The sequence below is a fragment of the Phycodurus eques genome, chromosome 3 (assembly GCF_024500275.1).
Source record: "Phycodurus eques isolate BA_2022a chromosome 3, UOR_Pequ_1.1, whole genome shotgun sequence".
Classification (NCBI taxonomy): domain Eukaryota; kingdom Metazoa; phylum Chordata; class Actinopteri; order Syngnathiformes; family Syngnathidae; genus Phycodurus; species Phycodurus eques.
The window spans coordinates 15,620,073-15,908,430 of NC_084527.1; the positions used below are offsets into that span (position 1 = coordinate 15,620,073).

Consider the following 288,358-nt stretch of genomic DNA (forward strand, 5'->3'; position numbering starts at 1 on the left):
GAAACATCCATCCATCAATTTTCTTTACCGCTTATCCTCACTAGTTCTCTGAATTCACTTTACACGCTCCTTAAGTTCAATACAGTTTCATTTCATCCTTAAGGTCTGTTTTTTGAAATATTAGGTACAATATAACTTGTATGTGCAATACATTGTAATTGAAGTATTATTAAAGTTTTTTTCTTTCATATATTTAATTGCAGTGTCAAAGTTAATGCTGTGCATATTGTTACACTGGCTTGCTACAGTAGTAAATGTAATCTTTAGGAAGAAAACCTCTGTCTCGTCTTTGATGAACACTTGGGCCTACTACGGTACTGGATTTTAATGTTGGTCATGATTGTGGTACTCGGAGGGCTTTGTATTTTTTTAGATGTTACATGGTGTAAAACGTTTGAAAACCGCTCCAGTCGAGTGTGTATTTCACTGAAGACAAAACTGAACAAAGCAGCAAGTGAAGGTAGCTGCAACCTGCCAAAGCCTTTCCATATGAAAGGTTTAAAGTCATGAGTAGACACGTGCGGTTCTATCCAAACCTGGAAGTCAGACAATGACTGCCGTTCATATGCCGACCATAACCCTTCACACTGTCTTTATGTTACCAGGTGGGAGATGCAGGATGGTGCAGAGCTGGAGGACGATGAGAGAATGATGGTAGAAGAACTCCAACGAGCCTATTTTGTTTGTCACTGCGACGCGGAACTGCAGGAGTCTCGTGAAGCAGATGAAACGACGGTTGAGCAGACACAAGGGGAGCCGCAACCATCCGATAAAACTGCTGCCCAATAACAGCCTGGGCAGTTGGAATTTTTATCATGTTGTAAATGTTTAGTTGTAATACACACTTGCGGCTCTCAAGGTATTAGAGTGTGTCCGTGTGTTGTGTGTACTGTATAATGCAGGTGTCTACAGTATGAATGTGCATTGTGTGACAACGGAAAGAGTGTTCTTCAGTCTAACTGTGTCTCTTGTTCTCCACACTGCAGCAGTCACATTTCATCTTTTTGGAGCACATCTCCAGACATCAATTCTGGGAAATGGAGAAGGCACATTTGTTTGCCCGGTACAAGATGGGACTGTGTGATCATTGGAGGTTTTTATTTTATTTTTTAGACAGTGTTGTGTAAAGATGTTGGCGTCAGCATACTTATTTTATTTTATTTTTTTGCTTTCTGGAAAACAAAAAAAACAAAAAAACGATTGGGAAGAGAGATGATGTTTGTTTTTGATTGCAGCCTGTTCCAAAATCTAGTCCACTCTGTAATGTCTGTCAGTATTTTGCAACCACAGAAAAAAAGTATTTTCTATGTTGTAAGATTATGAAATTTATATTTTTTTAAACATTTGACATATTTTGTGATACATAGGTTACAATGAGAAAGAAAAGAGTCAACTAATCAGTTGTAGAAATAAAGTTTGATTTGATTGAAAAGCCCATTTTGTCATTGTGCAATCAATGTTGAAGGTAAACACCAGGAATAAGTTATTGATTGCATCATGTCCTTCCCTGTTACATATTCTGTGCATATGTACACTAATAAGATTCTATACAGGAGTTGCATGATTGTATAGAATAATTTTGGTTCAATTATTGAGCTACATGAACAGCTCTCAATGCAATTGTCCACCACTGCAAACTATAACAATGAAAAAAAAAACATACTTTATTGTTAAATTAATGCCTCTCTGAAAGTAGCAATCAAAACTGAGCAGTATCTTTGTGAAGGAAGATATTTTTGGGGGACAGACCTCCTATTTTATTAAATTGTGCTGGTGTATCTTATGTTGTGACTTATGACTATTGTATGTTGAAATAAGCAGATTCAAGTTTGTTTACAAGTTAGCTCATGCGCACTCTGTTCACTTCCTATGTCAGAAAGCATCTGTCCTCTTCCAGAGATGGATGCTCATCTTTTAATGCAAATGAAGCAACATTACAAATACCAAACCACTTAGACGACACAAAAGACAATGAAATGTTCAGAAAGTCAATTCTGTCTCTGTTGCAGAACACAGGGTAAATGGCAACAACAGCACCATTAATCCTTGCAAATGTACGCTATTTAACATAACAAAAACGTTTTAGCTGGGTGATGCAAGTGTTTGAGTAGCTAAATTGTTCTTTAAGATAAACTGCTTTCTCCTTTTAGCTTCTTATTTTTCAACCATCCTCGAATAAACACATTTTGTTGTTCCATACTGTTTCAATTGCAGACAAGTGGTGGGTTCAGCTGACACCTGTCATTGAACCTGACAATACGAATCACAACAAATCATTACAAAGAATGGTTCCTTACAAAGAATATATTGAATATTGTATTCTACAGGACTCATTTGAGGATTATTAGGGCCACGTAAACATTTCAATCAGATTCAGAATGCATTCAGTACTGACTTATATAAGCATAAACAGCCCCAGATTTGTGATGCTGGTATCAATTTCTGTTTATGTTTGTACAGTAGTCACAAAAATGCATGCTTCACACTTTATGACGTATGCACGATATATTGAAAGCTAAATTACAAGCTATTATGTTAGCAATAATGTTAAACCTTTTGACTCCTTATAGAAAGAACTCACCTGATAACGTGTCTGTAGTGTTGAACTGAGAGGAGTTTTTCCTATATTGTGCATATCTCATGTAGCCAAATCAAGACACCAAAAAAATAGAAACACAAATCCTCAAAACCTTAAACCAGAATAATAAACATGTTGCCTAGTCTCTGACTAGTGGTACCTGAGAAATAGTTCCTTAACTACTACTCCTACTAAATATAATAATAATAATAATATGGCAGCATGGTGGAATAATGGTTAGATTTGGAGTGTGAACCTTGGGTGTGGCCTTCCTGTGTGGCGTTTGCATTCTCCCTTTGCTTGTGTGGGTTTTTTCTGGGTACTCTAGTCTCCCTCCAACTATAGACCAGTGTCAGATCTCCCCTTTATCTCCACAATGTTTGGAAAATATATATATATAGCACATCAGATTAATAATCACATGGCCTTCAGCAATCTATTTGAACTATTTTAGTCCGGATGCAGGGCAGAGCACTCTACAACAAAGAGCATGTACGAATGGATGTTTTTATGTTTTATGTTTTTTATATATATATACATTGTTCTTTGTGACCGTGACCTCTTGGAAAAGTAATTTCGTCCTTCTGTACCACCCACATATATTGATGACTGACAATAAAACGCTCATGATCTTTTACTAGCTATGGACACTGACACCTCATCAATAGTAATATTTACTCGACCCCAGAGCTACCTTTGATACTGTTGATCATTTTCCTGGTTTAAATGTTATCGCGCAGAGAGAACATACAGTGTAATTCATGGCAATGTGTGAGTTTTGGAATGTGACCTGCGGAGTCCTGCAGGGATCGGTGCTCGGCCCTTTATTGTCCATTATCTATATGCTGCCACTTATAAATAATAATAATAAATATGACGTTGACTTTCACTATTATGCTGATGATATTCAACTATACACGCCTTAAGGACTAATTTACCAACACACTTGCTGTTATCTGGAAGCGTGTCCTGTTTAAATGAAACAATGGATGTCCTCTAACGTTTTGCTTTTAAACCCGTTGTCCCGATGGCCGTAGGAAAAATAGTCGGCACCACAGCTGGTTTCAGCCTCTGCCTAACTACACCTGTGTATCCAATGCTTTCTCAAAACATGCCGGTTCGAAGTGATCGGCACAGAGTTTAGAATGCTTGCTACGTTTCTTCCCCTGTCGAATGAATTTCACTATCCACTGGTCACGTATTCCTTCTTCACTTGGAAAGCCCCCCCCCCAAAAAACTCTTGTCGCTGCCTGAACCATTTTTACAACCAAATGCCACACAATAAACCATCGTGACATTGTTAAATCATAGGACGGGAACAGCATGGAACAATTGCACACAAAGCCAAGTGAACAGGCTGTTTGGCTTGTGTGACGTCACAGCGCCAGAAAGAGACGAAGACTGGAAGGCGCGGGACGCAAAAATCAGAAGGCGCATTCTGCATCATCCATCCATTTTCTGAGCCGCTTCTCCTCACTAGGGTTGCGGGCGTGCTAGAGCCTAGCCCAGCTATCATAGGGCAGGAGGCGGGGTACACCCTGAACTGGTCGCCAGCCAATCGCAGGACACATATAAACTAACAACCATACACACTCACATTCACACTTACGGGCAATTTAGAGTCTCCAATTCGGGCATGTGTTTGTGATGTGGGAAGAAACCGGAGCGCCCGGAGAAAACCCACGCAGGCACGGGGAGAACATGCAAACTCCACACAGGCGGGGCCGGGGATCGAACCCCAGTCCTCAGAACTGTGAGGCTGACGTTCCAACCAGCCGCCCATTCTGCATCATATTTATTGATTTAACTTCTGTATATCTGCCATATAATCACTTCGAAAAGGCAGATGTGGTTTGTAAAGGGGTTCTAGCGTTATAAAGAAACATTTTAAAATATTTGTCCTCTGACCTTTGAAGTGCACGTCAGCAACATTAACAGAACATTTTTTTTTTTCCATCTTCACGATATCGCTATGATGCGACCCCTTATCTCTGATGTAGAGGACATACAGTAGTTCATGCATTTGATATCGCCTTGACCATTTTAACATGTTGCTTTCTGGTCTACCCTGCATTTGTACAAAAAGCTGTAGCAAGACCCTTGACTAGGTCAAGAAAGTTTGATCTTATTACCTCAATACTGCCAACTTGGCCCCAGCTCCACCTGAGGTGTGACTTTAAGGTTTCCTTACTTACTACTGAAGTTTGTATTATTCAAAATTTTGACTCCAATATTTCCCCATTTACTGCAAGTGAACATCAGCTCCAAATATCAGTTATCAGCCACTTTGACTACTAAAAATCGGGATAAGGCCCTGAAACAAAATAACGGTCAATCTCTAGTTGCTACCAGGGGAAGTCGTTATTTTTTGTTCACTGTCCGGGCTTTTGAAGCCCTTTGAGACGCTTTAGTGATTAAGGGCTATAAATAAACTTGAACGACCAAAGTACATTTAAGAGTCTGTACTTTTTTTTTTTTTTTACTTTTGTTGATGTACAATAGTTGTATCACTACTTTTACTGACTTGCCAAGTTCGTCCTTGGCTCAATAAATACACTTAACTTGTGTCGCAAAAGCATCTCAAGGGCTGGCTCAACAGCAAGCAGCAGCCGCAGCTGTAGCAGCTGCTACTGTTCCTTTAAGAAAAAAAAAAAAAAAAAAAAAGCCTTCCACTCCGTTGCCCCGGTAACCCGGAAGCTTGGCGCCTTCCACGCGCATCTGCTTGAGAGTACTTCCTGTTTGGAGAGGTTGTCCAGGAAGCAGCAGCAGCGAGTGTCCTGCCTGCCTGTCGCATGTTCTCGAGACGTGTGAGTCAAACATGAACAGCGTGCTTCTTGTCTTCTGTCCAGCTACCGTGTCTTGCTTTGCTTTTAAAAGCACGTGAAACAAAAAGCACGACTTACTCGTTACTGGCCTCGCTCGCTCGCTGTGGCGCCTTATGGAGGCGGGCTACTTTCTTTTGAGTTAGACATTTTGGAGACTTTAAACGAATAACAATACACTTTTGCTGCCTTTTGCAGATGTGTACAGCATTTACACATTTTCTAAGTGAAGCTAGCACGAGTCATTGTTGTACTAAATTAACTGTGAGGCTTCCCCCCACCCCCCGTCCAATTTAATTCCACTGGATTATTAATATATTAGCATGGTCACAGTTGTGGAATAATAGATAAGCATGTATTTGAATTAGTACTCTTCTTTTTTTTTTTCTTTTTTTAACATAATTTTTTTTTCCCATTGTCTCACCTGTCACAGGAGACATCTCTGTGATTTTTGGGACCTGATGCTTAGCTCTCAGATCTGTGCTGCTGAATCAGCTGTGTGCATATTGTTGATCGCCATGGCCCAGGTAGCCGGCCAGGAGGATGGAGAGAAAACCACAGCGCTCAAGGGTGATTATGTTATGATACACAAATATAAGACACTGTATGCTAATGCTTAGCAGTGGCAGGCCGTGAATTTGGTATTGTGGCCTTCAGTGGGGTATCGCCCAACAACATCAACCTCTTAATATCATCACTATCACGTCACAATTAAAGAAACCATCAATACAATATGAATGCAATTTTCCTCATTTGGAACAGTTAAGAATATTCAATATTTATCAAGCAAAACAACAAAAAAAGTGAACAATTTGAATAAAATACATCATACTCACCAGTGATGCTGATTATTAAATGTACTGTAGGATATGTGCAAATCGCTGCAGATGTGTTATGCTTGTCAAACTTGGCTTGTTCTGACCAAACAAGAGGATGGGAAAATGCTGTCGTTATTTTGGGCCAGCTAGCTAACCCTCAAAGGTGAATTTGAAATCTGATTTGTTTAAAAAAAGACAGTTCCATTGCTCATATAGTTTTACATTACATAGGCCAATGCCGGCACTACTGATTTTGAAGGCCCTGGGCAGATTGGATTGACATGGCACAACAAAGAGGCTGATTGGACAAGAAAAAACAAAGCTAAACACAAAATACAGGTACTGGAAGGAGTTCTGCCAAGAAAATTGCAATGAAATGAAGAGAATAGACTTTTAGGAATAAACCAATATAATTTCATGGAAAAAATGTTTCGCGTTTGTTGTAAATGTAGGCCAGTGCTTCTTATAGTTTTAGCCTTGCTTGACCTGATGGTTTAGTAATTGCTGCACTACTGGTTGTTGTTCCAGTATTACTGTGTACTTCACCTGCACATTTAATAAAAAAAACATATACAGGAGTTGTGTCAAGACATCTGCATTTACACAGCTAAAAATTGTCAGTTTTGACTGACACTCTTTGCAGTGGTGTAGAACAGCAGTGCATCATATTAAGAGCTAATTCTTATGCCTTTTTAAGGCAGGATCTATACTGCGGGACCAAATGCCGAGTTATTGCCTATATCTGATATACATTTTTACTTTTCATTTGAACTGATTAATTTACTGAATACGATCCGACCTACATGCGAAGACTATACAACTGCCGTCACCAGGCAGCAAAATCACTGAGCTAAATAATCATAAAAAAATAAGCACAGTTATACATTACACACCGTTTCGTTGGTCTACACCAATTGATTAAAAGGAGGGTAACCTCAGCATTACCCCGCTGGCTGTCATCTGCAATTTCTTTTCAATATTTCATCATCGATACACATTGAATTTAGTATATTTAGACCATTGTCTAATTTGGAGCAGGTGTTTTCTCATGGGTTTATGTTGTTTGAGCAGCTGCAGGTGTGTGTACATTACATCACTGGTCGGTACCCTACCATAAGCAACATTGACAAAAATCATCCATTCAGCCATCCACCCACCCAACCAACTAGGGACAGTTTCAGTTAGACTAAAATGCATATTTTATTGGGGTTTTTGTCATTAAAAAAAACAAAACAAAACAATAACTCAGAAAGGCAACACAGAGCCACACCTATCTCACACTCTGTCAAAAATATGTAAAGGCATATTTTTGGATGGAACTCTTGCTTTGGTGCTTATTAGTTTGAATTGTTATCTACAGTCATCACTCAAAGACCCATTCACCATTGTGGTTGGGCCCTAATTTTTGTTTATTCTAATGTAAGACAAGAAATAGTCAATTATAAAGAGCTTTGCTTTTGAAATTTCTGAGGGGATTAAGATAAAATAATCTAACATGACATTCTCTCTCTTAGACTTGCTGTCAAGAATTGATTTAGATGAACTCATGAAGAAAGATGAACCCCCCTTCACTTTCCCCAAAACCCTGGAGGAGTTTGAATATGCCTTCAATGAGCGTAAGTACACATTTAAAGGCATGGTTTGTAATGTTTGCAGGAAAATAACAAAGGTTTGATGATGTTGTCAAATACTCTGCTGTAGTTTATGCAAAAAGTATGTCCATAGACAAGCAACCTGTAGTTTATGCAAAAAGTATGTCCATAGACGAGCAACCAAGAAAGTAATCTATACAGCGGAACCTCAATAAAACGGACCCCTCTTTATCGGATATACGGACCGTTGGGACTGAACAATGTGTCTAAAAAAGTTTCCATTTGTCACTTAAACTGCTGTTGACAAAGTCTTTTAGTTCCAGAGTTGGCCGCTGTTGTGTATTGAGAATGTGGCGCATATTCCGGGTGACAGCAGCATGTTGAATGGGCACTGACGTGGCGGCCATTTCATGATGGTTTAATCTATTGTACCGTAGAGCCCAGACAGAGAGCACAGAGAGAGAAAGAGAGAGAGAGAGAGAGAGAGAGAGAGCGCGCATGGCGGCAGTGATAACTGAGGAATACAAACACGTCTCTGGGGTCTGGAACACGCTATTTTTGGTGCAGTAAAAATTTTTTGTCAAGCCGTTCGCCTTTGTCAACTGATTTGGAACTAAGAAGCACACAAATTCCACGCGGCTCATGAAAGCGACTCGCCTATGACGAGTACTGTACGTCAAAAATGTCACCATGACCAAGAACACTGGTGTGGTAAGTTTGTATGAAATGTGAAAATTTCAAACATTTACAAGCTTTTTTTATATTTATTTACAATAACTTTGTACTGCACTGGCCAGTTTAGGCCACGAAAAAAACCTTCAAAACAATAATTTTGTACTGTACAGTAATATGGGTGCATATAGCCTTAAAAAAGTGCTTCAATGTAACATACAATTGGCTATATCGGACGACCCCCCCACCCGTAATAATCTGTACTATGGACGTTCGACTGTATCTGCTTTGTTCATGCTACCGTTACTCACATTAAATATTCAAAATCTCAATTTACAACATTGCGTAATAGTAAAAGCTAGCCATTTTCCGAACCGCTTTTCCTCACTAGGATCGCGGGTGTGCTGGCGCCTATCTCAGCTGACGTTGGGCGAGAGGCGTTGTTCACCCTGAACTGGTTTAATAGTAAAATCGAAACAATAAATCAAGACGAACAAATAACTGCAAAAACAATGTGTAGCATCTTTCACAATGGCCAGCTAAGATGTTGCCAACTCAATTCAGCTGTGTTAATGCACACTTGCTTTGGCGATTTTTGTCTGAAAGGCACAGGTGAATAAATCCTTGCTGTACTGTCATGCCTCTGCGATTTATGCCAATTTACTGGGAATTCACTGGGAAAGTGGCTTATGACTGTCACACATGATATGTGATAAACTAATAAGTTTAAATTTATCTCAGTTAATAGGAGATACTAGATTGACTGTGTCAATTGAGCTTTCTTGTCATTGGGCAACTCCCTTAAAATCTTTGAATCCACAATTGTCTTTAAAATGTAAGTATTATTGTTTATATGAAAAGAGATGGCTACAGTAACTGAGTTTAAATTCCAAATTAGGTTTTGCTGCTAGACTTCTCATTCCAGGGACTAAGTGAAGTTTGAGTGATGTTATTCTGTAAAGTTTGTTTTGCTGAAATCATGTTATGTGAGCCAGTAAGCAAATGACAACATACCCTAAATAAAATTTATTTGGGGGCGTGTGTGTACGTGTGTCCAGATGATCTAAAAGTCTCTTTAGACTTCACCTGGCTGACTTTGATCAAAGCAGGTGTGAAAAAGGGGGGGTTGGAAATGTAGATGCATGAGAGAAGGTGGGGGGTGTTTTGTGGCTCTTAGCATTCCCCTCCAGCTCTCCCTCCCTCTGTTCTCTGTCAGTATCTCTGTTGGCTGTCTGGCTGGCTGAATGTGGGACATGTTATGTTCTCTACGGCCCGTCAGAAACCTACTCAGCCTTGCCCTCTCCCTGCCAGATCATTTGCATAATTTCACTGTGCCTAAGAACAGAGATGCAGAGAAACATACCAATCTACCACACCCCTTTACGCTGTAATGCCGCCTGCCAGCGCCGTTCCCCTGCCTCAGCTAGGTGTCCCATGAAGAGATGAACACTTTTTTTTCACCTTTCTGCCTTTGCTGCCCTTTACCTCCGTATCGTTTTTCTCATATACACTCCCATCATTCCATGCACACACATATGCATATCCCTACCCAGCTTTATAGCTTGTCCCTTTCTGCCAAGGCCTATTTTTGAAGAAGTGCGTTTTTATTAAAGGCACCTTTCCCCCTGAGGCAGGTGTCTCCAACATGTCTTCCTCACAGTCATTGTGGCTCTCATGCAGTCCCACAGTTGCAGCCGAACTACCATGGCTCGAGACAGGTGGAACAAAAATGTTAATTTGACAATGTAATGACGCGAATGCCGACAAGGCTGTGTACAATAGTTTGCAGGTGTCTTAATCACTGAAGATGATGGCTTCATTTTGCTAGCCCTCCGGTTTTTCCATTACTGGAAATCCAAGGTTATGTACACCTAATTAAGCGGCCAAATTGAGAACAGAATGCTAATTATGACAGAAAAAGAGGAGAAAAGTTGAGAAAACGTTATTCCTCAGAGAGTATGTGTTGGGGGAGGCGGTGTAGCTGTACATGCCCTCACACATGCAGACACGCACACGCACTTTTCCTCAAGCACATACACTTTTCCCATTTTAGGATTTCATTATAGCTCCTTGTGCTTCTCTTAGGCGATGGTGTTTGGATCCTCTCTCCTCCATGAATGCATAATTGATTTTCTTCAAGGTACTTTAGTGCTTTATCCTAACTTCTCAACACTCTTCTCCTCTTCCTCACAGGCACAAGGGGGTTTTGAATACAACGCGATGACAAACCAAGATTAGGATTAGGCGTTGTTCAACAACTAACCTACAAAGCCGAGGCTTTGTATTTGGACTGTAAGGTGTATCACGTTGAAAATGGTAGAATTTAGTAGCCGACGAGAAATAGCTTAGATATTTGTTTTCCACAATAAAGTATGAGGGCCCTCTGGCTATTTGAGTTGCATATGCGTACTTTTTAGTGGTTTATTTTATACAACTTTTGCAGTCATAAAGGTCAAAATTTAATTTAGTAGTGCTTAGTCTTTTATTGTGTTGCAGTGTCAGCCGAAGGATGGATGGCCTCATTGGTGCGGTATAAACCTTGAGATTCTCCAGCTATACAAGGGCAATTATTTGCTAAAAGAAACAAGAATGATGAAAGTTCTCTCTGAAGAGCAGTTTTTCTCCAAAACTGTTCTTAAAAGTCACCCAAATAGGTGTGTTGAGTCAGGGAGATTGTGGCCTCTGCTCAAAAAGATGCCTTGCCTCAATTAATCACTGGGTGCATAATTTTTTGAAGAAATAACCACGTCCATTGGCGAATAGTTGCATCCTTTTTTGGTGGTTCCACTAGGTAGCTGTTCATTACCTTTTTCTTTTTTGCACCAAGCTTTTATTTTCCTCACTTTGTAAAGTGCAGCACACAAAGCCAAAAAGCTTGTTTCCATTCTTTATGCAAACCAACCAATAAGAATTGGCTTGAAAAGAAACAACTTCATGAAGAAAACAACAAAAAACTAAATAAACATCAGCCTTGTCTGACCACCATGCAGCAAGAGCAAACTTGAATATACTGTACTGTCCACAGTACAAACCACACTGTCCAGGCAGTTATGTCTATCATAAAAGTGGCAGTAAAGAAACAAGTAGGAGAAGGTGGATTCCGCCTCAAATGAACTACATTCTTAATAGAAACTGAGACAATTTCACGTAAACTGCTTAATTGCAGATCCATCCTGAGGCAAGCATTTGTGCGACCTTCAAATATTTTTTTGGTGCGTTTTTTATGCAAGGAAGATGAAATTAATGAAGCTGGGATCAGTGGTCATGCATGCCCAGTATTAGGGACCTCTTATAACACAATTATGCTATGACTATTCCATATCACAACTATTGTTTTTTATTTTTATTTTTCTAAACCACTTTCATTCTCTGTGGCTCTCGTAGATGGCCAGCTCCGACACATGAAGACGGGAGAACCTTTTATCTTCAATGCACGAGAGGATCTCCACCGCTGGAATCAGAAGCGTTATGAAGCTCTCGGAGAGGTAAGGGATGCTATTTGAAGTCTAGAAACTGTGCAGGGTCATACATGAGCCCTGGTCAAATATGTAGCCTATGTAGGTTTGACAGAATACAAATAACCATTTAAGCTGACATTTGCTGTGGTGAGAACAAAACGTTAGTCTTGCTAAGAAATGCCAAATACATAGAGAAAGCACGTCCTTTTTCTCCCTTCTTCATGTGTTCAGTGAAAGATAGCACAACGCTGCATATCATGCACTGTTGTTGTCGAACATGAATAAATCCGGCCAGCTAGCCAGCCTTTCATTTTCATTCTCCACAAGTTTGATCTCATGATGCTAGCATACCAGCTGTTTTACCGCACAAATTTGTAAAATGTTGGGTCCAAATCAATCCCAAAGTAGATGCATTATGAATGGGCTCAGAGTGGAACAGAACTTTAAAAGAATGACCTTGCCAATAGCGTGTGTAACACCTACTTGTAAACTGATCAGGTGATCTGTAGTATCACTGTGTTTTAACAATGGCCACTGATGCCTTCAAAGTTATTCACAGGTGTCAGACCCGTCATGGGCCACATCGTAGTTATTGGTTCCTTCCAAGGCCGTTGATGGTGAAGACAATATAAATATATAATCACTAGACTTTGCACCGATTTTATCGGTCGATAATTAGCATTTTTTGCTGATCGGCTTTAATGTCATAATAATTCGCTGATCTGATCAATGACGTCATTGATCGGCTCCGCAAAAGACATTTACTGCGCTTCACCATTGTGCACAGTATATTTGAATCCAAAAGCTAGTTTATTTTTAGCTTTGTCGCGTGTCTTTTGTAAACAATAAACCTTTGTCTTGTAACTATCTGACGGCCAATAAAGTTATTTAAAAAAAACATGACGGCGGTGGGCGGCACGGTGGACGTCTGCCTCACAGTTCTGAGGACCTGGGTTCAATCCCCGGCCCCGCCTGTGTGGAGTTTGCATGCTCTCCCTATGCCTGCGTGGGTTTTCTCCGGGCACTCTGGTTTCCTCCCTCATACCAAAAACATGCGTGGTTGTCATGGTCTGTGTTTTGGTTTGGGTTGTGTTTAGTTTTGTTCCATGTTTTCCTGTGTTCCATGTTTGTCGTATGCTCATTAAGTTGTTGTGTCCACCTGTTCTCGTCTGCTTTGTGTCGACCAATCAGCTCTCTCCAGCCACTCATGTCTTGTCCAGGTGTTCCTCGTTGTCTCGTCTATCTGTTTGCATTTAGTTCCCTGGTTTCTTTCAGTTCTTGTCGGTTCATTGTCGTTGTCACATGTCTCTGCCATGTCATAGTCGTCAGTTGTCTTTATCATTGTGGTATGTTATTGTCAAGTGTCATTCTTCCTTTCTATTCCACGTCTTACTCACAGGTCATAGTTTGTTTCCAGTTTTAGATATTCGAGTGTTTCTTTGTTACTTTGATTTGATTGGTATCTGTTGTGGGACTTTGTTTAGTTTTCCCTTTTTGAAGATTAAATATTATTTTGAGACTCCCGCAGTCCTGCCTTGCCTCCCTGCTTCCCTGCAATTGGGTCCACCATTTTCTTGCCTTGCGTTACTCGCCCTCGCCTTAACCACGTACGTGACAGTGGTAGGTTGATTGAAGACTCTAAATTGTCCCGTAGGTGTGAATGCGAGTGCAAATGGTTCTTTGTTTGTGTGTGCCCTGCGATTGGCTGGCAACCAGTTCAGGGTTTACCCCGCCTCCTGCCCGATGATAGCTGGGATAGGCTCCAGCACACCCGCGACCCTTGTGAGGATAAGCGGCTCAGAAAATGGATGGATGGATGATGGCGGTGTGGAACAGACAACACGTCTGAGTCAGACAACACGTAATACCCGAATCAGACTACAAGACAAATTTGCTCTTTCACAATTGCACTATGTCAGACGACTGCGATCAAATATTGTATTCCAATACCACCACATCCTGTTTTTTCTGATCACACTCAAGCGCGACCGGATACACTCGTTACCATGGCGACGACAACAATAATGGATCGCGCCATGTGTTTGTCAGAACAAAATGGGGAAAATGGGGTGGTCACCGGTGCTGAAGAGAGGAGAGGATGTATGTTTAAGGCTTGCTTGAGGTATGTTCCCGTACTTTTAATACGATACTGCTCGCAAGCAGGCAACAAAGCGTTATGTAGCCTAGCAAGCTAGTGGTAGCACGAACGGTTGTACGTAAACATGCCGCCGTTCTGTCGAATCATGCTCTAAAGTTTCGGTGTGGGTGAAGTAATTTAATTAAAAATGAAGTAATTTAATTACAGTAAGTTAGCACCCATTATTTCATACACGATATACATTATTTCATATTTCATACACGATATACACGATCTGACAAGAGCAGTGATTTCCAACCTTTATGGAGCCAAGGAACATATTTTACAATTGAAAATTCTCACATCACACCAACAAACAAAAATGTCACAAAAAGTGGATACATTAATTACTGTATTTGCTTCCTGCCATCTAATAGAAGACCATTCATTTGTTTTGTCTATAACTATGCCTCACTGGCATAAATGGAGGAACAAAGATACATTATTTATTGTTCATACAATTTTTTCAGCAATATACAGTAAATGAACAGGTCATTTAAATAGACACATTCCTCCATCATGTTCATTGCTCAGTTTTTTTTTTTTTTTTTTTGTCAATGTCTTTATGTCACAAAGGTGTTCTCTGTCAATTGACTGTCTTTTGTCGTACTAGAGCGGCTCCAACTACCGTAGACAAATTCCTTGTGTGTTTTTTTGGACATACTTGGCAAATAAGGATGATTCTGATGTGATCGGTTATCGTTTTTTTAAACTCGCTGATGGGTAATCGGCCCCAAAAATCCTGATCGTGCAAAGCCTAATAATCACCCAGTATTGTATTGTGCACTGATTGGTGACGATTAAACCATTCAATAGTACACTAATATTACTGGCAGTAATACCAATATTAGTCTAGTCCAATTTTAATCGTAATAAACGGCACTAGGCAAGTGCATAAATTAGCGGTGGCCATTTTCATTGGGAGCATTAAAAAGGATTCTTTGTCCACTTCAGTCTTTATGGACCTGCCCAAAGTACCCAAACTAATGCACAGGGAATTTATTATTTCATTAAGATAATGAGACAGATATTATTTTGCAATCAGTTTTCTTTTCATTAGAATCTTTACACACAGATTTTAATTGTTGTGTGCATTCTTTGAAGTTCAAAGCTAAGTGATGGAGGTGTTTGTGGGAGCACCGGGCTGTTTTTATCATTTAAAACACAGGAAGAAAGCAGCTCTCCTTTGAGAGTCAGCCCCCTATGAGGGATTCCCGCCTGTGAATGCACTATCTAGCAGCATCTAAAGGGGATGTCGATACAAATACATGGCATCAGACTAGCAGAGGCTCTGAAAACAGCAACTCAGGTTTAAATGTAAGCTCTGGCATCCGTGGGTGGCCAAACATTTGGAGGAAAACAAATAGTCATCAAGCATTATGTATGCAAATGTTTATTCATCACACAATTAAAACATTGTCAGAAGCATGGGGGTAGTGTTGAAATCAGCACATGCAATGACAGAAAATACATACATAGCAATATAGGAGGTTGAGAAGATTTAGAATATAGGGACACCATCTGAATGAATAAGCACTACCATCTATCAAGGACACTCAACTAAAGGGAATTTAACTATAACTCACTCACTCACTCTCTCTCTCTCTCTCTCTCTCTCTCTCTCTCTCTCTCTCTCTCTCTCTCTCTCTTTCTCTCTCTCTCTCTCTCTCTCTCTCTCTCTTTCGTTCTCTCTCTCTCTCTCTCTCTCTCTCTCTCTCTATCTATCTATCTATCTATATATATATATACATACACACACTGAATACAGTGATCCCTCGTTTTTCACGGTTAATGGGGACCAGAACGAAAGGTGAAAAACCGCAAAGTAGGATTTGCCCCCCGAGGAATTTTCGTGTATGTGGGTACCAGAATGTTTAAAATATGTAAACAGTATTTATACTTTACATATTTGAGACAAAGATTACAACAGTACATGTATTTACTTAAATATTTAATTATAAAACCTTATACAGTAATTAACATTATTATACAGTAATTAACATTCATCAACATTGCCTTCTGAGATAGGCGAAGAGGCTTGTGTTGTTGAGGTTTGGCCTTTGTCCTGATCATATTAGTGTCCAAACTTACTGTCTTTTCCGTGCAATCAGCAATCCACAATGCCAATGCCGCTTCCATTTTCACAATTCTCTTATTACGCGGAGTTACCACACGTTTCGCTTCCTTATTCAAGGTTATTGAAGCAGTTTTGCGGATGTTTGCTTCCTCTTTCTTGATGTACCGCACTGTAGATTCATTCACGCCATAATGGCGTGCCACAGATGCATAACTTCTGCCCTCTTTGATCATATCTAAAAGTTTAACTTTTTCGCTGATGGTCATTATATTCTTCTTCCTCTTGGGCGCCCTGGAGGAAGCATTTGCAGGGACACAGCGCTTAGGCGGCATTGGAAGGGCTTAACTAACCAAAAAAAGTTATCGCTTAAAAAAAAAAAAAAAAAAGCTATCACGAACACAACACTAAGATACAGTATGCGAGACAGTCAACAGTGTGGACGAGACTGGCGAGACACAACAAGGGAAGATGCTGGGTGAGGCTGCGATGATGCGCAGCCAATCAGCTAACGGGATAAATCCACTCGTGCTCTCATTGGTCGATGTTGCGCCGGGAACCAATCACGCGACTTGTATGAGTGCCCGTGGCATGTACAGTACAGTACAGGCATGTACAAAGCCTCTGAGTCAACTCATCTCTTTGTTGGCATGCAGGGAAACCTTCTCTTGTGCGCATCAAAATGAAACAACGCGTCTTTCCGTAATATGGCTGCCGATATGGCTGTATTTTTTATTTTTTTATGAATATTTTGGAAAAACCCGCGAAGCACTGAAGCCGCAAAACGTGAAGCGCGAAGTGGCGAGGGAACACTGTATACTGTATATATATTTGTTTTGGTTGTGATAGTAGGTTATGCTGCTTAGTCAGCCCGTATACATGCATGAGAGTTTCAGTCTTCGTGTTGCATTTTGCAATTTCACTGTCCTGAGCTGTTGTCTTGGTTTAAAAGACTCCAGCGACTTTGTTTGACAAGATGTTTGTAAGTTGTAAGAAGGTAGATATGCAATAAAAACTTTTATTTTGGCTTGAACAGGAAGACCAAGACTTCGCTGTACCAAACGTTGAAACTGAGTGAACAGATTGAGATGTACTGTAGTTAACTGTGGGGTTGTTTAACCTGATGATGTTGCCTTGGCTTGACGCTCACGCTGACTCACTTGCCAACTGGAGCTTAGGGGGAGTCCACTGCTTGCACCCTGTCCTCCCTGTGTTGTTATTTTTCCTCCAAATGTGGCACATATGGTTGGTCAGACGTCACAAGGATAGAATAAGCATTCATGGATGGCCATTGGCCATTTCTCACCTGAAAATATCACAACTCCTTCTATCAACCACAATGTAGAGTAAGTTGGTAAGAGGGCATAGGTGCATGCACATCCCCAGCGGCACAAATATTCATTCATATACCCATCCCTTCCTCCACACTTTCTTCAACTGTTGTTGTCTTCATAGTGGTGGTGTGTGAATGGCAGCCCAACTGTATTGTCAGACACATCACAGCACCAGATGTCCAATTTGCACTTCAACCTCATCTGAATGGAGGGACCCATAGCAAAATGGGAGCATGTGGATAAAGATGTGATGTCCTCCAAATTAAAAGAAGTGCAGTGAATGTACAGCTCGTCTTTAAGCCATGAAAACTTTTTTCAACATTTTTACATGTTGAACACATGGCGTAATTTGCGAACTACAAGAGGCAGGACTGAATTTTCAAACTTTTCTATTGTGCATTCATTCACTGGCCACAACATATGGTTCAGTACTCTCAGATGATCTCCAATGCAAGAGCTCTAATGCCTTTATTTTCCCATATAGTGTAGGTATGTGTTTAATCTTGTACTTGTAGAATGCTGAGTTTCTGTCACTACAACAAACTGTTGAAAGAAAAGTAATAGCTCACTTGTACTTAAGACACGTTAATTTTGTCTGTATTTTGTCTCATTTATTTTTTTGAAACATGGCATTGCTTTTAAGTTCTATTCAAATGATTGTTGATCTTGAATCTGATCAGCGGCACTGATGCAAGCGGCAGCCTTTCCAGTAGCTCCGACATGTTAGGTTTTCAGAGGTAGTTTTAGTTAATTTAGTTTCTAGTTTTCACCTTATTTTGGACTTTCTATTATATTTCAAAGTGAGGATTTGTATAGATGTTATGTGTAATATATTTATTGTTTTAGATCATATTAGTAATATGGCATGCCTCTTTGTCTTGTGTTTTCATTGTGGAGACTAATACAATAGTGAATTTGAATGAATAAGTAGTACCTACCCCACCCCAAACGAGCCCAATCTAACCCAACCCACCCATCCAACCCACCATCTGCCCATCCATCCATCATCCATCCATCCGTCTGTCCGTCAAACAAATACTGAAGCTACTGGAAGGCTTTTTAAAAATGGCATGATGCACTGTGAGGTGTGTGCATTGCCCTCACACAGATTTTGCACACGTTGTTAATGGGCATACCTTTATCATCAAGATAAAACACTAGAGTCTCCCAATCTAAACCCTTGAGTTCTGTATCATTATCCCTATCACTTAGTCAGCTTCTTAGTCAGCTAAGTTGTCTGTTGCAGTAGGATGTGTCCCTTACAATACATTACTAAGTCAGCATCTTTTTAACACAGCGGCATCTAGGTTTAGACAGTTTTCAAAATTATACCTTAGGAAAACCTAACTAACTCCCAAATGAACATTATTTTTGGTATATTAATCAAATTCCCCTTTACCTTTCTCTTTGTAAGTGAGCTCATTTACTGATGCATTCCTAGGTCTGTTTACTAAATTTCAATATCTGGCAGTGGAAAAAAAGGACATCTGTGCTTGTCTGCTTGTGGTTAAGTAGGACAAATAGCAAAGCTGTAAAAACACTAACCTATCAAGCTATGCTATCAGCAACATAGACGCGCTTATGATCCGCTATCTTAGTTAACCTCATTTTATATCGCACCGATGAATTTTTCAACACAATGGCTACACGACTGCTTTCATGCAGTGCAAGGTGTGTGAGTGGTGTTGCTTAGTGCACCGGGGTCACCTCCGCCTGTGTCGGTGTCAGCTGTTGTCTAATTCCTGCAATTCGGTGATGAATGTCTCTGATGGAACACGAGCATAGGGCCTGGCCCAGATGGAGCTCTATTAAGCTGTTAATAAACGAGGATTCTTCTCTGCTCTGCCGGCATCTGTGACATGGAAGGCACTTACAAATTTGCAAACACACACACACATACACATGCATACACCCGCGCACACACTCACAGAGCCAAAATATTATAATGAAGTAAAGCAAGCCAGATGGCTGAATTAGAAAGCAGTCTCATTTTCTCTTTATCTCTTCCTCGCTCTTATTTTCTTTCTGCTCGTCTCTTACACAGTCAGCTACCTCTCTTTCTCATCCTTAGCCTCTGTCCCACACTCTGTGTCCACACTATGTGTAGTGGGTGTTGTCTTAGTAGTGACAACCTGACTCGGGTTTAGACACTGCAAAAGTTTTATTAAAGACCTTGTAAAGTGAATTCACAGATTTGTTTCAAAATACATTGTTTGAAGATAATGCTGAAGACGTGCAAAGACTGGTAACTATGTCGTACTTCATTGTGGCGCTAGAGCGTTTCACAACTTCAGTTTTTCTGATTTTATTTGGTCGTGGCTAAAAAAGGGACCAGGCCCTGGCATGAGTCGCCCATCACCCACTATATAACTACTAATAACTAATAACTTGAGTGGCTTCGTTTGCATCAGCGGTTATCCAGCACAATTGCGACGTGCAGTTAGCAAGCTAGCTATACCTACACCCTGAAAATACATCTTCCTTTCGGATAGTCTGCTATTGTGGCCCCTTTAGAGCACCTTGTTGTCGGCTGTGAGTGTGCGCACGTCGTACAGACAAAGACGGAGGAGGGGGTAAAAATGTTTTCAAAACATGAGAGACAGCATGTGGATAGGGGCTTTGTACTGGCGTGGCTGCTGTCGGGAGTCAATGTGTGGAAAAGCCCCACATGACCCAATGGGATGTATTGCAGCCACCGAGGCCTTAAATGGATATACTGTATTTTTGCCACTCAAATGTGTAGGCATACGAAAGATGCTAGACAAAGTACCATCCTTTTTTACAGGTCAGCGTGCTTGTATTTCAATTACAGTTGAGCAGGACATGGTTTCAGAGCATTCAGCAGATACCCACAGCGTTTGTTAGCAGAAAGTGACTTGATTTTTCACAATTTTTAAGTTTCATTTTCTATGATAGGCAATTTTTTGTAACCATTCAAAATTGGCAGAGTTATTAACAACAATATTCTCTGGGGTGTGGCAAATTTACAATACATATTTATTTTCAGGCGGCACGGTAGTCGACTGGTTAGAGTGTCTGCCTCACAGTTCTGAGGACCCGGGTTCAATCCCCGGCCCCGCCTGTGTGGAGTTTGTATGTTCTCCCCGTGCCTGCGTGGGTTTTCTCCAGGCACTCCGGTTTCCTCTCACATTCCAAAAACATGCATTCATTGGAGACTCTAAATTGCCTGTAGGTGTGAATGTGAGTGCGGATGGTTGTTTGTTTCTATGTGCCCTGCGATTGGCTGGCAACCAGTTCAGGGTGTACCCCACCTCCTGCCCGATGATAGCTGGGATAGGCTCCAGCACGCCCGCGACCCTAGTGAGGAGAAGCGGCTCAGAAGATGGATGGATGGATTTATTTTCACTTTACGGGGACTTGAAACAAAACGCAGAAAGATGGGAAAAATAGCTTCCTTTGACTAATAGAAAAAAAAAACACATTAGCTGTCGTTTTCTAGGGCCTTTTTTTGAAAATGGCTCAAATTAGAAAGCTTGGAGACCTCCACTTTAAGCATGAAAATACCCTAGACTAGTCATGGACCTTTTTTCTTGCCAAGTTAATGAAATCACCCAGAAGAGGGACTATAAATGGCAGCTGTCTGCCCTTCCTGACTCACCATCATCATCATCATCTCCCAGCCACACTTTGAAATACCGCCAGGAGGAAGCAAGCGCCGTCACACAAAAATGGTTGCAGGGCGAGGTGAATTAGATTCGAAAGAGAAGGGAATCCTACAAAGGGAGGTGTCAGTGTTGGTCGTCGCAGTGCTGGCATCTGTCGCTACCGCCATCGCCCACGGTGGCATTCACGACTTTACTTTGAATTAGCCCGCTGCTGGCTTCTCCGTTAACACCTGAGCAGGTCATTATGAGATTGTTAGGGGAAGAGGAGTGGGAGCGAGAAAGAGGAATATCTTATCCCGCCTAGTGTAAACAGTCTGTCAGTCTGAGAACTTTTCCTACCCCTGGAGATCCTTGTCTCCTCAGACAGTATGACAGAGACCTCATGGGAATTATGCCTGGCTTTCTCTCTCTCTGTCTCTCTTTGTTTCCAGCATGGACTGACAGATCACAAATTCACAATACTAAGTCCTATTTCAATGCTACTTTCTGTTGGTACACAAGGCTGACTTAAAATAAACAACCTTTTGCTTAATGCTCTCTCTCATTCTTGAAGTCTCTTTCTCATGAATATGCCTTGTTGTTGTTGCCACTGTTGTGTTGTTTGGGGAGATTTTTCTTTTTTTCCATCCTCTCCGCTAGTTTTTTTTTCCTTTTCCTTTTTTTTTTGTTTTTAAGTACCGTATTTTCCGGACTTTAAGTCGCTCCGGAGTATAAGTCGAACCAGCCAAAATATGCATAATAAAGAAGGAAAAAACATATATAAGTCACACTGGAGTATAAGTCCCATTTTTTTGGGGGGAAATTTATTTGATAAAATCCAACACCAAGAACAAACATTTCATCTTGAAAGGCAATTTAAAATAAAAATAGAATAGAGAACAACAGGCTGAATAGGTGTACGGTATGCTAACGCAATGACGCAAAAACAACGAACTGAGAACGTGCCTGGTATGTTAATGTAACATATTAACCGTTATTCAGATAACTATAGCATAAAGAACATGCTAAAACGTTTTCCAAACCATCAGTGTCACTCCAAATCACTAAATCCAATGAAATCTTCATCCTTGGTGTCACTTCTAAACAACTCCGCCAACTCCGGAGGTAGACGATGCGCCGCTTCCTCTTCTACGTCACTTTCGTGAGGCCTAGAGCGCCCTCTTGCGGTTGTCAGTGTGAAAATAACATGTGAAATTATATAATAATGTGTTAATAATTTCACATATAAGTCGCTCCGGAGTATAAGTCGCACCCCCGGCCAAACTATGAAAAAAACTGCAACTTATAGTCCGAAAAATACGGTAAAAACGCTTTCCAGGGTGTAGACAGTGATGCCGCACAGAGCACCTCCTTGGATTCCAATATAAACTGTAAATTGCCCCTTTGCCTTTTCTTTCGCACCAGTTTTCTTTTACTAAGCGGCATTCTGAGTGCTGGACGGCAGAGAAGAGATGTGTTTGTGGTTTATGCATGAGTACATACATTGAGAAATCCACGTTATGACCAAGTTTTGTTTGCTGTTGTGTTTTTTGGAATGGCTCACAAAAATAACACTGCCTTCTAGTCGAGGAGCATCCCTACAATGTATCACCTTCGTTGTCTGCAAAACTCAGTTTCCGCAAACTGTTTTGTTGAACGGTTCATTTTGGTATTGCACACATTTTTCAATGCTACTTTTGGGAAGTGTCACAAAATATCTGAAATATTTTGAAAAAAATATTATATGCCATGCAACATTTCAGCACGCTTCCAATTCAATATGTGTGTTGCTTAGTTGACAGAGTGGATGAATTATTACCTAATCTCCATGCATATATTTCGGACATGCTAAATAGTCACATGTTATTTCCCTTGCACAGCAGCACAGTCACTTGCAGCTCTCATCAGAAGACCGTGTGCACCAAAAGTACACTTAAAACTCTAAATATGTGTATAAATATGTATACAGTACCTGTGTATAGACATGTCACAAACACTCACTGGCCACACGTGTGTGTGTGTGTGTGTGTGTGTGTGTGTGTGTAAACCATTACAAATAAAAATAAAGCCAGATTACAGTGTGCAAATGTACACACGGATAAAGACCTTGGAGACATAGTCTGTGGTCTAATGAAACTAAAATTTAACTCTTTGACCGTGATGAGGATAACAATCCTCGTTATGACCAAAGTTTGGATAACAATCCTTTTGAAAATTTATGGGCAGACCTTAAAAAGGCTCGTGTGAGCAAGGTGGCCTAAAAACCTGGCTCTGTTACACCAGTTCTGTCAGGAGGAATGGGCCAAAATTCCTGCCAACTATCGTGAGAAGCTTCTGGAAGGGTATTGAAAACGTTTGACCCATGTCATACAGTTTAAAGGCAGTATTTAAACTTGTAACTGTGAAGAAAGTAATTAATTATTGTCCCCCAAAATAATCCTTCTCTCATTATTGTGACATACAGTACAGCAAATAGAAATAATTTTGACAATCCTAATTCACCCAAAACAGGAAAATTTTAGTCTGATTTCATGTCAGAGAGTGAGAAAATGTCTATTTACATAGTTTATGTAAAAATCTGCTTTCAACTGTATACTGTACATAGTCTGTTCGTGTGTGAGGTGCCTAAACTTGTCTGACTTCCAACAAGTTGGCATTTCTCTTCCTCATAACCGACATTACAAGCCAAGACTCACTGCCTAATCTTTATTTTCTACTCAAAATTTGCGCCAATCTCAAATCCAAAGCGATGCAACAGCGCTATATGCTATCTGTTATTCATTACACTGTTTTACAAACTTGAGTTTCAAAGAAAAGCTGGGTGAGACCCTCTTCCATGCCTACCCGCTGAAAAACGTACTTAATGAATATATACTTCACTGGCAGTTAACATTTGGATTGAAGTTGACGAAAATAAACGAATACGTCAGTGAATATGTTTACATACATTTGGTGCACAAGCTCTACGGAGCTTTGTATCCAAATAGCCAGCGTGTCTGCACTTGGAGTTCAAATGATCGGCTGCTGTCCGATTGTTGTCGCAATTAACAAGTTTCTGATTGTCTCCTCTTGCGCCAGTATATTGTGAAGTAACGCTGCTGCTTTCGTTAAGACATTTGGAGGCTTTTAGGCAGACTTTAGTGAGTTGAAATACTTTGAACTTCCATGTTTGAGTTTTAAAAAACTGAAGGGCATCCATTTAATCTGAAATGTTGCTTACACACACACTAGGGAAATCCCCTTATACTGTACACACTCCTAAAGCGCTCTTACACACGTTACGGTACTTCTTTCACAGACTGATATGTGCTCTTATAATATACTGAAATACGTGTTTTAGTAGTGTGTTTAAGAGTGTTTCAGTAGTGTTTGTAAGAGCAGACATAATCCTGAATTATGTCTCTGGCAGTCCCTCGTAGGATCACCTCCTTTTTGCCTCAGGTGCGGTCAGACAAGCCAGGCGTGAGTCTTATAATCACTAGGAAGATACACACATTGATGAACACACAATAACTGACGTGCAGTCGTGCACTCTGAATGTGGGAAGTCTGTCTCCATCTCTGGTGAGGAGTTTAACAATGTAACCAATCTCCATAACCATTCCTCATTAAGCCTTCAGCCTGGTGTTTTATGGATTGTTATGTGGCTGAAGAGTTTATATCACTGCCCAGCCACTTCAAGGACTCTTATCAAGGCCTTGAACTACAATTACCCCCCTCCCCCCACCCCCTTCATCTGTGCAGCCTTCCACTGCTACTCCTGTCAGCTGTTCACGACAGTGGGAGCTGGCACCAGATTCTTCCTTCTGGGGATTCCCGCCACATTGCTCCTCTTTTGTCTTCTCTTATTCCTCTCACTGAGCTCTTCCGTCCTTTGTGATCCCTCTGTTCTTGTTTGCATTGCCCCATTGCTTCCACTGCACAAATAAACCGCAGACACGGAGGTGACCTCAGCCACAGCAGGCCAAACTCAAGTTCTCACACAATTGCTTTCGCAGTCACGCAGAGATATTGCAGCTCAAATGTACCAAAGACAGTTGTGTCTCATTGTGTTTTGTGTGACTCATCACCGATTGTGAGCACAAGCTTCATAACGTCAACGTCCGTGTGTGTCTGCACTTAAAACACAACAGTCAGTCCAATGATAGAGAGGATTCTATCTTGCCGTGTGAATGGTGTCATATGCACTCGCCAGTTACACAGGAAGTGCACAATTTAATCCAATACAGAAGCCTTGCGAACAATTCTCACAACAAAACCAGGTCATCCTTTTGGGCTGTCTTTGACACTGCTTGTGGCAAATATGATATTAGTTTATATCAGTAACTTGCCATAGGAAGCATACTTGGCATAAAGCTTATTGATTTGAATCCCTGTGTTTCGTCTGTTGCTCATGTTCTCTTCTTCTTGCTTTTGTTTTTCTTGGTCATGGTCGCAATTTTTGTATCCCCCTCTCGATCTATTTGTTATTCTCTATGAGTGGGTGCTCAGCCACCTGAGACACTAAACAAATAATGTAACGTACAGTGCAAATGAGATTTCCTGCAAGGCTTATTGATGTTATTATAAAGTAGGATACTGAAGCCCGAAATCATTTAAGTCTTCATCAGTCCGGCTGACATTTTAGTGAATTAGTTGATGGAGGCTGGGTGGATTGGGGGGCATTGAGGTGTCGTTGTTCTGGCTCTCTTAGCTGTTTTTCACGATAGGGTCAAATAGTAGATCGATCGTCTCATTTGGTCAGACGGGTGGCCTTTGATTGACTATCATAAGGCTAAGGCTCTAGCGCAAATGTTATTTGTGCATGCTCTTCATAAGCAGTAAATCAAGTTAGCATTGAGCTTGTTTTTGCATGAAAGCGAAGCGCGCTTTTGTGATTCAGTAGAATGATTAAAGTTATTATTGCCATCCTCCCCATTTAATGTAATTTTAAAAATGCCTGGACTTCAGAAAATACGATTTGGTCACTTGGTGGATAGATTTGAATGTTTCATCCAAAATCGCCAAACTCTTGCCTTACTTTTGGTACTAATCATGGTTGTAAGGAACCTTCTTGTGAGTTTACTTCAATACTTTGTCAACTGCACAATACCTATGCGCCTCAACTGTGCTCTGCTCATCTCAATTTGGATCAATTGGTTTTCCACTTTGAAACTGTTTCAATAGAGTAGGCAATTGAGACAACAGTAATGGTGAACAATTGTCTTCTGTGCTTATTTTGCAAGAGTATATTTTATTTTAGAAGAGACTTAAGGCAACGAGAAAATGGACCAAAATTGGAACAACCTGTAGACAGGGAAATACAACAAGGATTCAGAATTATTCTTTGAAATAGTTTGTGATAAGGCCTGGGTTTGACCATGGAAATGTACCAAATAGTGCGTAAAGCCATGGCGAGCCATCTAGGTACATATAGTGGGAAAGAGGCACTATTCTCTCATGTTACTTGCAGTGTTTTTAACAGTCTGCTTGTGTGCATTGCCAAAAAACTATTTTTGTTTATTCTGTCCATAAAATGTTAATTATCATGTGCTCTTTTTTTTTGTTTTTATCAAATGCAAGTTCTCTATAGAAAAATGTTGTTTCACTTGGTTCATTTTCTTCAGGAGTCCTATCTATCTATCTATCTATCTATCTATCTATCTATCTATCTATCTATCTATCTATCTATCTATCTATCTATCTATCTATCTATCTGTCTGTCTGTCTGTCTGTCTGTCTGTCTGTCTGTCTGTCTGTCTGTCTGTCTGTCTGTCTGTCCGTCCGTCCGTCCGTCCGTCCGTCCGTCCGTCCGTCCGTCCGTCCGTCCGTCCGTCCGTCCCTCTGTCTGTCCCTCTGTCCGTCCCTCTGTCTGTCCCTCTGTCTGTCCCTCTGTCTGTCCGTCCGTCCGTCCGTCCGACCTACCTACCCATAGATAGATAACAAACAAAAAAAACGATCTACCTAAATTCACGTGTGTGACAGTTACTATTGTTTGGAGGAGTACACATTAACATTGCAGTTAGTGTGCAAATGTCTCGTGACTGCATAATATGAGCGTCATTCCTGCCTAAAACTGAATCTAAAGATGATGGCTTTCTGCTGTAGGACAGTCCCTGGTTGATCCTTGTTTGTATTTGGGCTCAGTTGCTAGTCATTAGCGAGCGTGACTTTGACGCTTTGTAGCTGTGGCACCACCACTAGCCCTTGTTTCCTCATCAGACTGATACTAAGAAACCAAGCTGAGCAAGACGGGATAAAAAAAAAAAAAAAAAGAAAAATTGAATAGAAAGTTGTTAACGTCACTGAAGCATGAAAACCTTGTCCTGGGGTTGTAATGACTCGTATACAAGGTTCTTTAGTGCTGTGGCTCCAGGGATAAACATAACTTACATCAGCCCTTCTTCTCCTGTACTGTAGATTTCCTCTACTGGCACTTACAACCTCAACACTTGCAAGCCTATATACCGTAGTTTGTTTGTATCCTATTGTTTGGAAATACCTGGGATACTGTCTACACAGGGTAAATAATTCTTTTTCATTGATATGATCAGCATTGGAAAGAAACCGTTCAAAGTGTTACTGCTGTCACATCCTCTTGTGCATTTTCCCCCCCTCTCTAGATCGTCACTCAGTATGTTTATGAGCTGCTGGAGAAAAGGTGCAACATGACTAAAGCAATCCTACCAGTAAGTACTCCAACTGAAATGAGGCTTTTCCCAATTTTATAATATGCCCCTCAAGAGTAAAGGGACTTGAATATGAAAACTGACATAAATGCATCAGCTTCATCGTGTGATTATAATACTGAGTGCCCTGTTTAAAGAGAGCAAAGAAACAACAAACAAAATAAAGAAAATAGGATTGTAGGAGTAAGCTCTTTTTAGTCTTTGTCCATATCTTTATATCAGGTTTTTTTCTTACTTCCTCTCTTTCTTTTGCCACCTCCTACAGTTTGCCCTAATCCTTTGTGTAAAAGTGTCTCCCCAACAATTAACTGTTGTGTGATGCATCATTTCAAAAGCTTGCCGCTGCCGCATGTTGATACTTAATCTGTTTTGCATTCATGTGCTCTAAAGGGGGACCTTCTACTCTGCCATCGTGGAGATATTCTTTGACAAGCTCATCCAGGCTCAGCGCACTCACTTGATCCCTTTTATTTGTTGTTGAAAGCATGTTTGCCTCTTTTTGCCGCTATTTATGGCCCTCCCCTATGTCTCGCCTTCTTTTCTCTGTCTATAAAAGTTGTGATCATTTTTCAGGCTGCATTTATAGGAATGTTAGCCCGAGCAAAGTTAGCAGCAGCGCTAAAAGGCTCAATAAATCAAACCCTAGCTCGAGATTCAGTGCCTCTCATTAGCCACCCGTACACATTTACTGGTTTATCTGCCTGGGCTATTTATATCATTATTCCCCTGCAAAATGGGTCTGTTCTGTTTTTCTGTGGCCCACCCACCTGAGTGTATATGGCATGTGCATTTGTATATTGGTGGTGGGTCTGTCCACCTGCGTTGCATTGAACTTGTGACCACAGATTTTAAGAAGATTAACTGCAGCCAAGTATAGTGAGAGGGAATGAGGGAGCACCCGAGAATAAAAGGGCAAGATTTTCTCCCCCACTCAGTTCTCTTTGTCTGCTTGGATTAAGTTCTTGCAGCTGCCACCCATGGCTTTTATGGATAGTGTTTGTCTCCTTGTCTCCTAGGAAGTGCATGCACACAGTCACTTATCCCCTTTTTCTGTCTGTATCACTTTCTGTCTCAGTTTTAATCACTCAGAGGCTGTTTGCTTGTCATGATTAGTATGATGACGCATGTTAGCTTTTTAATGCGTAAAATCCATAGAGGTGAAGGCTGTTGCTTTGTAAACTCAATGCAATCAATGATACCTTTCACAATTAAGTCTTTCAAGCTACATCAATTGAAGCCTTGAATGTAAAAACACAACTTGACCTGAAATTGAGTGAAATGTTATGATATTTGAAACACTGGTAAAGCTTATAAAAGCAAGACATGCAATAATTCTAGATATTTCCTCACATAAAAGCTTTTTTGGCTGTGATTCAAACAGTAATGTTACGAATTATGTTTTCATCTTTTCACATCAGGTAGATGCCACTGTGAATGAGCCTTCTAGTTTTATCTACCTAAGCCCCAACGCCTTATCCAACCCATCCAAGCTACTGGTGCTGATCCAGGGCAGTGGTGTGGTGCGAGCAGGTCAGTGGGCCCGCAGACTCATCATCAACCAGGACTTGGACTCTGGAACTCAGATTCCCTTCATCGCCAAAGCCATGGAGGTAGGGGATTTTTGTCATTTATGTATTGATTTATGAGCATTTGCTATGTAGGCATTGTTTCTCTCATATACATTAAGTGGTGTCAAAGGTGTGACACCTTCAATTGTTAAAGATTTAAAGATTTACTTGCAAAGAATGTAAATGCATGGTTGGATGGTGTTGGGGTGGAAGAAGAACTCAAACACCTTTGAGATGAACGGAACAGACATTGTGAACCAGGCCCTTTCTCAGGTTGAATGGCTGGATGTCCCAATATTTTTGTCCGTATACTCTATCTGCGATGTCATCATTTTAGCACTCCACCACATACAACAGCACAAGCAGCCATTTGCTTATTTTATTTGTGTGTCGTTATTACTCATACTTAGTGCTCAGGAGAAATAATTGATGCATTCTTATATTTATGTTAGAATATGTATTAAAATCCACAAGAGGAAGGAATAACACAATTGTTGTTTTCTCCTCCCATACCATATCTTTTCACACATTTGTACACACATGTAAAAGGAAGCAAAATGGGCTCTGCCTCTCATATTATTTTCATCCCCACCTCTGTGCTCATTTGTCAAGCCTGGCCACCTCTACCTGTGTAATTTCGTCAGCCTGCTGTTCAAATTGACTTAGGGGGGATCTTGTTCTCCTACTCCCCCCGTGTCCCTCCAATGCGTCTATCTGAATGCCATAAAGACTTTCACTGCTGTGTAAAGCCCATTTCTTGCTGTTTACATCTTCTGGAGATGTTTGTGTTACAATGCCTATGTGTCTGCATGCCATGATCTTTGAATTGCGTTTAGTCGGGCTGGGATTGCAGTGGAAGGCAACAACACCGTGCTGCAGAGAGCCACAGTGACAGGCCAGATATAGAGAACATGGTAGTGTGAGTCTCGCTCGTTCATCATAGTAAACAAGGAATCGTGTTCCTACACTCTGACAAATCATCATCCAGGCGTTTACCACAGACATGCCTTGTACTGAGGCATGCACAGGATAGACAGTCACATACATTTGTAGTCAAGTCATGCTGTCTGCATCCATTAGGGACATGTTTGTGGCTCAGACTGTCATAGAATAACATTTGTGTGAATGCCTTTTGAAGTAAGTTCACAATAACTGGTGACATCATTCTGTACCATTTGAGGAAAATGTAGAGCGTCACTTATACTGAATTCACAAGTTGAAGTGCATAACTGATTTATTTTAGAGGTGGTAGAAGGCTGAAACAGATGCCTGTTGACTTTAGGCAAGAGACATGGGACGATATAATTGGAACAGATACCCAAACTTTCAGTAGCTGACACATGGTGACAGCCAATAACACTCAACCAATTTTGAGTCACCAAGTGTCAATTCTTTCTGTTGCAGTGTCTGTGTGTGTGTGTGTGTGTGTGTGTGTGTGTGTGTGTGTGCGTGTGTGTGTGTGTGTGTGCGTGCGTGCGTGTGGGTGGTGGTGGTGGGGGGTCGTCCCACTGTTTACCATCAATGTGTACGTTCTCTTCCGATACATCACATTCAAATGGGGTCCTTCACATTTCTAACGTTCTGTCAAGGTGAAGACGTGATGAAACATTGACACCAGGCAGCTTTGCAGCACGTTTGTGGCCCCAACAGTCAAATGAAGGTCCCCTGCCATGTCTGGCTCCAGAGTAGCCATCAGCACTCAATTAATATTTTATAATTCTAGTTTGATGTTAACAACTAATTCACTAATCCATCTCTTTTCCCAAAACATTTGCACCCAAGCATTAATTTCCAGTCATAGGTTTTGAGATATTGCTTCAGTATTTTATAAAATACGCTGTCCTTCCTAAATCAAAACAACCCCACAGCATTGTGCTTCCACCCCCATTATTTCAAAGTTGGGATGGTGTTCTCAGGTGTGCAAGCGTGCTTGATTTGCATTCTGGTTTCCTTGCACATCCCAAAAACATTTGTGGTAAGTTAATTGTCCGTAGGTGTGAATGTGATTGCGAATGGTTGTTTGTTTGTATGTGCCCTGCGATTGGCTGGCAACCAGTTCAGGGTGTACACTGCCTCCTGCCCGATAATAGCTGGGATAGGCTCCAGCACGCCCGCGACCCTAGTGAGGAGAAGCGGCTCAGAAAATGGATGGATGGATATATTATATTAGACTTTACACCGATCTGATCGGTACCAGCCGATAATTATCATTTTATGCTGATCGACTGATCGGCTTTAATGTCATAATTCACCGATCAAGACATATACTCTGCGTTGCCATGTACAGTATATTTGAATCCAAAAGATGGTTTATGTTTAGCCTTGTCGCGTGTCTTTTGACGTAGTACTATAAATATCTGACAGCCAATAAAGTTATTTAAAAAAAATGTTGTCGGCCGTGTGGGACAGACAACACGTAATGTCCGGATCAGACTACAAGACAAATGTGGTGTTTCACGATTGCACTATGTCAAACTACTACAATAAAATGTTGTATTTCGATACCACCGCATCCTGTCTTTTACGATCACTGGGCTTTATCTTGTCAACTCAAACGCCACCGGATACACGCATTACCACGGCCACGACAACAACAATTGATCGCGTCGTGTGTATTATAAGAACAAAATGGGGGAAAACGTGTGCTGGTGGTCACCGGTGCTCGGGAGAGGACTTTAATTCAAGGCTTGCTTGAGCTATGTTCACATACTTTTAATACGATAGAGCTCGCAAGCAGGCAACAAAACATAATGTAACCTAGCACGCTAGTGCTAGGACTAACGGTTGTACCGGTCTTCTCTCAAATCATGCGCTAAAGTTTCGGTGTGTGTGAAGTAATTTAATTACAATAAAGTCATTTCATGACAGTAGGTTAGCACCCATTATTTTTCTCATGTAATGTTGGTTTGACTTGACTGATTAGAATACATGACGTGACAAGATATTTTTAAAGAAACTCAATATAAAGTACACAATTATATACAGTAAATGAACAAGTCATTTGAATAGACACATTGCTCCATCTTGTGATCGGATCGGTGATCGGTTATCGTTGTTTTTTAAACTCGGTGATCGGCCCCAAAAATCCTTATCGTGTAATCCATCCATCCATTTTCTGAGCCGCTTCTCCTCACTAGGGTCGCGGGCGTGCTGGAGCCTATCCCAGCTCTCATCGGGCAGGAGGCGGGGTACACCTTGAACTGGTTGCCAGCCAATCGCAGGGCACATACAAACAAACAACCATCCGCACTCACATTCACCCCTTTCATATATATATATATATATATATATATATATATATATATATATATAAATATAAATATACTATATATATATATATATATATATATATATATATATATATATATATAGTATATTTAGTATTTTATTTATTTATTTATATTCTATATGTTTATTATTATGTTGGTTTTACAAACATTTGGTATCCACAAAGTACTGCCTCCAGTGCAGGGTTTGTGAAGTTACTCCTGGGAAGTTGATTGGAAATTCAAAGCCTGCAGCAAAGGGTCAACTTGAGTGCACTGAGGGGAACATGGGGAATTATTTTTTGGCTTTACAAAATACACCCTTATGATTACACACTGACACACAACGAATTAAAAGGCCTGCTTTGTGTGTTCATGTCTATAGTTTGCCTATAAGCACGTGTCTGTGATGAAACGCCGTTCAGAAATTCTTAACCACGTTCCTCGAGAGAACTAACTAGCCTTTTCTCTCTTTTGATGGACTCACAACTGCCAACCAGCATGCAAAAAGGAGAAATAGCTGATGGTGCAAGTTTGCAGGGTCTTTCCCACCAGACATGCACTTTAACATTCAAAAGTGCCATTTACACCACCACACCACACACCATCAGCTGATTTAGTGTGATATGCAGATTGAGTTAAATTTGATCCCACACTGACTTCACAAAAGTCAGCTATGTGAACCACTATACTACCAATCGCTCTGGCATCACACTAGTGTGATGGGCATCCATCAATCCATTTTCTGTACCGCTTATCCTCACTAGGGTCGCGGGCGTGCTGGAGCCTATCCCAGCTATTCAAAATAATTTCTTAAATGATCAATAGGAAAATTAATAATAGGCTTTACACGATTAGGATGTTTGGGGCCGATCAGCGAGTTTAAAAAAAACCGAGTGTCCGCATTTGAGTTGACAAGAAAAAGCCCAGTGATCGTAAAAAACGGGATGTGGTGGTATCTGAATACAAGCTTTTATTGCAGTAGTCTGACAAAGTGCAATCGTGAAAGACCAAATTTGTCTGGTAGGCTGATCCGGGCATTACGTGTTGTCTGTCCTACACCGCCGACATTTATTGGTGGTTAGATATTTACAGTACAACACCAAAAGACACGCGACAAGGCTAAAAATAAACTAGCGTTTGGATTTAAATATACTGTGCATGACAACGAGGTGGAGTAAATGTCTTTCGCGGAGCCGATCTATGACATCATTGATCAGATCGGCAGATTATGACATTAAAGCCGATCAAGCATAAAATGCTAATTATCGGCCGATACCGATCAAATCGTTGTAAAGTCTAAAAATTAACAATACATTTGAGTGACTTCTGTCTTGCAGCTAAGGGTTGTTTACTTTCTGCAGGAGTCCTCTTTTAAGTGTCAGACTTCTGTAGTTGTAAAAATTGTATCCCCAGCTGGTTGGTTACTGCCACTTGAACGTGAACTCTGTTATGGTTCAACTAAGATTAAGTTTAACATGCGGCATCATCTTGTTGATTCAAACATTCATCACAATTAATTAATTAACAACAAATTAATCATGCCCATCCATAAAGCAGAGATATTGCTATCACCATTTATGCCCCGTTCGTGAAATGAACGAATGTTGTCTGCAAATAAATGCACACAGATGTGTATACATCAGTTCACATCTTCACATCTAACACTGGGTCTGCTTGAGACATTTGAAGTCTTTGTGCTGCATGTGCATGCTGGCTTCATGCCCATGCGTATGTCCCATAGCCTTTTCAAATGACAGGTAAGAGGAGCTTACTACTCTGAGTTTGGGGAAAGAGGTGGAAAAGAGGAATCTGATAAGGGGGAAAAGAAGTTGGGAGGGATGCAGGTTTTATGATTGGTTTGAAGACAGCAGAGAAGGGGAGAAAGTGAGCTGCACAGAGAGGATTGAACCAAGAAGAGCGAAATGAGAGGAAGGCAACTGCAAATGGGGTAGGACAGGCAGAGGATAGATGCTAGTATAAATAGAGGGAGCGAGTAAGCAGAAGGCAAGCTTCTGACAGCTCCACTACTGGGAGAACCCCTCTTAATGACAGCTTATTCCTTCATGATTTCAATTTTTGACACTCGACAGGTCTTCTTGTTGCACCATGCCAGCTGTATCATTACCTTCTGGCCCTGCAACTGCTCTGCATCCTGAGACTGAGATGGTGGAAGGTGGGCGCTCTGTGGTTTTGGAACAGGACAAAATCAACAGGACAAAATCTGTGAATAATGAAAGTACTGAGAGATGGGGTCATTAGTTATACTCGTATATTAGTTGGAGTTAGTGGCAATAAAAAAAACATGTATAATAAACAGAAAATAACAGAAAAAAGGTTGTAGCGCCATAGTTTTCATTATATTCCTTGATGTTCCAACGCTTATCAATTCTGATGACTACAAAGACTTCTGCAAATTATTTTACAGAAGTTAAATTCATGAAGTGGAGCTGAGTTCTTGTAAACCTCTCACAGTCACCTTAAAGTCTTCATCTCATAATTTGGATGCCTTAAATTAGTACAGTTTAGAATAATTTAACAGTGACTCAAAGACAGCTGGACTCATTTCTTAATAATGTTTCCCTTTAAAGGGGAGTTTACAGTTTTAAAACTGCTAGCAAGATTTTAATGTAGCCTCACTTCACTAATCCCCCCACCCCACCCAGCCTCTGACCAAAACCACGCCCCTTACCCACATTGCACTGTACGTAACGTGGTAGCATGACTTATGCCGAGCTCAGACTACACTATGGAAGTCCGATTTGGACCATACAGATACGTCGCAGACAACCGTGCACTGTCGTTGCCAATCATTTGAGTTATGAGTTCCCGATCAAGCTAGTGATGGGCAGGGCAGTTCTTTTGAGTGTACTGAATCATTCGAATCAGTTCATTAAAAAGATTTGTTCACCGAATCATTCAGTTCTTTTTCACAAAATCATTCAAGTGCTTCCTCATTCATTTAATGATCCATCCCCGAGGTTCACGTTCACGCAACACATTCACCGAAGGACTATGCATTGTTGTTGTCATGTATTGTAAACGGGAAAAGGTGGGGAGATTATAAAAAAAAAGAAAAAAAGGCTAAATGATCACCTACCTATCTCTCTCTCAGCAAGCTCTCGAACACCCGGCTTCGGTTGTGACTTTTCTGCATTCCACCGCGGTGGAACGTCGCTGACCAGCCCCCGCCAGCCGGGCTTTCTGCTCACTCACCTTACTGTCATTGTCATTTGATTAGTGGAAAGTGGCTTTGAGTGTCTTGAGAAGCGCTATAGAAGTTTGTGTTGTTATTATTAATATTATGAAATAAAAAGCTTTAATAATCGCATTAGAGACACAGAGGGAATAATATGTATGTGTACGTAAAAACATTTATTATTAATTTACATTTATTTTAAATATGTGTGCTTGTTTTCATGTGCTTGACTGATTCAACATTAGCCGTTAGCTTGAAGAAACGGCTGCTGGTGAAAGCTATCCCCGCGAGGACGTCAGGACTTAAATCACACGGTTAAAATCACTCATGAGTACGTTCACTGCGTAGTACGTCATTCCTTGCGCAAACGAATCACTCATCGTACTAGTACATCGGTCCTTAGCGGATCACAAACGAAGAAGTTCCACGAACGAATCACTCGTGTCTAACTGATTCCGAATGATAAGTTCCACGAACGAATCACTATTCAGTTCCTCAGTACACAAGTTCACTGAATGAATCACTCAGTTCACTTAAGTCCCTCCCCCGCTTGCACGGCGCTGGCTGACGCTGGCTACTCATTGGTCATTCACCGAATGAAACAACACGAGATCAAGCGTCCCCCCCCCCCTTGTAGTGTGACATCATCAACGATTGCTGACCTGCTGACAGCAGCCGTTTCTCTCACGACCACGAAAGTCTAGCGTGTCAGAATTTTTCTTGCTTTTCTTGCATCCTGTGATTGTTTCTAGACATTGACCAATAGTGTGACGGTGTGCCTTTTTAACAGGATTATAAGCGTAAAACAAGCGTAATTAAGCAACGTGCAGGCTTTTTCTCTAGTGAGTGCCTATGGAAAACACTTTGTCCATATAAATACAAAATATGGGGTCGATCGTTTTAATCTTTTCAGAGATTTAAGTGGGCATAACGAGAGATGTCGAAATACATTTTCATGATGATCGGTGGTAGGTTTCTGACATTACATTGTGACATCCTCTCTCTTGCTCTCTTTCTGCCTGATGAGAGCGCGCATGCCGGGAGCGCGCACCATGCGTTTGTTGTTCCTGCTGAGCCAAGCTCCCTCCGTGGACAAGCACTTGTGTCCCGCGGCCCTGCATGCTCACACTGCTTCCTGGACTCTTCTTGTCCCGCCTCCCCGATGACCTGTGCTGTTGGACCGTGCTCCTGGCGACAGCATGCGAAGATTCGGCGGGGTTTGGTCGGTGTCATTGTCAGTCCAAGACACAGAAAACTTTTATGACACCATATCTGGTAATGTGACATTGCGATTGCTACAGACCTTCATTGAACGACGCAAAAAGTTGTGTAGTCTGAGATCGGCATTATTCGTAATGGACTGTTGGTATAACACTAAATGTTATTTGTTTGAAGTTTTTTTGGGGGGGAATGTATAATCAATTAAATATAAAAAAATTACTTACCAGTCAAGCACAAATTTCACTAATTACACGTTCGGTCTGAATAATTTCAGCTGCCTGATGCCCCTCAACCTCTGAAAGACAGCTCCCATGTTCACCGTTATTTTGTCTCGGGTTCTGTCCAATTCCTTCTTTTTAACTTTTGTTGCAAAGTGGTGGTGAATATTCCTGTATAGCTTCAGCAAAGCTCCTCAAGCCCAATGTAACAGACAACTGTGTAAGAGTGTGAGCCTGCGGTGGTGTACCAGCTCTGAGTTTGCCAGCAAGTGCATGAGAATGATTGACACCTCGTTAGCCACACCTTCTGTCTCTGATTGGTTGTTTTTTTTCTTGGGTGTTGTGGTTTTCTGAAAATCAAATTGGAGGTGCAAGAGGGGCCAGAGAGGGCAGATTTTCTTCACAGATCATTTTACTAATGTACCGTTGTCAGGTCACGTTGACAATTTATTTATTTTATTTTTTTAAATAGCAAACTCCCCCTTTGTTATTACATAATTGTTCAGTTCTTCTCCGTTTGGATTAAGAGTGAAAATACACCTGAAACAACCAAAAAAAAAGGCCAGTTGCCCTTAATTCAACCTTTGCGGAATAAATCTCTACCATGATGAACAAAGATCTGTGGCATTGCCTTGCCTCCAACCATCTCTCCCCGCTCCCTCTCTCACTGGAGACCCTTTTGGAAAGTGAGAGGTGGTGTGGTGTTTTCAAAAGGGTGTCAAAAGCATTCGGATTTGTATCTGCTCATTTTCAATGGGAGGCAGAATGGGGGCAGTGAGGCAGACCAACTCAAATGCTCGCAAAAAAGTCCTCTTTTAAGGCCTGTCATGTGACCTCCATCCACCGACTTGACATTTTTTTTTAACCAGAGGATGTCTTTTTCAACACTGCACCTTTCGCTTGGGCCTGCATTATATGGCGGTCTTCTGCACTGAGAGGATGCCCACCTCTCGCTACTGAATCCGTCTGTCCAATCACTATTCTTCCCTCCTCCTCAGTTCTCATTAGTTGCTCTATTTCCCCCCGAGCTGTGGTTTTGTACGTGTGTCTGTGTGAGGCGATGCGATAACATTGTATGTACAGTGTGTATACAGCCCATCTCAGGGCATCAGGTGGCTACAGAAGCCAGCAGGTATCGTTCTATCCAGCCAGCCAGGTTTAGCCAGAGGACACTTTCTCTGTATGTGTGTGGGGGGGGGTCAAAAGCTGTTCTGACTCACTATGGCCTTGTAAGCAGCCATGCCACCACCACACACCTACATAGACACACACACCTCCAGGTGGAGAAGTCCCAGCACATCCCGCAGCTCAGATCAATGCACTTGACACCTTCAAAGGCGGGAATTGGGCCTGGACTTGCTCTGGGGTTAAAACCTCTTTTAAATAGCCTCCCGCGGGAAGGCAGCTGTCAATAACCCACCATAATTACCGGGGCCTGGCCCGCCAAGGGCTCGGCTGCACGGGCCAAATTAAAAATTGATCACTGAGAGAGAAAACATTATTTTGTGGTGGTATTCCCTGTCCTAACTGGACTGCTTGGGCGTATGTGAAATCTCATCAACTGGGATCCAAGCTATATACCTAGAGACCTTTTTTATCTATCTTCGGCCCCCGCCCCATATCCAAATGAATACAATACCGTGCTGTCCCTGTTGTCAAATATATATATATATATATATATATATATATATTTGCATATTAAGTGTTTTTCAGCATGCATGACAGTGTATTTTTGTGCGTGTCCACTTGCAATGCAAGACTGCATGAGCATGCAGCTGATTATTTGCTTTAGGTTTTTGTACATCATCCCTGTTTTGTGTGTGTGTGAGTGTGTGTCTGTGTATTTATATGTACATCTTGCAGCAGTATATTGATTGTGTGAGTTTTTCTTGGCAGGGAGCCTTTGTTTGACAGTCAGAGGACGATATAAAGAAGATATGTACATCCTCAGGCTTCCTCAAGCATGCTGTTTCACACACCACAAATGAATGAGCATATTATAACACTTGTAAGCAAAGGCTTTGTAGTATTTTATAAACAAAATGTAGGCATGTTGTAGTAATTTCTGTCAGTGTCGATTGGCTTCCTTGGTTATAGTTAACTCTATATGGATTTTTTTCTATTATCTGTAAAGCTTGTGTGTTCATCAATTTGGTGAAAAGTGGGAGTCTTATGCCTAGATCAGACTACAGTATTTTAGCCCCGATATTAGACCGATTTGCTATCGGGCGCAATATATTTTGACGGGAAGGGCAAAACCTCTTGTAATGTGACATACTGGAATCCACGACCAACGATTTGGCCCTACGATAGCCCTATGACCCCCAAATTAATAGTTTAGCGTGATTTATTTATTTATTTTATTTTGGATATCTTACATGTAGTGTGATGAATCAACGACAGCTCTCCAACAGCACACCTTTATAGGATAATGTTGTGACTGGCGCATCACCTCCCGTACTTGCAGTTGTCAACATGCTTGGTTGCCGTTGTCAACACTCATCCAGACGCACAAACCAAAGTTTACCGAAGCTTTAACGAATGATTCGACAGGCATGTAAGAGCCGATGATGGAAAAAAAAAAAAAGCTTTATATTGCTTCACAGCTTTATATATATATATATATATATAAATATTATTTTCAAGCTTAAGCTTTTTTTTTAAGCTTAATATCAAGCTTAAAACTTCACCAAACTAGCAACTTTACATCACAATAAAACACTAACCTTGTTCCTCATCAGTGGGTCGGTAAAGGAACCAACGTTTTATAGCATTTGGTTCCATTCATTACTCTTTGTCTTGCATTCTCGGTTAACATTCGTTTTCAAAATTCACCGGTGTCGTGTGAAGTTACTTTTCTTCCCAAAATTCTGAGTTCAGGTGCGTAACCTTCAAAATAATAGATTAGAATCTTAAAACAGGAAGTCAAGTTAAAACTTGCACATGTAAACCATTTGACGTGATAAAACGGTCGCAAATAACTTGTTTAACAATGCTATATATAACTTCGCTGAAACATTAATTAATATTAAGTCAGTTGGGTTAGTTCCACACACATTGCCTTTTAGTTCACAGGTTTGATATTGATACTGGTTATAAATAACCCGCGAGTCAAATGTTCATTCTATGCTGCGGGCTGCTAAGAAAATGGATGTTCATAATTTGGACACCCTTTATTTAAATCATGCAAACGTTTTTTGACGTAGCCCCCTAAAATAATCTGAATCGAGAATCGTTTGGAACCGGAATCGAAGTGAGGAACCGGAATCTGGACCAGAATCGCTCAAATTCAAATGATCCCCAACCCGAGCACCCAGTGACACCACCACACGTTTTTCCTGTTTTTGTTCTTTTTTTCCCCCCAACACAATACACTGGCGCGATCAATTGTTAATGTTGTCGCCATGGGAACGGGTGTATATGGTCCCGCCTTCCCTACAGTGTTTGATTTGACAAGATAAAGCCCAGTAATTGTAAAAGACGGGATAGGGTGGTATTGGAATAAATGTCGTGTAGTTTTGCCAGTGGCTGACCGAGATACGACAAGATTTTATGGTAGTAGTCTAACATAGTGCTATCGTAAAATACCACATTCGTTTTGTAGTCTGTCCAGGCATTACAACTGAAACATTTTTGTCATTTGTTTAAAATTACCCGTATATAAAAGTGTTGCGTGTGTAGTGTGGCACCAGTTGTGACAGCACATTACAGAGCACCATGTTACAAATTGTGGGTGTCCCAAGTCGCCAGATTTATGCACAGCATATGTTTCGTATGCAGTATAATTATAACATGGTGTAAAATCCTACCATCCATTTTCCGTACCGCTTACCATTTATTGTCATACACAGAGCAGAACCGCACTGGTTACACTGAGAATTCAACTCTTATTTGGCTATTGCCTTCATACAGCATAGGATAGAATTCCAGCCATCCATCAATTTTACAAACCGCTTATCCTCACTAGGGTTGCGGGCGTGTTGGAGCCTATCCCAGATGACTCTGGGCGAGAGGCGGGGTACACCCTGAACTGGTCGCCAGCCAATCGCAGGGAACATATAAACAAACAACCATTCGCAGTCACATTCACACCTACGGGCAATTTAGAGTCTTCAATTGACCTATAATCCATCCATCTATTTTCTTTACCGCTTATCCTCACTAGAGTTGCGGGCTGTTGGACCCTATCCCAGCTATCTTCGGGCTGGAGGCGGTGTACACCCTGAACAGGTCGCCTGCCAATCGCAGGGCACATAGAAACAAACAACCATTCACACTCACATTTACACCTATGGGCAATTTAGAGTCTTCAATTAACCTACCACGCATGTTTTTGGGATGTGGGAGGAAACCGGAGTCCCCGGAGAAAACCCACGCAGGCACGAGGAGAACATGCAAACTCCACACAGGTGGGGCTGGGATTTGAACCCCGCTCACCATAACTGTGAGGCAGATGTGCTAACCAGTCGTCCACCATGCCGGGAACAATAAACCTACCATTCATGTTTTTGGGATGTGGGAGGAAACTGCACTACTCGGAGAAAACCTGCATACGCATGGAGAAACATGCAAACTCCACACTGTCGAGGCCGGATTTGAACCCAGGTCCCCAGAATTGTGAGACAGATGTGCTAACCAGTCGTGCACCGTTCCGCCTCATGGTGTAAAATGTATCCAGGAATGAAATGTCGCATTTGTGTTTGTATGTGACAAGTGGTTAAGGAGCGACTCAAAAACCTGATAAGGGTTTAAAAATAGATGAAAAGTTTAAAAATAGATGACATAAGAACTAGTGCTGTTTTCAACTTTGTCTGGAAGTTTTCTGTTTCAAAGTGCTTCAACAATTGAGCAAAGAAACTCTTATCCAACTGGTCAAGCCGTCCAGCCGTCCAACATCATCATATTGACAGCAGCTCACTGAGTGAGTAATTTGGCAAGTTTATTTTTAATGACACAATATTTAACATTAGTCGATAACGAAGTCTGCTATATTGAAATATTAGAACTCACAAATATTAGAACTCACCTCTTAAGACCTTCAAGTTTCCATACTGCAGAACAGTTTAATGAAGGCTCTTTCCTCTTCCAGGATCACAATGACCCAGTGCACAAAGCAAGGGCCATAAATGTATGCTTAGATGCTTTTCTTGTGGAACAACATGGATGGCCATTGCAGAGGCATGACATCAACGCTATCCAACAAATTTGATGTGAACGTCCCTTTACATTACATACAATTTATAAGTATTGATGTCACAATATTTTTGGCCTACTAATTTGTCATTGCATTGAGAAAAAACAGAATCAGTTTCAATAAGAAAAGAAAAGTTAGTGGTGTTCAGGCTGCTCATGCAATGTAGCCCAGGGGAGGAGAATGCTGTTAACCAGCACCCAAAGAGAGTAGTAAAAAGTGAAGATAATTTGAGCTACAAGTAAAAGTGGAACATAGTAAAGGAGTACATGTTTATTAACCCAAATTATACTTTTTACTCTTGAAATGAAAATAAAATTTATCATCGTGTATTTTGTGTGTGTACAGTATATAAGGTGGGTAGTAGGTCATTTGCAGCTGCAGGCAGTGTGTGTATGCGTGTCCCAATGGGAAGGTCTTGTTTAGTCTTTCCTCCAGAGGGCCCCAGGCTGAGTGTGCTGGATGCCTCTTCACTCTCTCCTTGGGAACACTTGTCTACGGCCAACACACTAACCCCCCCACCACCTAAAAAAGAAGACAAGTACTCGCACATTAAAAATCCACCACAATCTTTTCCACAATTTGTCAGTTTGTGCAGTGGCATGTGTGCACTTTTGGGGGTGTGCTTTTAGGCTTAGTTCCTTGTAATGTTGACACGTACCTTCCATCACTGCGGGTTTGTGGAGGTTAAAAGTGCTTAGCTGTGGATGTTCCGGGGGGAAATTGAGTTTTGTGAGGAGCTAGTGGTGAGCAGATAGGTTACCGCCCCGTGCATTTCCACTTCAGCACACACAAAGACACACACGCACACACACACAGACACACGCGCACACACGCACACACACACACACACAATCATCCACTGACCGTCTCTCGGGTCAAAGTTGAATCTTGCTGTACACTCATGCTCTTGGACTATGTGTGGCACACTTTGATCGATGAGTGGAAACTCAGTACTTAAATAGGGGTTACCAAGGTCCGAGAGGGGCATGCGCGGTTTAGAGGCAAACAACATAACAAATCTTTCTGTTAATAGTTTTAGTGTCAGCTCTTTGGTTAGAAATGAAAATGAATGCTCTAAGCAGGCTTTGCGTTTCCCGGGAAATCTGAGGTACAGCGTTACAGCAGTTTTCAATGCTTGAAGCAATTTACAGTCCTTTAGCGCTCTGGATTATGTGTCACATATCGCATAAATATAATCTCTAATACGACACTAGAAGCTGGCAAATTTGCAGGTCGACTTCAACACCCAATCCTCCATCAGTAACCTTACACAAAGCATAGTGAGGCTGCAATATTTTGCCCCTCTCATGTCTGCTAAACAAAATATTACAAACACTAATCAGTATGATTCTGTAATTTGCAGTGATAAAGAGGAGGCCAATTTCACAAGAGGTCATTCAGACATTTATTGATATTTATTAGATACAGTAAACTTTGTAATGTGTTGTTTAATAAGATAAGTGGCACTCTATACTATCCATCCATACATCCATCCATCCATTTTCTTTACCGTTTATCCTCACTAGGGTCGCGGGCTGCTGGAGCCTATCCCAGCTGTCTTCGGGTAGCAGGCGGGGTACACCCGAACCGGTCACCAGCCAATCGCATGGCACATATAAACAAACAGTCTTTCGCACTCACAGTCACACCTACGGACAATTTAGAGTCTTCAATCAACCAACCACGCATGGTTTTGGGATGTGGGAGGAAACCGGAGTGCCCGGAGAAAACCCACCCAGGCACAGGGACAACATGCAAACTCCACACAGGCGGGGCCGGAATTTGAACCCAGGTCCCCAGAACTGTGAGGCAGACGTCCTAAGCAGTCGTCCAGTGTGCCGGCCGCTCTATACTAGTGTGCTTTAAAAAAAAAAAAAAAAATCATACAATAATGCCATAATTAAATAGATTGTAAAGACTTAAACACTTTTCCATTATACTACTCCTTTTGGTATGCGTGGGTTCACCACTTGGGAGTAGTATAATGCAGATATATGGATATACACATGGAGATGGTCACAAGTCACTCATTTATAAACCAAAGTAAGTTCACTATCTGCCAAACAGCTGCTCGTTGTCATGTGAGTTGAGTGCACTGCCACTACAGAGTGCTCATACCACAAAAAGTCAAAGCAAATAATCGGCCGAATGAGGGCTCATATCTCGAAAAACTTGAGTTGGGCCACCTTGTATTCCAAGGCACCATTGTCTGTAATAAATAGCCAATAATTGAAGCCTACACCCAGAGTAAAATAATCGTTTGTTATTAATGTTATGTAAAGAAGTAAAAATGGGGGGGCTGATTTTATTCATCATTTAAATACACAATACAAGCTTAAATTTCAAAATATTTTTTATATTGTTATCATATGCTGTGAAATACTCACACGAAGATTTGACAATCTGCTAGTTGCCCAAACACTTTTCCCATGTTAGTTGTCATCTCATCATTGGTCTCCCTTCTTCCCGGTTTTATCAGGTATTACGATGCTGGTGATAGGTATTATTTTCCTGCCGTATGCTGACAGCCTATCCCTTAACCCTCTCAGGAGCATGCTATGCCATGCTTGGCTGACTTGTTTGCGCTGATGTCAAGTTTTAGCAGTTAGCAGGCAGTTACCATATGCCACTGTGCTTCTGTCGCCCCCGATGTCAGTCAGACGAATGTCATCCGTAGCTCTGAACACACACAAGATGCAGACACAAGAACCGTGACAAAACATACACACACAGACATTCACATCCCATGCAAAAACATACAAAATACACTGGAGCAAAGCAAATGCAGAAACCAAGGTAACAAGGATTTAGATCGTGCTTAGCCCAGTTTCCTCCTTGCAGTTTGTTGTGAAGTGTATCAAAAACAACTGACCTCTCCAATTATTTAGCAGTAAGGTATGGTGAATCTAGATGTAATTTTTTGCAGTCCGTCGATATTTTTCTGTCGACAGAGAATCAAGAATCTATCATTTACTGATTGTTGGTTGGTTAGCAGTGTTAACCAAAACTGTCATAACTACATTAACAGCATTTCACAACTTTATTAAGACAAGAAATTACCCATGACATTTCAGTAAACTGAACCAATTAGAACAGTGATTCTGAGAGTGTGGAACTAGTACCACTAGTGGTATGTGGGCTACCTCCTTAACTAATGTGGAAAAAAGGTGTGATTCTGACCTCACCAACAACAGTACAACTTGTACTGGACCAAATGTCTAACAGTCAAAGCTTATATTCCTGAACTATTCATTTCTATATCCCTTTTAAAGTGTTGGTTGTTACTTTCTCATGTTCGCAAAGTTTTCACTCAGTGCCCTCAAAGGTAAACTGGCCCTGCAGCTCTCTGTTCATTTTGACCTTGTTCAGCACTCTCTCTCTCTCTCTCTCCCTCTCTCTCCCTCTCTCTCTCTCGCTCTCTCTCTCTCTCTCTCTCTCTCTCTCTCTCTCTCTCTCTCTCTCTCTCTCTCTCTCTCTCTCTCTCTCTGATCTTCTGAGTTTTTCTTCATCTTTCATTTTTTTTCTTTTTCTAAGGTTCTACTTTGCACTTCGTCTCTTGGGTTGCTTCTGCAGCTATTCACCCAAAGGGCATCGCGTATTCAACATAAGGCAGAGCCAGAGATTCTTCTTAACCCTTAATGAGCATTAAATGCGTCCGGAAATGAACTTATGCCAATACCTACACGAAAGTTATGATCTACTGTATTAAAGCAACATTTGAATGAGTATACAGGCAGTGAAACATTGGAAGCCTCGGATGTTCATGAGTTTGTCAGCTAAAGCCATACGGGTGGAAAAATTTTATTCTCATAATATTTTGTTCACATTTTATTAATCTTCATTATATGGTTGTTGGTGTAAATATTTACTTCTTAAATTCCCCATCGCTCACAAATGGAGACTGCACCACAGGATACCATGATGATTGGATATTTGATACTTGGATACCAGGATGTCAATATGCTAGACACTTAAGTGTAGATATCAGGATGTTTAAATGTTTCTTAATATTTTCATCAACAACTATTTGGCAAATTATCATATGGTACTGTAAAATCACGATATATGATGTGTGAGGTGTTTAGTGGCTATTTTGGAGATTTAAATTTTTAGTGCTGTTGATTTTTTAATGTTGTTGCCTTGGTATTTTGACTGTCTCCTTTCCTAAATAAAACATTTGAAGTACAGTGATATAAGAAAAGAGACATGGTTCAAGTGAGAAGAGAAGAGTAGGGGGAGGTGAAAGAGTAAAGAGCAATGTCTCAGACCCAATGCTGTGCTCTGGATGACTGCAGTGGCTTGTGGTGACCTAGTTGCAACCTCTTTGAAGTCCACAAGCTGATCTATCTCTCTCTCTACAGGCTGCAGAGAAGATCTGCTGCATACAGCTTTATTATAGCAGCAATGGAAAAAGAACAGATGAATCAAATTCTGGGGTCTTGAACGTGCCCTAAGCTTCCTTGGCCACTGCTGCATTTGTGTGTTTTGTGCCAGTGTTCTCACATTGCCAAGCACATTATTGTGAGATTTAAGATACTGTATGTATTTAACTGTGTATGTGTGTGTGTGTGTGTGTGTGAGAGAGAGAGAGAGAGTGCGTGTGTGCGTGCGCACGAGTGTGTGTGTGTGTGTGTGTTCATCTGGAACACATAGCCGTAATGTCAGGCCAAAACACAGCCTTTATCCTTTAGCCCGCCACACGAGACAGTGGTGCATTGTCAGGAGACCTGGCCTAGAAAAGCCCGATCACTTCATATCCAGCCCCCCATTTGCCCTCACTATGCTGCCAATGCCGCAGTCTTTACTGCCTGCGCACATGTGTCTGACCCATTTCAGTCGCTGGTGTCGCCAGCATGGCCCTGGAGAGGGCATGCATGTTAGGGCACAAAACCCTCACATTTTCTGTTTGATATCATATGTGGCTGTAAAGAGAAAACAGAACAGTACTGTAGTTGTAACATTTTGTATTGGTATGCATTAGGGTTTTTGTATCATCTGTAAATGTTATTAATTGCATATACTGATCAATGAATGTGTAATAATTTTTCTTAAATAATAATAAGAATCATTTTATATCTTAAAAATATTCCATCTAAATCACATTTGTTACATTCTGTCCATAGATCATTTTACACTTGAGACTATGTGAGTCCTGGGATGCACGTCATGGAAACAATGAGTCCCAACCTGGCAACAATGAGTCCCTGAAATGTATCGTCACGGATTACAGATACAGTAATTCTCCGCTTTATCACGGTTCTTGCTTCACGGTCCCGCTATATTGCAGATTTTATTACAGTTATAGTTATATTGTCTAGTTATTACTCTAGACAATATTTTTATGTCATCCACATTGCTCTTGCTCTCTCTCAGTAAATTGTGTGTTTTGGCCTGTCATGATAGCAAATTCTTTTGGACCATAAATTTCCCCAAAAACTATCATGACCAAACAATAATATCATTGATGTTTTTTTTTATACCACTGATATAATGATAGTAGGGCAAAATAATTAAAGTACATCTTTTTTTAAGAACAATTCACTTTTAATTCTAAGTCTAAAAATAATGAACATTGACATTGTAATGTGGAGCAATAAATATCTTAGATAAAAAAATATAAATAAAACAGACTCAGGCTCTGTTCACACAAAATGCACTTCAACAAATATAAGGTATAAACAGTCATTAATGCCTCAACATGCAATATAGTGCCAATCAAGTTTCCAATTGGTGAAGAACAAGTGCCAAGTAGCAACATTAATAACATAACCTCACAAGTAGATCAAATAAATCTGTATTGATTCAAGATTTGTACTACTTTTTTTTGTCAACAACATTGTCAACAATGGCTACGACATACAATAGTAAGTATGTTGTACTGTATATTATGGGAGCATACATGCGCCATAGTCACGTTTGTATTTGCATTGTTGGGGGAAAGGTTTCATCATACCAAGCTGACGGAGAACGGGAAATGTCCCACCAGATTTTTTTGTTCCCAGCTGAAAAAATTGGGTGGGATGGTTGTGTTTAAAATGGATTTAGTCACCTTTAGGTTTTAAGTTGTGTTGTCTTTGACGTCATACAAATTCGACATACCAGCTCGTTGGTGTTAGCGGGATGGCCGCGTTCATTTGGCTTGAATCCAAAATGTTCTCACATCGTTGCATTGGCGTTAGGCTTTGGAACTTATTGCAATTTTCTGTAACTGCAGCTACCGGCTCGCCGTCAGAAAACCTAGCTTTGTGTACGCGAGCGCCCGCATTTCAAACGCATGCGCGCGCATGCACACATACACTCACACGCACATGCAGACAGACAAGCACAGATGACCACAGAGACCACGATGATGCAACCCATCGTGTGTCTGCTTTCAAGTCGCGCAAAATTTTTTTTTTCTTCCTCAAATGACTGGGCACCTGTATGCCCCCTCTGTTTTTTTTATTTTATTATTTTATTTTTCTGCTGCACCATTCAGAAATTAGATCGCATATGTGACTCTTAGAGTCCTGCCTCATCAAAAATAAATAAATAAATCATACGCTGGATTTCCAGCACCACGCCAGAGTAATAAGCCATAGTTCTGTGTCAAAAGAGGCAGGTTGATCGTACTTTATGCGTCCCTGCTAATTTCTGTGTGTCTCAGACGCGGTACTGACCTCAAATGAGATCCCTGCTGTATACAAATGCAGTACAGATAATGACAGCTGAAGCAACAATAAGGTTGGAAGAACTAACAAAGTTTTACTTTTGCATTGTTTCAATGAAAATATTTTATCCATAAAACACAAGGTAATGTAGTGCATATAAAAAATAACTCTCCTGAAATCACTATGATCATACAGAGGGCTCTCATAGGGAGAAATAGAGAGAATCATGTTACTGTTATTGCCAACGCAAGCGCTCCTATTTTTTACATCTTACAAATACTAGTGGACCAGTCTGGTGGTAACCTTACTATTCAGAGTAAATCCACATTTAAAACTCTGGTTATGTCCAAGTGACACTTAAGAGCAACCAAATATTTGCTTTGTTATATATGTCTTCATTAAAATGAGACAAACAATGCACATCGTAGCAGAGTTAGGCTTTCTTTTCTCTTGGCTGTAACTGATGCATTTGCACATAAAAACACGTGGACAGACAAACTGCACTTACAGTACAGGTTGTAAATGATCCAAACAACTCTAGAGGGGGATCCTGAACTGCACTTGCACTTTGGTTGAGGTCAACATTTTGGTTGCTTCTGTGTTGTGCTTCAGGTTTTACCTAACTTTTCCAGCCATATTAATTAGCAACATTTTCCCCAATAACTTTTGAAATGTTTTGCATTCCTTAAAATTAAATGTGGGGCTATATGGTAATTTCCAGTAGGCATTATTTTGTTTAGGAATATTTCATGCACTCACAATTGGTCGAAGTCTGACATGGCCGCTGAGTGAACTGGCTCAATTATCCACTGCTGTTCTCTTGTATGCAGCCATCCCTCAAGATGTGCATCTTCCCACCTGCTCCCTATTGACAACCTGTGTGTGTAGACGTACTCTGCTGGAGGCATGCTTGACCTTTCTCTCACTGTGCCTAGCACACACACACACACACACACACTTGTTTCCAAGATTGGCTTCAATTAAAAAAAAAAAATCCACTTCACTATTTTCCTCGTGTTCACCTTTTTGTCTGTTTTCATTTGCTTCCTTTGCCTTCTTTTTGAAGTTAGCCCGGGGCCTCGTGGAGCCTCATCAACCTTTTGCCTTGGTTAGATTGCATACAGGTACCCTCTGTGGCTATTTCAAATGACTTAATTAGCTTCTGAAGACACCGCTACCCCCCAGCCCCATGCTTCTATCTTCTACTCCCTCTGCTTGTCTCCTGTCTTTCTTCAAACATAGAGAGAGTGGGAGGGAGGGAGAGAATAGAGAGAAAGAGGGAGGGCGGGAGGTAGAGGGAGAGGAAATGATTGAGCCCATGTGACGTATGTAGTCCCTTGACGTGTGGTTTCACTTTCTAGGTCATGCTCTGGCTGTGACGCTGACTGCCTATTACCTCACAGAATAAGATGGCACACACAGAGATACACAGAGTGACAGTGGGAAGTGTGTGTGCAATGCATCCCGTCCCCCCCGTGCAAACACACATGCCTTATTCCGTTAACTTTGATTGTCACATGTGCAATCTTTGCTTCAGGCTACTTACAACACCCATCATTCATAATTGATCCTCTTGTTATTGATGCAATATTTATTAATTACGTAGCCAAACACATTGTTAGCAGACTAGCTGAAAATTGTTTGCTCTCTTTGCTTGCGCTGTGCATGTAATCCAAGGCAGTTTTTGTTCTTTTAGATCCCGAGGTGTGTATTCCCATATTTAGCAGCGATCAAGGCTTTTGCTAGCGCTGAGATTTTATTGGTGTCAACAAAAATTGTAAGCACAGATGCCACAGATTTACCACATGGGGATATGTGCTGTGTATGCTCAAAAGATATATCATCAGAAACATGTCGGACATGTTAGCAGTCACTTCCAAAAACCATGTCAGAAGTTTAGTCAATGACAGCTGAATGGTCCCCCATACCTGTGTTTATAAGGTTGTCATCTGTCAAGGTCTTGAAAGTTGAGGGGAAAAAAGTTTTGGCTCCATAAAGCTTTACTTTAATGAAGTGCCTGAAGGAATGATATGACCACGCGGATGTGATCAGTGGTGGTCATCAATGACTAAATGAGTTCTTGTGCCCTTCAGGGTTGAGAAGATCATCTCAGGGGGATTTGGAGACCAATGAGCCTGTAAATTTCTGTCCCTTTGGTCCAGTTCTAACTCGCCGACTGGCTTTAGGCCTGTGTTAAAAACCTAGGCCGGCTAAATTAAGTTTGTCTGCCTGTGGCTTCACACACGTGGATCTACAATGAAGTGCAATTACAAGCTCTTAAGGTCCGGAATTCAGCCTTACTCGTGCTCATGAACACACACTTTCTGACTTTCACTGTGCAAATACCCAATCTTAATTGGCTTTACCTTTACCTCTCTCTCCCCTATATCTTGAATAACACTGCAGGCTTGTTGGCATGCTTCTTGTATAAGAAATCGAGGAGGAGGGCAAAAGGAAGATACCAATTCAGTTATGGTTGTCTAATGAAAACCCATGGAACTCCATCTGGTAACACTTTTGACTTTGTAACTTTTTTGTACTGTCAATACTTCAGATTCAAACAACCAATAAAATCTCATTATTAAAGACCCTGTTTTTACGATTGGCTGTGACTAGTGTCCAACAAATGTTGACTTATGCTACAGACTGAAGCACCTGTATTCACTTGTTTTGTGGAAAGTTCATTCTGTAGCTCAGTCAAGTGTAGTTTTTGTTATTGTGACTTTCCTTTCATAAAGTGTTAACAACTTTTGATAAGAAACTACAGTTTTAAGTTGTAGATTGACAATATCAGGGTAGTTTTTCTATATAAAAAACGTAACCATTAAACCCATAAAATGTTATTTTTTCAATTTAAAATATGAATACAATATGTTGATGCCATTGTGAGCTTGTACTTCTCTGTCATCAATCATTCCATCATAACCCATTATAAGCCATTCTTCATTGGAAAACATAATTAAAAACATCATATCTTCTAACACAGACAATCCAAGTCAGCAATTTTAAAACAAACTGAACCGTTAGCATTTCGATGTATAATTTGGTGTAAAATTGTTCTAGTATCTTGTAATAGTCATTCTTGTTTTTACCAGATTATTTTCTGGTAGTTGGACATGTGTCTTTCTTACTGGACATCGATGATGATCTCTAAATGTTCAGATAAAGTTTTTATATTTTCACCATTACGTATCCAGGTCATTTGTTCAGGGTTTCAGACAAGGAGCTGTATTTCTCCTCTTCTACCAGCTAAGAAGTTGTCAGGTGCTGTCAGCCAACTTGATCTACATGTGCCTGCTACTGCTGCATATAAACTCTTATTGGTCCCAACATCCTGCCAATCAATCAGCTAGGTGAACGTGTATTTGTGTGTGTTTTTGTTTGTGTTGTGTGTGTGCGTGCGTGTGTGTGTGCGTGCGCGTGTGTTTGCATTTTGTTGATTCAGCTCAACAGTGTCAGTGACACATTTAAGCTGGTTTTGGTGGGAGTCCCTGGTTTCCCTTACGCTGGGTACACCATCTGTTTACTCTCAACACATACTTAAACTATTCTCTCGCTCTCTCTGTCTCTCTCTCTCTCTATCTCCTTCCCCTCCCTCCTTCCGCCCTCCCCCTTCCCCTCCCCAATTTAATTCTCTATTGCTCTTATTTACTGCTCTTCACTTTCCATTTGAAATCAGTTAATGCGCGGGTGTGTCAGATGATGCACCTGATGGCAGCTCATGCTCAAGTCCCGTGCAAGCAGGGATTGAAATTTTCCCTAAACCAGTGAGACTTTTTCTTCCCAGGGTGCAACAAAGTCCAAACTCCAATATATATTTTCCGTATCAAAATTTTCAATCAGTAAAATAGATCAGCATTAGACTTTTAGTTTTCATTTTATTTACAAAATGAAATGTATGTAAAAGAAGAACTGTGATGCTTGTTTTTTTTTTTTTTTTAAAAGAAATTTTTCAGTACTTCCTAACTTTTCCCAACTCAAGAACAAGTTCTCGGACGTGGTACAAAAATGTCTCATTTGAAGAAAAATGTCCGTTCATACTGAGTTTGAGTTATGTACAGTTACACAAAAATTGCCAGATCTTAATTCGTAACCCAGTATTATCACCACCTTTAAAAACCTCTGGCTTTGGTGTGCCTACCTACCTTACTGTGGGAGATTACTATTACAAATATGCCAATATCGAAGGTCTTGTAATTTAATCGTATGTCTATACATTAAATTTGTTGTTGCAACATCCGGGTTGTTCCATTAGGGGTTGCCACAGCAAGTCACTTGCATCATTTGTTTGGCATAGTTTTACGCCGGATACCCATACTGACACAATCCACAAGTTTTCATTTATTTATGTATGTTGGCTTGGAACTGGCAGTGGCTTGGTATAGACTTGGCTTGGTATGTTTGTCCAACACTCAGTAAGCGCCAGAACAAAGTAATATGCCAACCTCTAACATGGCGGTATGTGACATAACGGGAAAACTAAAAAGCACTGGCCAGGAATTGAACCTGCACTGTATGTGTGAAAGACAGCACCCTGTACCACGACACTACCAGTGCATGTTTACACAGGAACAATTTATGAAAAATGTTCTTTTGTATGCATTTTCATGCACTACATATAAATAATTACATTATTAGGTGTGATGAAATAAAATGGAAACCTGGCAGAACTTCTCTCACAACAATAGCTTCAACATTGATGAAGCCTCATCAATGTTGAAACAATGCTCATTCACACTGTTCACGTAATGCTGCAAAAATGGCTGAAATCATTTGCTGGCTGTGCCTTTAAAACACACAGAACATGATCACCAATTGCTTGTTCAGTCTTTCCCATGTGTGTACTCTTCACAACTCTATTCAGCGTACATTTCGGTTGAAGATTTTATTTAGAAGAGTAATGTTTCTCTGCTGGTCACAGGAATCTTTTGTTGTTATACCAATCAGAGCAACTTTAAAGTCAGGTGGTGTTTGCCTTTTGAAATCAAATGCATCTGTTGGTGCTTTTAGGCTCACATATTTCTTTGCCTGTTTTCCTGTAAATCACATGTGGGGAACAAAAAGTGAATTCTGTACTGGAATTCATGTTACAAGCTTCACTCTAGGCTTTGGCTGTAGGACGTGGCATGAAATAACAGGAACCGCTTGTTACGCGACATCATCCCTATGATGACAGAAGGTATGGAAGCATAAATTTACTTTCTTCAAATTATCTTGAAGAGGAATGTCAGTTAACGGCCTTTCACAGTCTCCAAAGGTTATAGCTTTAACAACATTCAACAAATTGCATTTAAATTCACTTTTAATAAATTATGTCTCAGCATTGTTAAATAATAATTATCTTTTCCACACAGCGTCACCTCTCGAATAACTTTTTTAAAGTGTGTGCTCATAATGCAGACAGAGCTATGGTTTTATAATGCCAGTCCTGAGTCTGTGTGTGATTATATGAATTGATAGTTTACATACCCAATGCCAAGGGCACCACCAAGGGCTCATGAATGAGAGATGAAAAGAAATAGAAATGGAGCAGAGGAGGAAGAGATATAGCCTCTTCTCCCCTTCCACATCCATGCAACTGGCTAATTAGACCTCCACACTACCATGTCTTAGCTGCAGGGACAGAGTTCAATAGTTCACGCACCTACCACTGTGCTACGACCATGGTAAACCGGGATTACCTTCCATACTGCCTACCAAAACCCAGTTTTACAAGTATGGGTCTTGTTCAGCACCCTGGAGAAAAGATTCAATCCAAAGAGCTGGCTGAGGTTTAACACAGAAGCTATTGTTGTGAGAGAAGTTCTGCCAGGTTTCCATTTTATTTCATCACAGCTATTGAACAAATGTGTAGAACATGTGCAGAAGAAAATGTCTTCATGCTTATTTTCATCCAGTGACGAATATTCTGGCTTTCATTACATGTCCTCATTCGTTCCAAGCCGATATCAACACATTGCCATTCTGAATCAAATCCGGTGGCACTGTAGTGAGTTAGTGGGTCCGCCTCTCACTTCTGAGGTTGGGGTTGAATTTGGGCTCCAGGCTTGGTGTGTGGTGTTTACATGTTCTCCCCATGCTTGTGTGGGTTTTCTTCAGGTTTTCCTCCCACTTTCAGGTTTTCCTCCCACTTTCCAAAGCGCATGTTTGGTTCATTGAAGGATCTAAATTGTCCATAAGCATGAATGTGAGTGTAAATGGTTGTTTTTGAATGTGTGCCCTGCATTTGGCAGGTGGCCTGTCCAGGGTAAATCCTGCCTCTCACCCAATGTCAGCTCGGGTAGGGTGTAGCTCAGCCGTGACCTTTAAAGGTCCCGTATTTTGCCAAACTAACGTTTTGTAGTACTTGGGACGTTATATTGGTTCTATGGTGCCTCAGTAAACATGACAAATTTGAATTAAAATCGTCCATGCATTCCTGAGATCCAGACCTTTCTGCCGAGAGGCCTGAAATCAGGTCATTCGACTTTCTCGACCTTGTTTATGTCACTAGCAAAGATCTCCGCCTACCTCGCCGCTCCCGAGCCAGCGCTGTAAACATAACAAAGACGTGTGCTTTCACAAGTGGGTGTTCTACATGGAGGCAACCAATGAGAGGAAAGGGGACAGTCTTAGCCTAATATGGACAAAGCAGATATGAAACTGGGTCAAACAGAAGTAGATGTCATAGGGGCCTTTTCTGTACATGTATGACAAAACCAAGGTGTTTTTTTTTTTTTTTTTTTTTTTTTTAATAAATTGACACTTTTATACTAAGTCCATGTTATAAAGTTAGTCACTCTATGGAGGTCTAAATATCCAAAATACAGGACCTTTAATGAGTGCAAACACTATGAAAAAATGGATGGGTGAATGAAATCCAGATTTCATTGTTCTTTTCTATGAACTTCTCTTCAAAATGTCTGGTCCCATTATACTTCACATCATACTCCAATCTCAGATTTTAATGGCTTTAATGGAAAGACATATAGGTATTGTTACTTATTTAAAATTGTTTTAGTTACTTAATTGTCATCTGAGTCCTTTGTCAATATTTACTTACATCATTTATGTAGTTTGATACAATGCATTGTATTAGAAGTTATTTTGTGGGGAAATGGCATCGTCATACTCCAGCGCAGTATATTAAGTAATTTTTACTAACGTACATTACTCCTTGTTTGATTAAATATACTATGCATATGGGTATACAGTACGTCATAACAAAATACATTAAAAATGTTACACCTTTTCCCCACTCTGAAATAAAACATAATAATGTAGTTATTTCTTATTATTAATAAGACTATTTGTTTGCCGTTTTCTTCTTGTGTTGTCTTCTGTTCTTACTTGGTATTTGGGTAGGAGCACTCCACTGTGTGCTCTGTTTTGCCGGCGCTAGCCTTCTGTTGCTAGCAGAGCAGCGCAGCATCGGAGGGTTGATAATGAAGTTGTCAGAGGCGTGTTGCGGTGAGGCTGATGGGAGGGCCTGCCGGGCAACCAATAGTGAAGCCACGTCTGTGATCAGCCGAGCATGATGGGAGACCACCCTGCACAGCGAGTGCTGAAGCCGGGCACAGCCCCCAGATCAAAGAGCTGGCCTTCGAATACACCAGCAATTAGAGAGATGCTCCATCCTAACACTCGCGCGCACATGTCTGTGCAACACACTCGCAAAGATGCAAAATAACGCATGGATGCACAACAAGGAAAACAATTACATTTGAAACAACATTTTTCACATGTAGTACACATAAAGCGGCGTACATGTGAATTGTGGAAGTCAAGCTTGAGAGAAGATTAGAATTTTAAAAAGTTTTATATAAATATTTGAAGCCTCTCATTTGCCTCTTTTGCTTGACTGATTGACACTCCTTACCATCAGTTCCATTTTTCACATCCAGGTCTTCTCTTCCTCCATCCCGGTTTCTTTGTTGCCCTAATTTAGTTACGATATCGCATTAGAAACAGCTTCGCTTGTATGGCTTCTGTAAGCTTTCCAAGTGTTTCTGCTTGTTCTGTCTCTTTTTTTTTCTTTTTCGAGGACAAGCGTGTACTTCTTGATGTCAAATCCTGATCTCTATTTCATTGGTACATTTGGAAGTATTTGTCCTCCCTCCATCATTCCATGTTTCTCATTCTGCAGCATCCCACTCCCCATACCCTGTAGATTTGCGTGTACAAGTGTGCGGTGCCGGAGGCACCACTCTTTTATACTCCACTGACTTCCTGGTGAACTCCTCTGCTGCAGATTAAAATAAAGACAAGTGGAGGAGGCCAGTGGAGATTTTTTTTTTCGTGTAAAAATAGGCTGTTTTCTAGAAAGTCTGATAACAGATGCATGAAGGCGTGTGTTGCTTTGCTTTGTATGAAATCCCTCATACTTTTACTGACGTCGGAATGGTTGGAGGTCACTGCATTTCGAGGATGTAAAAGAATCTGCGTACGCAGGAAAGTTAAGAAACATTTCCACCAAGCAGTTTAGTTTAGGACAGACTTGTTTGTGGGTATTTTTGTTTGTTTATTTTTTTACATTTGTAACTGATCTGTACGTCACAATTTTTGGCACCCTTTTCTTGGGGAACCAGGTCCCGTGGTATGGTACTTAAAGGATAGAGTTAAACAGACCACAGTTCACTGATTGCCAGACAAAGAACTGTCACTTCCATTCAGCAACAGGAATGGAATAGAAATAAGTTAGTCTCCTTCTTGTAATAAGCACAACTGGAGTTACTGCTTTGAATAGGTAACTCCAGCACGACTGGAGTTACTGCTTTTCACGGTTTATTCTGTTTGTCCTTATTTGGAATAAGTATCACTAAATCTGTGACAAACTTAATCCTTTAAATATATTGCATGAAAATTGTGGAAACATAGGCCAAGCCAGGTATTATTGCAACTCCAAACTTCACGATGGCAAGCCAAACCAAACTTGGCAGACACATGGCTTTAATCACCTTTTCACATTGAAACTCATTCTTTCTTTAATTCACCAGCTTCCATTAATCTATCCAATTTCTATATTGCCTCTCCTCCTTAGGGTCGAGGGTAAGCTGGAGCCTATGCCAGCTGACTTTAGGTGAGAGGGCCGAGGGGTATGGACTGGTCGCCAGTTAATCGCATGGCACATAGAGACAAACCATTCACACTCAAACTCTCACCTTTGGTCAATTTCAACTCTTTAATGAACTGAACTGAGACTCAAAAAGGAGAGAAAAGTCAATATCTTCAAGAATTTATTTTAACTATGTTTGGATAGTGACCTTGAGCGCCCTGAAAGGTGTCTATAAATACAATGAATTATTTTTATTTTTTATGAATTAATCAGTATTTATGCTGTATGTATGCAATTTGACAGCTTGTGTAGGGCAGTGTGCATTGTTAAACTGAGAAAGAGTGTTTGCTTGTCATGAAGCTACACAAGAGGTCAGAACAAAGACATTAACTCTGAGGGAGTTTTAGTTGCATGTAAAAAAGAGAGACAGGGAGGGAGAAGACAGATGTATTGATGGCACGCCACGCTCCTCTTTGCGGTCCTGAATAATCATGATCCTGAGCTGATGGGATGCTGCTTCAAACAGATGAGGTTAAGCTTGAACTGCAGATGAACTGGAACCTGCATATGAACTAAGGCTGGTGGTAGCCCAGCCCAGGAGCCATCCCGTTTCCCCTAGCTGGGGAATTCCGAAAGCGGATTGATGCAGAAATAAAAAAGGGGGGTGGGTTAGCACTTTTGCATCTTCTCATGCGTGCACATGTTACCAAATTGTTTGGTTTGATGTTGAAAATAATTTGCTTATGTGTGTGTTTGGCTGTTTTCTTGTGTGTGATGGAGGAAGAAAGAAAGGCTTTGGCTGGACTGCCAGTCTTGCATTTGTTTGTTCCAGGCTGAGATGCTACCTTTTGATTTCCCCCCCATCTCGCTCCCTAAAACTGTCACTGTCTTCATGTAATCTCTTTAGGGCTTTTATCATCATTTTCCCTGTCTCTGATCTCAGCTCCTCTAAACTTGGGCAACAGATTCTGGGACAGATGTGTGAGCAGCAGGGACTGTTGTGCCACATCACAGAGATAGGTGGCAGTATACTGTCAGTATAGATCGCCTTTTCCCTACTCTGTCCTCAGTTTTATTTCTATCTATCTATCTATCTATCTATCTATCTATCTATCTATCTATCTATCTATCTATCTATCTATCTATCTATCTATCTATCTATCTATCTATCTATCTACCTACCTATCTACCTACCTACCTATCTACCTATCTATCTATCTATCTATCTATCTATCTATCTATCTATCTATCTATCTATCTATCTATCTATCTATCTGTCTTTACCTAGCTGTCACATATAGTATACAGTATATTTTACACACCACTATGTGTTGAGCAGAAACTTCATGGTCAGTATTTTCATCATTTATCCCACCTCCCCCAGTCTTCTTGCGGGCTACATCTACATTTTTAAACTCTTCCCCTATCTCCCTTGGAACATATGCCCACTTAAATGCTAAAATACAGCTAGTTTAACGATCATTAGAGTTAGACGGCGTTATTCATTCTTGTTTGCGGTATTCAGGCCCCACAGAAAAGAGAACGGATGGGTAAGAAATTGTTGCAGTGCATACCAGCTGGGGCTCTGGAGCATAAACTCAGAAATGATGTGGGGAGATAAATGCAGAAACACACACACGCACACACAGTTTGCCCAGATCAAGGCCGTGGCTCCCAGGGACCAGAAGAGATCAGGCACAGAGAGCCTATGGAAATAGACGGCTTTGTCATCGAAACACCCACCTCTCTTCCCCAGAGACGCACTGCTATGATGGTATCATCTCTGACTATAATTTTTTTCTTCTCCTCTTTCATCCTCATGTTTTCTAACCGGCATCTTGCACACAAACACGCATGCACGCATATCTTGAGCTCACATCTATTTTATGTAACTGTGCTAAACACAATTTGTGCTTATAAAGAGTACATCAGTTATTATTGCCAGTGCTTTTTGCTACAAAATTAATTTTACACTAAGAATTGAGGCGAAACATGCTACTCCATAGCTACCAAATTTTAATTACTAGATATTATTTAGAAATTAACATTTTTGTTTGTATATGAACAGATATTTGTTCTCAAAGTAACAGCCGTGATTGTACGTAGCTACCAATATACCTAGATTTTGCCCCCCAAAAATCCTAAATTCAATTCTAAGAGTTAGTTACTTTTTTCCCCCTTTTGCAAGCTTCTTAAAAATATTATTTGTCAATAATATTCATGCATCCATTTTCTGAGCCGCTCATCCTCACAAGGGTCGCGGGAGTGCTGGAGCCTATCCCAGCTATCATCGGGCAGGAGGCGGGGCACGCCCTGAACTGGTTGCCAGCCAATCGCAGGGCACAAACAACCATGTGCACTCACATTCACACCTACGGGCAATTTAGAGTCTTCAATCAACCTACCATGCATGTTTTTGGAATGTGGGAGGAAACCGGAGTGCCTGGAGAAACCCCACGCAGGCACGGAGAGAACATGCAAACTCCACACAGGCGGGGCCGGGGGTTGAACCCTGGTCCTCAGAAGTGTGAGGCAGACGCGCTAACCAGTCGCTGCCAATACTATCATGATAAAAAACAAATATAATAATATATTACGTTCATAGTCTGTGAAAAATTTCAACCAGTGGTCTAAATCTAAAATGACTGCCTTGACAACCATGCCTATCCAAAGTCCATAAAACATGCTGTAAAGACTATACAGTAACACTGTTTAATAACGCCCCTCCGCCCCCCATGTCACAGTAAAGTTAATTCCTTGACCTTTTTTTAAATATAAAACATCTTCAACATAATCATTTTATCCTATTATACTTTTATGTGAAATCAAGTTTTAATCAGCCCATTCACATTTTTGTGACGTAACTGTGGCCGTGACCTTTGTCTTCTACTACTTAACGTAAGCTTGTCCTTGATTTCAAGTGGATGCTCCTGCTGTTTTTAAAGACTGTTTTGCTAGTCCTTCTTCAGATGTTGTATTCCCAAGAGCAGGGTGGATGGCTGGATTGACTTGAAAAGAGCCATAAATTCTGGTACATTTGAATCAGTGGAAGCTATGTTCTGTAGACTTCTTTCTCAATTTTGTTATCTTTTTATTGTTAAGTATGTTCACTCGTGTTGATTGCATATATATATATTTTCCTTTCGTACTGGTATACCTTGTTTACTGCTGAAGTTTGACTAAACTAACCAGTTGAATTCATATACTTTCCCTTGTTTCTCTTTCAGAATGGTTGTGTTTAAAGCCTCCAAAGGCTCATCACAACAAGAACAGTTGTAACTGTAAAGCTGTATATTGTATTAAAGTGAAGCAGTACATTAGACAACAGGGTCCTCCCCATTCAACCAAAACGGCCTTGCCTTCAACGATTGCCCTCCGCCTGAACTGGGGTTCAATTATTTCATCAGAACCCCTGTTAGAGAATTGGAATTCCTCTATTAAAAAAAAAATGTAAAGAATCCTCTATTTAAAAAAATAAAAATAAAAATGCAATGAGATCTCATGCAAGTACGAGCATTTGCAACCTGTTTTGAGGAGTTTTGCCAAGCATCTGAAATGTCTATATTAAAAAATAGTCATATTCTAAGGTTATGAGTCTGGATATCATCCTCGACAGCAAACTCTCCTTCCAAGCACGCATGAACAACATAAGTCTGCTGCCTGTATTATCACAAGGACTCCCTACACTCAGAACATCACTTCAACCCTGCCACAACTCCAATGGCTCCCTGTCCAATACCGCATCCAATATAAAATACCGATATCTACCTTCAAGGCCATCAATAACTTCGACCCACGATATCTTGCTGACCGTCTTCCCGTTGCCATCCCATCCCGCTCTCTCAGGTCTTCATCTTCTATCCACCTCACCATCCTTTCTGCCCACTGTGGGGGACAGAGCCTTCCGCCGCTCTGCTCCCCGTCTTTGGAACTCACTGCCACCTGACCTCCGAAACACAGACTCATTAGCCAGCTTCAAAATCCAGACTCAAGACTATCCCGTTCCGGACTCCCTCTTCACTTTAATATTGCCCATATATTTTGCCATTTTTATTGATGTTCTGATTTTATTGTTCTGCTTGTTTTCTTTTACTGTTTGTACAGTGACCTTGTGTGCCCTGAAATACGCCAATGAATACAAATAATAATAATTATTATTATGATAATAAACTATTATTATAATATGCCAAATTTAGATCAGATTTTTATGAACATGGCTTGACATTACATCTTCGGATCCTGCATACACTTTGCAAATTGAATTGAAATTAGATATAATGATACAGATAATATACAACTGAAAGTTTGGCAAAAACAAATGAACAGACCCACATTGATGAGAATCTTACCTTTAAAAAATAGTTAGGACAAACTCTGTGTCCTATTTCTTTTCATCTTTCTCCATTCAATGCTTCCCACCCCACACCTGAGAGTTTACCATGCCCAGTTTGGCCACATGTTTTGCGGGGTCAGCCAGAGTAGCTGGGTGAGATCCAGCCCGCTGAGTGCCAGTGGCGGGTCAACCCAGGGTTGGATTGACCAGCAACAAGACCTGGAGTGTTGGTAGATGTCAGATAGCTGGAGATGGACTGGGACCATGGTGCTTGTATCCTGCAGATTAGAACGCTGTGGCGTCTCCATACACAGGATGGACTTTTCAACATGCCACTACCCTGTCCGTGACTCCATGACCTCAGGAAGTCTGTGTTAGTGTGCTTGCTTATGTGTGTGTCAGCGCACGAGTGGTTTGTGTGCACGTGTCTAAAAACACATGTGAAAAAAGGCATTTTTTTCTCATGGGTAATTGCAGCATAAACTTTTCACCCCACTTTCTCATGTGATGTGATTAACACAGAGTTCCACGGGAAATGCATGCGCCTTTCACCTGCACTGTGGGTGTGTGTGTGTGAGTGTGTGTGTGTGTGTGTGTGTGTGTGTGTGTGTGTGTGTATGTGTGTGTGTGTGTGTCCGTGCGCGCGCGTGCGAGTATCCGTGTGTGTGTGCGCGCGTGCAAGCATCCGTGCGTGCATCCGTGCGTGCATGTGTGCGTGCCTTTCTGAGTTAATAGCCATAAAAGCGGTGGGCTGTGGATTACATCTTGTTCAGATAATTATCTTTCCACCAGTCACTTCAAGGTCAGTCTTACAAAACGATTTACTGGCCAGCAAATAACACTTCAGTCACGTGGGTTTCAAAGAGCTCATTTAAAAAATATAATTGTTTTTTTTTTTTTGTTGCTAGTGCAATCATATTTTTTTTCTGCTCTACTTCTTCTAATGTCTTTCACAATATTGATACACTACTGTAATGTGTCGGCAACAGGTGTGTTTCTTTTTCCAGTTTTCCCTCTTCTCCTTCATCTCAGTCCCCCGTGAACTCCTTGAGTGAATTTCCTCAAATTTGACACGTAAAACTAACTGGTAAGAGTCAGCAAATTCCGGTGGTCAAAGTATAGGATTAACTGTTAAGAATTGACAAAATGTGGCATGTTAACATTTTAAGACTCTTACTCACATTACGAAAATATTTTTCCTTAACCTTTTGAGACTTCCTTTTAAACTTTAAAGTATGCACAGTGGGCAAATGCCAATGTAATCTGCTGGTGAAGATTTACAGTTTGTGTATTGTAGGGCAATACTTAATACCAACCTGTTCCTCTCAATTGTAATTTGGTAGTCAGACCAAAAATCTGAAGGTGATCCAATCTTAACATCATTCCGTTGATGTTCCACAAACAAAATGCAATTGTGTGGAAAAGTTAGCATTTCATTATTCGAATGAACTATTTCAATGCTAACTTATTTTTTTGTACATAACGGCAAATACATACAGCTTCAAGCTACTGATTTGGTGGAGGAATTGTGAGTTCTGTCTTTTTTAACAGCCACAGTGTGTGCCTCCTGTGTATGTTTCGTTACCTTATCGCTTTACCTCAAGAATGGCAAGGGAAGGATGTCTGATGTTTGGCCCTTTATTTTACAAGGCGGTGTGTGTGTGTGTGTGCATGTTTTTGCACTTGGGTTCTCAGTCTTTAGCAGTGTGCCACATCTCAAGCCCCTCATTCTTAGATAATTGTGCAACTAGTCCTCAGCCTCGCCTTTAACCTGAAAACCAAGCTCATTGCGGCCCCGGAGAAAGACTCCCACTCCCTCCTCCTCCCCGTAAAGTAGAAAAAAATTCCAAGTTGTCCTTGTGCATAAAAGTGGATTCTACTCTCCAACACCTTTTCAAATTAATATTTGTTGTGGGCGCCATTCTGCCAAGCCCAGTTTCTGTTCTCCGCCTTTGTTCCTGCGTTTGATGTAATGGAGGCAAGGACAAAGAAGAGAGCGAGCAGAGTGTGTGAAAATGGTAGTTAAGTGGGCTTAAGGGCTCCTTCAGTAGCTTCTGAAAGGCCCGGACCTTGAATGGGAACCTCGCACGGCTAAGCTGGAGTGCAGTAAACAAGACAGGTCCAGCACAAAGGTGCGTCTAAAATGAGCACAGACACCCTCCTTCTGTTTTTGACTCACCACAGTCTCCCACCCAATTTTGACATCTGGCCAATCCCAAGATTTTCATCCAACTCAACTCTTTTTTGTTTTCACCCGCCTTCATTCTTCAGTACTCCTCTGGTGTGTGTTTGTGTTCGTACCGATAGGCTGGGTGGGGACGGGGTAGTTCTAGCCTAGCCCGCCTACCTAGCCAGCCTTGTCCCCAATGCCTGGGCGGTTCGGATCTTTTGTTTAGTTAATTGCAATGAGTATAATGTAGTAGTCTCTCTTAGGCCCACAAAAGACAATTAGACAATCCCAAGAATTTAATGAGACACCAGCAGGCCCAATCCCCTACACTGCCCTGCTCTCTGTGGGTGCCCACTGTCAGGAGGGGGTTTTCATGTCTGTATCTGTTCTTGTGTGTTGACCAGATTGTTGCTATGCCCATCAGAGAAATCACCAGACAAGATACAAAAACAATATTGCAATGACACACACACACATACACACACACACACACACACACATGCACACACAAATTAAAAAAGGTTCTCTAGACATTTGTAGTCATATGGCACATTTCCAAGTGGCTACACCTTGGGATTCTCCTCTGAGGAATTGCTCTTCCAGGATAGGATAGGACTTCCTGGGAATGTCCATGTAATTATTAAGAGTGATTATCCTGTCCTCTCAGTGAAAGGAAAGAGTACTTGACAGTGTCATCCCCAAAAGGAAGAAGGATGGCAAAGGGGGCTTGGGTGATAGACGAAACCCTGGGTGGCCCTTTTAAGGACTTCACCCCACTCTTTTGCTTTTTTTGTCTCTTATTATGTCCCCCTTGGTGTTGCCTTGTTCTTTCTGTTTTTGTCCTATTTTCTGACATGATTTCCATTCTTGCCTCGCTCCAAGACCGCTCACAGGATCATGCCAAGATAAAGCAGTATTTAAACGCAAGGAATTATTCATAAATGATTCATTATGTCTTCCTTAACCTTTCAGTGAGATTAATTAAGAACCATATCAAGATGCCATTGTTAAGTGCCTGTAATTCACAGTCTTAAACATACATAAAACCCATATCCATCTTACTTTCCCCATCTCCTCTTTCCACGTTTGTTCCCCCTCATCCTGATGTTCTTTACCATTTTCTTCCCTGGCTAATCATGCCGTTACAACAAAAGACAAGAGCCCCATTATTGCATGTGTGCGTCCCACAAGAAAGGAAATGAGAACGGGACAGAGGGTGGCCGTGGCCTGACACTGCACTATTAATCTTCCAGTAAAGCCTTGTCAGCCAGAAACGGACACAAATGGATCACTCCCATTAACTGGGGGAGTGTAGGTAAGGGCTTTAACAAGCGTTTACCAGAGTCCATTTTCTCACTAATGAAGAGGGGGAATACGCAACCTCCCGACCAAACCTGCCAGGCCTCACTTTAGGTCTAGATGGAGGGGGGAAAAAATATGCGGGGGCATGGCTAAGAAGGCTGTGCTCACACTGTTGACATATTTTGCCAGACACAGTAAGCTGTAAAGGCTTTTAGGTTACCTTACTGAGCAACCCAAACTCCAAGGTCGAAAAAGAAGAATTCCGGTCCCACAGACCTCCCCCCAAAATTGACACAATCATTATCTCTGCTTCACAGCATAATTTTGAGGAATACAAGCAAATTGTTGTGACACTAGGCACGATTTGGTTCATACAACAAGTAACAGAGCATCTTGCATTCTTTGCATCTCATTACTGATGCCTTCAACAATTTCACACTCTTTCAAGTAAACATTGTCGGCCACCAGTTTGGCAAATCATGTTTGGCTGCATTTAAAAAAAATGCATATACTTCCCTACTTGGATCGCATAACAGCATGTGAGCTGAGATATAAACAACCATGTGCAACTACATTGGATTCACACTCACAGTTTTTCCTGTGATTCTTCGTCCAATAAATGTAAGACTGTGGCCTAACTTCTGTCAATGCAAACCTGAAATCTGCTGCTAGTCTGCTACAGCTCTGTTTAAATTTTGAGTTTGCAACAGATTATCAATGTCTAAGGCGGACTCTTCAGCATTTCGTTGTTCACGTGTCATTGAGCAAGGTACCACCAAAACCTCTTGTACTCCCACTTGTACCTCCCAGGGATGTATAAAATTGAATTTAAAAAATTAAAAACAGAGACAAATATGTATTATTGATAGTTAATTATAATATTTAAAAAACACAACATTATTCTACAACCCACTCACTATAAGGAAGTACAATAGCATGGCTTCTCCCAGCCAATGAAAACAATAACAATAAGGAAAATAAATGTAAATAGATTTATAAACAATAGTTATAGTACCCCAACCAGCCACAGTATTATAAATGTGTATGTATTATAAAATACAAGAGCTGTATCAAATATTCAGCCTGTACAAATGTAATAATGCTCAGTTTCAATTGTAAGATATGTGCAATATTTTGACTTTTGTAGTTGTTGCTACAATATTTCGGTTACCTCAATTAGTTAAATTAGGGCATAAAAAAACAGTATTAGAAACAGTTAACCGTATCCGAATTGATTGTTTTCCAAGAGTTGTTCATTAGTTTGATGATGTATTCCTCATATAAGTTGGATGCATTTACCTTTTTTTTTTAAATCGAGCCGACGCTTTAACAACATTGATGTTGTTGGTCACATCAGCATTGCAAAGCTACATTTTACCAAAAAAGGTGCATTAGAAGTTTAGGTTAAGTGTAGCATGTCTGTTCTGACTCTTTGTATCTCACAGGCTCCCAAGGGAAGCTAAGAGACGTGTGGAAGACTTCACCTTCCTCATCGTTCCTAGCACTCCCCCTTACATATACACACACATTCACACACACCAAACATTTTTAATTATATCTCCTCCCAAGTAGTGTGTCTCAGTAACCAAGGAACTGACATTGATGCATGTGCTGATAAATCCGCAAACACTGGAAACAAGATTAACAAAGATTTTGAGGAGAGTGTGACAGCTAATTTTGCGCAGTGGTCGGCACCGCGTTCAAGAGTGATGTTTTTGATAGAGCGAGCCATGCCTGAGAATTCAAGGCAGGAAGGAGGGGGTATGTGAAGGCGGTTTAGCGCATTTGCGCTTTTTTAAATTGTTCTCTGTTTTTCACCCAATCTTTTTCCTTTATCGCCTAATTTGTCTGTCTACTCCACTGAGAGATGCTTTTTTTTTTTTTCTCAACATACTGGCCCAATATAGTCCAAATAACACCTCATATAACTACAGTTTACAGTAAATGAAGCAGGATGATATTAACTGGTTAATATAACTGGTTTAAATGTTCTTGTTCTAACTTTTCAGAAAATGCCACATCTCAAAATATTAACACCTCCAAATTGACATTAAATGCAAGAGCTATAAAAGATAGCTTGCTTTGCCATTTTCACAGAGGTAAAATTGGTGAGGTTACCTTATTAAGGTATGAGAGAGGCACAAATTATTAAAAACAGGACTCAGTATGATGGAGTGCAGTTCTATCTCACTGTGAACTTTAACCACAATAACATGCAGACTGTGGAATGAATACCTCTCTGACAGTGTCAATCAAGGCACTATGTTTTTCCAAGCAGGTATTTTCTTGCAGTTCTCTTGTATTGGATCTCAAATTTGCACAGGTGTACCTAATTTTGTGGCCGACTCTCTTTGTCTACCTGTGGGAATTCATTCAGCCACAGTTTGTGTTCCGGCCCAATCAGTGTGATCTAATCAGCAGTATGTTCTGTGGAGTCTGTGACATGCCACTCTAGACCCGTGGCCCTGGTGTGTCTGAACCGGCTGTCAACCCACTGAGACACAGATACCCACTCCTGAGAGAACGATATCAGTCTGACTCATCATAGACACACAAGCTCGGAGGTACATCCACACACACCAGAACGGAGAACAAGATAGCAATCATACTTCCACAGCCGATTTCCTATTTTCTCCTCAAACCTTCTTTTCTCCCCACTGCTACCAATTTCAGGTCCATACAGTAAAAACAACTGGCAGATTTCTTTTGTTCTTTTTTTCCCTTCCCTTTCCCCCCCCCCTCACCTGCTTATAGTGTCGTTTCGCGACTCAAAATTGATTGCACCCCCGTTTCTTCATTTGCAGGCGTCTTGACAGCTTCTTTCAGATTTCTTTTGTCCATTCCTCCTTCTCCTTCCCCTTTTCTCTGTGTGTCTCTCTTTTGCCCCCCATCTGCTTTCGCTTCGGTTTGCTCCTATCCCAACTTGATAATGAGGAATGCGGTGTGACCCTGACCCCCATTGGCCCCGTGACCACCTCTGACCCTTCAAAGTGACCTCCGGGCCCTGTTTTGACAGCTTGATTAATTACCTACGTTTATGATTTATGGGAAAAGCGGTATGTAAAAATAATAGACAACAGGTGGTCTTTAAAAAAAAAAAAAGTACATTTGAAAGAACCATCTAGTGAGGAGTGTGGTAATGGCAAGGTTGGAGGGGACTGTGTGTGAAAAAGAAAGCGACGATATGTTTTACAGCTGCTTTTCATGGTTAATTGCGTTCAACTGTTTTTGAAGCCTGAGTTGGGTTAATAGGAAAATGTCTACTGGTCCAAGGTTATTTTTTTTTAACTTACCACAGCACGGATTTGTCCATTAGTCCGTATGGGGATAGGATGAAGGGGATTCCAGCATACATGCGTAGCTCCATGTGTGTGCTGTGAAGCATAACCCCAGCCATGTGGTAATGACACTTTTGAAAATGTGCTTGAACAGACAGACACGCGCACACACACACACACACACACACACACACACACAGACTTAGATATTCTGCACTACCTCTTTTTGTAGGTTGCATCCTGTGAAAATAAGCAGAGTAAATGACAGGATAGAGCAGCCTCAGTGTTTACCCTTCACACTTCAAACACAGCTTGTGATTGGCTGTGGCAACCTCAAGGACCCGTGGTGCAGCTCCACTTAGAAAGAGGTCACTCTCTCTTGGACTCTGTGTGTGTGCATATGTTGGCATAGGTGTGTGTGTGTGTGTGTGTGTGTGTGGGGGGGGGGGGGGGTCATTACAGTGTACTCGTATTGCTTATTACAGCATTTACTCACGCAATGCACAATTCCTCCAAAAATAGAAATATGCGGTTACAGTGATCAAAGTAATCGCCTCCGGATGCATTTAACTTACAACCTCAATTCCAATGAAGTTGGGACGTTGTGTTAAACATAAATAAAAACAGAATACAATGACTGGCAATTCGTGTTCAACCTATATTTAATTGAATATACTACAAAGACAGGATATTTAATGTTCAAACTGATAAACTTGATTTTTTTTTAGCAAATAATCATTAACTTAGAATTTTATGGCTGCAACATGTTCCAAAAAAGCTAGGACAGGTGGCTAAAAGTACTGAGAAAGTTGAGGAATGCTCATCAAACACCTGTTTGGAACATCCCACAGGTGAACTGGCTGATTGGGAACAGGTGGGTGCCATGATTGGGTATAAAAGGAGCTTTCCTGAATTTCTCAGTCATTCACAAGCAAAGATGGGGCGAGGTTCACCTCTTTGTGAACAAGTGCGTGAGGAAATAGTCGAACAGTATAACGCAATGTTCCTCAACGTACAATGGCAAGGATTTTAGGGATTTCATCATTTACGGTCCATAATATCATCAAAAGGAGAAATCTGGAGAAAATTACTGCATGTAAGCGGCAAGGCCGAAAACCAACATTGAATGCCAGTGACCTTCGATCCCTCAGGCGACACTGCATCAAAAACCGACATCAATGTGTAAAGGATATCACCACATGGGCTCAGGTCACTTCAGAAAACCAATGTCAGTAAATACAGTTCGGCGCTACATCCGTAAGTGCAACATGAAACTCTACTATGCAAAGCAAAAGCCATTTATCAACAACACCCAGAAACGCTGCCGGCTTCTCTGGGCCCAAGCTCATCTAAGATGGACTGATGCAAAGTGGAAAAGTCTTCTGTGGTCTGACGAGTCCACATATAAAATTTTGGGGGGAAATTGTGGACGTCGTGTCCTCCGGGCCAAAGAGGAAAAGAACCACCCGGACTGTTATGGACGCAAAGTTCAAAAGCCAGCATATGTGATGGTATGGGGCTGTGTTAGTGCCAATGGCATGGGTAACTTAGACATCTGTGAATTAATGCTGAAAGGTACATACAGGTTTTGGAGAAACATATGCTGCCATCCAAGCAACGTCTTTTACATGGGCGCCCCTGCTTATTTCAGCAAGACAATGCCAAACCACATTCTGCACGTGTTACAACAGCGTGGCTTCGTAGTAAAAGAGTGCGGATACTAGACTGGCCTTCCTGCAGTCCAGAGCTGTCTCCCATTGAAAATGTGCGGCGCATTAAGAAGTGTAAAATACGACAACGGAGACCCCGGACTGTTGAACAGCTGAAGATGTACATCAAGCAAGAATGGGAAAGAATTTCAACAATTTGTGTCCTCAGTTCCCAAACATTTATTGAATGTTGTTAAAAGAAAAGGTGTTGTAACACAGTGGTATACATGACTTTTCAACTTTTTTGAACGTGTTGCAGCCATAAAATTCTAAGTTAATGATTATTTGCTAAAAACAATAAAGTTTATCAGTTTGAACATTAAATATCTTGTCTTTGTAGTGTATTCAATTAAATATAGGTTGAACATGATTTGCAAATCGCGGCACGGTGACCGACTGGTTAGAGCGTCAGCCTCACAGTTCTGAGGACCGGGGTTCAATCCCCGACCCCGTCTGTGTGGAGTTTGCATGTTCTCCCCGTGCCTGCTTGGGTTTTCTCCGGGCACTCCGGTTTCCTCCCACATCCCCAAAACATGCATAAATTGGAGACTCTAAATTGCCCGTAGGTGTGAGTGTGAATGGTTGGTTGTTTGTATGTGCCCTGCGATTGGCTGGCAACCAGTTCAGGGTGTACCCCACCTCCTGCCCGATGATAGCTGGGATAGGTTCCAGCACGCCCGCGACCCTAGTGAGGAGAAGCGGCTCAGAAAATGGATGGATGGATGGATGATTTGCAAATCATTGTATTCTGTTTTCCGGCGACCCTTGTTTGGATAGGTGGCTCAGAAAATGGATGGATGGATGGATGGATTCTGTTTTTGTTTGTTTAACACAACGTCCCAACTTCATTGGAATTGGGGTTGTAATATTCCACACAAACACACCTCACATAGTGACAGTCATGGTTGTTAGCGGGACCACCAGTTTTCTCCCTCTTAGGTCACAATAACAGGGCAAGGGTGAGGAAATTCCTCTTAGACCTTTGCCCTGTGGAGGTTAAAGTGTTCCTGTGATATTCAGTAAGATTAATACCGAGGACACAACAGCGAAGTTTCATTATTCATCAAAGCAATTTAGATTACCAGCAGATAAAAGTCAGCACAGCACGCTGACACATTTTTTCCACTACAACTAGTTGAGCAAAAATGTTGTAATGAAGAACTGCTTTTGTTCATTTTGTTTTTCCCTTCAGATTAAAATTTAAACTCAATGTTTAAAGATAATCCTTGCATGAAGACAGTTAGCAAGGTGGTAACATGCATATGAGGCTCTTGGGCAAATTATAAAATTATATATTGAAGAACTGAACTTAAAACCATACATAAAGCCCCTAGTAATGCTTATTATATCCCACATGTACATGTTTGCCTGCATGCTGATGTGTTTAGACACATATACAAGTATGTATAGATGAGTTTTGATGTTTGCTCATGTTTGAATGTGTCTCACCGTTCAACTAATTTAGTTTGATATTATAACTATGTTATTGCATATACACTGATTAAGCAACAACATTATGACCATATGACCATTATAATGTTATCAAATACAAGCGCTTTTTCAAATTAGTAGTGCAGGACAGGTATTTTGTAGGTGTAGAACTGTATTGAATCATTCTGAGAGCTGTTTTTTCTTTTTGTATTTTCATTACCTCAATTACATGAGAGAGTAAATAAATAAATAAAAAATAGGAACAGCTCTCAGTATGCTTCAGTGCAGCTCTACAAAACTACAAATCGCCACACCACAATAATTGTTCAGTAGTGTCAAATCAAAACTGAACATTTTTATCTCTGGAAAGATAGAATATTCTATGCAGAGCTTTTATTGGATCATTATGTTGTCCAAGTGATGATGTGGCTGGTTGGTGTTTGTTTATTTTTTTATTTGATTTCCTTATGGCCATTCTGCTTACAATAATGTTCACACCTGTTTGCACCTTGCTTTTTACCTGTATAAATTGTATTGCATTCACAGCCTCAAAAAAAAAAAAAAAAAAAAAATATATATATATATATATATATATATATATATATATATGCAGTCTATGCATGCCCACTATTTGCACAATAATGAAGTTTTCTTTCATCATGTGTGTCGTACTTTGAACTGGAAATAATACGTAATGTTGAAAATGAAACAATTAACAACCATCTATCCATCCATTTTCCGAGACGCTTATCCTCACAGGGGAGTGCTGGAGCCTATCCCAGCTATCTTTGGGCAGGAGGCGGGGTACACCATTAACTGGTTGCCAGCCAATCGCAGACAATTAACAACCATTGCTTTAAAAACAGTTTCACATGAGAATCGAGTCGGAAATCATCCACAAATCTGACCACTGTTACATTTGTAATTGTTCTCCATTAACATGAAAAAGTCCTGCCGAATTTGCCACAGACATCACAATCATTCATTATTGAAAACCCTAATATCATGCAAACGCTACTGTTTGGCATAATTTCAGAGTGAGTGGTAATATTTTCAGATGAACAAATAATACAGTTGTTGAAGAGATGCAAAAACTGACTGTTACCTTTCCTTCAAAATCCTACTGAATCTTCATGAGAAGAGGCTCTTTCGTTTCACATTCTCCCTTATATGTTTAATCAGTGGACAGTTAACTAGCCTTCAGCAGCATTGTTCCTCTTTACCTCATTTTTTTTTCATTTTTGTAGCCTCTTTTCCTCCCCTTTCTTCTGCCCTCTTTGCCTGATTTATACATTAAATAGTTAGGCAGGAGGGCAGGGACACACCCACCATTCCATGATCTATATCTCTGTGCCCTCATTAAAAATACATGTGTATGCTTAGGGGAGACAATATAGAATTTATAAATCAAAATGCTAACGGCATCAGAATAAGCCTCCTGTCTTTATTTCCCCATAGCTTTCCAGCTATGGGCTCAGTAGTCTTTCTGTGTACTATTTTGTGGTAATCATATGTTTTATACTCTCTTATTGAACTCTCTTAGAAGTATATGTTAACTTTGTGTTCATGTAATAATTTTCTCAAGTAACTGTACAGTTAACAAAAGCTTTCATCCTTTTGATGGCCTGAGCTAACAACTCTTGAAAGTGGCACTTTTCAAAACATCTGTTCACTGGTCACTTCATTTAGTACAACTGCACATCTAATGAGATAAAATACACTAACCTATTTAACATTTCTTTGCGGAGATGCTAAATTTTGAACGAGAGTGAGTGTGAGGGGTCACGGTTCAGCTGGAGCCTATCCCAGCTGACCTTGGGTGGGAGGCGGGGTACGCACTGGACTGTTCGGCAGCCAATCACAGGGCACATGTAGACAACCTTTTTACATTCACATTACATCCAAGGACAATTTAGTCTTCAATTAACCTAACATGCATGGTTTTTGGAAATGTGGGAGGAAACCGGAGTGATCGGAGAAAACCCTCACAAGCACAGGGAGCCCATGTAATGTAGCCAAATAAAACAGTTCTACACCACTACCAACTACTATAGTAAACATATTGTTAAATGATATCCATCAATCCATTTTCTATAGCCCCTTATCCTGTCACAAGATGGTATGTTCCTAAAGGCAACATTTTTGATTTAGCGCTTCTGTATATTATATTCTGTATTGGATCATATCATATAAATGTATTTAATTTTGTTAGCCTAGTTGCATATTTGCCCAAGTAATTTTAACTAACTGTTGCAATAACAAAAATAACAATATGTTTTCTAAAACATTTTTTACATTTTTTTTCAAGATTCTCAGTCATCGGGTCAACTGGATTCTTCTTGTTTGTTGAACTTGTTTTTTTGTCTTGTTTTACGAAAATATAAAAAAAATGACTTGGGCCATTATGCTTTTAGGATAACGGTTTATTAAAGTGACCATGGAGACCGTTTTATACTTGGTAAAACAGAACCTCTAAAGTTCAGTGTTGTGAGTTTACATTCAGTGTTGTATCTTTGCTAAAGACAAGCAAAAAAAAAAAAAACAATGTTGACAAATGACTTGGGGAACATTTACTTGCACAATCGATAGCTCTGACAATTTCCACCTGGACGGTGACTAATGCTACATCCACCCCTACGAGCCTCACAGCCACCGCCAGCTTGCCTGCTCCTCCCTAATGTGTTGTGCTGAGAGCAGATGAAGCAGGCAACAGAACTTTGTGTGTTCCATCTTATATTTGTGTAGGTTGTGTGTCCATGCAGGTGCTCTCTTGCTTACTCGTGTCTTCGCACTCACTTGCAAGGAAAAGAGATACCCAAACTGGATGAGGCACTAGTAATGAGTGAGTTACTAGAGTAGTTTTGCATGTGTCATTTCTCCTTGTGTTTCTTTTCACCAAGGTGCTGAAAATAGAAAGGTCGGGAGGAGCGAGACAGGAAATCGAAAGAAAGAAAGAAAGAAATGTAAATGCGCGCATGAAAAGAAGCTGATGCATCAGGGATCAGAAGCTGTGCTAGTCTCTTCACTTCCTCCACCCCACTGTTCCACTTTGAACTCATTTATAAATATTCAGCTCCATATATAAACAATTTCTAAATGAGCCCAGACATTTGTGCCAAGGTTAAAAACCCTGCTTCTTATTACCAACACAACTGCTCGACTAGCTAAAGAGGTTAGCGTCTAATTCTAACCTAAACTATTTGTGCTCATTAAGATCAAGAGAAAGTTCATCATTATCGCCCTTTCTTATTAACTTCCACGTGAAAGCAAACAATGACTGTAGCTTTTCAACTTGAATTTAAAGATAATTGAATTTGAACTGAATGCAGTGGATGCAAAATTAGAGAACAGATGAGAAGCACCCTAATGAGGATAAGCGGTATAGAAAATTGATGAATGATGGGAATCTGTGATTTTATTTGTATTTTTTGCATGTATAACTCCAATATTATATTTGGTGCCTCAGCAAGGGTCAAGAATGGTATCGCCTTTTATTGTGATTAAATAGATTTTTGTCAAAGGTTTGAAGGGTCAATAAACCAACATGCAATTCCCCAACTTAGTCATTAGGTGGAACACTCGTTCGTCCACATGCATGAAAAATGTCCTCTGGTGGAATACATTGTAATTGTCCACGAATCTGTAGTTTCAATGATAGCGAACGCTTGTTAAACCTTGATTTGTTCCAATAATTTCCCCTAAAATACAACGTTATAAAATATTTAATAACTGGACAGGGAATGTTTTTCTGCAACATTTTAACATTCTTAACATGCAAATACAATCACTTGAGTTATTAAACTGTTAAAACAATAAAGCAGGCTCAAACACTCTATTAACTTAAATAACAAATCAGAGGGTGTAATGCTTGGGTTAATTGTTCTGCAGATGAGTCAATATTGACTAAGTAAATAAGATGCCTTTGAAACGTCCTCATTTCACTAAATAATGGTTGAGATTTTCCATTGAACTTCATATTAATTTTATTAAGTATATATGCTGTTAGAAATTTATTTTGTTTAAGCGCTTACTCTTTTTATATGTAAATTAACTGCAAACACACAATGTACATACAAACAGCTAAATATGTGAGTTTACTAACAGGTGGACAATGACAGGGTGGACATTTTTGGATAATTTTAGCATTTAATGAGCACGCATTGTACTTAATTTAGCAACATGATTTACTTAGTAAGCTGACTGTGTACGGTTTAATTTCAGAAAGGTTTTATTAGCAATGTATTTATTTTTTTATTGATATTTTCCTATGACAGAATGGACAGCAATTTCACGGACACATGCAAAATGTTCAACATCATTATGAAAATATAATATACATGATCAAAATTACTCATTTTATTTCAATAACTTTGGACAATAAAATGTTTTTTTAAATTCACTATCATTTAACCACTTATTGGGCACACTGTAGTTAGGCGACCCATGTGTGGGACATTCCAAAGTCATGCACATTCAATGGAAAGGAGAAAAAAAAGTATAAAATGACGTAAACACATTTTAAGAGCCTTAACATTGTACTGGTATGTGTGTAAATGTTTGGCCACTCATAGGAAGACCTCAGAGTTTGATTATTCTGCTACATTTTCATGATGTGCCTCATGCATATCTTTTAGTGTATAAAGAAGGGCAACTAAACAATAAAACACACTGCAATTTACAACAAGCCATTTGAAATTAAAGATTCGACTGTACTATATTTCATCGGACAATGCATGTGTTCCTTATCTTGTGGATATGAGTATATAATTATTCAAGCATTGTGATTTCTCCTGCTGACCATGTATTGTTATTGTAATATCAGCTCCTCGTGCTTTTTCTTGTCAGCTTTTTTGCTCTGCCTTTTTACGTAAAACTGTGAAATAATCATGTTGAGTAGAGTTTAGGTGCTCTTTGACAGGCCCCCTCTGGACATTTATATTTATCAAGAGGATGATGGATTTTGTCCTGACAGGCTGATGACAGTCCCATCTCATATCTCTCACATCACCCCTAAGATCCACATGTCTTTTCATCACCCCTGTGGTACAGTAAAATACTCCAGTGCCCCTCTTTTCCTAGAGAAACATAGGAGGGTCTTGGGTTAGAGGGGTGCTGTGTTGAAATAAAAAAGGGGGCACCATGACTAAATGTGACAGTACTGTGCGATCTGTGTGGCATGTCAGTTAAAAAGGTGAAGGGGAATAAAGAAGGGGGATTGATTGGGCAAAAAAAGACTTGTAGACAGATAGTCAAGGTCGTACATATCAGGGTGGCCCTGTTGGAGAGGAAGAGCTTATACAGTACTTATTACCGGTTCTTCTTATCTTGTTTGCTACTATTTAACTGCCCTGCCTATTTAAGTTTTTGCTGGCATCTGATATGACAATCCAGCCTCTAGACTGACCCCCAAAATTTTCTTTTTGTCAGTCACTGTGTCTTGTTCAGGTCTCAATCCATCCCCTCCTCCTTGCCATGATGAGTGACCCTTTCCACATTGTCAGTCAAGTCTCAGCAGCGAATCAAGCCCTGCATATTGCTGAAAAAAAGAGAGTGAAATCTGCTACAGAAAAGGGAGTGCCCCTTGCCCCGATACAAAGAGAAAGCCCCTTGACAAAAATAGAATAGTCTACGCCACCTAAGGGGCAATTTAAATAGACATCTGTAAACCCTGCGATGGCGAGTACATGAAGACAAATGCATTGGGGTGCATTTATAGGCTCCCATTCTGTACCATGATCGTTCACGCAGTCTAAAATTCACATGACCACTGTCCTCATCTGTGACATGCTTTATACCTGTCAAGTGCTGTCCTTTTCTTCCTTGCCCGAAGCCCCCTGCTCACGGCATGAGAGCCCTCACATCAAAGCTGCGCTAAGCTCCGCTCGCACAGAGGAAACTTCCTCTCACTCCGGCCGCCTCGCTCGCCACTCCCGCATATTAGACGCATTTCATTTCATTTTCAGCGCCATTTGTAAAAGTGGAGGTATTGCTGTCTTAAAGGAGGGAGGGAAGGCATATTATTTACTCAACATTGTGTAGGCAGTATCACACACACAAAGACAGACACACACACACACGCAGCTAATAATTCAACCGGAGAAAATAATGATGTGTGGCCATCATGGTTGTAGTGGGTGAGAAACAGCCAATTGAACCATAAAGGGACCCGTAAGGGTCTCCATATTGTTGTTACAACAGCCTCATCTTATTTATAATCCCAAACAGTGCTATTTTTCTGTATTGTGCTATATTTTTTTAGCTAGGATTCCAACATGTTTTAAGTATTATTTTGATAAATCCAACACCTTTTATTGTTCTTTTTAAAAGATTCTGAATGAGCTAAGATGGTGTGGTGATGGAAAGGAAAGGTCTCTCCCTGGTGATGAGACCAGCCGGTTTCCGTAGCAGCGGCAGCCTTTGTTTTGCTATCTGATGCCGGACAGGCCGACAAAGGAGCGCTAAGGAGCGTCCAGAGCAGGGTGATGGAGGTCGGGGTTCCCTCCCATAGCGGGGTCGGTGTAACCCTCTTGACCGCTGGCCCCGAGGCAGGGACTCAGTGTGGTGGTGGCACTGGGGCACCCACAGGGCATGGGAAGAGGCTCAGCCTGCACACTGCTGCAGAAAAGACAAGACTGATCCACCGCTAGAAGACTATGTGTGTGTTTTCTTTAGGACAGTGCCCGTGTGTGTTTAGCACAAAGGCAACGTGACCCAAACGGTAAAAATGTGTGTGAGGGATTTTTAGTCGTATACGAAGCATGGTGACCCAAGATTTGCGGCACACATTTGTTTGAGATACAGACTTTGACAGCACATCACAACACAAAGATCAGATTTAAACACACTTTGTATCAGTGTGGGTAAGACTTAACAGTTAGCACAAAGCCGAATGACCTCACTTTGGAAGAGTTTCAGAGGATTTAACTGTCACCAAACAAGGATTGAACTATTAGCCTTGTGAGAGAGATTGTGCAGAATGTGTGCCGTTTAACGACCACAAAATTGGCGCTTGTTTTTTTCCGTTTGTAAAAGTTAAAAGGGGATAATCTTTTTTTTTTTTTTTTAATGAAGGTTTAGACTCACTTTTTCATATAAGATAATAAAAATGGAACAATTTGCTAAGCATCTGCCAGCAGACATAACATCAACGTAAACATCTCAGTGTCAGTTAATGATGGTGTCTGACACAGAAGTGAACATGGTGGCGCTGCCCCTCCAGGCGCCAACAACACTGGCTGCCTTTACAGCGATGTCCTTCTGGGTGATTGCACAACTGAAAGGGTTAGTATTAGTTCACTTAGGTGTGTTAGCCCATCCAAAACAAAGACTATAGGGCGTGACCGAGTGTTGGCATGAGATGGAATCTACAAGCTCCTTGGCCCACTTGAGGGGTAGCATCAGAATGCTGAAAGGCGGAAAGAGTTATTGATGAGTGAAGGGCGAGGGTTAGGGAACTGAAGACTCTACTTACTTACTCTGCCTACTTATTGGCCACTCAGGGTTAGCCACCAAACACGTGGACTTGTGTGGTTTGACCATTAACTTTTGCCCCGGGAAAACCAGGATTAATGGAAAACAGGAACACCGAGATGTGATAGTGTTTGATGTCTGTCCCGCCCTCAAACACTGTCACACCGATACTCTTGTTGCTCTTATTTTGTCCTCATGTCTGATTCAGATAAATTCTTATTGTACCGCTGGTGGTGTTTTTTTTATAGTCTATTAATTTGGTAATTGATGGTAGTAGAGTCACAGTACGTGTGCTGTGCATGTAGGCGTTTGTTCCATGATACACGTGAGATCTCACAAGAATTTTACAACTTGTAAAACATTTAAGCATGGGATATTGTAAAAACTGGACTGTTTATTAGTGTCACTGTGCCCATGTGAAAGCAAATACTGTAACCCCCACATCTGCAACACACTCCAGAAACATGATGAACCAAATGTGGTTTTGTTTTTGTGAAAATGATTTTTCCATCCTTTCAAAGAGGTTAGGATTGGGCCCTATTATTTATTTTATTAAACATGAAGCAATTTAGTTAAAACCCCAAAGTATATACATTTTCTAGAAAAGACATTAGGTATATATTCATGCAAATGATAAATTGTCATGATCTATATTTAATTAATTAGTTATTTCAATTGTCCATGCATTTAGTCTTTGCCTCATGAACTGATACCTTCAGCTATGTTATCAGGCTGCCACCAGTGGGCAGTGCCACAAAGCTGGTGTGGATCCAGTTCAACTGCATGTCTATGTCACTCCTTCCCTTGCTCAAGTCGGATCCCATTTTCATCTGGTCATCCATCTGTCGGTATGTGTGCTAGCGTGTCTTCAATGCTGTCCGTGTGCAAATGTCTCTGTAATGTCGGTGGCCCAAATTGAATCTCCCTAATAGATTATCATCTATTATCACTGCAGCCTCACGTGACTCAAAACTCGTGAAAACATATAAAAGGAAAATATACCTGGTAAAAATCAAGTCACTAAATGAGCCGACTCCTTTCCAAGTAGAACATATTTTATCATCATGCAGTGGCCAGTATCTACTCGATCATTCCTAAAAGCTAAAATGTATTTGTTGCATTTTAAGTCACAGATATCAAAATGATAAAATACAAGCTGTACTGTAAAAATGCTCATGTCGTGTTGAAAATGTAATATGTCCTGTAAAAGATACATTCATTTGATAAGAAGTGAGAATCAGACTCATTTCATAATCCGAATAAGTGGGAATGTGTCATTATGCTGTTGTCAACGCACGGCAGGTGCTAAGGGAAAGGGTGTGTGGCAGGTTTGATGGCGATGGGCACAGAAGGGACACACAGGGAGGACAGGCACACTGTGTTAACACTTATTAAGGAAGAGAAGATGTGTGTGATGGCAGTGAGGAAGCTGAGAGATGCCACCTCTCTTAATTCCTTCTCACATCCCCTGAAATTTTTGCTTATCTCCCATACTTCTCGCTATGTGTCGTTTAGTATGTAAACTACAACGTGTGTGTGTCAATTTTAGTCTGGTGGGGGTTGTACATGTATTCACAATAGCAGTTGTGTGTGAACAGCCAAAGTGAAATAAGATCTATTTCCTGCTGTACTCTCAGAGTGCTCGGGACAATAAACACAGTTAATTAAAAATGTTATCAAAGTTGAAAAAGTCACGACAAGGTCTGCACAGAAAAAAAACACACACCCTTCTTTCCACACTAATTTCCTTGTAATTTATCATATCCGTGTTTTCATATATATAGTTTATTTTGGAGACATTTACACAGAAAGTCACACATTGTGTATGTAGTTGTAGCTGCCCAAACTTTCAAGCGGCTGAGTGATGCTGGGATCGATTGAGTTTGATATTAAGTGACGTGGCCTTTGAAGTCACTAAGTGCTGTCCACTGACTGAAACCACTGTTGTGGAATTCCAATCGTGCAGTTACATGTCAGACTTTTACCTGCAGCAATGCTGTTTCTAACAGTGATTGGAATTTTATTCACAGTCATCTCACAATTTAAGTCTGTTCTTGGATAATTGTGTCTGGCCTACTGCTAGAGAGGCAATTATAGTTTTATTGACTTTGGGATTATACTGTAATATCGTTTTTCTTACATAAAAACATTACATTTAACAAAGAATAAAATTTATATTTCATAACAAACTGCAAACATGTAAGTGACAATAGAAAACAGAATTGACAGAAAAATACTTCTAATATAATACTGCATTGTGTGTTTCTTTACACTCTCTTCACAAATAACTCACTTTCATTTTACCACTCTATGGACTCATTTTTTTCCACTCCAGACATGGTCCTTTAAATGTTCATGTTTTTAAATTGCCTTTCCTTTTTAAGGTTTGTTTGTTTTGCATTATGAATCAATTTTAATTTTCAGAGAGAATGCATATCAGTTATCTCTATGTACTGCAAATCATCGTGTGTCTAAGCTGAATGAGCAGAGATATAAAAATGTGAAACAAACCAAAGCCTAAAAAGAACATGATCGATGATCTTAATGCTGTGGATTTAATGCACATTGTCTCCTCTCTGTTTTAGGAGGGCTATAGCGTGATCGTACTTAACCCAAACGAGAACTACCTGGAGGTGGAGAAACCGTCCAAGTCCTCCACTCTGCCATCTCCAACCGAACCACTGGAAGAACCCGTGGAAAAGAAGGAACGCAAAGATGACAAGGACGGCAAAAAGAGGAGAGAATTTTACGAGAAGTACCGCAACCCCCAGAAGGAGACAGAGAGAGAGCGGCTCCTCATACGGGTATGTCCTTTGCCGTTTGAGGAGGAGGGAGGAGACGAGTGTTTGGAGAGCCACGGTGGCAGGAACAGAGGGATAGCTGCGCATCATACACAGACAATAGGTGATGGTTTGGGGTCGCAGAAGAAGGTGGGAAAATCAACGGGAGGAACTCTGGAAGGGACAAAGGACGATGGGGGAATGGGAGTTGTCTATCAAAGAAGGCAAGGGAGGAAATGTTAAGTAACTCGGGAGGAAGGGAGGATGGGAAGCAGAAGGAGAAGAGAGGCTCTTGTGTGGTCAGCCTGTGTGTGAAGAGGTTGGCCGGGCTCCAGTCGCCTCTCAGTGAGCAAGTGTTAACCACATGGCTACCTCCCTCTCGCCCTCTTTTTCTCCCTCTTTCCCTCTCGCTCTGTTCCTCTTCATGATGATGGCGGGCTGGTCAGTCTTTGTTGACCACGGGGATTATTATCTCTCCAACACACACTCTGCAAAGGCACTGCAAAATTCTTATCATGTGACACCGACTGCATACAAACATACATTAACAGATGTGCATACACACGCTTGTGTGGAGCACACTGTGGTCAAACAAAGGAAGTTACCCTTTTAATGAATGTATTTCCATTGTGCAGAATAATTAAGGCCAGACTGTAGTGAAATAAAGCAATATTGTTCTAGACCGCTTTTGTTTTACCACTGCCAAAATTATTAGCTGGCTCGTTAAAACTGAGACAACCTTGTTTTTTTTTTACGTCTGTAATTTAGTACCACAAGCTTACAGTTTGATTTAAACATTAGCAACCCACTTTCTTGAGCTCCGGTCTATATGAAAAGTACTTCAATAATCAATAGTTCTGTCATAGGATGTGGCTATTTATTTTTCAGATGTAATGAGAATTACGGAATCTTTACTGTAAGTGAGCAATAGATCTAATTTGAAAGTCAATATTTTCCAGAAAAAAAGTGTCACTGTTCCTGCAGCAGTACTCTTTGCAAACATCTGACATTCCTCAGCTGTACTACATTATTGCACTGTATTTTAGCTCAAACACTATACGTTGACATCATTTTAAAAGGGTAATTGGTTTAGATTTTCATCATATTGTTTGTATTTAAATTAGGTAATACTAGCTTTAAAAAAGTGCAACTGGCCCAAAAATATGTTACATTATAGTGACTTTGTATAAAACATAGAATAGAAAGATTTCTGATGCAAGTTAGTATCGTACCTTTACACACATTTCTATAAAAGGCCATTAGTGAGCATTTTTCTTATACTGTTTTTGTTTGTACTGGACATATAAAACATTTACAATCTAATTTACTTAAATCCCAAATGGTGGGCTCTTAATTGTGTCTTCACTTGAACAGATTGTGCATGCCGTTGGTGGGCGTGTTCTACGACTCAGATTGCGATCTTTTATTAAGATCTCAATACGTGGACGCTAAATTGCGTGTTTCAACAGATTGCACATGCTGTTGTCTAGGTGTAAAAGTGATGGAGACCCCCATCACTTAAGTTTTTAAATTAAGGTAGCTCTGATGGAACACAGAAAAAAATTGTCATCGTATCTCAAGCATAAAATAAAGTTTAAAGTGATCGAATTGGATGTGTTAATGGAAGAGGCAATCAAATATAATAAATATCACTGAGTTACAGAAAATAAATCTATAGAGATGATAATTAGGGGAAAGCTAGCACAAAAGCAGAGTCCAGAGTGCATGTCAATTGGATGTATGTGTCCATTCTGCGTAACTTTGCATTTAAAACCTGGGACAGTACACCGAGAAAACTTCTCTGGAAGAGGCCAGCACCAATTGTGGCAGTGCACCAAAATGACCCATACATAAGGAAATGCAGAGAGAGAAGTTTTGTCATAGGTGATAGGCATGACTCCTCTTTGTTTTTGGCTGTAAGACAGCCCTGAGATCATTCAGAAGCTCTAAAATTGCAGTGATGAATAGATATGGCATTTAAAAAAAATTTAAACTGATAATCTGTGTTATGTCACCTTAATGTTTGAAATCACTAATTGAGGCACCAAGATGCATGTTTGTTGGCATGTGTGTTTTCCCTTCCCATCGCCCCTCCTGTAGGATTATGTAACGTTTAACAGTAATTATTATTATATTAAGATTTCTCCACCCACTAATGTTTCCCTATCCCACAAAGACAGATGCAATATGATTCACATCTCGATGTTGAACTTGTCTCGCCTCCCCCATGCTTGCCTAATACACGCTAGACAGGATCAGATGCACTTAGCCAAAGACAATATATGCAGCTGTTGTATCCTTTTCAGACTGCAATGTCTTTGAAATGCTGTGCTGTTAAGAAAGTTTGTCTCTGTTACAAATCTGTCGAGGGACACGTTGACGAAGGTGGATAACTCAATGAATTAGGGGTTAAGAAAATATCATAAGCTACTTCCATTCCATCTTTTTTATATCATATTTCCTGATGGTTGCCAGACATCTATTATGGCTATTGGTTTATATGGATATTTTAAAGTAATGTAAATAAATATTATATGCGACAAAAATCTGATCTTAATTAACATTAACTATGAAAAAATATTTATTTTATTACAGTTTTCATCACTCTTGTTTATCTCTCAATTTCTCAATTTGTATTTTCTTTCAGTTGTGTTTGTTCCACATAGAATAAATCCAGTTAAAACCTTGAAACATTTTCTCTCTTTCCTCTTTTCTGCTCTGCGAACATCAGATCATCAGGTCATTTTTGAGTCAATGCTGAAATATTTTGCAACTTTTGCACCTGAATGCTCAACACTGCCCTTTCTGTTTAAACTCAACTGTAAATCTCAGTTTTACAGATGCCATGTCTGTACTTTGGGTAGTGTATGTTGTGTGAATGGTACCGTGGTGGTATCAACACTAGACAATGCAATATTAGTAGTAATTGCACCACACAAGGCAAATCCATGGTGCTTTACAGAAGGCAAAGAAATAATGATTAAAATCTCCACATGAAAGCAGGATAAATGAACAAATAATATTACGTTTAGAGGCCAAATTTATTTGTAACCATAGTTTGAGCAGAACTCATGTATTCATGAAGTTTGTTCCACAGTTGAAGAGCATGGAAACATAATGCTGCTTCACTTTGTTTGGTTCTGGTTCTGGTTCTAAAAACACTAAGCTTACACCCAATGATTAGAGGGGGTCTGTAAGTCTCATAGAGAACTAAAAGGTCTTGGATATATTTAGGTCCAAGAACCAAGAGTTTTGTAGACTAATAGTAAGATTTTAAAATAGATTCGTTGACTCACATAAAGTCAGTATAGAGTTTTTAGGACTGGTGTGATGTGGTCCAGTGTTCTGGTACCATAAAACTTGAGCAGCAGAATTCTGGACCTTTAGCAGGTGTCAAATTGATTGTTTTGTTCTGACCTGTTAACACCCTGTAGCAATAGTTCAATCTACTGATAATTAACTAGCTTTACTGCTTTTCATGTTTGGACAGAAGATCTTTTGTTTCTAGAGATGTTCTTCAGTTGGTAATAAGCTGCCTGAGTCACAGCGTTAAGGCTTTTAAAATTCAGGTGTGATTCAATAATCACAGCAATATTTCTCACTTGATTTGTGTCCGTCAAAGACATGGAATCAAATCAGTATTTAGACTATGTTCAAAAGGAGATGACCGTTTGAGGAGAGGTTAGAGCTGAGGGCCCAATTTGAGGAACAGTATAGTGATTTTATATATATATATATATCTATCTATCTATATATATATATATATATATATATATATATATATATATATATATATATATATATAGTGCAGAATACACAAACAAGAGGCTAATACAAGAGGACAAGAGCTAATACAAAATAAGTTTAATTAAAAGGATGAACAAAGATTTTGGATTTTCTGAAATGCATGGATTGCGGGGCTTGGGATAAAGATTAATGACTGGAGAGTTTGGCTGTATGTTGGTGACCCTCGAATTTTGATATTTGACCCAAAAGTCAGCAAGATGTGAGTTTGTTTGACCTTGCCTCCATCAAGCACGCCCCCTCCCTCGCCGCTTCGCTCGCCACTGCACTGCCTCTCTCCATCCTGGAGTAAGCTGTCACACATATGCAGTTACACACACACACACACGGTTGCAAATAAAAGATTGAAGGACGGAAAAGAACTAAGATTTTGACGAGGGAGGGAGAGAGAGAGAGAGCGTGTGTGTGTGTGTGTGTGTGTTGAATGAATGTGTGCATAGCCACCTCTTTTACCTCTGTTGGTCAGGGTGGGTGGTGGATCAAATCAAACCTCTTTAACCGCCCTGTTTTCATCTTTTTGAACAGAACCCACCCGAGGCACGTGCATTCACACACATACAAACCTTTTTGTTCTCCACACCTCATACTTTTAACTCCCGCTGAGCTCTAAGACCACCTGCACACAGCCATTCAGTAACTCACTCACTGAAATATATAAACCTCTGCTCTTTATGATATTAATCTAAGCATAAAAAGGACATCTTCATGGCTGCTTTACATAGAGTGGATAAAAATACGATCATAAAATAGCAAAACACATTTTATTTTTTTAACTTCAATAAGCCACTCACACCACTATGAAAGCTGAAGTGATTAATATGCTTCCTTACACCCATTAATAAGTTCTTTACTGCTTTTAAGGTTCCTACTCTTTAGCCTTAGGTCCATAGTTTGCAACCCCTCAACCTTATCTAATCCCTCTTCTCTCATCCTGCGTCAGATCACACACCAACAACCCATGTTTAGGGGGGATGTTTGATGGAGTAAGGCGGAAAGTGGGATGCTGATGAGGAGAGTGAGAGGGGCAGGGGGGTGCTTTCTTAGCACTATGCCATATAGAAGTTTGGGAGTTCACTTTACTCTGAATTTTAGCAGTAATCCAGTTAGCTATTTTCTGTCAGCCAAGCGGAGGAATGGCAGGAACAAAAGGCACATTCATGGGTTTAAGAAGCTTCCAAAGAGTTCACCCAAGGCTGGCTTGCTGGGATTAGGCCAACAGGCCCTGGAAAAGTAAAAGGGGGGGAAAAGAGCAAAGGGGACCCAAAAAAAAAAAACAGAGCTCCATCATTCTTTAAGCACCACTTATATTTATAAATGAAAGAATAAGTTTATTTTTCCTTGCTATTTATTAAAATGTTCTTCTTTAGTATTACACATCTCTTAAGAGATATGATGATCACTTCGATAGAATTTTAAGACACTTTGAGGCAGCCTTTGTTCTTTTTCCCTTTACTATATTCAGCTTCAGTGCAACTTCAAGGACATATCTTTAATAATCGAGACTGTGGTAACATCAAATCTATGACATCTTTCTCCTTTTCAATTATACATTTGGCATAATCTGATTATATTCCAGGAAATATGGATTCTGGTGAGTTTTTCTCTGAATAGACTTGGTTTAATTCAATTACGCAAAAAAAAAAAAAAAAAAACATTCACCCCTCCCTTCTTGTACAATTAATGTATGTGGGATACTCTCTCAGTTAAAGTATTTCCTCTTTCAAAATACCTCTCAACGCCCAGTACTACCATATACAGCTGACACCGGTTAGACCTATATCCTGTCCCTTGTTTAGCATGTGAACTCTAGTTTCTTCATGACACACTTCATAATTCCCTAATGCATTCACACTGAGACATAAACACATGAGCACACACACAGGTAATTGTATTCAACATGTGACATCCCCCACCCCACATAGGTTTTTTTTTTTTTAATCTTTGTCACTTTCACCACCATACGCCAATCTTTCGCCCAAAAGTAATTATACAGACAGGATTTATTTGACCATTGACCTGTGATCATGCCAAGAGGTAAGGCTCATTACACCCAAGGACAGGTAGGGACTTGATTAACCTCTGGATTTGGTCAGAGGAGAGGTCAACGGCTGAGGCTTGAGGGCAGCTCACCCGCTCGCTGGAAGGAACAAATTGGCTGCATGCCATCCATGTAGCTGCTGTGTTTTTGTGTGATTATCGAGTCACAGCTTCGATCTTTATTTGTCTGCATCGCACCCTTTGTGGTGGCTTTGTTATTGTAAGGGGGGTGTTTTTTATTTATTTTTTGTAATCTGCACTTTAATTATCCTGTGTCAGAGAACTTTTAGGTTGGCCAAAACTACATCTAAAGCACTTTTCTACCAAGTGGTACATTCAGTTCAGCTTTCCGTGGTACAGTCATCCTCGATCTGACTTGTTTCCAGCAGCCGCATTAACTATGTATGCAGTAGGGCATCATACCAGCGAGAGCTAGTGTAACCTGACAATGAATTCAACATCCAGCAAGAGGATGACAGTGGGAGTTAACCACCATGTTATGTACATACCTCTTCACAGCTTTGTTCTAATATAATGTTTTACTGTCATGATTTTTTTTCATTTTTACATGTATATTCATGAAATTTGTCCTTTGCATTTAGCCTATGTTAGTGAACACAACAAGCTCACACTGGAGTTGACTTACAAGATGTTTCAGAAAGGTTCTGTGACTTGCGTCCCAAAAGATATACAGTATTTAAAATCCAAACTACAAGTAATCTCCCTGGAGTCTGAAGTACTTTCCTAACCTTTGCTCCCACGTCTTCATGCACTCCTGATATGATTCTTCTGGGATCCTCGGCATCTCTGTCGACACGGCCAAGTTGATGTTGTCCCCTTGATCACCCCCTCGAGTTTAGGAAAAAATAATAATAATTCACACAGAACCAGGTCAGGTAAGTTGGGAGGTTGCCTCCAGCACAGTGATGTCCTTCTCGGCCAGGAACTGTAGGATGGTCAGGCAATCAGCCACGAGGTTGTCCTATCACAACTCTTGTCTCTTCTAACACTCTAAACGCCACAGAATATCTTTGTTGCTGTGCTGGTTGATTATCTTTCCTTGTGGCAAGAACTTGCAGTGGACGATGCCCCTCGCATCGAGGAATGCGACCAACATGTCTTTGGTTTTGGACTTCGACTGTCTTGCTTTCTTCAGCTTTGACGACATCTGAGTCTTCCAATTGAAGTCTCTGGCGTTTGGTCTTTGGGTCGTACGCGAAAATCCATGACTCGTCACCGGTGAGGAAAGTGTAAAGCACTTTGAGTTGCATTTCACTGTGTGAAAAGTGCTTTATAAATAAAAAAATATTGATTAATTGATTGACTCTCCCTAGCAAGTCTGCTCTCATTCGTCTCATCATCATTCACTCTGCTCGCTTGATTACCTGACACAGAGGATATGTACATTTTTTTATAAGAATGTGGATAAACATTCAATGGTAGCAGAGACTTGAGATCACTGTTATACTGTATACTCCAGAGTGATAACATTGAAATGGAAAACTTGTTGTTTGTGTTGTGACACCAGTCCTGGAACCTTTCTCTACACACTCCGTCTAGCGCCTGGTATTCTTCCCGACCAATATTCATCTTCGTAGGGAAGAAACAATTCTCTGTTGGCTACTGTAATGGTATTTTGTCACCACCCAACGGACTACAGTGCATGTTGTGCCACCTTCTCCAAGAATTATGGTGACACATTACAATAGAGAGGGTCTAGAGCAGGGTTTCTGAACTGCCCTTTCCCAGGGACACGCTTTTTCACATAGCTAATTCGCAACCCACTTTAATACAAGTAAATCCAAGCAAATGTCTTTTTCTCCTTATATTACTGTATGTCAGTATTTTTTGCCAATTGGAATTTGAAAAATGTGTACTTTACTCAGCTAAGACAAATTACAGTGCTTGGTGGAAATGAGGCTTAAGTATTTGTGTTAGTCCCAGCGTGTGTGTGCGTGCGTGCGTGTGTGTTTGCTGAAGGCAGAAAAACTGTAGCTGGTCTCACTTCCCCGCTCCCAATCTTCTAGTTAGGTCAACCATCAAACACATCCATCCTGCTCACCCTGGCTGCCCCCCACCCACTGAGCTCTCTCTGTCTCTGCACACACTCCTGTTGTAGATACAGGCTGACCTGAAAAAGAAAAACGAAAAAACCCACACATATACACTGCACACCTCAGGGTCATCCTGGAACAAACACCACCATGTCTGCCTGCCCTCTCTCCTTTGCCTGATGTCAATTAATGGCTCGCTGTAATTTCACCTGACAACCCGAGCGACGGCGCGAGGCACACCGAGATGTCACGGTGATGACCTTTCTGGCCCGCAGCCCCTCTTTTCTAATAAAGAATCTCACAAACCCACACAACTTCCTTTGTACTTTGTTAATGAGTTATTGATTTGAAACAATGTCCTGGCAAATATTGTCACAGCAGAATGACCCTGTCAAGGTCTTGTTGTTTTATTGTGTAGTCTGTGCACGCTAATCGGCACACAGCCTGACGTGTATGCTATAGTCTTTACCCTTCCTTCACCTCCTAACCCCTTTCACTTACTCGCCCTCATCATCTACTGCATATAACATCCTCTATAGTGTCAAATGTAGAATGCTAGCACCTCTACACATACTTAACACACACACACACACGTGCGCACACATAGGTTTCCCTTTCCTTTCTTATTAGTCTGCCACATTCTTTTTCTCCCTCACACATCATTATATCTGCAATTGGCCATAGCTACTATACCTGTTAATTACCCACAATGCCGCCATCATTTTCACATCTTTGCTGCTAATTTGCCTCATACTTTCCTTTCTTCCTTTCTTGGAGAGCCATCGGCTCCCAGACAGCTTCTAGCCATCCTGTCATAGTGTGTCTTTGAGTTAAAGAAGTAAACAAGAACAGATGTGAGGAAGAAAGTGAAACAGATTACAATTGCAAAACATTTTTGAGAATGCTGTTAAAAGCTGGTGTCCTTTATTTCAATTTTGGCATTGTGTCAGTGTGCAATCATGGCCAATCACATGTACACGCACACACTTAAACACTAAGACAACTGATAAGCTATTTTCTATTAGCGAGTATGCAATTATATACCTAATTTAATGTTTAATCATCAAGCCAAATGAAAGCAATCATGTACTCATGTCTTGTGCCGATCAGGACATCAAGCATTTAAGGCCTGGTGCTTCTGGTAGAGTTTCTGTGTGTCCTAATGGCGGGACCATGCAGGAATTTAGATGGCCAATTCATCACATCCAAGGAGGTTGTTTTTCTTGTTTGTTTGTGTGCAAACTATGGTTATACCACATTTAGGACTTCTATGAAGTTCCCATTACATTTGGATGGCAATCCAGATACTGTGTTATTAAGTGTGTCAAAAAGGTTATCAAAATTAAAAAAGATTAAATACATATCGCACGGCGGACGACTGGTTAGCACATCTGCCTCACAGTTCTGAGGACCGGGGTTCAAATCCCGGCCTCGCCTGTGTGGAGTTTGCATGTGCCTGTGTGGGTTTTCTCCAGGCACGCTGGTCTCCTCCCACATCCCAAAAACATGCGTGGTAGGTTGATTGAAGACTCTAAATAGCCCGTAGGTGTGTATGTGAGTGTGAATGCTTGTTTGTTTCTATGTGTCATGCGATTGGCTGATGACCGGTTCAGGGTGTACCCCGCTTCCCGCCTGAAGATAGCTAGGCTAGGCTCCAGCAGCCCGCGACCCTAGTGAGGGTAAGCGATAAAGAAAATGGATGGAAATACACCTAAGTTAGCTCTGAAACGTATTTGTTCTTAATTAGCCTACTGTATGCAGGGTCAGGTATCACGTTTGACCAGTATGGGATCAAGATTGCCCATTTGATTTTAATATGATCTGGCGCTTATATCAATGTTGAATCTCAAAAGATAATGTTGCAATTTATTGCACTAAAATGGGATGTTTATGGATTGTAGCTAACCCTATTTATGAATGTTACTGGTGACAAATGTTTGTTTGTCTATGGTTTGAATTTTTAACCACAATATGTGAAGGTTGAAATACGTTAACAAAAATGTGCGTTATTAAAACAGAGAACCGTACATGTGACTGCAGTCTGCTGACTGTACTTGTAAACAAGAAATACAGCTTTTGTTGAATTTTTTATTTTTTTTAATGCCGTGTGCAGTGATGCGTTACCCCAAAATGTCGCCATTTTGAGTAACGAGCAAAGTAACGGGTTACTTTCCCCAGATAAGTAATCTGACAACAGTTACTACTTCAAAACAACAGTGACTTTGGAGTCACCAATATTTCTCACCAAGTACTAATTTATGGCTGGTGATTCGTATAAAGAGCAGTCCGCTGTTCAAAAATATACCGATCACGCAGACCGCTCATTATTCAATAAACACAACGAAGCGATTGGGAGGTGATTTATTATACAATGCACAGTGACAGCTACAGTACCATAAAAGTCCAAAGAAATGCGCAATTTAACTGTCGCCACACTATTTGTGTTATTTTCTTAGTAAAAAGTGTATTTGATTGTTGCTGCTTTTTTATTTACACATTAAGAATATAGTATTACTGTCATTTTAGGTGCACAATGCATTGTGTGTTAGTTATTCATACTGAATTGCGCGGTCATAAATCATCATACAATAAGGACTGACTCACGGAAGGACTTACAATACTTAAATAATATTTACAATGAAAAGTGAGAACTTTCAAGTTCGTCTGTAGTCCGGACTGTGAGCTGGTTTAACGCGCTGCACAGCTGACGTCACGTAAGTAAGTGCTTCTCCCCCACGTCAATCACCCACAGCTTTGCTAGTTAAACAGCTGCGTAATCTTGTCATCTTTACTCGCTCTTCGCATCAAAATTACGATGGTGGGAGCAATGTTGTGTGTGTGTGTGTGTGTGCGCGTGTGTGTGTGTGTGTGTGTGTGTGTGTGTGTGTGTGTACGCCCAATATTCACGCGTGCGCACACACACAGTTGCCTTCATGGACCACAATTGACATCAATCGACATCTATCGATATATCAGTGTACATATATATATATATATCAGTGTACTTTAGAGAAGTGTACTGGGAATGGTGTGCTTGTTTACATGTTTATGTACTTACTGTATTTGGCATGTCAAGTCTCACTAAGTTCATTCAATGTGGCTTCAACTACACTGATATTTAAGTTATTGCTTTATGTTGATGACATCATTCTGTAACGTGTCTCGTATATTACCAAGTAATGGGTTTGGTTAAACTAATGCTTTTTTTGTACTTTGGATAAGTGATATTCCTTCCGCTTGGCAGCTGCTGAAAGTAACTAAAAATACTTAGTTACTTTTGAAATCAAGTAATCAGTAAAGTAACTAAGTTACTATTAAGCTCAAGCAATCAGTAAAGGAACTAAGTTACTTTTTCAAGGTAACTGTAGCAAGACTGGCCGTGTGTGTATCTCCACACCCCACAAGTGTACTGAAGCAGCCGGCACCCCAAGGAAACGGCACTGAAATTTACACCAATGCAGGTCTGATATTTTGGGCCCATTTACAAAGGAATCAGTGACGTACCAAACTGAACTGGACATATCGTACCATGAAAACACATTTTTGTTGTATTATTGTGTTTACCTTTTTGAGTTGACCAAGAAGAATAGTAAAATTGTCTCCTTACAGCACTGGCTCCCTCTGCAAGCTTTCTGAATGCAACAAAGTTTAGCAACTTTGATCCTCTGCATTCCCTCTGGTCCACACTGCTTTTGCTTCATAAGCTCTGTGCCTCCTCAGATGTCTTTTAGTGCAGTTTGGTTCTGATGGCAGAAGAGGATGAGGTGGAAAAGTAGTATGGAGGTCGGAAGTGTTTGTTTGTCAGAGTGTCTTGTGTGTTGTTGTTCGACTCAGTACCTTCCTTTCCCCCATCTCTTTTGTCCCTGCTTCTCATTACAGTGAATAAACACAGGACATGTACCAGACTACACTACTTTTGAAGAAACTCTGTGTGTGAGCACATCCGCATTTGACCCTGTATTTGTGTGTACTGGTCAGTTTGTTTTTGGCTAAGAACTGGAAAGAGTTCAGTTGATAAACAAATATTTCCATGAACTATTGCATTTCCCAGAGTATAATACCTCTTCTTCTTTTCCTTTCGGCTTGTCCCTTTAGGGGTCGCCACAGCGCGTCATCCTTTTCCATGTAAGCCTATCTCCTGCATCCTCTTCTCGAACACCAACTGCCCTCATGTCTTCTCTCACGACATCCATCAACCTTCTCTTTGGTCTTCCTCTAGCTCGCTTGCCTGGCAACTCCATCCTCATCATCCTTCTACCAATATACTCACTATTTCTCCTACGGATGTGTCCAAACCATCGAAGTCTGCTCTCTCTAACTTTGTCTCCAAAACATCGAACCTTGGATATCCCTCTGATGAGCTCATTTCTAATTTTAAACAACCTGGTCACTCCGAAAGCAAACCTCAACATCTTCATTTCCGCCACCTCCAGCTCTGCTTCCTGTTGTCTCTTCAGTGCCACTGCCTCTAATCTGTACATCATGGCTGGCCTCACCACTGTTTTATAAACTTTGCCCTTCATCCTAGCAGAGACTCTTCTGTCACATAACACACCTGACACCTTCCTCCACCTGTTCCAACCTGCTTGGACCCGTTTCTTCACTTCCTGACCACACTCATCATTGCTCTGGACAGTTGACCCCAAGTATTTAAAGTCCTCCACCCTTGCTCCCTTCTCCCTGTAGCCTCACTCTTCCCCCACCACCCCGCTCATTCATGCACATATATTCTGTCTTACTTTGGCTAATCTTCATTCCTCTGCTTTCCAGTGCATGCCTCCATCTTTCTAACTGTTCCTCTCCCTGCTTTCACTGCAGATCACAATGTCATCTGCATGGTCCACGGGGATTCCAGTCTAACCTCATCTGTCAGCCTATCCATCACCACTGCAAACAGGAAGGGGCTCAGGGGTGATCCCTGAAGCAGTCCCACCTCCACCTTAAATTCGTCTGTCACACCTACAGCACACCTCACCACTGTTCTGCTGCCCTCGTACATGTCCTGTATTATTCTAACATACTTCTCTGCCACTCCAGACTTCGGCAGGCAGTACCACAGTTCCTCTCTGGGTACTCTATCACAGGCTTTCACTAGATCTACAAAGACACAATGTAGCTCCTTCTGACCTTCTCTGTACTTTTCCATCAACATCCTCAAGGCAAATAATGCATCTGTGGTACTCTTTCTAGGCATGAAACCATACTGTTGCTCCCAAATACTCACTTCTGTCCTGATCCGGTATGGAATTCTTTGGATGAACGCTCATATTTGTTTGGCAAAGTTTTAAGCCGGATGCCCTTCCTGACGCAACCCTCTGCATTTATCCGGGCTTGGGACCGGCCTACAGTTTGCACTGGCTTGTGCCCCCCATCGGGCTGCATTTGACAAACAAATTAAAAGTACATATTACAGGGGGAACACATGCTGTTTGACAGAGGCACATTCATGGTAGCATTCACTTTTGCCTTATCTTAAAGTGTACAGTGCTACCTTATGAAACAAGTGACCTTACGAGTTTTTCAAGATACGAGCCATTTGGCCTGTTTTTTTTTTTTTTTTTGCTTTTACTTACAAGTATAAAAAAAAATAGATACGAGCACTGTACGGTGACAGTGAACTCAACTCACTTCACAAAAAGCAGCAGTTTGGTAGATAGTCAACAATAATTCAAAAAAAGGGTTTTAGCTGTTTATTGCCACTCCCAGTTGAATTTGTCAAACGAAACAAAACTAACAGAATTACACGTTATGTATTCAAAACAACTACATAACTTTTTGCCATACGTCCGCTAACTTAATACTAGCACATAATATGAAACCCCATAGCATCTGCATATGTAGACATATGTATAACAATACTCAAAGGCATACATTCTTTATCCTATGCGAATAATCAGTTATTACTACTTACCAAGGAGATGTGACCATCTCCATGTACACTATATGCGTATGTCTGTATTATACTTCCCCCAGGTGGCCAAGGCACATTCAACAAGAGTTGCACAATGTCCATTGAATTGAAGCAAAAAGAAATAAAAACAAACTGGTGAATTATTTCATACCTATAAACTACAATATTATATAATGCTGTTTTTCGTATTAAATTATTTGATATACAAGTTTTTTGAGTTACGAGCGTGGGCATGTAAGAAATTAAACGTATCTCAAAGCATCACTGTAAACTGCATGTTTTAATTACTGATGTGTGAGTTTTTACATATGATTGAACTATTGGGGATTATCCACTCTATGATTACTAACAATAAATGGCAGATACCATATCTGTGTATGTCTTTAAATGTAAAATCCTGAGGTGAGAAAATCAAATGCCTGTATAGGCCCACTGGCCATTGTCTTTGTCGTTTGATAATAAACATACAGTTTAAATTGATACATTGGGTGATACATTGGATTCATAGTCATTCATCTGCCCAGTTTTATCTGGATCGTTTTTTCGGAATTTAACAATACTGGAAAACTCAACGTCACTGATGGTGTAGTGGTACACTCGCCTGACTTTGGTGCAGGCAGCGTGGGTTCAGTTCCCACTCAGTGACGTTGTGAATGTAAGTGCGAATGGTTGTCCGTGTCTATATGTGCCCTGCGACTGACTGGCGACCAGTTCAGGGTGTAGTCCGCCTTTCGCCCGAAGTCAGCTGGGATAGGCTCCAGCGTCCCGCGACCCTAACCAGGATAAGCGGTGTTGAAAATGGATGGATGGATGGAAAACTCAACATGAGCCAAAAAAAAAAGAAGGTATTTCGTGATTGTAGTTTCTATTATTATTTGAGCTTGATTGTTTTGTCAAATAGTTTATGGTGCAACAAATGGAAAATAAATATTCCAAGATTATTATTATTATTATTTCTAGTTGACTACATAGGTGGAATTTTTTAATTGGATTTTAGCTTGTACAGTTGGATCTAATGTTGTGGTCAGTGAGTTTATAGTTGCACTTTATAACTTCCAAAATGTTACATCGAGTTTTCTTTCCATCTAGATTTATTTTAATGTCATCTCCACTCATATTTGCAATAATAGTTCAGCAGAGTGCCAGTTGTGGAGACTATCTAGGGAGAAGAATTGTATTTTATATCATCTGAGGGGACAGTATGGATTACTGTGCACTCTGTAAACACACACACACACAGCACACTTCCTCACTCTCCCTTGATAGTCATGGCTGAAGGATGCTGGCAACAGGTGTGCTGTTGGGACACTCTTGACAGCCCTGGCGCATACACAGGCCCACACATACACCATTTTAACTTATTTATGTGTGTGTGTATAAGAGAGTTGGTGACAGGAGGCTGGTCTCGCAGGGCGGTGCGCTCCACTGCAGCTAATTAACCCCAGGAAATAATTGCAATATGCAAATGTTGTTTAGATAATTCACTATACACTGTCATGCCAGGTAGTCGTCAGTCACTCTGTTGTGTGCCGCTGAGGGTGAAGACAGAAAATATGTGCTCCTGTTTTAGGCGGGGTGATGGGAATGGGACAAGAATGGAAATGAAGGCATTTCAGTCGCTATTATGAAGCTTTTCTATAATTTGCGTATGAATAAATGGACAATAGCACCATCTTTCCAAGTAAAGATGTACTTAAACTTGAATTTGCCATACAACCATTTTAGTTTGTGTCAGGCACAATTACAAAAGAGGTGTGTGAAGAACAAGAGGTACAACAAGCTAGAAGAGAGGGGGGAGTTAATGAAACGAGCCTCTCTGGGCGACATGGTAGCGGGGAGAGCGGCGAAGCTTCAAAGGACTTTGATGTCACAGCCTTTCAGACAGACATCTCTGTCTCTGCCTGCCCTCCCACCCACACACACATATACACTCTTGACACGCAGCCCTGATGGCAGGCCAGAGCATTGCCCGCTCTTGCATCACACTCTGAGTCGAGGCGGATGCTGACACGATAGCCCCCTCATGCTAATCTAGTGGCAAACATAAACACGCTGACAGGTTAATTTACCTCCGGACAAACAGAGCAACAAAAACAAATCACATGTTGCGCACAAAGTTTTGCACACAGAGACTTTACATTGGAAAAAGAGCTTTTTCTCATGAGAAATTAATGGAATTTTGTGATGTACTTTAATGAGTTGAAAACATTGTTTTTAGTTCCATTTTTGGTGTTAATATATATCCTCTAATGGCCTTTGACCAAATTGAAGCCATGGGTAAATACAGTATATAGTATGTAAAAACAGTACTGTATGTACTCACTCCTGTTGCAATACAGAATTCCAGTTTAAACATAATCTAGTGGTTAACTTTTCATATTTTCCTACTGAACTCTTTCCTACTGAACTTTATGCAAAAATCTATCCGACTTAGTTTCATAAAAGTAGATTAAAAAAGAATCTTTAGAAATAAGAATAGGGCAGTGTCAAAAGACACATTTGTCCTTTAAAACTCATCACTAATTGTTTGTCTTTAAGTCATATTGCACGGTCTGATCCAGATCAGCTTCTATTACCAAAAAAAAGACCCCTGTTTAGTTCAAGAAATGTCTATTTATCTAGCTCTGTATCCAAATTAAATGTAATATGTGTTTGCTCATTTACATGAACATCCGGTGGGGGTTGTCATCAAACATTAGATCTCGGTTGGTTCTGTGATTTAGTATTACAGGTGTTCGCTTTCGTGGGTTGTGCAGGAATGTTTTCTTTATTTCTATTGCCAGGCTGACAGTTTGATAGGAAATCAAAGTTTCAAATCAATGTCACAAGTTCATTAATGGATGCCCTTTTCACTAAGCTCCTTTGACTCTTCTTTGCAGCCCTGTTTACATCTCTTTTTCTATTTAAACATGACGACGGGTCACAATATATGTGGTCAACATAATGGGACCAAGGTAGAATGTAGGCAGTCATTGTGTCTGATGATTTTTGTTTTATTTCTTCATATGTAGTTAACATGTATGTGCTGTCTTTTGTTTTGCTTTTGACCTTCCCAAGTGTCTTCCCGTGCGGTCGCCACTGGCGTATAGATAGGGAATTGATTGAGCAACCAGTTACAAATTAAGATTTAAACGTTACCTCTCCGAGCTTATTGAGTTTTACATTTAGGGCATTTGCAATATGCAACACTTATTGATTGACTAAAGAGTGGCTCTTTATAGATATCTCCTCAGGCTACCAACACTTTTCTATTTCTCTTGTTTCCTTTCACTGTAGCATCACATTTTGATTGTTGTTTGGGTTATCTGTCACCGACTCTGTCCGTCAAAGTTTGTAAAACAGCTGAAGATGTGTCTTTTCTGACAGTCTATAACTCAAAAGTTTGTTTGTGATTTGCAGGAAAATGGTTCCTCTGAGGAGCATGTGCTGTACGTCTGGGATCACTTTGTGGCCAAAGCTGCAGCCAAGCATGTCTTCATCGTGGCCCACAGCTATGGAGGGCTGTCCTTTGTTGAGCTGGTCAGTGTTTTATTTATTTATTTATTTTTTTTGCTTCTGCTTCACCTTCCCAATCTCTCACTGAGAGTAAGACACACGGTTGTGTTATCGGCTCAATACCATCACTTTTGCAAAAGTCAGTGTTGTATTTTAACACACATATGACTTTGTCTCATAATACTTTTGTAGAATTCTGCAAATTCTGACGTTTTGAAATCTGTGATCACGCAGCATTTCGTTGCAAAATATCATATTTTGGCCACACGTCTGCTGTAGTTATTGGATAGTGTTTCGTGACAGGGCTCAAATTGTCTGGGAAAAAATTAACCCCAGGAATTGTTTTTTTAAATCAAAATAAATAGGGACAGTATTGTCTAATATCACCTATATAGCTGTGCTTCAATTAGAAATTTATTATGTCCTGTCCTTGGGCTTCATTCAACCACTAGATAAAGAATTGACTTGCTCCAATAAATTCTGTCAGGATGGCAATATAGGGATACTTTTACTGACATGCAGATGCCTCAGCCTTGAGAGTTGGTATGTGGAATGATGTGAGAGAAAAGGATATAGTCATATACTGTACATAGCTGACATGTTTCACTAGTCAGCTGTGATAGGCTCCATCCCCTGCCATGACCTGAGCAGGATAATTGGGAAGATGGATGTGTGGATCGATGGATAGTTTACAGGTACTGATGATTTTGTAGTTGTTTTTTTTTTAATTTTTTTTTTTAATGTTTTTCTTATATTTGTATTTTTATTATCTCTCCACACACACACACCTCGAGTAGGAGTGAAGCTCAAATCTTTCTTACGCTTTCCTAGTGAATACCTGTTGGACCCTATGGTCTATGTTAGCATAAGTGTGTCAAAAAGGTTCCAGGACTGGTGTCACAGAAGCAATATTTGAAACCCAAACTATGAGTTTTCCCCTTCAATGTGGGCCAGACAACCAACCTGCATGAGATCCTGTGATCTTTGCTTTGTTCTGTGCTCGCGAAAAGGCTAGAGTGTTGGCAAGACAACTTTTGGCTGCTTCCCCATGACAACCTGCCTGCTCACAATGGCCTGAGCATCTGACAGTTCCTGGCCGAAAAGAACATCACCATGCTGGAGTGACCTCCCTACTCACTCGACATGGATGTGTGTGATTTTTTTATTTAATTTTTTCCCTTGAGTCCTGCCATTTGCACCAAGATAACTGATTTGTGCCTCACAGTGTCATGACACTGCAATTTCTGTGTTAAAAAAAGAATAGAATGAGCGAAGTGGTATTGTAAGACATTGTCGAGCAGTGTGCCCAGTCTTCTACCTATTCTCTTAAAACACCAACAAATAAGTAAACTCAATCAGGATAGAATCTGGATTAAGTATCGAAGCTTCAGTATATTGTGTTTAATGTCCACTAGGGCTCTGAGTCATCGTCTATATCCCATTCACTATTTGCATCGACAGTAATGAATGACTAGCGAATCACAATCTAATCGTTACTCCTTGAACTCTACCAAAATAAAGAGAACAATTGAGAAATCTGATTAGATTATTTTAAAATTATTTATAGGCCCCACAGATTTTGTCATAACACCACAAAAGACAGCTGACACATTTTGGCTGGTGCATTTTAGCAATCGCTTCTTCCTCCAGAAAAAGTGGTTGCCAAAACACTTCTTTTTAGTTTAAAATTGCTTACTTTAACCAGGATCCCTCGCTCTATCGTGGCCGTGGTCTGTTTTGCACTGGTCTCAGTGCTGTAAAAAGCGTAAATCCATGCTGGCTGACTGGGATCACCTGCTTCTATTAGCCAGCTGGTTAACTGGCGCAGTGGCCTCCATAATCCTTAAATGGAAGACGTTTGGGACGACCAGAACCTTTCCTTGAGCTGGCCGTCTGGCGAAACTGAGCAATCGGGGGAGAACAGCCTTGGTGAGAGAGGTAAAGAAGAAACCAACGATCACTGTAGCTGAGCTCCAGAGATGCAGTCGGGAGATGGGCGAAGGTTCTAGAAAGTCAACCATCACTGCAGCCCTGTCGGGGCTTTATGGCAGAGTAGCTCGACGGAACCCTCTCCTCAGTGCAAGGCACATGAAAGCCTGCATGTAGTTTGCTAAAAAAAACACCTGAAGGACTCCAAGATGGTGAGAAATAAGATTCTCTTGTCTGATGAGACCAAGATAGAACTTTTTTGGCCTTAATTCTAAGCAGTATGTGTGGAGAAAACCAGGCACTGCTCATCACCTGTCCAATACAGTCCTAACAGTGAAGTATGGTGGTGGCTGCATCATGCTGTGGGGGTGTTTTTCAGCCGCAGCGACATGACGACTGGTTGCAATTGAAGGAAAGATGAATGCGGCCAAGTACAGGGATTTCCTGGACGAAAACCTTCTCCAGAGTGCTCAGGACCTCAGACTGGGCCAAAGGTTCACCTTCCAACAAGACAATGATCCTAAGCACACAGCTAAAATAACGAAAAAGTGGCTTCTGAACAACTCTGTGACTGTTCTTGAATGGCCAGCCAGAGCCCTGACTTAAACCCAATTGGCCTTCTTTGGAGAGACCTGAAAATGGCTGTCCTCCAATGTTCAGCATCCAACCTGACAGAACTGGAGAGGATCTGCAAGGAGGAATAGCAGAGGATCCCCAAATCCAAAATTTGTCGCATCATTCCCAAAAAGACTCATGGTTGTATTAGCTCAAAAGGATGCTACTAAAAACTGAGCAAATGGTCTGAATACTTATGGCTGTGTGATATTTCAGTTTGTCTTTTTTAATAAATCTGCAAAAATGTGGGGTGCTCTGTGTACATAAATGAGGAAAAACATGAATTTAAATTATTTTAGCAAATGGCTGCAATATAACAAAGAGTGAAACATTTAAGGGGGTCTGAATACTTTCCATACCCACTGTGTGTGTGCGTGTGTGTGTGTGTGTGTGTGTGTGTGTGTGTGTGTTTAATACTGCCCACCAGTGACCAAGTCGCGCACACCAGAAGCACCAGAAGGCGCCTCAATGTATTAATCATGATACACAGACTGTTTATTTACTTTCTAATTGATTAATTAATACGTTTTATTATTTATTATTATTAATTAATTTTGGGGGGAGGCTGGAACAGATTAATGGCAATTACATTCAATTGAGGGTGATTTGAGATAAGAGTGTTTCTAGTTACAAGCGCAATCACAGAACTGATTAAACTCGTATCTCAAGGCACCACTGTTGATTCAACCATTTCATCATTTGAACAGTACTATATCATAGGGCTACGCTAACTGGCTGTGAGCACAATGGCCTGCACAGTTCAGTACTTGTGCTGTTTGCAAGCCTTTGTATGATAAATGAGTGAATTCAGGTTAGCCAATTCTTTCCAGATCCTTGAAATGAAGGATTCACTGCTCAAATCCCTCCCTTTCACATTATTGATGACATTTCGCCGGTCTTTTCCCAGCAAAGAGGGGCTACAACCGGAATACGTTTAGTTGGGGACTGAAGGTGGTCACTTGTCCCACTGGTGTTTTCAGGAATATTTTATTTCTTATCTTTTTACTTCACCTACTCTTTTTTTATTGTTAATTTTTTCGTCAGTATTTTTTTAATTTTAATTTGGCTGCTAAATACTCATGCATATTTTGTCCGTGACTGTATTACAATCTCTTGGGCTTTTCAACTGTGTGACAATGACTCGCTATTCTTCCTATTTGTATCCCTTATTGTGTGTTTCCCTCACTCAGCATGGCGAGGTTCTTGTTGGACTCTTTAAAGTAATGTCCTTGTCAAGCCAGAACCCTGTTAAATCACACACATGGAGTATTGTTCATGTGTGTATATAAATACATCGCATACAGCTCATGCAGTATAGGTATGATAACATCAAGACAAAGAGCTGAAAGATATCCTTTGTTCATTTTAAGTGACAGTGTTCATAAATGCCACCGTTAGGTTTCCCCAGGGGCCTTACCGGCTTCTGTTGTCTATTATTGTTGAGATTCCTTTACGCCTTCCAACTTGAAATTAATTGGGAACGTAGATATAGACTTGCAGTTCTTCCGAGCTTTAATGCCAAATGCATTCAAACCTTACTGTGCAGGAATATCACATGCACAAGTTTCACGCAATTTCAAGGAACTAGTATTATGATGATGTATTTCCACATCAGTGTGTCTCTCTCACACACACATACAGACACTCACAGACACACACACACACTAGCACACACACAGTATCTACTTAATTGAGAAGAAATTGGTCCAGCAGGATAGGTTGGGAAGTGTGTGTGTGTCTGTGTGCATGTGTGCGTGTGTATCTGCCGAGCCTTGGTTGAACTGTTCGACACATGAGAAGACCCAGAGAAAACAAGCTGTCTGCGGGTTAATTACTGCTCCCCTTTGCAGTTAATAAATACATTTCTGATCAAGCCCATCAAAAGGCCCCGCTGTTAATTTCTCCTGCTCGCTCCCCATGCTCTGGAGCATGTTAACCCCTGTGTGGCGCGCTCAAGTGTTTCATTGCAATTTGATTCCATTTTAAAAACACTGCGTACGGACTAATTATAGATACATCAAAGAGGATCTAACTGCCTTTGAATGCAAGTGCAGGAAGAGAAGCTACAGGGTGAAAGGCTGCTTGCTCTTTCTGCCTCACCCCCACCCTTTTTTTCCACCCTTGCACACATTCCATCCATCCAGTTCAGTTATTGCAGCTCTCTCTTTCTCCATTCTGACTCTCCTGTGACAATTTTAATGAAGCTGTCCCCCTAGAAAAACAGGCTCTCGTGAGAATTTAGTACAGCGGAATCCTGTATGATTGTTTTTTTCTTCTTTCACTAGGCCAATGAGCATTACTGTGACTGTGTGGCTTCTATACTTATGAAAGTCCTGTTGCAACAAACTCCATAAGTATTGCACACATTAAATAGTGAAACCTCAAAATTCAGGAGTCCTGTAATTACAGAACCGACCCAATTTTCCAGGAAAAATACACCTCACAAGTTGGATGAAAAGTGAGAGGTTGAACCATCATCAGTATATCTCGTTGCTGGAGTCTTGCTGACGACGTGTGATGTCATGCGTGATGAGTTTTTAAAGGACAAATCCCACAAGTCTGTTTTGGTTTCTGTTTGGCTTTTTTGTAATTATGTGTTTGTTTCTTTTATGCTAGCAGTAACAAAAAGTGCTATGGTATCCTCATCCGCAGGAACAGAGATTGCATTTAGTGTGACGTAGGCACCTATTTTATATAAGAACAATCTCACAGCACACCACCGAACAAAAATACTGAAATCATGATGATCTTATATGTACTTATTGTGAAATCTGGGCCTGTTTAATTGAACACATATACTGTAACTCGCAGGAAGCCATGACTTATTCTGTTTTATGAATGGAAACCACTAAATACACGGGTCTATAGCACCTTCTTCTAATGGAAGAGCATTTATTTGTTCTGCATTTAACTATATGTCGCTGGCATAGATAGATTAACAAAAATATATTCATAATTAATTTTTTCATTTTCAGACAAAATAAGTGGAATTTCCCACAGCACCTTGGTTGCGAATCATTGCCCTGAAAGATATGCATCTTGCATCAGGATTAAGTCATTTTTGTTATTGTTGTTACATTTATTTAGTTTTATTACTAGCGGTTAACATAGTATTGCACTTGTACGACAGTTCCGAATGTTACATTGCCTTTACAATTAATAAAGTTTTTTTTTTATGTGGCAGTTTTGACTGGAACAGTTTCAGTTCCCATGATTAAAATAAAAACACAATGTGGTTTGCGCTGTAGAGTTAGCACATGTTATTGACACTCATTGATATAAGAAATTCACTGATGGTGTAGTGGTTCAGAGCAATCTCGGAGACAGAACCACAGAAAACCGAAGATTCTGCAATCTGTAACTTACCTATTCATCCATCTTCATTGCGAGGGGTGAGCATGAACGTGGAGGTGTTGGTGGCGGCGGTCGTTTTCCGGAAGAGTTGTCTATCCCAGTCTAACCTATGTGCTCACAAAGTGAAAAAAATAACAGTCTTATTGGAAAGGATGTGGCGGCATTATATAACATCTTATATAAGAAGGCTTCTGTCTCTTGGCGCACAAGTGTGTGGGTGCCAACTAGCCAGCCGCCACAACAGCCCCTCAAAAAGTATAGAAATGAGCATATCTCATACATGTTAGACAAACTGGCCAAATGTCTTAGCGACACCTTCTGTGCAGCCCCATCCATTTTTATATTTATCAATTCCCACTCGTCGTGTTGTGTGTAAAGTGAACAAGTGTCAGTGTTTAAGTGTCCGTTTTCCACCCGACACTGTGAAGGAGGAGGAGAGGTTGCCACTAGCAAAACAGTACTGGGTGAGTCAGCCTAAGTTGGAGAAGTTAGTTCTACTTAGCAACACTGTTTTCTTTCCTTCTCTGCCCCCACTCTATCTTTTTGTTCATTTCTTTTGTCCTTCCGGAGCCTCCCTCGGCCAGTCGGGGTGACCCTCAGGGCAGCAGCCGGGCCAAAGCTCTGCCCTCTGTGCAGGACTCTCGCTTCATGACTGGCATGGTAACAGCCGGCTGGGAAAACACTCCCGCTTCTATGCCCCTTTTTGCCTTTGTTTAGTAGTGCCAGGGATTTCTTTTACATTAATTTATTGATTAGGATTTTTTTATGTTTAGGACCTCCTTCAACATTTTTATTTCATTATGTGATTAATAAAGTATATCAATCTATTTATCTAATCAAGACATCAACATTTATTGAGACATGGAAGACACAAAGCCTCTCATGAGTGCAAGTGAAAATTAAATTGCAGCAATCTCGCAACAAAGTCCAGATTGATGAACTAGTAATGGGATTTTACAGGAAACGCTTAATGAATAAAAAAAATACTTTTTTTCCTGTATATATCTTTTTAGTCAGAAGTTTCCCATTTCCACACTGCTTCCTTTGTTTGTGCTTACCTCACCTAAGCACATCCAGGACTAAGCTCACTGCTCAATGCACAGACATGAAACTGATGGATCTTTTTTTTATTATTTATTTATTTATTACATTAAACAGATCCCAGTCAGACTGCAAACAGGTTTATTCCTCAAAATGTATTCCTTGAAATGTACCACATGAAGAAAACAACTATGTCACTCACCAAATACTTACGGCTCTAAATGCTTTAATGTTCAATGTTTAAGAATAGCTTGAAATTTTAGCACACATTCCACTAAGAATCAGTTTATCAACATTTTCATTTCATTTAATCTCCTACTTCCAGTAAAAAAAATATTTTAAAAAACAGTTTCCTCTTGTTAACAATGACAATACAAATAATTGCATATACATGGAGGAGCTGTATATATTCTTTTAAACATGTAACTTATCACATGGGTAATGTGTTGGTAAGGCTTGAACATGGATATTTGAAAGGTTTCAATTAGAATTTAAAAGTGTGTATCGAAAAAAATATTCTAACAAAAACAAACAAACTACAAAGAGACAAACTAATGGAAAATCTCTTCATTCAATGTTTTATATGCACATCTCAACCACCCTTTAAACTCTAGAGTGCTATCATGTCTATTGCGTCTGGAGGGGCTAAAGAGATGTCTTGTTCCTTTTTTTCCCCCCCTTTTTTCCCCTTTTTTTTTATCTGAAGGTTTTCCATAGCTAGCGGGCTTGCATTGTGTTGTTTCCTGTGAATATGTTCGTCTGCGTGTGCTGATGTGGATGTGTGACTGTCTTGTTCTGCGAGTGGCTGCACAGATAGTCTGCGGGGTTATGTGAGCCTGTATATGTGTAGTAATGTGCATTTATACGCGTGTGCACATCTGTATGTGTGTGTGTGTGTCAGTTGTTGCCGGGAGAAGCCTGCATCATCCTAAACAAAACAGCTTGGTGGTTAGGAGCTATCAGAGCCACGTTAGGGGAGGAAAAGAGGAGGAGAGGGTGAGAGGCGATGATAAATGACTGGGGCACACTAGCAGAAATTAGTGGAGCCATATGCAAAGCTGTGGCGTTTTGTTTGATGTGAAACAAAAGGACCACCATGACAAAAGTGCCTGCCGGCCCTCACAGCGGGACGGCAGCCCTCAGGACAGACACCATCAGCACTAAGAAAGTGTGTGTGTCGCTACGCTCTTGCCTGCGCATGAATGTGGTAATGCATGCATATCATGCGTGGCGCTTCTTTCCTGTCCTGTCTATATTATGTATATTGTCCCCTCTGTTTTTGTCCATCCTTCATAATGACATACATGCCGAGCCCTTTGTACACTGTGAAAAGACACGGTTTCTTCCTCACCAGCGCTACAGCATATTTGCTCTTTTAAACGAGTGAAATATAGACATCTAATTTCCTTGTGAATGAATAGGCATCTTAGAGAGCAGCTCTCCTCTTAACATAAGGATGTAAATTGAACTGTTTAAATGTCACGGCTAGCAAGCTGATTTGATTTGAATTGATTTGCTTGTTTCTGGAGAAAAGACCTCCCTTGCCAAATCTTAGCGGTGCTGGCTGCCGCAGATAGACCAAGGTCTTTCTTTCTACCTCAACAACACATTGTAGGGCTTCTGAATTCTTCTATCTGCTGTGATTATGTACAAATGGCCTTCATTTACCATCCATTTCAAAGCTGTACTGCTGCATTGTGACTGGAGGCAGATGACGCAGACCAAATTACAGCGGGTTTGCCGCCTGAAAAGGATACTCTCACAATAGGCTTTGTGAAGTATTCCCTTCAATACAACGCCATTATGCTCACCTTTGTTGGTGTTTCTCTCTATGTTTTGGGAGCATCGTTGGTTTCTAGATTACATTTGTAGTGCCGGGGAGGAATGGGGGGTTGGACTCATCTGCGAGTCTTTCAATATCCTCATGAATTGTGTGTTGTGTGTTTTGTGTTGGATTTGCTTTTTAATTGACCCTATTTTATGACATGTTTTGTGTCCATGTGTGCTTACAAGAAAATCAAGGCTCATTAAAAACTTCAATACAAACTGTTATAGCTGATACGTGTCACAGTGTACATTCCATTCATTCATGTTCCTCGCATGTCACTAGCATGCCCATGCTTTTTTATGTTGTCCATATTCTGAATGTTTGAGTCACAATGTAACATACAGTATACCATGTCAAACTTGCTGGCCATCGACTGCTCATGTTGGACTCTTCTTTTCTTTCCACCGCATATCCTCAAATAGTGGCTGGAGGCATTTTTGTTGTGGACAGTTCCAGGCATTTTTTTAAAGCAGGTGGCTATTTTGCTTGAACAATGTGGCCAAAGCAGACAAGCACAGGTTTTGGTAAGGTTACGTTCTTAAGATGAAACCAGATTTAGTTCTCCAATGTAGTAAGCAATCCAAACGTCAAGTACAGTAAAACCCTGTTTATCACTCGGGATACATTCCAGTGTCACCCACAGTAGGTGAAAATCCATGATACAGACTGTTTAAATGTGTATCTATATTTTTCCCCTTCCCACATGCTTTAAACACCTTTACACTTATTAAAATGTACTTTTCAAAGGATTAGCACCTGTTCTCACTCTCACTCGCACAGTTCTCCAAATAAGAGATAAAGTGTGCTTGCTTCAAGCTGTTTGTAAGTGAATTGAAGTTTGTTAAATTGACACAGAAAACTAAAAGAGAAATAAATGTTGTATATGTAAACACCAAAATGTTTAACCATATATAATTTCACCTAACGGACGTCTGCTAGCTTAATGTTCACATAATGTGAAACACCATAGATGGGGTAACAGTAATTGACATAGATGTTAGGCTAAATATACACCTTCAAACAAGTGCTACTTTGACACACACGGAGGAAACACAACACATACAAACAGTATACAACAATACTCACAGGCATATATTCTCTTTGTTCTGTGGGAACGACTATTACTGGAGTTTAGTTGGTATCCTTCTCTGCCTCTTCTTTATACTGTAAAAACCCATTAAAAACAGTCATTTAAACAATGCGATAAAGCAGGGGGTCAAACGATGAACCACGATACAGCGGGGGAACACTGACTACGCATTGCGCCGATTAAGATGAGCTGTACTGTGATTGAAACCTCAATGATGTATTTATTATGCACTAGCAGCACTGCTGTTAGATCATGCTAATTTGTTTTTGTTATATGTTGTAGTTATATTCACTTTGTTTAAAAACTTAGGGAATGTGATGCCCGTGTTGTGTTTTGATCCAACTTTAGGAGTTCATTTCCTAGAGGCAGACGTGGACCTGCTGCTCTCTACTGTAACCCAGAAAATGGTCACTATGCCTCAGGAATCACTTCCATCTATTGTTTCCGTTGTCTCTACTCATTAGTTGTTTTTTCCCCCACTATACTTCTCGTACTTCTTGGACAGCACTATCTATAATGTCATTACTCTTTCATCCGAGTTTTTGTGTCTGTGTAACCAATAGTTAAAATCTCATGCACGGTTCCTAAAATGTTCTGAATCATAATAGACAACTGAAAATAATAGTAATAATAATAAGTCATTAATAATGGACTAATTCTCATTCATGTGGTATTTTTTATTCATACTCATTTTTATTATTGATGAAAAGGGTAATTTGTAATGTCTGAGCATCTTGGCTGACTGGTCAAGCACTCTTCTCAGTGTGTTTGTCAAGACAAACTGATGTTGCCATGGTGATGTATTAGAAACTCATCTCCGACAAGTATAATTGAGGGTCCATTCATAAGCCTCTCTCTTGTTGTCGTCTTATTTTTCTCTGTCGATAAGTGGAAGTGAAATAACAATCTGTTCTCAAGGCTCAAAGGATTGTTCTTGACCATCCCAATCCATGCCATACCTAATTCTTGCCTGCATTTTTTTTTTTTGTATGCCACTTTGTAATGTAAGAAGCTCAGCTCGTTCATATGAGTTCAGTGAAATCTTAAGGGATACATCATTACATATTTACTGGCTGAGGCTGATCTTGCTGTAAGGTCCTACCCTGGTCCCATTGATCTAGTGCGCATGTTCACTCCGGAGGTTACGGGACGTGTTTCCATTTGCATAAGGCCCTGGGCAAGGTTCTTTCCACCATTGATTGGCCTGTCCATGAGCACCTCGTTCGTGCCTTCTCACATTGATCACTTTGTTTTTTTTCCTGGAGACAGTGCTACTCAGAGTTCAGCTGCAGCTCTGGTTCAGCAGACCTGTCGGAAGAAGAAGGAATGACACGGAAAGAGGAAGGACTGATGCAAGAATGTCATGTCACAGTGGATGGATGGAAAATTATCTTTTGCATTTCTCATACATTTCCTTTAATATGCACATTTGTGCTGTTTGCAGGACTAACTGTATGCAGTCAAAAATAAAGGGAACATTCTTCGTGCAATTTCCTAATCCAACCTCCATCTTCGTCTTGCCTCATCCTCCTCCTAATTGTGGTTTGCTTTTGTTTCCTACCAAAAAACTCCCCCCAAAGGTTTTCCTGTCATTTCTAAATTATTTTTGGATGGAACAATCTATTAATAAGATCTGTAAAACTGTTTAATTTTGTATAATAACGTGGGTTTGGGTATGTGCCGTTACATGCATGTTGTGGGGTTTGTACTTGATTATTACAGAATACTGTTCATATGTACGATTATCCACTGTGGCAGTGCAGGGCTCAAACCCCCATAATGCACCTCTTCTCTTTGTTCCTCTGCACAAGAGCAGTATGCCGCTTTGTCTGCCACTCTCCAGATTCCCCTTGGTTCGTAGCCTCCGAGGCAAGGTCCCGCTCTCTTCCCTTTTTGCCTCTTCCGACCTCCCTCACACTGTCATTCATCTCAAACAAGCCTTCGACACCACAGAGGATTTCTCCCAACTTCTCTCTGTGGTGTCAGTTTGCGTTTTCAGCCCTTCTTGTCATTAATTGATCTTCTGGCCAAAGCTCCTAGTTTTTGGTCACATTTTTGTCTCATGTTAGTCATATATATAGTTACATATATATTTTTTTGTTCATCTTAGTCATTTTTCCCTCAGTATCCTGACATCAGTGACTACAGCTTAATGTCAGCCATTTTTTTAGTAGTATCCCAATGTGATACTTAAATTCAGACTGAATTTTTTTTTTTTTAATCCTACCGGTACATAAAGTAATGTGCGAAAATTACTTGAAAAGGTTTTATGGGTTGGCTTGAATGCCCTTTTCTATCTTTTTTTTGATAATCAATTAATTCCAACCACTGTGAAAATTGTTCAGTTTTGTGGCAAAATGTAGCATTTTCATTAAATCATGACAGTGATACCATGCAATATTTTGCGTCCCTGGTTGTCATTGTACACATGCTGGGGTTTACACTGTTTAAAAAGAAGAGTGCCTAACTTTTTGTCGAAATTTATACTAAATTATCTCAACATCCTGTTCACTTTCTCTCTCTTCTGGTCCCTGTTCGCAATGGTAAACTCTCAGAGGAATGTTTACTTATTGTGTGACAGCTGATTTGAATTCAACTTAGAAAATGCAAATTATATATTGTCCTTTAAAAAAATTGTGTTGTAGCGTTTTCTCTCTCTGTTCTATTTTCATTTTTTTTCTTGTGCCGGCTTTCTATTCTTCTCATTGTGGCATTTCCACGCGTTCACCTGCTGTGTCTGGGTGAGTCAGATGGTTATGACCCAGGTCACCTTCACCAGCGAGGGAATACGCTCGCTTGACGTGAGCTTTAAATGTTCCACAGATGACATGTTGACAGCTCCAATGAATCGCTTGTCACTTATCATTTTTCCTCCCCCTCCTTGCTAATTTTTCTATAAGAACACAAACGAAATACAAGAGGAATCTTTAGGATATTTGCAAATTGCCACGTAGGCATGGCGATAATTCATCACAATTAGTCCCGTTTGCTTTTTTGTCCCTCTTGATTGTGAATGGTTTCACTCTGAACTGAAAGTAGCAAGAAGAATAAGTCTCAAGAACTGAAAAGAGGGAGCGCCTTTTTCTGAAAAGCGGTGAGGACCAGCTAGGCGGATCCTGGTGCAAATGTCAGTGAACTCATTGACTTTAGGATTGAAGTTTAAACCATCTTTCTCCTCCTCTGCTATTCTGCTCATATTTCTTTCTCATATTCGCCTCTTGTCCATGACCCCTTTTTTTGCGTGCTTATCATGGCATTGTTAGTATATACATTTCAGTTGCATTCTGCTTTAAGTGGAAAAGTGATTGATAGCAAATGAAAAAATAGTAGCTGAAGCACTTTTGTGTGCTTCGAATTGACCATTTTGTCTCTTATCTGATCCATACGCTGCCCTATATCCTCCATTACTTATGGCGAGCCCGTGTTTGAATCCTTTATGGCACTTTTTTTTTTTTTTTCCAGGGGCGTGTTTTAGTTATGTACTTGCGGTAAAACATATTTAATTTTTTAAGCCCAGAAAGCTGACAGTGAAAGGAGATGAACTGTTTTATGTGCCATTTTAGGGCTTTATGTGGTGTGAAATACGATGACGGTTATAAAAGAGCCAAAAGGAACGTAGAGGGAGGACTGTACAAGGCGAGCGAGGGAGAGACTCTGCGTATTGAGTAGCTTGTGATTTGTTCACTGAGTTGGAGGCTCACTGGAGGTGATGCCTTGTTTCATGGTGCTGCACGGCACCCCATCTCCTGTCCCCAAAAATAGGAATCATGCGTAGTTATTGCAGATTTTCACATTTTATCTTTAGTGAAAACATGCTATATGTTTTCTTTCCTGTGGTGTGATTAGGATTGTGACAAGTTGCTGCCATCTTTGTGGAATTCTTTTAAAAAATCATGTGATGAGCTCCTGAAATGCCTTTATATCATCCATAACAAATATATTCAGGAAAAAAGACTTGATTTCTAAAGTACTGCTTACACTGCTCTTCTCACGAATAATTTAAGTTGAGTTTTTAGAGCAAGTGACACCGTTTGAAACGTCACTGTAATTTTGATGCATCGACTTGGAAAACCCTCAGAATTATTAGTGGATATTTTTAACTGAAACTTGTCAGCCAATTGGAGAAGTGGTTCCCCGAGTAGCAGACGAAACAAAATGGTCAAGGACCTCTGTTGGGAAATAATCAAGATATACTGTTTTACTCTTAATTTGAAGGCCTTTTTCAACCATATTTTCTATAGACTATATTGCACAAAAACGTTACCCAAAAAGGCCCAAAAACTCAATATGTCCGGAACCTATCGTAAGAGTTTCGAAATTCTTGGTGCATTGTACAGTGGACCCCCCTGCATGCTTGCGGTTGGGGACCCATGGAAGCACCTATTCACATATTTTTATTTTTTTATTCTATTTTGTTATTTATGTTTGTTTTTTTGGGGTTTTTTTTTATGGGGGGATCCAACCCCCGTTTTTTGTGAAAAACACTTATTGGCAGCATATCTCAACTTTTTAAAGAGTTTTGTGAGTGTGAGTGGGTGTGGGTGTGGGCGTGCGTGCGTGTGTCTGTGTGTGAGTGAGTGTGCACGCGCAATTGTAATGGCCATCAATTATTCACAGATTTTCGCTATTCACAGTCGGGCCTGGTTCCTATCCCCGCAAATATGGGGTCACTGTACTTAGGATGAAGTCGCCATTCCAACCACTCTTAGCCTTTTGACAGTCTGTCATTTTTGGAAAATCTTGTCACATTGCAAATATGATTTGATTCATTAGTTTGAGTCCGTTCCGTTTACAGTTAGTGAGTGCGTCTCGTTCCTATTTCCTATTAGGTAGCATCCCAAGTGACACTTCCTGGGACATGGACATTTGCTGTCATACAATTCCTGCATGCTTCTCATCCTCTTCTCTCTCGCAGCATCAAAGGTTAAAAACATCTTGCTTGTGTCACAGATCTTTTAACCTGTAAAGCCCTCCACAACAGCTGAAGAACATTTCGAATACTCCAGCAACCCCCTGTGCTCACGCTTGAGCTTTCATCCCTCCCTTCCCTAGTCCCCGACCCCCCCCCCACTACACCTCTTCCCTCATGTGATGCCACTTGTGTTATGACCTCCTCACCACTAGCTATCTTCTCTGTTCAAGTGTCGCTTTGAGTCCAGTGTGTTTATGTGTTGTTGCTAGTTTATTTGGTCTGGTTTCTGTCAAACACTAGGGGGCACTGCCTGTCTTTTGCTACCCCTCTCCTCTTCGGGCTTCAAAACAAGTCTGTTTGTAGAAATGTGTGTCTTGTGTGTGCTCCGCTTGTTCAAAAAAACAGTCCCTCAGTCTGTAATGGATGACACGGAGCTGCTTTCAGACAGGCAGGCACCACGTCTCCTGTGGCCGCTGGGGCCTGCGCTCTGCTCTGCACCCGTCTTGCAAACCCCACATTCACACCCGCCATTTCTGCTAGCTGAACGCAGGTCTGCGGGCTAATGAAAAGGGCTCAAGAGGAGCGACAAGTCATCTTCCAGACACTTGTGCTCACCTTTAACCCTCAGAGACCCATTCTGTGTGACAGCCCAACACCACCCTTGTCTCTCTGCCCACGTTGGCTCTCCATCCCTTGGGTCACGCGGCAAAGTCGGCCTGCCCGGTTGACGCCAAACACTGCTCGCTAAGCATGGCGTTAAACAAAGGTAGGAAGGACCAGGGGGAAGGGAGCGACTGCATTGTTTATTCAAAAAAGACTTCGATATAGACCTTGTCATTTTGGCGACATGCAAAGGAAGTGTCTTTCCTATCACTCTTACAATGTTTCGCACCTTTGTTGAGAGAGTTCTTTCGGCCATTTTTTTTCACATGGGCATCAACCTTTGTGACTCTGCAAACATGTATGTTGTTTCCTTATGACTACTGCATAAGGAGGTTTTTTTAAAATTATTATTCTTGCTAAGCAGACAGATGATGAGTGGTGTTTTGATAGTGCTCATTGGCAGCTCCCGTCCAGGCAATGTGTGTTGATGGGGCTGGACGACTTGAAGTGCCGCTATTGTTTTGAGGTGTCAAACCCAACACAGAACAAAGAGGACGGGAGAAATGTGCTGTGGTCGCCCATCAGCGTGTTACAAAGCAAAGTACACACATATTTGCACTAACACACATCCAGACATACACGAATAAATACATTTATGCTGTACATTCAATATGTATAAAGTTGCTCCTATGCACACCCAAAATAGCATGTTACCTGGAATCGTCATGGCTGATGCTTACTGCACACACACACACACAGAAGCTTGCACAAACAACCATAAAATGACAAGATAATCATTGCATTCCAACATACCTTCTGTGTAAATGCCTTTTTTTGCAAGATAAATAAATAAATACTGTATACTGTTTTCCTTTCAAATGTTCTCCAGCAAAGGCTCTAATTACCATACACCGATGAAGACTTGACAAAGGTGTAATAGTTAAAAAGGTAATTTGACTACAAGTTGGAGTTTGGGTGAGGAAAGGGGTCAGCGTGCTTTCCTCCAACAACCCCCTCCTTCCCTGATGCGCCTCTCTCTCTTTAATGGTTTATTCACGCTTTTCGAGGACTTTTTGCATGATTGACTGACAAGGTCTTTTTCCGAAATAGCATCTTCAGTAATGAGAAATAATTGACTCCCTAATCAAAAAGGGGGTTGATGGAATCCACAAACCTCGCTGTAATCTTCTGTGGCATTTCCAGCAGAAATGACAGTCCTCATAGCTTCAGGCAATATACCACTTTGATTTAATTGCTTTTTTTTATAAGATTAATAATATACTTTATGGTGAATTGTGTATGGCAGTGCATACTGTGTGTGAGTGTCCCTCACCCTTCTCTCAGGTTGTGTTAAATCAACAGTGTCTATTGAATATATGTACTGTTTATATGCTACATTTTCAGCAAGGGAACTGCTGTTTACATCATTTGGTGCATCGCTGTGGTATTTTATTAATTTCCCAAGAAAGAAAAATAATAATAAAATTCAAACCAATGCAGTTTAGTTTTAGCCAACTTAATTTCAGTGCACATAATAACATCCATCCATCCATTTTCTGTACCGCATTTGAATGTTAATCGCATTGCCATTTAAAGGAATTTCAACAATTTAATTTTACTAAAGTCAAAAATATATGTTGGTTAAGTAGTTCAAGTTATTGGTGTTTGGAATAAAAAAACAAAGGAGGAGATGTTAAGTTGTCCCTTGTGCCAATAGTTGATAGTCAATAGTGAATTAAAAATATATATATATTTGAATAAGTCAAATTCATATACATTTTATTTTTTTTACATTTGGGTTTTAACAGACAAACTAAATGATTTTAGGTGCTTACGTCAAACATAAGTTGTTTTATTGTTTTATCTTTTAATCTTTCATCTAATGGTTTCTAAATTTAAATGCCTTGAGAACTGCGAAGTGTTTGCTAGATATGGCAAATTAACTTGTAGCCTCTCCGTCTGTCCAATTTGTAACATGTCTTCAACCCACTTCAGGAAAGGCTGTTTTAAATCATGGCTAGTGGCAATGGGAAGTTAATTTAAGATTGTTATATATTTCCATTAATTTCAGTCAGCCTCCTGTATTTTTGGCTCTCTTATGTCCTTCCCTTGAGTACATGTGGATGACACAACCTGTTTCTTTTATAATGTGTTCTTTTTTTCCTCCCTGTGGCACAGTAGACAAGCAAATATTAAGAACCATTAAAAAAAGAAGAGCGAAAGGAAGAACTTTTTTCTTCACTTTTGTCTTTTAACCGTAACTTTCATTATTTTTCCATCTTTGGCAATCGGGTGCTCTTCATTCAAGGGCGGGTCGGAGTGGCTCTAGAAGTTAATCCTCCATGGATCCTCCTCTTGCATCCTTGATGACCCCGCACACACACACACACACACACACACACACTGGCACCCATTCGAACCTACACACATATATACATGCTTAAACCTGTTTTGCCAATAATGTGCAGAGCAGCAGGCACCTCCAGATTTTGTGTTTTCTCATTTAGTTCTCCTTCTCCTCTTGTCCGTGTTGTTGCTACCATTATTTTAGTTGTTCCACCTTTTTCAAACACTACTCATGAACTTAGCTTTTACGTGTTGGTCTGTCTACAATTTTTACAATGTTCTTTCTTTAAATCCTCAAAGTTTTTCGCATCAATGATGTGAGGGAAACTTTTGCAAATAACCTATTTTGTCACTACACACAGATATTTAAAAATGGCATCCTACATGCCAACTTTGGGCAGTTAATATGTAGAATGAGTGTGTATCAGTGTCTTGGATGAGTGCGTGCGTGCGTGCATCGGTACGTGCGTGCATGTGTCAGATATGGACTGCAAAGTGTCGATTGAAGACAAGAACAGCAAACTATCGAAAGGAAATCAACTATGCTAATGGTTTGACTGCAATAGACTATCGTTAAATGCAAAAACAATGTATTTGAAAATTACACAATAGCTATACAGGTACAGATTTACAAAACTGTGTTAAAATTTAAGGGGGGCAAAATATAAAATCACTAGGGGGTCGTAATCGATGAGAGGATTAGCTGGAAGCCACATATTAGACATGCTCTAGCAAGCTGATCGAAAGTAGTGAAACTCGTTGCCATCATTAACAAAGTGACAGCTTGGACCTTTAACCCTTTTACATTCTGTTCCGTTCCCTATAGTTCTACCATATTCATGATATAATGTTGGGTTTTGGGGAAACAACTACAATTTGTGTGTGTACGTGTATAGGTATATTTTGGGTATATATGTGGAAATTATGCATATATTATGTTTGTACTGTATTTGTGTATTTTTGTATTGCACTTCTTAAAAGGGTAGGTTTTGATTACATTTTAACTAATTCCTACTCTGTCTGATCGGCAGTACACGGTGATTCACAATGGGAAAGTTATACTGTGGATTTTATTTCATTGCTTTAGTTTTTTTCATACTGCATGTTCAAAATAAAATTAATCAATACATTATTCACAATACAAATGTTGACAAAGTCTGTGTATGGGATCCGGCATTTCTACCTTTACCCAGATTTGCACTAAAAAAGTATGCACAATGCATTGAAAAGTACTTTTTGCTTAATCCCACCTTGTAAGAAACTCCTCTAAAATCAGAACCCTCTTAAGTATTAAAACAAACCATTAAATTTAGGCCACAATAATTCATTTTGACATATATTATTTGGTGTCATGCTTTTTTAATCATTAAATCTCTTCTTATGTGTGTCCTTCTATCGTTCCCTCTGAGGTCTGTAAGGTGACTTTCTTCCAGTAACTTTTTCAATTTTTGCGCACAGCAACATCTTTTGCTGCTTTTGTTGGTCCGTAGTCGTCTCCTCCTTGCCAGAGTTCAGAGAGGCCTTGTTTCACATCCGTGTCAGTATCACCCTAAGTTACCGCACAGAAGTCTCAGCTCCCTCCTTGACACACCACTCGTTAAGCGCACTTCATTTCGCCCTCCCTCCTTCGCTGTTCCTCCTCGCCTGATCCATCCTGGTCTCCAGCAGAGAGTCACCCATCCGAAACTTTGTTCAAACAGGGTCATCCCTGGCGTCCACTTAGAGGCTGTCCCTTTAACCTGCTCTGAAATACTTACGGCTATTATTATAGCTTATAAATCATTAAGAAACTTTAATTATACAGAATTTTCATGGTGGAAATGTGCAAGCTGACACATGGGAAGGGGAATTTAATGGGCCAGCAAGTCCCAGCACCGTGAGGGAAAATATTGAGGTTAGGTTTCTATTTTACAGCATTGCCGTAGGGTTGGGAGACAAGGAAGAGGAGAAGCCGAGAGGGTGAGGGAGGGAATCAGAGAGCGAAGGCTTGCGGAGAAGTCTTCATACTGTGTGAGGTATATAAAATGTTGCTTGTTGGCTGTTTTTTTTATATATTTAGAAATGAATGGAATGTTGTTGCGGTAACTATCACAATCATACATTTTAGCATATGTACATATTACAGAATCACTACAGTTAGTATTGTTGTCAACCATCTGCGGAGTCGCACGTGGCACCTGTAAAATGTAATCAGTTTAGCGTTTTCACGATCCGACCACATGATCAGAAATCATGGCCATTCACTGAATTTTCAACTGAGGTTAGAAATAATGGATTTATTTTTGTTTCTTCATTAAAGGTCACTAAGCAACTAAATGATCCTGGGGAACAAAGATAATGCTAAATGGAACAGTGATAGCTCAGTTTTATATTGCACAATGGAACATTTTGCGTTTGTATGGTGGAGTGAAATAGAAAACCATGTACACACAAGTGCGGAGGATTCCACAAAAATACTCTTCATTTATTCAAGCTGCAACTTCTTAAGCACGGTTCTACAGCACCTACTCAAACGCAAGTGGCTCAGACTTGGGGAGGTGGAGGGGTGGAATAATAATCGGTATATCATTAAATGAGATACGATACATTGTGTTTTCCTAAAATATGCCTTTTATAAAATAATAATTCTCTGTTTTTATTGACAAAGTTAATTAATTTATTTTTGTGGTCGCAGTTTGAAGTGGTGTAGAAATGCATTACATCATACTGAGTGTTTCTAATATTTTGGTTCCCTTTTTAGTTTCGTGAGTGTCAGAATATTCAAACCATATTTCAGTGTTATAGAAACCACAATCAATCAATGAGCATCCACGCTAAAGCGTTTTTTTTTTTTTAATACAACTCTTGCACTGGATCTCATTAGATTATGTTGTGGCCAGTCACTGCACAAATAGAGGCAAAGATTGTCCAGTATGTTGAAAGTAACTGCTGATTATGCAGATGGATCACTTAGCAACACCCGTGTGGAAGTAATATAGGGGAGAGAGAGACAAAACACTGCACGTACCATTATGCATGACCCAATGCGCTAGCACATAAAAACTCTCACTCAAATTAATCATCAAGAAACTAAATCCATTTTCTTGAGTGTACAGCAATTGCTCTCCACCGGGCTGTTATTGTTTATGATCACTCATTACCCACAAACCCATTTTTGTCCCCCCCTTTCTTCTTCTCCCCTCCTCTCTTGCCCTTTCTATCCACCTCCCCTCCTCCCTTACTGTCTTCCTCTTATTTTCCACACGGGCACAAGCGAGGCGCAGCGCCCGCAGCCGGTAGGTTTCCTGGCACGCTGCTTCTCATCCTCTGCCTTTTGTTTCCACCAGTGGACAGCCATTCTTCACTTATGCTGTGTCAGTAAATATTTATTGCCCTTCCTTTTCCTCTCCACTCCCACCTGTGTGTGTGTGTGTGTGTGTGTGTGTGTGCGTGCGCGCATGCGTGAGTGTTTGCGTGCATGTTTACACGCACATTGAACATATGCAGTGGTGAGCCACCACATCCCACTACCCCCCGACTTTGACAATGTCACTCACCTAATTCCGCAACTCACCCAATCAGTCTCCCCGCCACTCCATCCACGCTTCCTCGCACTCTCCATCGTCCCTCCATCATGCATGTGCCGATAAGCGGTGAAAGGAATGAGAGGAGGAAGTTGTTGCTGTTTTCTCCTGCTTCCTCCTCCCTTTTACAGCCTCAGCCTGAGTTCACGCTAGAGGTGGGGGCAAATCTGAGAGTAAATGCATGTGACCTTAGCGCACACAGGCCCTCGACACACACACAAACACACTCAGTCCATCTCCCAAGGGCCCCCATGGCATCGTGCTGCAGAGGGTTTCCTTCCTGCGGTTAAGACAAAGGAAGCTGGGGACTGACAGCGGACCTGGGTTTGCCGCTTCAAAGTCGCAGGAAGGGCTGGTGTTGTCTCTTCCTGTGGGAGGGTGTTGGAGCATGAGGGGACAGACGCCTGTGTTTTCACAGCCAGGGATGAGTGTGTTTGTGTGTGTGTGTAAGTGGATGACACGAGATACGCAGGAGAGCTTGAGTACACCACACCCACAACTATGTCCACCTCTCTCGGACCTCACATTTAAACTCATAAATGCAATTGAACACAAATGAATCACCCCAGTAGTGAAGTGCCTCATCAACTTTGGCCTGTGTCCACGAAATTGTAGTTGTATTTCATGGAAGGCTGCTCCAAACACGCAGCAAACAAAAAGAACCTTTTTGGAGAGATACTAGTCTGCTTCTTGACTACTTAAGTTGCCCTCGACCAAGGCACTGTGTACCCCCTTAACACTACTACCTAAAAGAGGCATTAGCCAAAGTAAAACCCATTAAAAATTATCGAGATAACGATACAGATTTTTTTTCCCCCTTTTGTAAACAATATTAGGCATTTTTTCTAACAATGCATCAATTTTAGTAACAAAATTCAGGCCTAGGCTAGAGGTACAGTGCATATAAAAAATATACACACACCCATGTTCTAATGCCAGGTTTTTGTGATGTAAATAAATCTGACTAAGATAAATCAATTTAAAACCCAAATTAATATGACCTATAATCTGGATAATGCAATTGAAAAAAAAATGAAATATTTTAGAATACAAATACACAACTGAGATCAAAATGTTGCAAAAACACAAAGGAAAAGAAGAATATTGTGATAATGACTCCATCATTTTCAAACAATCATGTCAAAATGTAAAAAAAAGTGAATGTATTTTTTAATGAATGTATTTTTAACATGATTTATGGTCCTTTGCCATTTTCTGGGGTCATTTACAGACAGAAGATGCCCATTAACCAAATAAAAACTAACTCTAATTTTGGCCACGATATGAAGAATTTTGGGATTAACTGTATATGAATTTGCACAGTATCGTTGCTGTCGGGCGGAATCCTCGCATCCCAGGAATTAAAAAAAAATGCCATCTTGCTTGAGTTACCAAACATCGCATCGTTCAAATTTGTGTTAAACTTTATATTGCTTATTATATACTTTTGTGCAGCAACATAAACACATCACACCAAAATCATGCTCAATCACACATTTAATAGATTGAAAATTCACAAAATTATTACGCTGTCTTTCGATAAAATGTCGTCAGCAAGTCCCCAGCCGTCCACATCAAAGTCTGTGCTCACACCGACCAGACAAAAATCCTTTAATACAACTATTGTTAGAGCATCTCCCCAAACTCTTTTTCAAACATCTTAGATACTCCTCAGACAGGTGAGCGGTCAAGAGAGTTAATAGTTTTTCTCTTCCCAATCTAATAACATCACTTTAAATGAGTAAAAATGAGAGACGTATGGGGATAGACCAATAGTATCTACTTATGAATGAATATGAAATTGACCATATTTGGACCTATAAGGTTTCAACCGACGACATAAAGGTCACTGTCCAAATTATGGTGATCTTGGCGGAGGCTTGTGTTTTTCTTGCTCTGTACTTCCAAAGTTAAGTTCATAAATGAACTCGTGGCATAGGATTTTTCCGGCTCAATGTTCATCACACTGACTGCTCGCCTCGTACTCTCTGGCAGCGACAGGACAGTTAATCAATCAAATATTTAAGCAGTGCTCAGTGGGTAGTCTGACATTATCTGTGGCGCTTGGCAGTACACAGTCCAGGCAGGTTATGTTTGAGTCTAGCGTATGGTTATGGGGCTCTATCCTTCCCATCATTGCACTTTGCTACCAACAGTGCACTCTTCTTCCCTCCTGTCACTCTTGTTTTGTGCTTGTTATTTTTCTGCTTTCTATTTGCACTTGCGCTCTGTTTATAATTGTGGCTTTTCACATTGGTTTTCTGACAGTGAGCAACTCTCCTTAAAGAGCTCCCATCTTTATGTATTTGCCTGCTTCCCTCTCTTTTCTACCCATCTGTATTCTTTCTAGGGATGAGTCTGCCTGTCTCCCCAAGGGGATCTCCATTGTGGATTACCATTCTTTTTTGCCTAATTATCTAGTGGCTTTCACTGCCTTTGACGCATAATTATCAAAGGCCTAAATAATTGTCTTTTATTGTTGCTGGTGTTTGGATGTAGCGTCAGCAGAGCAGTCGCAAGTATGGGGGCATCAGAGGGAGAGGGAAAAAAGTGAAAAAGTATTTTTCCCAAAAAAGATTAGCTTTGCATTTGGCGAAACAATGTCTCTTTATCCTACTGTGTATCAACTCTGACCAATTGAATTATTCTAATGTCCCCATTGCTCCTTTGCTCACTTACTTTACACATAAATATCCTTTGCCTGCCCATTGCAGTGCACATTGTACGACGGTGATGACAATACAATTATGTGCAAACGTAAAACAGAACAATTATCTGGCTTTGTAGCAGGAAGCAGCTTTAAAGACTACATATTATACTTTGCTCAGAGTCCATGTGAGAGATGAGATGCAAGGGCCAAACAAATGTGTACGTGTGCATGTATGTGTTTCTATGACTTACTCTAAACTTGCCAGGGGGTTGTCTATTTCAGAGGATTTTTGAAAAGCTGGGTTTAGCTGAATTTTGCCAACCAGGGGTCGGAGATCTATAATGTTTTGGTCTCTATGGCAACCGGACCCTCTTCGGAGACCTCAAAAAAATATCTGGTTTTATAGGGGAGCAGCGGAGGGAAAAGGATTTCATAGTTCATCCAGAGTTTGAGTGGCTGTGGGGTGGAGCTGAAGTTGAGTCATTGCCATCAATGGTGACTCTGCTCTATTTTCATGGTTCAGAAGATTTTAAATGTGATGTGCAGTTGCACTTAAATTTAACAATGAGGATAGTGATTCCCATATTTTCAGCCACACACAATAATAAACAATTAAACCAGGTACTGGTTAAGTGACAGAACCAGTTGATCAGACTGATGTAAACTATTTATTATCCAATGGACAGGGAGTTCTAATCTTCCTCTTCACGTTCAAGTTCCCGCTTTTGCTGTGGAGGACAGTGAATGCCCACTTGTGAAGTGTGCTAAACGAAAGACAATTATCCTTTTCAGGATTCATAATTATATTTCCAGTTCACAGCATTCTTTTTCTCTTTGTTTTCATTCCTGTCTTTCCTTTATCTGTTTGACTCATCTACGGTCAACCCCACCATCCCACCCCACCGTGGCTCACCCCCACTTGAACTTTCCTCTGCATATCCAGCTGCTTTCACGTTACAGGAAAGGCCAGCACAGAAACCACTCAACATCTGCATGTTGCTTTTAGCTCACCAAGTATATCCACGTGTTTCTGTTCCATTTGCCTGTTCGATACGAGACACAACAACTGGTCTGTTTGCTTGTTCAAGCATGTGGTTGCATAGTGGATCAGCGTGCCTAACATTCTGGATAACTTGCCGACAACGTAGGTAGTTATTGAATGATCACGCTAGCGAGAATGTAGCATCATTGTTACCTCCACCAAGGAGATAACACCGTTTTTCTTTGGGACCTGTGATTTGGTGTTTTGTCAGAAATAATGGTATCTTTCAAGTTATGTGTCAGATACAGATTTTTTTTACCCGGAAAAAAACGTGATATTAGGACCTCATGTCTCATAATCGTCTTTTGATGTCAAACTTAAATGTTTTCAGTCAACAGCCAAAAGAAAATGGAATTGGCCTCACTGTTCCAATATTATTGGAGGCGAGTATATATGCAGTTTGGCATCATTGACGGTGAACTATATGGACCTGAACCAAATAAAGGTTGTTTCTCCTTGGTCTGTGCCTGTGCTCCCTGAGTGCCATTGTTGTTGTAACTATGAGCGGCAAAAATGCTTGTTTTTGCTTTCCACTCTTACTAACCGCAGTTGTCACTGTGGCTTGACGAGCAAACTCTGTATTGTAAAGATTACCATAATTTAGAGCCACATTGCTTTGAGGGCCTATTTGTCAACCTATTACCCCGAATGTTCAACAAGTCCCGCACATCATGAAGTGTATCTAATGAGGTGTCTGTTGATGGTACACTTTATTATTATTTCTTTACAAAGTACTCAAGTATGTCTACATCCACACAGATTTTGCTTAGTCTATCTTGGTCTAACTTTGAGAATGACGAGAGTTACAGTATTACATCACTGACCAATGTTAATCAATGTTCCTAATCTACGATAGCTGTTTGGTAGTTTTTCTTTTGTTCGTGTTGAGCAATGAGATGATACATTATTTCTCTTACAGTTTTTATACCTGTAATGACTGTTCAATCACACGAATATTACCCACTGATACTACACTCTATTTCCACCCAATGCAATATTGATTTTTGTTAGGCACTTACAATACCTGCACGTAAATATTACATCCATCAATTGGAACAGTGAAAATAAGTTTTGACAAGACTCACTCAATAGCCATCATGATTAAAGTTTTTCATGGCCAGTCCACTGTCTCCTGTTTCCTGGCCTCTGCTTGTGGCCCCTTTTGACACAGGGACAGGTCTGTCTGGCTCAAGCCAGAAAACAGGACCTTGCTTGACACATCAAGTTAAGGGTTGACTTTGCTACTCCCACAGGCCTTGTTCTGCCGGCGGAAAGCTCTTCAACCATGCATGAATGGGAAGGCCGTATAGACGATTTTATGTGTGCATGACTGTTGAGAGTTATGTAATGGAACGGACATGCGCATATATATTTTCTTTGGGTTTTTTTTTTTTTTTATATACATTCATAAAATGGCTAAGATTCTCCAGTAGCTATCTATTAATTGAACCGTAAATAAAGGTATCAAGCGTGTTTTTAAATGCAGTCCTAATTGCCATTTATATAAGTCTATTAGCCAAATTCTACACCCAAGCATAGGTTCAGTCAGGCAGTGAGACAATCCAAATCAGAAGATTGGTGCTGCACTGCGTATCTAAACGAGTATCGCATTATCTATGAATTTATGGTAAACAATGGCCAGCATCAAGCATATTGTCAACTATGTAAGTTGTTAGTTGGTCGGTCTTCTTTCAGTTGCTTGAGGCAGCTGTCACACATTCATGGGTAAAAGGATCGAAGTTGGATTGATGTTGCCTTCATAACAGATGTCCAGGGGGAGTTTGAAGCCAAATTCAGTTTTAACAAAGGGCCTTGAATCCTTGCTGCTGTCTTAGACCATCTGACACAACACGTTTCACACCTTTTAAATGCATCCTTTGTACTGTACTTTCATACTATCAGCTCAGCTACCCTATGTTTCATCTAAAACATATTGTATTGCCTGTCTGGCCTATTTATTTATTTATTTATTTGGGTAACAATATATTTTTGTTATAACCGTAAAAAAAGGTTATTGATATTTATACATCAGTCAACAGGTTGAGTTGACTTGGATAGTTTTTGACACAGTGTATAATCTTTCTTACACTTGGCAACTATTGTCAGAACATTTTTGTTCAAATTTGTTTGGTTTTAAAGTATATATAGTCTTGTGATTTAAAAAAAAAAAGTGGGCTGTTGGCCTTGGCAGAGATGTGCGCTTCGAAAACTCTCCTCGTCTATTACATTTTTACAGCAGGAAAAAGCCGAACACGACTACAGTAGTCCTCCAAAATGACAAGCAAAATATAGACCACATGACAGAATATGTATGGTTATTTTATATTGTGGCATGTGAATATTTCTGAGCCAGAAATCACTAAATATAGTACTGGTGCACATTTCCCATCGCCGCCTCACTAAATGTACAGAGTAAGAGATTGTTAACCTATTGTTGTAAGCCCTGTTCTCCTTTCTTCACTATTTTATCCTAATATGAAGCGCATTGAAAAGACTCACTCCCAAGGTCTGGCTCCAGTGCTCCTTGGGGTGGGTCCAGCGGTGTGGGAAGTCTATTGTAGTACGGTAACAAGTCCTTTGTGTGACATTTTCCTTGGCGTTGACATTCAGAGGGGAATAGGAAGATGGTCCTGCAGACGCCACTTTCTGTGACATGTGAAGGGAAAAGGTATTTAGAATGGGAGCCAAGGTATTTGAACGTGCACAAGGAAGGACATTTGCTCAGTACGTGACAAGGACACGCTATAGTGGAGCAGCTCTTTCATATTTCAGTATAGTATTAGGCTATACATATGGTTGAATTTGTATCCATCATTTTCAAAAGTAGTAGCATTGTAAGAGGTGTAGGTATGGAATATGTTGCTAAAATCAAAACGGACATATCTATCATATTCGAGTTATGATATTGACAAAGTACCGGTGCCATTTGGCAAGCAGTGAACATGTGACAAGTCACTATCATATACTATGCCTTTCTTTTGCTCTTCATTGCAGATGAATCACAGAGAAACCGAGGTAAGGAACAAAGTGTGTGCAGTGGCTCTGACGGATTCGGCTCACAGCATGTGGCTGCAGGAGACCAGTAAAAGCACACAGGACTGGATGCAGCAGGTAAAATGTACGCATACACACATACAGAGGTGTCCACTAGTCAGTCACAACATTAGGAGCACCTTTGCATTATAATGAGACCAGATTTCGAGATCAGAAGATATGAATGCTCATTTAATATTATATAATATACGGGGTTATATATTATTGACATTAACTCCAAAAGATTAAATTTCATTCAAAAGATAATCTTTTCGCTTTAGCTTACCTTATTTTTGAAACCTGTTGTGTGCTTAATGAAGTGTCCAGTATGTTGTACAGTACATTGGTCCAGTAAATTCTATCATTTATTGACCTCCATCACCTTCCTGACCTAAACTTGCACCACATTAGAAGTCACATGTAACAATTTTTTGCATTTGTTTTCCATCCTTAATGTCTGGACTGCCCTTCAATGTATGTCTTTGTTGACCCTCTTTGTGTTTATGAGAATGTGTGTGGGGTCAGTGTGCATGCATCTGTGCGCGCAAAAGCATGAGAGGTTCACTGTATAGACCTATGCGCATTGGTGTATGCTTCATTTTTAGGAACTGTCTCTCCTGGTGTGACCTGTGCACCACTTTCAGCACCTGATCTCCCACAGTATGCACATACAGATGAGGACTATCTTAAACCAGAACTGCTCAACAACAATGGTTGTCGCAAACACGAAGCACGCACATGCATACCTTTTATTTGTAACCGTCCCACATTTAGATCCCTTGCCTTTTGATTGAGGGCAATGTACGTGTTGGTTTGAGTAGCGATATCCCTCTTGTCTTGCATTTCCTATTTTTGATCTATCCAAGGGATGCACGGGACACATTATAATTGGGATGTTAAACGATTTTCTATTTGTGATGATTACCCAGAACAATAGAACTAAAATCACTTTCATTGTCCACTAGGAGGAGTGTGATGGGCAAAAATAAATTTCTTGTACTCATTAACCTAGTAAGTCTAAATACAAGGTATTTATTTCTGCAATGCTACTATGCATGCTCTCTGGTACAGGGCTAAAAAAAAAAGGAACATTGGAATGAAGTTGCACATTTATTGATTTTTGCTTTTTTATGGGGCCATCAAACCGAATTTCAACAACGGCAGATATCCAGCATTGTGTGTTATTTCTGTCGGTTGTTTATTGCAAGAGAAGCTTAGTTTGATGATGGGCATCTTTTATCATCCACACCATTCAACTTCTTCCAAAACCTTTTGGTGCGGAATTATTTCCGTTGGACTCTAACGAGGTAAAAAAAAGTAAATAAATAAATGAATAAATTTAAAAAAGCTGCATTGACCAAAGTCAACTTAACTTTACTGCTCACTGTAAACAGGGTTTTAGATGATTTTTTTTATCAATTCGCACTCAACAGCCTGTATTATCCATCCATTTTCTGAGCCGCTTCTCCTCACTAGGGTCGCGGGCGTGCTGGAGCCTATCTCAGCTATCATCGGGCAGGAGGCGGGGTACACCCTGAACTGGTTGCCAGCCAATCGCAGGGCACATATAAACAAACAACCATTCGCACTCACATTCACACCTACGGGCAATTTAGAGTTGTCAATTAACCTACCCAGCCTGTATTAATGTTCTCTAAATCAAAAATTTGATTGAATACATGCATTTTTAATAGGTGATTTGACTTTATTTATATTGTAGACACATCACACTAACGTAGACACACACATATGCAGTTGGTACGTAAGGTTTTCAGACCCCCTTAAATTTTTCACTTTTTGTTATATTGCAGCCATTTGTTAAAATAATTTAAGTTATTTTTTTTCCCTCATTAATGTACACACAGCATCCCATATTGACAGAAAAAAACGTAATTGTTGAATTTTTTGCTGATTTATTAAAAAAAGAATAACTGAAATATCACACAGCCATAAGTATTCAGACCCTTTGCTGTGACACTCATATATTTAACTCGGGTGCTGTCCATTTCTTCTGATCATCCTTAAAATGGTTCTACACCTTCATTGGAGTCCAGCTGTGTTTGATTATACTGATTGGACTTGATGAGGAAAGCCACCCAACTGTCTATATAAGACCTTACAACTCACAGTGCATGTCAGAGCAAATGACAATCACAAGGTCAAAGGAACTGCCTGAAGAGCTCAGAGACAGAATTGTGGCAAGGCACAGATGTGGCCAAGGTTACAATTTTTTTTTTGCTGCAATTAAGGTTCCTAAGAGCACAGTGGCCTCCATAATCCTGAAATGCAAGATGTTTGGGATCACCAGAACCCTTCCTAGAGCTGGACCCTCCGGCCAAACTGAGCAATTGGGGGAGAAGAGCCTTGGTGAGAGAGGTAAAGAAGAACCCTAAGATCACACTGTGGCTGAGCTCCAGAGATGCAGTCGGGAGATGGGAGAAAGTTCTAGAAAGTCAACCATCATTGCAGCCCTCCACCAGTCGGGCTTTATGGCAGAGTGACCCTTACAGAAGTCTCTCCTCAATGCCACACACATGAAAGCCCCCTTGGAGTTGGCTAAAAAAAACACCTGAAGGACTCCAAGATGGTGAGAAATAAGATTATCTGGTCTGATGAGACCAAAATAGGAATTGTTGGCCTTAATTCTAAGTGGTATGTGTGGAGAAAACCAGGCACTGCTCATCACCTGTCCAAATACAGTCCCAACAGTGAAGCATGGTGGTGGCAGCATCATGCTGTGGGGGTGTTTTTCAGCTGCAGGGACAGGGAAGACTAGTTCCAATCGAAGAAAAGATGAATGCGGCCAAGTACAGGGATATCCTGGACAAAAACCTTCTCCAGAGTGCTCAGAGCTTCAGACTGGGCCGAAGGTTCACTTTAAAAAAAGACAATGACCCTAAGCACACAGCTAAAATACCGAAGGAGTGGCTTCAGAACAACTCTGTGACTGTTTTTGAATGGCCCAGCCAGAGCCCTGACTTAAACCCAATTGAGCATCTATGGAAAGACCTGAAAATGGCTGCCCACCAACGTTCACCATCCAACCTGACAGAACTGGAGAGGATCTGCAAGGAGGAATGGCAGATGATCCCCAAATCAAGGTGTGAAAAACTTATTGCATCATTCCCAAAAAGACTTGTGGCTGTATTAGCTCAAAAGGGTGCTTTTACTAAATACAGAGCAAAGGGTATGAATACTTATGGCTGTGTGATGTTTCAGTTTTCATTTTTTAATAAATCGGCAAAAATGTCAACAATTCAATTTTTTTTCTATGACTATGGGGTGCTCTGTGTACATTAAACCAAAAAAATGAACTTAAATGGTCTTAGTAAATGGCTGCAATATTAAAAAGAGTGAAAAATTTAAGGGGGTCTGAAGACTTTCCGTACCCACTGTATATATTAGGCTTTGCACGATCCGGATTTTTGGGGCCGATCACCAAGGGCAAGTTTAAAAAAACGATAACCGATCCGATCACAAGATGGAGCAATGTGTCTATTTACATGACTTGTTCATTTATCGTATATACTGGTGTTCTGTAGACGGAGTATCTTCAAAATTGTTCTCTAGCATTTTAGACAAAAGTTAAAACATCAACGACCTGTAGGGGGCATTCAAGTATTGGCCACTGACATATAAGTTTTGGTCAAATCAACATCACAACATGACAGAAATAATGGGTGCTAACTTACTGTGTTTAAATTACTTTGTTACTGTGCACAAATTGCAAATAACTTAGATGTTGTTTGTCTGAAACACCGCAAAATAGTCCCATACCGACGACGTGTTTTTTCACTGACAAGATTGAAAAAAAACTTTTTGGGCCATCAGATAGTTACAGTACAACGCCACAAGACATGTGACACGGCTAAAAATAAACTAGCTTTTGGATTCATACGCGACGGCGACGCAGAGGAACCGATCGATAACATCATTGATCGGATTGGGGAATTATGACATGAAAGCCAATCGGCCGATCATCATAAAATGCTAATTATCGTCCGATACTGATCAAACCGATGAGATCGGTGTAAAGTCTAATATATATGTGTAAACACAAAGTTAGTTATTCGGCTTTCAGGTAAAATCTAGCATGAGCCTCAAATGCTCTGAAACCTTAATGAACTTCATTGGACCTTGTCTAAACTTATGAATGCAGGTGTTTCCTGTTTCAGTACTTTTTGCTTACTGTTCTCTAACAAGGGGCTAAAACAGCTCAAACAGTACCTCGCCATTCCTCGGCTTGAAACAAGACATTCTCAGAGTGTCACAGAGTGCCATCAGCTGGTTGTAACAGATATACAGAGAGACTGGAAGAGTCACAGAAAGGCATGGAAGTGGATAGCTTTGTAAATATATTGGTCGATTAATGGATCAAGCTGTTTTTCATAGAACAAGGAACTATGCAAAAGGTACTGAAACATTGAAGCATTGAACATTCAAAAGTACAATCTTCACCTTTGTTCCATTCCACCAAAGGCTCACTGTGACATGCTGTGGTATTGGTGTGAGGGGTTTTTACCATCATTCCATGTGCTGTGTAATCGCATATCCACAAATAAACACACATAGAGACACCAAAAGTAACACACCCCTCTCAGGTACACCGCTTCAACAACCCAAACGCAGTTGGATCTGCAATGTGAACTGTGTAGGCGTTGCTCACTGTGATCGGAGACCCACACGTACACACACACTGGTAGTGCAGCACAGATGGTGCTTCACACCACAGAGTGAAGCTTGCAGTGACCCTTGATAATGCTCAGGGTGTTGTATAAATATGGGTGCCCACAACAGTGGGTGCATGTGAGGTCGGGGCAGCCCAGCAGTACACTGCTCTGTTCTCCTCGGACAGAGATAATTCCCTCCCTCCGAGGTCAGAGAGGTCACTGGATGGTGAGGAGGAGCGGGGAGGAAAGAGGAGGTGTTGGGATTTAGAGATCAGCGCCCGCTGGGTTGGGTTGTATGGACCAAATGGTTCAGATGAGGGGCAAATGACGTCATTGCAATGACAGGCAAAAAACAATCTAAAGGAGAGTGAATACCACATAGAAGGTACAGACAAAGGTTGAGGATACAGAGAAAGTTCCATTGACTAAGATAGAAAATAATGAACATTCAATTTAAATCCCTTAAAGTGCTAACTGGAAAGGACAAAGGATGGTAAAGAAAATCAGACTAGTAGGATAGTGATGCAGATAGCCTATAGGAGATGAAGAGATGTATGTGGAGAAAGATGCGCGTTTGTATGCGTGCTGTTACTGTGTGTGTTGTGTGTGTCTGTGTCTGAGAGAGAGAGAGAGAGAGAGAGAGAGAAATGTGAATGATGGTGTACAGCTGGCAGCCTGTCATAGTCTCCAAGGTGTCTCCTGTCACAGTACTGGCCTGCTGTCACACTCTAGTGGCCTGCCTAGAGCTTATATGAACACACACACGTACACACACACAGTACACTATAATCATGAATAAACCATCCTAATCCATACCTGTAGAGAGCAAGTGGAGAAGATTAGAATGGGTCGGACAAGAGCGCAAGACAGACAACTTTCTGAGAAGTTGGTAGTTGACAGCTGTGTTAAGGGTTTGGAGACTTTTGTACAGTTAGTGCAGTAGCACACAACTCAGTCCGGTTTGTTTGTGCGGAAACGGAATCACTAGAATGGGAGTAGGTGTATGCACACACATTGTATAAAAGCTACACGGTTTTGAGTCGCTAACTCTCTTGCACTCCTTCTAGCTTGTGTTGATACATTGTACATGGTTTAGTTTCAATATGCAGGCTGAAGACATAAATATCAAAACTATTTCTAAAGTAGTAGTCAATTTCTGGCTCCTAAAGCCCAGTTTTAACTACATTATCATTTGGTATAGTAAACAGTGTTTTAATTGATCTGTACTGTATCTCTTTTGGCACTCTGCATTGTGATACCAAGTGCAATTGTATAGTGTATAAAAGATGGCTCTAAACCCTAGGGCTGCAAAACTTATTCAAATAACTCGAATGATTCGATTACAAAAAGTGTCAAAACAAAATTAAGATTTTTATCATCATTATCATTGATCATTTCTTCACACGGACTAATGTTACTGCGGTCTAGCGTAGCAATAAGCTCAAGCCTGGAAGTAAGAGTGCATAAAAGACAGAGACTGTCCAGAATTTGGGTTCGTTACACACTTACTGGCTGACACAACTGCACGTTAGTTAATTTAATATAGCCTACGGCCGCTAGGTAGAATGAAATGTAATCCCCCTACAGGTCGTCAAGGATAGATACAGTGGAGGACTTTCAATCACTTTATTGAACAAACGGTAACATAATAAACATAACAAGCGCATTCATACACTACCTGCATAGCCACAACTGACGGCTAATGGTTAGCCAATCAACCGCCAGGGGCTAACCTGAGCCAACAACAGCCAATTCTCTACTCTCATTTGCTGACTCCCATGTCACTCACCAGGCCGGGCTCCACCTTTTAAAGACACACACATTCAAAGTCACAGATACTATAGTGTAGAACATGAGGATGGCAACTTGAATTGTACAAAAATAATACCTGCACCTCATGCTTACTTAGTATTGGTGTTGTTTAATAATGCAAACCACATTTTTATGCAATTACTCAAATATTCGATGAGAAGTTTGGTACAAAAATGTATTCAGAAATTATTCAACAGCCCCAGCCCTACTAAATGCATCTATCAGATTTCCTCCACTGGTTTGAGTCCATGATGTGGAGCAGTCGAAGCAGGGAAGCACGGACTTCCCCATCTCTAACCATTCCTCCAGCTCCCGAGAGAGGACATCAAGACCTTCTCAGGCTGTAGTCTCTCCTATGTGTGCCCCAAAGCCTCCTCCCAGGGAGGCAACTAGGCATCCATAGTAGATGCCCAAGCTCCTCTGGTCTCTCTCCATGTGGAGAAGCAGGAGCTGTTACTGTATGTGTTATACCGGGGGCTCACTCTGGAGCCAGCCTTGGAGTGCAGACCTACCTGGCACCATCCCTCCATGGATCCAACACACACAGGGAGAATCATAGCGGTCGGCTGCAATATTAACTGGGCACTTGTCTTCAGTTGTTGAATCTGGTTCTTAGTAGCTAAGCCACAGTCCGTTCAACAAGATCAATAGGGAATCCTCATGTTTGTCAATCAAATTGTATTTGTGTTGCAATAAACAGCCACATGCCAACAAAAAGCAACTGCTGGTCCTCCTTTATTATACTATGTTTACTGTCATCTCCAATGCTTGTAAAAATACAGTATTTCTAGGTTCAGACAACCTTCTTCCTTTATAGTCAGATCATAATATTATATCTGAGGTTAACCATCTAGCTGAATGTGCATGTTTGTGTGCACATCTGAAATAATTCCAGACTGTCTGTCTAGGTGAATGGCGCCATTGATTGGTGGACTGGCGTTACTTGAAGCGATTATGCTATTCGTAGGAGGCATGCAATGTTATGTGCCATCCTTTTGTCATGGCTCTCTAATCCCCGCCAGCAGGCTTTGCCTTTATGTGACGATGGTCTCCCACAGCACTGGTGCAGTGTGCATGTGTGTGTGCAAGTATGTGCATTATTTGAACGTTTGTGTGCACATATGGACTGCTGCCTTAACTAATCCATTCCAAACCGGTGTCGGTGGTCAAGGTGAAGGGAAGAGGGTTCCTTTGAAAGGCACCACTCCTTCCCCTCTCTCCAGCCACCTTCAGCTGGCCACTCCACGACACAGCTGGCATATTCCTCCAGACATGCCGAATGACTTATTTGAGACACAATGGGACACTTAACGTAGCAGTCAAGGCAATGTGCTGCAACCTGAAGGATGTGAAAACATATAAAATCACATTCCTGCTCCTATATTTTTCTCATCTGCTTACTGTTCTTAAACCAGTAGGTGAAGCAAGGAAAAACATGGACGTTCTTATATTTGGCCCACATTTTTTTTTAATTCTTGTTTATTTCCCTGCATTGGATTGCAGCAAATCTCACATGAGCCTATTGCTTTTATCTTAATAACAGTAATTTCTCTACACATCCCAATGGAATTTTTGCATGTCGTGTTGATATTTGCCAAGGATTTGTGTACACGGGGCAGATGTTTCATCATAATCACCTCCGCCATGAGTTTCCATATTTGTCTGTAAGCTTGAATTAAATATATCATGGGTGGGACAAAAGAGAAATGTCGCACATGTCAAACAGGCAGTAACAGAAAATATTTGTTTTGATGGAGCTCCCATCAACAACAGCTGGGTTAACTTCCCCTTCAGCTATCTTCTCGGTTTGCGTTTAATATTCCTACAGAAAAACAAAAACAGATGAAGAATAAGAAAATAGAATACATCATTATAGGCATGCATGTAGTGTTTGTCATGTTTGGGTGTTCAGGGAGCTAAAGTGGGAGAGGGTTCATAAATTTGTCAGTCAGGGCCTTGGGAGTCAAGGTCGCTGAGTGCAAAAATGCAAAATAGCCTGTAAGCTTCTTGAGACCCCCCACAATTCAACGCGTGACCCACACTCACAGCAGTCGACACACAAGTTGTTGCACAACGCTGTAATGGACCAGGGTGAAAGTAAACAAGAGCAGATAAGCAGTGATTCAGAAGGACGCCAGCTGCACATTGTAATCTCTTTACATGTTCTCTTTCTTCTATTGAACTTTTATCTTATCAGGCAAACGTCTTCTCCAAGCATTCCTTCTCAGCCGCCCTCTTTCCCTTTCTGCCGTCACCCTGCTTCAGCACACACACAAACACACACTCTGACAGGGGAAAATATACTTTGATATGTTGCCATCTCCCCAAAAATAAAAACTCCCAAGTAGTTGAGCAAAGACTTGAGCGAAGAGTTGTTCAGTGTGACATTAGTATAGCTAATCTTAGGTACCTAGTTTACTCCCTTCCCAATAAATTATACTTGTGACTGTTTTAAAGCCGTATCCTGATATTTTAAAACAAACCTCCCTCGGTTCTGTTTCTTTCTTTTGCTCACTCAACAAAATTTTGGCCACTTAAATTTTTCTATTCCTGGCATTTAGATGTATTTTCTTTTGTAATTTATTAATAGCTATTATTTACCATGGACTTCCTTTTTAAGTGCCAGACGACTTGGTAAATTGAACAAACATACAGTATTTGTTGCAAATGTTTGTAGTCGCTATTAAACTGATTGATACTAAAAGAAAGATGTCCACCATGTTTGTTTAGCAGTTTTATACTATCTTTTGTGCAGTGATTTTCAACTAGTGGGTCGGGACCCAAAACTGGGTCGCTGACAAGTAGTAAAATATTACAGTGCATCTGACCATTCTGAGATTCGACATTTAAATGAACTAGTTTGCACAGTTCTGTAAGAATACAGTCACATGACACAAGAAGGCATGCTCAGTTACCGTCGTAGTTACTGGTTTTCATTGGATTGTTTTATATTCATGGCTTAGATGGGTTTGTGATAGATGATGGCATATTCCGACTTGCTTACAAATTTGGGTTACGTCACTGCCGTTGGGACGGAACTCTGTCAGACCCCCTGTATAACAAAATATTTTACATGCATCCAGATCAGTTTTTCTTTGTAAAATAACATTATGTTGATATACATGAGTCAAAAACTTAACTGTGTGGGGTGTAACAGTGCATGTATCTTAATTTTTTTGCGCCTCATTTATTTTACTATATCAATTCATGTACATGCAGTTGTCCTGTTCATCATTTATTGACTTTGAACATGTAGTCAGGATTTGTAGTTATGTTTAAAAAAAATCTGATATAAAGTACCGTACATATTATTTCAAAGACTGTAATTGAGCAATACGTTTTCTTTATTGTTCTTGATAGAGATATGGTTTGTTCAGGGCCGATACCGATTAGTAGTAGTCAAGGAGGCCAATAACTAATATTTGGAGCCAATATTCATTTGCAGTAAAAGGGAAACTATTGCAAAATTTTGAATAATACAAACTCCAACACAACTTTTAAGTGCTTTTGAGCATATGTTTGTTAAACAACTTGACAACAACATTAATGAATAAATCATAAAGATCTCCCTAAAGTTTTCTACAATAAAAAGTTTTCCGAAATTACATAGTAACTGAAATGTCAATCTTTTACTTATCTGTTTTAAGTTCAAACAAAAACAAAAAGTGCAGGGAGTTCCCAGGGTCAGCAGCATCTCTTATAAAGTTAAGCGAACATTTAAATAAATAAATTATTCCCTGAGGTGTATCGAAGTAGACTTCTTATTGGTCATCTGATTATTATTTTTTTAAATGGCCCGATGCCGATATGCGTTATAATGCCGAATATCGGCACCTGGACGATAATTGGTCGATCCCTAGTTACACATTTATACTATCCACTAAGGTAGGGGAGAGGAATCTCTCGCGGGTGTTATTGTCAAGGCTTGGTGTAGGTCTGTAACTGCATTAGACAAGTTTAACTATACACACCAATGTAGCATATGGTTTTCTATGTTTGATTTTAGCAAGTATGTAGCAAGAGGGGTGCAGTCTATGGAAGATGAAGAGAGCTAAAGTAGATAAAGAGGTCCACTCCTTTTTCTGACAGTGGTGCTGTCAACCACTTGGGGAGTTTGAGACGACCGTGTGTGTTGGCAGGGGGTTATGGGTCAGCAAACTGGGCAGACTCCCTCCCCTGGTGCAGCCACTGATTCCCCATGGCACAAGAACTCTGCTTTCCACCACAAACAAACAGCAAGATATCTAACCAACATGTCACAGAGCTTTTAATTGCTTGTTCCTGTCTCTTTCTCACTCTCCTCCCCCCTTCCTTCACTTACACACTTCACTTACACACTCTCCCACTACTGCCCCATTCCAGCTTTTCTTTGTTTTCCTGCATCTCCATTTTCTCCTCCATCTCCCTTTTGTTACATGTTTTTGTCTTCTTTGTCATATCATAATTTGCATTAAAGTGAGTTTCTTCTATGAGCCTACATTCACTTGCACATTCTAATGTGATCCAGTACAAGAGCTGTATCAAAAACCCTACGATTGATTATTGAAGTGTCTGTTGTTTAGAGAAATGTGCTCTTGGAGTTTCATCATCATGTTTTTGTGTGCCCTCATAGCATTGTTGTAACTGGGTCTCAAGTCCAGAACCGCTGGACACACCTCTGGACTCCATGCTGCCGGACTGCCCACGCGTCTCTGCAGGTACCAAACATAAAAAGACCTACACAGTATAACATTTAATATTTTCTTTTGTTTAATTGTGATTACTTTCAACTTTAGAATATACATGTAAGATCAATATTGATACTAAACATACAGTATAAAGTGAACTGAGCCCAGCGTGACATTTTGCCAAAATAGATTTTTTTCTGTGATTTAACAAAGTTATTTAATGACCTTAAGTGAAAGGTGGTTAAATCAAGGTTGTAATGAAGTGCAGTTAGTTTTAAAGTACATATATATACAATATAATAATATAATATATAATATACAAAATGCTGATAGGTGCATCATTGTTGAAAGGCACAGTTTCTAGGTCCAGTATGTCTATTTACATTCCAACTCGTGCGATCAAAAGGGTTGGTTAGGTTGATCAGAAAACTGACTGAGATTAATCTTTACCAAAGAAACTGAAGCATGGAACGCAAATCCACGGTGTCTCATTCCCAACCCTAAAGTTCTGTTTGATTTTGTTTCTATTTCTATCATCTTGGTTGCTCTCTCTCTTCCTCTTTCTTTTTCATCATCCACTCTCTCAGCTGCATCGCTTAATCCGCCCCTGTGGTGTTTGGCTTTCTGTCTCCATGCCCTCTCTGCAGCGGACTGGCCTTGATGATGTCACAGCCATCATGAGAATGTGTCCTTAATGTAGGATTAGGGATGAAAGCTGTAATCCTCAACACGACCATTGATAAAGAGATGATGATTGCAAGTGTTTTGGAAAACCAACATACATCCTAGAATATTTGCAAACGAGCACCTGACTCAAAAGGACATTCAAGGCTCATAAAGATTGAGAAGTCAGGAAAACACTCATAACTGTTAATGTGTTATTTTTAGCCTTACAGTCGATGTAAAAGTCTCCACACCCCTGTTCAAATGCCAGGTTTTTGTGATAGAAAAAATGAGACCAAGATAAAAAATCTTTTTTTTTTAAATTATTTTTAAAAATTCACGCTATCAATATCACCTATAACCTGTGCAATTTATCGGACCATAGCACATTGTCGAACATGCGTTTGGGAGAAATCAAGTGTGTTTTTGAAAAATTTTGAAACCACAGTTGAACTTTCTGGCCATAATTCCAAAAGGTATGTTTGGCCCAAACATAACACTGTTCATCACCAAAAGAACACCATACCTACAGTGAACCATAATGGTGGTAGCATCATGCTCAGGGGCTGTTTTTCTTCAGCTGGAACTGGGGCCTTAGTCAAGTTGGAGGGAGTTATGAACAGTTTCACATAGCATTCAGTGTGAGCAAAAATCCTTCAGGCTTCTGCGAGAAAGCAAAAAAAAAAATCGAACCTAGAACAGGTGAAATGTATTTGGGTTTAATCAGAGGCACTTTAAATGGTGGCACGTGTGTGTTTACTCCCATGTAACATTTTAACGTTTCAATATCAATTGTTAATTCTGAACACAGCCACATTACAGTTATAAGAGAGTGTGCATACTTGTGCAAAAACATTATTTCAGTCATTTAAATTGACTTCTCCTCTTGAAAGTATTTTTTAAGAAAACCCAATTGAATTGTACATGTTTAAGGCCAAATTATCATTAGAAAAAGTTTTGAAATTATTTATCTTGGTCTCTTTGTTTTTGTATTATTTTTTTCACAAAAAGCTAGCATTTGAACACAGGGGTGTGTAGACTTTTTATATCCATTGTACCTGTTTGGACTACACAGGTACCTTGTCAGACATCTTTTTCCTCTTCATGAGGACATTGTGGTTTATTCTCTCTATTTCCCGTCTGGGAAATGCTTGTGAAAGTATAGGTCATTTTTCACATGCACCACATGTCACTGAATACCTCTCTAACACCACTATCTCATCTCGGTCACTACAGCACCATGTTCCACACGGTGTTGTGTGGGTGGTACGTCTCGACATCTAACGGTGAATCAGCAACTTCAAATGTCAGCTAGCCTTCGGTATAAAACCCATGCTGTATTTCATGTTCAAATGTCACTTTTTGCTCTGGTGTTCAACGCAGCATGAAAAAACAGTAGCCTTTTGAGTCCAGAGATCCAGGTCCCACTTTTTCAAACATGGCATGAATGGTATGGTTGGAGCACAAAACCATTTGACACCATGTGTGTATGTGTATGCTATTGACTTAAAGCGAGCTGAAAAGATTCCAGGCTCAGGCCTGTTAACAAAGCTGCCAACTCAGCTTGTCTCTGGTCTTTTGGTAGCAGCTTCTGATGTCAAAGGTTGGCTCGGTCGTCTTTGTGTCCTTGGCAGCCTGGCAGGTTCGCAGGCAGCGGCAATTGTCGCGAGAGTCGCGGCAGAGCAGCAGAGGTGACGAGGTTGAAGGAAGGCTGTCAGGGTACTGTGGCCCAGCACTTCAGTCAATAAAAACAGCGCCCTCAGCAATCACCTCTTCTGCTACCATGAATTGTCCAGTTGAGGTTGCTATGCAAAGAGTATGCAGCATGCTTGTGTATAGGTGGGGGTTGTCAGTGTTCACACTACATAGTTTCTGAGCTACAGAAAACACCACTCAATCTCTATTGGAATACACACACTTACCTGTTCCCGATGGCAGTCTGTAGAATGTTCTACGAAGTTATATGCGTTCTAAGAACCTACATCTTTAGGTTATCATCACGACACTATAAAGATAGCTTTGCGATAACAAAGAATACTGAAGTTTGTGTAGGGTCGAAAGTAGGAGAAAAAGAATTACCTCCAACGCTAACCCAATTTAAATAATGTCAAATAAATGATTTCCAAGTTAGGCAGGATTTTGTATTTTGATCGTGCAGTTTGTGAAGGTACTTTAAGCTCGTATAAGCGCAGCACTTGTCATGCTAATGATGTAGTTCATCCATCCATCCATTTTCCATACCACTTTTCCTCACTAGGGTCGCAGGCATGCTGGAGCTCATCCCAGCTGACTCTGGGCGAGAGGCGGGTTATACCCTGAACTGGTCGCCACCCAAACGCAGGGCACATATAAACAAACAACCATTCACATTAACACATCCGGGAAATTTAGAGTCTTCAATTAACCTGCCGTGCATGTTTTGTGGATGTGGGAGGAAACCGAAGTGCCCGGAGAAAACCCAACATGCAAACTCCACACAGGCGAGGCCGGATTTGAACCCAGGTCCTCAGAACTGTGAGGCAGATGTGCTAACCAGTCGACTACCGTGCCGCAAGTGTGCTTCATCTATTCGGAAAGTGCCTTTTTTAATGATTTGAAACATATTTACTTAGGCACCTTAGAATTATAATATGGCAAAGTTTTTATAGCAAATTAAGTATTTTGAGTGTGTTCTATGTCTGGGGAATGTTTGTGGACACTTCGGCACACAAATATCTTTTTTTCATTTTACTTTTTAAACCTTTTTTATGACTTATTATTGGTCAACTAACCTTATTCAAAAATTAATATATTATTTTCTATATATGTGTGTCATCACACAGCTCAACATTTCTTGTCATGAATCGCTGATGCGATTAGAAAATAGCCCAGTTTGGTCGTAATAGTGTGCATTTTTCTTCTTTTTTTTTTTTTTTAAATTTCCTCCAAGATGGATGTCTGCATAGACTACGGCACTAAGACTGCTCAGGCAGCCATAAAAGGAAACAGGTTGAAAGTCAAGCCTTTGCTCCTTCTGCCTCTGCATCCATTCCTCTCCTCCTTATGCACTTCTTATGCCGTACATTTCCCCTCCTCCACATCCATCCTGCCTCCATGTGTGCTGCAGTGATGATATGACAACTGTGTTCTCCCTACCCCAAAACCTTTGGCTCCAGAGAAGGGAGGATGTATGGAGGAAGTTTGTATGTTGTTGCTAGTCCTCTATGAGTCAGGACAGAGCTAGAATTTCCTGGAGAAGGATGGTGAAACATTTCAACTTTCTAATGTAAATCAATTAAAACCTTGACCTGAATCCCTCATACTTGTATAAACGTATTTATTTTCAGTTCATTATCATTTTTTTCTGTATTGCAAAACAAATTGTTCCCAATGAAAGGTCCGAGGACAAAGATGTTAAAAATTTTCTTGATAACTCTAGAACCCCCTTTACAAACCACATCTGCCATTTTGAAGTGATTGTATTACAGATATACAGCAGTTAAATCGACAAATGTGATTCCGAATGGGCGGCACAGTAGCGGACTGGTCAGCACATCTGCCTCATAGTTCTGGGTACCGGGGTTCAAATCAAACCAACAGACACGGCAAAGATGTTCTGTGTGGCATTTTATAAAGCTACTCGTGCAAGGGGCATATAATATATGGGAAGACTGCATACAATGTAAAAGCGTCACTGAAACATTTATAAATATAGAATATGTACAGTTGTGCTAAAAAAATATTGGCACCCCTGGGGGGGCCATTATTTCTAGCCATGACTGTACAAAAAGACATTTTGACATACCGTCACATCGACCCAGTGGCTACTCTCTTTTTCTGTTGTACAGCTGCTACTTGGCTGCTCGTCGTCGTCACTGTCAGGTTCTGACCTCCTGATCGGCTCAAACATGTACAGTTTGACGATGCCAAGTTCAGTTCAGTGCTCCTGTACGCCGAAAGACTCCTCCTCATATTCCAACATGTTGCTCGGCATTGCATTTAGAGTGTAGGGCGCTGTGTTTGGCTATTGTTCAGACCCCCTTAAATTTTTCACTCTTTTTTTTATATTGCTGCCATTTGCTAAAATCATTGAAGTTATTTTTTTTTCACATTAATGTACACACAGTACCCCATATTGACAGAATTGTTGAAATTTCTGCAGATTTATGAAAAAAGAAAAACTGAAATATCACACAGCCATAAGTATTCATACCCTTTGCTCCGTATTTGGTAAAAGCACCCTTTTGAGCTAATACAGCCACGAGTCTTTTTGGGAATGATGCAATACATTTTTCACACCTGGATTTGGGGATCCTCTGCCATTCCTCCTTGCAGATCCTCTCCAGTTCTGTCTGGTTGGACGGTGAACATTGGTGAACAGCCATTTAGAGGTCTCTCCAGAGATGCTCAATTGGGTTTAAGTCAGGGCTCTGGCTGGGCCATTCAAGAACAGTCACAGAGTTGTTCTGAAGCCACTCCTTCGTTATTTTAGAGTCATTGTCTTGTTTGAAAGTGAACCTTCGGCCCAGTCTGAGTTCCTGAGCACTTTGGAGAAGGTTTTCGTCCAGGATATCCCTGTACTTGGCCGCGTTCATCTTTCCTTCGATTGGAATTGGAGTTGTCCTGTCCCTGCAGCTGAAAAACACCCCCACAGCATGATGCTGCCACCACCATGCTTCACTGTTGGGACTGTATTGGACAGGTGATGAGCAGTGACTGGTTTTCTCCACACATGCAACTCAGAATTAAGGCCAACAATTCCTATCTTGGTCTCATCAGACCAGAGAATCTTATTTCTCACCATCTTGGAGTCCTTCAGGTGTCTTTTAGCAAACTCCATGCGGGCTTTCATGTGTCTTGCACTGAGGAGAGGCTTCTGTCGAGCCATAAAGTCCCGCCTGGTGGAGGGCTGCAGTAATGGTTGACTTTCTAGAACTTTTGCCCATCTCCCGACTGCATCTCTGGAGCTCAGCTACAGTGATCTTTGGGTTCTTCTTTCCCTCTCTCACCAAGGCTCTTCTCACCCAATTGCTCAGTTTGGCCGGACGGCTAGCTCTAGGAAGGGTTCTGATCGTCCCAAACGTTTCAGGATTATGAAGGCCACTGTGCTCTTAGGAACCTTAAGTGCAGCAGATTTTTTTTTTTGTAACCTTGGCCAGATCTCTGAGCTCTTCAGGCAGCTCCTTTGACCTCATGATTGTCATTTGCTCTAACATGCACTGTGAGCTGTAAGGTATTATATAGACAGGGCTGTGGCTTTCCTAATCAAGTCCAATCACTATAATCAAACACAGCTTGACTCCAATGAAGGTGGAGAAGCATCTCAAGGATGAGCAGAAAAAATGGACAGCACCCGAGTTAAATATATGAGTGTCACAGCAAAGGGTCTGAATACTTTTGGCTGTGTGATATTTAAGTTTTTCTTTTTTAATAAATCAGCGAAAATCTCAACAATTCTGTTTTTTTTCTATCAATATGGGGTGCTGTGTGGAGGAAAAAAATTAACTTACCGTATTTTCACGACCATAAGGCGCATTATTGGGGGGCAAAACTGAGTTCGTTAGTGCTTTATTGAAGTATTTAACAATGTACTCATGTTGTTTTTGATCAATCCTCATCCACAAATCCATCAAAGTCCTCATGTTCTGTATCCGAAATGAAGAGCTGGGCAAGTTCTCAATCAAACACGGCAGGTTCGTGTCAGTCTCGTTGCCGTGCGGCTCCTCAGAAATGATGCCGGCTTTTACGAAAGCTCGAACAACAGTGCAAGCAGACACGTTAGCCCAAGCATCCACAATCCATTCACAAATTGTGGCATAACTCTCCTGGCGCTGCCTCCTAGTCTTAGTAAAGCTGTGTTCGCCATCTGTCATCCATGGCTCCCACGCCGCTCGCAACTTCACTTTGAACGCCCTGTTTACACTGATGTCCAGCGGTTGGAGTTCATTAATCCATTGCTCGAGTTGGTCTTCCAACTCGGGCCACCTCGCCTTGTTTCTGCGTTTTCTTTTTCTTTTTTTCCCGCTGAAACTCAGCTTCTTCTTCTTGACTTGGCGAAGCTCGTTTTCCTGCTTCCTCCACTTGCAAATCATGGATTTGTTGATCTTGAATTCTCTCGCGGTTGCTCGATTCCCATGTTCCTCCGCGTAACTGATAGGTTGCAGTTTAAACTGTGCTTCGTAAGCGTGTATTCGTAGGTGCAGTTTTCGACTGCGGTCAAGCCAGCCTCCACTCGTAAAGTAGCAGTCAAGCCAGCCGCCCCTAATTTTGTTCCTACTTGGCATTACGGTAATAGGTCGCCAACTCGCGGCGAAAGCCACCTTCAAAATAAAAGCTTTAGCGTCTTCTTTCACACGCAACCTTCCCCTTTTAACGTCCGCATGCTGTCCTCAGCCACGTCCGCTTTTCCTCTGTATAAGCAGCGTGTCGGCAGGAAATACTCCCAGTCAGTCAAGCGGAGTGCTCATCACACAACAACATTTATAGATTTTGGAACTCGGTGCACACATAAGGCGCGCCGTCCATTTTGGAGAAAATGTACGTCTTTTAAGTGCGCCTTACGGTCGTGAAAATTCGGTAAATTATTTTAACAAATGGCTGCAATATAACAAAGAGTGAAAAATTTAAGGGGGTCTGAAAACTTTCCGTACCCATTCTAAACAATGCAAATATGAATTTTAACTGACCCCATAACATCTTTGTCCTCTGACCTTTAAGTTGTCGAGAGGGGAGCGCCCAACCTGAATTTTTGCGTCTTGCCTTTATGCAAATTAAGTGGAATTACTATCCTACCTGCTAAACTGACATTAAAAGTAGTTGGAAAATGGGATGGAGTTAGATAAGCTCTTCCAAAAATGTCACTTTGAGGCAGGAGTTAGAGTCAGGCACACGAGGGAGGGGGAGAGTTTGAGATGATTTAGGTGTGATGAGGGATAGATGAGTAGAGAGGAAAACGCCCCGACTCACGATTTTGAGCTACACTGTTTGCGATGCTCAGTTTACTGACCCATTTCTGGTAAAGACCAGGCTTTAGTTCAGGGGAGAGAAAAAAATTATTTGCAAATAAAACATGCCCGCACATATACACACTTCCTGTTGGGTGATTACTCATTGTCCAAGCCGATTATTAATTACAACGGCTGAGCTCTCTGTAGGTAAACACTGATTAATGGCTAACAAAGATAGGTTAATGTCTTACCTGTACTTTAATTACCAAATATTCAGTTACAAGCAACATAACACAATGTAGTAATTAAACCTAATGAGTCTTGTTAAGGGGCTCAATGTGTTTTGCGTGTTTAATGCCGGTTTGTTGTTTTTGAGCACATGGACTGAGATTGCGCTCCCATATATCCCATGTTTTTTTTTTATCGCGATTTTATTTTATTTATTTTATTTTATTCAGTTTGGACCTGACCAGATGACAGGTTGAAAAAGTGAAATTAAAAATTTATCGCATTGCATTTTGCCTTTTTGTTTTTGCCATACCTTAACTAGAATACCATAGTTATCAACAGTATTCACAAAATAATATTCTTAGACCTACTTTCCAAATTTGATTCTGTAGTAGCCAAACTTACAAAATTACAGTATGTTTTGCCACAACATTTATTAACATTAAGGAGCGAAACAGAGCTTAATCTATTACATTAATCAAGAAGGTCTTTCCCTTAAAAAATAAAAAATAAAGTGTCATTTTACTTAGACAACTGGAAGCCCAATGAAAATTGAACTAAGAACTGATTTGGGCCCCTAGCCTAAGATTGGGAAACACGCATTCTACACACAAATACAGTAAATCTGTGTTCCACTTCAGGTTTTACACTAACCCTCACCTCCCTGAGCCATGCACTGTTGACAGTGAAACAGCTTTTCGCTTTCGACACCCCTTCTACACACACACACACACACACACACACAAACACACAGGTTTATGTGATGACTTACTCCAAGAGGAAACTTGGGCTCACACAAATTAACATCATCCACCTTGAACATCTGTGTTATTTCAGCTTGTTAATCTGGAAGTCCGCTCAATGCCCTCAATAGGCCATCTCATATTTTCACAAATGCGTTTCAGTGTTTTTGTAGCCCTACCGCGACATATTGCCGTGTGTAGCAGGAAATAGAAACTCTGGTGAACCGGACTCTAACCTTTGGCCTGGATTCATTGTGACTGTCTCAGGCATTGGTTTGAGTCACAATTGTAATGAACCATGTGACAAATTGCCAACAGAAAAATAGAATAAAATTTGATCAATTCAAATGTCATATGAAAAGCTATAAGCATTTATGCTGTCATATATGATTATCTGAAGTGAGCATACCTCCAGGGTGTTGCGCTTTATTGGATGCTGATTCTTGATGAAAGCATCCTATCATAACACAAAACACCAAATATACAGTAACATTAGAGCACTTTATTTGCTAAGAACAGTATCTGAATAAAAAAACAACTTTAACAACTTTGTGGGTATTTCAGGCAAATTATATCTTTGTGAGAAGCTAACACTATGCTTCAAATGTAATTGATTATGCTTTCAAGAAAAAAAAACTCCTTGTATGCATTTGTTAGTAAGATGAGTGGAAAAAAACATCTGACGTTACGACTTAAAAACATCTCCTATTCACACCCTCTCTTATTTTTATTATTTGGAAATTGAGCAACTTTCCAAAACTGTAAGGATTCTAAACATCAGCAAAAAATTTTTCCTTTCAGTGTTCTATCCTAACAAGCCAAAATAGGTTTTAAGCCACTGACCTAGCCTTGTGCAAGCTGCTTCATCTTTCTCTCAATTTTTCCAAATGTTGTTCATAGTTGAACAAAAAGGAAAGAAAGATGTCACTGAAATGTGCTGACATTCAGTAGATTTCAAGCACCATCAAAGAATCTTACCTTCTTTTGACCTCCTGTGTTTCCTATTCTCTTCTGAGGAAAAGATGAATCTGACACAATCGTTTTGCAGATGCGAGCTTGGATGCCCACAATCATTGTCAGGTCACACTTATTCTATGGTGACAAGGCAATCTGATCCGTCATGTATGTTGCCTTTCTCATGGGGGCATTTCCTTTGAATCCAACGCTTGACTGCTTTGATAGACTTCTTTGTTTCCATTCTAGGCAACTGTCCCTGTTTATTGATCAAGTTCAGTGCTTTGAATTTTGCCCGACCCATATCTTCCCCTACATCAGGATTATCAAAGATATGCCGTCGTGGTCAATCAACAACCCCTTGCTACATGACCAAGACAAGGGTACGACCATTTATTTGTCTTAGCAGACAAACGGAGGGGATGAAAGTGATCAATATGTCAAGTTAATTATTGTTCAGGCATCTCAAAGCTGCATTTAAAATGTGTTTTTAATTTATGGTTCAGTATAGATTTTGGGGGCAAGAAAATGCTCTTCTCATAGAAATGTAACAGGAGTAAAGTATTGTAATTAACACTGCCTAGGGAAAGCTAACTATTCTACTTATTTTACATTGACAGCATTCATTTTATTTTTCACTTATCGGTTAATTAGAAATGCTTCAATTTAGCCCCACTCCATCATCCTAACCACTTTAAATGATACCCATATAGAGCGTTTTTGGCAGATCTGTGCTTTACAGGCCTTCTTTGTGGAGTTAGTTTGATTATTTTCTGTTATATTGAGAAACATTTCTCAAAATAATGTAGTGCACTTCTGCGTCAAACTACAACCTCAATAATAAACATATTTTTTCAATCGGTACCGTCAATCAAAACTTATAATGTACTTTGAATTTTTGATACAGCTTCTTCATTTTACTGAGGACTTAAAACTCTCATTTGCAGCTGTCGCTAGACTATAAAAGGTCTGTAGAGCAGCGAAATGTCCCGTGTTCATACATCTGCGCAGTTCCAACACTACAAAAATAAGCTGGTTGTGGATGAGAATAGCGGTTAGCCTCGCGAGCTGTGGGTATTCCGATTGCTGCTAGTCTTAAAATTTTCTTAACAGCTGGACCATGAGACTGTCTGCGAGGAACGAGGGTAGCGGGACAAAGTGAAGCTCCATATTTGTCGCCAAACTGTTATGTCGAATAATGCGTGGATAACAACTGTGTGATAATGAGACCTTTATTCATATGACAACACATACCAACATGACAACACTTGTGTTTTACAGCATCGTGTGACGACACTTGTAGCACTACAAAAAAAAATCAATGATGTCATCGATTTATTGACTTCGACTCTACTTTCATCATCTTTACTGAGTCCAGTGAATATGATGTTTTTAAAAAACACTTTGATTCATTTTGAATGGAATTTTGAAGTGATTATATTGCAGATGTACAGCAGTTAAATCAATAAATATGATTCCGAATGGGCGGCACAGTAGCCTCACAGTTCTGAGGACCTGGGTTCAAATCCGGCCTCACCTGTGTGGAGTTTGCATGTTCTCCCTGTGCCTGCGTGGGTTTTCTACAGGCACTTCGGTTTCCTCCCACATCCCCAAAACATGCACGACAGGTTAATCGAAGACTCTAAATTGCCCGTAGGTGTGAATGTGAGTACGAATGGTTGTTTCTATGTCCCCTGCGATTGGCCAGCGACCACTTCAGGGTGTACCCCGCCTCTCAGCCGAAGATAGCTGGGATTGACTCCAGCGCGCCCGCGACCCGAGTAAGGATAAGCGGAATGGAAGATGAATGAATGAATGAAGCACACTTACAATGTCATATATTCTGCAGCACACACTTCAGTCTTTCCTTAATGAGTTATTGCTTAACCCCCATGAAAGAACTTGAAAACAAATCTCATTAGACACACGCTAGCTATCGCAAGATTCACAATATATTCATTCATTAATGTGTGCGGTATGTTTATGTTGCACATGCCCATAAGAAGTATTATGACAATATAAGGGCACTATTACTTTAACAGCTTTAACAACACTGTCTGCTGTGATTATACGAACTAGAAGAATGTCTGCAAAACTCAGTCTGTGGTCTTCAGTTCACCTTTGCATTCCATAAATTATCCAGGATGCTTTTAATCATATCATCCTTTTTCCGTAACCATCATTCAGCAGGAAATAAAGCAATGGGGATACAAAATAGGAGAAAGCCTGGTGTACATAAATGAAAGTTCAACAAGGTTCAATGAAACACGTATACAATTTGCTGTAATACAGTGAGGTTTTATAATCTCATTATCATCTTAGTGCCAGATTTGCCCATGAGGACTGTTCTGTATTCACTTTTATTAGCTCCTTAAGATTTTGTCCATTTGTCCTTCCACAATCTCCGGTAATTATGCCTCTCCTTCTTGTTTCTTTCTTTTCTTTTATATTTTACACTTGCTTTTCTTACTGCTGTATTTATTTTTTGCCAAAGGGCAAACAGAAAGCAGTTTACTCAATACTTGAAATTATTTTCTATATGAAGTCATTGTATCCACTCTGTGTCCAGGGAGTGCAGAAAAGGTGATATGGGAAAAAATATATATTCAATTAAGTATAAACCAAAGACAATTTAAGCATTTAAAGTTTCTTTGTTTTTCATTCTGAAAATATTGATTTGAATACAACCATTAGTAGCATCTTTGTTGTTGCACAGGACTTCATATACCATTACTTTTTCCAGGTAACTTTGAATATATATTTTTTTCCTTAATAAATGAAATCACCAGTTCAAAACAGCATTTTAAGTTCACTTATATTTGTCTATTTACATTTGTTTGATGATCTTAAACAAAGTGGGGAAACTATGCAAAAATATAAGAATTTGAGAAGGGGGTCAATACTTTTTCACGGCACTGTATTTACTATGGTCTTCCTTCTCCAAGGTCAGGCTCTTCTCTCCCTGAGAAGCCAGGCTCAGATGGGGGAGCTAACATACTGGATACATGAATCCCCAAGCCTCTTAGCTGCTGTGGGTAGTGTCCATCCCTGGTCACACAGAGGGCATCCCCAGATTAGTGCTTCACGGACATAGATCTCATTTGCCCATATGGCCTCTTCTCATTGAGTTGATATAGGCTGTAATCCGCCCAGCCTTTACCCCTGACCTAAACATGTGGCAAACTACTTGGAAGAACACACAAACCTTCCAACACATTTGATGGCTGCTCTACTATCGAGTAAAGATGATTGTGAAAAAATGTGGTCGAGTCTATTTGTCTTGGTCTTATACTAGTTAATCTTTTTTGGAATGTCATTTCTTGCCACTATATGGATATCCAATATAGTCCGTCAAATAAGAAATGTCATAATTACATCCTGAATTCTGTTGACTTTAGACCGGTCTAAAGTTCAATCCATGGGGTGAAATTAATCCAATAAACCCCCAGTGGGTCACAGCAAATCCTAACCACTGCTACCGTGAAAAGTATGAAAAACCACCCTCATCCTGTAGCAACAAGTGTCACAGTTTAATTTTTTAGGATACTGTACAAATACTTCAAACTGCCATACCTAAAACATGGTACAGGTTGTACTTGAAACATTAACTTTTGTTTCAAAAGTATCAGTTTGACATTTTTTAGCATACAGGATACCATTAAATGGGTTAAGGCCATGGCTATCATTACTTGAAGTCTACCTTTCCTGTTAAAATATGGGAAACGTTCACACCATGTTCACACAATTGACTCCCTGCAGGTGTGACTACTGAAACACACATAATCCTATTTTACCCTATGTAAAGGGTTCCCCATAGATGCTACCATAAGGTGAATTCAGTTAAAGGGATCAAGTAGATTAGTGCAGAGAGAGGCTAATCTATTGAGTAATCAACCGAGTGTGTCACTGTAAACACTCATAGGTTCCTGATCCCACCAGTCCCACATCATGTTTAAGACAACACACACCTCTATGGGGTCCACATTGAGCCCTCCTGAGCAAATATACCAGACTATTCTCACATTGTAAGAATAAAGAAAAGAAAATCAGCAAATACTTCTTCCTGTAGCTTCCTTTTAATGTTACTTACTGTTGATTTATATTTTATGATTCAGATTTCTGTTGAAGGTTTTCTCCGGGCACTCCGGTTTCCTCCCACATCCCAAAAACATGCATGGTAGGTTAATTGAGGACTCTAAATTGACCGTAGGTGTGAATGTGAGTGCGAATGGTTGTTTGTTTATATGTGCCCTGCGATTGGCTGGCAACCAGTTCAGGGTGTACCCCGCCTCCTGCCCGATAATAGCTGGGATAGGCTCCAGCACTCCCGCGACCCTTGTGAGGATAAGCGGCTCAGTAAATGGATGGATGGAAATTTCTGTTGAAGCAAATCAGCCCGCGAAATTGACGTACTGTAAATTAATGCAGTATTGTTCTTATGGGTTATGAGGTCATTTCACAATGTTTAGCTGCTAATTACATTAATTAATTACAAAGTCATCCATACACACACGTATGCCCAACTGTTGTGATGATCCCTTTCCGTGATTTAACATCTGGAAAACAGTCAATTTAGTGTGCGCGTGTGTGTGTGTGGTTGTGTGAATATGCATGATTCTATTGACTGTCTACTGTATGTGTCTCGAGAACTTAAAACTTTGTTGCCTCTGAAAATAAACTGTAAACTTCTCAATTTTCACAAATTAGCTCATAATTAAATGTGTTGTAAGTGTATTTATAACTTGAAATAGTCAATAGAAATCATGCAACCGGTGACAAGATATTTTTACCACTTTTACCACAATAAAAACTAAGACACTCTTGAGTCAACATAATTAGCTTTAAATTGTAATCATCATTTTCAGATAGGTTTATTTTTATATGCACGTTGATAAAAGTTATAGTATATTTCAGTGGTGGTTTTGAGTCAGCAGCTGCGACCCTGCGTGTGCCATGTATTGACAGATATAAACTTTATTAACCAACCATCTCCCTGACAGGAAACAAACAGCTTCCGAAAACCAATGTGTGCACGTATTAGAAAAACACCCCAATTAGAGGATGATTTTTATTTATTTTTTCCTCCTCTCCCTTCCCCCCACGGAAAGCAACACAGAGTAGAGACTGTCAGGCAATAACAGCTTGTTTGTGGTCTTGGAAGCAACAATTATAAAATGCTTGGAGAATTGTTGTGCTGCTTGTGCTTGTTGTGACTGTGAGTAATGAGAGAGGCTGTGCTGTTGTCTCACTGAAATCTATGGCTCCTAATCCTCAAACCTTCTCTCTGCCTCCTCCTGATGTGTTTATCCATCAGCACCCCTCTGACCATCAGCGGTCTGTCACCGCTTTAGACAGTCCACAGTGACCTATGACCTGTGTCGACTGACTTCTCTGAAAATAGTCTACTATGTCTCAAGCAATTTGGCAATAGCTGTATCTTAATGGGTAGTTTGCAACTAAATGTGTCTTGCGAGCTGGAATGATTCATCATAATGCAATCATGTCGAGTATTTTTTTTCAGTCTTGTGTAAGCTATAAGGTAACCAAAATATTATAAACAACTAATAACTATATATTCATGAATATTATATTTTTTATTTAATATCCCTCTGACAGTATCACACAAAACTGAGCATTATTATCATCTTTGTAATGGCAAAATTTCGATCCTGCTGCTTCGTATCCTCTTAAATGATTTTATTTGACACATTATTGACGATTTATAATGAGTCTTTTCTTGTCCGTGGAGATGTGACAAGCCATTCATGTCTTATGCATATGTTTAAATACCCAGTTGAAGACAGTGGTTACAAAGCATGTTATCTCGTTATCTTGGAGCCTTCCCCCTCGTCCGGCCCTCCTCCTTCATGCTGTTCAGCCAGTATGTCGCCAATCGCACGACTCACTTGTCAACGTGTACTCCTACACAAACTCCATGTGCACACAGATATCTGCATGTGCATGGATATGCTCAGCGACAGGCCCTCCACATGTAGACACACTTACAGATACGCCCTCCCTGATACGGGTTCGCTCGCACGTTGGTCATCACACTAAGTTTGGAAGTTGTGGCAGGAAAACAAGTTAGTCCACCATACTATTGACTAGTGTTATGTTCTCCATCCTTGAACAAGCTTTAGTTTGGCATCTAGTCAACAATTCTTCTAAACGGAGCCCAAGTGCTTGTTTCAAACTAGTTATTGCCACTCCCAGTTGAAGTTTGATGTAAAGGGAAAAAAAAAAACATAAAACCAAGAGAATTACACATTGTGTATTTAACCAACCCGCATAACTTTGCCTTACCAACGTCGGCTCGCTTTAATGCTTTAACACAATGCAAAACGGGCTAACTAAACTAGCTTTGATGTGCAGTACTTATAAACCTTTTAAACTTTGAAAAAAAACGTAGCAACACAGACAGACGGATCCTACAACAATACTCGCAGGCATATATTCTTTATCCTTTATACCTATCATTTATCCCAAAGGGATTACTATAACTACAGCTTAGTTGTGACAGTCTTCTGTATTTCATCATTAAATCTACGTGTAGTTTCTCTGCATATATTATAGTATCCATTGGTGGCCAATTCACACATACCAGACACAATGCTTATTGACTGAATGCAGGAAATTATGATGCAGAAACTGTTCAATTCTTCACATTTTATTTAATTTGGTTTTTACTATGTTTTTAGAAAATATTCTACAGTGGTATTTTCTTATTTTAAAAAAAACATGCCATTTTGTTGGTGTATTTTGGGGGGCTGGAATGGATTAGTGGTATTTCCATTGATTTCAGTGAGGAAATATGATTTGATATACGAGTGTTTTGAGTGACGAGCGTGATCGCAAAATGAATTTCACTCGGTAAGTCAAGGTCCCACTATATCACAAATGAGACGTACGCCATTTCCTTCACTTGTGTTATACCACGGCTGACAGAATTGCCATATGCTTTACTTGCAAAGCTCATTATCCCTTTCAGTTAATTCTGAAACAAACTTTCGTAGAGCCACTCCCGATCGATTTGCTACTTATATGCTGCAATAGTTGAGTAGATTTGAAGTAATACAATAACAGAATTTTCTCTAATGCCATGGAAACATACAATAACCTCCCCCAATCATTGTTGCTTTTTCAAAACCCAACCACAAAGGATGATATTTGAGGAGCAAAAGGCTGGAGTCAGTATTCCGGCTCTTTACATCCATCTTAATTTCCTTTGTTCGGCTTATGAATTAATATTTTTATTAGAAAAACTATGCTATTTGATCTTTAGATGTTATTGCCCCGCTCACTCTTTACCCTGCCCTCCTAACAAATGTGGTGAGATGAAAAAAGCCTGAAGAAAAGAGAGTAGATTTCTAGTAAAGGAGCAGAGTAAGAGCTTGTGGCTTGCACTTTGTGTCGCAAACACTTCACAAGTGCTAAGTGAGGTTGGCACCAGCTGTTGGAGCAGCGTCTCGGAGAACTGGAGGGAAATGAATTGTGTTTGGCACCGGGCACCTATCAGCCAGTAATTAGTATAGCTAACATCCCAGATGAAGGAGTCAAGTCTAGGTCAGTGTAAAAAACTTCAAGGGTCTTAACGGGTAAGGGTCGGAGGCCACGCCATGCTCCCTCCCCTCACTGAATATAAGCTCTTGCCGTGCATGCTCAGATTTGCTGAAATCTGTATTGAGCTTTGATCTCGAGGTGTCGCAGTCAGTCACATGTCAGGCTAGCTCCTGTGGATCATTCTAGATGTGTTCATGTTTCTGAGTAGTTCCTGCTTCGGACCTGCCCAACCCAACTAAGAGATTTAGCCTTTATAGCCTTTGAGGCTTTTGACATAGATGTTACATTACAGCTTAAACCCATGCTTGGGATTCCTGCCTTGCTTTGGCCCCAGGAGCTATATTCTTCTGCCACAAAATCTGGTCTTTTTTCCCAATCAATGATGAGCTGCATGTATGTATGAATTCATGTGCACGTTTTGTAACGCAATTTCAGCAAACCACACTGTTATCCTTTTTATATATGAGCAAGGTTTTTGCGATTGATCTTCGTGTGTGTGTGTGTGTGTGTGTGTAAGGGTGGCTGTGGGAGCCAGTGTGCCATTCCTGGTTCCTTAAAAGACCTTTAATCCTCTAATGCTACCATAATCTCTTTTAATACATTCAATATTAGTCGACAAATCACATGATAATAAAGTGATATGAAAATGTTTCTTCTGAATGACAGGGTTACACCAAGGATTTAACCATGAGGTTTAATCACACTTGACACTGTACATGTTTTGTTGACCATGGCCAAAGGTTTATATCTGTTGATGGCCTTTAACCCTTGAAAATTGGAGACTAAAATTTCATCAATCTCTAGACACAGACATGCATATCTTTATTTACCTCAAATTACAGCGTTATTGTTGACATACAGTATCAAGGCTAGAATTGGAAATGGAAAATACTTGTTTATTATTATTATGCAGTAGAGTGGAACTCTAAATTTAAATGTGTGCCAACACTGAGGTCATGCAATTTGGAAATTTACACCTCTGAATAGTTTACTCTTCAAATAGACGACATGCATGTTTTTTAGAACGTAGGATGCTGGAGTCCGCGAAGAAAAAACTCACGCAACCGGCCGGGGGAGAATGTGCAAACTCCACACAGTCGAACCCAGAACTGTTAGACAAACATGTTAACCATTAGCGCACCCTTGTTGCCATTTACACTTTTATAACTGTTGTCAAAAAGGGAATATGTAAATCAGCCAATGTTACTGTTACTTAAAATAAATAATTTATGATGATGACAGTTAAAATGCATTATTTCTATTTCCATTACTTGCTGTGGGATAAAAATGGCTATCCACTGTATAGTTAAGAAATTATAATCTGCAACTTCAATACCTCATGTCAAATCAAATAGTTTTGAAGAATAAATGAGGTTCTGCCTTTAAAGAGTTGACTTGTGTGAACTTCGGTGCATTCCATTTTTCCCTAATTCTATTCGTGGTACTTTTCATCTGCTCAATTCTGGCCTAGTTTATGTATGTTCTTTTTTTCCCCAAACATAAACTAAGCCCTGGTTCACAAAGGAGAGAGCCATTAGATCATTGCACTCTAGGTTTGAACTTTTCACCAACTAAGCCTCTGTCTACCCCCGCCCTGTTTCCTGGTAAACCCGTCGTTCACACCACACCTGCCCCACCCCCCGGCCCCCACCCTTTACCCACGCCCTCTAAGAAATGATATTATGGTGTTTGGATCATCCTCATTGCCTTCCTCCATACTGTAATCCTATTTGCGCTGTCATGTGTTGGTGTTCACAGATGGTGAGTGTGTGTGTATATAAAGAGAGTGGTACAGCACAAACGCACACACAGCGCAATCACGGAGGTGCTATAATATGGATGAGTGTAATATTTTGAATAAAGTTCACCCCACTGTCCTTCACTTTCATCTCCTTCAGCGATCTTCCACCCTGCCATCCTTGTTCTTTCCATAATGAAAATGTTAAACTATTTGACTGAGTGATTGACTGAACCGTTTGTGCAAAGTTGGGGTGGGCTCCCACTTATTGTTGAATCAGGAGCAGAAAGGGAGCGAGAGAAAGCGCAGCAGGTTTTTGGACATGCTCCAGTAGTTGGCATCTCAGCGTCCACGTTTAGTTCCAGCTGAGTGCCCACAGTGGGCATTGCCGCGCTGCCTTCATTCTGACCTCTCAACCAAGGACCACTGCCGGCCTGTTTCCAACACCCCTTTTCATTTATCCTTTTCTTCTCCATCCCACCCCCTTGCTCTTTGTATTCCACAAATGGCTTCATAACAGCACAAACAGAGATGTTTCAGAATTTATCTGTCACAGCAATGGACCACTGGGATGCTTTTAGGCCTTTGTACTCTACATTATTAAATTTTCTTCTGAGGTTAATGAAACTACTTGTTGAATATTATTATGGGTTTTTTTTTCTTTTCTTTTTTTGTCCTGAAGGTTTTAGGTATCTGAGGCCTGCATTCACTGGGGGGCACATTATTCTGTGCTTTTATTTGAATTTTAGATAAATGCCAGATGTGAGCTACTTGAAGGCAAAATGTACTATGTTTAAATTGAGAAACATCCGATAAGAATAGAATGAACTGACCAACACATCTTTGCACATATTTACAAATTGTAGCTCAATCATTATAAAAATTCCTTTTTTTCTCACCTTTGAAGCGGTTCCCAAATGACAAGAACAAAATAACATGCAAAATATTTCTGTCGTGCCTCAATCACAAACAAATGTAGATGTGGCCATTTGTCTATCTATATACTGAATAACACCCACTTTCTCTGTCTCTAATATGGTCAACAGACAACAGGACTGGTCTATTTTAGAAAGGAAAATGTTGACATGCTAAAGTGAACGTTTTAGTTTGTACGGTATTGATTTCACATACAGAGAACAGTGTTTGTTGTGTGTCTCCTTTTGCTGTTTCATTTAACATTAATGCAACATCAGTTCTTTATCGTACCAAGTACTTATAATTTTCTTACTTAGCTCCAGTAGAAACACGTTTCAATACAAAGCAGCATTGTTTGATAACACTCCAATGTACAAATGCAGTATTTAACTTATTGTTAAATTAATGTGATGAGCGCCATTGTTGTAATGGTCACATTGTCAGTTGTTCAGCTTTGGGTTGTTGAGATAATCATATCCAAATAACTTGTTTAGAAACCCAAAATAGCATTTAAATGTTTTGGGGGCAAACTTACAAGTGAACAGTCACAGCACACAACTCCACATGTGAGTTTTTCCAGGTGAATTTCTTCCTCGGAAAAATTATCTGACCAAGGAAAAACATCTGCAAAGAGCACATGCATCTTGCCAACACTCGACTTTTATTTCCTCTTGTCATTATGTTCATCATCATTAAGATTAATGCATTACAGCTGTTAGTGACATTTGCTTGGCATTTCTCTGACATTTCCTGTGTGGTCTGTTGTGCAAGTTAAAACTTTTCAATAAAATAATTTAATAAGTTTTTATTATCAAAGTATATTACATTTTTCTGTGTAAACATGAGATAAATCAGCTATTTGAGTGTGTTTAGAATGATTAAATAAATATTATAAGTACATATAAATAAATAAAATGTGTGTCATCTGAATTCTATAGAATTTAGTTTTGTTTAAAATTGTCTTATGTAAGACCAAGTCCATTCTTTTGATTTTAAAAAGTTGATCTCTGCACGGTGAATGACTGGTTAGCACATCTGCCTCACAGTTCCGAGGTCCCGGGTTCAAATCCAGGTTCCCCTGTGTGGAGTTTGCATACTCTCCCCGTGCCTGCGTGGGTTTTCTCCAGGTACTCCGGTTTCCTGCCACATCCCAAAAACATGCATAGTAGGTTAATTGAAGACTCTGAATTGCCCATAGGTGTGAATGTGAATGGTTGTTTGTTTATATGTGCCTTTTTTGTTTATATGGTGACCAGTTCAGGGTGTACCCCGCCTCTCGCCCAAAGATAGCTGGGATAGGCTTCAGGACGCTTGTGACCCTAGTGAGGATAAGCGGTACGGAAAATGGATGGCTGGATGGAATTCTGCCCATAAAGCTGCCCACCATGCTGCATAGATATACAACAAGGTGCAGTCAGGCTGATTTAGAAGGTAAAAGTTGCAATCTTTAACAATGGGAATTATTGAAAGTAAAAGAACTGATAGAAAGGGTTTGAGTTGAAGCTGTTGTTTTTCGATGGTGGTCTGGAGACATGAGATCGCAGAAGACGTTTGTACAGTTTGTTGGAAAGGCAGATAGTGGGTTCAAGATTAAGTATTGACGAGCTTGGGGTCAGGCAAAGGAGCTACACAAGCTTGAAATAAACAGTGTGAGGCGCATGGCCCGTCATTACAGTGCGGCCGCCTTGAACCAGTCGATAAGCTATTATAACCATGCAAATTGTGGCCAAATCAGACGGCTGACATATTATAGTCCTGCCCAGCCACCATTACTGGGAGCCTGGAAGAATTTACATTACTCCCCTGTGTGTAGACTAATGAGGACACTCACTCACATTCACAATATGTCTTTGGTTTGGGACATATTGAAATGTTTGTATATTGATAAATGTCGATATGCTAGATACGTAAGGTGTTCCGGTTTGCTCAGTTTATAACCCAGGGTTATTGTTAGGGTATATTCTTAGTTATTCAAGTTTACTCCCTGGGGTTTGGGTATATTCATGGCTGGTCCAGTTCATAGTCTTATCTCCTTTTTAGGCTCTCTATCTATCATTGATCAAATATTGGCCTGTACAGTATACACTCCAGCTTTAGGGCAAGTGTGTTGACGTCAGCTACTCCAGGTTGCACCCAGAAATTAAAGTATATTCTTTCCTAGTTGACTTGAACACCAGAGTTATGGTATATTATTGGCTAGTTTATGTCCTGTGGTTATTAAGAGTTTATTCTGCGCTATTGCAATTTATACCCCCAGATAGTGTTGTGCTGAAGACCACACTATCCGAGACTGAGACTTGCCCGAGACCGGAGCCTACCGAGACAAGACCAAGACCGAGACAAGCCGAGACCGTGACAAGACCAAAACCATAAAAATACATTTTAAAACCATGACAAGGTTGCACAGTTAAAGTGCTTTGCTTTTTAAAGAAAATTTTCTTTTAACTGCATTTGACAACCAAAAACATGGTGTCTGCAACTCCTTCAAAGCACAACATGAAAAGAAATCTCAAATAGTAAAAGAAAAAACAAAATTTAATCGTTGCGAAAAATAGATCTTTGCATTTAAACATTAAGATTTGAAGAAGAGCTTGGTTGGATTTAAGAAACAAAAGAGACTGCAGCATTTTGTGACCTAAATGTGCAAGGTGAAGTCTCATAATCATTATTATGAGACCCCACCGTAACCCCATAATCATTATTATGAGACCCCACCATACAAAGAATGAAAAACTAGCCAATTTAGTTGATTTGGCATAAACTGCAGCCAAAGTATAATACGTTTAAAGCACGCTATTGAAACACACTCATACACAAATTTGACACACAGGTGATGGAGCACATTGTAACCTGACTCTCGTCAGGAGTGCGTGTGCACCAAAAATACGCTTAAAAGTAAAACTGTTTGTATATGTGTTATGCATTCAAACACATAAATTGGCTGGGCACTAAATTAGGTACGGTGCCTAAATTTCCATTGTGTGCTGGGGGAAATAATATGCAACATATACATATAGTATTGTTAAGGAGCGGTGTTGAAACGTTGTCTTACATCTTGGAATGAACACCTGTCCATTCGCGCTTTTTTCCCCATGTGCACTTTGCCCCAAAGGCATATTTATACGGCAGCTTGGATCAGAAAAAAATTACGCATCCACGTTCGGGTTCAGCTTCGTAGTAAGTCTACTAGCCTAGCGGTGCGTCATACATTATGCAGCTTCTTATTGGCTGACCAATACGTCATATCATAAAGTACCTACAAGTTAAAAGCATTGATATTAACCTAATGATGTATAGCGATATTCCAACACAATAATAAACAAGTATATGACACATACAGTAAATAGATTAAATATAAGTATACACTTTACGATATATTGCCAAGTAACACTCCTGTTTGAGTTGTTAGGTGGCCGTCCGGCAGCCGTAATGTTTATTTATTTTTTATTTTTTATTTTTTAAGAAACAACAAAAAAGCAGTTCCTTTTCACGTCAATCACAACACTGTGCATGGTGCGGTCATTACGGGGGTGGGTTATTCACACATGAATTCAATGTATTTATTGTTTTTACTAAGTACTTCTCATTATTTTTTATTATTTGAGTCCGGCCAGTTCGAGACCGAGACAAGACCAATACTTTTGGCAGTCGAGTCCGAGACAAGACCAAGACCTTCAAAATGTGGTCTTGAGACCAAGGCCGGTCAGGAGTATTACAACACTACCCCCAGTTTTAAGTTAGTCCCGGTATCTCACAGGCTAGCTCACTAACCTTGGGGTTGTTGTTTTTTTATTTGTTTTACCTCCAGCTCTTTACACTGCTGTGTCATACACTGTTAGTAACAAAATGCACCCAGCATACCTGCACTCGGATGATGTACGATCACGTATCAGGGACAAGGTTTGCCAGTTGGGGACTTGGCAACCATAGTCATAGGGTGGGAGGTGGGTTATCCAGAGACTCATGGCTTGATTCTTGGGGCCTGCTGCCCCCCTTTTAGTCAGCTGGTCGTGGGGGATGGGGGACCTCCTCCCCGCCCAGTAGCACCCCCCTTGGGTCATCATCTCCACTCTTCTGGTGCCCTCGCCCATCCTTAGTTACAGCTGGTGCATAGCTTGGGCTCGCTTGGCAGCCTTTCCGGTTGGTGGCTGGTCCCTGCTTCGGGCCCTGATGCTGGTTGAGGCCCCCATACTTCCCTAGAGTGGTGGTGGCAGTGGGGCACGCTGGGTGGCAGTTGGGCTCAGGGGTGGCTGTCGACTTGCCCCTCTTTTGGGGGCTGGTCGCGGTGGTCCGGTGGGGCTGTAGGACCGCCCTGTGGCATGGATGATGTCCTCCGACTGGATCCCCCACGGGATGGGCACCTTGTGGGTGGACGGGGCAAAGCCCGCCCTTCCTTCGTGTGCCAGCACGGGAACTCCGTACACCAGTTGGCGAACATAGATGTGAGATAGTTGTAATTCACTAATGGGTTTCCATACAAACGCCATAGGATTTAATTGCTTGTGCTGGGACTAATAATAACGACACAGCTTGTATTAAGATGTCAACTCGCCACTTCTTAAAGGTGTTAAGACAGTATATATGTTAAGACAGTATATAAGTACTCCACCTCACATCAGTAGCACTGCCTCATTACCCCCGACCTGTCCTACCTTGTTCTTTCCTTTCCTCTCTCGTCGTGTTCTGTTGGTTAATTGTTGCTTGTCCTCACAAGGTGTGTGTCCCTTCCACAAATAAGAACGCAACTGTTGTGTAATGTTACTTCTAGTCATACAGTATATCTACAGTATATTGTTCCACTATGGTTTCGTCCCCTATTCCCTTTTTCTATTCTCTCTGTCTGTCCCCTCAGACAGAGAGAATAGAAACTCCACTGATACACAGTAAAAACTGTTCCAGCATTAAAGGCATACAGATCCACCATTCTGCATGACCATGCGGCTGAACAGAACAGGTTGAAAAAAAAATAAGTATGATGTAATTTGGGCTAAAGGCTGTGCAAACACTGATTTGACCTTTGTTTTAGATTTATCAATAGCAGTCGGGTGTAAGAACAGAGGAGAGGACTGTGCTCGATCCAGAACAACATGCCCTGGCCGTGATAGCCACAAGCTGACTGACTTGTGGGCTATATCATTTGTACCTCAAACTGCTCTTATTTAACCATGTGTGTGCTTTTCTTTGTCAGTGTCAAAGCTCTCAACTGCACCTTGTTAATTTCATGAATAGACCTTACTATCCTCACGTTTTTTTCTGTTTGCCTTCATCTAACGTGCTATTTGATTTACATTTTGTTTTTCTGCTCTTCATCAGTAAGCGCAGTCTTACAACCCAAACATGACACTATTGATCTGGTTTGGTTGCCATTTGGTTATGAGCTTTTGGTCTAAAATACCATAGTAGAGGTTCTTTGTTAGGACTAGGTTTATAATAGGAGAGTAATATGTACAGTAGAATGTATGTGCTCATACTGTGACCCAGGTGCATTCAACAGATTTCATCTGTGGATTAGTCAAAACAGTTTGCGACAGAATAAATGATAATTTATCATAGTTGCTAACGATTATAATTGTAAAGTAATTGTTCAGTGCTGCTTGCACAATACAGTTAAGTTGTAGATTACTAATTTTATCTACAGGTAGACATTCAAATGCCATATAAATCTCACCTGTTCTATAATTTATCGATTTTATTAATTGTCGACACCAACAAATCCGTCCAGCCTGGATCGGGCAAAATCCTGTAATTGGTTTGAGATTTTCACTTTCACTCTATATATATTTTTTATTTCTTGAACTCTTTGGTTGTGGCATGCATTTTTGTTTGTCCTACCTTCCTGTTGCCACAGGGTTGCTGTACTATACTCTCATTGGGCAACCTTTCAGTCACTGTTCATGCGATCATTGGGCGATCTCATATGAGATTATGAGTTTCATGGACCAAATGAAAGTAGGAGTCTATTTGACTACAGTGCTGTCGAGATTTAAGAATGCAGTAAAGCATTTGTTGCCCGAACGTGTGTGTTCAGTGGTTCGCAGATGGGCAGTGATTATTCAGAGAAGTAACTGTGAAGTACTTTGCCATTAGCCTGGAAAGCTCTGAGGCATGCTAATTGAATCAGAAAATTAGCGACAGCGCTGTACTGAGCTATAATAGGCTAGCTGTTGCTTGTAGCAGGTGCCAGCCCACTCAGCTGTGGAATCAGGTATTTAAGTAGCATTAGCAACAGTAAAAATATTCCTTGAAATGGAACAGTTAGATTTTCTGCCTATTTTCACATCCCAAGTCTGGCACACAGCCACATACTGTAGCCAGTGCTGCTTGCTTGCAGCACAAAAACAATAATCCTTCCACTGTAAAATAAATATCCGACAGTGTAAAGAATGACTAAAAGAGACTCGTGAATAGTGTTTCATTGGGGACATGTTTGATAATGGTCCTGTAATACTTTTTCTTTAAATCTCTCCACTTGTTCTGTTCTTTTTTATTTTCCTCTCTTCACCTGTATTTCCTTTAACTATCATCCTCCCACTTCCCCCTTCTCTTCTGTAGCCTGCCAAGGGCTTGTGTTTGATGGCATCACTTTCAGACACACCTTGAAAAAGTGATGAATTAAAAATTAATCACTTTTGAGCACTGGGAGAAGTGTACGTTTAGGGTGTACGTACAGTCAGAGATATAGGCAGCCAAGCAAGGCAGCAGGGAGCAAAGCAGTTGGAGGCATCCAAAGAAAGAGAATTTTCCTGTTGTGTTTTGTTGTTCTCACCTTGGAATATACTGTATGCCACAATACAGAAGCAGAGTGGAGGCTGCGGTAGAAAAAAGGAAAAGTTCAAGATTTGAATGTTTGTTATTATGGTGTGAAGCCCACCTATTCCCTGCCTGAAGACCATACCCGACAGACTGTTGTGTCATACAGATGTCTGTGATCTTATTCTGGACTAGTTAGGATAATGCATCCCAACTAATATTCCTTCGCCATTATTTCGTCTTAAAAGCCACTGTTCAACTCCAATTGTTGTGTTGTGTTTATTGAAGAGTGATTTTTTTGTCAAGAATATACTAATCGATTTATGTAGCAAATTAATCCTCCGTCTAGGCAGCAGAGACGGTCATTACCATCACATCCCTCTCTCTTCCTCGACTTTGTCTCACCTCGCTGAGAGGAAAAATAGCACTCCCACTCTTGAACTGTGGAGCATTAAAACTGAGGTAACTGTAAGGTTTGCTTGATCAGCTTTTAAATAAGAAGACTCTGGCAACCGCTGTGTAATGACCCCTCAGGCTCTTTGACAAAGTGTAATTTTAACTCTGTGTTTACCAGGTCATCTTAAGTATGAATATGCTATCGTTTAGCATACTCCAGAAAATGGAGCCATAAGCTGCATTCCCAGAATTTATGTGTTTCTCCTCTTTACTTTGATGCGCTGAGCATAATTTCCTCCCTCACAGATCTTTAGGAATCAGATCAAACCTTTTGTCAAGCTTTAGATTTATGAATAAAAAAAAAGTGGGGGCGAGAAAAAAGCCTTCAACAATGTTTTTCCTCGCGGTACTGCTACAGTTAAATCAGTGCTGCAAAAGCTTGGTAAACAATTTCAAATGTCAAGGCTAACTTTTATCCTTTTTCATACAGTGACCCCCAATCCTCCCCCTGTCTCTCATCTGATCCCATTTCACACTGAAACCATCATGAGATTACCCCAATCTCTGCCTTGGCCAGGGGCCCAAAGCAGTGCAAAATCTTTCTGAACTTTCCTGCAAATGCTCCCTTTTGTATCGAGTTAGCAACCTAAACCTAGAGTTGGACTTCACCTCAGTCTCGTTTTGGTGACTTGCCGGGGTAGTGTTTGATAGGCTATGGAGAATTTTATGGACAGTTTATAGGGTGTGTCTAATCTTGATTAAGATGTTCAGTACAAATTCCTCACACAGACAGCCAGCAGCAAACTGACCAGGAGAAAAAAAACTGTAGCAAGCTGTCACTCTAACAACCCTCATGGTACTCACTAGGGTTGGGCATCATTTGAATTTGAGCGATTCCGGTTCCAAACGATTCTCGATTCAGATTCTTTTAGGGGGCTGCGTCAAAAGTGTTTGCATGGTTTAAATCAGGGGTGTCAAACTCATCTTTGTCACGGGCCACATCGTAGTTATGACTGGAGGACCGCCACGACTCTGAACCCATATAAACGAAAGATTACCTCATATAATTACATACAGTATACACAACACATTGATGAATAACCAGTTTTGAAATCAGAAGCCTATAAGAACATGTTTTTCAACTATTACATACCTTTTCAAAGGGGGATTGGTAACAGAAAAAATGCTTGCAAATATCTCAACGTTATTACACCAGAACACAATTAGCAATTTTGATTTGCTTTTGCGGGCCACATAAAATGATGTGGCAGGCTGGATCTGGCCACCAGTTTGACACCTGTGTTTTAAATAAAGGATGCCCAAGTTATAAACATCAATTTTCTTAGCAGCCCGCAGCATAGACTAAAATGAACATTTGACACGGGGTTATTTGTAACCAGTATCAATATCAAACCTATGAACTAAAAGGCAATGTGTATGGAAATAACACAATTGACTATGTATGCAAGTTTTAACTTGAGTTCCTGTTTTAAGCTTCTACCCTTTTATTTTGAAGGGTACACGCCGGAACTCAGCATTTTGACGCGAAAAGTAACGGCACCGGTGATTTTAATTATGTTTTTTTTTTTTAATGGATGCAACCAAAAACGCTGATTCCTTTCCCGATTTTCACCAATGAGGCACAATGTTAGTGTTTGTGATACTGTGAAACGTTTATGTGAATTTTGTCCCAATTTATTGTGGTGTTAAGTTGCTACGGTGACGTTTTAGCTCAAGTTTTTTAATTCTGTCATCAGCGCTTATGTTGGTTTGAAGACCAAAATAAACGCTAAAAACCATCAGTGCAAAAGTGCAACCAACCATTTACCTTGTTAGCTGTCTCAATGTTGGCATAGACGTATTTTATTGTTTCACTCACCCAATGACCTGAGAGTTCCGCGCGGTGTAGGCTGAGGCTCGGAGCGCGTCAGACGCTACACATCACGAAAGCATCCTTTGCACAATATAATCTTATTCCAAGTGTTGCACTGAGGCGACTGGTGATTCATTTTAACAAAGTTAAGAAACACTTTTGTTCGCCGCCGCCATTGGGCACAAGCACGTCTTTGTGCACGTTCTTCTTCTTTGTTCTTCGCCGCTTCTTCGTTAGTTTTTGCCAATTTCTTCTTTGGGGTGGGCGGACTGTAAACATCGAAACTGGGAACCGGCTTTTTAAAATTTGAACTATTCCGGGAGAACCGGAATGTTAGTCGCGGTTCCAATCGGTTCTCGATTCTCGATGCCCAACCCTAGTACTCACCTAGTCGATCAACCAGCCAATAATTCATAAATGTGGAATACTAGTCTGTTAAATGTGTTCCATGGAAAAGTGAAGATGATTGGTTGTTTTCAATCTGTGACGTGTCAAGGGTAACTGCTAAGTGGCTAATCACGAAAGACCTGGCCAAAAGTCTTTTTTTTTTTTTTTTTAAGCCTCAACAAAACCTCTGCCTCAGTTTACTCTCACGCTCCCTTCCACTTTATCCCCTGTGCTCCCTTTCAGCCAGTGTATTTCCCTTGTATCAGGACTTACATTAATGAGATTGGGGTTTTTAACAACTAAGCCCTTGGCCATCGCCCTGCTTATTTTTTGCTGCCATTCAAGGGTCAGGATAGACACTGGTCCATGTACAGTATGCGTATCTGGAGTTTTTTTTTCAACTAATTTAATTACATTTTAAGATAGTTCCTCTACAGTGGGTAAGTTTTTACATAGCAGAAGTTTTACATTCTGATGAGTGATTTCACTTTGAGGTTAAGAGAAATCTACAAATTTAAAAACGAGCTGTCCAAAACACTAACTGGTATGGAAACCTTGTTGAAGCTGATGAGGGCTCATGGTTTATGACTGGGGTGGTAATCTCACGTTTCTGCCTTTGTACCAATTTGAAGATATACCTTGTTGTCCCTTGAAAAGTTATGTTGGAGTCCAATAATTAATCCGATGGGGATCATAGATTTTATCTCAAGGCACAGAAATTTACTCCAACTCCTATTGTGCCCCTGTTATGGGGAGTGTAAAGAATGTGATACAGCCAGTGTTGTTGTGCTTTTCACCTGCCAGAACATATTACTGCACGCATCAATGTTTAAGTGTGTTTGCATGACATGTCACCACACTACGGATTACTCCTGATTTACTAAAGGTTTGCCTGTGCAATACTTCAAACTTCATATGGAATCTACTAGCTGGGTGAAACCAGGATTGCGTCTGCCAAATGTGCTAAATTACCACGCAGTAAATTGTATGCATTGTGGGAGGAGTATATTCAAATTGTTTTATTCCGCATGCTCAATGTGATTTATCTAAGCCGAGACGAATTGTGCAGGCAGGGAGAACTTTTCTGCTTGTGTAAACATTTTTGCCCCTCTGAGTTACCTAAAGCGCAGAACCTTTACAAACTCCAAATCCAATGATGTTAGGATGTTGTGTAATATGTAAATGAAAACTAGGGGCTCTATATCCATAGATTGCACAACGTGCGCCAGAGCGCAAATGGTGCACATCTTGATATTCATGCCAGCACAGGGCTCGCTCTGCGTGTTTTCCGATTTGGCTGGTATGCGCGAAGATGGGTGGTGTCAGCACAACAAAGGTGTTCCCTTGGAGATGCGCTTGACCGAGTGACATTATGGTGTCAGAAAGTCTGTCTAACCATAGACCTGCTACTACCATATCTAAGTTGTGGCGCAGGGATCTAACGCAGTTTTAGTGAATTTGATCAGTGTACATGCAGGCAGACAGACATGCGAGGTCCTCGGTCGTGTGTGGTGGATGACAACAGCGGGCATCCAAACCTCTTAATCATTGTAGAAATCAATTCATTGAATGCATTATTAATTTATTAAAGAACACAGTTGCTTTTCATGAGAACACAGTTGCTTGTCAACGTATATCGAACCAAACTGAAAACCGTCACCACAAAACTGAGATACGAACCGAACCGTGGATTTTGTGAACCATTCCACCCCTAAATTGTAAATATGGTGGTCTCCACAACTTCACACCTGTTGCCAACGGCGCATGCAATACGTTAGAGTAAGTGAACACACAATTTGAGAGCTTCATAAAAGATCACAATCTTAGTAAATCACATGCAGCACGCCCACCTACAGCATATGCAATATGTTACAGAGAACATGCCACTATTTGGGATATTAAATCAGGCTCTTGGTAGGCTACGGCCTTTTTTAACTGATGCAATTCAATGTAAATACATTAAACCAACCTGCAGACGAGGGCGTTTTGTTATCCATCCTTTCAGTTCCACAGTCTTTGTTTTCGTTTTTTTTTTTTTTTTTCTTGTCTGGTCGTAATGGTCTGACAACCTTCTTTACCTTCGATCTAACTGAATCCCACAGCCTAGCTTTTACTGCCTGGTACCAACCTTTAATTCCAACCATACACACCCCTTACCCAATACCCTACACTGTAGTTGACCATAAGTATCTGCCCAAACCTGCCTGGGGGTTACAGGGAGTGCCAAAGGTGCATTGAGTGATGTGGTACTCTGGCTGACCCCTGGTAGCTTGGCAGGGCTGCCTCCCTAATGAGATTAACTGGGTAATGCCGACTCTGTGTCTGTTTCTCCTGCCGCCCTGTCCAGCCCACCCTGGGCTCTTTATTTAGCCAGCTGCAGGGCAGGGTACGCCAACATTCACAGGTCGAGGGCAGGACAGGACCCACATGCCCAAAGACCCACAGTGTACTTTACCCCCCAAGCCTGTCTATCTGAACCGCCCAGCCTGGGTTAGTAGTAACGTCATTCTAATGTTTCATTACTATACTTTTTTTTCGTCCTATAATGTCTGTATGTCAATGATCTATTGGTTTATGTCTATTTGTCTCCAAACCTTGTAGCGACACAAGTTCAAAATCATGTAGCGATATTGTTAGGTGATATTTCTGCACTTCACTGAAGCCATGCTACCTAGAGCTTTTCCAAAATAAATTAGCAGGGTGTAAAACTCAGTGCAGGAAGGTGTGTACGTTCATGTTTGTGTGAGTGTTGTGTGGGCGTGCGTGTGTCATCGTAAAAAAGAGAAGTACAGTTCCCAATCACTTACACAAAAAACACTTACATTAATATGTTGTCAGCAGACTTTTTTTTAGGGTTTTTGAGCTTGGCTGGCAGCCGACATGCATATCACTGTCTTCTGCCCTGAGGTCTTTGCCTAACTTTGATAACCAGTGTAACTGTGAGGCCGGTTCTCATGAGAATTTGTGTTTTTTTTTATATTAAATTTATTTCAGTGTAATTCATGGAAAACTGGTGTTACTTCAATACAGTATTGGGCTTTTCTTCTCATGAAATTGTTTCATTGATCTAGTTAGTAGATCTTATCATCTCGGTCAAGAGGCATATTGTATTGTATATTTGTCCATTTATACATTTCCTGAAATTCTGGCTTAATAGTTCACCCATACTCTGATCCCTTGAATCTTCCACACCCAGCCATCTGAGCAGAGAATCCAAGAACACACAAGCGGTTTGATGATTGTTCATTGCAGCGTAAATTGGAAATCTGCTCACTCTAACTCCTTAAAAAGCTACAGGGATATATATAGCCTTACCAAACCTGTAGCGACCAGCCTGGAGTCAACCAAGTAGCGAGTTAGCATAGTTATTTAGAAAATTCAGCATGTTTTCAAATATAACACTAAATGTGTTTCTGTGACTGTAACACTTTTACTCTTCAAGCCCTTCTGTACTTTTGTTTAGGTGGCTTTTAGAGATGTTAGTATTAGCCATTTTCGCAGCAAGCCAGTATAAGTGGTAATGAAATGCCCACACCTTTGTAACAGTTTTTATGAGGGTCCTCAACACACAGCAGGGTCTCCCATGGCACTGTTGTGTGCCCCCCAATGCGAGGATCACTTTTTTTCTGGGAATGTGTGACAGCTCCTGTGAGTCTGACCATGCTTATGTATCTCGTTGTTCTTGCTTTATGTGTGGAAATGTGTATGTGTAGTAACACCTGTTTGGATGTGGCTTTAGGGCACAGAGAGATCTTCCACCCAAACGAACATACCCTACCAATCGTCTCATCTGGGTGTATATGAGTGTATGTCTACAAGTATCTTGGGAAGGTGTGTGAACCCTCACAGTTGTAGTTCTATTTAATTGTCATTCATTCATTTACTCTGTGGGATTGTGTTCCAGAGTCTGCTTTTATGCCGATACCTTGTCAGCTCGTTCTTCACTTAATGGCTACTCTTGATCACACTGGCACCAAGTTCTGACGTTTTGCGTGAGAACATCATGGACACGTGTGACCCTCTGCCGGCAGCAACTTTTATGATGGCCAATCCATTTGTATATCTCATTTCTTGGTGTTAGAGTTGAACATCCCACGTCACTTTTGCACACACACTGACCAGAAGGTGCTCTGAAAAGAGCGCACAATCTCTCTCTCCTTCTTTATCTGTCACTATAGAAAGGCAAATCACAAAAATAATGACTCATGCATGTGCATTTGCACACACTAACATGTATACTGTCTTCCGCCCCCCATATCACACAGGTGATATGGAGCTTTCAGAAAAGAGAAAAGGAATCTTGATGAATGAAATGGAAATTGTGTGGTGGATTTAGAGGCTTCCATGATAATCTCCAAGGATAGCTGCAAATATAATAGCCGGGGAGTTGGAAACATAATTAACTGGAGACCTTGTCCATAGACAACGGGTCAAGGGAATCTCACACCCACCGCATCGTTTCACTTTAAGGAATTGCTCTGCATTTCTATCAACAGAATCGCTGCCTCAATGTTGAAACCCGTGTTCAAATGTTGTGTTATCGTTGTCTATTTAATGTGTTAATTATTCGTGTTTTCGAAAGCAACCTTTTCGGATAAACGCAACTCATACTGACATATTTCGTTTCATTTCCAACCACCGCTATGCTGTGTTAATTTTTCAAATTAATCAAAGCCTCTCAGTGTCTCACACATGAGCAATTAAATGGCATTTTGTGTGATTTTGAAATGATTAGAAATTGATATTTTGGGCATTATTTGAAAATGAAAAATTATGCATATCCCTAAGTGCTCTGCTCTGTAATCATCATCATCAACAAATACAGTGGAACCATCAAAGTCAACTAAAACCTGTTTTGTACATATTTAAAATACATTTTCCAGTATTGACAATCAAAATTATTACCGTCACTATAAAACTTTGCAGTGTTTTTAGGAACATTTTGACTTAACTTCAATGAGCAATGCATAATAGAAGTCATGTCTTTTATGCACCTCATGCATCACTTTTTTTTTTTTTTCTTTTTCAATAAAACACAACCTTTGGCCACAAGTGTCAGTAGCAGCTCGCCACTTTGTGTTTCGTCAGTAAGATTTTGGAAACTTGGCTTTAGTTTAGTTGTCATTATGGCAAGATAATAAAGTTGGGTAAGTAAACAAGAAACTTGAGTAAAAAGTGTGTTGTTGCAGAATGACAAGGAAAAAGTGAGTGAGAGCATGTAAGGTGAAAAGTGTAATCTGATTAAGAAAGTATGTAAGAAAGGATGGGGTAAAGTCAAGAGAGAGAACAAAATACAAAGGCATGTTGGCCCGAGCCTGTAGGAAAGAGAAAAAAAAGCAGCCAGAGAGAGAGAGACAGTTGGAGAGAGCATCTTGTGGATGTGAGTAGATTGTAACATCACACTGTGGATTCCCTTGTGGGACAGTTGTAGATGCAGCACTCCTTCTTGCAGCATGCAGCAAGAGGAGGCTTTGCAAGCGGACAAACGTACAATAGACAAAGGAGAGATGAGCAAAGCAGAGAAAAACGCATTTCTCTCCCCAGGAGACACACTGGGAATTTTGTGCTAGCACAAAGACTATAGTATGTAGCCAGTGTGAATGGATTGCAGATAGCTGAGGAAGAAGGCGAGAGTGCGTGGCAGAGAATATGTAAGGGGAAGGCTGTAGGAGAAAGGCAATAACGCAGGAGCAAAGCAGAGAACAACTTTGACAAGTAGGATTGATCCGTAACTGTAAGCGTAAGACTGATTGGGAGTTCAAAGTGCAATCAATAAGCGACGTAGGTAATAAGCGACCGTAATTAAAGAATGAGTCAAATGTTTTTCTGTGTTTTGATACATTCAGCGACAAACCTTATTAACTCCACTGATGAGGTTGTGTTTTCAGTGTGTTTCTTAGGGAGCTGAATTACTCAAGACCTATTCCACTAAACTCTGTGGATGGGTAACACATGGGCCAAGGAGAAAAATATTACTTTATTTTTTTTTTCTTACAATTGACGTTGTTCCTGTTTGAAAAATCCTAGCATATGCAAGCAGCTGGTATCTTTTCACAGATCCGACACCCAGACTCATGCAGTAAAAATAATTTATTGTAGTCCTTCAGCAACATAAGATACAGTATTATAACCTCTGGTTGACTGGCAGGGTGTACCCCACCTTTCCCACAAAGTCAGCTTGTAAAGCCTCCTCCTTCCCCAGCATCAGGAACAAGATAAGCACTAGAAAGTGGATGGATGGAAGACATCAGAAAATGCTGTCGTTGAATGTTTTAAATTCAACAATAAAAGATGAAAATAAAGTAAAAGAGCAATGAAAGCAGTGGTTAATCAATCTATCATAAATGAAATATCTAGCTATATCTTGTTAGCTTTTTCACTCCAGGGCAACAAATACTTTATGGTGAAACACTGACTTAATTCTTTTGTTGACCCTCTTCCTTGTCATGTTTGCGTTGCACTTCAATTTGTCTTTGGTGAAACGCTTGATGTGTGATTGTGTTTTGGTGGATAAAGTGGTAGTTGAAAGGTGCCATTAAATTGGGGCAACCTGGAATCTGTTACATTTGATATTTCTTCTTTCCAAAAGAGCAGATCTAACATTTTAAAATATGAAACTACGTTCTCCGTGTGCATCATTTAGGGTGATTACATGCAAGTTATGTGTGGTGGTTGTGCTGTTGGGTTTGGCAGAGTTGTCAAACGTTACGGATCGTCCATATTTTGTTGCGGGAAATCACTGAAGACTATCTTAAGACACCCCTTAACGCTGATTGTTGTGAATTTATGAAATCACAGGTCAAATAGCTGAAACAGGTTGAAAACAAGCAAAAATTGTTGGTAGATAATTGCGGTATACAGTATGTTTGACAATCCCAGACGTAGTGTTGTTCCCGGTGTTCACTGTGTCCACTCGCCCCTTCGCCAATGGCAAATTGAAACTGGTGATGTAAATATTTCCCACATTAGCCACACTTGCGAAAAGCCAATATGGCTGATCAAAATCACCTGCATCAAAAGCCATACCTCAGCGTGCTCATTCTGATGTGTGTGAACGGCATTCTCCCACAGTTCATTTTCGTTTATAAAGTGGTTGTTGCTAACCAGGTGTTTAGTTATCCTTCCGCATTTGGGCACCGCAGGTCTCAGGAGGCGCTACCGCCCATCCACTGCTGGCTGAACAGACAGGCTTTACAGACTTTCCCGGGTGCACAGAGTGCCTCATAACCAACCGGGGAAGAGAGCACTGATGCTGGGTGAGTCTGTCTCCGAGCAGCCTGCAGCGGCTGGGCCCCCGCTTGGCGCTGAATTGAAGTATATTACCGTGACGTACAGTACAGTATTGGCCCCCTCCTCAAATTCCTATATTTTTGCATAGTTTCCCCACTTAAGATCATCAAACAAATGTAAATATCAGACAAAGATAACCCAAGTAAACGTAAAATTCTCTTTTTATTTATTAGGGGGGAAAAAAACTATTTATTGCTATCTGGTCCTGTGTTTAAAAAGTAATCCTAAAATCCTCCTTGATGATTATAAAACAAATGAATCATCTCAACATTGACTGGAATTGATAAGAACATTAATCAACATTATAACAACAATATAGTTTACCATTTCAACCACTTTTATACTAACATCTTGATGAAAAGCGTCACTCGTGTCACTCTCCACTTCATATCATATTTTCCAATATATCATGTTTTATTTTAGAAAAGAACATATATTGAAGCCATAATTTATTAACAATTATGGTCCTAGAGTCATGATTATGTTGTGCAATTGAACAGTATGCAAAATAATTTTGATCCAATAACTGCCCCACGGTAATGTTCTTGACATTTTAAAAATATGGATACACAGACAAATTGTTCTAGAAGGGAATTTCTTGAGGTTATCAGCAGGGAGCTGTTTAAAATGCTATCTTTACACCCCGGGGGATTTACATTTGAAACAGTGTGAATGCTGAGTCACACAAGCCTGCCTTACAAGGTATATCTGTAGTGGATCGAACAAGGATGGAGGTAAAGGGGCTGCCATAAAAAGTCAATCATATCACTTAGCAGGTGAGTGGCTGATAAAGCTGTTTGAACTTCGAGGCCTACCGTATACAGAGGAGAGGGGGACCAAGAATTGCTCAAATTATGACTGACTCAAGAAATATGGCAATAGATCATAGACTAGACGTTTGCATGCAGTCACCCTAACACTAAATTATTTTGTTTTGTACAAATTGTTGTTGATTGGCTGGCCAAGGAGGGTCAACCCGCTCACAAACTCTCTACTTTGTGTGGCCCGATCACAAACTCTCTACTGAAATGTTCTTTTGATGAGAGAAGAATGTATCAGTGTCAGCCTAAGCTGATTTGATCAATCTTCTCCTTCTTCATCGGTTAACTTGGCCTCCTCTGTCCCTTTCATCCTTCTTGACAAGTGTGAGGGTATTGATCAAATTCTATTTGCTATGGACCTCTCAGCACTGTTTCTCTGCTCTCAAGTCAATAATATACGATTGAGAGTGACCACCTCTCACAACCTCCACTGTGTCAATTTTGTACCTCTCGTCTCGTCCACGTGAGGTCGGAACCGTTGTCACCTCACCAGCTAGAATTTTCATTAATCGTGATGTGCTACAAGGTCAGGACAGGACTGGGCATGTGTATCTGTTGTCGGCTGATCCTGTCAGATAAAAGTCTTAAGCACTGTTGTTGTGAATGCTCTGTTTTTGGTTGGTGTCTCTGTGCCAAGGTGTGTACAGCGTGTGTAGGGTTTAACCAGATTGAACAATACTAGGTTTGTTTATGTCCAATGATGGAACACTTACGAAGGAACATTTTGATTGGCCATGTTCGGAACCAACATGATCTCACAAAAACTAAAAACAAATCATACATTAAGTTGTGCTATATCTATGGGTGTATAGGATTTTAAGCCTACTTCAGGAAACACTAAGTAGCCCAGCTAAATAACTTAGAGCAGAGCAACTCTCATTCAAAATTAACTGTTATCATTTGGCTTACTGGAATGCATGGGACAATTAAGAAGATTTCCAGTGGGATATAACATTAGACATCTACAGTATATAAATGCATTTATTGTTTCATTCTGTGCCACAGTGTGTTTGTCACTGAGCTAAAACTTTTTCTTTCCATTATATTCTGTAATTTTTTTATATTAGCATAGCAGACAGGGGCTACAAACCCTCCCCTCGCCATGGACTAAAAGGAGATAATTATTCTTTTTCTGACTCACGCATTTTGATGAAAAATGCAAACAGCTGGGGCTGGAAGCAGCTTATCAAAAGGTTAACTCTTCCCCACAGTTGTCTCTGCCCACAAAGGGGAGCAATTCCAATAACAGTGGCAGCGACAGAGAATGTTGTCTTTGCCTGCTGTTTGCGTCTGCTGTTTTCTACATTGTTTTGACCCTCTGGTGGACCAAATGGTTTGTTTTCCACAAGTTAACTTTCAATCAAGAGACAGGCCAGCTGTTGTTTGCGTTGTGATATGTACATCGTTTCTCCAGCAGTCGCCTGTGTGCACATTGACAGCAAAATGACACATGCTATATATTCTGCATTAACTTAATTTGCATTGTCATCCGTCGCAGCTGTAGCGTGTAGACATTTTAACACCATAATTACATGTATACCAATTATATTAAATATACGTAAAACAAACATGCAAACCGCTTCTTTTTTAATATCTTTACTAATTGGAATCGAGGGCCTTTTAACCATTACAAAATCTGTTCCAAAGAAGTTGAGCCAAGTGTTTATTCACATTTGCATTTTGGTCACTACAGACAGACCTTCTGGTCAATGCCAACGAGGATGAAAACCAGAGATTGTCTCCTTTGTACTGCATTCGTGACATTATCTCCTTCAGTGAGATTCTTCTGGTTGTTGTTGTTTGTTAGATTCTTGGTTTTGTGTTGTGTTATCTTTAAGTGCAAGTGCGAGTCCACTTGTATGATTCGTACTCTGCTTGAATCAAAGTTGTTATTGTGAAGTCTCTTAAGACTTCTGATTAGCTAAAATCTTCTTACGGTCAAGAGATATTGCATTGTAAAAGTAGAGAGGGGGGAAAGGATTATTTTTCTTTTACACCTGCATACGCATAGACAGCTATAACTTTCTGTACCTGCTAATTTGGATCATTTCACACTTCCTTTACCTTTTTCACCTTCAAATGCACCACATCCCCACATACACCTCTGTCATTCATTCATAGAGAGACACACGTACGCCAAGTTAAAACAGTCACCCTTGAGGCCTTATGTGGAAGGGGTACTGCCTGGGAAAATGATAGCGAGCGAAAAGAGGCTCTGGAGAGAAGGAGAGTTATCTCTTTCGATGTCATTGAGGGGGCGCCTCTTTTCTCTCTGTCTTCCTCGTCTGCAACTTCCCTTTCTCTTGTTCCCACTTGCTGACTCCCATCGCGCTCGCCTCCTCCAGTGCTAGTCAGACAGACCAAGGACAAAGTAGAGATATGCTGGGAGCAGTCGTCTGTCCGTCACAGTGCCTTTGAGGCTGTTCTCCCCTTGTCCTGACAGTTTGGAGATGAGTCCTCTACCATTTAACCCCCTGATGCTATATCACAAAGGCAACACTTAACATAGCATACATACAGTGGGTACGGAAAGTATTTAGACCCCTTTAAATTTTTCACTCTTTGTTATATTGCAGCCATTTACTAAAATCATTTAGGTTTATTTTTTTATTTTCCTCATTAATGTACAGACAGCATCCCATATTGACAGAAAAAAATGGAATTATATAAATTTTTGCAGATTTATTAAAAAAGAAAAACTGAAATATCACACAGCCATAAGTATTCAGACACTTTGCTCAGTATTTCGTAGTAGCACCCTTTTCAGCTCATACAGCCATGAGTCATTTTGGGAATGATGCTACAAGTTTTTCACACCTGGATTTGGGGATCCTCTGCCATTCCTCCTTGCAGATCCTCTCCAGTTCTGTCAGGTTGTATGGTGAACGCTTGTGGACAGCCATTTTCAGGTCTCTCCGGAGATGCTCAATTGGGTTTGTCAGGCCTCTGGCTGGACCATTTAAGAACAGTCACGGAGTTGTTCTGAAGCCACTCCTTTGTTATTTTAGCTGTGTGCTTAGGGTCATTGTCTTGTTGGAAGGTGAACCTTTGGCCCAGTCTTAGGTCCTGAGCACTCTGGAGAAGGTTTTCGTCCACGATATCCCTGTACTTGGCCGCATTTGTCTTTCGTTCGATTGCAACCAGTTGTCCTGTCCCTGCAGCTGGAAAACACCCCCACAACATGATGCTGCCACCACCATGCTGCACTGTTGAGACTGTATTGGACAGGTGATGAGCAGTGCCGGGTTTTCTCCACACATACCACATAGAATTAAGGCCAAAAAGTTCTATATTGGTCTCATCAGACCAGCGAATCTTATTTCTCACCATCTTGGAATCCTTCAGTTGTTTTTTAGCAAACTCCATGCAGGCGTTCATGTGTCTTCTACTGAGGAGAGGCTTTCGTCGGGCCACTCTGCCATAAAGCCCCGACTGGTGGAGGGCTGCAGTGATGGTTGACATTCTAGAACGTTCTCCCATCTGCCGACTGCATCTCTGGAGCTCAGCCACAATGATCTTTGGGTTCTTCTTTACCTCTGTCACCAAGGCTCTTCTCCCCCGATTGCTCAGTTTGGCCGGAGGGCCAGCTCTAGGAAGGGTTCTGATCGTACCAAACGTCTTCCTTTTAAGGATTATGGAGGCCACTGTGCTCTTAGGAACCTTAAGTGCAGCAGGAATATTTTTGTAACCTTGGCCAGATCTGTGCCTTGCCACAATACTGTCTCTGAGCTCTTCAGGCAGTTCCTTTGACCTCATGATTCTCATTTGCTCTGACATGCACTGTGAACTGTAAGGTCTTATATAGACAGATCTATGACTTTACTAATCAAGTCCAATCAGTATAATCAAACACAGCTAGACTCCAATGAAGGTGTAGAACCATCTCAAGGATGATCAGATGAAATGGACAGCACCCGAGTTTTCTTTTTTAATAAATCTGCAAAATTGTCAACAATTCCATTTTTTTCTGTCAATATGGGGTGTTGTGTGTACCTTAATGAGGGAAAACATAACTTGAATAATTTTAGCAAATGGCTGCAATATAACAAAGAGTGAAACAATTCAGGGGGTCTGAATACTTTCCGTACCCACTGTAAGAGCACAATGCAGGATTTAACACACACTGAGAGCACAGTACAACAGCACTCTGTTGTTTAGGTTACTCCCGTCTGTTTAACACTCTTGCAATAGCTTTACTTTTGCAGACTCCTCAATAAGGTTGGTGGCATAGAGTTAAAGAGTTCCTTTTCATGACGATGGAACATTTGATTAAATTGTGAGTGTTTGTTCTCCTATCTGGACAAATGTTTTTGAAAAGTTCCACGTACTTACAGCAACATTATCACAGTATCCCAGTTTAAAAAGATCTGCAAAAATGACTGCAAAGGCTTTAACATGCTTGCCAAGCCAGTCGTTGGTTTAAAAAAAAAAAAACTACATGCATAACGCACCAACTATTGGCCCAGATCAAACCATCTTTTGAATACCCTTTTACCATCAATCCATCCATTTTTTTTATCCCGCTTATCCTGATTAGAGTTGCAAATAAGCTGGAGCACAGGATACACCCTGGATTGCCTGCACATACAGACAAACAACCATTCACTCACATTCACACCTACGGCAATTTTAAGTCTTCAGTGAACATTACATGTATGTTTTGGTAATGTGGTAAAAGCCAGAGTAACCGGAGGAAACCCTCATAGGCACTGGGAGAGCATGCAAACTCCACACAGGTAGGCCGGCGCCTGGATTCAAAGCCTCAAACTCAAAACTGTAAGGCAGATGTGGAAACGATTTTCCACCGTGCTGTACCCTGTTTCCATACAAACTCTATTTTTATAGTATATAAAAATAAATAAATAAATCGATGGTGGCCACACACACAAAAAATACATGGAGCTTCAAACGCCTCTAAAATCCTTCATATAAATAAATTCAGGAAGAAAAACAATTATCTAAAGTTTTGACCTGTTCGACTGCTCACGCTGCTCTTCTCACAAATTTAAGTCCAGTGTTTAGGGCAAGTGACGCCGTTTGAAAAGGTCCCTACGAGCCCATTGGTGGGTATTTTTAACTAACTAGTCAGCCATTCGGAAAAGGAGTTCCCTGAGTATCAGATGAAACGAAAGGGTTGAGATATGTTGAGAAATTTTGAAGTTCCACTGTTTTACTGTAATTTGAAGGTGTTTTTTGACCAGATTTCCCCAAAAAGGCCTTTTTTTTTCCTGACACAAATTTTTTTCCGGAACACATTTCAAAATTCTTGGTGTGTTTTTACTCAGGCTGAAATCCAACCACACTTAAGGTTTTGACACCAATCTTCTCACATTGCTGCTATGTATACACACAGTTAGATTCTTAGATTGTTTCATGGGATTTTTTGCATTTTCATGCAACAAAATGACAGTTTTATACTTTTTGGTTAGAAAACTGCCTCGTGTAAACATACCCAACCTGGGGTCTCCATTGTTAAATCATGCAGTGTATTGATTTAGTTTTTGGTTCGTTTGGCTAAAGCTGACTGAAGAACATGACCCGAGGGGCTGCGACCCTGAACACATACAATCAGACACCAGACACCTACACACAAACACAAAAACAGTCCGATGTCTGACCTCTCTCCTCACAGCTCACACGTGCACAACATGGGAGACAGACTTCTCCCTCTGTGCGCGCATGTGTGTGTGTGTGTGAGACTCGGCTGCTCCGTTCTCTCAGACAAACAAGGGAAATCCTCCTTGTCTTGCCTTGTCCATCACAAGCCATCTCACTGCTCTAAGGCACGGGGCGCTTCCCCCAACCTTCCGGGCCAGGCTCCAAACCCAAGAGATTTACCCACCACACACACACACACACACACACAAACATATCTTGGGCAGGCTGCTTGGCTCCAGCCGGGTTCCCCTGACGCAGGGACACATGCAGACAGGAAGTTCGAGGGGAGGTTTGTGTCAATTTGCTTCTCTTTAGAACACTTGGGGTCTGACCCTCTCTCCAACATGCGGTTTCCTCCCACTCCATCACTCCATAAACAAGCACATCCCCGCCACCGAATGCGCTGCGGCCCGCCAACACTAATAACATCACTCATGTTTTGATTCGACGCTCTCCATCTACGTGAGTTTTGAGGGTTGACTCGCGTAGATCTTTTGTTACATGATTTAATGAAGTTTGTAGGACAAAACAAAATGTGTGTGTGTGCGCACACGCGTATGTGTTTCCTTCTGAGTTTTCTCTGATTACAGAGATGGCAGATCTGAGGAAACTGTTAACCTGTCACCTTAGCGGTCTTCTCCTTGTGCCTTCATCTTTTGTGTGCCCTTAAAGCCTCTTTATACTCCCGCGCTCGCGCGGCCGACAGCGCCCGCATTGCATCACGTGACCGACGCGTTGGGCCACACGGCCCCTATGCGGCCTCTATGCGTCACTTGACGCGCCACGGCACAAATTGTTGCTGCGCGTAGAATCGGAGATCATCTCTCGTGATTTGTCCGTTTTAGTCACATGCTGTGATGACGTACTCAGCGTTCCCCTTGGTTCTACATACCACCTACGCCGCCGCCTTCTGAATCGATTTTGCAGCATAATTAAACGTATCATCTGATCATCTAGGTCCATTTGTTCTCGCAGGCACTGTTCCACGGTCGCCATTGTTGTTGCTTTGTTCCTTGTTCCAGAAAGGAAAGTAAAAACGGCTACCGGAAATGACCGAAAAAATGCAGAGGAAACGCCACCCTGTGGTGTCCTAGCCAATACCAGCCATAGCGACACCCCCCGACTTGGAGGAGAACTGCAGTACATTTTCAAAACTGCGCGCGTGGGTTGCACTTGAGTATAAAAGTCAAACTGCGTGCGGGATAGCCGCAGTGATGTCAGCGCAGTCGCCGCCCGCGCGAGTATAAAGAAGCCTTTAGTGCACACAACTCGCATACGTGCAAGCACGTTCTCTCACACATGCACACATACAATAAATAGGAGCCTTCCACTGATCTTGTTGAGTGTGTGTCAACTCCATTAGCACATTCCCTCGATAGGGCCAGAGCCCTCTTATCTATGGCGACCCATTAATTACACTTTGTTCCCTTAAGTGATCTATTTCAGACCTGTCCCACCCTCGACACCCACTCCCTGCTATCTCCACCCCTGCACTGCTCCTCCCCCACCTGACCTCTCTCCTCTTCTCTCTACTTCATCTCCTGTCCTCTCTTTGGCACACCTCCCCGACTCCATGCCTTCGTTCTTTTCGCACATAAACACACTCATATGCGCACACTGTCACACAGACGCACAACCTTCGCCTCTCGGAATCGCACAGGATCACAAGATTGTGTGACAAGTAGCTCGAAATATGAGTAGCAGGTGTACGTGTGGGTGCCCATTTGAGTCAAAATGCCACTTGAGGCTCACGTGGTGCTCTCCAAGTCTGTTCCGCTGTTAAATGTACATTGAAGGGAAAAGTGGGTGAAATTCACATAGTTATTTGATTGTCGCGTCCCCTTCTCATACCTTGGTGCCCACACTTTTATAGTATATACTCACAGGCATTAGGTTCACCATTTGTACCATTTAGTATGGGTGTTAAACTCATTTGTGGCACGGGCCACATATAAATGTATAATCGCCTTATATTATTACAGATTCACAACAAATGAATGGATAACTGGTTTTGAAATCAGAAGTTAATGCAAACTGTTAAACTATTATTGATTTTATTTTAAAAGAGTGGTAACAAAAAATGCAATTCTCAGTCAATGGTGGTATTTTATCAAGATACATGAATTCGACACACGATTCGCTTTTGCAGGCCACATTAAATGATGTCGCGGGCAGGAACTGGACCCAGGGCCTTGAGTTTGACACCTACACTTTAGAAGATAATACAGTGAACAGTGAAAGGTAATAGAGAGGGCATATAAAACATTTTGTTCTAGTTTTAACCCTCCCACACACTTTAAACACATTTCAACTTATTAAAAAACGTTTTAAAGTATTCCTTGCCATCTCACCCCCACGGTAGTCCAAATAAGAGTGAGCCTGCGTCAAGCTGTTTGTCACTCCCAGTTGAAGTTCACTGTAAAGCTGACACAAGAAGGATTTTTAACATTGTACTGCATATTTAAACACCAAAATGTTCAACAAAACCATATATTTCCATGTAAAGAAAGTCTTATAGCTTAATGCTAACATATAATGCGAAACACCGTGGGCTAACCGAAATTAGAATTGATGTTACAATAATTATAAACCTTCAAACCACTCCTACTTTAACACACATGGAGCAGCAACACATACAAGCAGTGCATACAATAATACTGGACTACACAGGTATTTTCTCTGCTATGTGGGAAGAATAACTATTACTGGAGCTGAGTTGGACTTTCTCTCCATCTTATTTTTCCTCTTAATTACCCTGAATCTCTTCGAGTAGACTTCAGTGCTTCTTGGCATGTACAACACTGATGGCGGACAACTCTAATTCAGATTTGCGTGACGACAGACTTGTATAGTAGCAGTATACGCGATATAGCAGTGGTTCACAGTGACATTTTGATGGACAAAGACTTGTCACAGTTCTCTTTTTCCGGTTCAATCGATAGCTTTCAAATAATAGAAACGTAATTTTCATTTGTTGAACAATTTTTTTCGGCATAGTACAAGGAGTAATGATTCGATTCTGATTCCGAAGTCATTCGTTATTGTCAAGAAGAATAGTGAATCAGGAGGACGAGTCTGAGCCCTACAAGAAACATCATTTCAAATATTTCCATGAACTATTGCATTTCCCAGAGGATAATACCTCTTCTTCTTTTCCTTTCGGCTTGTCCCTTTAGGGGTCGCCACAGCGCGTCATCCTTTTCCATGTAAGCCTACCTCCTGCATCCTCCTCTCGAACACCAACTGCCCTCATGTCTTCCCTCACGACATCCATCAACCTTCTCTTTGGTCTTCCTCTCGCTCTCTTGCCTGGCAGCTCCATCCTCATCATCCTTCTACCAATATACTCACTATTTCTCCTCTGGATGTGTCAAAACCATCGAAGTCTGCTCTCTCTAACTTTGTCCCCAAACATCAAACCTTGGCTGTCCCTATGATGAGCTCATTTCTAATTTTATCCAACCTGGTCACTCCGAGAGCAAACCTCAACATCTTCATTTCCGCCACCTCCAGCTCTCCTTCCTGTTTTCTCCTCAGTGCCACTGTCTCTAATCCGTACATCATGGCTGGCTTCACCACTCTTTTATAAATTTTGCCCTTCATCCGAGCAAAGACTCTTCTGTCACATAACACACCTGACACCTTGCTCCACCCGTTCCAACCTGCTTGGACCCGTTTCTTCACTTCCTGACCACACTCACCATTGCTCTGGACGGTTGACCCCAAGTATTTAAAGTCCTCCACCCTTTCTATCTCTCCTCCCTGTAGCCTCACTCTTCCCCCATCACCCCTCTCACTCATGCACATATATTCTGTTTTACTTCGGCTAATCTTCATTCCTCTGCTTTCCAGTGCATGGCTCCATCTTTCTAACTGTTCCTCCACCTGCTCCCTGGAGATCACAATGTAATCTGCAAACATCACGGTCCACGGGGATTCCAGTCTAACCTCATCTGTCAGCCTATCCATCACCACTGCAAACAGGAAGGGGTTCAGGGCTGAACCCTGATGCAGTCCCACCTCCACCTTAAATTCATCTGTCACACCTACACCACACCTCACCACTGTTCTGCTGCCCTTGTACATTTCCTGTATTATTCTAACATACTTCTCTGCCACTCCAGACTTCCGCATGCAGTACCACAGTTCCTCTCTGGGTACTCTGTCATAGGCTTTCTCTAGATCTACAAAGACACAATGTAGCTCCTTCTGACCTTCTCTGTACTTTTCCATCAACATCCTCAAGGCAAGTAATACAACTGTGGTACTCTTTCTAGGCATGAAACCATACTGTTGCTCACAAATACTCACTTCTGTCCTGAGTCTAGCCTCCACTACTCTTTCCCATAACTTCATTGTGTGACTCATCAACTGTATTCCTCTATAGTTCCCACAGCTCTGCACATCACCCTTGTTCTTAAAAATGGGCACCAGCACATTTTTCCTCCATTCCCAGGCATCTTCTCACGCGCTAGAATTATATTGAACAAGCTGGTCAAAACCTCCACAGCCACCTCTCCTCGATGATTCCATACTTCCACAGGAATGTCATCAGGACCAACTGCCTTTACATTTTTCATCCTCTTTAATGCCTTTCTAACTTCCCCCTTACTAATCATTGCCACTTCCTGGTCCACCACACTTGCCTCGTCTACGCTCCCTTCTCTCTCAGTTTCCTCATTCATCAACTCCTCGAAGTATTCTTTCCATCTATCTATCACACTACTAGCACCAGTCAAAATATTTCCATCTCTATCTTTATTCACCATAACCTGCTGCACATCCTTCCCATCTCTGTCCCTCTGTCTGGCCAACCTCTATAGATCTTTTTCTCCTTCTTTGGTGTCCAGCCTGGCATACAAGTCATCATATGCCTCTTGTTTGGCCTTTGCCACCTCTACCTTTGCCCCATGTCGCATCTCAATGTATTCCTTTGGCCTCTCCTCAGTCCTCGCAGTGTCCCACTTCTTCTTAGCCAACCCTTTTTCCTTGTATGATTTCCTGTACTGTTCGGTTCCACCACCAAGTCTCCTTCTCTCCTTTCCTGCCAGAAGATACACCAATTACTCTCCTGCCTGCCTCTCTCATCACCTTGTCTGCAGTGGTCCAGTCTTCTGGAAGCTCCTCCTGTCCACCGGGAGCCTGTCTCACCTCTTCCCGAAAAGCTGCACAACACTTGTCCTGTCTCAGCTTCCACCACATGGTTCTCTGCTCTGCCTTTGTCTTCCTAATCTTCCTCCCCACCACCAGAGTCATCCTACACACCACCATCCTATGCTGTCTAGCCACATTCTCCCCTACCACTACCTTACAGTCGGTAACCTCCTTCAGATTACATCGTCTGCACAAGATGTAATCCACCTGCGTGCTTCTATCTCCGCTCTTGTAGGTCACCCCATGTTCCTGCCTCTTCTGGAAAAAGCCAATTGCATCCTTTTTGCAATGTCTACCACCATCTGTCCCTCCAAGTTCCTTTCCTGGATGCCGTACTTACCCATCACTTCTTCATCACCCCTATTTCCTTCACCAACATGTCCATTACAATTTGTACCAATCACGACTATCTCTCTGTCTGGGATGCTCAGGACTACTTCATCTAGCTCCTTCCAGAATTTCTCTTTCACCTCTAGGTCACATCCTACTTGTGGGACATAGCCACTAATCACATTAAACATAACACCCTCAATTTCAAGTTTCAGCCTCATCACTCAATCTGATACTCTTTTCACCTCCAAGACATTGTTAGCCAACTCTCATGGTAAAATAATTTAAATCCTGCCCCTAAACTTCTAGCCTTACTGCCTTTCCACCTGGTGTCCTGGACACACAATATATCAACATTTCTCCTAATCATCATGTCAACCAACTCCCAAGATTTTCCTGTCATAGTCCCAACATTCAAAGTCCCCACATTTAGTTGTAGGCTCTGTGCTTTCCTCTTCTCTTTCTGCCGAAGAACCCGCTTTCCACCTCTTCTTCTTCTTCTTCGACTTCGACCCACAGTAGCTGAATTTCCAACGGCGTCCTGCAGGTTGACGCCGCCGGTGGCGGACGTTGTTAACCCGGGCCACGACCGATCCGGTATGGAATTCTTTGGATGAACGCTCAAATTTGTTTGGCAAAGTTTTAAGCCGGATGCCCTTCCTGAAACAAACCATCTGCATTTATCCGGGTTTGGGGCCGGCCTATAGATTGCACTGGCTTGTGCCCCCCATAGGGTTGCATTCCCAGAGTATAATACTTCTAAGTATGAAATATTACTTTGCGTTGGACAATGATTTTGTAATTGGTGTACTAAATCTCCACAACCAAGGAGGACTCTATGCAAGGTGTATGTGATCACCATGGCCGTCTGTGCGCGAGGGGGTGGGGATTCTCACTCTCAAGGCTGTCTATTCAGTGAGCATTGATGCTGAATGCAGCCTGTCCTTCTTACAGGTGCAGGGGGGCCCTCTCGTACCCCTCACCTCCTCCACCACCTCTTTTGTCACTCAATGTGTGCATGTCTCAAATTGTAGAAGGGTGCATACTTGTGTGCAAGTGTGTGTGTTTCACTATGCCTGACATTGTCCTTAAGGTGCCAAGGAGTGTCTGCACTGTGTGTGTGTTTGTGTGTGTTTCAGACCTCATTGTGTTGAAGTGGAGCAGAGTTTGTGCGCTTGTGAGAGTAAGAAGGAGGCATAGGAAAAGGAAAGTGGCCAGTGTGCAGTTTTGATGTGAATTTAGTTACAGAAAATGAGTGTGTTAGCATTTGCACATAGTCTGTTCTTGGAGCATGTGCGTTGCCGTATGTGTATACAGTATTTTTGCCTATGTACTGTACATGCATATCTGCACACATGTATGTCTTTGCTAATATGTTTTGCGGAGGCCTATGGAAGTATGTCATCGGAGTTTGAATTCGAATTTCTAACTCAATTTGTTTCGCATTGAATTTGTAACTGCATTTTTTTCAGCTGATTTTTTTCCAGGCAAATTTTTTGCAGCTGAATTTTTTGACAATGAATTTTTTTTTAGATTTAATATTTTTACACTGAATATTTTGAGATGTGGATTTTTTTACGTTGAGTTTCGATTTTTAAAAAATTCAGTGTTAGGAATTTCGATGCTGAAAAACATTCAGTGTTAGAAATTCAATGCTAAAAGAATTCTGTTAGAAATTCGAATTCAAACTCCGATGGCACTGATATACTTCAATAGAGCCCTCTCATTTCAGCTATGCTGCTTTTTGAGACACAGAAAAAGAAGCTCACCATTGCCTCTCAATAGGCCAAAAACAAAAAGGTGTCAGGCGAGCTAGCAGCCTCGGAGTGTTTGCCATTTAAGTCCCGAACAATGGTGCTGCACGCGGAACAAAGCGCTTGGACGGGCAAGGAGGACTGTACAATGTTGACAGTGCTAATGTCTGGGTGGACCCATACTCCTTTAGTCCAAAGTTTTTGCCCATGCATATCTAATTAAGGACAATCTGTACTATGTTCAATAAAGGAAGAAATAACTTCTGCATAAAATATAAGAATTAATTACTTAATAATTACACTTTCACTACAGCATAAGTGGTTCACACTGATGCCTGACAGCAGGAATATTCCTGTTTCGATTTCAGCGTGGGTCATTCTTAATTGACTTCTGTGTGGAGTTTGCAGGTTTTCCCCATGCCTGTGTTGGTCTTCGATTATAGACTTGGACTCTCGACAAATTGTGATAACGCTTGTTGATGACATCATCATATCTGCCTCTGTGTGAAAATTGCTTCAAGCACGTCTGAGCATAGAGCTTCCAGCACCATTTTTTAACCTGCTCTGCGCTGAGCTAACTTGCTCCGCACAAGCTCAGCTGGCTACCTATCTCAGCTAAACACTGTCCAACCACAGCTCCTGTAAGTCACTAATCCTTGCCTCCGTGGAGGCAAATAAGATACACTTCTGACATGTATTTTTAACTCTAGGGGATGAGTAGTAGATAATCATGGACACACCAAGCGAGAAGAGAGAACAGGAGAAGACAGAGAAGCCATCCTAACTGCAAAACTAATGTGAAATGTAGAGCAGCGAAACCCCAAAATAAGTGCTTAGCTGGTACATTATACTTTTAACAGAATTCTGGCTGGAACCTCATTACAGCTATGTACGTCAAGTTAGCAGTTAAATTAAGTCTCTAGAGTGAAATGAATATGACAGCCACACAGTCGGCGCCTACGACACGTCCGGAAACCAGAAATGAAATGTATTTTACCACATATGTCAGCGAGGAGGAGGAGCCTTTGTGGTACAAAATATTTTAATATATTGTATATTTACAGCATACCACCAATGTTATTCTTGTTCATTTCCACTTTTTTTAGTAAAATGTTTCTTGAGATTTGAGAAATTAATTTTGACAATAAATGTTCTCAAGGCGGCACGGTGGTCGACTGGTTAGAGCGTCAGCCTCACAGGTCTGAGGACCCGGGTTCAATCCCGGCCCCGCCTGTGTGGAGTTTGCATGTTCTCCCCGTGCCTGCGTGGGTTTTCTCCGGGCACTCCGGTTTCCTCCCACATCCCAAAAACATGCATTAATTGGAGACTCTAAATTGCCCGTAGGCGTGACTGTGAGTGCGAATGGTTGTTTGTTTCTATGTGCCCTGCAATTGGCTGGCAACCAGTTCAGGGTGTACCCTGCCTCCTGCCCGATGACAGCTGGGATAGGCTCCAGCACGCCCGCGACCCTAGTGAGGAGAAACGGCTCAGAAAATGGATGGATGGATGGAAATGTTCTCAATGTTACGTTATATCAGCATGTTTTTTTGGGGGGGGTTAATCATCGAAAATTTGTTCAAGGAATATATAACCTTTCAGAATTTCTTCCATTACTATTTTTGCACTTAGGTTTATATCGCAATATATACCTTTACCATGAAGCCATTCCATTTATATCATGATATGAATTTCAGGCCATATCACCCAGCCCTAAATGTAAGGTTCTTATCCAGAGAGCAAATTATGCTGTACATTGTGCATGTGACAAAGTATCGTTAAATTTTACTTTTAGGTTTACTGTATATTACACTTTGTTTTTTTTTGGGTCATAAAATATTTTTATTTCCTGTTTCATCAAGTTGTCAAACATTCACATTATATTTTCTGATGAGTACACTTTTCAACTTAACCTTTGACTCATCGTATATTGGTACTTCCACTTTTGTCAACATAAATTTATATATCTACACATCCACAGACACAAGATACATTCATAGGCTCTGTTACAGTATATCAAGTTGCCCATTTGTATGTATTAACATTGTATTATTTTTGGTGTCTCACATATCCCTACTTCCTGTTTTGAAAATGTCACAATTGCACTTCCTTGTACTGTTGCCCCATCATAAAACCGACATAAATACCTGTTTGGCCATGATGTCACACACACGTAAATCCTGTTTTGTCAAGTTGTCACACATTTATGCTCTGTTATCTGCTCGCCACACATTCTTACTTATATTATTTTTGTCTTGTAAACATTCCTACTTCCTGCGTACAATGGCACTGACTGTCTTTTCAACAACTTAACTTTTGTACTCAAATTTGCCTGTGCTGAATGCAAATCAGCTTCAAATGTAAATGAGTAGTGTGTTCTCTTGCTGATTGGTCGACTTACACCTTAATGCATTAACGGTTGTTGATTGCTAGACATTTTAAATAGCCATATAGTCAATGTTTAATGCTTTTCAAACTCCTGGTTGGATGTCACAGATTTGTACTTTTTGTGTACATTATGTTAAGAAAATGCATTTTAAGATGCATAAAGAATATTATATTATATCCATCCATTTATTTTCTATAGTGCATGTCCTCATTATGGCAATGCGTGAGCTGGAGCCAGCCAATCGCAGGGCACATGTAGACAAACAACCATTTACAGTCATGAAAAGGTATTTGCCATCTTCTAAAATCAGACAAAAATAACCCAAGGAAACATAAAAAACAGTTTTTAAACTGTGATTTTAGTTATTTTTTGGGGGGGATGGGGGGCTATTAAAGCTACCTGGTCTTGTGTTAAAAGGTTATCACCCCCTAAACCTAATAACTGGCTGGGCCCTAAGCAGCAACTGAAATCAAGTGTTTTCCATTAATGGCAGCGAGTCTTTCACATCTCTGTGGAGATAGTTTGGCTCACTCTTCCTTGCAGAATTGTTTTACTTCAGCGAAACTGGAAGATTTTTAAACAAGAACCGCTTTTTAAGGTCACGCCACACAGCAAAAGAGGACTGCAGTTCTTTAGATGTTGTCTTGTGTTCCTTTGTGAGCTCCTGGATGAGTCGTCACTGTGATCTTGAGGTGATTTTTGTAGGCTGGCCACTCCTGGGAAGGCTCAGCACTGTTCCATGTTTTCTCTATTTGTGTATAATAGCTCTCACTGTCATTTGCTGGAGTTCTAAAGCTTTAGAAATGGCTTTGTAACCCTTGATAGATGTCCATTACTTTATTTGTCATCTGTTCTTGAATTTCTTTGGATCGTATCATTTTATTACACGTCTTTGAGATCTTACGGCTGACCAAATTTTGTCAGACAGATTCTATTATGTGATTTCTTGATTGAACAGGTCTGGAGGTGATCAGGCTTGGGTGTGGTCAGTGAAAATGAACTCAGCTTTACAAAGAAATTTGATTAGAAATTAAATGAAAATGAAATGATTTAACAACCGGGGCAATTACTTTTCCACACAAGGACAGGTAGCTTTGAATATTTTCCCCCCTTTAATAAGTCAAAATCTACATTTAAAAACTGTATATTATGTTTACTTGGGTTGTCTTTGTCTGATATTTACATTTGATCTTAAAGTGGGGATCAAATTGACAAGGGGTCACATAAAGCGGCTGAAATAAGTATTTAACACATCACCATTTTTCTCACTTAATATATTTCCAAAGGTGCTATTGACATGAAACGACATGTTGGGAACAACCCAAGGAATCCATACATTCAAAGAAAGTAGAATAAATAAGATCAGAAATTAAGTTATGTGTAATAATGTGAAATGACACAGGCAAAAAGTATTGAACACATGAAGAAAGGGAGGTGCAAAAAGTAAGCAAAGACAACACCTAAAATCTAGCAATAATCAAAACAGCAAACCAGCCCCTTGTTAGTGCAAATGAATCAGCTGGTTCAGTCCTAACTGATGGCCAACAAAAAGGTCTCATTGCTCAGGTGTGAGTCAAGACACATCTCATGATAGGTAAGAGCAAAGAGCTGTCTCAAGACCATCGCAAAGTCCATCCATTTCCATCCATTTCCAACGCCGCTTATCCTGGTTAGGGTCGCGGGACACTGGAGCCTATCCCAGCTGAAAAAAACATAACGATGGCATGGGTTACAGGCGCATATCTCAGCTTCTGAATGTTCCAGTGAACACGGTTGGAGCCAAGGACCACCTGTGGAGAGTTTCAAAAAGACCTGGAATTAGCAAGTACTGTTGTCACAAGGAAAACAGTGAGTAATGCACTCCACCGCCTTGGCTTCTATGCACACTCACCACGCAAGACCCCATTGGTGAAGAAAAAAAAAAGCAGGTCAAAGCTCGTTTAAAGTTAGTTGAAAAACATTTGGACAATCCAATTAAATACTAGAATATTTTCTGGTCGGATGAGAGCAAAATTTAACTGTTTGGATACACACCACGTTTGGCGGACAAATGGCACTGCACATCACCCTAAAAACACCATACCAACAGTGAAATTCAGAGGTGGGAACATGATGGTGTGGGGGTGCTTTGGTGCTGGTAAACTTCACATTATTGAAGGAAAGATGAATGGGCAAATCTCCCGAGACATTCTTGACAAAAATCTGCTGTCATCTATGAGGATGATGGAAATGATACAAGAGTGGACATTTCATCAGGATAATGATCCAAAACATACTACCAAGCCTACTCTCAATTGGTTTCAAAGAAAAACAAATAAAGATGCTAGAATGGCCCAGCCAATCACTTTACTAATCTATGGAAAGAACTGAAACTTAAGGTCCATAAAAGAAGCCCACGGAACCTTGAAGATTTGAAGACTGCTTGTGTGGAGGAATGGAACAAAATCACACCAGAGCAATGCATGCGAATAGTTTCTCCATACAGGAGGTGTCTTGAACCTGTCATTGCAAACAAAGGCTTTTGTGCAAAGTATTAAATAAATACCAGTTGCCGTGTTTAATACGTTTCCCTGTGTCATTTCACATTATTACATATAACTACATTTCTGATCTTATTTGTTCTACTTTCTTTTTTTATGTATGGATTACTTGGGTTTTTCCCAACATCTGGTGAAATGTTCATGTCAATAGCACTGTAGTGTATATGGAGTTTGGATAAAACGTAATTTATTTAAGAAATAAATTCATCGAAGCAGCGTCGCCTGCGCTGCTTCCGGTTTAGCGTGATTTGACGCTTATCGTTATAAATCAAGCTATTTTGTCTCGTAGAGGGTACCGTGTTACTTTTTTTATGTATAAAATTTAGGGAACACGACAAGAACCCTTTTATCAGTCTCATAATCTAAAGGTTGGTAGATTTTATGAAATACAAGTCCTAGATGACATAGGTTTCCTTGTTAAACTCAAAGTACACACAAACACATCAAAGAGTGGATTTTTATAGAATATTTAATGACATCTACAAGGGATCTATAGGGAAGCACACAAAAGGGGTCTAACTACAGAAATAAAAGAACACAGAAAAATAGGCGTACGAAAGGGGAACTAGAACACCGTGTGTTGCCGGACTAAAGTTGAAAAGCATGAGCGTTTAATGCATTCAGTCCGAATGAGAGCGAGAGAGAGCAAAGTTGGGATTTTGTGTGAAGCTTTCCCCAATATTATTAGGCACTAATATTATACATTCTAGCAACGCTTGTTGTGCTGTACTCACGACCGTAGATCAGTTGGTCGGTGGAGATGGTCTTTTTCCGGACATCTCAGGAGGAAAATGAAGCAGGTTTAGTTGAAGAACAATGTGGAGAAAAACAAGAGGCGGAAGAAGAAAAATTGTTGTCCCTTCGGAGAGCACCCGTAACTTTCCTGCCGGTTGGACTGGTGGCGGGACAAGCTCCTGCTCTCAGCTGCGTGCGTGACCGGTACGGGATGCCAGTAGTTGCTTGCTGAGGCTCCGCCAACCGATCGCAACTAGGGAAAGCGATCGAAGCCACATGGAAGACACTTGTTTCATCGATCAAAAGCGCCGCTGGCTTAGTTAAGGCGGGCGTTTGCGCACTTGGTGACGCCGGAGGGGCCAGAGGACAACAAAAGAGGAAGGGGGGAGGGGCGACGGCCTAGCCATGCCGTGCCGAGGTCACCCAGAGCAAACCAGAGGAAAAAAACGAGAGCCCAGAGAGAAGAAGCTGGGAGAGGCGGGAGTCAGAGGTTAAATACCCCGGAGGTGTGTTCAAGAGGATGGAGGAGACTGGAAGAAGACCACACCCATCAGCTTGAACCTGGTCAACAATTTTGCTATAAAAGTGGTGTAAAAATCATATCTTAATATACAATACTCCCAGCTTTTTACTCTTACTCATAGATCAAGCATATAGAATGATTATTTAAACTTTAGTCTTGTCAAATCAACTGCTTATGGTTCAATCACATTTCATGCTGTTTGGGCTTCAAATCAAGACAAACAGTTCTCAAAGTCTCTCAGCTGCACCTGTAAAGTTGACACACTGACACAGACATCAAGACATACATTTGGAATATTTCTGCAGAGTTCATGAAATATCAAAACGGACATTCTCTTCAGTTAAAAACAACCCTGAATGGAAGTCCACGGGTTGCTGTACTCTCAAACGCCAGTGGGTGGCGCCTTGCGTGCATGTTTGAATATTAAGCAAGTAGTTCATTGCTGTATTTGCGTTCCGTTGTCGATCTGTCCCAGCTTGGTCTTCTCGGAGAGAAGCACCTTTGGAAATATATTTAGTGAGAAAATTGGTGCCATGTTAAATACTTATTTCAGCCGCTGTACTTTTTCATGGCACTGTACACTCACATTCACACCTACGGACAATTCCATTAACTTCCAATGCCATTAAATTCCTGGATTCGTGAGGCAGATGTGCTAACCACTTGGTCACCTTGTTGCCTTGCACATATTAATTTATTATGTTACATTACTTTGTTATCCTGAAGCATCAAGCCTCAATGAAGTGCAATCTGTTAAATGTTACGAATAGACCTCCTTCCTTTTATTTTGAAGTGTCATCCCTTCTGCGTGGATCAGAATAAAACAAGTGACACAGCGATGCTGTCAAGGCCAGAGCATGTTTGGCCTTTCATTTTCCACCGAAGAGAAGAGGGCAGAGTGTAACACTGGTATCAAATTGCACGCTCTGTCCTTGGATTGGGGTTATCTTGTAAATACTCCGCTCCAAGTCTATAAAAGCGAGGGTCCTTTTTGACAGCCAAGGCCACTCATTCACATCAATATAAAAAATAAAATAAAAACAGTGTTTGGGTGGGCAGCTTCAAGGAGGGAAGGCTAGATGAATGGAGGGGACAAAGAAAGTGAACTAGAACACTTTTTTGTGGAGTACTTCCTACCTCTGTCAATGTTTTAACTTGGCTATACCAGGATAGATTTCCATGAAACTTCGTTTTACATGTGAAATGTTTTGTTTTTTGTTTGTTTTTTTTTATTTAGGTGTATTTGTTTCTCCTGGAAATTGATTATAAGGGTGCGTATGATTTCAATGACATTCTGCTTTCTCTCAATGTTTATCTCTATTTTTTAATTCCAAGTGAGTCCACACAATGGCCCCTGTAGCTAGTGATTCAGGTTCCTCATCTCTAGGCGTTTAATGAGTTCTGCCTTGTTTTTGTCCAACGACAGCACACAATAATGAGACAAGTAATTAAAAGCAGTACGAGGGGGAAACGCAGATCCCACTTAACTGACAAACATTAAAAATGATTTGCATTCTAGAGGAAGCAGCCATAGTGTGGATTTTGTAAAAGCAAGCTCTTTTTTGATTGTTGTCTAGTTGTTTTTCTTCAATATTTTTAATGTCTTTCTTGTTATTGTACTGTAGAGGTGTTAAACTTGAGTGCTCTGTGGATTTGTATTAAAAAAATTAGATGCATACCAAGGTATGGCATAAACAAATCCTGTCAATTGTGGATGTCTGTGGAAGTTGTGTCGCGGCAGTGGGGAAGGGGATAGATTTAGATTTAATTAGCTTTTTGAGTGAAGACAAGGTTTGCATGTTTTCTTCGAGAGGACAGAGTTTCTGTGGCAGTGAGGCTGAGCAGCTGTCACCTGCCTGGGCTCTCTTTGACCTAATCTCCTGTGGCAACATGGCCCACAGCCTCACGGGGGCCTAACGACATTCTTGACCTTTCTGCGTGTCCACGAGCTAGAAGAAAACACGCAAAATGGTGATATACGCACACATGCATTCTCAAAGAACGGACGCAGACACACTACAGAAGATCGTCTAATACCAGAGAACGTCAACGGCGGAAATCTGACCGTCTGACAACCAGGATACTGATAGCGATTCCCCACTGCTGATCCATGCAACAGATAGTTTCCACAAACAGTGGCCGAGCTAAGGTTACATCCAGCAAGGGCCCACTCCAAAATGCGTTGCCTGGCCCCACACCGAGATGAAACAAGAGCTTAGGTTACCATCGTTAGGAAATTGATACGAAAAGGCTTTGTTTGTGCTCCATTTTCATCGAAAAGGAAATGATAAAATGTTTGCTTTTGCATGTTTTAATATCATCAGCATCGGTCCTTTATTGGTACTCCGGTTTTGTCATTTTTACTTACTGTGATTAAATCATTCACCAACTCCTTTTTAAAAATTGTACTTCATCATAAAGGTAATTGTTTAAAGACATTTCATTTACATTAAGAGAAGTATTATCTCTGTACATTTGCCTTGTCCCAAAAAAATAAGTGTTGTACAGAGATATGGCCCCTCTTTGCATCAGTGTAATTACAAATCACTGAAACAAAAAAAAAAAAGTTTGATTCAAATAAAATGGGCCATTTGTACACAAGCAATTAACTGTTGCAACTTTAAATAATGTCGCCCAGATGGAACCTAATTATAGTCTGCACGCTTTGATTCAGGCTTTCTGTCGGCGTATCACTCGGGGCGTCACTTTGGCTTTTCAGTCACCTAGCGTTTGTTTTGAAATTGGTGACAATCAGAGCAAATTACCATTTGTAACAGCATGCGACGTTTGCTGCACAGGGAAGAAAGCATGGCCCATAGCTATGGAGGAGTTTCTGTGTTTCCTTTTTAACAGCTCCCCTCCTCTCTTGTTCCCTTTCCCCGCTGCACACTAACGATAACAAATGTGTGCGTTTGTAGAGCGAGGAGGGTAGATGTGAGCGTAAATGTTTGTGTGTATGTGCCATCTGTGAGGAAATGCTTGCAAGTGGCAAATCGCTGTATAGCAGTGTCGACACAGGGGATCAAACAGTCAGTCAATTACCCTGAGAGGTCTTCAGTGACTGTGACAGAGGACGAGGCTAAATATCAGGGATCAGATACACACTGCGGCTGTGGCATAAGTGATACAGCCTCCACATGTGCGTGCGCACACACACCAACACTCACACAGGCTCAAAAACAAAGCCAGAGGCCAGGACTTGGACTGAAACTCTCATGACCCTGAGTGAAGTGGAAGCAAGGGGAGCGATACTTTGTTTCTGTATCTGCATTCACCAAACTTTAGTAGGCAATTGAAAATTGCCATATATATATATATATATATATATATATATATATATATATCCATCCATCCATTTTCTGAGCCGCTTCTCCTCACTAGGGTCGCGGGCGTGCTGGAGCCTATCCCAGCTGTCATCGGGCAGGAGGCGGGGTACACCCTGAACTGGTTGCCAGCCAATCGCAGGGCACATAGAAACAAACAACCATTCGCACTCACAGTCATGCCTATGGGCAATTTAGAGTCTCAAATTAATGCATGTTTTTGGGATGTGGGAGGAAACCGGAGTGACTGGAGAAAACCCACGCAGGCACGGGGAGAACATGCAAACTCCACACAGGCGGGGCCGGGGATTGAACCCTGGTCCTCTGAACTGTGAGGCTGATACTAACCAGTCGACTACCGTGCCGCCGGCTTTTGTACAAAGTATTAAATAAATACCATTTGGCCTGTTCAATACTTTTTCCCAGTGTCATTTCACATTATTACACATAACTAAATCTCTGATCTTATTTGTTCGACTTTCTTTGTATGTATGGATTACTGTTCACAATAATGTTCACAATATGTGAAAATCAGTAAAGATATTTTTCAAAAACTATAAAGGCAATTATTTTAAAGAAGGATTTTCAAGATAAAATGACAAAGGCATAATGTGACGTTGAGTCTCGTCACAGGTGCATGAAACATAATTTACTATTTGACATTCTTAAATGTCAGAATGTCAAAGTCTAAGCGAAGTTTACCACTCTAAGTATTATTTCCACCAAACACTTGATAAGTGATGATGCTAAGAGTAAGTTGCTGCTTCAAATACAAGTCGCCTCATATAACTTGTGGTACTATTCTTCTCTTCTCATGTTCTTAACACCCTTTATTGAGGCTGCAGAAAAAAAACGAGTGTGGCATCATGCGTTGTGGCAGTTTGGATTCCCACCTCGATGGTTTTGTGTGACTTTAGAGCTGGCTAAATTCAGAATTGCACAACCTGAGGGGTGTTCACCACTCATTGTTGCAGCTTTCATTACCATGATTATCTGTCTAAACTTGCTCATTTTTTAAATAACAAAATCTGAATAATGAGGCTTTATCTCTCAATGAAGGATGTACAGTATTAGTATTTTGTGCAGATCAGTGCAGATAAAGGTGTGGATCAAGAATTTTATTTTCTTTTTTTTCTTTTTTGTGTGGTGAGGGGAAAAAAGACACAAAGAGCTTTTCTCTCCCAAAAAAAGTTGAAAATACCCAAAATATTATTTCAATTTCAATGTTTGATTTTACAGTGTTTTAGTTTAATTGCTCATAAATATATCCACTTACCTCTTGATAAACATTTTTATTCAGCTGCTTAAACGTCGTCCTGTCATGTTTATGTATTGCTGGATGACATCTCATTGATCCCCACATCTTTTAAAGATATTAATTTGATTTGTGCCATCGCTGAGGTAATTCCCCCTCCCCTCTTTTCAGTCTTTAGCGGCTCATGAAGGCTGGCCATTGGGCTTCCGCCTGTAAATCAGTGATCACATCGCATCTCTGACAACATCCATTAAGTGCGACACACTTTGGCAATTAATTGAAGGGTGCGCTTACGCTGTTAGAGGCCTATTTAGTGTGTCAGAGCAGGTTGATGTGTGCGGGTGTTGTTCGGGGGTCGGACCTCAATTCAGAGCCACCACCCTATAGAGGGGGTGGGGCTCAAAGCCAGAGTCATCGGAGGGGCATGGGCTCATCTGCATATTGGCACAGCGACGCCCCCCTAGTGACCCCCAACCGATGGGATAGGGTGGAGAGCCTGGCGGCGTTCCGTGGGAGTTCAACGCCAGTTCAGGGTGAACGGTAGAGCGCTACGGCATTGATCGCTTGTGCTGGGGGGATAAAAAGGACAAAACACAAGTAAAAAGTAGTGCAAGAGAAACATTTTAGCTCATATAAATATTTAAATGGATATAAATGATAGATAAGCGGTGTGAGAAGGTTGTGTCTTGCTTTTCCAGAGGCGCATGTTAAAGCGAGCCGTACCCAGGGAGCACACTGACCCAGAATGTCGGCTTATTTGCTCTCATGATTGTCAGACGGCTAAATTTGACCCATGTTGCTGACTTCGATCCAGAACCCCACCTCCCTCACAAAGTCTCAGACACAAACAGAACAAAGTTTACGCACTCCAGTCTCGTACACACACAAAAACACACGTGCACACACAACATCTCTATTAATGCGTACAGGCAGAGGTCAATCTAATAAACATGGGGTCAGCCTAGTGGTCATCAGAGGCCCGTCGATGGTGAGAGAGCCTTTAAGGTGCTTCCTAATTGTATCCCCGCGGCCTTCTAGTCTACCTTTTTATAGCCAATCTCCTGTACAGAGGAGAAAGGAGGAAAGCAAGGCTGCAGTTTTCTACCTTTTTCTGCTCACTGCATGAACTGATTTTAGATACAAAGCTTATGCTTTTTTAATCCGCCGTAGAAAATTAGGAGAGCCTATTTCAATATTCTTATCGTCGCAAACAAATACAGGTACCAACAAAAAAGAAGTCTTAAATATGCAGATTAAAAAAAAGGTTCAAAACAGAAAATGCATTACTTCCAGGGATGTCTTCACTCATTCCTCTGTCTGTTAACACAAAAGTCTAAATATCTGCACTCAGAAAAATTTAATCCCCCACTGGGAGGTAAAAAGAATAACAAACAAGAAGAAAATGTCTTCCCAAGTTCAGTTACAGGTAGTCGCTAAGCAGCTTGAGTTTCTTGCCTGAAGGTTACGATGTTTAATGTGTGTGTTGCAATTTAGTTGAAAACTATGAATACTATTTTACATTCAAATTGGACTATTTTACAGCAGTTAACTTATTTGTACAATTCTGTGACAGATAATAATGTTAAAAAGTGAGGCGCAGTGCAAATCACCTTTCTATTACTCCTTAAGTGGATGTTTTATTGTTTAAATACTATCCATCCATTTTCTGAGCCGCTTCTCCTCACTAGGGTCGCGGGCGTGCTGGAGCCTATCCCAGCTGTCATCGGGCAGGAGGCGGGGTACACCCTGAACTGGTTGCCAGCCAATCGCAGGGCACATAGACACAAACAACCATTCGCACTCACAGTCATGCCTACGGGCAATTTATAGTCTCCAATTAATGTGTTTAAATACTAAAGTAGTTAATTTAATTGTACAGTGGCATCTTGACGTATGTGTGCCAACTTATTTACCGTAATGTCTCGTGTAAAATACGCATCCATGTAGAATACGCACCCCCAACGTTGACCTCAAAATTCTGGAAAACCCTTCTATGTATGATTCATTTTTACAATGCATGATTTTGCTTCTACCCATATGATCAAAACATGAAATATTATCTGTATTTTGTTAGTTTTTTCAAAGAATTATTCTGAAGTTAAGCACTTTATTTGAAAACATAATACTTTTTTATTTTCTTGCTCTTATTTTGAAATTCACAGTCCTACTTTCCATCCATCCATTTTCTGAGCCGCTTCTCCTCACTAGGGTCCCGGGCGTGCTGGAGCCTATATCATATATCATCGGGCAGGAGGCGGGTTCAGTACACCCTGAACTGGTTGCCAGCCAATCGCAGGGCACATACAAACAAACATACAAACAAACAACCATTCGCTCTCACCGTCACACCTACGGGCAATTTAGAGTCGTCAATTAAGCTACCATACATGTTATTGGGACGTGGGAGGAAACCGGAGAAAACCCACGCAGGCACAGGGAGAACATGCAAACTCCACAAAGGGGACCGGGAATTGAACCCCGGTCCTCAAAACTGTGAGGCAGACGCTCTAACCAGGCATCACCGTGCCAGTCCTACTTTTATTTAGTAAATGAGAATACACACAGTTGTGCTCATATGTTTGATTAGCCAGGAAGAATTTGTAAGATGGGTACACTTCTTTGAAGAAAACATGAAGGTCCAAGCGAAACACATTTAATTTTATTTTAATAAGATTCAAATTCAACTGTCAAGCATTTCAGAAAAGCATTATCATTAAACAAAACATAACCATAAAGAAATTATGGTTGTTGTTCAGTCATCAGTCGTATTTTAAAAAAACAGTATTTCACAAATTGTGTCAGGGTATGTAAACTTATGAGCACAACTGTACATATATGCAGTCATACGTACCCCTGTCATATTGGAATGAAAGTGTAGGCTACACCTTTTTCATAACCTCTAGGTGGGGGTGACATATTAGAATGAAAGGGTACACCTTTCTCATAACCTCTAGGTGGCGATGGCATTTTGGAATGGAAGTGTGCGGCTTTTTCATAACCTCTAGATCATATATGTCAAACTCAAGCCCGGGGGCCAAATTTGCTCCACGATGTAATTATATTTGGCCCGCAACACCACATCAAATGTGTATTAGAGCTGGCCCGCCAGTATATAGCACATGCGCCACTAATATTACAAATCCCAGAATGCTTTGCTAGTGTGTTGGCCCATCAGTCTAGACCGGTGAGCGCCCCTTCCCTTTCTGTTGCAGTTGTTAGCAACTATGCTACCAGTCTCCTCGAGCAAATTTACACTTCCCGTTCTCAAAAAATGGCTAAACGAAAGCTGATTTGATATATGGGTAAATTGAGTTAGGAGCTTCATCACAAAACAACTTAAACCCATAAGTTACCACTGTGTACTTGTATGTAAGTTAAATCTAATGTTAATTTAAATTGTGCCTGTATAGTTAATAAAGGTTTTCTCATGGCACAGTTTGACGCTGTAAATCAATTACTTATATTTACGTTATTTGCAATTTTTTTCTCTTTTCTTTTTCAATCTGAACTAATCAGTTGGGCAACGTCCTGGAAAAGATTGCGTTTTGACTTCAGAGGTGCCGTCGTATCTGTTAGTCCTCTCGCTGTGGATTTTGAGCAGGCGTAAGGACATTTTGGGTAGCGGCCACGAGCTTTTGTCGTGGTGGGCGCTCCACCGCCAAGCAGCAAGCTTCTGTTGCAGCAATCGCTAGCTTCGCAGAAACTCAAGAACGGGAGCAACGCTGGACGAACCTTTGGTGCATGTACCAGATTTCCTAATGCAGTCTGACCCCAACTTGGGAACTGGCTAACCTGGAAGAGGTCATAAAGAAACTCAGCATGAGTGCCTCCCCCCGTCACAACCAGCCCCACCTGATACACCCCCGAAGTCACCTCTCCCCACTTCTACCTCCACTTCCCTCAATCGACTCTTTAGAATAAAGCACTACCGCTCCACTGGTTTTGCTTAGGGCATCCTTTGTGCATAACTCAGGTTTTATTTGGAAGGCCTGAATCGGACAGAAGACTGAGCAATGGTGTTGATTATCAGCTATCTGCTTGGATAACATATTAAGTGTGTCCCATTGGACCACCGGGTCATAGGCTGTCATGACTCTTGTGCTTCAGGCCGGAGGAGCAAATGCAAGAGCGGAGAGTCTTGAAGTCATAACATTTTTTGTTTTCTTCATTGTTTGATTGCAAATTCTGCAAGACTTAATTTTGTCTCAGCTTTGTAGCTAGGCGGCTGTGATCCTTTAAATTTGAGTGTGGATCAAGTTACTAGTTCTAGTGTGTTTACAATTCTGTCGTTATCATTAGGGAACTTATGAGAACCTCCAGTATATTTGGTATTAAGTAACAAATCTGTGGGTCCTCTGAACAAAGGTGAGTTTTAATGACATCTACATTTGTGAGACTAAAGGCCTACTCAGATTGATATAAATAAATAAAAATCTTACATGGTCTATGTGCATGCAGGACTTCTGCCTCACAGTTCTGAGATTCTGAGTTTGAATCTCTGGAGTTTGCATGTTCTCGAGGGCTGCAAGTAACTATTATATTAATCTATCAACCTGACGATAATTTTTTTCGATTAATCGAATCTGATTTTTAAAAGAAATTTAAATTTCCATCCCTTTATTTAAGAAAAACACGACATTATTTCTAATTGACAGTGAAGAAAATGAACGAATTGATTAAGATTTGGTTGCTGATTTGGTCCGTAACGTCAGAAAATCTGCAAAAATGTTAAGAATTATTTTCCAAAGTAAAAGCAGGTGTATTTGTTTGTTTTTGTTTTTTTGATGAAACAAAGCTAATCCGTATGCTTTCATGGAAGACTGCAGAAATCTGAGTATATTTAATGCTGAGAGTCTGAAATTCCAAAGATTTAGAAAATTTTAATTCAAACAAGGTCTCCAAATGATAAATCGATTACCAAAATAGTTATCGATTAATTTGATAATCACAGTTAGTTGTCAATTAATCGTTGCACCTCTAATGTTCTCACCGTGCTCACTTGGGTTTTCTCCGTATCCATCGGCTTCCTCCCACATTCCAGAAACATGCATTTTTTTTTTGTGCACAAAGGCAAATGCTTTTGTTTATATATTTTTTTACAAATCTGTCTAATTCTGTGTTATTGAGCACTTCTCCTTTGCCAAAATAATCCATCCACCTCACGTGTGGCATATCAAGATGTTGAGTAAACAGCAAGATTATTGCACAGATGTGCCTCCAGCTTCCCCCCAATACAATAAAACTACACTCACGTGGCCTTTTATTGTGGGCAGTCCGGGCACACCTGTGCAGTAGTCATGCTGTTTAATCAGCATGTTGATATTCCACTTCTGTGAGGTGGCTGGATTATCCCGACAAAGGAGACATGCTCACCAACAAAGATTTAGACAGAATTGTGAACAATATTTCAGAGAAATAGGCCTTTTGTTCATAGAAAAGGTCTTAGATCTTTGAGTTCAGATCATGAAAGATTTGGGAAAAAAACAAGTTTTGCTTTGCGATTGGCTGGCAACCAGTCCAGGGTGTAGCCTGCCTCTCACCCAAAGTCAGCTGGGATAGGCTCCAGTTCACTTGTGACCTTAATAAGGATAAATAGTATAGAAAATGGATGGATTGCTGGGTGGGAAATTATTTTTCTGCAAGTAGTAGAGTGTGATGCTCAGTTATTTCTTCCTTCCATATCAAGATTCACATTTCTGATGCAATTGCAGTTGCATTAAGTTTAACTTACATTTTTGCTTGATCATTTGAAAGCTTTCTCATGCTAAAGTGTGTGATTGGGTTTGTGTCATCCGTGTAGGCACAGAACGCCACGAGTTGACCTCCTGGATGAGTTTTGACTCAATCTTCAGGTTCTTCGGCGAGGTCGTGGAGGCGAAAAAAGACGTGGAGGCAGAGGAGATGTTCAACACTGTTACCACGCGCAGCAGCTCCCTCAAAAGCAAACACCTAGATTTGTAAAACAACAACACCACTGACGTAATTGGAGCGATAGTGTAGAGCGGGTGCTTAAGTTTTTTGCTATGTTTTTTTAGTTTCTCTACCCTCCTTGCTCTGCTCCCCGGGTATCATTTCTCCCCTCTGGCTGCACACACAAGCGTGGTTGTTGTTGTTTATGTAAGAGACAAGAATTCAGGCCAGTGTGTATCCATCTCAGTAACATTTTGAGTGGCTTCTAAATAAGCGCAACTGTCGAAGCAATATCTGCCGTAGCGTTTGTGGTTCCCGAGGGTGGTATAGCCTAAACTGGTATGGGCTAAGTACAGTGCTCGGTGGTACACCTCATATCAGCTGCCCTGCAGTTAGAGCTGACACTTTTTCTTTTTCTTTTTGTAGCTCACTAATTGTTTGTAAAGCACACTCTTAACTGTTCACCATTTGTTGGTGTTTCAACAAAGGCCATTGTTTTTATGATGTCATTGTCAAGCTTCTATGCACAAAACTTTTTAAACTCATTTACTGAGCTAAATTTAGAGGCATGCCGTTTACTTCATTATGTATTTATGTATTCCTCTTCCCTTCACGTTTATAATAGATGCCTCCAATTGATTACATGTTACGATACAAACAAAACAAAACCCAATATGTGTGGAGTAACTTGAACGCGGGTCACTGAGCATATTCAAAATCACTTAGTCGGGCATCAAAATGGATTTAAAGGATATCTCATTTAAACAGGAGCCATAAGTCCGCTCTCAACACTCACAAAGCCTCAATAGATGACACATGTCAGGAAATCCAAGATCTCAATATTATTCTAAGCCTGAATGATGTTAGGGAAAATTATAACATATCTATTTCTCCCCCTCCACTAAAGTCTTTTTCTTGTTCTTAGACGTGGCAAGTCACTGCTCAGTTGCACGTAATCTTCAGTATGTGACACAAACATGATAAAAAAAATTTAAGTTTCATAAACCACTCAAGGCTTAACGCAAAATGCTTCTAATGTGTCGCGACATTAGTCAAATCTCAAAGCCAATGCTAAATCTCATGATACCGTAGACACTTTCCCCTTATTCCCCCCTCACTTCACGTCATGACTATTGTTTAACTTTTAGCTGTGAAATCTGGTTTCTCCCCCATGCCCATTCTATGCGTGTGCGTATGTGTGTGTGGTTTAATGCTTTTGAGGATTATCTTTGTGCTGTAATGAGACAACTGTGGCTGATGGTTTCAAGGCCTAATTTCCTTTTAATTTGATTCCCATCTCTCCTGTTTCTGCACACACACACAAAATGATTTGCTTATTATTTGATTTGATGATTTTGGTTTCCAGATAGCGTTGCTCATCTTTCTGTTTTTCAGAAAAAAATATCTGCCCATTTTTCCCCCTCTCCATAATTGTAAATTGTTGCCTTGAGGGAACAAACAAGGCTCAGTGCTTCTAATAACAAGCCAAAGGAAGATCGAGCTGGAGATGAAAGAGCAGCCTAAATCCAAAAGCAGTCTGCAAAGAAAGAAAAGGGGATTTATTTTGCCAATTTCTCCTGAAAGCATTCTTTTTTTTCTGACCACATTCTTCTTTGTATTCATTCAATAAAAAAAGAAAATATGCGTTAATTTGGGGGTTTTATGACATGCCCATGTATTTAATTCTATTTTAATTTCCTTTCTTAACATTTGAAATGTTACGCAAGTCCTTTCAAAGATTCTTTGTAGTGTGATTCCTTTAATGAAAGTCACTGTTAAAACATTTCAAATGCAAATAAAGTTTTACACATTGGTTATTAATTGATTTTGTTGCAGTTGAAGGAACCTTTGTAATAGTATTATTCTTTTAAAACTTGTTTTTGTTTTTCAATCAATGAATATTGTTGTTATTGCAGACAAGTGGGTATGATTAACCTTTTTTAACGTTACGATATAGTAGTGTCCTGAAGTCAACAATACCAGAAGGTTTTGTGTTTTCTTTTATTTTGTATATAAAACAGAGAAGTATGGGGTGAATAAATACATCAAGAATAACTTTTTTTAAAGCTTGCTTTTAAAAACAAAGAAACTTTGTGTTTTTGCTTTGTCTGCCAGGCTGAATTATTTGTTTTCTATCCGATCAGGTCATTTAATACCACCTTAATACATCTTTTCAGATTGTTTCCATTAATTATAGTACAAAAAGTGAGAGCACTTACAAGTTCTGCTTACATCTTCACAGTACATTATAACAATACATTGTTAAAAAAAAAAAAAATGCATTTAGATGTCGGGCATTTTGGCTCAATTTATTACCACGTCAAATTGTCAGGTCTTAATCCTTGCATTGAAACGACGCCTCATTTAATCCTCATGTGACTCCTTTAAGTGCATCATCTCCACACACCCCCCCCCCCCTCGTCTGTGTTTAATTCACAATGTGAACCCGTGGAGGAGTCCTTGACATGTAAAACTTTTCTACTGTTTGATATTTCAATTGTTTCATCCCGTCGAGAGAGTTGTTGTCACGCTTGCCTGCACCGGCCCTCTGTGCGTGCGTGCGTGCGTGTGTGTGTGTGTGTGTGTGTGCTCACCCATCCCCTCAAAAGATGAACTGCCAAAGGAGCCAGTTGGAATGTCACCCTTCTGACACACACGCACACACACACACACACATTGGTGCGGATCACTGTCACATCACTATTTGCATAATGATATGCTCAGCTCCGAGGAGGAAAGTAACCCCCAAATTTTACGGGTCACCTAACGGCAACAATCAATGTTTTATCGGCCCTACTAAGGAAAATATCTTTAACAAGCAGGAGTGCAGGAACGCTCTTTCTTCTCTCACCTCCTCTGTCGCCCGCTCTTATCAATTCAATTCACTGCCCATCACGAGCGATATTTCCAAAGCAGTTAAAACATGGAAATGCCTCATCATCATCATCATCATCATCATCATAGGCACCTGTAAGCACAGAATGCAGCCTTTCTTTCCCTCAAACTCCGCATTTTGCGCCTGTGCAGAAGAGCCATCCAATGTATATATTTATCTTATTTAGATTTTCAAATGTAGAGTGCACGCTCGGGTCCCGCGCAGTGGCCGGTTTCCTTCCAACTCATTACATATTCATTGACTCGCATGAGAAGCTATTTAATCCAATGGAAACAACGCTTCCATATTGTAATGAGGAATCAGCGCGGCCACAATCAACTCGATAAGAAAAAGAAGGAATGAAAGAATGCACGTGTGTGGCACCAAGTGGCTTTTGGCTGCAGCATGCACATTTGATTTATAATACGTGTCACTTCTTCTTTCATGCACACGTGGGGGGGGGGTGGTAACAAAGTTTGTTCGGGAGCATCTGTTAGAGAAAAAAATAATCATGATACATTTGCGTAAAAGTTGCACTTATATGAACGACTGCCTGTGGCGCAATCAATCCGTCTTGATTTTTTTTTTTTTTTTGGCAGGATTTTGCTGTTTCGTCATAGTTTGCGCTCGCGCGCGTGCATGTAGTCCGGTGGTGGGCCTGCAGCTGTTTGTGACGCTGTTGTTGAGGCCATTTGGCTTTAAAAGCAGCTTTCAGGCTCTCCCCTCGCCGCCCCCTCAATTACACCTCCTCTGATACTCTGGCGGCCTCAACGCTTCCGCGTGCATGCAGTAAAAAGAAGAGAGAGGGGACAAAATACATTTGAAGAATAGGCGCTCTGACTTTGTAAGATTTAGAGCCGGTCGTTTCGGAGGGGTCGAAACTGGTCTTTTTGACACGCTCTGTGAAGAAGAGAGGGGGGGGGGGGGGGGGGGGGGAATGTCAAACGTGTGCATTTTGTCCCCTTTCAAATATATATAATTTTGATGAATGTGTTTCTGCATGCACATGTAAGGTGGTTATGATTGCAAACATAACACCTAAACTTCTTTTTGCACAGCACAATTTTATTAGCCTACGACTCTTTATAGTGACACAATAAAGACTTTCATTAGTTTAGCATGTCATTTCTCTGCGTTATTTATTTATTATTTTGTATTCTTTAAAACGAAGCCAACTCTATTTGATTTGATGTCGTTTAATTAAATTATCATAAATGATAAAAAGTCAAATTAAAAAGTTTAAATTATTGTGGATGCAAGAATGAAACATCAGCCACACTGATTTTACAATCTAATACGATTAATTACAAATTTAATAGATGCATTTTTTTTCAGACAGTAAAAATGTAGACAGCAAATGCGCGGTTTGTATTATATATAATACAATATATATATAATATTCGAAATGAACAAAATTCAAAGATCTTAATGGAGAAGAGCCATTTTAAAAGCCATAAACATTTTATTTTAGAAATGTGCATAATTTGGTTTGTTTTCTGTATATAAGGACCTTCCCTACAATATTTCGTTTAAACGCTGTATAAATGATAATACTATAGAAGCTATATTAAAATAATAACAAGTAAATACGCATACATTATAAAGATATTAAAAAGTACTATATTTTGTGAGTTGAGATTTTGTAAGAAAAATTTACCCAATATGGACATTATTAATATGGCAAATGTGATCAAAACTAACGTACTTCCCATCATCAATCAATATATTTCCCAAAAAAATGTTATTGTTCTCAAAGCAACGAAAGAATCAGCTAGTACCATGCAGGAATTAATTCCATATAATGAACCTTAAACCAATATTGCCGAGGACGTGATCACGTATCGATTCACAGGCGAGAAAATAATGAATAAACGTCGTGCCATTCCACTGAGAAATAAACCTAATAATATTTTAATATTGTAATAATTGCCATACATATAATCCGTTGCTGATTATATCGCATCTCGTTGATAAACAAAAGTTAAATGATTAGCAATGAGCTGTTGATGAATTAGTGCAAATATTTGTCATAACCTGAGAAGAAAAACCTCAAATGGCTCCAAAGCTTTGTGAAGAACATTCATTTGTGGGATTAAATCAAGAACTTTTCCCGCTTGATTCCCGAAGAACCCTGCAGGATTCAGTCGGCACACTTTCAGGTTCAAATCAAAAGCGCTTGAGAGTTCAAGGCAATATGAAATCTCACATTATAGATGGGTTTCATAATGTGCACGCATCCCTCCGAGGATAAACACGGCGTGCGTGCGTGCGTGCGTGCGTGCGTGGGCTGCGTGGACTCCGAAGAAAAAGAAGAAGAAGTTGTTATTGGCGAGCCCCTTTCCACCCTCTTCTTCATCACACGGTGGCCGGGAAGAGAGGAGGCTCCAAATGAATTTATTGCCATTCAGTCGACTGACAGCTGTGTTTGTGTGCGTGTGTTTAGACGCGTATTTCACGCTTCTCTTGCACGACTCTTTGGCGAGGCTTGGAATCTCCGTGGTTAAGCGAGTTAATATACGTGTGTTATTAAAGGGCCTGCAGCCTGCCTGCCTCACCCACTGTCTCGGCCCCCATGGTGTCGCCCCCCCCCCCCCCCCCCCCCCACACACACACACCTCTTGACGGCTTAGTCTTTACGCCCATCTCTTCCTCTATCAGCCATTCTAATGTCCCTCATTGTGCTTGTCACCTGAGTCAGCAGGGAGGATGAAAAGGGAGGAAGAAGAGAATCTGGTGATGATAGGCAAGGGTGTGTGTGTGTGTGTGTGCGTGTGTGCGCGCGCGCGCGCACGCAGTGGTGGTCCAGCCAAGTCTACTTTTATTGCTGTTTATCCCCGCAGCAAAAGCTGTCAGGCGCTGGCAGATTGGCAGAATGTTTCATCAACTTATTTCTTCGCTCTTGCTCCGTGAACGTACCTCGGCTTCTAAAGCTTTTTTAAAGTAGTAAAACAATTGGTAGCGCTTTAAAAAGGAATAGCATCAGTATGCACCTACCTGCACAATTTAAGGATTGCGACGATTGATTCATTTGACATTGTGTTTATTATTGCTATGGTGAAAAGGTGTTTCCATTTGTGGTTACCTTTCTGAGAGGGACAAAATAGGAGTTGCTTTGTGTCGTTCTCTGTTTCATGCGAGTTTGACGTGCAAGCTTCAAGCACAACACTAAAGACACTGTTCAAGTAAATCCAAGTCCTCCGCACTACCTTTGTAAGGCAAAAATGTGACACCACTCTTAATTTGATATGGTGCAGGTGTACCTAATGTTATGCTGAGAGAGAAAAAATATACAATGAGATATGAAATTGGGGAAAGGAAATGCATTTTCATTCATCGAGTGGATTTTTCAAAAACAAACAATATTTATCTAATTAGAAAGAAAAATGGTACCAAACAAACTCACTGTCTGCATATCGTTAATCCAAGAACATAATTGCCCAAGTCATTTTTTTCTCGCTGGCACGATATCAATACAAAATGGCAATGTGCCTGGTTAAAATGAAAATACAATTTAAAAAAAAAAAAAGGTCTTTTTATTTTTATTTATAGAATCAACTGGACTCTTCTTTGTTAAATTTCATGCGTTTTTTCAGCCCCCCGAAAATAAAGAAAGAAAGAAAAGAGACTGGCAATTATCCGATTTCAAAAATGCATTTCAGTGTTCTTGTAGAATGTGAAGCAAATCTCAACGCAAGATGTTTAATGTAAACAACAACGACTCATAATTGTGTTTGTTTGGTGGACAGAAGGCTATTCAGTGCCTCTAATTATTACTAAAGCATGACATGAAATAACTGCAACAATGTGTTAACCATTTCAAAATATCAACACAACTGTACGTTTTTGGTTTAAGTTTTATTCTTCATATGTATTCGTGAGCTGACCGAGCAGCGGGTCTTTCTTATTATTATCTTTATTGCCAGGTTTTGGTTCATGGGTTTGCCATACTCCTTATAATTTAACATCAATCCAATTGAAAAAATCAAAAAAAATAAAAGTTTTCCCTCTTCGTCATGTTTTCTTTAAAGAATGAACCCCACTTTACTACCACACTTGTGAGCACAACTTGTGTATATTTCCCCACGCGTGCTCTATGCGGTCGCGGGTGAGTGTTTAGCAGTGCAGGTGCCGGGGGGGGTCTTGTTAGGGGCCAACTCCGCTGCATCGATTTCAAACTTATCCTGTCCAGTGTGATGAGCACATCCAGACCGGGTGGTCGCAGCACCATGGACAGCGCCCCGACGCCCCCCTTCTTGACCTCGCCTTGCTATCACATTAGCCCCGCGTGGGACGCGACACAACCAAGTGTGGACGTGGAGTGACAGAGAGAAAGCTTTTCTTTCTTTACTCCTCGCTGCACTCCATTTGCTTTCGTCCGAACACTATTATGAATAGGATATCCTCACACACAATATTTGCTTTTAATGCATCACGCCATTACGCACATTAAGGATGTATCCATACGCAACGCGTGTTGTGGGTGTTTTAAATAGCAAGATAAGAACAATGTGTGCGTGATTTCACGTGCATGTCCCAAACTATGATTCAGGAACGCACATGCGCATTTTACGCACAGAACCAAGCAGCACCTGACGCATATTTAGACTTGATTGTGCCTCGAGGTTGCTTACTGACAAGCAAAGAAACAAACACACACACACACACACACACACAAATCATCATCATAGTAGTTTATTGTATTGAACTTTTGTTCCGATTGTTTCCGTCGTTGCGCAAGGAGGTGGGGTGTTGGTTCGGGTGTGGGGCTTCTGTTTGATGGAGCCGTGCTGAAGCTTTGAGACAGCTTGTTAATTAAAAGCCCAGGAGATGAGGCTGCTGTGCAGCGAGCGTCCATATCAGTGCGCCGCTAAGCACTCTGACAGACAGCAAGTTACTTCCAACACCAATCCTCCTCTACCTTTTTTTTTTTTTTTTATCTCACAGCAGAGCAGTGAGATATTTTAATGCGTCCAAATCCCTCTGTGGCTGAGAAATATCTTGTTTTCTACTTAAGGAATGACGACAAACCTCAGTATTCGCTGTCACTCCGCGAGGAGATATAGAGTCCAAATGGGTGCTTTATGAGCTCCCAAATCCACGCGGCAGTCATCTTAAAATGTGGCAAATTCGATTAAGAGGACGCAAAAGAAAGGAATGTCAAAATGGATTGAATTAGAGACGATCTGTATTAAATACTTTAATAAGCTCCGGGATGACATTGATGGCGAAGATGCACACAAAGAGCATCATTAAAACAAAGAAAGGACTTTTCTTTTTTTTCTTTTTGGTCTGCAACTGTGGTCACGTCACATGTTTTATTCCGCCTTAATTGAACCCAAAGTCCAACCTTTGCCTGGAGGGCATTTTGTGCAAGTGTCAGGTTGAAGGCTCGTTAAGAAGGAAAAAACAAAATACCTTAGCCTATTGTTCCCAAAATAGAAAAATAATGAAAGTACGATGGTCGAGTAAAAGGTGGTTCTGGGAGAGTGGGTCATGCTTTGACTGTGTTTGGGTTCTGGGGGGGCTGCAGGTGGTTCGGCTACAAGAAAACCTGCTGGACCACACCAACACAGGGAAAGAGGAGGGAGGAAGAAAAAATACATGATGGAACCTTTACCAACAAAAAAAAAAAGTGTCAAAATACAAGTTTTGTCTAATAATGATGAATGAACGACTATTACGTAAAAGTAATTAATAAATGAAGCCATCAAACTACCCGGAAAAAAAAAACACACGTCTTATTATCGCTTGTAAAATGAATTTAATAGAGATTTTGCGGGTGGAATGTCTTTATTGGAGCCGCTGACACCACAGAGAGGAAGAAGCCAAAAAAAAAAAAAACATTGACAGCCCACATTCTTGTGAAGGGGGTCAAAGAGGAAGTTGATGGAATATAGCTGATGACTTCCAGTTGGGGCATCATTCGCGAAGTCAAGACAACGTCACGTTCGTAACGCACAAAAGTCTCCTCTCGCGATGACCACGTTTGCGCAAGAATGCACAGCACACCGACACGTGTGCAAGGTCATGCACGGCCGCCGGACACTTCATTAGGTACACCGTGAAGTGGATTCCAGACATGCTGAGCTTTTGATTTCACAATTCTTGTGGTTTGCAATATTTTGGTTTATTGTTTAGGAAAGATGTAGAAATAACGCACGCATGCACGCACACACACACACCTCAATGACGCGACCACAATTCAATTGTCGTTGTAAAGGTATTTTTTTTTTATTTCTTATCTAATTCTGTTTATGAGAGTGTACCGAATAGTGGAGCAGATATTCAACAAAATATAATAAAAGAACATTTTGATTGCATCTGTTTACCACAATATATGTATTTCCTTATCCAATCTTGATCTGCTCCTGCAACTCATTCATTTTCGCAGTTTTTCCTTGTTTTGTTTTTGAAAATAAAGCTGTAGCAGGCTCTCCAAGTGTCCAGCACATCCATCAACGTCACACAACGACAAGTTGCTATTTAGTCAAAGTGGATCTGCAGCAGCGTATTTTTATTTCCTCTGGTGGGAAATAAAGAGAAAATGAACACAAATTATGAACATTTGCTTGACGTGATTAACGAGTTTAGACAAATTCGGGTCACATATTCGTTGGGGTTGAAACTCCACCTGAAACAACAACAACAACAACACAATTTAATAATTATTCGTTCATTTAAAAATGAGCACAATTCGTAAATGTGCTTGAACAAACGTGGAAAACTATTGGCATATATGAGATTATTTAGCGTTAGAAGCTATTTTGCTATGTTTGAATATTATTTATAGCTTCGCGCCGTCCTCCAACAAAACGTATTATTTGTTTTAAATACTTCGCACCCATTAAAGCTCCCTTCCGTAATTTACGTTCAAATTAAAGGGCTCAAATTGTGCAATCGTCAAAGAAAACAAACCACGACTTCAAACGATCATCATTACAGCTCACCTTATAAAATTCGCGCTTTTATTCTTATCATTAAAAAGTAACAATACAAATGCTCACATAAAATAATGGAGTTTCTCAGAGTTCACGTCTCCTCCCAAAAAAATATTTTTTTTTCTTTTTTGTTTTCTCTTTTTTTTTTGAGCGAGAGAGCGGAAAGAGAGGGGAATGTTCTTGTCGAGATGTGAGCAGAGCAGAGCGGCTCCAGTGTCGGAGGGTCCCCCAAAGGCAGGGCGCCATCTAGCAAACAAAGGTAGCAACAATAACAGCCTGCATGCGACGAGGGCCTCACACTCACACACACACACACACACACACACACGAGAAAAACTAAAAGAAGGAAGAGAGAGAGAGAGAGAGAGAGAGGAAGGGAGGAAGGAAGAAAAAGAGAGGAAGTGTTTGCATGCATGGCAGGAGAGTAGATCAATTAATAAATGTATTTATTAAATGTGATTCACATACACTATTTATGAATGAATGAATGAATGAATTTTAAAACAAAACAAAAAATATGTTGTGGCTTATTTGTTGTCTTTATTTTTGCAACAACAACAACAACAACAACAACAACAACAAAAGCCACGGGTGCTTTTAAAGATAAATAATGAATGAAATCGTTTAATCTTCCTTATTTCAAACAACATATTTGCTGTGGATATAATGAGACAAAAAAATGGCCACATTCGAACTTCCACTCGCAGGTTCTGTGGGCGATGTCTTAAAAAAAAAATGTGTTGTGTTTTTTTTTTTTTACTCCCCCGCTCGCCAACGCCTCTGTCACCATGACAGAATGGCGGCCGACCTTTTAGGACCGCGTCCACGCCAAAAACTGCATCACACGGTGCAAGCTATTCATTATTGATATAATCAGTGGCTGCAAATGAATTTGGACGAGGTGGTGGAAGTGGTGGTGGTGTGGGTGGGGGTGGTGATGGTGGTGTGGGTGGGGTGGGACGGGTGACGCTGGTGGGGGCTGGGGTGTTAGGCCAAATATAACCGTGGATGCACCGAGATGGAGACTATTTTAATGCCCACCTGAATCCAATATAGCCGCATTCATTTCTGAGGGTGTGTGTGCGCGTGCGCGCGCGTGTGTGCGCGTGTGCGTACCACCAAGCAGTCTCATTCAAATGAGATGCGCATGCGCGGATCTGTGCGTGGCCTTTGAAGAGAAGAGAGGGGTCGTGTCACTCAGCAGAGGGAAAGGGCCACTCCGCTCTACCACCCTCCTCCTCCTCCTCTTCATCATCCTTTCTACTTGCCCCCCCTCTCTCTCTCCCGACCCCCACTCACTCTTCTTCACACAACACGCGCACGCGCATTTTCACCACTGGGCTCAGATTAGAGCTTCTTTATGGGAAATGAGAAGTGGGGGGTCTTCTATAGTCACAGCGGCAGTATATGTGTGTGGGTGGAGGGTGGGGGGGGGCACGAGGAATGGTGACACAGGTCTACAGTGCATGTGGACAAGGGAGTTCAAATAAAACTGCAGTGACCAATAATCAAAAGAACACCTCGGCTGTAGTTATATTTAGAATATAAACTATGAGGTAATTTGGCATGATGCTAGCTACCTCGCATGGGTATCGATTTTGATTGGTTAAGATGGGAATTGACAATTGGTCGGTGTGCACAATGGGAATATTTAACGCTGCCAACACAAGCTCCTTGTTGTAAAGATCTTTCAAATACAGGGACGCGTCAATTCACTCTCAACAAGCTGGCGAGAACGGACAACTGGATGGATGGATGACAGGGATATATGTTAAGAATCAAGGGTTAGTCCTAGGCCCTTTTCCTTTTCATCAAGACTCTACCCCAGTGCACAAGGCAAGGGCCATAAAGGCATGACGGGTAGACTCTGTCGTGGAAGAACTTGAACTCAAAACCCACAAAACACCTGCGGGTGAAATTGCAACTGAACAGGACGCCTCTCGGGTCCCTTGCGGATCACAAATGGATGAACGGAGATAAATATTTCCACTCTAAAACCGCATACGTGAGTGGAAGCTGTCCGGGTACACGTTCCTTCTTTTTTTTCAAATCCTGTGTAGCCAGGTGTCCCAAAACGTAAGTCCAATCAGCGTCCCTTACATCAACAAATATAGAAATAAAGCCTGATGTAATTCAACGTGTTCACTTTAAGGTTGGAGACGTGCTAGAAAAAAAGCTGTCCCATTTATTACCATGGATCAGGAGTGCACAGAAAAGAAATAAGGCTCAGTGGATTATATCTTTACACACATTCTTCTGCCTGACTGAATGACTGAAACAAGCCTCACAGACTGGAACAAAGATGGCTGAGCATGAATGAGGCCTGTGTGGGTTTTTGTCTTCAGAACATATGAATTCACCAAAACCAGCATGTGGGAACTATCCTGTCTTTGGATTGAAAATGTTTCAATATAGAAATTGAATGTTTTTTTTTTTTTAAATCAAATGTTTACCACCCCAAAAATTAAAATATGAAAAATGAATTCAAATATTAATATACTTATTTTAATCGTTGAATTGTGCAGTTTAATTGCAACAGAGTGATATAGAACTATTCTGAGGCTGTATGATGATGATGATGATGATGAGCTGGAAATGGGACGTTGCTGTATATCAACAGGTTACAAAGTTTCACAAAAGTATGCTTGAAATTTACTATGACAGCTCCAAACTGATTTTAGGTCACGTGCGTCTTTCTATTTACGTCATCACATGTTCCACTTCCGCTGCAAACGGTATTACGTCACATTCACATTTCTTTTTTTTTTTATAGCCGCCATTGTAGAGTGAGTAACATTTCCTGTATGTTCAAACACGCATGCCAATGTGTCCGGTGCCGACCACCACAAACACGTCGATCAAACCTTTCTACATGCTGAACATTCGCACGCACGCGCATAAACACACGCGCGCACACAACAGGAGACGGTAAGGAAGCGTAAAAGAAAAAAAAAAAAACACGCAATCTTACTTTTTTTTCCTGCAAAAATGTTCCTCACACATCCATCGGTTTCCTTATATTATCCTCGTCAATCCATTTAAATTATTATTATTATTTTTTTTTTTAGGTGGTGGGTCGCTGTGTCCCGCATCCACACAAGTGTTGCTTCTCGAACGGGAAGAAGAGTGAAGATTGAGACATTTTGTTTGAGCCCGCTTCTTCTTTTCTTTTTTTTTCCTTTTTTTTTTTTAAATGCAAGGGTGTGTAGGGTGGGCGGGGGGGGGGGGGGGTGTTAGGGAGGGGGAGGTCATTTCATCATATGGGAGGTTGGGACACCAAGTTTGGACCCGCGACTGGCATTCCGGAGAGACGTGCATATTTTAAAACAACAATGCAGTGCGCACACTGCAGGAGGAGAGAAAAGAGGGAGCGAGGGCGGGAGGGCGGAAAACTTTGGAGAGAAGTTAGCATCACGCGAACAGCTGTCAATGTGGTTCCTATTAAGATATATTGTTTCTTGGAAAGACAGCCGAGAAAGTCATTGGTGTTGCGCTACAGCAAATTCTTGTTTTGGTTATGTCATATATTGTATTGTCATGGGCAATCATTTACTTTTTTTCAGAAATGAAAAAAGGAAATATTATACATCATGTTTTTGTGATATATTATATTTAAGTATGTATAACGTTGGAGTAATTATTAGCTTGTTGTCATATTTGGGGGAAGTAGCTTTGTTTAAATAATAAAACTTATGTATAAGACCAATTCCCCCCAGGTTTGAGCAGGTATTGGCTTTTTCATATCATATAAACATGTATAAAGTCTGGTCAAGTTGCTTTGTTTATACCGTATAAACGTATGTATAAAGTTTGAGTAAATTTTTGCTTTTTCATATATGAACTTATGTAGAAAAGTTTGAGCAAGTAGTTACTTTGGTTATGTCATAGGTTGTGTTATGTGTAAGGTTTGTGCAATGATTTGCTTTTTTCACGTCCATATGAACGTACTTTATGGATAAAATTGGACAAGTGCTGTATTTGCTTTGATTTAAATCATACATTTATGTATAATGTTTGAGCAATAATTTGTTTTGTTTCCATAATATAAACTATGAGGTTTGGGCAATTGTTTGCTTTTTCTATATCATATAAACGTATGCCCAAAGTTTGGGCAAGCATTTGCTTTGTTTGTATTATGTAAATATATGTATATACGGTTTGAGCAATTATTAGCAATTTATTTTTTAAATATCAAATCTAAAATTAGGGCAAGTATTTTCTTTGCTTTGTTCAAATTATACTAAGATTTATTTGTATCCTGCTTTTTGAAAAAATAGAATTTTACTGCACAGGTCGATAATAGTTTCAATTGTTCCCACATGACTATAGATGAGAAACTTTTTTTTAAAATAATTTGATTTACATTGTACTCGAGTGACAGCTATTTTATGCAACTATTTAGTCATTCATTTCTCTCATAATTTTGTACTCTTTTATGATAGGTTCATCCCCCCCCCATGTACTGCAACACAACAAATATTTCCCATCGAGGCAGGAACCGCAGGGAAAATAACGAAGAAGACAGATGATCCTGAAGTAAACTGAGAGGTTCAAATGTCCTTCTTCCTTTTTTGGGGACTGGTTTAAAATAACCCACAATGGCAGTTTCAATTCCAAACGTCTCCCGCCTTCTATTTTGTCAAGTCACACACAATTGTATCTGTCCTGACTAAATCCGCTGCGCTTAGCGCTGTCACTTCTGCACAGCTTTTACAACATCACCCCTCCTTCTTGTTCCTCTCCTCCTCCTTTTTTTTTCTGGGGAGGTTTCTGGCTCTTGTGCAAAAAAAAAACGAGAAGAGAAGAGAAGAGAAGAGAAGAGGAGAGGAGAGGAGAGAAGAAGACAGAGGAGACGGGAGGAAGAAAGGAAAGAGAGTGTTGGCTGTGATTAGAGCGAAATGAAGGGCCGGCAGGGGAGAGGACAAAGGCGAGTGCATGCAGCGGTGTGGAGCTGGATATCTCTGTTAGTTGTCAGCGTTTAGTCCATGGCTGTGGAATGCTAATGAGTGGGCTCCCCCCTTCTCTCTCTCTCTCTTTCTCTCTCTCTCTCCCTTTCTACGCCCCTTCCCTCCCTCCTCCTCATGGAGAGAAAGCAGATCGATAGCTGACCCGGTGGTTTCGGCCAATGCTTTATTTATCTGGCCAGGCAATGATATTATCAGCCTTGAACGTTATATACAGCAAACGTCTTCCTAAATCAACACAAAAAGGATCCGCTTACGCGGCAATCTGCTCTCGTGCATTCTGTGCGCGTAAAAGCGCACATGCGCGCGCACAGAAATGAAACATGACTCGAGCTGACACATTGCTATGACAACCTGCACAAACATTAACGCACGCACGAGGAGGTGTCCCTTTGTGTTGCGTTCAGGGACATTCTGAAAAGCAGCAGGGACTCGAATTTGCCTGCACATTGTGTGATATTAGAAGAGACGACGCGCACCGTCCATACAAGCATAAATAAACAATTTTATTTGACATTGGTAGTCAAATGTTTTTTATATATATATTTTTTATTATTTTTTTTTTTTATTTATTTTTTTACAAAAAAAGCGGCCGCACGGCCGCCCGGCACACACCGAGAGGCAGAAGACGACCCGGGCCCGCTGACATGTTGCAGGGATCATAAATGTTCTTCTTTCAGACAGACACCGCAAACGTGAAATCGCATCCAGCTGCTTGCGTAAAAAGCAAACTCGCGTTGGGAGTCACTCACTTTCGCTCTGATGAATGAAAGAAGGACAAAGCTAAATGCTTGTTGAACTCTTTTTAAACCATCCGAACCAAAACCGCGCCTAATGTTACAGGCCTAAAAGTGCACATCTCCCGAACGTGCACTTAATGTCATTATATCGACAGTATTGGCATTGAAGTAGCATTATGTATTCAAAATATTTGAAATCCGCCCAGGCTGCGATATGACGTCAAACACATTTGAACGGTTTCCCTCGATTCCTGGTGTGTGTGTGTGTTTTCTTGCATTGCCCGTACACAAAACGTTAATTAGGAACACGTGCCACTATTTCATCTGCCGCTCGCTTTATATAGCCCCTAGTCTAACAATTGTACGACAAAATGCTACCAGCGAGAGGATAAAAGATGGTTATACTCTGGAGGGATTTAGAATACATTATGTCGGAGACAAGCAGCTGTACGCTGCGTTTAATAACCCAGCAAACCATTTAGTCCACAGCTACATAAAACGACAACGACCTGCCTGCCTGCCTGCGTGCCTGCGTGGGGGTTTCTCATGCTCGTTTTCAAGCCAAATAAACAATTGTAAGTCCTCGTGCAATCAAGTAGAGAAGACAGGCTCAATTCTGCTATATCATGATTTTGCCCGTCCCCTATACGCCAGGCTATAAATCAATAATAAAAAAAGCAGAAACACACGCCATTAAAAGAAAACAAAAAAGAATAAACATTCTGCTTGCACAAATGCCACGCAAAAAGAAAAAAAAAAAAAAAGCTTGACCCAAGTCGATTTAGTCTTATGACAGCAAGCAATATGTACATGCCTCACATAGGATAAGACAAGCAATGCAAACACATCAAGCGATGAATCCCCCTCCCCTCGAGAAGAGATGACACATACAGTATGGCGACAGGCGCACATTACGACGCGGTGCGTTCACTGGTCCTCCTGTCATCACAGTGTCAAAACGTCGGCCATAAGGCACACACAAGCAACACATCTGATGATTAACAATGGGCTGCTGCTGGTCATAACAGACAAATGGAAGAAATGTCGCACCCAAACGTCGCTTTTTGGTTCTGTTTTTTTTAACAATTTTTTTTAAGGCTGTTTCGTAATAAAATATGTCACATTTTCCCCATCCGCATGCTAAGTGGGACTCCTGTATTTTTTTGGGAGTGGGGCATACTGCAAGCACACACACACACACACACACACACACACACGTAAACACACACACGCAGCTTATATGCTGTAAAATACATTTTCCATGTGGATCACGCCTATCACAGCAAATTTGCAGCGGGCCCAATTTAATTGTATTTATTTGTTATTTTTGCCAAGTGACGCCCACGTCAATAACACGTTCTGATGTTTTAAAACAGGGCAAAGGAGGTATAGACTAAGGTGACTCTGCTGTTATTTGTTAGTTATCATTTTGCTGTACAATGTATAGACCCATCTAATAGCAACTGATGTCGTGCATCATCTGCATTCACTGTCAATTTCACTTTCAGGCTGCATTCCAGAGTGAAAATGTTTAAAAGCAGCGTGGCTGTTAAGGAGGAAAATGCTTGGGGACAGACATCGTTGCCTATTTGTCTTTTAATAACACAGTCACCATCACACAACTTCATCAACCGAGCCTTTCTGCAAAAAAGCTGCATCATGGAGTCAGCAAATTGAAGGCAACAACCAATAAGATTCAAGAAACAATGATTTTTTTTTTCAAAAGACGAAACAAACAAACAAACAAAAAAAATGTATTCGAAATGATATATTAAAAGTGCTTTTTGATTTTTCATGTCTCTCCTCTTTGACTGATGATCGCACTCATGGCCGCCGGGAAGGGGGTGGGGGGGGCGTGGTTGAGGGGGATGCAGGGGTGTAAGGTGGGTGTAGGGGAAGGGGGTTCCCCAGATGTCCTCTCAGTAAAAATGTCCTGGGGGGTGAGGGTGGGCAGGTTGGGTAGGGGTCAGTTTGTTGTTGCAGGTCCATCGTGTTGAAAAAAAAAAAAAAAAAAAAAAAAAGTTCAACCATCAGTGGTGATATTGTCATAGCGATTAGACTTGTTTCTTATTGTCTAAATTTCATTTATTTTTTTCCTGTTATTTTTTTTTTAAATTTTTTTGATTTTTTTTAAATTCTCACTTCAATTTTAATTCTTGGAGAACATAGCTTCGACAACATATACCGCTCATTATAAGAAGCAAAAGGTTATATCAAAAATTATTAGTATAGAATCACAGAAAGCCTGGTTTAGAACCAGAAAAAATACAAAACAGAGAGAGGTACATAGACACAGGACAAATTCTTATAATTGCTTGGAAACATTATTTTCCCGCTAAGTCTTGATTCTTTTTTTGTTTTTCTTTTTTTTCTTACTGCGCATATGATGTTTTTCCATTTCGTTTGTAATTTTTCTTACAAAAAAGAAAAGAAAATAAAGACTAGTATTTTACAAAATGACGAGTATTGTTCTTGAAGATGAGGGGCGCATTTACACAGGTGTAAAGTCCAGTTCCAATATTTTTCTGTACATATTCCATCTCAGTCCCAGAAGACGGGGGAGTGGGTGGGGGCGGGGGGCGGGGTGGGGGGGAGCAAAAAGTCTTCCAAAGTTGTCAGGAAAAAGTCTTATATATAGCCTTCTTAGAGGAGGATGGGTGCAGAATTTTGGTCCGTGTCCTCTCTTTTGTGTGCGTGTGTGTGTGTGTGTGTGTGTGTGTGCGCGTGTTCGCGTGCGCGCGCGTGTGTGTGTGTGTCATATAAGGATCATTGGATGGACATGTAAGGCCAGTTGAAGCTGCTCCCGGATAATAGCATATCCCTGATGAGGGTTTCAATAGGAGTTTTACCTACCAAGCGGACGAAGAAGAGCTGCTCGATTACCGACGAGGACACGGTGCGGAGGGAGGGCAGCCGCAGCAGGAGCTTGCCAAAGCGGCTGGGCTGGTTGGGGTACTGGCTCCGCACGTACTCCTCCAGGGCGCACTGGGACTTCTCTTGCAGGCTCTCGATGTGGGCGGCGTCCGACAGGCCGCAGGCGTCTGCGTGGACGAGGGCAACACCAGAAATCACAATGGTCATCGTCTTTGCATTCACGTGCATCTTGCCTCATACTCTCGTTCATTTGGAGCGACTCCAGAACTCAAAGAGACACTTTTTAAATGAGGAAATTGACATTTAAAATAAAGCTCACAACAAACGTGAATGAGACATATTCCACGACAATGCGTGCCTGCTTGATGCATTTTCAAAATGTTCTAATTTGAGGAAGGCGAAACCGACGCTCACCAAAACACAAATACTTCACTTTTATTTTTTGAATTTATTTTTTGCAGTTTTAGTTATTAGGGATTAGTTAGTTATTTACAGGCGGAGTACTACTAGTCTTACAATAAGTATCATTTTAATTTGTAAACTATAAGTGCGTGTGAAAAATGACTCCCCCCCTGTGAATTTATATACATCCATTTAAATAGAATAAACACTTGATTTGTCATCATCATTTTCTACGTCATTTCCAAGACGGCAATTGTACTTTTTAAGGACCTTTGAGTCTGAAGTGGACGCAAAAAGCTTTTGGCAAACGTCCTCCTGTGGTCATTATTCAGCATGACTCCTTCTTGACTTCCAGGAGTGCAATGCACAAACATGCTGCATCACACTCGGCCAGCGCAACTGTCATTCATGCAGAATGAACAAGAATATAGCAAGCTTAGTGGTAAATAAGAATGCAGCATATGGTTGTAAATGTGAAGGGAGTAGAAGCAGCTCAACGAATGCATGTGACATATATATTTGTTTTTATTTGTGTATGAATGCAGAAGGTGGGTGTTCGAGGGGCCAGTGTGCTCTTGATGTCTGCACTCTGGAGATTCAAGTTTAAGGGAACCCAAACGGCCCTGATGAATGTGAAATTGCTCCGCTTGTAATGTGACCTAATTACTCTGCAGTAAGCTGTTAAGTCATTTCGCCTCTTCTCTCCATAGACCACTCCGGCCTGTTTTTTTCCCCTTCCCTCTCTCTCTCTGTCTCTCTCTCTCTCCAAGCCGAGGAGCCTATATGGGTGCATGGCCGCTAGAAGCAATCACATTTATTATAAGAGAAAGAGGGGGGTTAAAGTCAATAGTCACTTAGACGGGAACATAAAAAGTGCAAGAATGAGCTGCTGAAATGATTGTGTTGTGCTTCTGTTTAAGCAACCACAACCTCAATTGGAGCTAGAACAAGCAGTTTGAAGACACGGTGCCACCGTCTGATATAGACTGTGTACATGAGTGTGTTTTGTGCACTAATGTATGTCATTTTGGGCGAGGTTGCTGGGGGTGTGCTTTTGAGCCTAGCGGTGAGTTGTGAGCTATAACTCAGCGTGGCCCAGACACAATAACCTTGTGAACTCGAGGGCAGCCCAGAGATCTCGGGGTGATTTAGTGTGACCTCCGCGAGGCTGCTCAAAGAAGCATGTATGCAAATCCCTTTGGATTAAGGCTGAGTGTCCCTTTAAAGCCAAAGCAGCCAATATGCTTTAACTCCATCCAATCGAGATTTGATCCCTTTACAATAAAATTGCAGGTGAGATTTAAAAAAAGAAAAAAGAAAAAGAGAGACAATAGTGGCGGATACAGATGAACGTGTCTGCATGGAAAGCTGCACACACTGCTAATTTGTCAATCAGATCTCTGTGCGCGTGCGTGTGTGCCCCGCGCCCTAACCCAACAATACACTCTGACATGGGAGCGCACACACACACACACACACACACACACACACACACACACACACACTTGCAAACCACCATTTACACAGCTTAGTGAAGGCCCAGCGTACATGTCAATAAGGGGATGATGTCAGTCGACTGTGTTGAAACACGACCACCATCATTTATGCATCAAATAGTGACAGCACGGAGGTTATTTATTTAAGGCAAATAATCCACGCCGCTGCTGGCAAAGCGCCACGCAGGAACAACCTGCTTTTGCCCTCACACACGCGCGCGCGCGCGCGCGCACGCACGCACACACGCACACACACACACACACACACACACACACGCCCACACGTTGAAGTCTATCAAGCAAACGCAACTGGCCGCCGCGAAACATGAAGATGTTTCTTCCCCCTCAGTCTAGGGTTAATTTAAGGCGAATTGCCAAAAATCTGACACAAAAACCGGTTAAAACAAGTTAAATTGAGCGAATCTGCGTGGAGATGCATCACGTCTGTGGTAACTGTCTAGTCTATATTTTCCCCCCATTCAGTAGGACTGCTGTGTGGACATGTTCCTTCTGCATGAATGGAAAAAGTACATGTTTGTGGTGATTTACTTACTTAAATGTAGTCTATGCCTTCCACAGGGCCGTCTGGGATTTCAATATAATATAATATAATATAATATAATATAATATAATATAATATAATATAATATATAATATAATATAATATAATATGCTGTAAGTACTAGTGAATAATGGCCATTTGAAAATTACCCTGAGGTTCCTTCTTATTGGATACAATTACAAATGTGAATTACGTAATATCATCATTAATTATTTAAATAGTGGTCATAAAATCTGTCTCATACTAAATCTATAAAATATATAATAATTTACAGCACAGTTTAAGAGTACTTTTAAAAAAAATGTTTTTAAACAAATGTGGCACTGAGGTATAAACTTGTGGGCGAGTTGAAGTCGAAGTTTGCGGCCTGTGTGAGTTTCAGCTTTTTGCTTTTGCTTCTTAAAGATGTTTCGCAAGAGTCAGCCATCAATTCAGCTATTCAATATTAAATATTACGCCCATAGAGACAAAAGAGTGCTGTTCTCTCATCAAATAAACGCCTATCGACTTAAATACGTGTCCATTTATGATTGCACAGTGCAATATAATGAAAAACGAGTCTTCTGAAATCTTTCCCCTCTGATGGATTATTTGGTGTCGTGTTTGTGGTTACAAACGTGCCAGCTGTCACGCGGTGACGGACGCACTTTCACCTTTTAGGCACATTTGTTTGACACGTGTCGTGAACATTTACGGGCGCTCATCTATCATCTTCAAAAAAAAAAAAACAACAAAAGCAAACCCAAAAAGTTTTGTGACGGGCTCTGTTAAAATAATAATCATCATCATCATCATAATAATAAAACATACGCCTCTAAGCATGGCATAGATTGATCTTGGGGTTTGTCTTTTGTGTACAGTCGGGCCACGATGCGCGCGCGCCCACCTGACGTGAACAGCACGATGGCCTTGAGGCAGCTGTACTCTGCGGAGTCTACGTGCAGGGTCTTGAGCTTCTCCACTTGCTCCTGGAAGATCCGGATGTGGTCCATGAAAGCCACCACGCGGTCCGCGGACATGGGCGAGGCGTGCAGGCCCGCCGCGGCCAGCAGAGGGGCCACGTGAAGGGGCATGGAGCACTGGGCGGCATTAAGCACAAACAACTCGCTCCACGTCAGCCTGAGAAGGGACACCTGGTCGGTGATCTGCAGGTCGGGAAAGAAAGGGATGTTTCTGGCCCACTCCACGGCGCTGAAGAGCAAGCGAGCCGCCAGCTCGCAGATGTTCTCGATGCCCATGATATTGTTGGGCTGCATGCACTGGCTCCCGTACCGGGACGTGGGGTAGGGCTCGGCCCGCAGCAATAACGAGATGTATCCGGACAGATAGCAATGGCCGTTGAGGGGGTCCCCGTTGGTCAGCGCGTACTGGCCTGGGTTGGGCTGGGTTGGAGGCATTCGTCCTCGCTGAACCGCTGACAAAAAGAAAGAGAAGAAGAGGAAATGTGCATCCAGGACTCACAAACATTGTTGACCGCGAGCGACGTGCGCAACGGGCTTCTCGCGCGCGTCTTCCGCTATTTTGGGGACTGCGGACTGCGGACTGCGGCCAACTTCCGAAAGAAAGCGCAACGTGGCCCATACGGACCGTGGAAATCTCATTTCAAAAACGAATGTGCTGCAATGTTTACAACGTCTCACACGCTTCCAAACGTCCTACACTAAACAGTCCACATTTACTGCAATGACGCAGATTTGTAAAAGCCTGAATTGCATCGCGCACGACGCGGAGGTTGCGCCGTTTATGACATTTATATTCACTTGTGCCATTCCTCCATAGCGTCAAACATATTGTAACCGAGACCGATAATTCCCGCTGTAAATTATGCTGCTTTTTAAATTTCACGCACATCAAAGCATCACTGGGAAATAAAAGGATTCCTGCCATCGTTTCGGAATATGAATAACGCGCGCGAGTGCAATAACTCCCAGGCAGACTTTCCACATTTCACGCGTAAATGGCGGAAGTGAGCCTGAATTCACCCGAAAACCTCGACGCGTTCGTCAAGTTGCGCAGGAGACGCAAACGAGAGCACGAGGGGGTCAAGTTGAGCGCCATGACGGAGCCGTCTGCTAGCTGAGAGCCGTGCGCGTGCACGTTACGACACACACACACACATACGCGCACACACACGCTTCAAAGCCGTACTGGCATTGCGCATTTATAAACAAACACGTACATACTCATGCTGCGTATCGGCGCAAACAAAACAAAACCCCAAACCCCAAACGAGGCCTAATGGCTCTACTGCGTTCGAATCGAGCAGACGAGATGCTTTGTTCGAAACCCTCGGAGGGTTCCGGTCCATTTGGGAGCATGCACCGCGGATGGAGAGCGCACATCGGCGTGCTTAAAGGGGCTTGCGAAATAAATATTCACCTTCCCGGCGCATGCCCACTTTCAAGCACTTCTTGAGGCGACAGTACTGGCACTGGTTCCGGTGGTGCTGGTCGATGGGACAGTTCCTATTGGCGCGACACGAGTACGTTAAGTTCCTGCGTACACTCCGCTTGAAGAAACTTTTGCAGCCCTCGCAGGTGAACTGGCCGTAGTGTTTGCCGCTCGACTTGTCCCCGCACACCACGCACTCGATGTGCTGCTGGCTCTGCCCCGAGTTCTGGCTGCCCTTGTCCCCGGCGGTGCCCGGCGTGGACGGGGGTCCCGGCTGGCTCGGGGTCTGCGGGGTGTGCGGCGCCGCCGACGCCGCCTGCTGCTGCTCCCTCGACGGCTGCGCTGCTGGGTTGGGGCCGCTCGGGGGTCCTCCGGCCACGTCTTCCTGCGGATCTCGCCACACGCTAACTACCATTGCCATATCTCGGCCCCGGAAAGTGCTATAGAGCGAAATGGTCGCTGCTGGTTCTGGAGCGTGGATAGGAGAGAAGGGGAGAGGAAAAAAAAAACAACCAAAAAAAAAAAACCCAAAAAAAGGAGCTCTTGTGCGAGACGGCTGCAAAGTCAAATCGGTGCACGGAATCTCATAGAGGAGGAGGGGGCATCAGAATAGCGGCAGACGGCTGGAGGGGACGACCCGATCAGGGTAGGCGAGAATCGGGAGGCCAGTTCCAAGGTAAATTGCACTGAGCCATTCAGGAATCCCCAATCTTGAAGGAAAAGGCGAGTCCAGACGTGTTGGGGGTAAAAAAAAAACAACAAAACAAAAAAAAAACCAACAACAACTGCACTTTGATGGAAAATAGCCACAAAGGGAAAGCAATTCACAGGAGCGAGTATTTCTAGAAAGAAAGAAAAAAACCTTCTTGTGGTGGAAAGACGCCGGATCCAAAGTGCTGCGGTGTATAAATTCCTTTCTCCTTTTCCACCAGTCAGTCTTCGCCGTGTGAGCAGCGCAGCGAACGCACACACATACAAAAAAAAAAAAAAAAAACCTGCAGATTTGGCGCGTCTATATTCTTAAGTCAAGCTCATCGTCATCTTCATCATCATCTTCTCGAGGCGAGCGGCAGCCGCGAATAGAGTCCACGCCGCGCAGAGACTTTCACCTCTCCTCCAGCTGGAGCCACGGAGGGAAAAAAAAAAAGGATATCACGGAGGGGGAAAAGGCAGCATCGGCAGCAGCAGCAGAAGAAGAACGGAAAAAACCACCAACAACAACAACAAAAAAAACCCACCGCAACACAACTAGTAGAATATGCAAGAAGAAAAAGAAGAGAGAGCCTCCAAAAATGCTTTAAAGGAAGAGGAGCTGCAGCGCAATGTTTCCGAAACGGGGGGATCTGCGCGAATGTCTGTATATAGTGAACTTTGACACTACTATTGAAACTGACACGTTTCTATGGAGATCGCTGCGCCTTATATGGTGCTCATGTCAAGGAGCCAAGAGAGGGGCTGCTGGAGACTGATAATCAAAGGCGACTGACTGGCCAGAGCCCCGCATAGAGGAGGAGGAGGAGAAGGAGGAGGAGGAGGAAGAGGAGGAGGGGGAGAGGTGAGAGAGAGCGAGAGAGAGAGAGAGAGAGAGAGAAATGGGAGGCTTAGGTTCAAGCCAAGCCCTCTCTCGCTCGCCATTGGTTAGAGTCCCCCTCATGCTCTGTGTGCTGCAAAAAGTGTCCATCCTCATAGAAGGGGCATGTTCAAAATCATATGATGTTTGCTCTCTTAAAAAAAAAAAAGATGCAGTTATTCCTAATATTAGCATCATTTGGAATACTCTCGGATGGCATGAGTCATTAGATTCCCCCCCCCAACCCCCCCCCCCCCCCAAAAAAATAAAAAATGATTTCCACTGTTTTTACTTCTAAAGGACCACTTTGTCTCACTTATATTGAATGTAATTTTTTTATTCATCTATTGATTAAATTCATCATTTCCGTCGAGCCGTCTCCACTGTGCGTGATTGTGGATATTTTTTGCAGCGTTGTCATCTCACCACTGGGGGCTCTCTTCTCTCTCTTTTTTTTTTTTTTCTTTTTATATATTTTTGACAACCACAATTTACATCGAGCTCACTCGCCCCGGTGCTGCTATTTACTTTGAAACCTGATTAGTATGGGTCGTCTATTGTGGGCAAAAAGGAGAGAGTGATAGGAAGAAACCCTGGCTAGAAAAAAACTTGCAAATTGGGGGGGGGACAAAGCTTTTACGCAGGACAAATAATCCACTAAAACTGTGTTTGGGGGCTGGGTGGTGGCAATGGTGGTCTCAGCTAGTGATTGCTCTACGTTGTCTTGGACTGGTGTCTTTATTCCAAACTGTAAGTGTCATGCTTGGAAGGGAAGCTCATGCAAGGTGTGGGAGCTTCGGCATGCGCATTGCGGTACATGCGCCGTGGAAACCCTCCAGTGTCGCTGATTAAAACTTACATTGTACTGCGAATGAAACACACGAGGATGCAATTAGTAGAATTCTGCATGCAAATAGCGCGCGTTACAAAAATTGCAAGCAAATATGTGGGAGCAAAGAAGAAGACAAAAAAAATAGTAAAAGAAATTAAATATATAAAAAAAATGCAGCAATTAGTCGGGTCCCTTCACGTGAATAATTACATAGCCGGTGTCACATAATGTCTTAATAATGACGCTCATTCACAATCATGTGAACTTATTTGAGGAATTTGCATGGGGATTCCGGCTTTTTGTGTGAGGATTTCTGCAGGCTTTCTCCCTCTGTGCATGAGAGAGAGAGAGAGAAAATAAAAAATAAAAAATGGATCGCGCTGCCATCTAGCGTACATTGTACAATTGCAACCTCCAAAGAAGCGAATGCACAAGTCATTAAAGATTGATTTTGAAGAGGACAAGGTTGTTTTTTTTGTGTTTTCCATAGCTATCATGAGAACTAAACATTCAATTGATCAGGTTTTGAATCTCTAATATTATTACTATGACTGGCACGACTGCATAACGGTTGTAAAGAGGAATAATAAAAAAACACACAGATAAGTTATACTACAATAAATTAATAAACGTAATGGTGGATTATTTATTTATATGCAAAGAAAAAAATCAGATTAAACACAAATATACTGTGCAGGAGAAGACGAGCCTATCAATTAATATACTGTATCAGTTTTAATTAAGCACAAATAAATGGAAGTCCTTGCAGAACATTCTTCAAGCATGCAAGCATATTTGTAGATAAATAGATCTTAAATACGCAAGTGACCCCCTTTGGAAGCTCAGAGGAGGGATGGCTTGTGTTTTCCCTTTCTTTAAAGTATTCAACAAGAGAGCTCTCTCTCCTCGTCTCTGTCTCGGACAACTCCAATGAAAACCGCCCGGCCGTGTCTGCAGCTCTTTGAAAAGGTGAAACCAATAAGATTAAATCGGACAATGATTTTTTTTTTGTTTGTTGTTACTCCATGCAAAAAAAGTGTATCATTAAGATTTAAGTCCTGAGATTGGGGTGGTTTTTTGAAAGAAAAAAAAAAAAGGGGGTTCCGCATGCAGGACAGGAGGCGAGCACACACAGAGAGGGGCAGCGAATGGGGAGCAGAGCAGCACGGGGAAAGGAAAAGGGAGAAAGTGGACCACAGCGGGGCATTGAGGGGAGAAGCACCGGCGACGGCGGTCTGCACGGAGCACCGGCTTCCCTCCCAGCACAAGCAAAGAAGGCAAGTCATCCATGCGTTTTTCTTATTTCCAGCGCACATGTAGATTTCAATTCAGAAGCGCGAACCTCCAGAGCAACATGGCACGCATCCCGATTCGTTGCGCCACTTTTGTACCCGGTGGGCAAGCGTGTCTTTGGCGCCCGATTATCAGCCACTGGCCGGGGCTCCGCTGTCGGCGGTGCACCCGGATAAGGACACCAGATCGCGGGAGCATTTTCGCACCGTGCGCGGAGCCCTTGGGAACGTGGCTGCTTTGCCTGTTTTGGTGCGCCCCACCTGCACGCGAGGTTATTTGTTATCCAGGAGATCCACAGCACGCCGAGATAGCGTCAGAGCATTAAAAGGCCGATCAAGGAGGACAAATGTGCGCTATTTTCACATCGCGCATTGCTAAGTGGGGCTTGCACTCAAGTGCGCATTTGTCAAATTTGCGCCACAACCACGGAGGGTGGTGAAAGTTAACTTCAACACTCGCTTTTGCTAATTCATCAGTGATGCAATATTAAGTCATAAATAATACTAACAATACAAAAAGATAATATCACAGGAAACTTTCAATTTAGGCCAGGTTAACTTGGACTTGACAATTTGTTTAATTTTAACGAGTGAATGGACGACAAAGGGACAAATAATGTATTTATGTTTGCATCTATTCAGAAATAAAGTCAATTTGATTGCTGCCACATGAGCATAACAAAACGTAACATAATCCTTTTTTATAGCAGCAATCTGAATTGACATTCTTTTGTATTCGCAACTTTCTGATTTGTGACGTTTTCAGCTTTTGGATGCGAGAATTAAGAAGTTAGACGCCACTGTGTGTATGTGAGCGCGCGCGCGTGTGTAGGTGTGTGTGTGTGTACGTTGTGGTCATATCGAAGATGATGAATTGATGCTCACACTCACTATTGGGTTTAATATAGCTGAAAGACAACACGCAATAGAGGAGACGTGAAGGTTATGAGCTCACTCCCCTGCAAGCTCCCTCCTGATTCAAACAGCGCCACAAAGAGAACCTTTTGGACTTTGGAACAGGAACCTCCTTCTGGATCACACACATGTATTTTCTATTGATTGCGTGTAATCACGATTGTGTTATAAGGAGTCAATCATGTGATGCACGCTGCTTGAGGATGGATGGACAATAATTTGTACTTCTATGTGAGTCCATACACACACGAGGGTGCATGTGTGCGTGTGAGTGTGTGTGTGTGTGTGTGGCTCCATTAGGGCCACATTCAGCTGACCCCCGTCACTATATAACAGCTGCCAGCGTATCAAATACTTTGAGTATGATTGGAACTCATTTCGAGCATCAAGTAGTTTAAAGACTCCCATAATGCTCACTTGTTGCAGTGTATTACGTTACGTCATTATTATTATTATTATTATTTTTAACCTCCCCCCACGTTTAAGGTTTTAACGACTGAAGCCACGTGTCATTTGGTAAACACTTATGACATATATTTGATTTTACCTTTCTAAAACGGCTCTTTGAATTCAACCAAATCTACTCTGAATTCATAAATGTCACATTGATTTCAAGTGATGAGAATATTGTGGATGGAATGATAACAGTATAATTATTGTCAATGTCCTGAAATGTAGTTTGATGCTTAAATTTAATTTGAGCTTTTGTTTACTTGCTTATTTTCATATGCATTACGGTGGTGTTTCAATATGTAAACATTCATTTTAAACACACACCATTTATAACAAATGAAACTAAATTCAACTAGAAGCAATGGATAATAAATAAAATAGAAATATTAGGAAATATGCATATTTCATATAAAATAAATACAAATAATTTGCGTTCAGAGTCCCCCCCCCCCCCCCCCCCCTCCAGAAAATAAGTGCGTGCATCAGCGTGCTTTTGGTGTGCAAAGGACGAAGGGGTTGCTTAAATCGCTGCGTTCTTTCCTTTTCTGTTTCTTGAGGATCAGCAACTTCCAATAGGCGTCACCTAATCGCTCTGAATGGAAACTGACCATTGGTCAGAAATAGTGCAGTGCGGACATTTAACACCACATGCAGCATTTAACACGCAGACATCTACAACACCGGAGCTGCCAATTAGGAGTGCGCACCATGTAATAGCTGTGCCCCAAACCCCAAATATAAATCAATTATGCACGAATCATGACCTGATCACTGTATGTGATACACTTTTTAATCCCATGGTATAAAACGAGTTTTTCCAGATGCGTGAAGTTGTTTGTATCGCATTATTATAACCATCTCTGTAATAGAATACAAATATGGGGACTATAATTGAGGGCAATAATAACAACGCCTCTTTCAATTAAGTTTGAGGATGGTTTTAAGTTACTGCGACAGTCTGTTCCCGCTCAGGCCAATGGCTTTATTGCTTACCAATACGCATTTCTTTCAGCGTCGGGTGCTAATTACTTCCCAGACTGCGATGACCACGTCCATTAGTGCGCACATCACGGTGGTTAGTGTAAACACTATATATATATATATATATATATATATGTACAAATATTATTTGATTATTGCAATAAAAGTGAAGCATTATAAGAAAAACATATTAAATAAGTTATGTCTGACTGCGCTGAAAGAGCATTTACAAAAAAGAAAAAAAAGGCCAAGGCAAACGCGGGGGGGGGGGGGGGGGGGGGGGTGGCGAGAAAGCATCTCGCCCTTCAAGTAATTTATTTTAAGGGAAATGGGAGGGCAAAGGTGGAATTCTTAAGAAATTCAACAAGGATAAGGGAGCTTTAGGAATTCTGCACGCAGATTACCTTTCATCCCATCCACACATTAGCCGACAACACAGTAGAAATATACCGTAGCTCAGCTCCAAAAAAGGTCTAGATTAGCCCCATGCATGCACAAAGTGGAGTAGCGCATCACAATTTGAAGACAAATTGGAATATTGAGGTTATTTGAGAAGAGGGGGGCAGAAGCAATAGAGGGAGACCACTTACAAAGACAAATACATACATCCTCCTGACATTTACTTAATTTCACGATATGAATACATTTGAATGAATGACAACCTAAAAAATCTATCTGAAGTAGTGGCTCTGTGTAAAAATGGAGATTAGGCTTTATCACCAATCCAGGATTTTGCCTTGCTACTGAAAATTTTGCTTACTAACTACATCACAAGTGTGTCAACCCCCTACCCGCACCCCACACCCCCATGCCCACCCACCCCTCATTTACCCACCAAAACCAACACACAGCAGGAGCTTAATTAGAAATGTAGTGTAGCTCAACCATGAGTGTGATGGAGCTCAGACTGATGACAAGTCTCGTTCACGGCCCAGAGAAATTGATTTTTGTTTGTTTGTTTGTTTTTAACCACAGTAGGCGATTACTAATAATGCAATTGCAGAAAATATGTGGCACAAATTCATTGCACCCACTGGCCAATATTAGCACACTTGCACACAGAATGACGCATTAACAACTGCAATTAGACATTTACAAAGATAATCAAGCTCAGTTGTTCTCGGTCTTTAACTGGGCCGATTCTAGGATTAGGGGTTGCCTGTTCACTGTTTCATGCAATTTCATTCACACATCGCTGGAAAAAAAAAAAAAAGCGTAACACTTTCTGGGAAAGTGACTACATAGTCAAATCTGAACAAAATTATTTAAATGTTGAGCCACAGTAAAGGAGGAATGGCTTGGAATAATAAAATAAACACATTGTAACCGTAATGGTGTAAAACTACTCATACAGCAGTACCTCTACAGACACGTTAATAGTATGCATTTGTTTTTCTGGAGTAAACCAGCTGCCTATATAGTGCGTATCAAAAATGGACCTTGGACTTATTTTTTTGGAGTCTTTTTATTTGAAATGCAATGCACAACATGTAAAATACATGAATAGAAACTGAGTCTTGTGATTAGTTTAAGCTATTCAGTAGCACCTTGCCTTTAATATTATCACATGTACATTACAACGAACTTCTCTCCTTCCAATTAAAACAGAGGGCAGTGGTACCGAACGACCACCTGAACCGTTTCGAGCTAAAACGCCAGCTAACGGCAACCAAACAATATTAACAGTGAGCTGCGAATGATAATCGTGTGCTTGTATTGCGTGGTTGATGCATATATTTTTAAGTGGGATCCTTACACCACAGAACTGGAAGGCAGCTTATTGCTCTGTACAGATATAGCGCTAGCATTCAGAGCCCAGTCTGGGAGAGGTGGAGGGTATTGGTTGGAGCAAACCATTTTTGAGGCAATATGAGGGGGTGCTGTATTTTTGTTGTTTAAATATTTCATTTCAACCAAGTACTGTATGGTTTTACACATTTCTAGGTTCTTTAAAAAGGACATAGCGTTAAATAAATTTGTATTTTGTATTTTTTTTTGATCCCTCAAATTTTAGGGGTGCAAGGATTCATTTTAAGGGCAGGCTAGGAACGCCTATCGTTTTTAATATTCTGAACCTTTCATAGAGTAACCACATTAAAAGCAGCTATAGCAGCTCTATGCACACTACATCCTCAATAGTAGCCATATAGCATTATTCAATCATGTTGCACGTTATCTTATTATTAGTGTAAAGAATGAATTTTGGATTGTATAATATATTGTGCAGGTGAACCTAATACAGTGGCTAATGCTTCAGTTCTACTTCAACAATTGATTTCCAATAATTCAAAATATGCATGCTAGAAAAGGCAACTGGTGCGTAAACCTTTAATATACTGTACATAACCAATTCAAAATTGACGAGATTAGCATTTAAACAAAGAAATGACTCCCTTCTCTGTGCCGTCATACAAGATGACAAAGGCCTCCAGGGTGATTTTCATATTTTGCCTTGGAAAGGTGTGTGAGGGCACGTGTGTAAAAGACAGTGAAGTGAAGGTGGTCTGCCTGTGTTTAGTGTCCAAAGCTGGCAGATTGTGACCTTATCAATGTGAAACTCTTAAGATAAATTATTCATAGCACCTGTTAGAAGTGTCTTGCCAAAGAATGACAATGATGTAAGATTTAAAATGCAACTCAACACGAGGGGCCTTTTAAAAAAAATGTTTTTTTTTTAAAGTGGCGTTACCCAGATGGGATGCTGCTGTGTGAACAAACATTGAATTAAAAACGTGTGTAATTTTACAGGCTGTATGGAAAAGACGCCCCAGCCTTTCCCAGAAAGTCCAAATGTGACCTGAGCTACTTGCTGGGTGAGTGTGTGTCACCGTTTTTGGCTACCCGCTCACATCGGACTTTGGTTCTGACTGTGTGTTGTGTCTGCTCGCAGGCGGTGAGCAACATGGCGGCCCGGTGTTCTGAAGCACGGCGGGATGTGTCAGTGTGGTGCAAGGACTGACACGGGGGCGAGATGCACTTCATGGCTACGAGCTGTGAGCTAGTGGGATGGTGAAGTTGGTCTGTATTTATTTACCGACCCGACATCACATTTCTGCTTTTTTTCTAGAAAATATGGCTCAGTTTTGACTGGCATTGTCAGAGAGGGTGTCCTTTAGAGATGTAGTTATTATTGTGGTTGTTTAGACTTAGACTGTTGGTGCTGTTGATAATATATACATCTATATTTTAATGGGTTTTATGCCACTGCAAACTACAACCATATTAAAAAACAAACAAATGTATTGTGAAATGAATAACTGACCGTCAAAAGTACGTGTTATGAGTGCAAAGGTCATAATAATGTACTGTATGTCTGTGGGCACACTCGGGCTTCGCACAATATATTGTGCAGAACTGTCTCTATTTCTAAACTAAAGAGGACAAGGGTGGATGTTAAGGATGTGTGCACTTGAGGCTGAATTATGTGTGAGATTGATGAAGGCGAAACATTCTCACAGGCGTACATGTTTGTGTCGACTTGACTATCTCTCCCTATTTCTCTATGTCGTCAGCTTCCCTTAGATGTTCCCTGTGACCTATGACCTCAGAGTTGGGGTCAAGCCCTGATAAATAAGATGGCAGCGTTCTGACCAGAACTGCAAACATTCCACAACAATCTCGCCTCGTATCCGTGATGTGTCACCGGGCGCTACACTCCCCCCTTCTACTCTACGTGTCTGCTGTGACTTGGGTAAAGTTCTCATTAGACAAACATGGTTTATTAGGTTTGCTGTGGGAATCTTAAAAGACATACATTTGGAATTAAGAATTACAACATGAGCTAAAATTTAATTTCCCCGAAACATCGCGCTTGTTTAGACAAGGGAAGTATCCAAAATAGAATGATCTAGTGGATATTAAGACCTAGTACACAATGTGAATGTGTGTGTGTGTGTGTGTGCGTGTGAAAAGCTTGTCAGTGATGTCAAGGATGAGAAATGTTGCAGTGTGGTTTTTACACACACTGCTGGCTCGCATTTCCGGCAACATTTCTCACTCTGCCTCCCTCGCACCATCCACTCTGCTGCAATATCCCCCACATTTTTCTATCCTTTCACATCAACCCCCCCCCCCCCCCCCCCCCCCCCACCCGCCCCCGCCCACCACACACCACTCAACTACAACCTCGCCCCCCCCGCCCCCGCCCCACCACCCTTTTTCACAGGCCTCCTCTGCCTTCTCTGGTCATTTGGTCTCCTTTTACCACTCTTCTCTGCTCTCCCATCTTCATCCAATGTCAATCTCCCCTTTCCTTCTTTGTATTTCTTCTCCTGTCTCCCTCTGCTTATCTTCTTTCCCACTATGATTTTTTTTTTTAACACACCACCCTAAAGAGTGCGACCACCTGTAACTGTTTAGGGATATAATAAATGTTGTTGCGCACAAGGAAGGTAGTTAAGGTAAGTGGCACATCCTATATCGTGACGACATGGCGTAATAATGATTTCCGTTGTTTTGTTTGTGTCTGAACGCTACTTATGGTATGACCCCGGCTTCCCAAATGTCAACCCTCTTTCCCCTAAAGCTCTAGCCACCCCACACAGCTATAAAAACAAAAACAGTCACTGTGGATGCACGTCCGTGAATCCGCCCACAGAAAGCTGGGACATGGTTGTATAATAATGAAATTGTACTAAAAGACACTTCAATCCAAATAAAAACCTCAATCTCAAAATGTGAGTTTGCTCTGTTTCCACTGGATGAATTGTGATATAATTTTAGTGTACATCTGCTGTTATGAGTGCCATCAGAGGCTATACACGGATCTTGCTGTGGTTAGGAATGTTTCTTCAAAGGGTGACTGATCACACGATGCAAACACACAGATGGAGCTGAGCTCAAATGTGTCGACCAACGGTGCACCGGGTGCAGAGTATGGGCAATCGGCTCGCTATTAAAATGATAGATGCTTGAGGATTCTTTTGGCCTTCTCTGTCATGAGAGGCCTGTAACATCTGGATATTGCTGTAAGTCAGGAATGCAACAGAGTCCATAGCTGAAATTACTTTCACTTAGTAATAAAAGATGTGACGCAACGCTAAGCTGTGCGGCTGCCACAGTAAAAAAAGTGGATCATCTGAGAAGCTCCAGCATACTGCTGTTTTCCTTTTTTTGTCATCAGTTCATCTTCTGCACTGTTTCAATGAAGCAGCCCATTTTTGTTCAGTTCTTCAAGGCAGACAATGAATTATGCTTCTATTCCCAAAAGTTATGCGGGAAATCAAAATAACTGATTTGTACTGTACTAGCGCCCACTGGTACCTGAACAAAAAGTATCTCAAGGCTCGACACACTGCCGTTCATTGAATGGTCGACGAAGAGTCACCAGAACTGTGTTACAGAAACGCACCTTTTCTCAAATGACACTGCATGGTCATCCTCCACAAATTCAGAGAAGAAGAAACAAAAGATTGCTCTTCAATTGTTGTCCTCCATTCTCTCTTCTTCCTCTTTGTTAATCTAGCTTGTGGGTATGATTTCACATTTTTTTTTACATAACTGATGCAGCTACTGTGAGAAAATTGTGGAAACATGAGCCAGATCAGAGTTTACAATGCCAAACAGTATGGTAACGAGCTGAAATAAATGCGACACCCCTTGGGGGAAATGTGGCTTTATGGTCTCCGTTTCTTTCTCATTTCTCTTTCCAACACTGTTTGGGCATTAATGGTCAGCTTCCTGCATGTATGTCCAGTGTAAATAAATGATTAAGCACTGCAAACACACTGTCACCGAGAGCCATCAGCTTGAAGTTTAAGCCGGAAGTGTGTGGCAGACGAATGGTGTGATAGGCGTTGAGGCAAATGTGTAAGTTATGACGCCATTGGGAGCTTCTGTTGTTTAGGTCGCTCCCTCCGCCTCCTGCTCTCTGTGTCCGTCAGCAGCTGAAAGATATTTAAAAAAGAAGGAGAATAAAGGTCCTCAAAGATCCTCGATTCCCTGCCACCACCCACGGTTGCGGCTCTGTTTCGGAGTGTGGCTGACTGCCCTCGTCCTGCAGGGCAACAGCCCCACTTTACCCCACCCCATCTCAACCACTAAACAACCAGATCACCCCCCCCCCCCCCCCCGTCTTTCCCGACCCCCAGTCCTCCATCCTCCTGCCTCACTCACTGATTCAGTGCGTAAAAGCGCCCCCTGAATGATGGATTACTGTGTCACCGCAGTCTGCGAAGGATTAATTTGTTTCATTGATTTCTCTTTAGGCAGAATGCCAGCGTCTGCCGTTTCCCACCTTTTCCTCCAAGACTCGCAGCTGTAATAGACGGTAATGGCTTAAGACAAATCAACCCATTTCTTGTAAAAATAGCAACGAATAACCCTCCCTTGTCAACCAGCCTGCACTCTACTCACGCACACGTCAGGCATGGTGGTATGAGGTACTGAGGGGTTCTCCATTCCCCTTGGTCTCTACCACCCCATCTGGCTATGATTGCACAATGCTGTCCTTCCACTTCTACTGAACCAGAAGAGACAATCCTGCCACTCCAGCAGAGCCGTAAGTCTTCGGTACTTACACATCCCTCTCAGGCCTCACAATGACAATGAACTATCTAGGAGGGGCGGGGGGTCGGCCCTTTCTCGCCAGTAATGGAAGCGGTTACTGCTATTCCCTACACATCTGCGGAAACAGCTAACTGTTAACTACCGTGATCTATGGTAAGACCTTAGTGCACGAGGTTGAATGCGTGCATTCACGCTGAAGAATAAAAGCGAGTCTGAACAACACATCTTTTTCTGTGGGTTGTTGTTTATATGTGTAAAGGAGAACGGTACAAGTTGTTTCTAAACAAATATGTGATGCTACGGCTCCCAGAAAAGCTACCTTACAAACCGGCTTTCCTGACAACTGCTGATTTAACGCATCCATAAGATGCTACCACATCTTTACTAGCCTGTCACTACTTTGAACGATGGGAAACACAAACTGCCGGTAACATTAAGCACACCACTACAGGCTAACTGTCCTCAAATGCTTTCCAATCCCAAAGAGATTTATGAGCAAGACCAGCTCCATTAATCCATTGTTGATTTGCTGTGGCTGCCCGGCGGGGGATTTTGGTATCAGATATCATATCAGCCCTTTGTAAAGCAGGGTACATGGTAACACCATGACTCTTGCTAAAATGCTCTATCCAACCAGAATGGATTGGTATGTTTGTTTTGATTTTAAAGTGCCAATTGTCCAATTCAAATTCCTGTGTGTCCATAAAATATAATATGACACCCATATGCCCAAAATGAGAGAAAAGCTCTGTTGAAAGCTATAAAATACAATTCTCTCAGTAATTATGAGTCAGTGACCGACTCCGCCTGAGAATGGTAGCACAACATTAACATGAATGCTTAACTGTCCGAGTTTACAGGATGACACCGTTCAGGGCACAAATACTGCTGAGTACGGTTGAAGTAGAGCCAGCAGACATCTGTGATAATGACCTCTGCAGCGGGACAATCTCATCAGATGCTTGAAATCAATGGAGCGGTGTATACAAAGCTTTGAGCTGCGGTTTGTGCTTGGGGACAGACAACTGGTCACCTGGTGCTCCACTAGATCCCCCTGCAAAGCTGGCCTCTCCTGGGTAAACCTCCGCAAAGCCCCCTCATGTCTGACACCAACAGGCCCTTCAAATTCCGCTGTTAGATGCAGGATTAGGTAATCTCCCCATGATACTGTCTTTTTTTCTCAATTTGTACCATTCTCTGCACCTCTCTACTCCCTCAGTCATCATACCTTAAAACCCTCCCTTGCTCTCTTCGCCCTCTTGAAGTGCTTGTTCAACTAAGGGTACATCTACTCTCAGGGGTCCTTACGTTCTTAAGTGCCTCCAGAAAAGGTTAGTTGACAGGTAATTGTCCAGCTGTGGTTGTGTTTATCTTAATTGTGGGTGCTTCAGTGCAGGCTACACTCCCTTTGATGAAGAGATTGTATGTGGAATGAGTCAAGAAGCTGGGTTTAGCAGTTCCCTGGATTTCAAATGACTTGTTTATACTTGCAGCAAGCGCAACTTGATTTTTTAATGTATATTAATGTATATTACATACAGTAGATATTGGTGTCTTGATCATCTCATCCACTCTTCCATGCATCAATGTATTATTTCCATTTTAAGGTGCTCAATAAGTGTTTTGCCTATTGATCCTACACATGCAGAGTGTAAAAAGCAACGGTGACCCTGCGGTGTTGAAATCCAAATGCTCGTGCTTCCACCCACTCTAAATCTATACTTCTATTAGCCATCTGATCATATCTATACCCATGTCAATAGGAGGCTTTAGGGGAGTTAGTGTTTGCATTGCCCCAGTCAAAGGTTGTGACTGACCAATAAAATTATTCCAGAGTGCCATCAATAACGCTGACATGCAGACTAATACAGTATGGGGTTGCGGGCGGGGGCAGGAGCCCTGTTGTGCTGGCTCCAAGTAGAACGGATGAACAGGAGGCCATAAGGTTACTGGGCAGACTTCAGCCCCCCCCCCCCCCCTCCCCCCTGCAACCTCTACCCGCTCGTATGTGCGTTTGATAGTGACAGGGGCAATTATAAAGGTATATTTCAGACAGGTCAAATGGGAGAGGGCAAAGTGGAGAACCTTTCAAGCGCTGGCTGGAGTCAAAGGTGAGCATGGACACGGGACATGAGCGCTGCTGGGCAGGGGATAATGGAATAAGAGCAATAAAGACTTAGACTGATGAGACACGGAGAAAGGACATTTTGAATGACAATACATCACATAAGGCGCCGCAGATCCAAATCTCCAATTACAGCACAAGCTGACTAGTTTCTGTTCAGCACAAGAAGCTCTTTGTGCTGCGTGTGTACTGTATGCTTTCTGTGCGAGCATCATGCTTCATAGCCTTGAAATATGAATAGCCCAAGGTCAAGGAAGGTCAGTGTATGTATTTAGCACCAGTGACCAATGCCAAATGTAAAGGTCAACGTGTATTTGCCTGACTCTGAGCCATACTACATTTGCTCATCCACATTTAGTATGCATCCCATTGGCAGTGATCTATGGAGGGAGATAAGCGTTGGGATGGGAAGAAAACACTGTCTTTCTCCTATCCCGTCAGCCTCGGTAAATACACTACTCACTCATATCAATCACAGTGTCACAGTGAATCGCCAGCGTAGGCTTCCTGTTCAGATTAAAAACGTTCTTTTTTTCTTGCTCTGCTTTCTCGCTCAAGCTCTGGGGAGCACACTGGCTGTATTGTTTCATATTAGCATTTCAAACAGCTGCGCTACAAAAGTAGTTATATGTTGAAAGTCAGCAGTCTGCTTTTAGTTATGTGCCATGCACCATGAATAGATTCCAAACTATCAATCATCCACGGTGCAAGCAAGCATTCAATTAATCATGAAAATACAGAGTGAAAAAAAATGATGGAAGAGTAGAATTAAACTAAAAATTAAACTACAGTATTCGGTATTAAATATGTTTGTGGGAATTTATAATAGGTTGTCGAGATTCAGATGAATACTGAGAAATGATGTTGATCGGATGAAAACCAAGGCAAGAAAGCGAGTGAGAACTATAAGACCGTTTATATCCATCAGTGTACATCATACCAACTGTTGTGACAAATGCAACAAATTCATCATCAATTTTCTAGCTCGACCCTCATAAAAATAACTCAGGGTTGAGCAAGTTTTCTGATAAAACAAATCACTGTCGATTACAATCAATTTGCTCTCCGTTGCAGGTTGCAGTCAGACAGGCTGTCCAGCATTTTGTATAAGTAGCCACTCTGGGGGGGTCTTGACCGAGCTAGCGGTTTAACTCTATATCCCAGCTTTTTGAGTTTTGCAAGCCCCTTGAACATGAATGTTTCCCATGTCCTTTTGACCAACTCAAATGTGAAAAACAGCAGTCAGTGGTGCACCATAGGCTTTTTCAAAGTACCCCCAAGTGGTTCTGAATCGAGCCAGTAAAGGCCAAAAAGAAAACATTCTCTTGAAACGCATGCCAAAATGGAAACACGGTCTAATCTACCTCTTTTTATCCTGAAGCATGTCGGCCTGTTTTCCTTACCTTCAACAGTAATAAATTCTTTCTCCTTATTGCACGGTATGTTTTCCCACTGTGAGATCAAAAGGTGATAACGCACTGCAACAAGGAACGAGTACGTGTACATTTGCTGATATTTTATGTTTGGTTTCCTTTTCGTCTGCATTTCGACTTACAGTATAAACCTCAAACAAAAGAAACTGTAGTAGCCAAAATTGAGTGTATTTTTTCTTGAAACTGTTACAAGATGTTTGTACGGATTGATGAAAAGTAATGCGCTGTAGAATTAGTTGAAAGCAGATATTACTTTATAATAACACATTAATATAAAAACAATACATGAAAGCCAGGTTTGTTGAGGGAGGATTTGCCATTTTGTGTCACTGGAAAAGGTTTGGGTTAGTAGTACCAAATTTTCATACTGTTAATTCCCTGCAAAGAGATTGTCACTGTCGGGCGGAAACCGAGTAAGTCCAAATATAGTCAATTTCATTATTTTTCACACTATTGTTCAGTCCCCACGTGGTGTGTTATTTCCCCAAATTATTAACCAATATAAAGTCTAGAGAATACATAGCGCTCCAATCTTTTAACTACATTGGACAACTTTGTGAGAAGTGTTGTATAACTCCAGTTCTTCTTGAAGCTGCGCGAGACTCGCGGCATTATGTTGCCTCAGGACTGAAAGTTTAAATTTAAATAAATTTGAGTAGGAAAACAGGTTAAAATTTTTTTGTATGTCTGTTTTGTTAAAAATCAACTGCTGTCATCTTATTTGTAGAAGGAAACCACCAGACATGGAGGTAAGTTTGAACGCTGATTAATTCAGCTCATAACATTTGGTAAGGCATCACTCATGGCTCTTAGACCTTTGAAATGTAATTTGGGAAGATGATGTAACGAGAGTTGTTAGCTTTTGCTAACTATTAGACTAAAGCCTTTTCTTTTGTAAGGGGTTTCGGTGGGGCTGCAGTATATGATCGCAATATAAGGTGTAATACAAACTTGAACGATGCGGTGTTTGGTATGTCAAGCAATACGACACTTGTTTGATTTCCTGAAAAGTAGTGATTTTGAAACTTTGAGCCCTGCTATATTTTCATGGCACAGAAAATGTGAGCTTTGACACGCAATAGACCATCCAGCTCCCCCTCAAGCTCCCTGGCATGCAACACCAACACATAAAAAACATATAGAGCTAAGGTTCCATACAACGTCACACATTCATCTCTACTGGGCCTTCACCACAGGGCATTTGAACAACATCAGAATCTATTACCACCATGCAGATTTGGCCCTGCCTGACAATACAAATCATGATAAGATGGAGCAGTGACTCCATAAACACCCAAGCTTACAGTATACATCACATCATATGAGCTGGGCTGGAAAGCACTTGTCATCCCCTGCAATCATCTATTTGTATGGATAGACCCATGATATGGATATAATTATATTTCTGTCTGTCTTTAGCCTATGACTACTACTGCTGTGTTCAAGCAACAGATAGAATTGATAGAAGTGGTTGTGCTTGTTTATCTCTGGGGGCATCAATCACTTAGCAGTCAGAGTTCCAACGTTGCTGCTTGAAAGGGGAGATTTATGCCACCATACATCCCATCATCAGACCGCTCCAGTAAAATATGATTTTATCAATAGGCCTAATCAATAGTGCATGCAGGACTGTGTAATTATTATAGAGATCCGTATTAATAAAAGTGTCACGTGGAACATCGTGCCAAAGGCTACAGGGGTGGAGGTGAGAGGTTTGTCATGACCGTAAAATCTTTGATTAGCTGCTCCGTGAGGTCAAATCTTTGATGTGCTACAACTTAGCAGTCAACCTAAGAAAAGTTGGAAAAAGTTGTCAGATTTGTGTGACGTGATCCATGTGTGTAAAGAGCATCATCTTCATTGAATTGTATTTCCTTGCACCTCTGCAGACATTAGAGATTATAAATGATTGAGGCGTGGATGGCTGTCTTTATCCAAGTGAGGATCATTTGTTCCGAAACAAGGCAATCCAGGAATGGAGCGAGGAATGTCAAGAAGAAATTTGCATAGAAAAGTCAGTCAAATATACACACATACAGTCAGTATGGCAGAGCCAGTGAGTGAGAGAGCGAGCGGGAGGCAGGGACCAATGAGGCAGTTTATATCGGGATTTTGTCTCACAGCCGCGGCCTCCTGGGAGAGAGGGGTCTGCCAATAACACTTAAGAGACAGAGCAGGAAAAGTAAGTGCTTTTATTACAGCTCATCGCTCATGTAATTTCTGGCAGCATTTGTGATTACAGATCAAGTGATTGACTAACTACACATTTGGCAGCTGAGTTATGAACCGGGTTGCCTACCGTTCCAGTCCAGGCAGACTGTACGCGTCAGCTGTAACTCATCCCTCATCCCGGGGCGCTAAATCAAAGAGCGCACTGCAGCCGGAAGAGTTAAATAATAACTTGGGCTTTATTGTAAATCTGTCAGAAATTAAACCTGCATGAAAATAGTCTTGGCCCTGATGTTGTACAGCATAGGGTGAAAAAGGTTGGCTGGGGGGGATCAATCGGGGCTGCGGTGAAGGTATTGATGGATGACAGGTGTGAGCGTGTGTGTGTGTGTGTGTGTGTGTGTGTGTGTGTGCGCGCGCGCAAAGGGTGGGTTGGCAAGGAGGCTTCATGCAGGCCATGGACATGATTCATACATTCAGTCACACATAACACAGACACACCAAAACAAACCAAAAGACAATTGGGTGGTATGAGGGCAAATGTCTCAGAATTATGAGCGCAAATGTCTCAGAATTATGTTGCGCAAATGTCTCAGAATTATGAGCGCAAATGTCTCAGAATTATGTGCGCAAATTTCTCAGAATTATGAGCGCTTGACAACTCTGTCAAGTTACCTTGCTCATTGCTATGACAGAGTAGCAATGCATTAGTCCTGCACGAGGTTTAAGTTAATGAAAACCACATTTTAACCCTCATGACAACAATAGCTTCCATCACAACGTCGACTTACAATTACGACAAACGTTGTTGGTACCCTTCTGTTATAATGGGGCGGTACCAAGCAATAAATGTCTAAAGCATTATATAAATGACTGAATGAATGATTGGTCAATTGAGATTTCACAATGTGGCAATTTAATTTGAGTAAAAAACCTAACCTAAAACCCAGCTTGAGAAGATTCTTCACATAAATAGGCCAGCTTTGTTGCAAGTTGGATGACATTTTTTAAACTTGTCTGTTGCATCAGAGTCAATAAAGATGCAGGATTTAAAGAGTTTTAACCACCTTAACTATTTGTTGAGTCACTGCTTTGCTGCTTGTGTCTGAAAAAGAAAAGAAAAGAGTAATATGGCTCTTCTAAGATGCTTACAGAGTTCTTTCCACAATCGTGGCACCATGAAAGAAACGAGTTTACAACAAAATGACAGTTCTTAGCCATTGTACAGTAGTTCTTCTCTCGGCTGAATATGTTCCATAGGGTCGGGCATTGTTTGAATTTGAGCGATTCCGTTCACAATTCTGGTTCCTCATATCGATTCTGGTCCAGAACGTTTCTCAATTCCGATTCTTTTCGGGGGCTGGGTTAAAAACGTTTGCATGGTTTAAATAAAGGGTGTCCAAATAATGAAAATCAATTTTCTTAGCAGCCCGCAGCATAAACTCAAATGAACATTTGACTCGGGGATCTTTATAACCAGACTCAATATCAAACCATCAATTCCTTGTGATGTAAAGTTGCTAATTTGACCTTTGGTGAAGTTTTAGCTCCATGTTAAGCTTGTAATGCGACTGTTTCTACTTGCTTTAGAGTATGGTAAAGTAATTTATATGATTTAGTTTGTCTTTCCTCAGCTCTTATGTTGGTTGAAAGACACATAAACGCTAAAAACCATCAATGCAAGAGTGCAACCCACCGTTTAACTAGTAAGTTGCCTCAATGTTGGCATAGTCGTATTTTATTGTTTCACTCACCCACTTGACTTCACTGAAGTTCTGCGTGGTGTAGGCTGAAGCTCGGATAGGGAGTGAGCATGTCAGACTTCTACACATCGTGAAAGCCTTCTTTGCACAATATAATCTTATTCTAAGTGTTGCACTGAGGCATCATTTATTTTTAAGACACACTTTTGTTCACCGCCGCCGTTGGGCACAAGCACGTCTTTGTGCGGGCACTTCTTCGTTGGTTTTCGCCGCTTCTTCGTTAGCTTTCGCCAGGGGTCAGCAGACTGTAGGCATGGAAAATGGGAACCGAAATTTAAAAATTTGAACGATTCAGGGAAAACCGGAATGTTAGTCTCAGTTCCAATCGGTTCTCGATTGTCAATGCCCAACCCTAATGTTCCATGAAGTTGGCGTACACTCAAAAAGGTATTGAATTATTGGAGACAAATTATACAGTGCAGTAAAAAAGTAAAGGCCCCCATCTAAAATTCTAATTTTTTTGCATAGTTTCCCCACGTTAATGTAAATATCAGACATTTACAAATGTAAATATCAGACAAAGATAACACAAGTAAACATAAAAAGCAGTTTTTTAAATTGGGGTTTTTGTCGCCAAGTATGTGAAATCAGGCTTCAAAATGGTCAAGAAGAGAGACATTCTTTGAGCTTCCAGACGCTGTGGGCGGGTCGCTGGGTACTCTGAAAATCCTGCCTCCAGCTGTCCAACAAATGCTTCTTCTATCGCAGATTCGCTGCTTCTGTGCCTGCAAGCAGTACGAGAGAGGAGCTATACACAGCACAAGCTTTCACGGCCCGCAAAGTCATTCTGCCCCTTTCTGAAGCATTTTTACTTTTCAGTGATCTTTCTTCCACTGTATGCTGTTTTAATTGTATTTTTATTTTTGTCTTCGTTTTAAAGATTTAAGCTGTTTTTTCTTTGTTTTTAAAGCACATTAAGTTACTATGTGTATGAAATGCACTATATAAATATGCTTTGCTTTATTTCCATCGAAATTCAGGAGGCCAATAGTAGACAGAGGGACATGTCAGCCATGACGGGTCATTGAGTGGGGGGTGGCGGTTTGGGTTTGGGGGGCAATTCTGCCAAATGGCCACTGCATGGATTTATATGTTAAAAGTATATGTCCAAAACTCTTGACATCACAAGGGTAGTTTTTACCCCCGCCCACAAAATCAGAAAAAAATTAGAAGGTGAAAAAAAAGGGTCTTAAGCTATATCTCAACAATTCAGTACTATATTGTTCTCAGTCTTTGCATGTTTTCAGCACTTGTCTACAAACATTTAATATATTTTGAAACAAAACAAGGATTTAAGTTTTGGGGCACTTTAAGGCACGAACTGGAACTGGAACTTTGGAACATTCTCTTTCAGGATTTTCTGTTAAAGAACAGAATTCATGGTTCCATCAGTCACAGCAAGTTGTCCAGGTCCTGAAGAAGAAACGCAGCCCCAGACCATCACACTACCACCACCGTATTTGACTGTTGGTTTTACGTATGAAATGCTGTTACATTTACGCCAGATGTAACAAGACATACATCTTCCCAAAAATTCAACTTTTGTCTCGTCAGACCATAAAATATCTTCCCAAAAAGTCTTGGAAATTATTCAGATGTTTTTTTAAGAAAAATAATAATAATCTAATGAAAGATCTCAGTTTGAACGCTGCACCTTTCCAAGGATTTGTTTTCCTTTAATGAAGCATCCATCCACCCATTTTCTGAGCCACTTCTCCTCACTAGGGCGTGCTGGAGCCTATCCCAGCTATCTTCGGGCAGGAGTCGGGGTACACCCTGAACTGGTAGCCAGCCAATCGCAGGGCACATACAAACAAACAACCATTCGCACTCACATTCACACCTACGGGCAATTTAGAGTCTTCAATGGATGGATGTTTTTGGATTGTGGGAGGAGACCGGAGTGCCCGGAGAAAACCCACGCAGGCACGGGGAGAACATGCAAACTCCACACAGGCGGGGCTGGGGATTGAACCCCACTCCTCAGAACTGTGAGGCTGACGCTCTAACCAGGCGGCCACCGTGCCGCCTTTAATGATGCAATTTTTGATTGAACATCCTCATCATATATAGTCTTGTCCCAGAAACAAATCAATTTCCTGACAGTGATCAGAGTCGTAGTAGCATGAACATGTGATTCCTGCCACAGAGATGTGCACCCTTTAAAGCACTCCACCGTGAAATGTCTTACAACGGGCCAAGATCGGGGGATGCTTATGTTTTTAATAATCAACATACTGCAAGCATTACATTGTCATCAGTGCAATTCAATTGTATGGAGGGGAAATCAGTCATCTGAAGTGTAGTCAAACACGAAGGGGTTCCTACAGACAGCTTGAACTATAAGTCCGCTTTCAGATGAGGTCAAAGGTCACGAATGATGACTGAGATGTTGGTAATAGCAGTGTATACCATTTGAGACCTGATCTATAGTTTTTTCATGGTCCTCATTTTGAGTTTTTTCGTTGTGTAAGTGCACAGTTAGGTAATATTATTTGAGAGTGGCTTCTGTTTTTGGTGGTGTTTGGTGGTGAATGGAACATATACTGTAAATCTTGATTTCAAATAGTACACACAACTTGACATACTATCAAGCTTCAAAGTTAAAACATGAGATATTTTTTTTCAGATTCACTCCTGGATGGCTGCCCACCCTGAATCTGGTTCGGTTCAATTTTTTTTTTTTTTTTTTTTCCCTCTGTTAGAAGGGAGTTTTTCTTCGCAACTGTGGCTCAGTGATTGCCCACAGGGGAAAATTGTCAGGTTTTTGTAAAGAATGTGGTCAGCTCCACACAATAAGTGGCCTTCGAAAACTTCATTATGTTTTGGCCCTCTTCAAACCGGTATTGAATTGAACATGACTCACCGATTCCTTCGAGACGTAGCGAGATTAAGTCTTGTGTATTGGGTGGAGCCTAAAGGAAGTTGGAGAAAGAGAGTCCTCCACTGGCGGCTCTGGACGGTCAAGGACTCCCTCTTCAAGGTGGAGAAGTGGAGAGAAGCTGTAAACTGGAGGCTTGAGGCCAGAGTGTAATCTCACACACGAACTGTAACAAGAGACCACATTCCCATCCACAGAACCCCACGTATCCCTGGAGGTCTTGGTTTGGGTACGAGCATGAGACTCATGACAACTTGGGACAAAGTTTGGTTATCACTTCCAGATTTTTGGACTGACATCGACAGACGTTTTCCCTTTCCTGAAGAGACAAAGACATATAGTAAGGAGAAAATACATAAATCAATGTGACAGCATATTCATAGCTCTAAAACGCTTGGTTCAATTTGCTGGATTGAGATGAAAAGTCACATACCATATGACTAAACATTCAAACAATCTCAGTGGGAAACTTTATGATGACACTAAATAATCTTGCTCGAGAAGACCAACTGTACCGAGCTTCCCGCTATTGTCGTCTCATCTTACTTTTAGATGCTTTTTGTCCTCAAATCTTCTTGCAGCAGCATAGTGAAGTCATACCTCAAGCCTGCCAAACAATTCATATCGTCTTGCTTATTTAATCCTATCAAAGTGATTGAATACTGCCTCAAGGTGCACACAATCCCTTTAAAACAGACATAAAGGGAAGGGTGATTCCTGTCGCTCTTTAGTGTTACAATTTGATGCGAAGTTTCCTATTTAGTAGAATTCTTTAGGAAAAGTAATGTAGTAATTAGTAGAACAAAGATGATGACAATGATATCAGTGTTTACTTTTCCAGCCTCATTAAAAACTCGTCCGTGGGTCTGCTACTGCCTCGGCTGCAGCCTTGTCAGTGTGCTGGTGCCGAGCAGGTGGTGGTTCTTCGATGATGTGGGCAACGTGGTGAAGACTACCTCTCTGCTTTTTTACTGGTGCTTCCTGACCTCAGAGGAATCCGCTGGCCCGTCACTCGCCTTCCAAAACCCAAATTTGATTGTCGAATGCTTGCCTCGTGTTCTGGCCACTCCAGTTGCTGACCCGACCCTCCTCAACGCTGAAACATGTACTCGTACACGTACTCATTGTTTAAGCGCCTCTTCTGATTCTGGCCTCTCCCTTTCTTCAGCTCTCTGGTCTTCTTCAAGACCAACCTGTCTGAAGCCCTGTGAGAATGAAGTGAAATACACTTTTTCCTTTTACTTATCAAAGATAATTGATAAACAAAATTAACGCCATGAAGTCACATAATAATCAACTAGAATTATTTTTGCTATGTATATATATTTTTTTCATATCTAAACTAAATTGTGTTGTCTGTCATCTCTGAGATGTGCAAAGTTATTGAGGTCTTGTCACCAATACACAAAAATAGTATAAGATGATAATTTGAAACTTCTCCCTGGGGGATTAGAAATAAATGTGTGTTTTGTGTTCAGGAATTTGAATTGATGGTACTATATGCGAATGCATGGGCATTCACATGTGTATGTATAATGTATATACATTAAATTATATACTGTACAATCTGCAAGTGTAGAGTGGAAGTTGCCTTAATTAGTGCACAGTAAAATTGCAATTGGTCCTATTAAGGAGCTTAAATCTAATACCAGCTCTGTGCATTGCTGTAGGCTGTGTAGTAAGTGTCTGTGTCACCCCCCCGCCCTCACCAGCTCTCTTACAGAACATATGTATGTCCACGCAAAAGGCATGAAGATACACTGACACGCCAATACCTTTGGAGCTAAATCTGTTTTCGAAAGAATGCTATGTTTCACTTGGTGTGTGTCGGTGGAGCTCCTATAGACATCCAAATTCATACAACATGAAGCAGCAGCATGTAAGATGACTCACCAAACGCAACGGTACAGACTTGACACAAAATAAAAAGTTCATTGAACGGCGCAGCAATAATTGACCCCATTTAAAAATCTTGGTACCAATTAGAGCTCTTTGGGTGTAAATAATTTAAGAGCTGTCTCTAGAACACACAAATAATTTTTACGATCATGCACGTGCATTTGCATATCTGTGCATGTGCACTACAATTGCTAACTATGCATGTTTGCACATAACCACACACTGCTCTGGAAACAGACTTCTTAATGAAGCCTCCACTGAGTGAAAGTAGAACAGAAATACATACTGGCCCATTTCTGCCTTTGGTTCACCCTCCCCTCCTCTCATGCTCTTGCACGCTCTTCTTCACCTTCTCCAAATCATTTGTTTTATTAATGTTTCGTTGCCTTTCTCTTTTGTCTCAATGAGTTAAATCACAACTTCTAATTTATAGCTACAGGCAAACAACTTGTGCAGACAAGCCTGCTGATGAGAGGGATGACTGAGAACATACGTGGCAAGCCGTGTGCGTACATTTTAAAGTGCCTGTTAAGTGTCTTTTTTTATCCGTGGTTATTTACATAAGAAAATGACAACGTGTGCATCAGAATGGCTGTGATGCAAAATGAAAAAGGCTGCGCACTGGAGCAGAGGCGAAAAGAGACAGAGGAAGACGGGCAGAGAGAAAAAAATCTCGTGACACTGAAGTGGGGAGCACTCAGGTGTGGTGAGAGGATTATACAAAACCCTGAGTATAAATGACAGTAAACACCTGAATGACAGAGAGACGACGGGGGTGGGAGCTTGGGTGAGCGCCATAGTTTAGAGATCCTTGAATCAACATTTTTACACTTTAAAGGTTATGTTTCAGTGTTGTAAGAGGTGTTTAAGAATAGTTCCAGGACTGGTGGCACAAAAGATATACAGTATTTGAAAGCCAAAGTACCAAAGTTTTTCCCTTTGAAATAATCCCCCTGGCGCCTCCCGCACTTTCCCATCCTTCTCTGCCACGCCTTCATGCACTCCTGGAAGGATTCTTTCGGGATCCACCGCAGCTCCGTTCGTCACGGCCATCTTGATGTCGTTCACGTCTTTAAAATGGGTCCCTTGAGCTTGGGAGCGAGGAAAAAAAAAAAAATCACATGGAGCCAAGTCGGGTGAGTCGAGAGGTTCTCGGCCAGTAACTGTCAGATGCTCAAGGCACATTGCGAGCAGGCGCTTTGTAATGGTGAAGTCGGAGCAAGTGCTTTGTCGTGACGAAGCAGCCACGTTTTTGTCTTGCCAATACTCTCGCCTCTTCTCACGTACTGAACGGAGCTAACGCCGCAGGATCTCTATGACCCACACTGAAAGGGAAAACTTGCCGTTTGGGTTTGAAATACATACGTCCTGTAATCTTACTGGCATGCTTCACATTCACGACCTATATGCACAAGACGCAAATGAAGCGTATGCTACAAAACCACAACAACAGCAAAAAGTTATAGGTATATGATGATTATGTTATATATTTAATGTGATTTTCTATGTTCAATTGAAATTATTCCAAATGACAATTTCTGGATAAATCCAAATGAAAACTTGGCTTGACATTATATAGACATAGCAAATTCTGTTTAAAATCAGAAGAAAGCTGACAAGTATTTTGTTAATCCATTGAAAGATTTTTGAAAGTTTGATGTTATCTATACATTGATTGCCACCCATATTTATAGAGAAGATCTTTGAAAGATACCTAATCAAGATAAACAATATATGGTTATTGCAACATTGGAAACAGGAATAAACAAACGCGAATGAAAATACAACCTCCTTGGCGAACATAATGAATGGAGTGTTTGGAATGCACATTTCGTCCTTTGTGTGCGCATGTCCAAGTGCGTGTGTGTGTGTATGTATGTGTGTATGTGTGTGTAACTGAGGTAGACAAGAATTGAGCAAGTCGGGGAGTCAGTCAGTGAGTTCCAGATCAACTACGCTCTATCAAGCCAGTCAAAGGAACATGAGTATGGAATATAGTGCAAGATAAGGTGGGGATGTTTGATCTTAACTCGCCTGTTTTTTCTTTCTCTGGTGACAAGGATTTGCTTACGAGGTCTCGGAAGTCAGTATCACTTTTTGTGTGTACACATTCTCCGTTCTTCTCGCCACTGCCTGAAACACAAATGCAGCTCGAGTCAATTTTACTCTGTAAATGGCTAATAAGTAAAAAGTCTATGAAGTTCTATGTTGTGGTTGTTCATGTCAGTCATGGTCTTGTAGGTGGGGGACAAGGTCAAATATCCAAAGAAGGCACATTTGTTGTCTTTTGAGGTTTTTAACTTTTCATAATTGGCATTCTGTTCAGATAAACAAGAAAACTGGATTCTTCCATATCAAACCTCTCCACAACGTTTTGTGGAAATTGGCTAAGGAATTAAAAATAAATATATAAATGCTGGTGACATGCTAACATGAACATAATTGAAGCAGAAAACATAACTAGTTGAAATGTTTAAATAATTTTGAACTTTTTGAAGTATAATAATAATATATCTGCAAAGAGCTATACTGTCTATCACGACACCAAAGATTGCATAGTGCTGTGTCAGCAATAGGGATACTGTAGGGGTCAATTTCTACCCCTTAAAGAACAATCTGTTACATTTTTAGGACAGAAACATACAGGTATGTTCACAAGCAGAAAAAAAGGACATTCATAACAGGGAAACGCTGTATTTTTGTGAGTAAATTGAGCATTCAGAGAGCAAACCGAAGGCATGGCAAACTGTATTTCATGCTGCATTGTCAACATGATCCAGCTATTTTTTGCATGGTATTTTTTTTGTACACTATTAGCAGCAGTGCCAACACATTTGCCTCCTCTAACGGGATGCTCAAATGTGATTTTAACCTTTTGGTTTGGGGTTAAATTCCAAAGAGAGAGGAGCGTGTTGCTTCCTAAATCTGCTCTTAGTTAAATCCCTCACCTCTGGAGCCATATCACTGTACATCGCAGACTCTACATGAAGTATGACCCTGTAGCCCCCTCCCCCCCCCCCACCAACTGCGACTCTCTCCTTCCCCTTGCAGTCTTGGAAGATAGAAGAGCACAGGGGAGAGGCATGCCAAAGCAGAAGACACTTTTAAGCAAAGATTAAAGGTTTTCCTTTTTAATCAGTCATTTGGCAGCAATGTTAGCATTTCACCCTGGTGTGGCTAAGGATCAATTTTTAATGCTGCGGTGCAGAGAGCAGACAGGGTGATTGGCAGAGTGAGGAGCTATTTACAAAGGCTCTATTTACAAATTTTCCATAGAAATACACTGAGGGCACAATTTGACATCTCTCACAGAATATCAAATGAGCTCTTTCCCTGCACTCACTCCGTCATGAGGCATGACCTCAGTCATTCCCTGATGAGCCCCGCTTCATGTGCATGCATGTGTGTTTACACTCGTATGTCTCAAATGTAGGAATAATAAAAAAGATCGACACCCCTCTTCAGTTGCATTGTGTTATACTTTATTGTTGCATTGCCAGGGCCTTGGTATCTAGGTCAATAAAGTCTGCCATCAACAAATAAGGACAATACTGTGTATCCAGTACAATGCTAATGACAAACATTCTTTGATTGTATTACCCCCTTATTGTTTCCCACACTATAAACAGTAAAGAAGCCACAATGGCCGAATGTCCATATAGTTGTACTATTTGGAATTCAACTCAAATTTGGGGGAGAACGACGCTTCTCAAATCGAGCAAAAATTCAGACTTTCAACTAGAGTCATGCGTGAAGACCCGTAAGTGCGATGCATACTGTGCATTGTGAAAGCTCAGGAAATCATGCGAGACATCAATAAATCTTGACAGACTTCAGCTCAGTGTGCATCTAAAGGATAAACTCCAAATGTGCGTTTTGCTTTTTTATTGTGATGTCACCACAGAAGGGGACCAGCGAATAGGAACTCAAAGTTGAGGCCTGGTACACAAGTTACGGTTAACAATGTTTTACTCTTTTATGACAGATAGCTATATGTTAAATTAAAACTTAACCAATACATTTAATTATGGAAGTGATAATGGCACCAGTTTAACCCTGAAATGCGTTGCTGTAATTTCAATTACTTTCGATGGAGAACTCACATTCACATGTATAGGCAATTATATATAAGTATTCAGTGACTACCATGTATGCGAAGGGATGCCAAAGTATACTGAACAAAAATATATTGTTTTTTTTTTTCGCTCCCATTTTTCATCAGCTGAAATCAAAGTGCAATGATCATGCTGTCTAATCAGCATGTTGATATGACACACCTGTGATGTGTGAATCTGCTTCCGCGGATTCAGACAGATTTGTTAGCAATATTTGAGAGAAATAGGCCTTATGTGTACATTGAAAAGTGTTTTGTTTATATTTTTGTTCACTGTACATTGCCACTACTCCACCATCATCTATTTTAAACAAGTAAATTTAACCAGTATTTTGTGGTAAAAAAAAGTATTACTTTGTACCTACTCTGAAAACACTAAAAGTGCTCCAGATTCAGTAGTTGTATTTTAGTACGAACCGACTCAATAAGACAAAGGTTGTTTTATGACATAGAATATCGACATGGCTTTTCCAAAGAGGTCGCTCAGCAAACGATTCAAGGATGTACAGTTTTACATGAAAAAGTGCAGATGATTGAAACCTTCAGCACCTCACAAGTTCATGTTTGTTTCGACCTGACGCTGATGTTCCTCCCAGTCGGCTGTCTACAAACTCAACCTTGGACTTCTCAGTCTCTCTGTCAATCCATCCAGCCATTCATCAATCCATTCACTCACACAGTCAACCAGCCCTCGAGCTGACCGACACACACAACATCGATCCAGTGATTGACCCTGCACTGGCCGATCAATAGTCTCCTAAATGGCATCATTGTAAGCGCTTAGGCACAATAGCCATGGTTGTTTGTGCAGTTCATTTCCAAGGAAGCAAGGCTGTGTAGGGCTCTATCCCGATTCAATGCTCCATTTTATTCTACTTACCCGAACATGACTGCACCAGTGAAAAAGAGAGGGCACGGGGGAGGGGGTGGGATTATTGAGCACTGGATTTTCTGTGCAACACTAGCAATCTACACAAAACTACATGTAATGACTCAGGACAACCCAGTACTTGCTAGTGAACCAAGAATAGCACGGCACAGATATTCTAAGAAATACAATTACTTCAGTCGTTCTAGCAAATGTATATTTTCTAATAGAATTAACTTGAAGGAACAGTAGTCTTGCAGAGGCTAATATTCAATGGCACACATTGTGAAACCAATTGTGTCTTTGTGTGCATCTAGAAACCCTTTTGGGTCGGAGCTGGGGCCAACATATTGGCATTAAAAGACTGGATCTCTGACAAGCCTAGGAGCTCTGTCACTGTGGTTCACAGGTCTTGTTAGCCAAGGTGTCGGCATGGTGGAAATGATAGCGTGCGTGTGTGTGTTTGGGGTGGGGGGCATTAGACAGCAGCTCTACCTCCACCTCCTCACCCGACACCTGCAATAAAACTAAACTGGGCCAAGGCGCTACGCTGTGTATGTGTGTGTGTGTGTGTGTGTGTATGTGTGTGGTATGTGTAATGTGTGGACGTCTGCACCCCCAAAAAAGGAGCAAGTGTGCGCTACGCTTGTTGCTGTCACCAATTTGTCGGAGACTCGAGACAGAAGTAGGAGTAAGGTGACAGAGCTGGGGCTTGATAAACACAGAAGCCCAGCTTCGATTTCCCATCCAGTCCACTTTGGAAACACATGGCTCTTCCTGGACACTCTCGGCCAGATGAAAGAGGAGGAGGAGGTGGGTAGGGAGGAAACAGCGGTAAAGACAGGAGGACACAACAGAGACTTGTGATGGGCTTGCAGTGAGATAAATAAAATAATAGCTATGTGGGGTAAGGTTAAGAGACAAAGTGATGACTGGAGGTCGAGTACATGGTAGTGAATTTGAAAAGAGATGACCACTCTGGTGGTGTGGTTTGGTAAGATGACTGGAAAGCAAGATTGGCAGGAGACAGAAATACAGGTGCATCAATGGAGATGATGAAGATGGACTGGTGGATAAGTATAGGATAGCTGGATAGATAAATGGCTGGTTGGATGGATGAAGGATTTGCATAGATAGATGGGTGGGTAGGTAGAGGTAGGTTAGCAGCAGGGTATAGTTAAAGTAAATATATAGGTACAGAGAGATGGAAAGATAAAAAGTGGGTTTACATTCCTTCATTTCCCAACATATATATATGTACTTGACATAGTGCCTATTTTTCTCCTAGCCACAGTATTCCTTTCCCTCCATTTATCACTTTCCTTGGAAACAACTTGCAGTGTTCCGCCTTTCAGCCGATTTCAGAAGTTTAAAGCCCAGCTCCAGTTGGGTGTCAGCGAAGGAGGTGGGGCACCGAATTACCCTCTGCCCCCCTGGAGAGTTAAGGAGAATCACATTTGAACCCCCACCTCCCCGCCATCCCTAACTAAACCCCACCCTACCGTTCCCCTCCCTCCTGCCTTAACACCAACATAAGAGGACAAGTGTGGGCTCTAAGCACCAGTGATCAAACACGAGCGTCTGCTGGGTGCGCTCGGCTCAGGACGGTTGGCCTAATAGGATTGGAAGCCCCCAGGTGAGCCAAAGGACACCTCCAATCAGCCTGATTAGCCAAAGGCAGAGCAGCGTTTCGTGCTGATGTAGTAGAGAGCGATGCGCACTCCTAAAAGGATCACAGGGGTTGTGGAGAACATCAGTAAAGTTGTGAAGCCATAGATGGCAGCACATGTCAAGTTTGGTGCAAGACGATGGAATTAAGAAATTAGGTAAAGTGTCATAGTTTTTTATGTGACTCTTTGGACATTTAATACCGTAATCATGTCTTAAGGCAGTGTATGTTGCATCTACTGTATATGTCAATTCAATTCAGTCCAAGCATTGTAGTCTACTGCACATGAACAAACACAAACATTCCAACAGTTACATATACACTAACAGCATTTATACACACACATGGAGTGCTTTTATAAAGTCATCAGAACCAAAAAAACAAAAAAACAATTACAAGAGCCTGAGCTCATCTCTGACTAAGCACAAGTCATCCAGCATGCAAAACACACAATATAATAAGCACATGTCAAGCTACTGGGTCCAACTGTGCATTAACGATGCTTCCCTCTGAAATTAATTATGGCTTGTTGAGTGGTGAAAGCGAATGACGACAGACTTTAAGGACAAGAAGGCATCATTTGAAGTCGGGGAAGAGAACTCAATGAATGTAGAGTGGAGCGTAATATACCAAATCTGAATTTTCATATTCTACTGAAGGGCAACTCAAAATTTCATTTTAATCAAGCAGAGTCAAGCACAGTTAGACTACTTGCGTAAAGTGAGTGCCATCATGTGCCAGGTACCACAGGCCACGTCACACACCTATAAACAGATGAAATATGAAACATTACCTTGCGGATATCCACTAAAAATGAAACATATAAATTGGAAAGAAAAAAACTCAACTGCTCTTGTAGAGATGCATACTCATTCATGAATGCTGAGCAAATCTGAACCAGACTTACAACTTATAAGGTTACAGAAGTCACATGATGACGTACATCTTACACCAAGCGACATGGCCCAAAAAGCGGCTGAATAGGACAATCGTGAAAAAAATACAGTCGCCGCACTTCAGGGCAATTGACCCTTGCACATATTGAAGTACTTCATACAATGAAATCTATTATTTTATGACTGAACCACAAAAAACACGGTGTGATTGTCAAGGAAGAAGAAAATCCAAAATCCAAAAACGATTGCAACCTTTCACATTTTTCTTTAAGTGCTCGTTTCGAAAAAGTCTTACCAGTTTTTCCCAACTGGACTTGTGCAGCACACGCCTAATACAATGTGTACATGCACTTTGAAGCATTTCAACTTGAGTGTTGTGTGTCACACATGTACCTTTTGGCCTGACAGAGGCAAAACCTGCGGGAGCCACGGGGGACCTGACCCCACAGAAGAAGCTCTCCACCTGCTGAGGATATGAACAAATATTCACACACACTCTGTATTATCTTGCCACAGGCTGTACGTGTCATATTACCTCCCTCCCTCATCAGCGTGTCCCCAGGTTGATTGTAGGTCTACTTATACAACCCACACAATTACTGGTACAGTGGAAATAGCAGAGCTGAGGCCCTACAGGGATTCAGATGCGAGTCTACCTCAGATTAGCTTGTTCCTGATCCTTAGAACTTGTGATTTCTTCCGAATTGGAGTAGAAACACTGACCTTGAATAGAAGCAGTTAAATGGAGCAGAGAATTACACCGTCAGCTTGGTTTGGTTTAAAAGAGGGAGTTAATGTACAGCTCTGTACTGAGATGGTAACTCTCCTCCCATGAGACACACTCATACATACAGCTTTAACCGTTGTTAGTTGATTGGAGCGACATGCACACACGCACACTATGTACTCTATGCTAACAACAAAAACTCAAGCATCCCATGACTCATCTTAGTGTACCTTCGCATTTAAGGCCAGCCACTAATACATTTGTATTTACAACCTATATTGAGGACTGTACAATAAACCTGGCACACAGCTCAAAAGCTCTTTCCGGGAATGTGATTGCAATATCGTAAGCAATTTTCCAAAGTGGATTACAAATTTCACATCCCAGTTTTATAGCACATTACAGTAACTTAACCACATCTAAGTGATCCGCATAAATGGGGAAATATGGACTGCTTAATATGCAATTTTTCTTTTTTTTTTTTCTTTTTTTTTTCGAAGAATCCTTCTTGTGCAAACCCTGCCAAGCCAGGGAGCATGCTGGTTTTTGTGGTGGGGGAGTCAATAATCTTTATGAGGTGGGTTTTAATTACAAGGAGATAACAGAGTATCCTCCTCAAGGCAAGCTTCCATCAATCTCTATTCTGCATCGAGCTGTATGCAGCCTCAGCGGGCACACACGCACACATACACACACAGACACACACACACACATTTTATCTTTTAATCTCCAAGAAGCCACCCTCGCAAACACATAAGGAAACTGTTGCTCAATACCGCCTCTGCCTCCCTACACACGAATGTCCACTAAAACAAGTAACACATGCTTGTGCACACGTTTACTGACCAAAGGATGCAGGAACACACCGGCAAACTGGCAGGGTAATCCGCCTAAAAAGGTTAAGGCTGATGTTTTCCCAAATGATGACAGTCTAAGAGGTCACATCAGTCATGTGCTAAGGTCAGCCTTCCCATAAAGGTCTTTGCTTAAATAAAACTTCACCTATAGTCATATGTACACACGTCCAAACTTCAGGAATGGCAATTATAGTTCCATCCTTCAGTCAGCATATGTTTGAAAAAAAATTACAAAACATAATTTATCATCCATCTCAGCAAACGGAGTACATCAGTATACTTTAAACCATTTCAAATAGTTTGCAAGATGCATAAGATGTTACATAATATAAATATTTTACTTTTACTATTTTAGTTATATAACCCCAATTCCAATGAAGTTGGGATGTTGTGTTAAACATAAATAAAAACAGAATACAATGCAAATCATGTTCATGTTTTTTAATTGAATACACTACAAAGACAAGATATTTAATGTTCAAACTGATACACTTTATTGTTTTTAGCAAATAATCATTAACTTAGAATTTTATGGCTGCAACACATTTCAATAAAGCTGGCAAAGGTGGCAAAAAAGACTGAGAAAGTTGAGGAATGCTCATCAAACACCTGTTTGGAACATCCCACGGGTGAACGGGCTAATTTGGAACAGGTGGGTGCCCTGATTGGGTATAAAAGGAGCTTCCCTGAATTGCTCAGTCATTCACAAGCAAAGATGGGGCGAGGCTCACCTCTTTGTGAATAAGTGCGTGAGAAAATAGTTGAACAGTTTAAGGACAATGTTCCTCAATGTACAATTGCAAGGAATTTAGGGATTTCATCATCTACGGTCCATAATATCATCAAAAGGTTCAGAGAATCTGGAGAAATCACTGCATGTAAGCGGCAAGGCCGAAAAGCAACATTGAATGCCCGTGACCTTCGATCCCTCAGGCGGCACTATATCAAAAACCGACATAAATGTGTAAAGGATATCACCACATGGGCTGAGGAACACTTCAGAAAACCAATGTCAGTAAATACAGTTCGGCGCGACATCCGTAAGTGCAACTTGAAACTCTACTATGCAAAGCAAAAGCCATTTATCAACAACACCCAGAAACGGGCCCGAGCTCATCTAAGATGGACTGATGCAAAGTGGAAAAGTGTTCACATTTCAAATTGCCAGCATCTGTGATGGTATGGGCTGTGTAAGTGCCAATGGCATGGGTAACTTACACATGTGTGAAGCCACCATTAATGCTGAAAGGTACATACAGGTTTTGGAGAAACATATGCTGCCATCCAAGCAACGTCTTTTTCATGGACGCCCCTGCTTATTTCAGAAAGACAATACCAAACCACATTCTGCACGTGTTACAACAGTGTGGCTTCGTAGTAAAAGTGTGCGGGTACTAGACTGGCCTGCCTGCAGTCCAGACCTGTCTCCCATTGAAAATGTGTGGCGCATTATGAAGCGTAAAATACGACTACGGAGACCCCGGTCTGTTGACCAGCTGAACCTGTATATCAAGCAAGAATAGGAACGAATTCCACCTACAAAGCTTCAACAATTAGTGTCCTCAGTTCCCAAATGTTTATTGAATGTTGTTAAAAGAAAAGGTGATGTAACACAGTGGTAAACATGTCCCTGTTCCAGCTTTTTTGGAATGTGTTGCAGCCATAAAATTCTAAGTTAATGATTATTTGTTAAAAACAATAAAGTTTATCAGTTTGAACATTAAATATGTTGTCTTTGTAGTGTATTCAATTAAATGTAGGTCGAACATGATTTGCAAATCATTGTATTCTGTTTTTATTTATATTTAACACAACGTCCCAACTTCATTTGAATTGGGGTTGTACATAATAGGTCACAATGTTTTGCAATTTCATTGTTGATAAAGGAACAATTAAGTTGAATTTGTGCCTCGAGTGGTATCAGAATTCAAGTTGTGCTTTGCAATTATGGTATGTCTGAATGGCACTTTCCAGCAACATGAGGGTCATGAGGCTCAAACTAAAAAAAAGTCAAACTAAAAAATAAAATAAAAAAATAAATAAAAAGTCCTGCAGCAACACACTCCACACAGAGGGTAGATACAATGCACTGGAAAATACTAATGCCATATTCCTACACATACTGTAAGTTAAGTTCGGGTTTACCCTCAACATTTACAGTAACAGTAAAGTATTTTCTTTTTTTCAATGAAATCATACTAAATGGGCTCCTTTGAGACTGTGCTTTGCTGTGGTTTTTATCTTTATTTTTGTGCAAAAGGTCAAAAGGAAAAAGTGGTGCAACTGAGTCAAAAAATTATATTTCCTAAAACAGTAGATCTGGGAGACATGAACAATTCTGGTGGTCTTCCATTTCAGGTTGCATTCTGAGCTCACCTGTGAAAGCTGCACTGTAGCCGTCTCCCGCTTGTATCTGCATGACATATGAACGAACGCATTTCTCCAAGTCTAAGCTGTCCCTGAAATTTAAAAAAATTAAAATAATGTCAATCGAAGGATTGAAGAAACATTTCCTATAAACTGCAGTATCAAAATTATCTTAAGAAAGCAAATACATTCGGACTACAATATTTATCACTGCATATCATTGCAATTCCCACACAAAAAAAACAAAATACTGTATAGCAGAGCAGCAGTAGCTCATCTGTAAGGACTTGGTCTTTGGAACCAGAGAGGAACTGTAAGCAGTATATGAATGGTGTTGTTCTCGTTGGTGTTCAGTAAATTTACGGAGCGACATCATTGCGACATCATCTGCAAAAAAGCACCAAAATACTAGGAACTGGTCAGTGTTTGGCCCGGAAAAAGTAATACAGTGGCCCTTCGGAACTTGAATGGCTCGCAAGTATTCCTGGTGTTCCTGTTTTTCCTGCTTACCCCTGCAGAGATAAAGGGCTTTTCCAGAAACACATCGGCCTGTCTTGACATATGTTTGCGCAATATGTGTTGGTTTACATGTTAGCGTGTCGTGTTGTAATCTGTGTCTTGCTTGTCCCAATGTGTGCCACAGTGAGGATTTGCAGATGAGTTGCAGCATATGTTCCTGCTGGGAGTGTGTGTACTGTATGTGGATGAATATGTGGTTCCATCAGTGTTTACATGCATTTATGGAAGTGAGCGAGGTCTAAGTTGTAATTTTTTTGTATTTGTGTTTACGGTTGCCTGTGTGATTCTGGTGTGCGTGTGTGTGTGTGTGTGTGTGTGTGTGAAAGAGCGCTGTCAGGTACTGCTCCGTGCTGTGCCGGCTACATCTGGAGCCATCTGTGTCGAGGCTCAGTGGGAGTCGAGCGGATGACTTTAATGTACTTGAACCCCAGACAGACCTTTCCCAGACAGTTGTCAGTGTGAAAGCAAGACAACTGGGCCCACTCGAGCTGAACCGGCGGATGTGGGTGGTGAGCAGCAGACAGACGCTTTGGTTACACTATAACCCCCAGTCAAACTCACTGGGGAGACTCTGGCAGCCAGCCACACAAACACGTGAATGTGTTTCAATGATGCTGTAATACTGTTTTATTGTTTTATGTCAGAGGACACTGTCGCTATCATGTGTCTCTCTTCTGACAAGTGTGTGTCATCAAACACAATGCTTTTGTCTACAAACTCATATTTTTAGCTATCCTAAGAAGATGTAGCTTCTCTATGTGTTGACATGACTGCACAAAAATAGCTAAACAGATTTGAAAGAAACATTTTTTTTTTCTTACTTGGCCTTGGCTGCACTACCACCTCACCAAGGAAAGTCGGGATTGGTTCTGTAATATAATATACAACAGCATTTAAGTTGTTGAGGGTGTGTGTGTGAGGGGCGTGGGGGGTTCAAGATTTGTTGCTGCTAGTTGCTTTTTTGGGGGGGCATGATTGCTCGAGAGGTAGTAAAGGTACTTTGAGTAGTGATGTATGTCATTTCGATTTGATGAACATGGGATGCATCAGGGTTGATTGAAGACTCTAAATTGCCCGTAGGTGTGAATGTGAGTGCGAATGTTTTTTTGTTTCTATGTGCCTTGCGATTCGCTGGTGACCCGGTGTACCCCGCCTCCCGCCCGAAGACAGCTGGGATAGGCTCCAGCAGCACGCGACCCTAGTGAGGATAAGCGGTAAAGAAAATAGATGGCTGGACGGATGGGAGGCATCAGATAATTTTTTTCAGACCAAGTATGAGTACAATTACTTGCACTTGGACTAATATTGTTCATAAACAAAAGAAGAAAAAAAAAAAAACATGAACATGACTTAAGTTTCACTCAAATACTAAACTTTTTAGAGTAACAGATTGTCATTACTGACATTTGATGCTCCAACTGCATATTTTATTAATTTCACTTAAATGTTTTCAGTTATAAAATAAAACTGGCAGGACAAGGGAAGTTCTAGACTATCACACCGCCGTTTACTTTTATTTAGTGGCAGTGCCGTACCGCAGTGCTCCGCCGCAGCTTAGCGAATGGGACCTGAACGGCGCGGAGCAGAGCTCGAGAAACTCAATGCTTCCCGGACAGCTTGCCAGCGCGACTCGTGGATCTGCTGCCTGAGTCAGCGCCCCATCGGAGTTCATCATCCATTTGTGGGGCGACTGTTAATTTATTGCTCTGCAAAATGGATGATGAACTCCGACTGTGAGCTCCACTCCGTGCTGCTCGGCTCAGGCCAAGGTGGCTCATGTTGTCATTTGTGTTTACCGTAAAGTTTCTCCACACGGCAGACATGGCTCCTTCTCCACCAGCTCGGAAGAGATACGTATGTCAGGCCTATAAAATGGTATCGGTGACATAGTATTGGAGCATTTTTATGAGTACACGGCACCTTTATTCATATTGGTATCAGTGCATCACTAATCAACAAAAATCCATCCACCCATCCATTCTCAACAGCTCTTCCTCTTCAGGGGTTACGGGAGCCTATCCCAGCTGACTTCGGGCGAAAGGCGGACTACACCATGAACTGGCCGCCAGTCAGTCGCAGGGCACATATAGACACGGACAACCATTCGCACTCACATTCACACCGTCACTGAGTGGGAACTGAACCCACGCTGCCTGCACCAAAGTCAGCCGAGAGTACCACTACGCCATCAGTGACCCTCAACAAAAATCACTCAATCTTAACATACAGTATCTATATGCTGCATGTATCTAACACCATTTGGTTCTGATAGAAGAAACAAACAAAAACAAGGACCAGTCCTAATTTTCTTACCTGAAAATATGTTTCTTGGTTATTTTCACTTTCTATTGCGACGACTGTGAGACAAGCACACAAAAGCACCTTAATGCAATTGTCAGAAATATATCTCTTCTTATACTTTTGCGCAGAAAAAAGAACATGCATTTGGAGTCAAAATATTGGTCTTTCTCTACAAAAGCATCAAAGATGACATAATGGATGGAAAAGCAATGATGTCTATTACTGTCCAATGAGATTGCCCTCAGACAGTCCCAGGGAGCACACAGTATATGCATGGTATTTGGAGATTCCTATGATATGTTGGTATGTACTAAACAGCGATATAGTCCTTAATTTATTTATTCATTTAACATTTCAGATAGGTGACAGCATATTTGAACATTCAAATTGAATTTTTGAACAAATTTCAATTTCCAGACCTCACAAAAGCGCAACCAAACAGCAACAAGCAATACAGTTTATCACCACCACAAAGCAGCGGCCCAGTAATGATCTCGCAGCAACAATATGATTAGTGAAGCACAAAATCAATTAATGCAGCAGCAGAATCAATAGGTGTCTCTCAGCATATATGTCCTGCAGTTAATTAATAAACAATAAAGACATTAAGCAACAGAGCATCAGACTGTGGCAACGACTGTCATCAGTCATGACGTGTGTACTGATGGCATCAGCAAGAAAGCGACGGGAAAATACTGACAGATATAAATGAGAGCGGAGTGAAATACTGAATACACCCACAGGCTAAGATGGTGTGACAATGTACACACACATCCAAGGGCGTGAGCGTGCATAAACTTACAAAAGCACTCATGCATGGGGTTTCCAATGCTTAGAAAACACAAACACACATGGCAAAATCCTTTCAACTCTCCCCTCTTTTTAGGTAAAAAAAATCCAACTATACTATAATAATGCTAATTTAAACCATTACAACATATTTTGACATGTTAATATCAATTTGGAACAAACCCAGGGTTTAATAAGGCCTGAATTGTGTTGGAAATCACCCTTAGTATCTACCAACAATGTTGATTGTTTTAGGATTTGGTTGTACACTGTGCAGTCACAATAGATTCTATTCTATTCTATTCTATTCGATATGTATAAAACATTCTTCCTTCCAAATATAATCATGTTCAGTATTGATTGACTCACTCAAAGAGGTCTTCATTTAACAATATGCTTATTATTGTTCGCACTGGTGTAGAACTGCACTGTATCAGGTGTTTCTAATTCAGTACAGGTATTTCCTTTTCTCATGTAGCCAAACAAAATATTAGAAACACCTCTGAGTATGAAACGGTGCAGTTCTACAACACATTAGATTAGTATAGTTCTACACTCGGGCCCGCCTATCCTAATTTGGATCATCACTAAAGCATGTAGACCCCCACATACTGCGTATGTTAAAATGGACTAAAATGCTGAAAAATGCTCTCTTGTAATGTTGAGCTTATATGTATCGTTAACCTAATAGCATAGTTGCCCAGGTCATATTTGAAAATTTTTGGAAAAATGAGACAGAAAATACAATTTGTTAGCAAGCAAATTAGTATTCTTTTTGTTGATTGGGTAACAGTGAGTTAAAAATTATTCAGGCAAATATGCTATTGGGCTAACAATATCCGAATAGTCTCGCTGACAACAAAACAAAACAAAACAAAAACAATGGTTAAAACATAAAAAGAGAGTAAATACCTCTCTGACAGCGTCAATTTAAGCTTAAAAATTATCTTTGTCAGGGCAGAAACGGTTGGTAGTGTACCTAATGAAGTGTCCGCTGAGTTGATCATGTTTGCACTTGGACATTGGCTAACAAATGTGTTTGTGGTCACTGCGTGTGCATCCGGATCACACACTCACTCATCACTGACAATAAAACCGATAACAACACTTTCTTTTTCTCTTTCCTCTGTAATCAAATCAAACCCTTTTCTGTCATCCTTCTCCAAATGTAACCTTAGTGTAGTTTTGTGAGGAAAAACTAATTTCTGTGCTAAGAGAAAAGTCGGCCTCATCACTTAAGGCTTGAGTAAAATAGGTCCATTGGCTGTTTTGTCTATTCACGTCTCAGACTGGCTGCACTCTGTGGCAACTTTAAGCGGACAGCTGACTCTGCTGTCACACGGCTGACATGTGGAACACAACTCTGGACTGAGGACGTATTTGTGTATTAGGTTTATATCAACTGTTACACACTGGTTTATAGGTTAATTAAATAACCCGTGACAACAGCGATACCTGCCAGGCAGATTTATTTATTTTTTTTACATCGTAATCTGACTCATGATACATGGGAGTTTAAAAGATTCTTGCCCGCACCTTTTGCTGTTACGATGCTACCCTATTTATTCCAGCTGTGGCACACGCTTTTGACATCATTAAAATTCTTTCTCACCTCAATCACGCGATACAGCACCGGCCGTCCGTCTTCTCGTCTCAATAGTGGGGAAACAATGAGATTTCTATCTGTAACACTATTACCAGTCATAATAGACTTAGAGTTGCCTCAGTGTATGTGGGTAAGTTTGTGTGGAACTTTATTAAGTTGATGACCTTTTGCTTTTCTACCTTATTCTTCTACCACTGATACACAAGGGCCTTCAAGCCCCAGAGAGAGGAAGCTATCAGCTAAGAAAGGAAAAGTTCAAGATGGCCCACTCATCTGAGTTCCACTTCAGCTTCAAACAAAGTGTTATCTTTCAGGACATGGGACATTTGCTATTTATTTATTTAGAAATGTTGACTGGAGTGGTTTTCGGTGTGACACTGTGCAGCTGATTACAGGGAGAGTCTTAATCAGGTGGCGCAGTCTGCTAGGGGCCCCTGGGGCTCGCATTGCGCTACATCCTGTCAGACTGCGCAGAGAAACAATCAATCATCAGGAGAGCTCTGAGATGGAGGAGGATGGGAGGATGGGAGAGATGAAGAGGAAGGTGGTTAAAAAGGGGGGCAAAGGCGCATGGGTAGAGGAAGAGAGGGAGGAAATGGGGATTAAAAGTAAGTAGATGAGGAGAGACACAAGGCTGACGACTGAAACTATCTTGGAGTTATAAAGCTTCTCAATAGGAAGATTAAAAACTCAGCAAGTCAACTAGACAACAAACAATGTTCATGTCGAAGCTCATAATAAGTGACGACAACACTTTTCATTGCTAACCCTCAACCCAAATGTCAATTTTACCATCCTGGCAAGACATCTTCCTCATGCTTGCCTTGTAAAAGAAATCTGTTTTGGCGTTTGGTTTAAACGACCTCACGGATAAACAGGAGGAAAAAGAATCGAGAGAAGGGGAGTGAAGGGATTGAGGTGGGCCGAGGTTTTACACCGTCTGGGCTCTGTCTGAGGCCCGTGCAATGATGCGGCTCTTTAGAGAACGTCTTAAATGAAAGGCCAGAACAATCCTCCGTGACAGGTGGGATCCTTTATATTTAACAGAGGAGAGACATCACAGGGCCAACAACACACATGCGCACACACGCGGAAGAGTATACTTTGGCTATTTGAATTGAAAAGGGCCATGCACAGAAGACATAAACTACATTGGATTCCAGAAGGAGAATTCCTTGCTCTGTCCATGTGAAGAAGAGCAGTTGAAATGGACAAAGAGCAGATCCCATAAAGGTGATTTATAGAATTTAAAAAGATGTGCCTTTTTGGCACACCGTTAAGGATATTAAGTGTTCAGAGGGAGGGATCGCACACAGAACCCCCACAAAACCTTTTAATCTTTATTCTGGAAAAATAGATCTTCTTCAACTCCCCAAGAAATGGGAGACGTCTGTGAAAATTTATGTGCGAGAGCAGGAGACAGCCTCAATGATATGAAAAGAAAACTGGAATCTGCTTCAGTACTGGAGGGCCAAAAGAGGAGAAGGTTTGTCTTACTTCCTGGCCCATCCCCCAAGAGAAGTCATTCCCCCCAAAAAACAAGCTCGGGAAAAACAACACAGTCAACTAAAAGTGCATAAACAATTTAAAAGAAGTGACAAAAACATGGTAGCTTACTGGCTAAAATGGGGGGAAAAAAAGTAAAGCAATGAAAGGGAAATCCACAGCTGACAAAAGGGGCTCAAGCATCGTACATCAAGCACTTGTTACCTCGCCCGGTGTTTGTGATTGCGCATGACTGCAAACAAGTCAGTGATAAAAATCTGAAGAAAGATGAGACCGATCAGGCTGACTTTAAAGACCATCAATCACGGCTCTGTAAGCTCCAATATTATTAGTTCAAGTAAAGCTGCACTCTTCCATTTTATGGACATCATAAAGGACTTTGGTGTAGGCGGGGGTTGTGGGGAGGAGATCCCCCAGTGTTTTAACTAGGACTGGGATGGATGTCTTTGGAAAAGCAAAGGGGATGGATGGACAGCACTAACTGTAGTAACCTTAACGGAACACACGTCTGCAGGGGAAGGAATGTGTGACGGGAGTGTCAGATCCCACTTACAAGATGTAAGTAAAAGTGTACAGTGAAAAGGAGTCCACGCTTTTGTTTTTTGCAGTGTGATATTTCCTTGCTTTTGTTCCAATTCAAATGAAATACATAACGGATCATTTGCACCCCAAATTAAATGAGTTAATGTTTATTTATGCACTAACCAATGCATCTTCTTAGTGTGTGGTGTAAGTTACGTATAAACTTGCACCAGAGCTCAACCTAAACTTGATAATGTACTCACAATAGCTCCAACTACTTGGGCCATGGGTTGAGGAGCTAAAACACGTAAAATTATCTGTTGATTTTTTTTTTTTAGCTGGCGTGCACAACAACATCAAAATCAGTTTAATAGTGTTTACTGGAAAATACAGATACTCAGGGTACTTTTAAAATGTTAACTTTGTTGTTTTTGAAATGCTGTAATGAACATGTCAGGGCAGTAGTGGGTGACGGAAAATCCCCTACGACTCATAAATATCATCCTATGTCAGTAGGGATTGGCTCCAGCTTCGACTGTGATCCTGAACATGGACACATTAAGTGGTATAGATTATGTACCACAATAGGACACATTACTTACATTCATCCATGAAAGTCATGCGGAAGTAAGGTAGTAATACATACATGTAATACATCTGTGTTGGTGCAGTATATGCACACTCTGCTGGAGAAGTGCAATAATCTTGAGCAAAGCAGAAACTGTAACAGTCCTGTGGTCTGCCATTGATGTTTTGGTTGTGACGTCATTGTGTGTATTTAAAGGGAGAGTTTGCAGTGAAAAAAAAAACATTTTTTTTGTCAAACTGTATATGTTAAAACTGTCTACATGACCATGTGCCTGTCCGACCCCAATTAACGCCTCTAATTTAATTGTAATCATTATTTTACAACTGGGCACGTCATGACACGAGTAGCCAATCACAGACTATAGCGACAGGAGGCGTGACCATATAGTCTGTCAACCATTTGCACATGCACACACAGCCTCACGGAGGGACACAGCAGCCTTGCGCAAAAGGAGGCTATCATAGTTTCTTGGCTGAATTATTTAACTACGGTTAGCAACAATAGTTTAAAAAAAAAAAGGAATTGGGCAGCTGTCTACTTGAAATAAAGGGTAAACATCATCGGCAGTATCCCATACTAAGACAGCTGCATATTGCTGGGCTTGTAAATCCAACAGCGCCAACGTATGAACGAATGGTGAAGTCACCGTTCTCACCGGGTCATCAAATAAATCGATCACCTCTCTTATATTTTCAAGTGATTGTACATTCTGGGCGGCATGGTGAACGACTTGTTAGAGCACGCCCGCGACCCTAGTGAGGAGAAGCGGCTCAGAAAATGGATGGATGGATGGATGGATGTACATTCTCAAAAAATACATCAAACTGGTAACATTTCGTGTTTGACATTTCTTTGAGTGAGGCTGCATCCAAAACTTGCTTGCAGTTTGAAAATTGTGTACAGTAGCTTTAATGCATTTCATTAAGAAACACGATGTCACAGGGTAATTTTCAAAATTGTAACTATGAGTCCCATTTTGACTTGTGTATCTTCAGAACATTGTTGTGTAAATGATCAGCCAAAATAACTCAGCTTTGATCCATTCAATGGTTGAAAACTGTCATATAAACGTCCCCTATTATGTCTGTAGTGACACTGATCAACTTAATTAACATTTGATGTTACCTCTCAAAGGAATTTCTGACCGTTGTCTGATTCATGTATCCGCCTCAACTTTCTCACTGCCTGCCCACCACTGAGGACATAAAGGCGAGTGCGAGCCATCACTGGCTGCTGAATAGCTGCCCTTTGTGGTTCTGAACGTCATTCACCAGCTGAAAGGACCCCAAGTGCTGCCATAGCACCTCTGTGAGCTGCCTGCTTTAAAAGAGCTCATATGCCCACTGCGATGTGGCTGAGATCCTTTACCTACTTTAACACATTACAATTGAGCAAGAACAACGCCATTTGCGATGAGAATTGTTCAGTCACTTTAATTTGTGTCAAGGGAAACGGGTAGAACATTTTCATTAGAGTTCTTTTTTTTCTAGATTTGCACTTGTGACAGAGGATAGTTGTTGAGAGTATCAACAACACAGCCATCCTTCACCTTGGTTCTCTATCAAGTCCCAGAGGCCTTAGCTTGGTTTGTTAGGCCTGACAGTGGCAGACCAGGGAACAAAAGGACTGCAGGGTTTAGGGCTGCCCTGGAATGTCAGCGGGTTCACATTTCACATGCAGATGCGTGACCCCAGAGCCCTTTAGAGGGAAGGTGTGCTTTAACCTCGCCGAGAAGCAGGAGGAGGGGCAAAGGGGGATCAAGGGGCACTTTAAGGGGAGCCTGAAATGGAGGAAGGGTAAAAAATAAGTTTGCACTGCTTGCATTTACTCCTCCGATGCTCAAGTTTCTCTGCGTGTCTCTGTTGCTCTCCCAAAGCTCTGCTGAATGGTGTTAAACCTCACTTAAAGAATAGCATAATTGTCGCTATCCAGAAAACTCGTCAGAGCTATCTCCTTTATGTGTGGTCTGTGATGCGCCCCCTCCCCCCTACTTCCAAATACATAAAAGCATTAACTTTTTAAGTGCACACTTAGGGTTTTTCCCAAATGGTTGAAAAGGCACAATGGGAGGGGGTTATGTAAGGCAAAAGAACTGTGAGCTCCACAAAAGAAACCAAAGTTACTGTCATATGCTCTCTGTAGGCCGAGCCAGGCACAGTTTCAACTCAAGGGCTTCACACTCCTCTAACATATTCTGCTTCCCTCGCTCTTCTGCGAGCGTGCTCTTTCCTTGTTCTCTCGCTCCCACTTTACTTTGTGTCTGATAGCTACAGCTTCAAAGGAAACAAGACCTTCTGCGAAAGCCTGAAAACTCCATGCACATTTGTTTGTTTTGACCTCGAAGCCCCCTCCTAAAGCTATGAAGCGTCAACTTCCAAAGCATATAAGAGGAAAGAAAGCAATTTTGGTGCTGGCTTTTTAAATTTTTTATTTTTTTTACTAAAACTTGATTGAGTAGGTAGTTGACCGATTCAGTAGGTAATCTGTGGCAGCCATGGCAATGACATGACACAATCCGTATTCTCCCTTGAGGAAGATAATGGAATCACATTGTAAAAAAGTGCGAACAACATATTCATCTTTTAAATGGCTCAAAGAATAAAGTGAAATTGAAATAAAAAAACAAATTGGAAACCAAACCACCAAATTGATCATCGTTGGTTGTTTCATTGAAATGGTCAGTTTGGCTCATACAATAACAAAAGCCTTCATATTACATTTACAGTATCATTGTCATCAAAACAACATTGATGATTATGGGCATTTTCCCTTGTATTCAGTGAAAGATTACAGCCTGCTGAGATTCATCACACTGTAAATGTATAGTATATGTACATGTGCTTATTTGTGTGGGTGCTGTCAACACTGTACGTGAGGATGCTCTGCATTTAGCAGTTCTTCCATTTAATAGTTGAGACATCTATAGCATCCGCAGGAAGGCCAGGAGAGCAAGGGAGCAATCCATAGACCTGTGTAGCCATGGCAACTAAACAAGGAATAGGCTAGATGTCAGGCCAGCATGGCTAAATTACCCATTAGAGAAAGCAGGGAGGGGAGAAAGGGAATACTGGTCAGGGCACAAGAGGCTAATGGGGAGATAAGATGGCCAACATATAGATGACACACATGCACACACACGCGCTCACACACAGCACACTTGAATGTGCACCCACACACAGCAATGTGTGCTGTCATATAAAGATGCTGGTGATTTCAGTAGGATTAACAAAACGTATAGACTCATTCAAACAAGAAATAGACTAAATAAAGCAGGTAATCTCTGTGCACATACAGAAAATGCTGATGTGCAATACAATGAATCAAAATGTGCACACAAGAATACAAAGGACATAAAGTGAAGACAAAATGGTTTTAATAAAGGCCGCCTCTTGGAGAGGTTGCTCGTGAATGTGAGGAAGATGTATTTATAGGAAACCTCCCGTGAGATCATCTGTGCTCAGTCGCATAGTCATGCATGAGTGTGTGTGTGTGCGTGTGGGCATAGGGTAGGAATACTCGTTATTGCCTAGTTCCTATGCTGTATATGGTGCTGCACAAAAGAAGACTTTGTGCATGTATGAAAAGGTAAAAGACATACTAGCCCACTAATTCCATCCATACTCACACGCACACTTTTAAACCACACGCATACAAGTCACATACTCGGTGCTCAAAACATCATAAGCACACAAAAACCAAGTGCAGGGATGCGCAACACATGCAGCAACCAGCTTTGCACACACAGACTTTAATGCTGCACATTCATTTGCATGCGCCATAATTAGCGTCAGGCACACAGAGCCTGGTCCTGGGGGAGCGCTGTGATAACCACTTCCCCTTCTATTAGGGCACTCATTCCAAGAGTGTCAGACATTGCACATCTTCATTGTGGGGCCTGCAGCACAGCAGCGGTGTAGCTACTGATGAAGCAGGCAAGACGACGGGGACTGGGAGGCTGCAGGGAAGGATCGAGGGAGACGCAATGGAGGACGTAGGGCGAGAGAGGGAAGAGAAAAGAAAATGTGGAGTGAAAGAAAGAAAAAATAAGATTGGGAATGGGAGGACAAATAAAAGAGAGGAAGGGGACAAAGAGCTGCACATGGCAAAGGTGGTTGCGCATTGTGCAGCAGATAGAAAGACGGACATGCTGGACGGAGGTAATGAATGCCGTTATTAAATTGTTTCAGCTGCAAAGAGGTCTATTCTTACGCTATTATAAAGGAAACAATTTATCCCCACTGATCAGCCCTGTCTCCTTTCTCCTCGCTCTCTTTGATCTGCCAGCATATTGCCTTGATGTGTCCCATTCAATAGCGAATCTGGGGCAATTTTAATGCTTTTGTACCTCGCCACCGCTCCACTTCTCCCTCCCTGTTTAAAAATAGCTGTTAATTATAAGTGCAGTTTAAATGTCTCTAGTGACCCAGAAATGCAGGTTGGAGCGAGAAGAAGGGACTGAGCATCTCCAAGTTTAAAAAGTGTGAGACATTTTTTTTTTTTTACTCTTCAACATGCATTCTTCACTCCCTCCGTTCACCCCCACCAGCACCACCAAACTCCTTTGTCTTCTCCTTTCTCCCCTCCTCCTATGATTCTACTTCTCCATCGCCTTAGTGTTCCTGCACTTTTCTTCATCTCCATCTCTTTCTCCTCTGTGCCGTTTGTTGAGCTAGTTGAGAGTGAGCAGGGCTAGATGATGAGGGATTTGGCTCTTTCTCTCCAACACACCAGAGAACTGCAGCGAGACATCGGAGACCATGACTGTGAAACCGCTACAGTCTGCACATTGTGTGTGTGTGTGCTCCTCAACTTCCTCCTCTCATGGAGCCGCAGGAGTGGGATGTTGAAAGGAAAGGCGTGTGAAGGTGTGCTAGGTAGCGTGGTGTGATGCAGAGGCGCTGGTATACCTGTGGGGAAGAGAAAGGACTGTGTGGGGACCTGAGGTGTGCACCTGGGGGTGGGGGGCAGTGTTATAAATAAAGCATTAGCCTCTTGAAGGGAACAAAGATGTGAGGGGCTGTCTCTGCAGCTCTCTTTCTCCCCACTAACTCTAACTAACAGTAAACCCGCAGGCATGTACATGTACTCCTTTCATCGCTGAGGGGGTACATGTAACACTACAAAAAAGAGGAAAACTATGGGACTTTCTTTTGTCGAAATCTGGGCAGTTTCTCTTTACTTGCTGTGATGATGAGGGGATGATATTAAATTGCTGTCAAATGAACAGCATGAATCTTCAAATTCATTGTTTTTATCCTCCCAATAAACGTTTGGGCAACCAGTTTTAGGTAAAAAGATGAAACAATATTTGGAGAAATTTCTTTGGGGATAATAACTATTCCTAGGTCAGCATGACATACTTGACCCTGCTCTTTTATCCCCAGTTAAAACTAAAAAAACTAAAATGTAACTCAGTAAATTTCTCACCTTTACAGTAGTTCAACTATAATGAACTTTCTGTGTTTGTAAACGTGAAAAACGTCTGTTTTTCTCGTTTTTTATTTTTTTCACACAGTAAAGAAATCTAATTGAACAAACCATTTGTTATTGGTGTGAGAATTTAAACAGAACGCAAAGCAGAAAAGTTTGACATACAATAATAATAATACAATTATAACTATGGTAACTCGATGGACAACAGACTAAAGCAGCACAGCAAAAAGCCAAGCGCACTCAAAAGGTGAAAGGAAGACATGGCGCCCACATATCAAAGTAACACATTTGAATCACTTTCCCCTTTATATTCTCTCCACAACCAACCACAGAATTTGTTTAGAATTTGACCGAGGCCAACATTCAAAGGTTGATTTTGGTCGACACCCGAGTTTGATTCATGTGCTTAGAACTGACCATATAAACCGCAGCAAAATGGAGTTTGATTAAAACTGACCCGAGGGTGCTGGTGTGAAAGTACTCTAACTCACTGTTTGCAGTTTGTACCAGTCCTGGACCCGCTTCAAACGTAATGTCCAGATCACTTGATTAGTGAGAGCACTTCATAGTGTGCTCATGCACAGTACCATTCCCTAACCCCAGCACAGTTGGAGAGGTGGGCTTTTGTTCATACACAAGCTCACATGTGGCATTGATGTGTCATACAGTATAATCAATGCAATCAACCGTCCCATCTGTTACTAATGATAAGCCAGGAAAGTTATATTATAAAGTGATGGTGTACATAAACATACTGATGTGCCTATCGAACATGCCTAGTATGATCCTGAAAAGGAAGTGACTCAACCTCCTCTAAATGCTGGGATTTTGTAATTTATTTGTTCATGCACAATTGCAGGAAGGTGTTCTTTTTTTGCCATACAATCAAAAAATGGGAAGAAATTCCTGCCGCTTTAACATTATCCGGATCTGCATTGCAACCAATGATTTGCGCTAATCAGTCAGTAGATTTCACTCTAGCAGCAAAGCACAAGGTGCATAAATGACAACAGTGTTTTGGTTATTCCATGGGCATGGCATTGCGAGAGAGCGAGAGAGAGAGAGAAGGCGGGAGAGAGAGAGGGAGAGAGAGACAGAGAGAGAGAGAGAGAGAGAGAGAGAGAGAGAGAGAGAGAGAGAGAGAGAGAGAGAGAGAGAGAGAGAGAGAGAGACAGGAAAATAAAATGCTAGTACCATTTGCATCATCGAGAAGCAATTTAGGATCCTTTTTTAGACATTACTATTAATGGTAGGATTCAGACAGCATCTTAAAAGTTTCACAGAACTGCTTGACACAAGCTACATTTGCATTCAAGGTGTGTCCGAAAGGTTCCAGGACTGATGTCACAAAAGAACTACAAGTTTCCCCTTGGAAGTAATCCCTTTTCCTAGATTCTTCCAGGATCCTCTGCAATTCCGTTGTCACGGCCATCTTGATGTCATCCACGTCTTCAAAACAAGTCCCTTTACTTAAGCTAGGGAAAGAAGGGGGGAAAAAAAATCACACACAGTCAAATCGGGTGATGTTCTTCTCGGCCAGAACAGGTTAGATGCTCCGGGCATTGGGCCTCATTCACTAATAAATGCGTAGAAATGTTCAGTTTAGCTTATACGCAAAGTCACCGTCGGATTCATGACATGCGTATTGGCCGGTTTTATTTGCACCACTGTGCGAATGTTAATGAATCAGAATTCATCGCATCTCAGTCAGTTTAAATTATTATCAACACATGTTATTATTTTTTATAACTGACTGTAGTTTCAATATGTTGTGTATCTTGGGTAAAAGATGTGTTTGATGTTTTTTTTTTTTCAGAGTACACGCAAATTCAATTATGAACATATTTATGAGTTGCAGGATTATGTGTCATACATGTGCCCGAACAATTTAAACTCACATCTGTGCGTACGCACAGTTAGTGAAGCCCATTGTGAGCAGGTGCGTTGTCATGGTGACGCAGCGACGAGCTGTCCTGTCACTACACTCTCCTCTTCTCTTGCTGCTCATTGTAGATGTGCTGGTTGATCATCGGGTCCGCATTAAAGGGGCAAACTCAAAGGTTGTAATTTGAATTTTGGGTTTGAAATATATCTTTTGTGATGCCAGACTTGGAACATTTTAGACACACCGTGTATATATCTCTCATGAAAGTCATCTTAAACTACTGAATTTCAAATCATTTGTCTGAAATTTCAATGAATGGATGAATGAATGAATGAATGAATCATCTGAAAATGTATTCATTTGAAAAATTAGTAATTCACATACGTAAGTCTGGATGGTGTTTGAGTTTTTTTTATTAACACCACAGATTATTTTATTTTATTTATTCAAAAACAACTTTGTTAAGTAACACACAAATTGTCTCGACATTCAGGTTTTAGTGACCTCAAAGTAAAAGACAATAAATGGCAAAGTGAAAGAAATGAGATGACATTGGGACGATGGTGGGTGTGAGATAGGAGTTAATGACCTTGATAAGGGACCAGGGATGTGGACGGCCTGAGGAGAAGACGTGAAGCGTTGCCGTGACAGCAGTGTCGTAGTGCTGGTGACAAGACGAGATGAAGAAGCCTCACTTCTTGGCTGGAGTTATACATTAGCACCGTTGTTTGCCAGGGGCATCAAGGGGTATTGTATGTGTGCGTGTGTGTGTCTGCGTGTGTGCTGAGCGAGGTACGAAGGCGCCCCAGCTGAGGCCTTGCATGGTGACAGCGGCAGATAGGAATCTAATGAGATAAGAACGTATGCAAATGAACCTGGCCACAGTTCATCCTAATCAGCTTAGCGCCCAGATAGATATCAGCTTTCTGTCACACGCGTAGTTTCACACACAGAATTTAAAACAATCAGCGCTAGATTCTTCATGGCACATATAAATACAAAGCACACCAACAGAACTATTCATACACACTGATTAAGTCATATTAAGGTAAAACGACTTAAAAATAAATAAATAAATACATGTACATGAAATCAAACTATTTGACATGGATTTTTCTACCGGTACTGTACATTTTCATCATGATTCCAGACATAAAACAACACAATGCATAGGTGGTGCATATGGGATGTAAAATATAAACACTAAGGACCAGAAGAACCTAATCTGTTTAGTATTTTGTGGTTATTTTTTTAAATTACTTTTACTCACTTATGGAAATTGATGTCACTTTTTGTGACATAATGTACTGTAGAATAGACGTGCTCATCTGTACTATTCAGTGAACAGTATCACATGTGGGAGTCGGGGGCTTTTCTACACATTTTTTGGGGAAAAATTATGTGAAAGATCAGCTGGACACTGTCCTTTTTTTTTTTTTTTTTACCACAAACTAAAGTCTTCACCTTCTTTTCCTGTTCTTTTTTCATGACCAGTGTAAATCTCTACGGGGGCGGGTTGGACCGATTTTTTTTTTTAATTTTGCAGATGCGTGCAAGCCGGCGTATTTAAAAGAGGGCAGTCTGCACCGCTGTGAGAGTGAACATGGACTCGATTCTCTGCCAATCGAAGTGGCTCCTCTCATTCCCTTTAAAATCTCGCATAGACACAGCTCTGTGGAGGAGATGATGCAGCATTTTTTTCTGTGGGCTGGGCAGCCGGTGGCCCGAAAATTACTGGGGTGGGCAAGAATTTGAATCGTCGATAGAGGGGGAGTGGTGCTGATCATGGTTTGCGGCGTTCGAATACTGAGGGTGCTGATGGATATTCCACTGGAATTCATTTCAACAGTTAATCCCAACACACGTAGGGGCGGGGTGCGTTGGGGCTACCAGTAGGGCGGCCACATTTTTTTCTGGGGTGGCTGCCACACACTGCCTCCACCTATGCGCAGCGATCTACACGTGACTGGAGCACTGTCACTGCTCTTGGCTGGTGTGGCAACAGACAATGTGAGCGGGTACCCTTATTAAATACAGAATGAGCTGGTGATAACCACCAGCGACTAAATTATGTCTGTGGATCTCATCTATGTATCCCCACATCCGAACTGCCGAGCAGATCTGCCGACTGTGAAAGTAGAGCCCTGAATGTATTATTTTGCTTGTTTCTTGTTGTTGCTTGTGGTTGTTTTGTTATTTGGCAGCAAATAATACAATAACAGTAGTTCTGTTATTCTGAATATGCTGTGAATCGTTAGCATTTCCCAGTTCATATATGATATTTGAAAAAACATGTTCTCCGAATCCCCCTTCGCCATCTTCAGTTTGTAGAAAAACAGAAACAAACAGAGAGCACCTTGCTATAACTATTTTGGTTGATTGTGGTGTGTTGGCGCCCATCTTTTTTGGCTCCTGTCCCACATAGCATTCATCTAATGAAAACCTGTCTGACTGGCATGCTGGCTCTCTCATCACAATTCGTTGCCAAAGGTTCCTCTTCCCTGCATCAAAGTCATTCTGCTCTAATATAGCTTTTATCAATGGCCAAAAGAAAGCAAATAACTTCACTTAAAATTAGTAGGAATCCACAAGACGAAAGGATAAAGCGAGGACTGATTATACTTAAGGGAACTTGTGATGGTAACAACCTGACAAAGTATGTTTATCAATCTATTTTGACTGAAAATATGCACTTACAACACAATTATATACATACTGTATACACACAGCACTGGATAAACTCACTGACCATTAGACAAAACTACATTAACAACTGACGTGCAATACAACGCATGTTGATTTATTTATTTTTCTAGTTGTAATTGCCTTGAACACTTAAGTGGTCCCTGACTATCTGACCCTACACATAATATATACTTTTGTCTCTTACTGGGAAACAAAAGTCAACACGGATGAGATACACAATGGGGATGATTTTCACCCTGCTCCTGCCCTGCCTCACCTTCCATTTTGGTTACCCCTAATGGCTCTCACCCCTGTCTCACCCCTCTCTCATCTTGCTCTCTCAGCCACCCTCTCATCACTTGTTCATAACTTCATAGCAGTTGGAGGCAAAGTCACAGCTCCCATCAAAGAGACAAAGACTTGATATTTTTAGGCGAGGACTCGCTTTGAGCTGTCTCTCCACTGAGAATGAACTCCGTCCAAACATGAATGCCTTGTTACACAGAGGAGCGCAGGAGATAAACCTTCCCCTCAAGGGGTTCGCTGCACCACGAATGCACAGAAACTGTAGGCAGGCTTTAGACGCCAACACCTTCACTGCCCCCTTGCTGTCCTCTGGATGTGTGTCAACACAGTGAGCAGATTGAGCATGGTCACATGCCAGGGTATTCTGGGAAAGGCTCCAAAGAACATATTTGTTGAATAGGGAGGAGAGCGGAAATGGCCTTCCACCTACAGGGAGGCATGGTTATAAACGTCGGGTGATGCAAGGGTGACACATGAGGTGGTGAGTTGAGTCACTAGGTGAAGCTAAGGTTGAGGGTGGAGGAGGCGGAATGGGAGGGTGACTCTTGTGTTTGGACTGACTCATCACTTTGGAAACGTGGATATTGTCCCAACTGATTAGTATGAGTTACCATGCTGGTGTCTGGAAATCAGACGCCTTGCTGCAAAGATCTTTAACCTTGGAGGTTGACGGGATAAGGTTATGTGCACGTGGTGCCAAAGAAAATTTGTAATGCAAGCTCTTGTCATGCTTTCTTCATCTAGAAAGTATAGTTTAGTTGAGTGAAACAGCAGGTTTGAAAATCATATTTTCTAAATGGCTCATCATCAAAATTGTGCACATTTTCCGATGGTCCACCTTTTAACTAAAAAGTTAAAAAAAAAAAAAGTATGAACGCTATAAACTGAACCCTGGTAAATTGAAACCGCTTGAAGGGTTCTTTCTCAGTCCGTGTGGAAATGAATGAAGGTACGTTTCAGCAGAAATGTGTATATTTACCACAGACACAGACTAGTGTTAAAAAGACAGCAGAAACTATCAGGAAACAAAACAAAACAAAACAACAACAAAAAACAGACCTCATTAATCAGTGCAGAATAGCTCCATCTGAAAGTGTAAATATTTATTTCAAATAGTGACATACCAGCTCGGAGAAAACCAAACCTTATATTCAGCAAACTGCATTATAAGTTTGGAAGTTTGAGATTCCTTGTTCAACAGTAAACAGACACTCTCCAATCCTTCCTTCTTTTCACTGATCAACTTTTGTTTCTTATTTTTACAAACAAATTACAAGTGTTAACACATCCTGAGAAAAAAAAAAACATGCGTCCACCACTACATTCACCTGTTTATATAATTTAGTGTTTGTGTGCACGTGGTTGTGTTGTATGTTACAGGGTTGACTTGTGATGGGCCATAATGCCCTGTCAGGGTTTTGTAGCGTCAGTGATATTTCACACACCTTGTGGAAAATGAGCAACTTTGGAAGAAAAATGTCACATTTGACTTAATAGGAAGCCTTTACTACTTATTATAACTTTACTTTATTATAACTAACTTTGAAAAAAACCCCACTATTTTCAACATTATCCTAGATTAACATGTCAATGTTTGTATGGCGGTCCACCCAAAGCCTGTCGAAGTAACCTTGAATAACATACTGTTTACCCCGTTGCTCCTGACACTGTTTTAATATAAATCTTCCCATTTGGGGCTATAAAGGATGGTCCATATCAAGGTTTCAAATTCCAGTTTTTATTCTAAATCAGAATAATCAGAAAAAAAACAACAACAAAAACTGACCCAGGACCTGTTATGGGTTCTGAACCCACGTATGACTAAGGCTGAAAATCCATCCATCCATTTTCTTTACCACTTATCCCCAATAGGGTGCTGCTGGAGCCTATCTCAGCTATCTTCGGGCGGGAGGCAGGGTACACCCTGAACTGGTCGCCAGGCAATCGCAGGGCACATAGAAACAAACAACCATTCGCACTCACATTCACACCTACGAACCATTTAGATTCTTCAACAAACCTACCACGTCTGTTTTGGGGATGTCAGAGGAAACCAGAGTCCCCGGAGAAAACCCACGCAGGCACGGGGAGAACATGCAAACTCCACACAGGCGGGGCCGGGATTTGAACCCCGGTCCCCAGAACTGTGAGGCAGATGTGATAACCAGTCGTTCACCGTGCCGGCAAATATAATAATGATAAAAATAATAAAAAAATGATAATAACATGGAAAGCAAACAAAAATAACCCAAACAAAAACACACAAACATAGACAGAAGCCGTAAATACCATCAGAAAATGTCACGTTGGTACGCAGTCCTTTTACACACACACACACACACACACACACAATCATGACACACATGAGGATCGTCTGTGCACGAGTTGGAATGCGGAGGTCATGCGTCGCACATAAACTGGAAGCGGCGCCTTCATGTAAATTCTTCCCCCTTAACAACTGAGCTTTCTTATAAGCTCCAGTAGTCAGCTGGCTACTGCATTCTCCGAGGGGCAGGCATGACATTATGTTAACTTACTTGGGGTCTCTGAAGTGTGTGCAGCGCTTTTGTGTAAATGTGTGATGCATGTGTTTTCAAGGTAATGATGTATGCCCATGAAAAAAAAAAAAAATTCTATCTATACAGTATCATAAATACACACTTATCTGTATCAATTGTGCTGAAAAGCATAACTTTGCTTTGCATTTTTCTCCTTGGTCATGTGAGCGCATCTTTTATCTATCTGCATCAATCTCCTCCCCAATGACAGACTACAAATAGATGTGGAAAGAGACCCAATCCCTGTTGCATGCTTGTCTAGGGAGGTGGATTATAACGAAATGGACAGCTTCATGCCACAGGGCTGGTCTTGATACCCCCATAAACTTGGTATTTCCTGCCCAATGGGTGCAATGACTAAAAGGGTGCATGGCGGCCTCTGAGTCTGACTCCCTGAGACCTTCATTAGGCTTTTGCTCAACTTAGAGGAAAAATAACATTATGTAGCCTGACAAACAGGAAAGGCTTGTACAGACGTGCACTTACTGTATGTATTGTAGTTATTGTACGTAAATTGAATGTAATTAGTTATATAACAGTATTGCTTTCTTTGAGCTGTAATGTGTTGCACTACTTCTGAGTTTCTTTTACCTGGACAACTCCAGAAAGTAAAATTAGTGACCTTTAACAAAATAAAAGATAACTAAAGATATGTTAATAGGCCTACTTATCATTAATCTTTTGTACTTTTTCACAAAATAAAAACAATATCTTTATAGCCACAAATAAACATCAAAATTAAGAATGTCTAAAAAAAAAAAAAAAAAAAAAAAAATGGCCGTAAAAACCCAAAACAAACTTTTACTTGCCACAATAAACTGGCTCAGAAGGTGAACTTTGTTGTTGCGTGTAATGATTGTTATGTACATACACTGAATAATGTCACAACCAACCAGTTGCACTTCTGTATCGTTTGGGGTCCAATGACTGCATAAACAGTAACGTCCAACCGATGGCAGAACTCGGACAGAAACGCAAGCCACAGCAAAGAGCAAGTACACATGTTGACTGTTGAGTTCAGAATCCCGGCCACTCTGAAATTTGAGTAAATCCAAGTCAGTAACTTGTAAGTGAGATTATAATGGGTATGATACTACCAAAATATTATTGGCAACGCCTTATGTTACTGTAATTGCATTATTTTTGTAATGTGTGACTCCAGACAGTCCACATTTTCCCCCATTATAAATAAAGGGTTATTGCCACATGTGCCATTGGACACGTTATTACACACCTGCCAGTATAAACCCCCACTTAGAGTCAATGGCTTACCAACACAGCTCTAACCTTTTTGTACCCTCAAACGCCACTTCTTCTTACCCTTGGTTTTGACCATGATGATTCATAAAGCGAGCTCTACAAGGTGCAGCACGGGGGAGGGAAACAATTAGTGTGTTAGTAAACAAGTCCACCAGTTACAATCCCACATCCCGCCTCGGTGCTTAGTTTGGCCCGCCCATTCCGGGAGGGGGTACTTTGTAAGGGAAGGTGGAGATTGTTAGACCACTTGAGCGCCACTTCAGAGTGCAAACAGGAGACAGCGCAGCAAGACTCCCCCGAGGAACCTTTTTGTGCAGTTCAGATTAATAATTTATGATAACACGTTAATTTTTACTTTATAGAAAAAAAAAAATCATGAAATGTAAATTTAGCTGAATGACACTTTATTACCTGCTAAAAAGTCAGGTGCAGGTAGAGAATAGATTAATTAAGATGGGACAAATACCCGCTTCCATCAGCGGCCTACATCTCTTTTCATCACTGTCTTTGTGTGACTGTCAACCTGGCTTTGGGCGTGTGTGTGTGTGTGCGTGTGTGTGTGTGTGTGTGTGTGTGTGTAGTGCTAAAGAGAGGGGATAGGGCAAGGGGTTCAGGGCAATGTAAGGTAATCCTTTAAGTGGGAGACTAACTCTTTGAGAAAGTAAACAACCGAGCAGTTGAGGGAGTATTGTCATTGGGTCGTGTTACAGAACAGCAAGAGCGCCCTGGGGCATTGTGAGTGGCTGACTTAGGAAAGCCGTTTGTGTGCTCTTCTTTCTATCTTTGAGTGGCACAACCCTTGACATCCCACCTTTATATTGTGTAGAACTTTCTTTTAGTGTGGACATTTTGCCAAGATGAGGTCCTTTCACTCCATTACAGCGTGTATGCGTACATCTGAATCCATGTTCAAAGTTGAGTGCAGTCTTGAACCCCTGTGCCAAAAACACAAGCAGATGTCTCGTCACTGGGCCACTAAATTGAAAATATC

At 41.1% G+C, this 288,358-nt stretch overlaps 3 protein-coding genes across 11 annotated transcripts in view; 2 read left to right on the top strand and 1 right to left on the bottom strand.

Moving 5' to 3' along the window:
* kiaa0825 (KIAA0825 ortholog) overlaps positions 1-1,363 on the top strand; it is a 174,194-nt gene extending 172,831 nt beyond the window's left edge. For all 4 annotated transcript variants that reach the window (XM_061672236.1, XM_061672239.1, XM_061672237.1 and 1 more), the window contains one exon: positions 606-1,363. In XM_061672236.1, the coding sequence (XP_061528220.1) occupies positions 606-789 (184 nt within the window). In that variant the 3' untranslated portion in view covers positions 790-1,363. The remainder of the gene's footprint in view (positions 1-605) is intronic.
* Positions 1,364-5,302: 3,939 nt separating this feature from the next.
* arb2a (ARB2 cotranscriptional regulator A) lies at positions 5,303-218,814 on the top strand. Of its 4 annotated transcripts, none has more exons than XM_061672243.1 (11): positions 5,303-5,385; positions 5,834-5,970; positions 7,733-7,834; positions 11,867-11,967; positions 27,692-27,757; positions 29,176-29,367; positions 82,386-82,604; positions 99,786-99,905; positions 127,849-127,965; positions 138,982-139,066; positions 218,730-218,814. In XM_061672243.1, the coding sequence occupies exons 2-11, from the start codon at positions 5,862-5,864 to the stop codon at positions 218,789-218,791; spliced, it is 1,173 nt and encodes a 390-aa protein (XP_061528227.1). In that variant the 5' UTR covers positions 5,303-5,385; positions 5,834-5,861; the 3' UTR covers positions 218,792-218,814. The 4 variants fall into 4 exon arrangements, with proteins under 4 accessions (XP_061528227.1, XP_061528224.1, XP_061528225.1 ...); XM_061672240.1 differs by lacking the exon at positions 218,730-218,814 and adding an exon at positions 205,739-207,650; XM_061672241.1 differs by lacking the exon at positions 218,730-218,814 and adding an exon at positions 205,745-207,650.
* Positions 218,815-222,754: 3,940 nt separating this feature from the next.
* Positions 222,755-229,676, bottom strand: nr2f1a (nuclear receptor subfamily 2, group F, member 1a). 3 transcript variants are annotated; one of them, XM_061672246.1, is made up of 4 exons: positions 229,079-229,676; positions 227,586-228,113; positions 224,219-224,406; positions 222,755-223,298 (listed from the first exon to the last, which is right to left on the bottom strand). In XM_061672246.1, the coding sequence occupies exons 1-4, from the start codon at positions 229,509-229,511 to the stop codon at positions 223,158-223,160; spliced, it is 1,290 nt and encodes a 429-aa protein (XP_061528230.1). In that variant the 5' UTR covers positions 229,512-229,676; the 3' UTR covers positions 222,755-223,157. The 3 variants fall into 3 exon arrangements, with proteins under 3 accessions (XP_061528230.1, XP_061528229.1, XP_061528231.1); XM_061672245.1 differs by lacking the exon at positions 222,755-223,298 and having other exon boundaries at positions 223,955-224,406; positions 229,079-229,593; XM_061672247.1 differs by lacking the exon at positions 222,755-223,298 and having other exon boundaries at positions 223,955-224,406; positions 227,586-228,155; positions 229,079-229,593.
* Between the last annotated feature and the right edge of the window lie 58,682 nt (positions 229,677-288,358).

Bases quoted from the DNA above. Each gene is read 5' to 3' on its own strand.
- arb2a (XM_061672240.1), top strand. From the start codon at position 5,862: ATGCTTAGCTCTCAGATCTGTGCTGCTGAATCAGCTGTGTGCATATTG. The intron at 7,835-11,866 runs GTAAGTACACAT...TGGCTCTCGTAG, and splicing joins TGAATATGCCTTCAATGAGC to ATGGCCAGCTCCGACACATG. The intron at 11,968-27,691 runs GTAAGGGATGCT...CCCCCTCTCTAG, and splicing joins GTTATGAAGCTCTCGGAGAG to ATCGTCACTCAGTATGTTTA.
- nr2f1a (XM_061672246.1), bottom strand. From the start codon at position 229,511: ATGGCAATGGTAGTTAGCGTGTGGCGAGATCCGCAGGAAGACGTGGCC. The intron at 228,114-229,078 runs GTGAATATTTAT...TCTTTTTGTCAG, and splicing joins AGTGGGCATGCGCCGGGAAG to CGGTTCAGCGAGGACGAATG. The intron at 223,299-224,218 runs GTAGGTAAAACT...CTCACCCCCCAG, and splicing joins AGCTCTTCTTCGTCCGCTTG to GACATTTTTACTGAGAGGAC.